Raw genomic sequence first — 288,358 nt, forward strand, 5'->3', positions numbered from 1 at the left:
CCCGTGCCACCATATCTGGGACCACATGGTCACTTGAAGCATCCAACATCCATTGGTATCAACCAAGGATGGGCTCCATGGGTTGCTGAGGGGCATGTGCAACAGTTGATGTGGACTCCTCCATCTTCAGAGCTAGTGCATCAATGCCCACTGGCACCCTTGACAATGCACCCAGCCGATCACTGTGCATCCGCAATGATTGTCTTGCGGCATCTTCTAATTCGGGCTGATCATCACTCAGGCACACACTCAACCTTCAGTTAGCTGGTCCCCTGCTTTCTCCTCCCTCGTGTCATTGCTGCAGGCCACTGGGTCCTGGAGCATCACCCACCTCCAGCTCCCCAACCATGCTTTCAGCCACAAAGCTGCAAAGCTGCTGGCTACACTCTCTGAGGCTGCTGGATCCTCCGTGACATCCAAAGAGGTGTCCTCTGCCCCCTCCTCCTCTGCACATCACCCGCAGTGGAAGGCTGATCTGCAGGGCCCTGGCCATCTGAGTTCATCATCTGAAAGCACAAAGCCAGAGAAGAGTGGAAAGGGCCAGGACTGGGAAAGGCATTCGCAAATGCCAATCTCATGGAAAGTGGTGAAGGATTGTGGTGTCAGGGCTAAGTGGCCTGCTAGAGGCTGCAAAGGAACTCAGCATACCATCATTTCTCCAAGGGGGCTCGGTCTGACCCACTGCCACTGCACCCACTTGTGCATCCATCAGAGCCAATATGCGTTCCTCAGCAGGAGTTAGGGGTTGCATCTCAGAGTCCCCTCCTCTGGTCTGTATCTGGTCTCGTCTCATCTGTGGGAGCTTGGACTGCAAGGCTAAAGAGAATGTCAGAGTTAGTGCCCTTCTATCCGTCTGTCTGAAGTACCTTATATAGTTCAGAACATGCTAGAGTACGAGAATCTTTAAAGGTCAATGTAACTTCCATTAGCTGTGAGTATGTGGCATTGCTTGAATAAGTGGTTGAGGATAGCGTCTTCCAGATGCATATGAAGACTGAGGAGATAACAAGATGTGGGATGGGTCTCCACAACGGAGTAGGAAGGTTAACAGTGCATGCAGGCCCTTGAATTGGGTGAGGTTGGAACTGCAAACCTTGTATCTGGCCTCACCCACGTAGAGCATGGGGTCAGACACATTCACATTGAGGAGAGACTGTACATTGAGCTCAGAGCATGGTGTGGTCAGGTTAATGTTAAAGATACTCACCCTCACCACCCGCGTCATGTCGTTTCACTTCTTGTGACATTGGGTCGCTGTCCTGGGCACCGTGTCACTCGCTGACACTATTTTAGCGAATTCCCACCACAGCCTGCAAAATGTTTGGGCCTGTGGCCTCCTGCCAGCCTCCGTCCTCAGTAATTCTCGACGCCTCTCTAGGGCATCAAGCAGTGCATCGACGGCGGCAACCAGAGAAGCGGTGAGCGTGCTGTCGAGCTGCTGCTGCATCTGCCATCGTCACCCCGTGAGTGAGGGCGTAGGGAGGGAATATACGCATGAGCCAGTGCCACGCCCAATCACTGCCTCAATTGAATCCAGATGGCGGCAGTATGTGGCGCAGTTACAAATAATGATTGCTGCCTGAATATTGCCGCCTCACTTGCTGCCCCACTTACCATCATTTACCGCCTCCAGAGTAGCGTGCGACGCCTGATTTAACGCTGTAATCCCCTCTTCAGGCGGCAAAACTGAATTTTGTGGTTGGTGGCAGCAACAGTCACCTGGCAGTAAAATCTCCATTCAGACGGTAACACGTCCTCAAAAACGGCGTCAGTGAATTTCAATCCCTATCGATCTCAGTTTTGAATATACTCAATATTGGGGCAGAAATTCGGTAACACCCAGTTTGGGGGCGATAACCGAGGCGAGGCGGGACTTCTTGTGCCCGGCGCGCAAGTCCCGCCCCAGCCACGAAATTGGGGTTACTACCCCCGTGAGGAAGTGGAGTGCAATATCGAGTGCTCCACTTCTCCCCGGGGGCAGGACCGGGACCACTAAGCGAGGGAATTTTCCAGCGCTATATGGAGTGCTGCGTAGCGCTGGCCAGAGAACAGGGCTCTCTCCTTCAGTGGCCACTACTTCTCCGTCAGGGAGTGGGGTGCCATGGCAGCAGCCCGGAGGAGAAGCAGAGTGCCGGGCGGCAACATGGCAACACGGACCCCGCAAAATCTTCAACGCAAGGCCTTTTCATTTCTGTCCCACAGCTCACGACCCGTGAGACTGGCACAGTGGCCTGGGGTGCTATCGGCGGGAGCAAGGTGCTGACGCTTGGCGCCTCTGCTAACTCCCGCGGAATATTGCAGGAAGCGGTAGCAGCCTTGTGCCCAAGGTGAAAAATCATTTGCACCCCATTAGTGGCCCTTGGGGCGCTAACAGGAGGCACAAACTATACAAATTTCTGCTCCAATGACTGAGTATCCACAGCCCTCTGGGCCAGAGAATTCCAAAGATTCACAACCCTCTGAATGAAGACATTTTTCCACATCTTGTCCTAAATGGCCGACTCCTTATCCTTATGCCCCCTAGTACTAGTCTCTCCAGCCAGGCGAAACAGACCATCTACGAAAACAACAACAGCAACTTGTATTTATATAGTGCCTTTAACATAGTGAAATGTCCCAAGGTGCTTCACAGGAGTATTATGAGATAAAACAACTTGGCACCGAGCCGCATAAGTAGAAATTAGCGCAAGTGACGCTTGATCAAAGAGGTAGGTTTTAAGGAGCATCTTGAAGGAGGAAAGAGAGGTAGAGAGGCAGAGAGGTTTAGGGAGGGAGTTCCAGAGCTTGGGGCCAAGGCAACAGAAGGCACAGCCACCAATGGTTGAGGGATTATAATCAGGGATGCTCAAAAGGGCAGAATTAGCAGAGCGCAGACATTTTGGAGGGTTGTGGGGTTGGAGGAGATTACAGAAATAGAGAGGGGCCATGGAGGGATTTGAAAATAAAGATGAGAATTTTGAAATTGAAGCGTTGCTCAACCGGAAACCAATGTAAGTCAGCGAACACAGGGGTGATGGGTGAGCGGGTCTTGGTGCGAGTCAGGACACAGGCAGCCGAGTTTTGGATCACCTCTAGTTTACGTCGGGTAGAATGTGGGAGGCCAGCAGGTTGCACTGGAATAGTCAAGTATAGAGGTAACAAATGCATGGATGAGGGTTTCAGCAGCGGATGAGCCGAGGCAAGGGCGGAGACGGGCAATGTTACGGAGATGGAAATAGGTGGTCTTGGTTATGCTGCGGATATGTAGTTGAAAGCTCATTTCAGGGTCAAGGTTGCGAACAGCCTGGTTCAGCCTCAGACAGAAGTTGGTAAGTGGAATGGAGTCGGTGGCTATTGAACGGAGTTTGTGGCGGGAACCGAAAACACTGGCTTCGGTCTTCCCAATATTCAACAGGAGAAATTTTTGGACAAGCAGTCTGACAATTTAGAGACCGTCGAGGGGTCAAGAGAAGTGGTATTGAGGTAGAGCTGGGTGTCATCAGTGTACATGTGGAAACTGATGCTATGTTTTCAGATGATATCGCCAAGGGGCAGCATGTAGATGAGAAAGAGGAGGGGACCAAGGAAAGATCCTTGGAGGCACCAGAGGTAACGATGCAGGGCGGCAAGAGAAGCCATTGTAGGTGATTCCCTGGTTATGATTAGATAGATAAAAATAGAACCTGGCAAATGCAGTCCCACCCACCTGGACAACAGTGGAGAGGCTTTGGAAAAGGATGGAGTGGTCAACCATATCAAAGGCTGCAGACAAGTCAAGAAGGATGAGGATGGAAATTTTGCCTTTGTCACAGTCACAAAGGATGTCATTTATGACTTTGATGAGAGCCGTTTTGGTACTGTAGCAAGAACGGAATCCAGATTGGAAGGATTCGAACATGGAATTGCGGGAAAGATGGGCACATATTTGGGAGGCGACAACACATTCAAGGACTTTGGAGAGGAAAGGGAGGTTGGAGATGGGGCGGTAGTTTGCAAGGACGGAGCGATCAAGAGTTGTTTTTTTGAGGAGAGGGGTGATGACGGCAGATTTAAGGGAGAGGGAGAACTGTTAACAACATCAGCTAACATGGGAGCCAGAAAAGGAAGTTGGGTGGTCAGCAGTTTAGTGGGAATAGGGTCAACGGAGCAGGAAGTGGGTCTCATAGGAACATAAAAACATAAGAAATAGGAGCAGGAGTAGACCATATGGCCTCTCGAGCCTGCTCCTCCATTTTATACGATCTTGGCTGATCCGATCATGGACTCAGGTCCACTTCCCTGCCCGCTCCCCATAACCCCTTATTCCCTTATCGGTTAAGAAACTGTCTATCTCTGTCTTAAATTTATTCAATGTCCAAGCTTCCACAGCAATCTGAGGCAATAAATTCCACAGATTTACAACCCTCTGTGAAGATAAATTTCTCTTCATCTCAGTTTTAAATGGGCGGCCCCTTATTCTAAGATTTTGCCCCCAAGTTCCAGTCTCCCCATCAGTTGAAACATTCTCTCTGCATCCACCTTGTCAAGACCCCTCATAATCTTATATGTTTCGATAAGATCACCTCTCAATCTTCTGAATTCCAATGCGTAGAAGACCAACCTGCTCAACCTTTCCTCATAGGTCAACCCCCTTATCTCCGGAATCGACCTAGTGAACCTTCTCTGAACTGCCTCCAAAGCAAGTATATTCTTTCTTAAATATGGAAACCAAAACTGCATGCAGTATTCCAGGTGTGGCCTCAGCAATACCCTGTATAACTGTAGCAAGACTTCCCTGCTTTTATACTCCATCCCCTTTGAAATAATGGCCAAGATTCCATTGGCCTTCCTGGTCACTTGCTGTACCTGCATACTAACTATAGTGTTCCTAACACAGATGAGGCTGCACACACGAAGGTTAAAGTAACAGTGACCTCAGTCTTTATTAAGACACTCCAGAGTGAGTAACAGGCCTTAGGGGCCGGCTTATATAAAGTGCTCCCAAGGGATGCTGGGATCTCTTGGGACTTCAGGGGATGAGCTCCCTGGTGGCGGAACATGGGAGTGCATGCTTTCCAGATACACAACATCACTCCCATGCAAAGTCAAAGTGTAAACTATTTACAAGGTAAGGCAGTCGGGAGCCTTTCTTTCCCTGGTGGACCGCCTCGGTACAAATGTCTGTTCTGGTGTGATGGCTGTGTCCTCACTGGGCTGGTGTGTTGTTGGCCCTGCAGGGCTGCGAGGTGAGCCTGGCCTTGCTGGGCTGTTGGGCGTGATGGGTTCGATTTCCTGGTCTGGCGTGGTGTCGTTGATCCTTTGGGTGTGTGTTGTGGGCTCGAAAAAGGTGGTGTCTGCTGTGGGTTGTTCAGGGCAGTCTGTGAACCGCAGCCTCGTTTGGTTCAGGTGCTTTCTGCAAATTTGTCCATTGTCTAGTTTGACTACAAACACTCTATTCCCTTCTTTAGCTATCACCGTGCCTACGATCCACTTGGGACCATGTCCATAGTTTAGCACATACACAGGGTCATTCAGATCAATTTCCCGTGACACAGTGGCGCGACCATCATTTACATTTTGTTGCTGTCGCCTGCTCTCTACTTGATCATGCAGGATGGGATGAACCAGCGAGAGTCTGGTTTTAGGTGTCCTTTTCATGAGTAGCTCAGCCGGGGGCATCCCTGTGAGCGAGTGGGGTCTCGTGCGGTAGCTGAGCAGTACTTGGGACAGGCGGGTTTGGAGTGATCCTTCTGTGACTCGTTTAAGGCTTTGTTTGATGGTTTGTACTGCCCGCTCTGTTTGCCCATTGGAGGCTGGTTTAAACGGGGCCGAAGTGACATGTTTGATCCCATTGCGGGTCATGAATTCTTTAAATTCGGCACTGGTGAAACATGGCCCGTTGTCACTGACCAGTATGTCAGGTAGGCCGTGGGTGGCAAACATGGCCCTCAGGCTTTCAATGGTGGCGGTGGCAGTGCTTCCCGACATTATTTCACATTCAATCCATTTTGAAAAAGCATCCACCACCACCAGGAACATTTTACCGAGAAATGGGCCCGCATAGTCGACATGGATCCTCGACGATGGTCTGGAGGGCCAGGACCACAAACTTAGTGGTGCCTCTCTGGGCGCGTTGCTCAACTGAGCACAGATGCTGCATTGCCATAACAGGACCACCACATGAGGGATCTGGCTATCACTTTCATCATTACTGTACCCGGGTGTGTGCTGTGGAGATACGAGATGAACGTCTCCGTGCTCTTTTTTGGTAGCACTATGCGGTTACCACACAACAAGCAGTCTGCCTAAATGGACAGCTCGTCCTTTCGCTGCTGCAATGGCTTGATTAGCTCTTGCATTTCAACAGGAATGCTGGCCCAGCTCCCGTGCAGTACACAGTTTTTTACTATGGACAGCAGAGGATCTTGGCTGGTCCAAGTCCTAATCTGGCGGGCCGTGACAGGTGATTTATCATTTTCAAACACTTCCATGACCATCAACAAGTCTGCGGGCAGCGCCACCATCAACAAGTTTGCCAGCTGTGCCATTTCCACCCCCGTGGTGGGCAATGGTAGCTGACAGATAGCATCTGCATAGTTCTCGGTGCCTGGCCTGTGGCGCATGGTATAGTTATACGCTGATAGCGCGAGTGCCCACTTTTGTATGCGGGCTGAGGCATTAGTATTTATCCCCTTGTTTTCAGCGAACAGGGAAGTGAGGGGCTTGTGATCAGTTTCCCGCTCAAATTTGAGGCCAAACAGGTACTGATGCATTTTCTTTACCCCGAACACACACGCTAATGCCTCTTTCTCAATCATGCTGTAGGCCCTCTCGGCCTTAGACAAGCTCCTGGAAGCATAGGCGACAGGTTGCAACTTCCCCGCAACGTTAGCTTGTTGTAATACACACCCGACTCCGTACGACGACATGGGTTATACAATACAAGCAGCTTGTTGGAGCATAAAATGTTTCTGGCTTTCTCAAAAGCAATGACTTGGTTTTTTCCCCATACCCTGTTCTCACCTTTGCGCAATAACACATGTAGGAGCTCCAAGAGGGTGCTTAACCCCAGTAGGAAGTTACCAAAATAGTTGAGGAGTCCCAGGAACGACCGCAGCTCCGTGACGTTCTGTGGTCTGGGCGTGTTCCTGATAGCCTCTGTCTTGGTGTCTGTGAGCTGAATGCCGTCCGTCGCGATCTTTCTCCTTGAAAACTCCACTTCTGTTGCCATGAAGACGCATTTTGACCTCTTCAGCTGCAGACCTACGCGATCCAGTCGCTGGAGGACCTCCTCCAGGTTTTGTAGGTGCTCGACGGTGTCCCGACCCGTGACCAATATGTCGTCCTGAAAGACACCGTGTGTGGTACCGACTTGAGTAGGCTCTCCATGTTTCTCTGGAAGATCGCTGCAGCCGACCGAATTCCAAATGGGCATCTGTTGTAGATGAACAGCCCCTTGTGCGTGTTGATGCATGTGAGGCCCTTCGAAGACTCCTCCAGCTCCTGTGTCATGTAGACCGAAGTCAGGTCGAGCTTGGTGAACATCTTGCCTCCTGCCAGCATCGCAAATAGGTTGTCTGCCTTAGGTAGCGGGTATTGGTCCTGTAGCGAGAAACGATTAATAGTTACTTTATAATCGCTGCAAATCCTGACCGTGCCATCACTTTTGAGTACTGGAACAATCAGACTGGCCCACTCGCTGAATTCCACTGGGGAGATGATGCCCTTGCCTTGCAGCCTGTCCAGCTCGATTTCCACTCTCTCCCTCATCATGTGAGGTACCGCTCGCGCCTTGTGGTGAATGGGTCGTGCCTCTGGGACCAAGTAGATCCGCACCGTCACCCTGGAAAAGTTTCCAATGCCTGGCTCAAAAAGGGAAGGAAATTTGTTAAGAACCTGGGTACATGAGGCCTCATCGACATGTGATAGCGCTCGGATGTCATCCCAGTTTCAGCGGATTTTGCCCAGCCAGCTCCTTCCAAACTGTGTGGGGCTATCGCCCGGGACAATCCAGACTGGCAGTTCGTACACCGTGCCCTCATAGGTGACCTTGATCATGGCGCTGCCCAGGACAGTGATAAGCTCTTTGGTGTACATTCTCAGTTTCGTGTAGATGGTGTTCAGGGCTGGTCTGAATGCCTTGTTGTGCCACAGTCTCTCAAACATCTTTTTACTCATGATGGATTGGCTAGCGCCAGTGTCCAGTTCCATGGCTATGGTAAGCCATTCAATTTTATGTTTAGCATTATAGGTGAACATTTCGTCGAAAATGTGTGCACCCCGTGTACTTCAGCATCTGCCTCCTTTCTCTGAGGCTCGAAATTGCTTTGATCCACCATGGACCAATCTTCCTCTGCCTGTGGTGGTTAGCAAGTTTTGCAGAGCTCGCAGCTCGTTTGCAAGCTCATTGGAGGTGCCCCATTGTTCCACAGCTCTTGCAAACATACCCTTTGAAGCGGCATGAATAGGCTGAATGGAAGCCTCCACAACGCCAACAAAGTGTGAATTGCCTTGCATTCATTCTTTGTTGCGGACTCTGAGTCATCTGGGTCACCTGAGGCCTGCTAGCAGTTGCAGACTCGTGGTTTCTGCCCTGTACATTTCTGCTCACAAACACAGTTCCAGTTAATTTATGAACATTGCGAGCACTTGTGTGCTGAGAGATTTGTTTGGTGTTATCACTGGTGGACATAAACACCTGTGCTATTGCAATGGCCTTACTGAGGGTCGGTGTCTCTACAGTCAACAGTTTTCGTAGGATGGCCTCGTGGCCAATGCTCAGTACAAAAAAGTCTCTGAGCATTTGCTCCAGGTAGCCATCAAACTCACATTGTCCTGCAAGTCGCCTTAGCTCGGCGACGTAGCTCACCACTTCCTGACCTTCAGATCGCTGGCACGTGTAGAACCGATACCTCGCCATCAGCACGCTCTCCCTCGGGTTAAGATGCTCCAGAACCTGTGTACACAGCTCCTCATACGATTTACCTGTGGGGTTCACCGGAGCCAGAAGATTCTTCATAGAAACATAGAAACATAGAAAATAGGTGCAGGAGTAGGCCATTCAGCCCTTCTAGCCTGCACCGCCATTCAATAAGTTCATGGCTGAACATGCAAATTCAGTACCCCATTCTTGCTTTCTCGCCATACCCCTTGATCCCCCGAGTAGTAAGGACTTCATCTAACTCCTTTTTGAATATATTTAGTGAATTGGCCTCAACAACTTTCTGTGGTAGAGAATTCCACAGGTTCACCACTCTCTGTGTGAAGAAGTTTCTCCTCATCTCGGTCCTAAATGGCTTACCCCTTATCCTTAGACTGTGACCCCTGGTTCTGGACTTCCCCAACATTGGGAACATTCTTCCTGCATCTAACCTGTCTAAACCCGTCAGAATTTTAAACGTTTCTATGAGGTCCCCTCTCATTCTTCTGAACTCCGTGTATACAAGCCCAGTCGATCCAGTCTTTCTTGATAGGTCAGTCCCACCATCCCGGGAATCAGTCTGGTGAATCTTCGCTGCACTCCCTCAATAGCAAGAATGTCCTTCCTCAAGTTAGGAGACCAAAACTGTACACAATACTCCAGGTGTGGCCTCACCAAGGCCCTGTACAACTGTAGCAACACCTCCCTGCCCCTGTACTCAAATCCCCTCGCTATGAAGGCCAACATGCCATTTGTTTTCTTAACCGCCTGCTGTACCTGCATGCCAACCTTCAATGACTGATGTACCATGACACCCAGGTCTCGTTGCACCTCCCCTTTTCCTAATCTGTCACCATTCAGATAATAGTCTGTCTCTCTGTTTTTACCACCAAAGTGGATAACCTCACATTTATCCACATTATACCTCATCGGCCATGCATTTGCCCACTCACCTAACCTATCCAAGTCACTCTGCAGCCTCATAGCATCCTCCTCGCAGCTCACACTGCCACCCAACTTAGTGTCATCCGCAAATTTGGAGATACTACATTTAATCCCCTCGCCTAAATCATTAATGTACAATGTAAACAGCTGGGGCCCCAGCACAGAACCTTGCGGTACCCCACTAGTCACTGCCTGCCATTCTGAAAAGTCCCCATTTACTCCTACTCTTTGCTTCCTGTCTGACAACCAGTTCTCAATCCACGTCAGCACATTACCCCCAATCCCATGTGCTTTAACTTTGCACATTAATCTCTTGTGTGGGACCTTGTCGAAAGCCTTCTGAAAGTCCAAATATATCACATCAACTGGTTCTCCCTTGTCCACTTTACTGGAAAAATCCTCAAAAAATTCCAGAAGGTTTGTCAAGCATGATTTCCCTTTCACAAATCCATGCTGACTTGGACCTATCATGTCACCATTTTCCAAATGCACTGCTATGACATCCTTAATAATTGATTCCATCATTTTACCCACCACTGAGGTCAGGCTGACCGGTCTATAATTCCCTGTTTTCTCTCTCCCTCCTTTTTTAAAAAGTGGGGTTACATTGGCTACCCTCCACTCGATAGGAACTGATCCAGAGTCAATGGAATGTTGGAAAATGACTGTCAATGCATCCACTATTTCCAAGGCCACCTCCTTAAGTACTCTGGGATGCAGTCCATCAGTTCATGAGGCTGTAGGTCGGTGTCCCGCAGACTGTGAGGAGGACCGCTCTCCTTTTTGCAGCGCCTCCTTCTCCGTCCAGCTCGTTGGCTACAAAGTACTGGTCTAGCCATTCGACATTGGTTTCCCAGTCCTCACCCTCCGAGAACTTCTCCAGGATGCCCACACTTTGCATTGGATCATTGCCAGTTATTGTGTTCCTAACACAGATGAGACTGCACACAGGGAGGTTAAAGTAACAGTGACCTCAGTCTTTAAGAAGACACGCCGAGTGAGGAACAGGCCTTTGGGGGCTGGCTTATATACAGTGCTCCCAAGGGATGCTGGGATCCCTTGGGACTTCAGGGGATGAGCTCCCTGGTGGTGGAACATGGGAGTGCATGCTTTACAGATACACAACACTAACCTTTTGTGTTTCATGCAAAAGTACCCCTAGGTCCCGCTGTACTACAGTGCTTTGCAATCTTTCACCATTTAAATAATAACTTGCTCTTTGATTTTTTTCTGCCAAAGTGCATGACCTCAAATTTTCCAACATTCTACTCAATCTGCCAAATTTTTGCATACTCACTTAGCCTGTCTATGTCCTTTTGCAAATCTTTTGTGTCCTCCTCACACATTGCTTTTCCTCCCATCTTTGTATCATCAGCAAACTTGGCTATGTTACACTCGGTCCCTTTTTCCAAGTCATTAATATATTGTAAATAGTTAAAGTCCCAGCACTGATCCCTGCAGCACCCCACTAGTTACTGATTGCCAACCCGAGAATAAACCATTTATCCTGACTCTCTGTTTTCTGTTCATTAGCCAATCCTCTATCCATGCTAATATATTACCCCCAACCCTGTGAACTTCATAGACTGGATGAGCTCGGATAGGTCATGAGGGGGGATCGGAGCGGAGCTGGAGAACGACGTGAGTTCAGGGCAAGGGCAGGAGGCATCTGAGGAAGTTTGACCTGGTGATCTAGGGGAAGGAAGGGAAGAGGCCGAGGCAGCCGAAAAGATGGTCTCAATCTTAGAGACAAAGAAGTCCATGAGCTCCTCACACTTATTTTCGGAGGTGAGGGTGGAGACTGGCAGAGGGGTTTAAAAAGGTGGTTTGCAGTGGAGAATTGAAGCCGGGGTTTACCTTTTCATTCCAGAATAATTCTGGAATAGTGAGCCATTTTGGCAGGGAGCAGGACCCAATAGTGCTTTATTTGGTCTAGCCAGATCTGGCAGTGAATGGCTGCACCAGATGGCCGCCATATCCGTTCAAATCTGCGTCCCTTGGACTTAAGGGAGCGAAGATCAGGGTTGTATCAGGGTGAGAGAGAGTAAATGTTTTAATAGGGGCTAGGGCATCAAAGGTGGTGGTGAGGGTGTGATTGAGCAGATCGGTAGCTGCTGAAATGTCATGGTGAATGGAGGGCCAAAGGCTGGACAGTTGGCAGTTAATAAGCGCAGTTGTCAGAGAGTCAAGAGAGAGTTTTTTCCAGGGGCGGACACAGAAGGACGCAGCGTTGGGAGGGGCGGGGGGGGGGGAACTGGTGGGTAGGGGGTGGAAGCAGAAATGAGTGAAGAGCAATACGAGGAAATGGTCAGAGATGGCCTTATCTGTGATTGACATGATGGGAGTAGCGAGGCCACAAGAGATGGCAAGATCAAGGGAATGGCCATGAATATGGGTTGGTGAGTTTACATGGAGGGAGAGATTAAGGGAACATAGGAGGCTAGTGAACTCAGCTGAGAGGGAGCATGATAAATATAGATGGATGTTGAAATCTCCAAGGATAAATAGTTCGGTGCAGAGGCAGAGGGAGGAAAGTTGTGAAGAAATATCTACCCTGTTAATCTCCCTCAGAATCTTATATCTTTCAATGAGATCATTTCTCATTCTTCTAAACTCCAGACAGTATAGGTTGATTCTATTCAATCTCTCTTTAAAGGACAACCCTCCCATCTCAGGGGTCAATCTAGTGAGCTTTCATTGCACCACCTCTAAGGCAAGTATATCCTTCCTTACATACAGAGCCCAAAACAATACACACATAGGGCTCAATTTTCCCCAAGCCCGTTTTCTGGTGCATTACCAGAGTGATGCCCGTTTTTCTAGGCCAGAAATGAACCGGAAATGATTTTCCAAAGTTTCCCCGATGTATAATTCGATTTTGGCGCTGTGTAGTGTGTCCAGTCACCTCGGGGGGTGGAGCCTGCTGTTTGCGCCGAAAAACGATACCACACCTTCTGCGCATGCGCGGAAAAAAAGTTATGTTTCTGACGTCGTTGCAATGGACGCGCATGTGCAGTACAGCTCACATTTGGCCATTGGCCATTTTTAAAGAGCCAGTTGTGTGTGAGAACGTTGAGTACTGTGTGAAAGCATTGGAAAAATCGCAGCTGCAGCAGTGCAAGATGCAATGCGGTGCAAGGACCAAGAATTTCTTACAGGAAGAAGTGGAGGCACTAGTTACTGTGATTGAGGCCAGATGGCAGGAGTTGGACACCAGCAGAGGTCACATAAAAGTTCCACCCAAAGAAATGAAGAAACACTGGATCCAAGTTACAGAAGATTACTATGCAATGATGACCACCACGAGATCTGGAGGCCAGTGTAAAAAGAAATTGCAGGACCTTGGTCAAGTAGTTAGTGTAAGTAATATTTTCATTTATTCAATGGAATTGCAATTGTAAATGTGACCATCTGTATGTCCCAGCCAACAGAAAGACACCCTCTTTAAAAAGTTAAGTTTTCATCTTTGCAGAGGAAGGTGGCACATAATAAAAGGGAAAGAACTTGAACAGGAGGAGGCCCGGCAAATCTGTGCCACTGACACACTTGGAAGAGAGGATCGCTGCTTTGATGGGTCCTGCCTGGAGAAAAGCAACCACCACGGCACAAGCTGGGCCCACACTCGAGGGAAAGGGTAAGTCCTGCACATTTATCGTGGTCCTTCAAATCAGCCTGCTGTCTGACCTGTGCTGTGTGAGCCTACTCATGCCACCCACCCTGCCCCCTCCTCTGCTGCTAACCATTTGTCTGTTCTGTTATATTTTGCAGCACTTGAGGCCAACCCTGACAATGCAGAAGAAGATTCAGACTTGGACGAACCTGAAGAGGAGAATATCTTCCAATCCAAACCTCCAGACCAAGAACATGGGAGGGAGGGGGAGGGGATGGAGCTGGATGAAGCTCCCACTGTTTTACTGACTTTGGAGGAGGTGCCGCTCATTGAGGTGACAGCCCCTTCCGTGACGAGTGGTTTGAATGTTGGTGGGACATTCCATGCCTTCACACTTTCCGAGTTTGCGGATCCCAGTGGTGTGGTGCAGCGAGGCACACCCAGGCTGCGGGTCCCAGTGCTGGGGTGCAGAGAAGCACATCCGTGGGGAGGAGGGAAAGGAGAGCTTGACCGCGTTTTCCTGAGGTGCAGGATCTAACAGATGTGGTTCAGATGATGTCATTGAGTGCGGAGAGCATTGACCTTACCCGATCACTTCTGGATGCCATCAGTGGGATGAGTGATTAGGTAACGGTAATGTCGGGAGAAGTAACAGCAATGACACAAGAAATAGGAGCGCTATCCAGGACTATCAATGAGGGAACAGTGGCCATGAGGGAGCGAATGTCAAAGGTAGTGCAAACCATGTCACTGACCATGAGAGAGGGAATGTTGCAGGTAGTTCAGACAGTTTTACTGTAAGAATCGTCATAAACATCAACAGCATCAGCATAAACATTTTGGACTTTAAGTTTTGGACATTGCTTTTTTATATTTCAAAAGAGCTGACAGCATGACTTGGGACAGATCCAGGCTTGTTCCACAGAAATACACACCAGGTGGTTGGGGTACCCAGGGTTCTGACGAGAAGAGAAGTGATGTGGGATTCTGGGGAACTTCCTCGTCTCAATTCCATTATAACACAGAGCCTGTGCCTACACCCAGTGGAGGCCCAATCATGCCATCTCGGAATTTCCAGGAATTCCTGAAGGAATGCAGTGAGGATGGAGACCTGACGTATCGGACATTCACCCTTCTTTCTTTTTCCTCTGGGAAGAGAACATTCCCAGGGGCTGCAATGAGTAAAATCTACTCTAATATGTTAATAATGAGGGTAGATTGATCAGGAGCTGCCGCTGAGGGTCAGCGCTCACATACAGTGCTAATCAGGCAATCATGGGCCCACAGACCTTGACTTTCAACTATGCTTTGTTGAAGAGTGCTTCCTGCTTGCTGCGCTACTTGCTGGGAGTGCCCATGGGGAATCAGCCTATATTTTTCTACAATTTTGAAATTTAAAGGGGCATGACTTTGTGGGGCATAAAGGTCCAGTAGGGTAGCACATTATGCATTTACCTCTGGGATCTGCAATTCAATCCAGTTCACACTGTTGCGATGAAAGTATCTGGTTCTTCTCTGGCTCCAAAAGTCCTCTGTGAACTGACTTTGGGACAGCTTGGTTTAGCAATTCAAGCGCTCCTAAAAATTGGGCCCTACTAATTTAACTTGGGACCAACACCAGCGCAGATCCGGCACAGGCCGTCCCACTACTAAATTTGTATGCTCTGTGCCTGTCTTACACCAGAAAAATAGGTGCAACACATATTAATTTCTATCCCACTGTATTTTCATACAAGTAACAATGGATGAAACTAATGAGAGGCAACATTATAGAAAGAACTTCTTTTCATATGGCACCTCAGAACATCCCAAAGTGCTTCATATCCAATGTAGCACTTTTGAAGTCTTGTAATGTAAGAAATGCTGCAGCCAATTTGTGTACACCAAGCTCCCACAAACAGCAATGTGAAAATGATTAGATAATCTGCTTTTTTTATAATGATGCTGATTGAAGGACAAACATTGGCTAGGACACCAGGGATAACTCACCTGCTCTTTGAAATAGTGCCATGGGATCTTTTACATACACTTGAGAGGGCAGGCGGGGACTCGGTTGAACGTCTCATCCAAAAGACAGCACCTCCAACAGTGTAGCACTCCCTCAGTACTGCACTGGAATATCAGCCGAGAATTTTGTATGCAAGTCCCTGTTGTGGGACTTGAACCCACAACCTTCTGATGCAGCGGCGAGGGTACTACCAACTGATCTATCCTTTTTAGGTTCAAAGCGGATGACCTCATACGAACATAAGAAATATGTTTGCACGGAAAGTTCCACCCATGTGCATTTTAAAATTCCAATCAGGGTCCGAACTGCATCATTAGAATCTGATTTGATTGAGAAAGAGACCAGCCACTTCTTTCAGGCAGGTGCTTCGGCTGCCCAGCTGTAGGCCTCTTTCAAAATGAGGTCGGCCTCCTTGTCGGTGTTTATGGGGCAGTCAGGCTGTCAACACCATTGAGGCCATAACCATCCCATTAATGCCAGGCAATGGAAGTAAACAAGGATGACCATTTTGGGTGAGATCTGCCAGGAGTGCTATTAGCCATGAAACTGTACCCTAGCATGGTGACCAACTTCAGGAGAAGAGTGGAACTTGAAGAATGGGGAAAAAAGCAGATTGATTATGAACCTTTTTATTATGGTTTTGGAGCATTTGCGCCTGCAGTTAGCCGGGGACGCTAATGGGGAGCAAATGACTTTTCACCCGCGCGCGGTGCTGCTACCGACTCTCGCGAAATTTTGTCGGAGTTTAGTGGCGGCGGTAACAGGTAGCGCCCCCTCTCCATTGCACCGGCGATGACAAAGTCATCACAGTGCACAGCAACACGTTTTCGCCCCGGAACAAAAATTCAGTAATGCCCAGTGAAGCCAAGGCGCACTTCATGGGATGCATACCAGGCTGAATGCCGCTTGCGAGGCGAAAATTAAAGGGGAGGTGCGGCCGAAAACAAAATGGTCTTGTTGGTAGATCGCGAGGTTCGTGCCGTGATCTTGCAACCCGGCACTCCGCTTTGTGCCGGGCTGCTACCATGGCATCCCAATCCCTGATGGCCCTGTTTCCCGCCCGCAGAGTCAGCAGCTTGGCTCTCTCCTTTAACAAAGGGGAGGACCCTGTTTACGCGCCAGCACTATACATTCCACTGCGTGTCGCCGCAAACTTCGTATGAATTTGCGTCCCGCACCCGCCCCTGAGAGGAAGTGCACCGTGATATTTTCACTGCACTTCCTCTTGGGGACGGTAACCTGAATATCGGTCGCGGGCGGGACTTCCACGCCTGGCGCAGGAACTCCCACCTCGCGGCTGTTACTGCTGCGTAGTGGGACGGTACCGAATTTCGCGGCCACTTTTTTTTTAACAGATGTACTCAGTGTGGTTGAGAAAAAGACTTGAGCCTAGAAAATACTGTTGAAAATATTAGTGGATGAACACAAGCTCATATGACAGTCCTCTGTTTGCTATTTAAGCAGAGGTGTTAACACCTACATTTAAAGGGCTAGATTTTCCCAAACAAGTTTTGTCGATGCACTGACCTCAAGCACGCCGACTTTATGTGATGGAATCGGCGCCGGCAAAAACCCGCCCCATCCTGGCTGCTGCATGCAGTCCCCGGAGTCCTGGTGTGGCGTTGATGTTGAAGTGGGGGGCGAAGTCAAACGCCCGTGCCGAAAACACTGCCGGCACCTTCGTGCATGCGCCGTGGTGTTGGCCCCGACATGAGCGCATGCGCAATAGACAGAGATAGAAAGAAAACTTGACTCCAGCTGCTGCAACTTCCCTCCCCTATCCGAGGCTGAATGGCCTCACACACAGGCCGGCCTGCTGCCTTTCCGGGGCACACCTTCTCAGGTGGCTCAGCAGGCTCTCTCTCTCCCCCCCCCACATTAAACGCAACTCCAGCAGCTTCTCGGGTGACTCGGCGGGCTCTCTCCTCTTCCCCTACCCGCCCCCACATTAAACCCAACTCTAGCAGCTTCTCAGGTGGCTCTCTTTCCCCCCCCCGCCCCCCGATTAACCGTGCTGCAGCTCCAGCAGCTGCAACTTCTCCAGCATCTTCCCTCCCCTATCCCAGGCTGAATGGCCTCACACACAGGTTGGCCGGCTGCCTTTCTTGGGCAGGCTTTAAAGATAAGGTAGGATTTGCTTCTTTTTTTATTGTATTTGGTTTGAGCTTTTCCTTTATGTTTGTTGCTTGTATGTTGAGTTCCTCTCCAGTTCCATTCCCTCCCCTATCCCTGTCCTAATATCTTTTGAATGTGCGCTGCTTTTTCTTAACTGCCTGCAAGGTTTTTCAGAGCTGACCACATACGCTGACATAAGTAGATCTGAAGTACGTTTTTGCTGCCCAAAGTGGCATAAATGGCCAAAACTGATGTAAATGTCTGGGAATGCCCCCTTTTGAAAAAAAAACTGACCTAAAAATAATCGTACCTAACTGACTTACTCTGGAGCAAATTTTTGGGGGAACATGGCATTTTCTAACTTACGGCAGAAAAAACAACTTATTCCAAAAAAATTGATGCAAGTCATGGCCAAAATTGGGTCCAAACAGTGGACAAAGAAATATCATCGGAAGGTGTGAAGCGTTCCTCTGCAAATATCATCAACAGCAATTTCTAGGCTATAGGCACAGGAAACTAGAAAGAGGTAGAGACTTAAAAGTTTACAGAGGGCTAGACAAAGTTGGAGTGTGAGTAAGTTTGTATAGCGATTATTGTACAGGACTAACATTCCAGAGATCATGGGCTGGATTTTGAGGAGGGTCAGTGGGCGTGATTGGTGGCGGGTCAGGTGGGAACTTGTTTTTGTCCCCAGTGTGTCGGGACCCTACTGTAAACCCGCCACCATGCGCATTTCCCCGATGTGGGTCTGTCAGTGCTGAGCAGACCCGACAAGCAGCGGCAGGTTCACAGTGGAGGACCCAATTCAGGTCATTGGTGGTTTGTTTAAGAGCCACTTAAGAATTAATTTCAGCTCACCTTCTACATTTGACAGCTCACCCATGGGGTCCACACTGATCATGGACTATATCTATCAAGCTGAGGTGGGAGTTCAATGGCCATTGAATCAGCTGTTGAGTTGATAGCTTCAAATGTTGAATTGTTGATCTGTTACAGTAAAACCTCCTACCTTACAGAGATATATTCCCTCAACCACAAACTCTTCCTCACTGTATTTCCACAACAGATTCACTATGCTGCAAGTCTTTACACAAGTCAATATCCAGTCTGACCTCATTACCTCTCTTCTGTCATCTCTACTTCACCTGCCATCTATTTCATCAGCATGGGTACCCTTTATACTCTCTCACCTTGGTCCTCAGAATCCCACCATGATCAGCCCCAACACAGGCACACCAGCAGCACCAACAACACCACCAACCTTCTCCGTAATCAACTGATGCTGCACAGGACAGAGAGCATTAGCAGCATTGGTGCCCTAAAGACCAGGGATGGCCTCACCATGGTCACATTTATTTCACTTGAAGCTGTGCACCCTGGCTGCCACATGATGAGCCAGGTTGGCATCACCCCACACCAGCTTCATAAAGCATTCCTCCAATTCCCAAGCCATTCCTTTCACACTCCTCAACATTGCAAGGATACCATTATGTCTCACCATTCACTGAAACTCTCTTAGCCACTTCCAAAGGTGCCCACAAATCCATCCAAGAACGCAAAGTGCTGAAAGTAAAGGTTTCAATGTTTGACACCACATTAACAGAAACTTCAGAACATTGCATAAAAGACTCTTGTGTATTATTAGTTGCTATACTTGCATTAGGATGAGGGTGAGTGTGAGGGGTAGCAAGTGAGATGGGGATGTGATAATGGAGATAGAGAGGGATGGGTGGAGGTGCAAGGTAAGTTGGTGTGAGTAAGGATGTGCAGGAGTAGGGTAGGGAAGGCAGAGTGATGGGGCTGTGATGAGAGGCACAGCAGGATGAAATTGAATGTGGCTTTGTACCAGCCTTTCGTGATCTACTGAGATCATTGAAACGTCTGTAGCACTGCACCCAGGTCCTCCCGACCGCATCCCTGCTTGTGCCCTTCTGTGCAATGTGCAACCAGATTGTGTAGATCTCCTGGGGAGGTCTCTGCTTTCCATGGTAAGGGAAGAGGACCTCCCTGCATGTTGTGACTCCCTCCATAGATATATTGAGGGAGTCATGAGAGAGCCTGGGAGAAGCCCTGCATCTCTTTGCAGTGCTTGTCAGTGTTTGCAACACCTCAATGCTGAAGAATACTGACAGCACAAACGTCAAAATAAAGTTGGCCATGGTCCCTTTAAGGAAACCTGCTGATGACGCATCATCAAATGATGTCACCAGACCCGCTTCCTCTAATTGGCCAGGAAATGTGCTGGGCGGGCTTAACTCTGCCTTACCTACCCCAATCCTGCACATCCTTACTCACACCAACTTGCCTCAAGTGAAGTAATTCTGGTCATGGTGAGGCCATCCCTGGTCGGGTGCTGATGCCCTGTGTCCTGTGCAGCATCAGTCAATTGTGGAGAAGGTTGGTGTTGTTGTGCAGTTGGTGTGCCTGGTGATGCTGGTGTTGGGGCTGATCGTGGTGGGATCCTGAGGACTAAGGTGGGAGAGTTTCAAGAGCACCCATGCTGATGCAATAGATGGCTGGTGTAGTAGAGATGACAGAAACAATCTGTCAATGCTGGGAGAGGTAATGAGGTCAGACTGGATGGAGATTTGTGTGAAGACTTGCAGCATCCTGAATCTGTTGCGGAAACGCAGTTTAGAGAAGCTAGTGGTGAAGAGAACACATCTCAATCAGCTGGGAGCTTTGACTTGACATTTGAAGCTGTCAACTCATCAGCTGATTGAATGGCCACGGACCTCCCTCCCCAGCTTTACAGACAAGATCTAGGCACAGCAGAAATCCGGTGGGCAAGCTGTCAAATCCAAAAAGCTGGGAAAAAACCATTGATAAGTGGCTGTAAACAAGCCACTAATGATTTTAATTGCCTCCCCGCCACTGCCTGTCAGGTCTGCTCAGTGCCGGCAGACCCGACATCGGGAAAGTCCACTGTGCACTGTCAACCCGCTGTCAATCATTTAAAATTTAACAGCTGACCCACTACCCATCCTGTCCGCTGAGCGCCGGCAAAATTCCGGCCTACATATTTGACTAATAATACCCCTCTCGAGTGGATTATCAATCTATCCAGTTTCAAGAAAATCACTATCAAGAAGAAGGCCCAACACACCACCTTTTCAGGACAATAATTACAGTCTTGTCAGTGTCACCTACATCCTGAGAACAAATGAAAGAAAAACAAAACAAGAGAAACAGAATATGTGAAAAGGAAATAATGATAGAGAGAGCAACAGGGATGTAAACTCAGAAAGCCGTGCTCCCAGCATGGAGCTGTATTTGTAGGGTATGCAGGTCAGAGATCAACTGTTTTTATGTCCCTTCTTTTGCAGCTCTCTTGCTGGGAGGGAATTTACCCTTTAGAGAGAAAGAAAAGAGAGAGAGAGAGAGAGAAAGAGACAAACATACAGACACACAGGCGCACAGGAAGAGACAAAGTTGTAGTGATGTAGAGAGATACAGAACAAGATAGAGCAAAATGCATAGAGAGAAGACTTGCCCAGGATGTTTGCAATGCTTCTGTGTGGACTGAAAGACTGATCTGTAGTGTTTGCATTGTACACTATGGGCTCCTCAGGCAAGAACCACAATGGCCACTTTCTGCCTGAAGGTCTATATTTTGAGCTGCACCAGATCGTGTTTTATTAAAATGATCCATTCTTTCTCATATCTCTAGATAAAAGCTCCTATCATTCCTACACAATGTAGCAAACTTGTTAAATCTTTCTGTAAAGCAGAAACTGTGATAAGAGAATGCCTTTTGCTGACAAGCAATATTCAAGATTTGATGCTGTAAGTTGATTTATATGACTGACCTATCTGCAAAAACAATTGTTGTTTTTTCACATATTTTGGGTATCACGGAAGATGCAGAGAAATATTTTTTAAAGGTGCAGCACCTTAACACGAAAAGCATTTGCTGAATCCTTTCTCGTTTGTTTACAAAAACACAAAACTGTGTTGTAAATGGTGAAAAATTCTACAATTGCACATGAGGTTGTTGTGGCATAAATAATCACCGTTGCTTCTCACTCATCTCTGTCCACAAACCAAACAAAATGTTTTGGCCTTAACTTTTCATAGAGCAGTCTTAATCTACCAAAATTCCCTGGATTCTGGAGAGGTCCCAGCGGATTGGAAAACCGCAAATATAGTGCCCCTAATTAAGAAAGGAGGGAGGCATAAAGCAGGAAACTATAGACCAGTTAACCTAATATCTGTCATTGGGAAAATATAATGATGACTGGAGTCCATTATTAAGGAAGAAATAGCAGGACATTTAGAAAATCATAACGCAGTCAGCATGGTTTTATGAAAGGGAAATCATGTTTGAGAAATTTGCTCGAGTTCTTTGAGGATGTAACAAGCAGGGTGGATAAAGGGGAACCAGTAGATGTAGTGTATTTGGTTTTCCAGAAGGCATTCGATAAGGTGCCACATAAAAGGTTACTGCACAAGATAAGAGCTCATGGGGCTAACTAGCAAAAAGCAGGGAGTCGGGATAAATGGGTCAGTTTCTGGTTGGCAACCTGTAACTAGTGGGGTGCCACAGGGATCAGTGCTGGAGCTTCAAATTTTTACAATCTATATTAATGACTTGGATGAAGGGTCCAAATGTAATGTAGCCAAATTTGCGGATGATAGAAAGATAGGTGGGAAAGTAATTTGTGAAGAGGACACAAGGAATCTGCAAAGGGATATAGATAGGCTAAATGAGTGGGCAAAAATTTGGCAGATGGAATATAATGTGGAAAATGTGAGGTTATCCACTTTGGTAGGAAAAATAAAAAATAAAAATATTATTTAAATGGAGAGAGGTTACAAAATGCTGCAGTACAGTGAAATCTTGTACATGAAACCCAAAAAGTTAGCATGCAGGTACAAAAAATAATTAGGAATGCAAATGGAATGTTGGCCTTTATTGCAAGGCAGATAGAGTATAAAAGTAGGGAAGTCTTGCTACAACTATACAGGACGTTGGTGAGACCACACCTAGAGTACTGCGTTGTGGGATATACTTGCATTGGAGGCAGTTCAGAGAAGGCTCACTAGGTTAATTCTTGAGATGAATGTGTTGAGCAGGTTGGGCCTATGTTCATTGTAGCTTAGAAGAATGAGAGGTGATCTTAATGAAACATATAAGATTGTGAGGGGGCTTGGCAGGTAGATGAGGACAGGATGTTTCCCCTCTTGGGGGAATCTAGAACTAGGGGGCATAGTTTAAGAATAAGGGGTCACCCATTTAAAATGAAGATGAGGAGGAATTTCTTCTCTCATAGGGTCGTGAATCCTTGGATTTCTTTACCCCAGAAAGCTGTGGAGGCTGGGTCATTGAATATATTTAAGGTGGAAATAGACAGATTTTTGAACGATAAGGGAGTCGAGGGTTATTGGGAGCGGGCAGGGAAGTGGAGTTGAGGACAGGATCAGATCAGCCATGATTTATTGAATGGCAGAGCAGGCTCGAGGGGCCAAAGGGCCTACTCCTGCTCCTATTTCTTATATTCTTATGTCCTTTTATAAGGTCCTTGGGAAAAATAACAACAATTTGCATTTATATAGTATCTCTAACATTGTAGAACATTCCAAGCACTTCACAGGAGCGTAATCAAACAAACTTTGACACCAAGCCACAAAAGGAGATATTAGGACAGGTGACCAAAAGCTTGTTCAAAGAGGTAGGTTTTATGGATGGCTTTAAAAGAGGCTGGTCAGGCTGAGAGGTTTAGGGAGGGAATTCCAGAACTTGGGTCCTAGAATACTGAAGGCACATCCACCAATGGAGAGGTCAGAATTGGAGCAATTCAGAAACCCCAACAAACTGGTTAAACAAAACCTTCAGCAAACATGGTGTTTTCTGAAAAAACATGGAAATACTATCATCAGCGAGAAAAAGATTACGTATTCCACCCGCTCTGTTATGTTTGTAATACACTTATGAATGACTCCACGAGGCAATGTGTTGTGCTCAAACTGTAGTGACCTTGGTCCTTTATTCGTAACTCCAGAGTGAGGCACAAGCATTTTATACTGGGCCCTGCACACCTGTGCAGGTGACCCTCAGGTCTCCCACCGCAGTGCTCTCTGGTGGACAGCCTCTGCCACAGGGGCAGGAAACCCTGGTCTCTACCAGTTGCACCCTCTAGTGGTGCCAGCATAGTATATACAAAGTGTAAAACTTATTGATAGTACATCAGGTAACATGTCTTCAGCTTATGCAACTATACAGTGACTATACAGAGTGTATATCTGCATATATAACATCACTCTCCCCCAAAGTCCTTTGTGCCGATTACCTTTGCACTATGTGATCTGGCTTAGCTCTCCCCAGACTTGTGCCAATAGCCCTTGCACCTTGGCTGTGCTTTGGCTTGGCTCTCTCCCTGTTAACCCCCAAGTCCTTTCGCCACAACGTTGGGTAGTGGTTACCAGATTGGATGGTTTGATGATGCAGTGGAGGTTCCAGTGGGTTCTGGGTGCGATCCATGTGTGTGCCCATGGCTACATCCATCCTTTTACCCCCGGCCCCACAGCGAGATCATGCAGCAGGCCCGTTACATTAACATACAGGATCAGACACAGTGCAAGTACAAAGAAAGAAAGTTACAGTTTGTATCGTGACATCTTTTGGTTCAGTGACTTACATTCGTTATGCTTAGTGGCCGTGCGCCAGGATTGGGTAGATTGCATTCATGGTTCAGTCATGGTAAGTACTGAAGTAGCAGTACAGGTATGCGAGGACGCAGGTTCCAGAGCAACCGGACGGGATCCTAGTCGTCTGATAGCGGCGCTGCCCCCCTGCAAGCGGGGTGTGCTTGGTTTGCTCACCTACCCAGGACTCAGGGCCTTTGCTGTTGCCTAGTGGTGGGCAGAGCCACACATGTGTGTGGCCTCCCTGTCCTCCTTTGAGGGCTTCAGAATCTTCTGCCTGCTCTCCAACGGTGCTGGGAACCTGTCTGTTCCAGGTCTCATTTGGGGAACCCGTTGGTTCTGACCTTTTGCTCCCGGACATGGCCGAGGTAACGACTGGGTCTGGGGGCTGCACCATCTCCATCCGGGTGGTGGGCAACGGCAGCCAACTGCGCGTATTGGCGCTGTTTTAGTTTCCAGGTAATTGGCGAATAGTGCCATCGGGTGCCTGCAGCGTGGGATAGACCTGGGGCAGGGCATCAGAATCAGTGCCTTCACCCTCCTGAGGTTGCTGGCCTATAACTTGTGGGGACACATGGGGCAGGGCATCAGGATCAGCGTCTTTACCCTCCCGAATTCACTTGCTTGCTACTTTTCGGGACACTGTATTCCCGACATCTCGCAGCAACATTTTGTTCTTTACATTAGGAATAGTACCGACATCTCGCAACAACATTTTGTTCACAATCTTAATCGGTTCGTTACATTGATTGCCATTAAGTTCAGTTGGTTGCAGGTCTCCTTTAAGAGAACCCTGCTGGCTTTACCCCAATCAAATTCTTTGTTAGACACCACGTGTTGGTCCCTCAGCATTGCACCTCGTGATATGGACGCGGTCATCTTTTTTTTTCAGCCACGTTGCACCTCACTGCAGCAGGGACGCCTCTATCCTCGAGGTCGACTGCCTTGATGCTTCTCTCAGAAGCTGGAAGAGTGCCTGTGAATTCGATCTTCCTCCCCAGGAGTCCTGCCACTGGAGCTGGGAAAGTACTTTTAGGTCGTTCTGGTCGGATCATTGCCACGCAGTCGTGATGGACAGTCTGTGCCTCAGGTGCTGCGCTGGTCTGTTCTCTGGTGCCTGGCCCAAGCGAAGGTGAGGTTTTGCTCTGCCTCTGAGCACAGGGGACATTGATTGCTGGAGTGAAAAGGTATTCCCATTTCCACTGGATCTTCCCTAAACACCTTCTATCAAGTAGCATTGGACCATCACCTGCAACAATCCACAGAGGTAACATGTGCACCACACCAGCATGGATTACACTTACATCCACACTACCAAGGACTGGGATCAGCTCCTTGGTGCAGGTGCGCAACTTTTCCTGTACTGGAACCAGCTCGGGTCGTTTTTCATTCCATAGCCTCTCAAAGGCATCCTGTCTCATCACTGACTGGCTTGCTCCCATGTCCACTTCCATGGTGATTGGAATGCCGTTTATCTCGACTTCCATCTTCACTGGAGGACGATCAGTGGTGCAGGTATACAGTCCATACACTTCTTCTTGGGGCTGAGCTACCTCTCTGGCCAAATCATCATCCTCCCTGCTGGATTCAAAGTCATCTACCGGCTCCTTTGCTAGGCAGTGAGTCGTATTTCTTTTACACATAAGCTGGAGGTGGCCCTTCATGTTACAGGTTTTGCATACGTACTCAGCAAACCGACACTGGTGAGCCCTATGGTTTCCTCCGCAATGCCAGAATGGTGCTACTCAATTAATACCCCTCAGCGGACTCTGAGTTCTGGAACACTGAGGTGTGTGCTCTCTGCCCTGCGCAGATCCACGTTCTACAGCCTTGCCGGTGAAAGGCACCATTCTGTGTATAGTACTTGCCGGGTTTGAGTTCACAGGATGAATAATTTGCTTGGTGCTGCAGGTCGAGGTCATGAACGCCGAACTGATGCTGATGGCTTTCTGCAAGTTGACTGTGGTGTTGGCAGATAATAGCTTGTGAAGGAGGCCCTCGTGGCCAATTCCCATAATGAAGATGTCTCGCAATGATTCGTTGAGGTGTGTGCCGAAATCACATGGTGCTGCAAGTCTCCTGAGGTCGGCAGCATATTTTGTAATCTCCTGGCCCTCAGGTTTGCGGTGAGTGTAGAATCTGTGCCTGGCTGTGAGGATGCTCTGTTTTGGGTTTAGTTCAACGCGAATTACTTCAGTCAGATCATCGTATGTCTATCCTTGGCCTTCGTGGGTGCCAGCAAATCCCTGATGAGACGATATACCTTGGGCCCACAACTGGTCAGCAGTATAGCCTTGCGCATCTCCGCCAAGGTGTCCGTCTCCCCTGCCAGGTCGTTTGACACAAAATATTGCTCGAGCCTTTCCGTGAAGGCATCCCAATCATAAAAACATAGAAACATAAAAAATAGGTGCAGGAGCCGGCCATTCGGCCCTTCGAGCCTGCACCACCATTCAATATGATCATGGCTGATCATTCAACCTCAGTACCCCACCCCAGCTTTCTCTCCATACCCCCTGATCCCTTTAGCCGTAAGGGCCACATCTAACTCCATTTTGAATATGTCCAACGAACTGGACTCAACAACTTTCTGTGGCAGAGGATTCCACAGGTTCACAACTCTCTGGGTGAAAAAGTTTCTCCTCATCTCGGTCCTATATGGCTTACCCCTTATCCTTAGACTGTGTTCCCTGGTTCTGGACTTCCCCAACATCAGGAACATTCTTCCTGCATCTAACCTGTCCAGTCCCGTCAGAATTTTATACATTTCTATAAGATCCCCTCTCATGCTTCTAAATTCCAGTGAGTATAAGCCTAGTCGATCCACTCTTTCCTCATCACTCTCTGCGAAGTGTTTTAGTGTGCCAAAGGTAGCCATAATCACGTGAAAGTCCGTATTCTCGTCGCCAGTTGTTATGTCTGTAATGCACTTATGAATGACTCCACGAGGCACTGTGTTGTACTCAAACCATAGTGACCTTGGTCCTTTATTTGTAACTCCAGAGTGAGGCACAACGCGGTGGGCAGCCTTTTATACTGGGCCCTGCACACCTGTGCAGGTGACCCTCAGGTCTCCCACCACATTGCTACCTGGTGGGCAGCCTCTGCCACAGGGGCAGGAAACCCCGGTCTCCACCAGTTGCACCCTCTAGTGGTGCTAGCATAGTATATACACAGTGTAAACCTTATAGATTTTACATCAGGTAACAAGTCTCCATCTTATGCAACTATACAGTGACTACACAGAGAGTATATCTATAGTTTGCATATATAACATGCTCAAAGCTGGATTTCAATCATTGTTGTGCAGTATTAAATTGTTCAAAATGATTGTAATGTGATTGTTAAATGAAATGTTTATCCACAACGAATATTGTGTTGTGTTTCATTCACAATGTGTGGTTTATATGATTTTTTTTTTATATTAACCTTAGAAGATTGTTTTGAGGCAGACTTGTAATTTATATTATGAGGAAATGCAAAATTTGCAGGGATAAGGAAAAATAGTAAAGAAGGTCATCTTCATTAGCATTATCACTGAGCACATTATCCAACAAGTGTTTCTAATCATGCATTGCTATGTTGTGCAGAAATCTATTTAGCAACACTTTCATCAACACTAAACCCAAAACATTTTACAAGACTTCTCCTTTTTGGATATCATCATCATCATAGGCAATCCCTCAAAATCGAGGAAGATTTTCTTCCACTCTAAAAGTGAGTTCTCAGGTGGCTGTACAGTCCAATGTGGGAATTACAGTCTCTAACAGGTGGAGCAGACAGTGGTTGAAGGAAAGGGTGGGTGGGGAGTCTGGTTTGCCGAACTCTCCTTCTGCTGTCTGCGCTTCATTTCTGCATGCTCTCGGCGATGGGACTCAAAGTGTTCAGCGCTCTTCCGGATGCTTAGGGCGGTCTTGGGCCAGGGATTCCCAGGTGCCGGTGGGGATGTTACACTTTATCAAGGAGGCTTTGAGGGTGTCCTTGAAACAATTCCTCTGCCCACCTGTGCTCGCTTGCCGTGTAGGAGTTCTGAGTAAAGCACTTACTTAGGGAGTCTCGTGTCGGGCATGCGGACAATGTGGCCCACCCAATGGAGCTGGTCGAGTGTGGTCAATGCTTCGATGCTGGAGATGTTGGCCTGGGCGAGGACACTGATGTTGGTGCGTCTATCCTCCCAGTGGATTTGCAGGATCTTGTGGAGACAGCGCTGGTGGTACTTCTCCAGCGCTTTGATGTGTCTGCTGTATATAATCCACGTCTCTGAGCCATATAGTAGGGCAGGTATCCCTACTGCTCTGTAGATCTTAAGCTTGGTGCCAGAATTGAAGTCCTGGTCTTCAAACACTCTCATCCTCAGGCAACCGAAGGCTACACTGGCACACTGGAGGCGGTGTTGGACCTCGTCATCGATGTCTGCCCTTGCTGATAGTCGGCTCCCGAGGTATGGAAAATGGTTCACGTTGTCCAAGGCTGAGACGTGGATTTTGATGACCAGGAGGCAGTGCTGTGAGGCGGGGTCAGGTTGTTGGAGGACCTTTGTCTTACGGATGTTTAGCATAAGGCCCATGCTTTCGTATGCCTCGGTGAAGGTGTTGACAATGGCTTGGAGTTCGGCCTCCACGTACTGTAGTTCGATGACAGCGGATAAGATGACCTTGGATCTCGCCTGGAGGTGACGTCGGTTGAACAGGTTCCCACTGTAGTTTAGTTCCACTCCAGCGGGGAGCTTGTTGATAGTGAGATGGAGCATTGCAGCAACGAAGGTCAAGAAGAACATTGGTGCGATGACGCAGCTCTCCTGGACCCTGGACCAGCCGTGGATATATTAGTGAAGTCTCAGCTTGGCTTAGTGGGTAGTATTCTCATCTCAAAGTCAGAAGGATTTCACTCCGGCACATTGAGTGCATAATCTAATCTGAGATTCCTGTGCAGTAGAAAGGGAGGTCTGAGTTATTGGAGGAGATGTCTTTTGCATAAGGCTCCAAACCAAGCCCTGTTTGTTGGCCCAGATGGATATTAGAGGTCCCATGGAACTATGGAGTTGTCTTGGCCAACATCATCAAAAAACAATGTTTCTTTTGCTGACTGTGGGACTTTGCTGTCCCCAAATTGACGGCAGTGTTTACCCACAGGGCAGTGACTGCCCTTCCAAGGTAATAGTTGTGAACCACTGGGAAGTCCTGAGGATGTGATAAGGTGCTATATAAGTACATCATCTATTTCTATCTAGTTTCAGATAACTTCCACTTTATTCTGGTTTGCTACTCTTATCAATTTTAATATGAACCTGATTTTGACAGGAGCTTACATCAAGCTTTCCTCTTCCCCTGGTGACTATGCCGCCCAGTGTTATATTGAGCAATACAGATCGGCGTCAATGTTTAATCCCTTGTTTATACGCAGTAAGCTGATCTCAAGTTAGGCTGTAGCACAGCCCATAAGATTGGCCATAGAAACTTTAAGGTTAAGAAGGGAGGAAAAAATTCAGCGGGTATTCACCTTTCTAGGCTGGTAGCTGTTCTGTGATCCCTGCTGGAAAGTACTTGTGTGTGGACATAGATTTTTCACCCAATGACTGGGAAGAACATTTAGCTGGTGAGGAGTATAAGAGCAGGCTCATCTATGATGCCCTCCATGATTGAATAGCCTGTTGATATACTCTGTCAAGGATGAAACATAAGGGCTGTGATTTCACCTACCAAAGCGAGGTAGGTGGTTGGTTGGTTCGGAACTTGCTCCCAGCTCCATCCTGCTCTGTGAAAAGAATTTTCCCTTGACGGGGCTTGACGCAGGGAGGTTCCCTTCTCTTCCAATGGGCAGAAGAGACCTCCCCAGGGAACCAACTCAGCCTGGTTGCACATTGCACAGGAGGGCACAAGCAGGGATGTTGTCAGGAGAACCTGGCTGCAGTGGTGCAAACCTTTCCATGATCTCAGTGGATCAGGAAACATTACTGCAATGCCACACTCATACATCCCCACTCATACATCCCCATCACTCTGCCTTCCCTACCTTACTCTTGCACATCCTTACACCAATTTACCTTGCACCTCCACCCATCCCACTCTGTCTATTTACCTTATCACATTCTCATCTCACTAGCCACTCCTCACACTCACACTCATCCTAGTCTAATCATACCAACTAACAACAAACAAGGGTAGGCACTTGAGTCTTTTATCCAATGTTCATGTAACGTTTCTGTTGATGAGTTGCCAAACATTGAAATCTTTATTTTCAACACTTTGCATTCTTGGACAGATTTGTGTGCACCTTTGGAAATGGCTTAATGAGTTGCAGTGAATGTTGAGATGTAACGGTATCCTATGCAATGGTGATGAGTGTGAAAGGAATGGCTTGAGCAGTGCACAAATGCTTTATGGTGCTGGTGTGGAGTGGTGCCAACTTGACACATCATGTGGCAGCCAGTGTGTACAGCATCAAATGAAGTAAATCTGGCCATGGTGAGGCTATCCCTGACAGCAATGTGGTTCTGATGCCTTGTGTCCTTTACAACATCAAGTTGGTTAAAGCTGGTGTTGATGTTGGTGCTGCCGGTGTTGGGGATGATCACGGTGGGATTCTGAGGACCAAGGTGAGATTTTTTCAAGGGCACCAATGCTGCTGTAATAGATGGCAGATGAAATTGAGATGACAGAAGCAATCTGTCAATGGTGAGAGAGCTTGCTCCAAGGAGGTGACAGTGGATAGTCATCATCATAGGCAGCCCCTCGGAATAGAAACATAGAAACATAGAAACATAGAAAATAGGTGCAGGAGCAGGCCATTCAGCCCTTCTAGCCTGCACCGCCATTCAATGAGTTCATGGCTGAACATGAAACTTCAGTACCCCCTTCCTGCTTTCTCGCCATAACCCTTGATCCCCCGAGTAGTAAGGACTTCATCTAACTCCCTTTTGAATATATTTAGTGAATTGGCCTCAACTACTTTCTGTGGTAGAGAATTCCACAGGTTCACCACTCTCTGGGTGAAGAAGTTTCTCCTCATCTCGGTCCTAAATGGCTTACCCCTTATCCTCAGACTGTGACCCCTGGTTCTGGACTTCCCCAACATTGGGAACATTCTTTCTGCATCTAACCTGTCTAAACCCGTCAGAATTTTAAACGTTTCTATGAGGTCCCCTCTCATTCTTCTGAACTCCAGTGAATACAAGCCCAATTGATCCAATCTTTCTTGATAGGTCAGTCCCGCCATCCCGGGAATCAGTCTGGTGAACCTTCGCTGCACTCCCTCAATAGCAAGAATGTCCTTCCTCAAGTTAGGAGACCAAAACTGTACACAATACTCCAGGTGTGGCCTCACCAAGGCCCTGTACAACTGTAGCAACACCTCCCTGCCCCTGTATTCAAATCCCCTCGCTATGAAGGCCAACATGCCATTTGCTTTCTTAACCGCCTGCTGTACCTGCATGCCAACCTTCAATGACTGATGTACCATGACACCCAGGTCTCGTTGCACCTTCCCTTTTCCTAATCTGTCACCATTCAGATAATAGTCTGTCTCTCTGTTTTTACCACCAAAGTGGATAACCTCACATTTATCCACATTATACTTCATCTGCCATGCATTTGCCCACTCACCTAACCTATCCAAGTCACTCTGCAGCCTAATAGCATCCTCCTCGCAGCTCACACTGCCACCCAACTTAGTATCATCCGCAAATTTGGAGATACTGCATTTAATCCCCTCGTCTAAATCATTAATGTACAATGTAAACAGCTGGGGCCCCAGCACAGAACCTTGCGGCACTCCACTAGTCACTGCCTGCCATTCTGAAAAGTACCCGTTTACTCCTACTCTTTGCTTCCTGTCTGACACCAGTTCTCAATCCACGTCAGCACACTACCCCCAATCCCATGTGCTTTAACTTTGCACATTAATCTCTTGTGTGGGACCTTGTCGAAAGCCTTCTGAAAGTCCAAATATACCACATCAACTGGTTCTCCTTTGTCCACTTTACTGGAAACATCCTCAAAAAATTCCAGAAGATTTGTCAAGCATGATTTCCCTTTCACAAATCCATGCTGACTTGGACCTATCATGTCACCATTTTCCAGATGCACTGCTATGACATCCTTAATAATTGATTCCATCATTTTACCCACTACTGAGGTCAGGCTGACCGGTCTATAATTCCCTGTTTTCTCTCTCCCTCCTTTTTTAAAAAGTGGGGTTACATTGGCTACCCTCCACTCCATAGGAACTGATCCAGAGTCAATGGAATGTTGGAAAATGACTGTCAATGCATCCGCTATTTCCAAGGCCACCTCCTTAAGTACTCTTGGATGCAGGCCATCAGGCCCTGGGGATTTATCTGCCTTCAATCCCATCAATTTCCCCAACACAATTTCCCGACTAATAAAGATTTCCCTCAGTTCCTCTTCCTTACTAGACCCTCTGACCCCTTTTATATCCGGAAGGTTGTTTGTATCCTCCTTAGTGAATACCGAACCAAAGTACTTGTTCAATTGATCCGCCATTTCTTTGTTCCCCGTTATGACTTCCCCTGATTCTGACTGCAGGGGACCTACGTTTGTCTTCACCAACCTTTTTCTCTTTACATACCTATAGAAACTTTTGCAATCCGCCTTAATGTTCCCTGCAAGCTTCTTCTCGTACTCCATTTTCCCTGTCCTAATCAAACCCTTTGTCCTCCTCTGCTGAGTTCTAAATTTCTCCCAGTCCCCAGGTTCGCTGCTATTTCTGGCCAATTTGTATGCCACTTCCTTGGCTTTAATACTATCCCTGATTTCCCTAGATAGCCACGGTTGAGCCACCTTCCCCTTTTTATTTTTACGCCAGACAGGAATGTACAATTGTTGTACTTCATCCATGCGGTCTCTAAATGTCTGCCATTGCCCATCCACAGTCAACCCCCTAAGTATCATTCGCCAATCTATCCTAGCCAATTCTCGCCTCATACCTTCAAAGTTACCCTTCTTTAAGTTCTGGACCATGGTCTCTGAATTTACTGTTTCATTCTCCATCCTAATGCAGAATTCCACCATATTATGGTCACTCTTCCCCAAGGGGCCTCGCACAATGAGATTGCTAATTAATCCTCTCTCATTACACAACACCCAGTCTAAGATGGCCTCCCCCCTAGTTGGTTCCTCAACATATTGGTCTAGAAAACCATCCCTTATGCACTCCAGGAAATCCTCCTCCACCGTATTGCTTCCAGTTTGGCTAGCCCAATCTATGTGCATATTAAAGTCACCCATTATAACTGCTACACCTTTATTGCATGCACCCCTAATTTCCTGTTTGATGCCCTCCCCAACATCCCTATTACTGTTTGGAGGTCTGTACACAACTCCTACTAACGTTTTTTGCCCTTTGGTGTTCTGCAGCTCTACCCATATAGATTCCACATCATCCAAGCTAATGTCTTTCCTAACTATTGCATTAATCTCCTCTTTAACCAGCAATGCTACCCCACCTCCTTTTCCTTTTATTCTATCCTTCCTGAATGTTGAATACCCCTGAATGTTGAGTTCCCAGCCCTGATCATCCTGGAGCCACGTCTCCGTAATCCCAATCACATCATATTTGTTAACATCTATTTGCACAATTAATTCATCCACCTTATTGCGGATACTCCTTGCATTAAGACACAAAGCCTTCAGGCTTGTTTTATTAACACCCTTTGTCCTTTTAGAATTTTGCTGTACAGTGGCCCTTTTTGTTCTTTGCCTTGGGTTTCTCTGCCCTACACTTTTCCTCATCTCCTTTCTGTCTTTTGCTTTTGGCTCCTTTTTGTTTCCCTCTGTCTCCCTGCATTGGTTCCCATCCCCCTGCCATATTAGTTTAAATCCTCCCCAACAGCACTAGCAAACACTCCCCCGAGGACATTGGTTCCAGTCCTGCCCAGGTGCAGACCGTCCGGTTTGTACTGGTCCCACCTCCCCCAGAACCGGTCCCAATGCCCCAGGAATTTGAATCCCTCCCTGCTGCACCACTGCTCAAGCCACGTATTCATCTGCGCTATCCTGCGATTCCTACTCTGACTATCACGTGGCACTGGTAGCAATCCCGAGATTACTACTTTTGAGGTCCTACTTTTTAATTTAGCTCCTAGCTCCTTAAATTCGTTTCGTAGGACCTCATCCCTTTTTTTGCCTATGTCGTTGGTACCAATGTGCACCACGACAACTGGCTGTTCTCCCTCCCATTTCAGAATGTCCTGCACCCGCTCCGAGACATCCTTGACCCTTGCACCAGGGAGGCAACATACCATCCTGGAGTCTCGGTTGCGGCCGCAGAAACGCCTATCTATTCCCCTCACAATTGAATCCCCTATCACTATCGCTCTCCCACTCTTTTTCTTGCCCTCCTGTGCAGCAGAGCCAGCCACGGTGCCATGAACTTGGCTGCTGCTGCCCTCCCCTGATGAGTCATTCCCCTCAACAGTACCCAAAGCGGTGTATCTGTTTTGCAGGGGGATGACCGCAGGGGACCCCTGCACTACCTTCCTTGCTCTACTCTTCCTGCTGGTCTTCCATTCCCTATCTGGCTGTGGACCCTTTCCCTGCGGTAAGACCAACTCACTACACGTGATACTCACGTCATTCTCAGCATCGTGGATGCTCCAGAGTGAATCCACCTTCAGCTCCAATTCCGTAACGCGGACCGTCAGGAGCTGGAGGCGGATACACTTCCCGCACACATAGTCGTCAGGGACACCGGAAGTGTCCCTGAGTTCCCACATGGTACAGGAGGAGCATAACACCCGACCGAGCTCTCCTGCCATGTCTTAACCCTTAGATACACTTAAACTGGTAATAACAATGTTAAAAGTTACTGACCAATATAAGAAGAAAAAGAAAAACTACTCACCAATCACCAGCCAATCACTTACCCCCTAGGCTGTGACGTCACCTTTGTTTTTTTGCCTTCTCCCTGTAGCTGCACCGGTACGCCTCTCGCCGACCCCGGACTCGCGCTGCTCCGAGCTCCCGCCTCCTCGACTGACTGCTCCGAGCTCCCGCTGGCCTTTATAGGCCTCTCGCCGACCCCGGACTCGCGCTGCTCCGAGCTCCCGCCTCCTCGACTGACTGCTCCGAGCTCCCGCTGGCCTTTATAGGCCTCTCGCCGACCCCGGACTCGCGCTGCTCCGAGCTCCCGCCTCCTCGACTGACTGCTCCGAGCTCCCGCTGGCCTTTATAGGCCTCTCGCCGACCCCGGACTCGCGCTGCTCCGAGCTCCCGCCTCCTCGACTGACTGCTCCGAGCTCCCGCTGGCCTTTATAGGCCTCTCGCCGACCCCGGACTCGCGCTGCTCCGAGCTCCCGCCTCCTCGACTGACTGCTCCGAGCTCCCGCTGGCCTTTATAGGCCTCTCGCCGACCCCGGACTCGCGCTGCTCCGAGCTCCCGCCTCCTCAAGGAAGACTTACCTCCACTCCTAAAGTGAGTCTTTTAGTGGTTGAACAGTCCAATACGAGAGCCACAGACCCTGTCACAGGTGGGAAGGGGTGGGTGGGACTGATTTGCCGCATGCTCCTTCCGCTGCCTGCGCCTGACCTCTTCATGCTCGCAGCGTTGAGATTCGAAGAGCTCAACGCCCCCCCCTGGATATACTTTCTCCTCCGAGGGCGGTCTACAGCCAGGGTCTCCCAGCTGTCAATGGTGATGTCGCACTTTACCAGGGAGGGTTTGAGGGTGTCCTTGTTACATTTCTGCTGCCCACCTTGGCTCGTTTGCTGTGAAGGAGCTCCACATAGAGCACTTGCTTTGGGAGTCTCGTGTCTGGCATGTGAACTATGTGGCCTGCCTAGCAAAGCTGATCGAGTGTGGTCAATGCTTCAATGCTGGGGATGTTAGCCCGGGTGAGCACACTGATGTTGGTGCGCCTGTCCTCCCAGGGGATTGGCAGGATCTTGCCGAGATATCGTTGGTGATATATCTCCAGCAACTTGAGGTGTCTTCTGTACATCGTCCATGCCTCTGATCCATACAGGAGGGCAGGTATTACTGCAGCCCTGTAGACCATGAGCTTGGTGGTAGATTTGAGGGCCTGGCCTTCGAACACTCTTTTCCTAAGGCGGCCAAAGGCTGCACTGGAACACTGGAGGTGATGTTGAATCTCCGCATCAATGTCTGCCTTTGTTGATAAGAGGCTCCCGAGGTATGGGAAGTGGTCCATGTTGTCGCGGGCCACGCTGTGAATCTTGATGACTGGGGGCAGTGCTGTGCGGCGAGGACAGGCTGGTGGAGGACTTTTGTCTTACAGATGTTAAGCGTAAGGCTCATGCTTTCATATGCCTCGGTAAATACATCGACTGTATCCTGGAGTTCAGCCTCAGAATGTGCGCAGATGCAGGCGGCGTCCGCTTACTGCAGCTCAACGACAGAGGTTGGGGTGATCTTGGACCTGGCCTGGAGACGGCGTAGGTCAAACAGCTTCCCACTGGTTCTATAGTTTAGTTCCACTCCAGCGGGGAGCTTGTTGACTGTGAGGTGGAGCATGGCAGCGAGGAAGATTGAGAAGAGAGTTGGAGTGATTGTTTGACCCTGGTCCGGACATGGATTGGGTCTGTAATGGATCCATTGGTAAGGATCACGGCCTGCATGTCATCGTGGAGCAGTCGAAGGATGTTGACAAACTTTTGGGGGCATTCAAAATGGAAGAGGACGCTCCATGAGCCCTCACAGTTGACAGTAAGATCGAAAAAGGCCATGTATTAGGGCTGGCGCTGCTCCCTGCATTTTTCCTGCAGCTGTCGCGCTGCAAAGATCATGTCCATTGTGCCCCGTAGGGAACGAAATCCGCACTGTGATTCCGGGAATAGCTCCTCGGCCACAGAGAGAAGACGGTTGAGGAGAACTCTAGTGACAACCTTCGCAGTAGCTGATAGCAGGGAGATTCCCCTGTAGTTGCTGCAGTCGGTCTTGTCCCCCTTTTTAAAGATGGTCGCGATCACTGCATCTCTGAGGTCTCCTGGCATGCTCTCCTCCCTCCAAATGAGAGAGATGAGGTCATGTATCCGTGCCAACAGCGCCTCTCCGCCATACTTTAGCGCCTCAGCAGTAATTCCATCCGCACCCGTAGCCTTGTTATTCTTGAGCTGTTTTATGGCTTTGCCTACCTCGTGCAGTGTTGGGGTATCACTGAGTTGGTGGTGGGTCGCATGCTGCGGGATGGAGTTGAGAACACTCTAGTCAAAGGCAGAGTCTCGATTGATGAGATCTTCAAAGTGCTCCTTTCAGCGGGCCCTGACAGCCTCGGTGTCTTTGATGAGTGTTTCCCCATTCTTGGGCAGCAGTGGGGTGGGGCCCTGAGAGTTTGGACCGTAGGTGGCCTTGACTGCGATGAAGAATCCTCGCATATTGTAGCTGTCGGCCAGTTGTTGTTTCTCCTGTGCTTTCTCCATCCACCATCTGTTCTTTAGGTCCCGGATTTTTTGTTGGACCTCATCCTTGAGCCATCTGTAATGTTGCTTTGCAGCTCCCGAGTTGGGTTGTTGCTTGTGGCTCAGAAATGCTCTGCACTTACGATCTATTAGTTCTTGAATCTCATGATCATTTTCATCAAAGCAGCCCTGATGTTTTCTGGTTGAGTAACCAAGTGTCTCTTCGCAGGCACTGGTTATGGAGACCTGGAGGGCAGACCAAGTGCTATCGGCATTCAGCAGTGGATAGAGAGTTTATTCCAAACACTTCCATCCTGCATAAAGCTGAAAAGTGTATTCCAAATCCTGAAGGCTCCAGCTTCTAAGATTGGAATGTGAACAGCTATGAAATGGTAAATTTTATACCATTTTTGCAGTTCTCTTTTATTCAGAGGAATGGAGTGTTATTGAAAACCCAACCTATTTACCTGGCGTGATCCCTGAGCGCCGTGAAAAAGCTGGTAAAATGGTAAGTATACGGTAAAATGTTGTTTAAGTACCTTTTAACAAGCTTTTAATGATTTTAATTTGCTCCCCTGCTGTTTGGTGTCGAGTTTGTAAAGCGCAGGCAGACCCGACATTTGGGAAACTGATATGGAGACGAGTTGACAGTGGGCTGTCGACTTACTGTCAATCTTCGATATTTTGACAGCGGACCCGCCTCTGAACCCGAGCTCTGAGCGCCGGCAAAATTCCGGCCAAAGAGTGTGTCCATGGTGGGGAAGTGCTGGCAGGCGATTGGTGTCGATAGAATTGTGCCCCAAGCTGAAGTAACCAATTTAGAAGAAGATGGGAGGAAAGAGGAGAAATGTGAAGAAAGAATTGTTGCTCTATTAAGTGGAAAACTCCCCACACATAAATTAGGTGTGGTCACTCCAAGACCATTTTAACTATACCAAACAGAGAGGTTCAGTGTGTCTGGAGCCTCTGCAACACTCTCACTGGTTGCAGAAAGTTTCTAATGAAACAGTGGGCACTGAACACTGGAGCTCCTGGTCACCATACATGATGTTTAATATTTCAGAAAAATTTACTTTTCCTTTGTTGTTGTAGTTGCACATTAATAAAATAATTTGAAGTCCAAACAGCAAATCAGACCTGTCCATCTGTCACCATAATATTTCTGACAGAGGCTCTTCTATAGAATTGGTGGGCCAGTAGATATTTCCAACATTTTATAGTTTTATTTCTGATTTCCAGTGTTCCCAGTTATGAGTTTTTTCTCCACTTGGAGATTGGCTGTCATACACTTCAATTTTCATAGAGCAATGGGGCAGAATTTTACTGCCGACCACATTGTCCAAATCTACTGGAATTAATTTAAAATTAGCATAAGTAATGTATCTGAGAAGTAATATTCCACATGTTATACAGCTATTGTCTATGTGGTGAAAACAGACATCTCCCAAATGATTTGGATACATTTTATTGCAGCAATAAGCATAACATTGAGCAATTTAGTGGTCTGAACATCCTTCGACAGATTCAAAAATTGATTCAGTGTTTTTTTTCTCCTCGGTTTGCTTTCCTTTCCTTTGCTCTTGTCTGAAGATGCCGATTCTCCTGAGGTACAGTCCCACTGCCATCCTTCCTGTACCTTGCCTGAGAGCTTTTTTCTTAAATGTGAGTTGAGACAATGGATGTTGGCAAGCTATTCAATTGTGGTGAGCATTGGGATCCTCTTCTGACCTGACATCCACACACACATATTCAATTTGCATTGAAAGAAAGAAACAAAGTAAGACTTGTGTATAAATATGTATATATGTGTATATATATATATATATATATATATATATAGCACCTTTCATGACCTTAGGACATCCCAAGCACTTTACAGCCAATGAAATGTAGTCACGGTTGTAATGTAGAAAATGGGGAAGCCAATCTATGCACATCAAACTCCCACAAACACCAATGTGATAATGACCAGATAACTTTTTTTTAAGTGATGTTGATTGAGGGATAAATAATGGCAAGGACACAAGGTATAACTCCCCTGCACTTCCTTGAAATAGTTGAGCAATGCCTCGATTTTAAAATTCTCATCCTTGTTTTCAAATCCTTCTATGGCCTCGCTCCTCCCTATCTCTGCAACTTCCTCCAGCCTTACAACCTCCAAGGTATCTGCGCTCCACCAATTCTAGCCTCTTGCGCAACCCCGATTTTAGTTGCTCCAACATTGGTGGCTGTGCCTTCTGCTGTTGAAGCCCTAAGCTTTGGAATTCCCTCCCTAACCCTCTCCGCCTCACTACCTCTCCTTCCTTCCCTTAGAACGCTCCTTAAAATCGACTTCTTTGAACCGTCTTTGGTCACCTGCCCTAATATCTCCTTATGCAGCCCGGTGTCAAATTTTGTTTGATAATGCAACTGTGAATTGCCTTGGGATGTTTTACTACATTAAAAGCGCTGTATAAATACAAGATGTTGTTGTAGTGCAATAGGATCTTTTACATTGACCTGAGAGAGCAGACAGAGTCTCAGGTTAACATCTCATCTGAAAGACAGCACCTCCGACTGTGCAACACTCCCTGAGTATTGCACTGGAGTGCCAGTCAAGATTTATGTACTTATGTCTCTGGAGCGAGACTGGAACCCATCACCTTCTGACTCAGAGGCGACAGCACTAGCAGCTGAGTCACAGCTGACCTTAATATTGGGACGGGGAGGCAGAGGGGGTTTTCACTGGATATAAGGCAGGCATGGGTGTTTTAGCTGCCTACTCCCCTAACCTAACCCAAGGCTGTGAACCCAATTGGGGCAACCCTACCGCTGATCCGTCCTGAAGTAGATTGGAGATTAAACCTGAGATCACCCCCACTCTGTTTGGTTCAGTATCACACCTTCCCACGAATATCTATTGAAAATAAAATGACAAGTCAGTGCATTGGGTTGGAGAAGAAACAATCCTTCTGAGGTGATTTTCCTCAGAACTGCTCGTACCCTGCCTCCATAACTTGGCCAGGAGTGCAGCAGTAACCGCACTGATACATGGAAACAGGGGGTTGCCACCTATTCCGCCTATTTCCACCTCCGTAACATTGCCCGTCTCCGTCCTTGCCTCAGCTTATCCGCTGCTGAAGCCCCCATCCATGCCTTTGTTACATCTAAACTTGACTATTGCAAAGCACTCCTGGTTGGCCTCCCAAATTCTACCTGACATAAACTAGAGGTGATCCAAAACTCGCACCAAGTCCTGCTCACCCATCACCCCTGTGCTTGTTGACGTACATTGGCTTCTGGTTAAGCAATGCCTCGATTTCAAAATTCTCATTCTTATTTTCAAATCTCTCCATTGCCTCAACCCTCCCTATCTCTGTAATCTCTGTAATCTCCTCCAGCCCCACAACCCCACAACCCCCCAAGATGTCTGCGCTCCTCTAATTCTGCCCTCTTGAGCATCCCTGATTATAATTGTTCAATCATTGTTGGCCATGCCTTCTGTTGCCTAGGCTGCAAGCTCTGGAACTCCCTGTCTAAACCGCTCTACCTCTCTTTCCTCCTTCAAGATGCTCCTTAAAACATACCTCTTTGACCAAGCTTTTGGTTACCTGCACTAATTTCTATTTATGCAGCTTTGTGTCAAAATTTTTTCTCTCATAATACACCTGTGAAGCGCCTTAGAAACATAGAAAATAGGTGCAGGAGTAGGCCATTTGGCCCTTCGAGCATGCACCATCATTCAATAAGATCATGGCTGATCATTCCCTCAGTACCCCTTTCCTGCTTTCTCTCCATACCCCTTGATCCCCTCAGCCGTAAGGGCCATATCTAACTCCCTCTTGAACTGGCATCAACAACTCTCTGCGGCAGGGAATTCCACAGGTTAACAACTCTCTGAGTGAAAAAGTTTCTTCTCATCTCAGCCCTAAATGGCCTATCCCTTATCCAAAAACTGTGTCCCTGGTTCTGGACTTCCCCAACATCGGGAACATTCTACCCGCATCTAACCTGTCCCGTCCCATCAGAATCTTATATGTTTCTATGAGATCCCCTCTCATCCTTCGAAATTCCAATTTATAAAGGCCCAGTTGATCCAGTCTCTCCTTTATATGTTGATCCAGCCATCCTGGGAATCAGTCTGGTGAATCTTTGCTGCACTCCTTCAATAGCAAGAACGTCCTTCCTCAGATTAGGAGACCAAAACTGAACACAATATTCCAGGTGAGGCCTCACCAAGGCCCTGTACAACTGCAGTAAGACCTCCCTGCTCCTATACTCAAATCCCCTAGCTATGAAGGCCAATATACCATTTGCCTTCTTCACCACCTGTTGTACCTGTATGTCAACTTTCAAAGACTGATGAACCATGACACCCAGGTCTCGTTGCACCTCCCCTTTTCCTAATCTGCCGCCATTCAGATAATATTCTGATTTCGCGTTTTTTCCCCTAAAGTGGATAACCTCACATTTATCCACATTATACTGCATCTGCCATGCATTTGCCCACTCACCTAACCTGTCCAAGTCACCATGCAGCCTCTTAGCGTCCCCCTCACAGCTCACACCGCCACCCAGTTTAGTGTCATCTGCGAACTTGGAGATATTACACTCAATTCCTTCATCTAAATCATTGATGTATATTGTAAAGAGCTGGGGTCCCAGCACTGAGCCCTGCGGCACTCCACTAGTCACTGCCTGCCATTCTGAAAATGACCCGTTTATCCCGACTCTCTGCTTCCAGTCTGCCAACCAGTTCTCTATCCATGTCAGTACATTACCCCCAATACCATGTGCTTTGATTTTGAACACCAATCTCTCGTGTGGGACCTTGTCAAAAGCCTTTTGAAAATCCAAATACACCACATCCACTGGTTCTCCCTTGTCCACTCTACTAGTTACATCCTCAAAAAATTCCAGAAGATTTGTCAAGCATGATTTCCCCTTCATAAAGCCATACTGACTTGGACCGATCCTGTCACTGCTTTCCAAATGTGCTGCTATTTCATCCTTAATAATTGATTTCAACATTTTCCCTACTACTGATGTCAGGCTAACTTCTTTAATTACCTGCTTTCTCTCTCCCTCCCTTTTTAAAAAGTGGTGTTACATTAGCTACCCTCCAGTCCATAGGAACAGATCCAGAGTCGATAGACTGTTGGAAAATGATCACCAATGCATCCACTATTTTTAGGGCCACTTCCTTAAGTACTCTGGGATGCAGACTATCCGGCCCCGGGGATTTATTGGCCTTCAATCCCATCAATTTCCATAACACAATTTCTCGCCTAATAAGGATATCATTCAGTTCCTCCTTCTCACTAGACCCTCGGTCCCTTCGTACTTCCGGAAGGTTATTTGTGTCTTCCTTCGTGAAGACAGAACCAAAGTATTTGTTCAATTGCCCTGCCATTTCTTTGTTCCCCATCATAAATTCACCTGAATCTGACTGCAAAGGACCTACATTTGTCTTCACTCATCTTTTTCTCTTCACACATCTATAGAAGCTTTTGCAATCAGTTTTTATGTTCCCGGCAAGCTTCTTCTCGTACTCTATTTTCCCCCTCTTAATTAAACCCTTTGTTCTCCTCTGCTGAATTCTAAATTTATCCCAGTCCTTACGCTTGCTGCTTTTTCTGGCCAATTTGTATGCCTCTTCCTTGGATTTAACATTATCCTTAATTTCCCTTGTTAGCCACGGTTGAGCCACCTTCCCCGTTTTATTTTTACTCCAGACAGGGATATACAATTGCTGAAGTTCATCCATGTGATCTTTAAATGTTTCCCATTGCCTATCCACCGTCAACCCTTTAAGTATCATTTACCAGTCTATTCTAGCCAATTCACGCCTCAAACCATCGAAGTTACCTTTCCTTAAGTTCAGGACCCTAGTTTCTGAATTAACTGTGTCACTCTCCAGCTTAATAAAGAATTTTACCATGTTATGGTCACTCTTCCCCAAGGGGCCTCGCACAACAAGATTGCTAATTAGTCCTTTCTCATTACACATCACCCAGTCTAGGATGGCCAGCTCCTTGACATATTGGTCTTGAAAACCATCCCTAATACACTCCAGGAAATCCTCCTCCACCGCATTGCTACCAGTTTGGTTAGCCCAATCAATATGTAGATTAAAGTCACCCATAATAACTGCTGTACCTTTATTGCATGCATCCCTAATTTCTTGTTTGATGCTGTCCCCAACCTCACTACTACTGTTTGGTGGTCTGTACACAACTCCCACTAGCGTTTTCTGCCCCTTGGTATTCCGTAGCTGCACCCATACCGATTCCACATCATCCAAGCTAATGTCCTTTCTTACTATTGCATTAATTTCCTCTTTAACCAGCAATGCCACCCCGCCTCCTTTTCCTTTCTGTCTATCATTCCTAAATGTTGAATACCCCTGGATGTTGAGTTCCAAGCCTTGGTCAGCCTGGAGCTATGTCTCCGTGATGCCAATTACATCATACCCGTTAACTGCTATCTGCGCAGTTAATTCATCCACCTTATTCCGAATGCTCCTCGCATTGAGGCACAGAACCTTCAGGGTTGTCTTTCTAATACACTTTGCCCTTTTAGAATTTTGGTGTAATGTGGCCCTTTTTGCTTTTTGCCTTGGGTTTCTCTGCCCTCCACTTTTACTCATCTCCTTTCTGTCTTTTGCTTATGTCTCCTTTTTGTTTCCCTCTGTCTCCCTGCATTGGTTCTCATCCCCCTGCCATATTAGTTTAACTCCTCCCCAACAGCACTAGCAAATACTCCCCCATGGTCATTGGTTTCGGTCCTGCCCAGGTTCAGACTGTCCAGTTTGTACTGGTCCCACCTCCCCCAGAACTGGTTCCAATGTCCCAGGAATTTGAATCCCTCCCTTCTGCACCACTCCTCAAGCCACGTATTCATCTGATCATCTGAGCTATCCTGCAATTCCTACTCTGATTAGCACGTGGCAGTGGTAGCAATCCTGAGATTACTACTTTTGAGGTCCTACTTTTTAATTTAGCTCCTACTCCCTAAATTCGTCTTGTAGGACCTCATCCCATTTTTTACCGATATTGTTGGCGCCTATATGCACCACGACAACTAGCTGTTCACGCTCCCTTTTCAGAATGCCCTGCACCTGCTCTGAGACATCCTTGACCCTTGCACCAGGGAGGCAACATACGATCCTGGAGTCTCGGTTGCGGCCGCAGAAAGGTCTATCTATTCCCCTTACAATTTAATCTCCTATCACTATAGCTCTCCCACTCTTTATCATGCCCTCCTGTGCAGCAGAGCCTCCCATAGTGCCATGAACTTGGCTGCTGCTGCCCTCCCCTGATGAGTCATCCCCCGCCCCCCCCCCCAACAGTACCCAAACCGGTGTATCTGTTTTGCAGGGGGATGACCACAGGGGACCCCTGCACTACCTTCCTTGCACTGTTATTCCTGTTGGTCACCCATTCCCTATCTGGCTGTGTACCCTTTTCCTGTGGTAAGACCAACTCACTAAACATGCTATTCACGTCATTCTCAGCATCGTGGATGCTCCAGAGTAAATCCACCTGTAGTTCCAGTGCTGCAATGCGGTCCGTCAGGAGCTGCAGGTGGATGCACTTCCCGCACACGTAGTCATCAGGGACACCGGGAGCATACCTGACTTCCCACATAGTACAGGAGGAGCATAACACGTGTCCGAGCTCTCCTGCCATGACTTAACCCTTAGATTAACTTAATTTGGCAACAACAATGCTAAAAGGTTACTTACTGATAAAGAAAAGAAAAAGAAAAACTACTTACCAATCACTTACCCCCTTGGCTGTGACGTCACCTTTTGATTTCTTTTTACTTTTTTGCCTTCTCACCCCACTGCAGCTGCACCAGCTGGTCTCCGACGACGAACTCCCGACTCTGCTCCCCGATGTCGGGCCTCTTGTAAGCCTCCTTGATCTCCCTGCTCCGCCTCCGACGACGAACGTTTCACTAAATTAAAAGCGCTATATAAATGCAAGTTGTTGTTGTTGTTTCATCCATACTTCTGGTGACATCACAGTGGTGGAACGAGAGCAGCTCAGAGAAAATTGCCGACATTGGCCTGCTGAAACAAGGAATCCAATTTGGACCACACTGGGAACCCATTACAATGTGGCTGCAGAGAGAGCTAGCAGAATGGTAGCTGCATACTACACAACATTACAACAGAAGGAGAGACTTGCCTACTTGTGAATGAAAAGCAGCAACAAGCCATGGCTGGATAAGGAGCACAATCGTGAAGAACTAGAAAAGCTGAGTATCCACTGAGTTTGCAAGATTATGTTTGACTAAATTTCATTTTCTTTTTGTTTCATGCCCCATTGCTTCTACTACTGCTTATCTGTAAAATATTCACTTTCAAGGAAAATAATATCTGCAAAGTTTCAGGAGATATGCAGTGTCTTTATTTAATAATAGGGACTGTATACTGAATGTTTAATGCAATGTGCTGTTGTGATTTCCATTTGTGTTACATGTAACAATGCACCATGCATCATCTGCTGTACTCTGATTTTAGAAAGGATAGGTGTGTTCTTACATAATTTATTCCTCCTATCAATAGGATTTGTTGACATTGAGGCCTCGATCTTTATGTAAAGGGGTGATGGGGGCAAGGGTGTGGAGAGCCCAGTAATAGGCGGTGCTGCACCCAGACAGATCTTACCGCCAGGGTCTTGTTTAAATAAAACTTCCCGGAGCCCGCCCGGCCAGATTCACTACCTGGTCGGTGGGCAGTAGTGGGAATTTGGCTGCAGCAAGCTGCAGATGTGGACCCGTGGGAATGATCCCCGGCAGTCAGTGGGAGGAGGGCAATCATGGTCAGTGATCAGGGGGGCTGGGGATTCACTTGCGTTAAGCAATCGCGGGGAGACCAGGGCTGGAGAAGCCCGAGGACTCCTTGTGGCCCTGGGGGAGCACGCCTGTTCCTCATGGCCCACAAGTGCAAAGAGAAGGACGTTTTTGAAACTTACCATGGCCTCTTCTGGCCAGTCATCTTATTCATCGAGGCTTGAATGTTAGATGTCACAGATTTATTAAATATGCAGTAATTAGACATACACTTAAAAAGCTGTACTTATGACAAAACCTTGTGGGTTACAGTTCTGAGCTCAGTATGAAGACCTGTAAGAAAAGCTTAATGAACATCTTTAAACATTTTTTTTCAGCGACTTACCTGGATGGGGTCCCCTGAAGGTGTTCCGGTGGGTTTTTTTTTGGTTACGTTTTTTACTTTTCAGAGTTCCCCCCTCCCTGGGCCCGACTCCATCCTCAGCGGCACTTGGGCGGCAAGCTCATTTGCCGCCGAGATTGAGAGCTCCCACCCGCTGCCACCCAGATTGACGGTGTAAGCCATTATTTTGCCGCCGGGCGGTACTGCCAGCTCTTTTAGAGGAATCTTTCAGGCAAAGTAACGCCTGGTCTCTCGGCAGCTTTCGATGGTCCTTTTGGGCTGTAAATGGGCGGGCCTTGCAGCTCATGATAACAGGGGCCTTAGGCTTTTATGAATCCTAAGTACCTGTTTCACTTTTTATACCTTTTTCTTACATCTCCTATGTGTCAATCTACATATTTCTGTATTACATAATACAACTGCATATAAGGTGAATTTTAATTAGCTTGTCCCTTATAAAATTACAAAGAGATATTGATGGATTAAGTGAGTGGGCAAAACTAAGGCAGATGGATTTCAAAGCAGGTAAGTGTGAGGTCATTTACTTTGGACCATAAAAAGATAGATTTGAATATTATTTAAATATTGAAAAGCTAAGGACAGTGGAGGTCTAAAGACATTTAGGGGTCCATGTACACTGATCACTAAAAAAATAACCAAAAAGGCTAATGGAATGTCTGCCTTTATAACTAGAGGGCTAGAATATAAAGAGGTGGAAGTCTTGCTACAGCTATACAAAGCCCTGGTTAGACCACATCTCAAGTACTGTGTACAGTTCTGGACACTGCATCTGAGAAAGGATATATTTTGCTTGGAAGGAGTGCAGCACAGACTCACCAGAATGTACCAGGACTCCAAGGGTTAGATTGTGAGAAGAGATTGCATAAACTAGGGTTGTATTCCCTGGAATATAGAAGGTTAAGGGGTGATTTGATTGAGGATTTAAAGATTTTGAAAGGAATTGATAGGGTAGATAAATAGAAAGTGAGTGAGTCTAGAACAAGGGGACATAATGTTAAAATCGGAGCCAGGCCATTCAGGAGAGCAGTTAGGAAACACTTCTTCATGCAAAGGGTGGTACAAGTGTAGAACTCTCGCACATAAAGCAGCAGATACTAGTTCAATTAATAACTTTAAATCTGAGATCAATAGATTTATGCTAGCCAGGGGTATAAAGGGATATGGAGCCAAGGTGTGTGGATGGAAATAGGATACAGATCAGCCATGATCTCATTGAATGGCAGAACAGATACGAGGTGTTGACTGGCCTACTCCTGTTCCTATGTTCCCTTACCAATAACTTTAGTTTTAACAAGTTATTTTTCTGTCGACCGGTACAACTCTCCAACGGTGTTATCTCATCGGTAGTTTCACTCTTGTTCGATTCTACTAACTGGAACTTTTAATTACAAATCTGTAAAATTCCATGCTAATCTCCTGCTTCTAAAAAGGATGATGTACTCGCAGATGTTTCCTTCTGCGAAACCTGTTAAGGTTGGTCTTAATTCAACAGTTCAGTGGTCACTGCATCTAAATTGACTTATACTTAACAGGCAAAAACTAAAAGTTACTATTACTACAATATAAAGAGAAATTAATAGCAGCATAACATTAGCGGACTTCAGGATAGTAAATTAAACCTTTCCTTACATCTTCTAAGTATAACGACTGAAAGAAGTAAGTGTAGGGGCTTCCTTATAGGTTTCTTGAGGTCCTCTTATGATTCCATTGATCATGATGGCTGCTGAGGTTACTAGACATAACAAATGTCAATGTGCTAAATGCTAAATAAAGGGGGGCGGATGTTATGTTCAGAATAAATCCACAGGACTATATTGCAAGCTCAAACTGTTGTGACCGTGGTCTCTTTATTCAGACTCTAGAGTGAGGAAGCAGCATGATGAATCACCTTTTATACCTGCGTGCCCCAGGGTGCACAGGTGACCCTTAGGTCTCCCACAGGTGTGCCCCTTAGTGGCAAGTCTGACATTTGGGTAAGGTCTACATACATACATAACAGGGGGGAGGACGGTCGCAGTAGAGACCAATCTAGAATGAAAGAGAAAAGAAAAGGAAGCATTGCAGGAAAGTGATTGTGGTCAGGATAACCAGATTATGTCAGGAAGGGACAGAGCATACAAACAAAAGAGTGCACTAACAAATAGGGTCTAGGTAAGAAAATATAGCATAAGACAAATAGGGCTATAGTACAAAATAATGTTAAGATGTCTAATAATGTTAAAAAGAAAAATTTAAAAGCATTGTATCTGAATGCACGAAGCATATGTAATAAGGTAGACGAATTAACAGCGCAAATAGATGTAAACGGATACGATATAGTTGCAATTACGGAGACATGGTTGCAGGGTGACCAGGGTTGGGAACTGAATATCCAAGGATATTCGATATTTAGGAAGGACAGGCAAAAAGGAAGCGGGGGCGGTGTGGCATTGTTAGTAAAGGATGAAATCAGAGCAGTAGTGAGAAAGGATATTGGCTCAGAAAATCAAGATGTAGAATCAGTCTGGGTGGAGCTAAGGAGCACCAAGGGGCAGAAAACATTGGTGGGAATTGTCTATAGGCCTCCAAACAGTAGTGGTAGTGTAGGGGACGGCATCAAACAGGAAATTAGAGATGCATGTAGCAAGGGTATTACAGTAATCGTAGGGTGACTTTAATCTACATATAGACTGGCCAAACCAAATTAGTTATCATCATACGCAATCCCTCGAAATGAGGATGACTTGCTTCCACGCCAAAAATAGGATGAGTTCACAGGTGTTTCAATGAATGACCCGAACTACATCCTGAAGGGTGGAAGATGCCTGTGCGTGATTTTATTTAACGTGGGGCAGCCGTTGCACACCAGCCACCACACGGGCTTGACAGAGCTAAGTCTTGGACCAGTGGCAAGGATTACCCAAGATGACTGGAGACCAGCTTTGCTGCATGGACCTAGTGTGTATCGCAGTGTGGGCTGGCCCGTGCTGCCCCTGGGCCCCTGGCCCCAAACTCATGCCTCCCCTGGGCCCCGATAATGTCCCTTTACAGTTTCTCACCGCTCCTTCACCCTGACCTCGGCGCTCCTTCGCCCCGCCCTCGCCGCTCCTGCTGCATCTGCCCACACTCCAATCACCGACTTGGATAATACTACTGTGGCAGATGAATTCCTGGAGTGTGTATGAGATGCAGTATGTTACCTACTAGGGAGCAGGCTATCCTAGATTGGATATTGTGTAATGCGAAGGGGTTAATTAACAGTCTTATTGTGTGCGAGTCCTTTAGGGCAGAGTGACCATAACATGATTGAATTTCTTATTAAGATGGAAAGTGAAGTAGTCCAATCCGAAACTAGGGTCCTAAATCTAAACAAAGGAAACTATGAAGGTATGAGGAATGAATTGGATATGATAGATTGGGAAGATTCATTAAAAGGCATGACAATGGATAGGCAATGGCTAATATTTAAGGATTGAATGCATGAATTGCAACAGTTATACATTCCTTCCTGGCGTAAAAACACAAAAGGCAAAGTGGCCCAACCATGGCTAACAAAAGAAATTAAGGATAATATTAGATCCAAAGAGGAGTTATACAAAGTTGCCAGAAAAAGTAGCAAGCCTGAGGATTGGGAGCAGTTTAGAATTCAGCAAAAATGGACCAAGAGATTGATTAAGAGGGGAAAAATAGAGTATGAGAGTAAACTTGCAAGGAACATAAAAAACGACTGCAAAAGTTTCTACAAGTATGTAAAAATGAAAAAGATTAGTGAAGACAAATGGAGGTCCTTTACAGACAGAAACAGGATAATTTGTAATGGGGAACAAGGAAATTGCAGAACAATCAAATAAATACTTCGGTTCTGTCTTCACGGAAGAGGACACAAATAACTTCCCAGAAATGCTAGGGAACCAAGGGTCTAGTGAGCAAGAGGAATTAAAGGAAATGATAATTAGTAAGAAAATAGTGCTGGAGAAACTAATGGGACTGAAGGCCAATAAATCCCCAGGGCCTGATGATCTGCATCCCAGAGTGCTAAAGAGGTAGCTATAGAAATAATAGATGCATTGGTTGCCATCTTCCAAAATTCTATAGATTATGGAATAGTTCCTGCAGATTGGAGGGTGGCAAATGTAACGCCACTATTTAAAAAAGGAGGGAGCGAGAAAATGGGGCACTACAAACCGGTTTGCCTGACATCAGTCGTAGGGAAAATGCTGGAGTCTATTATAAAGGATGTGATAATGACACACTTAGATAATATCAACTGGATTAAACAAAGTCAACATGGATTTATGAAGGAAAACCATGTTTGACAAACCTACTGGAATTTTTTGAGGATGTAACTGATAGAATTGATAAGGGAGAACCAGTGGATGCAGTGTATTTGGATTTTCAGAAGGCCTTTCATAAAATCCCACATAAGAGGTTAGTGTGCAACATTAAAGCACATAGGATTGGAGGTAATGTATTGGCATGGATTGAAAATTGGTTAACTGACAGGAAACAGAGTAGGAATAAACGGGTCTTTTTCGGGGTGGCGGGAAGTGACTAGTGGGGTACCACAGGGATCAGTGCTTGAGCCCCAGCTATTCACAATATATATAAATGATTTGGATGAGGGAACCAAATGTAATATTTCCAAGTTTGCTGATGACACAAAATTAGGTGGGATTGTGAGTTGTGAGGAGGAGGTAAAGACGCTGCAAGGCGACTTAGATAGGTTGAGTGAATGGGCAAAAACGTGGATAAATTTGAACTTAACCACTTTGGTAGGAAAAACCATAAGGACAAAGTATTATTTAAATGGTGATGGCTTGGGAAGTGTCGATGTACAGAGGGACCTGGGTGTCCATGTACATCAGTCATTGAAAGCAAACATGCAGGGGCAGCAAGCAGTTAGGAAGGCAAATGGTATGTTGGCCTTGATTGCAAGAGGATTTGAGTACAGGAGCAAGGATGTCTTACTACAGTTATACAGGGTCTTGGTGAGACCGCATTGAATTGCAGTTTTGGTCTCCTTACCTAAGAAAGGATATACTTGCCATAGAGAGTGCAGCGAAGGTTCACCAGACTGATTCCTGGGATGGCAGGAATGTCGTATGAGGAGAGATTGGGTCGACTAGGCCTGTATTCACTAGAGTTTAGAAGAATTAGAGGGGATCTCATTGAAACATATAAAATTCTCACTGGGTTGGATAGACTGGATGCGGGGAGGATGTTTCCCCTGGCTGGGAAGTCTAGAACAAGGGGTCACAGTCTCAGGATACGGGGTAGGAAATTTAGGACTAAGATGAGGAGAAATGTTTTCACTCAGAGGGTGGTGAACCTTTGGAATTCTCTACCGCAGAAGGCTGTGGAGGCCAAGTCATTGAATATATTTAAGAGGGAGATAGATAGATTTCTAGAAACAAAAGACATCAAGGAGTATGGGGAAAAAGCGGGAATATAGTGTTGAGATAGAGCCATGATCAAATTGAATGGCGGTGCAGACTCGAAGGGCCAAATGGCCTACTACTGCTCCTATTTTCTATGTTTCTATGTGCTGCGAAACAACAAAAGTCTTGTTCTGGCTGGCGAGGGGGTGACTGCAACCTTCAAAGTGCAATGTTGCGAGATCTCTAAATTTCTTCATGATGGTGCTAAGGTTACTAAACATACCAAAACCAACCTTTATCAAATGGACCTCAACTCTTCAACAATGTCAGTGTGAGCATTTACAAGAGACAATTCAACTGTGCTTGCAACGGCAGGTCCCCCTGCTGATGCTGCTCAATGACAGTCTGCAGAGTCGAGAATCCTTGCTACATACATCACTCAACTGGATAGGAACTGTAGCAAACCCAGTTTTCTACAAAGGGACAAAAAATTGTTGTCATCACTTATTGCATAGAATTTACAGCAGTGAAACAGGCCTTTCAGCCCAACTGGTCTATGCTGGTGTTTGTCCTTCTATTCTGTTCACCCTCACACAATTATCTAGATAACCCTTAGATGCATCTATGCTATTCGCATCTATACTATTCGCATTATTCATACAATATTACAGGTGTGTAGTAAGATTAGAAACATAGAAACATAGAAAATAGGTGCAGGAGTAGGCCATTCGGCCCTTCTAGCCTGCACCGCCATTCAATGAGTTCATGGCTGAACATGCAACTTCAGTACCCCATTCCTGCTTTCTCGCCATATCCCTTGATCCCCCTAGTAGTAAGGACTTCATCTAACTCCCTTTTGAATATATTTAGTGAATTGGCCTCAACAACTTCCTGTGGTAGAGAATTCCACAGGTTCACCACTCTCTGGGTGAAGAAGTTTCTCCTCATCTCGTTCCTAAATGGCTTACCCCTGATCCTTAGACTGTGTCCCCTGGTTCTGGACTTCCCCAACATTGGGAACATTCTTCCTGCATCTAACCTGTCTAACCCCATCAGAATTTTAAAGGTTTCTATGAGGTCCCCTCTCATTCTTCTGAACTCCAGTGAATACAAGCCCAGTTGTTCCAGCCTTTCTTGATAGGTCAGTCCCGCCATCCCGGGAATCAGTCTGGTGAACCTTCGCTGCACTCCCTCGATAGCAAGAATGTCCTTCCTCAGGTTAGGAGACCAAAACTGTACACAATACTCCAGGTGTGGCCTCACCAAGTCCCTGTACAACTGTAGCAACACCTCCCTGCCCCTGTACTCAAATCCCCTCGCTATGAAGGCCAACATGCCATTTGCTTTCTTAACTGCCTGCTGTACCTGCATGCCAACCTTCAATGACTGATGTACCATGACACCCAGGTCTCGTTGCACCTCCCCTTTTCCTAATCTGTCACCATTCAGATAATAGTCTGTCTCTCTGTTTTTACCACCAAAGTGGATAACCTCACATTTATCCACATTATACTTTATCTGCCATGCATTTGCCCACTCACCTCACCTATCAAAGTCGCTCTGCAGCCTCATAGCATCCTCCTCGCAACTCACACTGCCACCCAACTTAGTGTCATCTGCAAATTTGGAGATACTACATTTAATCCCCTCATCTAAATCATTAATATACAGTGTAAACAGCTGGGGCCCCAGCACAGAACCTTGCGGTACCCCACTAGTCACTGCCTGCCATTCTGAAAAGTCCCCATTTACTCCTACTCTTTGCTTCCTGTCTGACAACCAGTTCTCAATCCACGTCAGCACATTACCCCCAATCCCATGTGCTTTAACTTTGCACATTAATCTCTTGTGTGGGACCTTGTTGAAAGCCTTCTGAAAGTCCAAATATACCACATCAACTGGTTCTCCCTTGTCCACTCTACTGGAAACATCCTCAAAAAATTCCAGAAGATTTGTCAAGCATGATTTCCCTTTCACAAATCCATGCTGACTTGGACCTATCCTGTCACCTCTTTCCAAATGCACTGCTATGACATCCTTAATAATTGATTCCATCATTTTACCCACTACCGATGTCAGGCTGACTGGTCTATAATTCCCTGTTTTCTCTCTCCCTCCTTTTTTAAAAAGTGGGGTTACATTGTCTACCCTCCACTCCATAGGAACTGATCCCAAGTCAATGGAATGTTGGAAAATGACTGTCAATGCATCCGCTATTTCCAAGGCCACCTCCTTAAGTACTCTGGGATGCAGTCCATCAGGCCCTGGGGATTTAGCGGCCTTCAATCCCATCAATTTCCCCAACACAATTTCCCGACTAATAAGAATTTCCCTCAGTTCCTTCTCCTTACTAGACCCTCTGACCCCTTTTATATCCGAAAGGTTGTTTGTGTCCTCCTTACAATTCTTCACCTAACAAGCTGTGCCTGCAAACTGAATGGATTGATAGTTACCAAATCTGGCAGGCACCAGAAGATGTTCCATATTGACAGCTATCAGCTTTCTTTCCAGGAGGCACAGCCTCTCAACTAAGCTGCTGTCTCTCTATTTAAGGCCTGAAAATACAGCGTACATGAGTCTTGTTACATCTGCCAATCAGATCATTCAGCTGAAGGATACTTACAGAATTAAATCACTCATCCTCACAAAATATCACAGCTGGCTCTACGAGGGCAGAATCATAAAATGATACAGCACAGAAGGAGGCATTTCGGCCCATCATGCCTGTGCTAGCTTTTTGGTAGACTTATCCAATTAATCCCACTCCCCCGCTCTTTCCTCATAATTCTGTAAATTTTTTCCCTTCAAGTATTTATTCAATTCTCTTTTGAATGTTACTGTTGAATCTGCTTCCACCATCCTTTCAGGCAGTGCATTCTAGATCACAACAACTCGCTGTGTAAAAACATGTTTCCTTATGTCGCCTCTGGTTCATTTTCCAGTCTCCTTAAATCATTGTCCTCTGGTTACTGATCCTTCTGTCGCTGAAACAGTAACTCTCTATTTACTCGATCAAAAACCTACATGATTCTGAGCACCTCTATCAAATCTCCTTTTAACTTTATCTGCTCTAAAGAGAACAACCCCAGCTTCTCCAGTCTTTCCACATTACTGAAATTCCTGATCCCTGGTGCTGTTCCAGTAAATCTTTTCTGCACCCTCTCCATTTCCTTGACATCTATCCTAAAGTTTGCTGCCCAGAATTGAACACAATACTCCAGTGTTTTATAAAGGTTTAGCATAACTTCCTTGCTTTTGTACTCTATTCGTCTATTAATAAAAGCTCCACATGTTTTTTTAACAGCCTTCTCAACTTGTCCTGCAAGAATTTGTGTACATACAATCCCCTGTCCCACTGTTCCTGCACCCCCTTTAAAATTGTATTGTTGTCTCTCTTCATTCTTCCTACCAAAATGTATCACTTCACCCAACAGGGATCATGGTCTACACTCAGAAACAGTCAGCCATCACCATTTCTCTTCTCTCACCCGTGAAAAGAAACAATTCAACCAGTGCTTGCATTTCTAAATCATTGAATCAGTATTTGTGTCCGGCCTGCTTCAGGCTGCAATGGTGCTGAGTGTTATGGTGACTCCAGTTCCAGCAGGTTTCTGGATCAATTGGGTTAAGCATACTAAACTACTCAAGATGACACAAGAGATATCTGAAACTTGCTTTGATTGTCATAAATTATTTCCTTAATATATGGTAGCCTCCGTATATTTATGGTCATCCACATTGCTCACTGTGGCATTTTTCAGGAGGTCACATCTTTTTTTATAGGCCTCCAGCTTTTTCTAGGTACACGCACCCTCATTCAACAACGAAATGATGGCCTCCCATGTTTGTTTTACCCTCTAACAACTGGTGGGTTGCTCCATGTATCATAATGTATACTTCACTGTGCCCTTACACAATTTATAATGAGGTGTAGGTGACTATCGCTAAATCTGGGTTTATGCATTTAATGCTGTCTCTCCAGTTAGCTCAGAAATTGAGCATTCCACTGCATGGTAGACCCACATATGCTGGTTATGTGACTATTTAGCTGGTTGAAAAGCATTCTTGGAGGCACTTTCAGATTTGCTAGTCAGTTGCGTGGTAGTTTTAGCATACCTGAACTTCTAGTAAGTAATGAGAATAAAGTTGCCTGTTTCTGAAAGTGCACAAAAATATGGAAAATAATTTAACTTCCACATTGTGTTTATTAAGATAATTTTCATTGTTAAAATAAATATTCTAGAATTATTTTACTCAAACTTTGGGAAATAGGGAGAAAATTTGCAGAGTCTTTCCTTAAGAGATGTACTTGGTTGGGTAGAAACCATAATAGAATGATTGCATGTATTCTGTGGCAGGAATGGGCTTGAAACCTTGGTCCATGCTTCTTCTGTTATCAGGAACAAAGCTAAATAGAAATTATGCCTGATAATTGTATTGTATTCTGCTTAATATAATAGAGTTTACTTTATAAGTCAGATTTCTGTGGAAAGTAATTTTAGCTGAACATCATCATCATCAAAGGCAGTCCCTCGAAGCGAGGATGACTTGCTTCCATGCCAAAAAGGAATGAGATCACAGGTGTTTCAATGAAGGACCTAATATTCTAGATCCTGAACTACAGCTTGAAGGATGGAAGATGCCTGTGCTTGGAGTTTTTTAACGTGTGGTGGCCATTGCACACCAGCCACCACACGGGCTTGACAGAGCTCGGTCTTGGTCCTGTGGCAAGGATTAACCAAGACGACTGGAGACTAGCTCTGCTGCACAGACCGAGCGCGTACACATATAGCAGTGTGGGCTGGCCTGTGCTGCCCCTGGGCCCTCGCCTCGCCTGGGCCCCGGTCACTTCCTTCTACAAACTCTTGCCGCTCCTTCGCCCCACCTGCTGTGCCTGCCCGCACTGCAATCAGCGACCTGACTTCGCAGCCGTTGCCCTCCTGCAGTGGTATGCCCACTGCACGCTGCTCCCTCTGATGGCCCCGACCTGCTGATGGTCTAGCAGGCCTGGACCGCGCCGATTTCTGGGCCGGGCTGGGCCGCTGCACGCTGCTCCCTCTAACGCAGCCTTTCAATTACAGACCTCATGGTGTCACAGAATGAGCAGGTAAAATATCACCCACAATGCTTGGGATTAATGAGGAACAATGGCATCTCCCAGGTGCCGTGTTGCAAAGTGAATTACTCCACAACACAGCCGAACCATAGATAGATGTAATATCTGTGAGCTTGTAATGTTCTAGCACCACACTGTGGATGTGGACGTATTGTGTACTGCAACTACAGAATTAATAATTAAACAGAAACAGCAGGTTCCGGAGAGTTCCAAGAGCTGCCTGCCATGTTAGAATGCTCTGTGTGTGCTGTGCTCCTGTGAGTATATCACATTTGGTGCCGTGATGGAATTTTTCGGATGATTTAAAGCTGAAATTTTGTTGGTGAAGGATTCAGCCAGCCGACAGAGAGACTTTGGAAGCTTCTCTGTCTTTGGAAAAAGCTACAAAATCCGAGGTAAAAAACAAGCACACTAGTTTAAACTGCAGAGTTTAAAATGGCGGCACTCATAGCAGTAATTGGACAGTTAGGTGAATATAGACTTGACTAGGAAAGGTTTAAAGCCTTTGTGGACTGGTTAGAAATGTATTTCACTGCAAATAACATAATCGAAGTTCCAGAGACTGTAGTCCAGAATCAGGTGATATTGGAACATAAGAGAACGATCTTCTTATCTGCAGCTGGACGTGAATTGTATGAAACACTGGTAAATCTGCTTGTGCCTGATGAGCCAAAGGACACAACGCTTAAAGAGATTTTAACGAAGCTGGAGCAGCACTATAACCCTAAACTGTTGGAAATTGTTGAAAACTATCGTTTTGGGATACGGAATCAAAAGACTGATGACTGTATCAGTGATTATATCATGCATTAAAAAAGCTATTATTCACTGTAATTTCAGAAACTTTCAAAATTGAACATTGCGGGACCATTTTGTTTAGTGGGGTGAAAAATGATGCGATCACAAGTAAGTTATTGATGACGGATGACTTGCCGTACTACCCTGCTTCGAATGGTGTAACAGAGCGCACTGTACAAATTGTAAAACGTGTCCTCATAAAACAAATGTTAGATCCAAATCCAAAGAAATGACAGTGGTCATTTAATCACAAATTGGCTAATTTTTTGATTACGCATCATAATACTCCTCACACAACTACTGGTAGAACACCAGCAGAGTTGTTTCTCAAACGACAGCCACGAACCAGATTTTCGTTGTTAAAACCCAATTTGGCACAGTCCGTAGAAGAGACACAATTAAGACAGAAAGAGAATCATGATAGAGGTAGAGTAAAAGAAAGAAGTGTGAAATTAAAACAGAAGGTGAGAGTGAAGAACCATCACTATAAATGGTTAAAGTGGTTACCAGGAAGAGTGGTGAAGATATGTGGTCCTCACACATATTTGGTAAAGATGTTTGATAATGAACAGGTTAGGTTTGTTCACATTGATCATATTTTACCTACAGACATGGAAGGAGTTGAAGGTGGGAATGATTCAATTATTTCCATCTTATCAGATAGTTTTGATACACCGGTAGCAAATCGTACATCTACTGTACTGGAAACAAATCCAAGAGAAAATCAGAATGTAAGTCTGAGTCCGAGTCAGGAAAACAAAGATTCTGAAGTTAGAGTGAGTTTAATGAAAATCAAGGAACATCCTTGGAGGAAAACGTTCCTCAGGAGGAGCCTCGAAGGAGTTTAAATTCGACACCATGTTTGGAAGGTCCTGTTCAAGAGCGAAGGTATCCTCTTCGAAACAGAAAACAAGTGGTTAAGTTAAATTTGTAAATATGGAAAAAAATAAGTCTATATCCTTTCTTATGTATAAACATGCAAGTTATGTATGATGTTTGTTATAATAACTTCTTCATTAAGGAGGGAGAAGTGTAATGTCTGTGAGCTTGTAATGTTTGTAGCGCCACACTGTGGATTTGGACGTATTGTGTACTGCAACGACATTAAACAGAATTAAACAGAAGCAGCAGGTTCCGGAGACTTCCGAGACCTGCCTGCTATGTTAGAAAGCTGTGTGTGTGCTGTGCTCTGTGAGTATATCACAATAGACAATTAGATTTGTCAGGGAACTATTAAATAAATCATTTTTCAAATAAGATGGCTTTCCGTTTAAAGAGAATTGCAGCTTTGTTGCCACTGCATTTTTATCCAATGAACAGAATGTATAATGAAACTGAATTTTACTAAGAGAATACAGCAGACTATTTTTTATCACGGTAAATTGGCAATTTTTATCTGAACTACTGCATGAGACACATTCACATCCATAAATAGGCTGCAGTGAAGTACTTAATTGGATGAATTGCAGATCTCTTAATAATATGTGTAGCGTTGTTTAAAATTGGAATCATCTGTCTGTGTGTGATCAGTTGAGTTCTGCAAAAAACCGTATCAAGTACACTCGGCCACTTACCATTCCACTACCCCATTTCCTCTCCTCAGCTTCTAATAAATGGCTGTTTTTCTGAACACTACTTTTTTTACAGAGCAGCATTAGCCCTATGCTATAATGCTCTAATTTGAAATGCCACCCTATAATTCAGCTTTTACCTGTCTCTCATATTATTATGTAGTGGATACCCTTTGAACCCTTTTAATTGGTCAATACTTGTAAGATGAAAAGCTATTCGGAGGGGCGATGTGCAGTATATTCAAGTAGCAGGGTACCCATTTTAGAAAAATACCACATGTTTATACTTGGTATTTTAATAGCTGTTCCGAGAGAACAAGAAACTGTATCCTCTGTGCTGAGGCACAATGTCAACCATGTATGTGCTCTGAGGTAATGGAATCCATCATTAACAACACCATTAGTGTCCACTTTCAGACCAGTCCTCTCAATTTTGAATTTTCTATATGATTCTGTTTATAACAAGAATATGCCGTTAGCTCATTGTGCTCACATGTTCTGTGTAAACAGCAAACAAAAATAAATTGAGCTTTTTGTAATCATCATCTAAATATCTTTAAACAAATAGATATGGTATGATTTAATTAATAAATGTGTGGAAAAAATAAACTAGTCACTAATTACCCCATGATCAGTGGATTGTATATCTCCTATATCATTCACAATTATCATTGTGTTTTATCTTCACCAGATACCAAAGACAACATGATCACAAATGAGTTACCGAGGTTTTGCCAGGGATATTAAAGTCATATTACACTACCCAATCAAGTTGTATTCTCGTTATTTCATGTAAGAAATTGGAGATAAAGAACAAGAATGTTTTTGCAAGTTGCAAACTGGCCTCATCACTCCAGAGAAAACATGTTAATATTAAACTCGAGGAATGACACTAAGTCAGGATTCCAAGTAATTTACACACAGAATTTCTGATAAGAGAATACTGTTTGATTACAGAGAGCAACATCATTCAGTAATGTAGCATAAAATCATTTAATCTCAACATATTTGCACTATAACGCCATCGAGTTAAGAGGATACCAGACCAGCAATAGGGCTGAGCAATAGTGACATGATGGATAGGAAAAAAAACTCTCTAAACAGAAGTTTGAAAAATAGTAATTAGGGAGTATTAGAGCATAGGAATATAATTTAGATGCTTTGGGCAATTTTTTGTCTCAGTGCAGGTATTCAAACAGATTTTGTGCCAGCATTACTACATGTCCAGGCCTGGTATCAGAGTAAGCGATGGGTTTACTTCATTGTGCGGCAAGATTTTTTTTTCCCTTCCTGCTACTGGTAACATTATGAAGTGATTAGAAAATATTAGTGAGATGTGGCCCTATTTACAAAGTCCTTCTTTGTTTTCTCTTAATGTAAAGGACTACAAAGCCAGCTGCTGCAATGGAAATTCTTACCATGCTCCTTAGCACAGATGAAACCTATTATTGCAGTTTTAACTCACAAGGAAGGTGAGTAAGTCATTAGATATCTGTATGAAGTCTAAGCTCTCTCTGGGTTCCAGGTTTTTGTTTCCTTGGCAGTACTGCAGCCTTCAGGTTTAGAATATGGAGTGTGAGGACCACAATTTTGATCCTTCAAGGCTAAATCCAAACCTCAAATCTACTTTGCCCAAATTGATTAACTGGCCATTCATCTATTTGATGTACTGAGGTACTTGTCGTACACAAAATATTAGCTTACATTAAAATAGTAATTGCACTTCAAAGTAATTAATTTTATGTGTGATGCTTTGGGACAATTCTGAGAGATGTGATAAAGCACAGTACAAATATTAGGTCTCATTTTAACTTGGTCCAACCAGTGGGACTAAATTTCGGAGTGGTGCTCTTGCCGCCTCGTTCCCACTGCGATTCGCTGCCCCCACCTCCCCAGGGCAGGGTCCTCATTAAAGCATGCAAATCGGGATCTAATGACATACATAGGATTCTGATTGCAATTGTGAGGTACAAATGGTGGAGCATGTGCCATGCACGCTCTACTCATTTGTACCGAATGGACAGCGGCCTAAACAGTGGTCCTTAAAGGAAGGCTGCTCAGAAAATGGGACAAGGAAATGTCTAATTTTTTTTTGGTGGGGACAGGAAGAGTTTTTCCTGGGTCCACAAAAAATCTGGGCTGCTATTGATCAGTCCAAGGAACTAACCCTACCCACATAAACTCCCCCGGCCCAGATTACTTTCCCCCACAGGGTTCGACTGTCAGTCAGCTTAGCGTGGGAGCCCACAGCTCATCAATGGAATATAAATGAGGCCTGGGCATTTTAATGGCTCAAACCTCTGCTGGCATCCGATCGTTAGTTAAAATATGAATCTCATGAATCTGTAAATCCTAGTGGATAAATTGCACTTTGGGAGTTCTGGGCTCAATTACCATAAAATAGTAGAGTTGCCTCCTTATCCATATTTGTTTGAAGACTCTATTTAAACCTGGCCATAACTTCTGTTAATTATGTAAACCTGTAATTACCATGTCTAACCACCAGAGGGCTTATCCCCTGGAGTCCTAAGAGATCCCACAATCCCTTGGGAGCACCTGTATATAAAGAGGCCTCACAGGCTGGAGAGGCACTCTGAGATCTGTAATAAAGGACTACAGTCACCTTTACATTGAGCTTGCAGTATCTAGTCTGACTCTTTATTCAAGACATAACAACTGGCGACGAGATATAGATGACGAACCCCAACGCAACAATGCAGAGAACAGTGGGCATCCTGGAGAAATTTTCGGAGGAAGATGATTGGGAAACCTTCGTGGATCGACTTGACCAATACTTTATGGCCAACAAGCTGGAAGGGGAAGGGAATGCTGCTAAGCAAAGGGCGATTCTCTTCACTGTTTGAAGGGCACCAACGTATGGCCTCATGAAAAACCAGCTCGCTCCAGCAAAACCCACAGACAAGTCATATGATGAGTTGTGCACACTGGTGGGGAGCATCTAAACCCGAAGGAAAGCGTTCTGATGGCGAGGTATCAGTTCTACATGTACATGAGGTCTGAAGGCCAGGAAGTGGATTGCTACGTCACCGAGCTAAGACGCCTTGCAGGACATTGCGAATTTGAAGGGCACTTGGAGCATATGCTCAGGGACTTCTTTTTACTTGGCATTGGCCATGAAGTAATATTTCGCAAACATTTGTCTGTAGAGACCCCAACCTTGAGTAAGGCCATAGCGTTAGACCAGGCGTTTATCTTCACCAGTGACAATACCAAACAAATTTCCGAGCACATTAATGCTGCTGCGAATACTGTTAACAAAGAAACATTGTTTTCAAATGAAATGCAGATGGCAGGACGTACACACCTGTAGCTGCATGTCCGCAGATGACTCGGAGTCCGCCATCAAAGGTGGTGAATACGAGGCAATTAACACCATGTTGGCGCTGCGGGGGTGATCCTCGCTTCCATTCATGCCGCTTCAATGGATACGTTTGCAAGGGCTGTGGAACAATGGGACACGTCCAACATATGTGCAGGTGAGCTGCAAACCCTGCTAATCCTGCAAACCACCATGTTGCAGAGGAGGACAGATCCACAGTGGATCACGATGAACCAGAGCCTCAGACCGGGGAGGCAGAGGTATATGGGGTGCACACATTTACCACAAAGTGTCCCCTGATAATGCTGAAGGTTGAATTAAATGGACTCCCGGTGTCCATGGAGCTGGACACGGGCGCAAGCCAGTCCATAATGAGTAAAAAGACTTTCGATAAGTTGTGGTGCAACAAGGCTTCAAGGCTAGTCCTGACTCCCATTCGTACCAAACTTAGGACATACACAAAGGAACTGATTCCCGTAATTGGCAGTGCTACCGTAAAGGTCTCCTACGATGGAGCGATGCACGATTTACCACTCTGGGTGGTACCGGGCAATGGCTCCACACTGTTCAGCAGGAGCTGGCTGGGAAAGATACGCTGGAACTGGGACGACGTCTGAGCGCTTTCGTCCGTCGACGACACCTCATGTGCTCAGGTCCTAAGCAAGCTCCCCGCACTGATCAAACCAGGCATCGGGAAGTTCCAAGGAGCAAAAGTGCGGATCCATTTCATTCCGGGGGCGCGACCCATCCATCACAAGGCGAGAGCAGTACCTTACATGATGAGAGAGAGGGCGGAGATCGAACTGGACAGGCTGCAACAAGAGGGCATCATTTCGCCGATCGAATTCAACGAGTGGGCCAGTCCGATTGTTCCAGTCCTCAAGGGAGACGGCACCGTCAGAATCTGTGGTGATTACAAAGTAACTATCAATCGTTTCTCACTGCAGGATCAATACCTGCTACCAAAGGCAGACGACCTATTTGCGACGCTGGCGGGAGGGAAAACGTTCACGAAGCTGGACTTGACCTCGACCTACATGACGCAGGAGCTGGAGGAATCTTTAAAAGGCCTCACCTGCATCAACAAGCACAAATGTCTTTTTGTTTACAACAGATGCCCATTTGGGATTCGATTGGCCACGGCGATATTCCAGAGGAACATGGAAAACATGCTGAAGTCGGTCCTGCGCACCGTGGTCTTCCAGGACGACATCTTGTTTACAGGTCGGGACACCATCGAGCACCTACAGAAGCTGGAGAAGGTTCTTAGTCGGCTTAATCATGTGGGGCTCAGGCTAAAAGGCTTGAAGTGCATTTTCCTGGTGCCTGAAATGGAGTTCCTGGGGAGAAAAATCGTGGCTGTTGGCATGAGGCCCACCGATTCGAAGACAGAGGCAATCAAAAATGCACCAAGACCACAGAACGTGACAGAGCTGCGGTCGTTTCTCGGACTTCTGAACTACTTTGGTAACTTCTTACCCGGTCTTAACACATTCTTAGAACCCCTGCACTCTTTACTGCATAAAGGAGATGAATGGGTATGGTGTAAAAGCCAAGTAAAAGACTTTGAGAGAGCTAGGAAGCTGTTATGTTCAAACAAATTGCTTGTGTTGTACGATCCATGTAAACGTTTGGTACTAGCATGTGATGCATCGTCATATGGGGTCGGGTGCGTATTGCAACAAGCAAATGAATTTGGGAAATTGCAACCAGTTGCTTATGTATCCAGAAGTCTGTCTAAGGCTGAGAGGGCCTACAGTATGATCGAAAAAGAAGCGTTAGCGTGTGTTTATGGGGTAAAGAAAATACATCAATATCTGTTCGGGCTCAAATTTGAATTGGAAACCGACCATAAGCCGCTTATATCCCTATTTTCTGAAAATAAGAGGATAAATACGAATGCATCGTCCCGCATCCAGAGATGGGCGCTCACGTCTGCATACAACTATGCCATCCGCCACAGGCCAGGCACAGAAAACTGTGCTGATGCTCTCAGTAGGCTACCATTACCCACCACTGGGGTGGAGATGGCACAGCCTGCAGATCTAGTTATGGTAATGGAAGCATTCGAGAGTGAGCAATCACCTGTTACCGCCCGACAGATTAGAACCTGGATGAGCCAGGACCCCTTACTATCCTAATTAAAAAACTTTGTGCTCCACGGGAGTTGGTCTAGTGTCCTGTTAGAGATGCAGGAAGAAATATAGCTGTACCAGCGGCGCAAACATGAAATGTCTATACAGGCAGACTGCCTTCTATGGGGTAATCGGGTGGTTGTGCCAAAAAAGGGCAGGGACACTTTCATTTGTGATCTCCACAGTACCTACTCAGACACTGTAATGATGAAAGCGATTGCCAGATCCCATGTGTGGTGGCCCGGTATCAATGCAGACTTAGATTCCTGTGTGCACAAATGTAATACATGTTTCCAGTTAAGCAATGCACCCAGGGAGGCACCACTAAGTTTATGGTCTTGGCCCTCCAAACTGTGATCTAGGGTTCATGTCGACTATGCAGGCCCATTCTTGAGAAAAATATTTTTAGTGGTTGTAGATGCATACTCCAAGTGGATTGAATGTGTGATAATGTCGGCAAGCACGTTCGCTGCCACCATTGAAAGCCGACAGGCCATGTTTGCCACGCACGGCCTGCCTGATGTCCTTGTGAGTGACAATGGGCCGTGCTTTACCAGTGCCAAATTCAAGGAATTCATGACCCGCAATGGGGTCAAACATGTCACGTCTGCCCTGTTTATGCCAGCGTCCAATGGTCAGGCAGAATGAGCAGTTCAAATAATCAAGCAGAGCTTGAAAAGGGTAACTGAAGGCTCACTGCAGACTCGTTTATCCCGAGTCCTGCTTAGTTACCACACAGGACTCCACTTGCTCACCGGGGTCCCTCCCGTTGAACTGCTCATGAAAAGGGCACTTAAAACAAGGCTCTCGTTAATCCACCCTGATCTACACGAACAGGTAGAGAGCAGGCGGCTTCAACAGAATGCATATCATGATCGCGCAAATGTGTCACGAGAAATTGAAGTAAATGATCCTGTATTTATGTTAAACTATGGACAAGGTCCCAATTGGATTTCTGGCACTGCTTTGGCCAAAGAGGGGAGTAGGGTGTTTATGGTCAAACTCGCAAATGGACTCACCTGCAGAAAACACTTGTCCAAACCAAACTCAGATTTACAGACTATCCAGAACAATCCACAATAGATTCTACCTTTTTTGACCCTCCAACACACACACACAAGTGGCAACCGACCCAGTGGTTGACCACGAAGCAGAACCCATCACCCCCAGCAGTCCAGCAAGGCCAGCTGCGCAGCAGCCCAGCAAAGACCCAACGAATGACTCACCAACACCAGCATTTGCACCGGGGGGATCAACCACGGAAAGGAAGGCCCCAGATCGACTCACATTGTAAATAGTTACACTATTGACTTTGGTGGGGGAATGTTGTTATGTTTATAAACCTGTAATTACCATGTCTAACCACCAGAGGGCTTATCCCCTGGCATCCCAAGGGATCCCACAATCCGTTGGGAGCATGTGTATATAAGGAGGCCTCACAGGCTGGAGAGGCACTCTGAGATCTGTAATAAAGGACTATAGTCACACTTACTTTGAGCTTGCAGTACTAGTCTAACTCTTTATTCAAGACATAACAACGTCATCTTTAGGGCATTTTAAAATGCTTGTTGCTGCAGAGTGACTTGGATAGGTTAGGTGAGTGGGCAAATGCATGGCAGATGAAGTATAATGTGGATAAATGTGAGGTTATCCACTTTGGTGGTAAAAACAGAGAGACAGACTATTATCTGAATGGTGACAGATTAGGAAAAGGGAAGGTGCAACGAGACCTGGGTGTCATGGTACATCAGTCATTGAAGGTTAGCATGCAGGTACAGCAGGCGGTTAAGAAAGCAAATGACATGTTGGCCTTCATAGCGAGGGGATTTGAATACAGGGGCAGGGAGGTGTTGCTACATTTGTACAGGGCCTTGGTGAGGCCACACCTGGAGTATTGTGTACAGTTTTGGTCTCCTAACTTGAGGAAGGACATTCTTGCTATTGAGGGAGTGCAACGAAGATTCACCAGACTGATTCCCGGGATGGCGGGACTGACCTATCAAGAAAGACTGGATCAACTGGGCTTGTATTCACTGGAGTTCAGAAGAATGAGAGGGGACCTCATGGAAACGTTTAAAATTCTGACGGGTTTAGACAGGTTAGATGCAGGAAGAATGTTCCCAATGTTGGGGAAGTCCAGAACCAGGGGTCACAGTCTGAGGATAAGGGATAAGCCATTTAGGACTGAGATGAGGAGAAACTTCTTCACCCAGAGAGTGGTGAACCTGTGGAATTCTCTACCACAGAAAGTAGTTGAGGCCAATTCACTAAATATATTCAAAAGGGAGTTAGATGAAGTCCTTACTACTCTGGGGATCAAGGGTTATGGCGAGAAAGCAGGAAGGGGGTACTGAAGTTTCATGTTCAGCCATGAACTCATTGAACGGCAGTGCAGGCTAGAAGGGCTGAATGGCCTGCTCCTGCACCTATTTTCTATGTTTCTATGTTTCTATAAGGAACCGGAAGTTGTAGGTGTCCAAGGCAGGTTGTTTTACAAAGCCTTCTCACTTGCTGTGCTAGAAATATGCCCTGAACCATAGTACCATCCAACACTTGACAATTGGTCTGATTAAGTGTGGACAGGGCTTTTAAAGGCCGCATTATTCGAAGATAATGTCACCAGATTGGAAGTTGGAATGTCAATCACCTGTAATGTTATCAGCGAACAGAGATCAGTGCCCAGCACTAGATACACACTGTGACACATCTAAGAATCTGGTTCACTTGTTTCTAATGGGTATATTTACCTCTGTGTGTAAAGTTAAAGAATTATTTTATAAACTATTATAAATCAATGACAATTTAGTCAAATAATTATTTAACTTTTCAGACAGAGGAAAATATAGCTTTCAGTCTTTTATTGAAGAAGCCAACAAGCAGCTTTAGCTTTTCCAAAAATATAGATAGAACCCTCACATGAAAGCAATATAATTTTGGTATTGGCTTTAAAATGCTTTGTTGCACAGTTAGATTCAGTGACACTACAAGTAATTTTCACAAATACATGTTCATACATTACTTCTGAAATTGAATATCTAATCACTGCAGAATAATGGGTATGGTGTTTTGCTGACATATTTACAAATGTAGCCTTATCCTTGAATTTCTCTGCACTCTGAAGACATTGTTCAATTTTAATTCCTGCTTCATATTTTGAACTTTGCTGGTGTGTTAAGAGGCAGCAGGTTTCTGGATATAGATCTTTCCTAATGGCCAGCAGTAATATCGTAGCCATGCACTTTGTACAATGCTGAAACAAAGGCTCATTTACCTTGGTGAGCCAATCAAAGTTGGTTGTTCAATTGCTTTGAAATGATCTGTGTCTTTTTACTATCTGTAGAATTATTACTATGCCTTCCGTGGCCAGTACAAAAATGTTTCTACAAGGTACATTTGCAGATCTATCACAACAAAGGATACATCAATTTTACCATGACACACTGGAACCCTTTAAATCTTTTTTGTAAATCAGTTTTTTTTAATACAACAAAATCTGTTGTACTGAGACTCTCTCTGTATGTCTTTTCCTAGTTGGAGAGAGATTCATTAATTGTAGCCCAGATGTAACACTGTACATTTAAGGTTAATTTATTAATGAATGACAGTTAATTTGTTATTGATATTGCTTTAGGAAGGAATGATCACACAGGTCACACACTAGGACAAGTCCCTAAGATCTTTTAATAGTACCATAGGATCTTTAACATCCAGCTGAACCATTAGCAGATGGAGCCTCTATTAACGTCAGTTCTGAAAGATGGCACCTCCAACAATGTAGCACTCCCTCTGCACTGCACTGAAGGTCGATTCTGAAGACCCACAGTAAAAGTAGTGCATCTTCGACTTGTTCCATCAAAGTTAAAGGGGGTGACATTCGATTAAGCTCAAAAGCGGGCATGGGGAGCACAAAGCATGATCTGCCCGCACCTGAACTAAAATTCATGCTGCCTGCTCATTTGCATGATTGAAGCCCTGAGGTCAGGGACAAATGTACTGTTGGTTGACTTAGTGTTCAAGAGGGGGCAAAATATCGGGTGCAGTCTACTGGCCAATAAAATTTTGCCTAGGCTCTCTGCACTTCTTAAAGGGGAGATACCTTGTTGCAGAAGCACCTCATTGTCACTCTGAAGCCATGGCTCAACAGGGAAGAGAGAGGGCAAGGAGGTTCTCAGATGCAGCACTAGAGGCCTTGGTCCTGGGGGTAAACAGAAGATGGCAGATCCACTACCCACAAGAGGGGCAGGAGGTCTTTCAGGCAGCATGCCAGAAGGCAGTGGGAGGAGATAGTAGAAGGCATCAGTGTCACGTGTGTTGCTCCCAGGACCTGGACTCAGCGCCACAAGAAGTTTACTGGCCTCATACAAGTGGTCAAGGTGCATCTTCTTTTGGCCATATCTTCAAATGCCATATCCCACCAACTGCACCTCTAGCCTCACACACTGCTCAATGCACCACACTCCTAACATCTGTCTACCAACAATCTCTCACAATCATGACTCATACATCACAATCATAGCTTCACCTCACCCTCATACATTTACCACTGCTGCAAGACTCACACCCACATCTCACTCCTTACACACACTGCCAGCTATTCAACCATGACAGGCACATCACCCAAATATATTGCACTGGATTCACTGGCATACTTCTCTTTCCCTTGCAGGCAAAGACAACTCAAAACAGAGGTAAGCAGTAGCAGACAGGTGGAGGGCAAGCACATCTTTAGAATCTCACTAAGCTGGGGGAGACAATGCTTGAGATCATTGGAGGGCCGTCACTGAGGCCGTGGCGATCGGCAAGGCTGAAAGCATTGCTGATGATGGTATGCTCATACCTAATCCTCCTTCTCATCCCACTTCTCTCTCATCCCATAATCTCTTTTCACTTATAAGCTGCTGATTCATTTTGGCCTGTTTTAAAGCAGGAATTGCAGGCAGTGATCACTCCACATGCCCATCACGTGTGTGAAAGGCACAAACAATTTTCTTGCTCAGGCCTCATTTGGTTAAAGAAGATGAGCTGTCAGTGCTAATTAGAGGTTGGAAAATCAGGCCTCCTGTGCTCTTTGACTGAAGGTAATTGGAATTCTCTTTACAAGTCAAAATATTTCCCAGCCTTTATAGGAACTTTATTACAGTTGTCTGAGCAGGTGATGCCCTTTTACTGAATTAACATTCTGGCGTTCTTGCATTTGGTTGCCACTAAATCTCAACTACCTATGACTTAGCACATTATCTCCCTCTCTGATAATCATTCAACCTTGGAAGTCTGTCGATTCACAAGTTTATAGACCTCTTTAATATACCCAACTTCAGCACTTAACGAAGGGCATTTCTGCATTATCTTGCTTGTTCCCACAGATATCGCTCCCTTATCCATTTCCATTCAGCGGCATCTACCAACATTCCAGATATTATCAAAATATTGTGGCTTAAAACTACATTATCATATTTCTCAGGTGACAAGTTACAATATCATGCAGTTATGATATGCTCAGTAATCCTATTATATAAAAAAAGGTATAGCAATACCAAACTAGCAGATTCCTTCGGAGAATCAATCAGGCCAGCTGCTGCAACTCCGATTAACCCTCTCCATTCTGGATTATTACATTCACCCAAAATCATCATCCAACCAAGCATAATGGCAAGGCCAGGGTGATGGGATGGGCCTGGAAGAGGGAGAAATTACATGTTAGCCATGCTATGGAGGGCACAGATGTAGACTTCGAGGGCCCAGCCTACAGAAGAAGACTGATGACTATACACCAGAACCTTCTAAGTGCCTATCAGCGAGCCTGTGCACAATGCCAACTGCAACTTGTCTGGGGTCTTCCCACAGGACATTGAAATAATACATTGTAGCATGAAGTAAATGGTCAGCTCTATGAACTGCAAGGGCCCCACAATGATGGAGTCTCTGGTGGCAACTCTGACAACCTCGAGGGGAGCTTAGATACTGCCATCTTAGCTCTGAGTCCAAACATCTCCTCTCACTTTTATAACGAGATAATGTATAGCGCCCGCTAGCTAGGAGGTATCGATATACTGTATAGCGCCCTCTAGCTAGGAGATATAGAAACATAGAAACATAGAAACATAGAAACATAGAAAATAGGTGCAGGAGTAGGCCATTCGGCCCTTCTAGCCTGCACCGCCATTCAATGAGTTCATGGCTGAACATTCAACTTCAGTACCCCATTCCTGCTTTCTCGCCATACCCCTTGATCCCCCTAGTAGTAAGGACCTCATCTAACTCCTTTTTGAATATATTTAATGAATTGGCCTCAACAACTTTCTGTGGTAGAGAATTCCACAGGTTCACCACTCTCTGGGTGAAGAAGTTCCTCCGCATCTCGGTCCTAAATGGCTTACCCCTTATCCTTAGACTGTGACCTCTGGTTCTGGACTTCCCCAACATTGGGAACATTCTTCCTGCATCTAACCTGTCTAACCCCGTCAGAATTTTAAATGTTTCTATGAGGTCCCCTCTCATTCTTCTGAACTCCAGTGAATACAAGCCCAGTTGATCCAGTCTTTCTTGATAGGTCAGTCCCGCCATCCCGGGAATCAGTCTGGTGAACCTTCGCTGCACTCCCTCAATAGCAAGAATGTCCTTCCTCAGGTTAGGAGACCAAAACTGTACACAATACTCCAGGTGTGGCCTCACCAATGCCCTGTACAACTGTAGCAACACCTCCCTGCCCCTGTACTCAAATCCCCTTGCTATGAAGGCCAACATGCCATTTGCTTTCTTAACCGCCTGCTGCACCTGCATGCCAACCTTCAATGACTGATGTACCATGACACCCAGGTCTCTTTGCACCTCCCCTTTTCCTAATCTGTCACCATTCAGATAATAGTCTGTCTCTCTGTTTTTACCACCAAAGTGGATAACCTCACATTTATCCACATTATACTTCATCTGCCATGCATTTGCCCACTCACCTAACCTATCCAAGTCGCTCTGCAGCCTCACAGCATCCTCCTCGCAGCTCACACTGCCACCCAACTTAGTGTCATCCGCAAATTTGGAGATACTACATTTAATCCCCTCATCTAAATCATTAATGTACAGTGTAAACAGCTGGGGCCCCAGCACAGAACCTTGCGGTACCCCACTAGTCACTGCCTGCCATTCTGAAAAGTACCCATTTACTCCTACTCTTTGCTTCCTGTCTGACAACCAGTTCTCAATCCATGTCAGTACACTACCCCCAATCCCATGTGCTCTAACTTTGCACATCAATCTCTTGTGTGGGACCTTGTCGAACGCCTTCTGAAAGTCCAAATATACCACATCAACTGGTTCTCCCTTATCCATTCTACTGGAAACATCCTCAAAAAATTCCAGAAGATTTGTCAAGCATGATTTCCCTTTCACAAATCCATGCTGACTTGGACCTATCATGTCACCTCTTTCCAAATGCACTGCGATGACATCCTTAATAATTGATTCCATCATTTTACCCACTACCGATGTCAGGCTGACCGGTCTATAATTCCCTGTTTTCTCTCTCCCTCCTTTTTTAAAAAGTGGGGTTACATTGGCTACCCTCCACTCCATAGGAACTGATCCAGAGTCAATGGAATGTTGGAAAATGACTGTCAACGCATCCACTATTTCCAAGGCCACCTCCTTAAGTACTCTGGGATGCAGTCCATCAGGCCCTGGGGATTTATAGGGAGCTGTATTGGGAAAGAGGGTCTGCGAAGGAATGCCATCTTAAGCCTCACATGGCTGTCTGAGATCTCCCAAATAAATATAGTTAAGTTGAACTAAGAGTGTTCAAGAGACTATAAAATATAACTTTCAAACTCTGAAAGAGGTTAAAAGCGTCACACCACTCCTGCACTCCCTTCTTGCATGGAGCAGTGGGAGTGCTGATGCTCAGTCAAACGAGAGTGGCAGTGGTGCTATTGGAGAGGCAAATATGTTGTTGTCTCTCAGATGATCAGCATGCCAATTTCACAAAGTGTTCTAAAACAGTCGAAAGACTTTGGCCGGAATTTTGCCTACCTCGGCGGGTCCGGTGCGGGTGGTGTCTGTGGCGGGTCACAACCCCGTTGCTAACTCCATCCCACTGTTGAATATATGACCTTACCTTAATGGTGCCTATAAGCCCACCCAGCGACTTACCTGGCCCAATTAGATGGAGTGGGTCTGATGATGTCATACATGACGTGTCATCAGCCAGGAACTTTAAAGGCTCCATGGCCATATTCCATTTGAAGTTTAATCTAAGAATGCTGTCGGTGCACTGCAGCATTGGAATGCTGCAAATATTAACAATGACTGCACAGAGGCACAGGGTGCACTCAGACTCTCCCATGACTCCCTCAACACGCTTATGGAGGGTGTCACAGCATGCAGGGAGGTCCTCTTCCCTTCCGATGGGTAGTAGAAACCTCCCCACAAGACCAACACAGCCTGGTTGCAGATTGCAGAGGAGGTCACAAGCAGATAAGTGGTCAAGAAGACCTGGCTGCAGTGCCATATGCATTTCAATTATCTCATTAGATCAGGAAAGGTTAGTACAAAGCCACAGTCAACCTCATCCTGCTGTGCCTCTCATCACATACCCATCGCTCTTCCTTCCTTACCCTACTCCTGCACTTCCTTACTCACACCAACTTACCTTGCACCTCCACCCATCCCTCTCTAACTACATTATCAGTTCCCCATTTCACTAGCCACCCCTTATACATTTCTCATCCTAGTGCAATCATACCAACTGACAACACACAAGGGCAGGCACTTGTGTGTTTTAGCCAATGTTTATGTAAAGTTTCTGTAAATGTGATGTCAAACATAATTTTTTTTATTTTCAACACTTTGCATTCTTGGACAGATTTGTGCGCTCCTTTGGAAGTGGTTCAGTGAGTTGAAGTGAATGGTGAGACATAACAGTACCCCCTGCAATGGTGATCAGTGTTAAATGAATGGTTTGGGCATTGTAGGTATGCTTTAGGGTATTGGTGTGGGGTGTGTCAATCTGGTGCATCATGTGGCAGCCATTTGAATGTTCAGCATAAAATTAACTAAATCTGGCCATGATGAGGCCATCCCTGGCCTCCCAGTCAATAATGTACTCGCGTGCTGATGCCCTCTGTCCTGTGCAACATCAGGTGATTGCGGAAAAGGTTGGTGTTGTTCTTGGTGCTGCTGTTGTGCCTGGTGCTGCTGGTGTTGGGGTTTATCATAGTCCAATTCTGAGGATTAAAGCAAGACAGTATAAACAACAATAACAACAATAGCAACAACAAATTGTATCTATAAAGCGCCTTTATGATAGTAAAACATCCCAAGGCACTGCACAGACGTATTATGAGACAAAACAAAAATTGACACTGAGCCACATAAGGAGAAATTGGGGCAGGTGACCTAAAGCTCAAGAAGGTAGGTTTTAAGGAGAATCTTACAGCAGGAAAGAGAGGTCGTGAACTGGAGAGGTTTAGGTAGGGAATTCCAGAGCTTGGGGCCATGGCAACAGAAGGCACGGCCACCAATGGTTGAGCGATTTTAATCAGGGATGCTTGAGGGCAGAATTAGCGGAGTGCACATATCACGGGGAGAGTTGTAGAGTTGAAGGAGATAACAGAGATAGGGAGGGGCGAGGCCATGGAGGGATTTGAAAACAAGGATGATAATTTTGAAATCAAGGCGTTGCTTAACTGGAAGCCAATGTAGGTCAGCGAGCACAATGGTGATGGGTGAGCGATACTTGGTGCGAGTTAGGACACGGGCTGCCAAGTTTTGGATCACCTCTAGTTTAAATAGGGTAGAATGTGGGAGGCCAGCCAAGAGCGTGTTGGAATAGTTAAGTCGAGAGGTAACAAAGGCACGGATGACGGTTTCAGCAGCAGCTGGGATGAAGCAGAGGCGGAGACGGGCGATGTTACGGAGGTGGTAACAGGCAGTTATTCTGCAGATATGTGGTTGAAAGCTCATTTCAGGGTCAAATATGACATCAAGGTTGCGAACAGTTTGGTTCAGCCTCAGACAGAAGTTGGGGAGAGGGATTGAGTCAATAGTTAAGGAACAGAGTTTGTGGTGGGGACTGAAAACAACGGCTTTGGTCTTCCCAATATTTAATTGGAGAAAATTTCCACTCATCTAGAACTGGATGTCGGACAAGCAGTCTGACATTTTAGAGACTGTCGAGGGGTCAAGAGAAGTGGTAATGAGGCAGAGCTGGCTGTCATCAGTGTACATGTGGAAACTGATGCCATGTTTTCGGATGATGTCATCAAGGGGCAACATGTAGATGAGAAATAGCAGGGTTACCAAGGATAGATTCTTGGGGGACACCAGAGATAACGATGTGGGAGCAGGAAGAGATGCCGTTGCAGGAGATTCTCTGGCTACGGTTAGATAAATAAGAATGGAACTAGGCGAGTGCAGTCCCACCCAGCTGGACAACGGTGTAGGGGGTGATGGATCTGTCAGCTTCACCTTCTGACCTTGAGCGGTTCGAATCGCTTCCACTCCCTGGTTCCAGACCTTAGACTTATTAGTCAGGATGTAATAAAGAGCAGCAAATAATTGTTTTGGTGTAGAAAGATCCTTTTGTTTATTTTAGGATGACAACACGGCACTTCAAGATTATATAAAAACTTCAATACTTCGAATAGAAGGGGGAACATTAAGTTACAGGTGGAAAAACACACTCCCAGTCTTGCCTCCCACCTCCCATTTCTAACTATCTAAGCCAGAACTCTAGGATTACAGGGATTATGCTCACCAAACGATTCCTTGACAGTTGAGCTGGTTCGCGGTCTCGGTGTCCGTGGGATGTGGTGGTTGATGCCTGCTGTACCCAGGACACAGTAGAGGACTTTCAACTGCGCACCTGGTCAGTCTTCGCGAGTCCGCTGAGGCGGTTGGGCGCGTTTTGAAATGTACTTGGTGAGTACCCGATTTCCTTCCTCTAGCTGTAGTTTCGGGCCCATTTAGGTAAATTTTACCCCGTTGGTCGTTAAAGGAATCGGTTGTGGTGGTCGGACCACGGTTTTTCCTTCGGTCTTTTCCCTCCGGCGTCAATTTGTTGGTCGTGGTGTTCCTGTTGCCTCGTGGTTGCCAGGATGGAAGGTGATTCGCTTCTTCTCAAATTTCTTAGCTTCCTAGCTTCTCAGCTTCTGTTCTTTTTCTTCCTTTTCCTTTTCTTCCTTTTTTTTCGCTTTGTGAGGCCTCTAGTTATACTACTGAGGGGCCTGCTAATCTTGGCGCCAAATCTCAAGACTCCTTTGTACTGTCTTGGCTGGCCCATTGATTCTGATGTGTGTCCTTTGTTAAGTTTGGTGTGCACATTACCTTTTGATTCGAGTTAAATGGTTGGACTAGGTGTCGATGGGACCCGGTATTTCAGCGTTTATTTTAGATGGGCTGCTGAGCCCTTGCCTTTGTCATGTTTCTCTGTTGGTTCCAGGAGGTCTGGGTGAGGCCAGGGATTTCTATGGCTTGCCTCAGTATCTCTGTGGGGTGGGGGCACTCTGATATGGGCTGGTTGTTTAAGATGCTAATGTCCTTCAGGGAGCTGACTAGGTTAATAGTTTCCCAGACAGCCTTTGATCAATTCATTACCCAAAGTCCAAATTACAGAGGTAGATCCCACCACCCAGCTTGCAGCTTTTCCTTTCACAGGCCTAACATCTTCGAGAAACATTGGGATTTTGTGACCCTTACAGTCCTCCATTTGACACTCTTCTTAACAGAGTGTCATTTTGAAGAACAAAATTCCTGACACCCGAGAGCCAGCCTTCCCTGGATTTACCTAGCCAACACCCCGAATACACATTCCCCTTCCTCGAGAACAATACCATGTTATCACAGGCAAAATCCAGGCAGGACATTAAACTTACAATGTATATTACACACATAAAACTCTATTTACAAACCCGACCACTGCGTTTTTACAGCAGGGAGGGAATAGAAACTGAAACATACCTCTGCGATTTTACTGCGGCACAACCTTCATGTTCTGTGTTTCAAGATACATCCATCATTACATTAGGGCTCATCTAACACCCTGTGGTGTCGGAGTCGACGGCCTCTGTTTCGCATCCTACAGCTAGTACCGAGCAGATACAGAATAATCACAAGCTGACAAATGACCAACGCATGGGAGGCTATACGGATCCAGGGAGGGATTTCTACATTAAACCCCAGATCCCACCATGGTGGAGCTCTTATATTCGCAATGTCGTTCCCTACTTCAACAGTGTTCTGTTCTAATGTGTAAAAATGCTTTTGTGACACTTCTACTGCCTTTAGTCGGGAAGTGAGCTGCTCTGGCAGAGGGAGAATTGTGTATCAGAAATGTGCCACATAGTCTTGCAGGTTGGTGAGATTGTTGCTCACAGTGAGGTGAATAGTGGAGGGTTCAGGAATTGGAGTAATGCATTCCTGCGCCACTTGAACTTCAGCCTGGGGTTGAAAACAAAAACTGCTGTCACTCACCGGACATTGCATGTCCTACTTGTACCGGTAGTGAAACGCACTTGTGTTGACACAGTAGGTCCCACTCCCTATGTATGCTACCTGTGGAGGAACGTGGAGGAACGTGGTCTTGTGCCATCACCTCCATGGTGCAATTTATAGGTTCCACGTCAACAGCCTTAAACCCGCACTGTGGTCAAGAAAAGGCATTCAAGTGCTGGGGGCACAGTATTACGTGTGCACCCCAGCTCCGGCACCCGGAGAGGTCAGTACCTGTCATAGCGTGCTCCCACTTGATGACATAGGGTGGGACAACTTTGAAACGGACATGTATTCCTCCTCGAATGACTCCAATATTCTCCACCCTGTACACTGGTGCTGGTCGTGAGGACCGGCATCCTCACCACTATCCCCATGATAGTATGGTTAGACCACCCGCAATCTACTGCGACAGGGTAGGCTTCAGAGGCTAGACGGAGCTGACACGGCTTAACGAATTACTAAACGGGTGGAGTGCTGCGAGGTGTTTGTTGCTTATCCAGGAGGGGACTTGGCCTTGCTCTAAGTCCTCCAGGTTGCTACGGCCCTTGCCCAACAACCATGCCCTATACAACACACACACCTTGTATCTTGCAGCCTGCTCCGAGACATTCCTGTCCTCCCGAATTAGATCATTTACTGTTTTGGCATGTCTTTCCAGCTGTGCGATTATTTCCTTTAAGTGGACCTTCATGGCTTGGTCCTCGTGTAGCTCTGAGCCCAACACTGTATTTTCGTCCCCCAGAATCTTACGCAGCTGGTTCTTTAAACCGTTTATCTGCATGACAAGTTGCACATCATCCATGCTATTGATAACGGACGACCCTGTGTTGAAAGCTGTGGCTATGTCATTCCAGGTCCCCCTTCTCTGCCTCCCTGTACCCATTGTGTTCCCTGCATTTAAACTGTATAGGTCTGCCTTGTTTACATTCCAGAAATCTAGCTCATAGAGTCTCCTGAACATCTCTCAGAGTAAGGCTTGGTACAGCTGCTCTGTCTCTTTTGGGCACCATGAGGGTAAGTGAACTTCAGTCAGATTTAGTATTACGGAGGCCACGGCATAGTGAACCCCCTGGTATAGCAACTTCTCAGTCGGGACTAAAACCAACCCGTTCCCTGGTCCGTTGGTGGTGGTAGGACACCTATCTACATCCGTCTGTACCATCGGGGCTGTGGGCAGGGGCTTCCTGGTGTGTGCGATGAGCTCGGTGGCATTTATTGTGGTTGGGGGCTCTGAGATTACGCATGAGACCAAGCTCTGATCCCACCCATAAGAACATAAGAACATAATAATTAGGAACAGGAGTAGGCCATCTAGCCCTTCGAGCCTGCTCCGCCATTCAACAAGATCATGGCTGACCTGGCCGTGGACTCAGCTCCACTTACCCGCCCGCTCCCCATAACCCTTAATTCTCTTATTGGTTAAAAATCTATCTATCTGTGACTTGAATACATTCAATGAGCTAGCCTCAACTGCTTCCTTGGGCAGAGAATTCCACAGATTCACAACCCTCTGGGAGAAGAAATTCCTTCTCAACTCAGTTTTAAATTGGCTCCCCCGTATTTTGAGGCTGTGCCCCCTAGTTCTAGTCTCCCCGACCAGTGGAAACAACCTCTCTGCCTCTATCTTGTCTATCCCTTTCATTATTTTAAATGTTTCTATAACATCACCCCTCATCCTTCTGAACTCCAACGAGTAAAGACCCAGTCTACTCAATCTATCATCATTCATCTCTGGAATCAGCCTAGTGAATCGTCTCTGTACCCCCTCCAAAGCCAGTATATCCTTCCTTAAGTAAGGTGACCAAAACTGCACGCAGTACTCCAGGTGCGGCCTCACCAATACCCTATACAGTTGCAGCAGGACCTCCCTGCTTTTGTACTCCATCCCTCTCGCAATGAAGGCCAACATTCCATTCACCTCCTGATTACCTGCTGCACCTGCAAACTAACTTTTTGGGATTCATGCACAAGGACCCCCAGGTCCCTCTGCACCTCAGCATGTTGTAATTTCTCCCCATTCAAATAATATTCCCTTTTACTGTTTTTTTTCCCAAGGTGGATGACCCCACACTTTCCGACATTGTATTCCATCTGCCAAACCTTAGCCCATTCGCTTAACCTATCCAAATCTCTTTGCAGCCTCTCTGTGTCCTCTGCACAACCCGCTTTCCCACTAATCTTTGTGTCTTCTGCAAATGTTGTTACACTACACTCCGTCCCTTCTTCCAGGTCATCTATGTATATTGTAAACAGTTGTGGTCCCAGCACCGATCCCTGTGGCACATCACTAAGCACCAATTTCCAACCTGAAAAGGACCCATTTATCCTGACTCTCTGCTTTCTGTTCACCAGCCAATTCTCTATCCATGCTAATACATTTCTGCTGACTCCGCGTACCTTTATCTTCTGCAGTAACCTTTTGTGGGGCACCTTATCGAATGCCTTTTGGAAATCTAAATACACTACATCCATCGGTACACCTCTATCCACCATGCTCGTTATATCCTCTAAGAATTCCATTAAATTAGTTAAACATGATTTCCCCTTCATGAATCCATGCTGCGTCTGCTTGATTGCACTATTCCTATCTAGATGTCCCGCTATTTCTTTCTTAATGATAGTATCAAGCATTTTCCCCACCATAGATGTTAAACTAACCGGCCTATAGTTACCTGCCTTTTGTCTGCCCCCTTTTTTAAACAGAGGCGTTACATTAGCTGCTTTCCAATCCACTGGTACCTCACCAGAATCCAGAGAATTTTGGTAGACTATAACGAATGCATCTGCTATAACTTCCGCCATCTCTTTTAATACCCTGGGATGCATTTCATCAGGACCAGCCGATCCCATCCCCGGCATCCTGCCACTGCCTGTGGAATGCAATGGATATGACCGAGGGACAGACCCTCTCTGAACCCCACATACACACGTAAATTCCTTGTTCGGATCCCCACCACTTATCCCAGCACACACTCACTCCTCCCTGTGTACCCGTGACCGTCCAATAAGCATCGTTATCTAGTCTTTCCCAGTCAGCTATCTGGTCCTCTGTGTCCATGCTCAGCTTCCTGAGCCACCACCACCTACCCAGTGGAATGTGCCCCCTACAACTAAGGTACACCCGTTTACCCTCTGTTACCCTAACCCGGGAGGCGGTGATCTATATACTCGGGCATGGGATGGATGCCTCCTCGTATGTGAACCCGGCATGGCTGGAATACCGGGTAAAATTCGATCCCAGCCACCCTGGCCATCTTCCCTTGTGGAAGTACGTGATGGCCTCATCCACGTCCAGTGCACCACCTCTGGTTGTAACGGTGGGTGCTCTCCCTCTTGAGCTCCTCCGTGTTGCCCCTGCAACAGATACTTGTCCCCAGTAGAACAAACAGGAGCAAGACCCCTCTCATATTTTTTTTTTCCTGTAAAACACAGAGCAGATAGCCTTGCCCTTGATAATGGTTCTCAGGCTTAGCAGGCGTGACAAAAATTCAAAACTCTTAACTTGAAATCTAAACTTAAAACTACTGAAGGAAACTATGTACACTGCCACCTGTCTCCTGGTGGCCAGGCTAGGTGCTGACAACCCCCTGAGTTCTGCGGCCTCTGGGTAGGAGATGTATCGGTAACCACGGCACCCTCGGCCGTGGGGTTTGGAGAGTCCTCCTTGGGGTCCTGGCTCGGGTGACTGGGAGTTGTCCTGAATCCCAAACTATGGGTGGGATGGCACCCCTGTAGTGCAGTTCACTCCCCCTGACTTTATGGCCTGTGAAACTGCCGCTTCCACGAGGGGTTCCCCACAGTTGGAGACCCTCTTCTCTGGAGCGGTTCTCCGCTCCTGACTGTCCCTTTCGTTTGTTGGCTCTCCCGGGGTTGAACAGTTTGCATTGGTTAATGTGGAACCATTTCTACGGTCGGCCATCTTCACTGCATAGACCATGGAGCTTGCTTTATCTACGATACTGTACGGCCCCATGTACAGTGATTCAAAAGTCCCTACCTGAGCAAAATTCCTAACCATGACCTGATCTCCTATCTCTCATTCGTGGTGCTTGCGGGGTTTTAGCAGCAGTCGGTTGCTCCGATGCTGTTTTCCCATATTGCTAGCAGCCTGCCAGTGAACCTGTTTAAGGTGTTCAAACAGATTCCTGACAAATCTGTCCCGGTTCACCTCTCTGAGCTGACTTTCCGTGAGCACCGGGGTTAGCACATGGGTGGGGGTACGCATGATCCTACCAGTCATGAGCTCTTCTAGGGAAAACCCCATGCTCTTTGACTGGCTGGCTTGGACCCCCATTAGAACCAATGGCAAGACCTCCACCCAATTCTTGGGTGAGTCTCCCATCTCCTTCTGCAGCCTTTCCTTGATGGTATGGTTTAAATCCTCCACAGGACCCGATGACTGAGGGTTGTGGGCGATGTGCCATTTCCCTTCCATGCCGAGCACCTTAAGGGTTGCCTGCATTACCTGACCGGTGAAATGGCTCCCCTGATCAGACTCCACATACTGTGGTAGTCCCCACCGGGAGAATACCTCACTCACTCGGATCCTAGCAGTCCCCAATGCGGTGGTTGTTCGGAATGGGAAGTTTTCCACCCATTTCGAGAACACATCCACCAGGACTAGGCAGTACCTGTAGCCTCCCTGGGCATTGGGTAGGGGCTCGATGTAGTCGATTTGGATCGACTACCATGGCCCCACTACCCTCCTGATTTGTCCCATCAACACCTTCCTTTTCTGGGGGTCAGGATGGTTTGCAGTGCACACTAGGCCGTTCGCGCAGAACTCGCGGACGTCCTCCCTGAGTCCTGGCCACCAACCTGCTTGTTCCACCCGCTACCAGGTGGTCTCCGGCCCAGTGTGCTCCGCTCCTGGGCCCTCGTGGGCCAGCTGGAGGAATTCTCTCCGGTGCTGCTGCGGCACCACTCACTGTTCCCCTTTAAACGGCATGCCTTCTTTTACAGCGACATCTGCCGTGCCGTACGGACCCTCTACCCTCTCTCCCTTAGCCAGCGTGTTCAGGACAGTTTTCAGGACGGGGTCCTGTGCCTGAACTGTTTTCAGGTCCGGGGCCAAAGCTACCCCTGCACCCCCTGATGTCCCATTTCTGCTCCTGACCACTGCTATTGGGCCTGAGTCGTACAGATCCCAGAACTTGCCCGTGCGAGCACCCTCTTAGGCCAGTACGTCGGCCTGCTGGTTCCCCTCGCCACGGGGTTCAGTTTTCGAATGAGCCTTCACCTTGTGTGTGTACACCTCCCCTTCAGTCCCTAAGGCTGCCATGACCTTTTGCAACAAAGGTTTTGTTGCCGGGGGTTTACCGTCTGCAGAGGTGTATCCGCGACGGGGCCAGATGGCTAGATATTCCGTACACAAATTGCACGTTAACATACTGTCCGAGCAAATCGTGTAGGGGTAGGGAACTCTTTGGGGTGGATGACTACGTATACCACCGCTGACAGTTCAGCATGCTGGGAGCTCATGGTACTTGGGAGTTTAATCGTCAGGGCAATGCCTGCCCGTGAGTCGTAAATCCCGCATCCAGTGGATCCATCCACGTAGATCTTGCGGCCCGTGGGGTGTATCCCGGCCCGAAAACCTACGTCGATGTCCCATACCCTTTCCACGGAACACCTGTGGGCTGCCCCTGAATAGATTATATTGGTGGCGAGCTTGGGCTCACAAAGGCCTTTTACCCTCAGATTAATTTGTGAGAGCAATAAAGTCCAGCGAGCGATGCGTGCACTGCTCACTGTCCCATCCTTTATTCTCCTATCTTGAAGCATCTGGGTGGGCAGATGACGGGTGAGGAGAGTTATCGGGGACACCCCTGTGAAGATTTGTGACCTCTTCACGGCCCAATGAGTGGCAAGCAGATGCCTCTCACAGTTGGAGTACCCTGCAGTACCTCGTGAGTCCCAGGAAAGATCTTATCCCCGTTACCGTGCTAGGGGCAGGTAACTCCTGTACCGCCTTCCTCCTCGCCTCAATAATGGCCCTTTCACCAGCGCGCATGGTCAGCCCCAGGAATTTCACTTCCTGCTGGCCAATCTGCGCTTTCTTAGGGTTTATTTTAAACCCTTCCTCTCTCAGCAGCTTTAGCAGCTCAGCCAGCAGTGGGCCATGTTCCTCCCCCTCATCGGTGAACAGGAGCAGGTCATCCACATACTGCACTAGTATCTTTCACCCTTTTAAGCAATTTGCCATGCACTGGTGAAAGATACTAGGGCTGTTGTGAAAATTCTGAGGGAGACAATTCCACGTGTACTGTTGGCCCTTGAAGGTGAAGGCAAACTTGTATTGGTCCTCCCATTTTAAAGGGATGGACCAGAACCCATTCGAAATATCCAGCACCGTGAAGGTGGTCGCCGATGCTGGAATGCTCCCTATCACATCGGCTATGGCTGCGACCGTGGGTGCACAAGCTGGGATATTCTTATTGAGCACCCGATAGTCCACCGTGGCCCTCCATGAATTGTCCGGTTTTCTAACTGGCCAAAGTGGGTTGTTCACATGGGTGGCTATCGGTCTCAACACACCCTGCTTTACTAGTGAACCCATAGCCGTTTCCATGTCCACTTTAGCCTCCCTGGGGAAGTTATATTGTTTCTGTGGTCGGGCCATGGGATCCCCTCCTACTCTGACCTCAACCCCATTTACCCTTCCACAGTCGTGATTGTGGATGGCGAATGCTGCGAGATTGGCCCGGACGTACGCCTGGTACTCCGCCGGGATGTTACTGACCAGCAGTTCAAGGTCGTAACCCTCCTTCGGCTTCACCGTACACAAGGTTGCCTTACCTTGCTTCCCTGGTATGACTACCACTTCTCCTTCCTCTCCCGTACCCACAGCCCCCCAAAGACAGTGGTTCCTAAGATCCACTGGGATCTTGTGGGCTAGAATGAAGTCTGCCCCCAAGATCTCCCTTCCTTCCCGCTCCCACTTCATCAGGACACACATCCACTTGGTGTGGAGTGCTCCCAGGTGAATGCTCAGCGGGATGGAGAATGACCCAGCCTATTCATTCCCTGTGAAACCCATTAGACTGTATGGGACCCCACTAAATAGAGGTGAGGTGGTTGGGTTATCTCCGTATACAATGGTGCTTGAAGCTCCAGTATCTAGCAGATAGGTCCCTGTCACCTTCTCCACCTCCATCTTAACGCACGGTCTCTTGTGTGCATCGTAGTCTAGGGGACACAGGTACACAGGCGGCGCTGGTTCTAGTCATGGGTCGGGATTTGGCGGGGCGGATGGAATCTCCCTGCCGGCTGCAATGGCTACCTTCCCCGGCCCGTTTAAAACAGTTCGGAGCGCTGCCATGAACTCCTGAAAGCTGTTGGGGGAGCTCTCCGCTACGGGTTCGGGTTTTTGGACAGGTGCTGGGGGATCTCTTTTCCCACTGTCATTCTAGGGGTTTTGGCAATCTTTCCTCCAGTGCCCATTCTTCCCACACCCAAAGCAGCTGCGCCCTTTATCGGAGGGGCTGTCCCCTTCCTGGTGCCACTCTCTTTTGCTTTGGCTGGGTCTCAATTCGTGGACCTTGCCTTTTTCAGCCCTTTCTTCCTCTCCCCTGCCATTCCTAAAAGCTAGGTTGAGCTGTCTGACCACGGTCTCCTCGGTAGCCTGGGGGTCTCTGGAGTCAAACCAGAGCTCCGCTTTGGCCTTTATCCTTAGTAGGCTGTTTGCCACGAGGATCTGGAGCCAGCAAACCCTTTGGTCTCCGACGAGGTTATCCCGATTTAAGCCCCCACTACCGGCACTCTGGAAGATGGGCCACAGCCTGTCTACGAATGCCTGCAGGGTCTCTCCTGCAAGCTGCAGTATCCTCTCCACTCGGGAAAACAGGCTCCCATCGTTGAGGCCCATAGACTCCAGATTTCTTCCTGGATGGCAGCAAATGTACTTTGCCCCTCTTGGTGTGTGTGGAGAGAGACTGGTGCAATCTGCTATCGATGGAAAACAGAAGTATTTTGGCCATTTCGACATCATCGAAACCATTTATCCCCGCCCCGCCTGTTCCACCTCCATGAAGTGAACAGATGGGTCCCCCTTATTAGTGAGTTTATTCAAGTGAGCCACCATCGCCCTCAGCTGCTGAGTACTGTGTGGGAGCACGAAGTGACACTCTAGGTCCCCTTGCTCCTGACCTACATTGGACGCACCATACATACGCTGCCGGATCGGGCACATCGGCCCTGGTCCCGGCCCTTGTCATGTATGTAACCACAATGTAACACCACTGTATTACTGTATACACTCAACCTAGATGCACACCTCGACCACAAGGGGTGAACTTGTGGGAGACACACCTTACCTGATCACACAGGTATAAAAAGGGAGGTCCCACACAGGATCATCATCTTTGGAGTCCTGTGAATAAAGAGTTAAGGTCACAGAGTGACCTTGTCCCCAGAATGTGCCTCGTGTGGTTTCATGCTGTAGAGTAAGGACTTCACATTGGCGACGAGAAACGGGAATTCACGGCCCACGAGAATGGCCACCGAAAGCACAGAGGAATGGTACTGTGTTGGGGAAGACTGGGATGATTTTGTCGAGAGGCTTCAGCAAAGCTTCATTCCGAAAGAATGGCTGGGGGATGCAGCGGCCGACAAGCGAAGGGCGCATCCTTTGACCAGCTGCGGACCAAAGACTTACACACTCATGAACGACTTACTAGCACCCGAAAAGCCGACGGACAAAACCTTTGAAGAACTTAGCAAATGGATCGGGAAGCACCTCAAACCAGCGAGTAGCATACATATGGCCCGACACAGATTCTACACCCACCGACGTCGTGAAGGACAGAGCATACCGGACTTCGTAGCGGACCTCCAGCGTTTGGCCAGCCTCTGTAAGTTCACAGACGTCTGCAGGGGGGAGGTGCTAAGGGACTTCTTTATCGAGGGCATCGGTCATGCAGGAATTTTCTGCAAATTAATTGGGACCAAGGATTTGAACTTGGAAGCGGCGGCGTTGATGGGCTCAAACTTTTATGGCGGGGGAGGAAGAGACGAAAATAATATACACATGCAATTCTGCCTCTAACGCGGCGATGGATCAGGGAGTCAACATCATCAATGCGACTCAGAGCCCCGCAGGCAGGCAGGGGCAGTCGGACACTTCCCAGGCAGCAATAGACCCCAGAGTAGGACTTCAACAGAGACAATGGCAGACTGAACGGACATTCACGCCATCATAGTGGACAATGCGTCCTGGGATGGGCATTGACACCCACCAATAGGGTACTTAAGAGCAGTCAAAGGGACAGTCAGTGCGGAATGCCTAGCAATAGTCCCTTTGTTCCCATCAATGGAAACTTTAACTCATGCTGGAGGTGTGAGGGAAAACACTCAGCTAGATCTTGCAGATTTCAACAGTTTGTCTGCAGGAACTGCAATCTCAGTGGTCACTTAGCTTGAATGTGCAGGAAGTCTGCAACCAGACTAATATATGAGGCAGATGGACCAGAAGAGGGTTCTTTGAGGCAGGATAACTTTTGGGGCAAATCGATGGACGCCGAGGTTCAACGGATCCATGTGGCGAATATTCACAGTTCAAACAACAGAATGCCACCAATGATGATGAAGATTTTATTAAACGGTATCCCTGTACACATGGAGCTGGACACTGGGGCCAGCCAGTCACTCATGGGCGTTCAGCAATTTGAGAAGCTATGGCCACTGAAAGCTAGTAGACCCAAATTAGCATGTATTGAGACATAATTATGGACTTACACTAAAGAAATCATTCCAGTGCTAGGCAGTGCAATGTTGGCTGTCACACACAATGGGTTGGTGAATCGGCTGCTGCTCTGGATTGTCCCGGGCAATGGTCCCGCACTGTTGGGAAGAAGCTGGTTAGCCGAGATGAACTGGAAATGGGGGGATGTTCACGCAATGTCATCTGTGGAGCGAAGTTCGTGCTCACAAGTCCTACAACAATTCGATTCACTATTCCAACCGGGCATTGGGACTTTCAAAGGCACCAAAGTAGTGATACACATCACCCCGGACGCCAGGCCAGTGCATCACAAAGCCAGTGTGGACCTATGTGATGCGGGAAAAGATCGAGAGTGAATTGGACCGGCTGTTGAGAGAGGGCATCATCTCGCCTGTTGAATTCAGTGACTGGGCGAGTCCCATCGTTCCCGTCCTTAAAGCGGATGGCTCTGTTAGGATCTGTGACGACTACAAGGCCTCCATCAATCGGGTGTCTCGACAAGATCAATCCCGCTCCCGAGAGCGGAGGACCTCTTCGCCACGCTGGCAGGCGGCAAGCTGTTCTCCAAGTTGGACTTCACTTCAGCCTATATGACCCAGGAACTGGCCGATGAATCTATACTACTGACCACCATCACCACGCACAAGAGACTATTCATTAATAACAGGTGCCCACTTGGCATTCGATCAACGGCCTCGATTTTTCAACGAAACATGGAAAGCCCGCTTAAATCCATTCCTGGAACGATCGTATTCCAGGTCGACATCCTCATCACGGGTCAAGACACCGAGGAACACCTCCACAACCTGGAGGAGGTGCTACGCCGACTGGACCGGGTAGGCCTGCGACTCAAGAAGTCTAAATGTGTGTTCTTAGCTCCTGAGGTTGAGTTTCTGGGCAGGAGGTTTGCTGCAGATGGGATTCGGCCCACTGAATCCAACACAGAGGCGATTCGACGAGCACCCGGGCCTGCAACACATTGGAGTTGCGTTCATTCCTGGGACTGTTGAACTATTTCGGGAATTTTCTGCCGAACTTGAGCATGTTGTTGGAGCTGCTACACGTGCTCCTGCATAAGGGTTGCGATTGGTTTTGGGGGACGGTCAGGAATGGGCTTTTGATCGGGCGCGAAACCTACTTTGTTCAAACAAATTGTTGCCCCTGCATGACCCCTGTAAAAAATTGGTTCTGACATGTGATGCATCGTCCTATGGGGTTAGGTGCGTGTTGCAGCAGGGCAATGCTGAGGGTCAACTACAACCTGTGGCTTATGCCTCCAGGTCGCTCTCTCAAGCAGAACGGGGATATGGGATGGTCGAGAAGGAAGCGCTCGCATGTGTCTGTGGTATTAAAAAAATGCATCAGTACCTCTTTGGTAGGAAGTTTGAATTAGAGACGGACCACAAGCCATTAACATCCCTGTTGTCAGACAGCAAGGCTATCAATCCCAACGTATCAGCTCGCATACAGCGATGGGCTTTCACGCTGGCTGCTTATGACTACTCCATCTGGCACTGGCCCGGCACTGAAAATTGCGCTGACGTGCTCAGCAGGCTTCCACTGGCCTCACTGAGGGGACAGTAGAGCAAAGCGCCAAGATGGTCATGGCTGTCGATGCCTTTGACAGGGCAGGCTCCCTCATCACAGCCCGCCAGATCAAAATCTAGACCAACAGAGATCCCCTCCTATCCCTGATTAAGAAATGTGTCCTGACTGGGGATTGGGCACCCGCACACGGAGCATGCCCTGAGAAGGTCAGACCGTTCCACAGACGGATGGATGAGCTCTCCATCCAAGCTGACTGCCTACTATGGGGCAGCCGGGTAGTCATGCCCCAGAAGGGCAGGAAGGCATTCATCAGGGAACTCCACATTGTGCTGATGAAGGCCATTGCCCGGTCACACGTTTGGTGGCCTGGAAATGATTCAGACCTGGAACACTCTGGGTAATGCCCCCAGGGAGGCCCCGCTCAGCCCGTGGCCCTGGCCCACCAGGCCATGGTCACGCATTCATGTTGACGACACGGGCCTGTTCATGGGTAAGATGTTCCTTATTGTGGTAGATGTGTACTCAAAATGGATCGAGTGCATCATTCTGAATTCATGCACATCATCCACCACCGTGGAAAGCCTACGTGCGATCTTTGCAACCCATGGCTTGCTGGACATCCTGGTTAGTGATAATAGCCCATGTTTCACAAGCTACGAATTCCGAGTTCATGTCGGGCAATGGCATCAATCACATCAGGACTGCGCCGTTCAAGCCGGCCTCCAATGGCCAGGCGGAACGTGCGGTCCAAATCATTAAGTAAGGTATGCTCAGGATTCAAGGACTCTCCATACAATGCCGCTTATCGCGTCTCCTGCTGGCCTATAGATCCTGACCGCACTCGCTCATGGGGGTAGCCCGCAGAGCTACTAATGAAACGGACATTCAAAACTCAATTGTCCCTCGCTTGACCCAGTCCTGACCGACATAATTGAGGGCAACGCAAGTCACAAAACGAGTACCATGACCGTAATTCGAGGGGGAGATGTATTGAAATAAATTATCCTGTATTCGACCTCAATCACGGCATGGGGCCCAAATGGCTCGAGGGCACTGTAATTGACAAAAAGGGGAATAGGGTCATTGTGGTAAAACTCAACAATGGTTGATATGCCGTAAGCATCTGGACCAAGTAAAAAAATGGTTCAGCATTAACACGGAGGAACCTGAAGAAGACCATGAGATGGAGCTCATAACACCGCCAGTGAACGAGCAACAAGAGCAATCATAAGAATGCACAGTCCCTGCGGTCAGCCCGGACAGGCCGGAATCACCACAGGTGACAGACACTCACGTCAGTGTCCAACAACCAGAGCCCCAACTGCGGCGCTCCACGAGAGAGCGTAGACCACCTGAAAGACTAAACCTATGATCCCAATAAGACTTTGAGGGGGGAGGTGATGTCATGTATGTAACCACAATGTAACACCACTGTATTACTCAACCTAGATGCACACCTCGACCACAAGGGGTGAACTTGTGGGAGACACTCCTTACCTGACCACACAGGTATAAAAAGGGAGGTCCCACGCAGGGTCATCGTCTTTGGAGTCCTGTGAATAAAGAGTTAAGGTCACAGAGTGACCTTGTCCCCAGAATGTACCTCGTGTGGTTTCATGCTGAAGGGTAAGGACTTCACAGTGTCCCTATCCCCCTGCTGTCAACCTGGGTCTGATTCCGGCGCAACAGGTGGTGGTCGAGCGTCCCTACTACCCTGAAATCTGCCTCCTCATTTTCGCCTTGCTCTTCCCTGTCTACCTGGGCCACACCCGGGCTTATTAAGCAAACCATACCTTTGGCCTTAGACAGAGCAAGGTTCAGATTCTGGATTTGCTCCTGGCAGGGACCGTGGTCTCCCATCTCAAACCCCTGCTACTCGCAACTTGGTACGCCACTTGAATATCTCTGAACTTCTCCTCCTGCTCTTTAACTTGTCTGAAGAGCCGAGTGTTTTCCTCCTGCATCACCAGCTCACTACCCTTTGCTTCGGTAACCTGACACTGCAAGTAATCTTGGTAATTCCTGTAGTTTTCCTCCAATTGCCTTCTTTCCTGTTTCTCCCTACTTAGTTCCTCCCATAATCTATTTCCCGCTGTAGCCCTTAAGCATGATTATGCCTTGGCCTCCCCGAGTTCTGCCTCCAATTCTTCGACCCTTTCGTCCAACAGCTGGACCTGCTGCTGCAGGCAGATGAGCCATATCGCCTTTTCAACAGAACGCCTATGCTCTCTACTCTCAGTGCACTCTGCGGCCGCATCTCCCGGTCGCTCAGCGCGCAGTAGGCTACGCACCCATTTCTGGGTGATGTTCACCTTCTTAAACACATAGGAGGAGATTCTCTTCTCCATTTTGGACCTTTCCTCCAAAACATCGTCCACTATATTACATCTCTTTTGCCAAAGTCCTACCGCGGTCGTAATTCTTTAGGGGGTGGTGTATCTGTCAGCTTCACCTTCTGACCTTGAGCGGTTTATCTTTGCATTCCAGAATGATTCTGTAATAGTGAGAAATATTGGCAGATGAGAGCAAGACCTGATAATGCTTGAAGCATTCCAGCTAGAACTGACGGTGAATGGCTAAACCAGTTGTCTGCCATAAACGGCACCCATGTGGATGGAATAGATGGCCGGTGAAGTACAGATGACAGAAACATTCTGTCAATGCTGAGAGAATTCTTCCAATGAGGTGACACTGGATGGAGACTTTGCTGGAAATACTTACAGCTTGTTGAATCTGTGCTGGAGATGGGCTGTGCAACAGCTTCTAGCTGAGGAATGTGATCATCTGTCAGGTGGGAGCTTTTACTGTACACTTGATGCTCTCAAGTAATCAGCTGGAGCCATGGCCATTCTACTCCTGCCTCAGGTTGTCAGAAGTGGTTCTCAAGCTGCGTGAATCTCATGGCCATGAGAGAAATTTATAAAGTAAGTGGAAAAGGCTCTTAAGTACCTGTAAACTATTTGATAATAATTTCAATTGGGTCGCCTGCCGCTGCCGGTCGGGTTGGCTCCATGCTAACAGACACGCCTGGATGAATGGCGCGTTTGTCACTGACCTGCTGTCAAAAATAACAACTTTTCCACCCGACCCGCCACTGATTGTGCCCGCTACCACCCCGGAAAATTCCAACCTTTGATTTAAATATTTTAATTGGATGAACTCACTGTAAGCAAATGCCCAGGGCAACTAAGGGGCACCCGATTAAAAATGGCAGGCAATGCACTTTTGTTTTACACGGGCACGCCGATTGGCACCCAATATTGGTAAAATTGGCACCAATTTTGCACCTGAAAAACTAGCAAAACGAAATCAAATTTCGCCTCCAATGGCTCCAGGAGAGGATGAGAGAGGAGAAAACTGTGAAGGAAAATATAATTGAAATACTTAAGAGCAGATAGCCAAGATAATGGCTGAAAATATTAGCTGCAGTGTGGGAGTGTTATAGAATATACTTTATTCACTTATTGATTTGTATCAATGATAATGCCTAAAGACACTGGTCTGTAAGACAGAGGCCTCTACTGGGGCCAGTTAAACTAGCGGTAGCAGCTTTAGATTAGTACCTTTGTTGTGTAAATTAGAGCTAGAAGAGTTGAGTTTTAATGACAGCTCCTATATTGTTCAGAGGAACAGAGCAGCACGTGTACCTGCAGTTAAACAACTAGTTTTGTGCCAATAGGCATCAGAAACCACTTGAATTAATGTCAAAATAAGAATCGAACAGGCAAATTAAATACAAACTTTGCACTGAAGCACAAATTTAATGGTGCTATGCCAGTGCTGTCATGAATTATGATTAGGAATTGAGGTCAGCATAATAGTTAACAAGAATAGAATTTAAAATGACAAAAACACTTTAATGCTTTTTATTTCAAAAGTAGTTGTGAAAGATTAGGTAGAAGAAATTAAATGAATATGTGAACTTTTAAAGTAATACTCAACTTGATTTATGTACTCCCTGTGTAAAACTCATTGAGATTTGTTGCATACTGGACAGGTCCATACCAGGATAATGCTTTTTTTCCAGATTGATTCTATTTTGAGTTTTAGAATATGTTGCATCAAATGCTTTTGTCCTGCACAGCGTACACAGGGGAATAGTCTTTGTCAAAGTGATGCAGCTTAATTACCTGGAAAGAAAAACCTAATAAGATACTATCTGTGGCATTTACTAAACTTGACTACATTTATTTCACAGTATTGATTTCCTCCCTCTTATTTTGGCATTCATTTCACCAAATCCGTGGTGTCTTTGGCTGATGAATGGTCTGTTCTACGCAGGTGTTAAAACCTTCAAGAGGCACAGAAAAGTAAAATTAGCCAACCAAAGTGGAAGGGACATGTATGTGTTCTCACCTTGTTTGCTGTGCTGAGATCACAATCTTGTCAAGTTTCTGCCTGTGAGCATCTTAAGTGTTAAAGCAAAGCAAAAGATTGAAGCATTTTAACGGCAGCAGCAAAAATAGATTCTGATCAGGCGAAATAATACATGAAAAACAAGTAGTCTGTGCGGAGAATGTTCTCAGTGTAAATTAGAAAAGGACGAAGTGTAGGACAGAGGCTGAGTGACAGTTATTAGGTAACAGATGAAAAGAGAAGATGGGCTTATGGCCAGTGAAGTCTTGAGGGAGACATCTGGATGACAGGCAGGTCAGCGAGAGATGTAAGAACACACAAACTGGAAAATTAGAGAAGGAAAGGAGAAAAAGATGGTCACAAGCTGAAGGCTACATTCTGCTGTTTGTCTTGAACTCAACTGTAAATCAGTGTTACTGAAAGTTGCATATCCGATGACTGGAGGAAACAACAGCTGAGTTCTATAACAAGCTAAATATTGCTAGTAAGGAATTGCAATGAGAGAAATGAACCCTATCATTGAAAACAGAGAAAAGACATCAGGCTTCTGAAGGACATTACAATTGCAGCTGAAGAATTTATTTACACCTAGAAATATTCAATATTTTTATTATTTTCAACATGGATCGAGAGGCATGTTTGGCCATTTTGAATGACAAAGTTCCCAGCAGCAATATTGGGGAGGGGGGGGAATTGCGGCCGGAGGCTTCCTTTGTAAGAACGCCTCCGACCTGAAAAAAATCTACGAAAGTACCTGGTGGTCCTGGAGGAACGTAGGATCCCGATCGGAGGCCTAGATTTGCTGTGCAGTGCATGGGAAGATGTCTTTCAGGTACGTATTTTTTGGAATTTTTAAAAATGTGTTTTAATAGTGTTAAAAATAAACTTACCTTAATGGACAGGGATTTTAATATAAAAATGAATGTTTAAATTTAATTTTTATATGTTTTAAAACTCTCAAGCTGGTAAAAGTCTATGCGCCTGCGTAAAAGTTTGAAGGACATTCACTGGGCATGAGTTGGTCAAATAGCCCAATCTCTCCCGCGTGAATGTCCTTCTCCTGGGGATGAGGAGGATCTGTACAGAGAAATTTTGACAGATCGGGAAAGCCGGTTTTCGGCGCACACGCATTGCGCCCCGAAAACCGGATTTTGCGAGGCCTCGCCGGAATTTTCGGCCTATTAAGATCACCTTTCCCCAAGGGGGAAGTTCTGTGACGGTGTTTTGTCTTTGATTTCTGATTTCAGTTGACAAGAACTTTTATTGTACTGCTATTTTATTGTGGAAACGAATTTGTTATTTTTCTGTTGCTCCTATGGAAGTGTTTCTGGTGGGCTGATACCACACAATTAAAAATATCTAGTTTACCAAAAATGATCCAATCAGATGCTTCGTAGTTTGCCAGCTAAGTGTGAAAAAGCAATACCAGGTGCACTACAGAAAATGTTAACATGATGACTTCAAAGAAGCTTTGAAAACAATCTCGCAACATTCCTACACAAAGGGTGGAGATATTGTCTGTTTGGACTAAAAAGACAATACAAATGTCAAACCATTTGATTGATGCAAGCTATGAACAGGAACTGCTATTTTTTTTTTTAAAGCTGTTCAAAAACCATTGACAATTTAAAAAGTTGCACATTTAATTCTTACAAATAGAGTCCAAAGATTCCATTATAGCTCACTGAAGGGTCAAACTCACCATTGAAAATCAATAAAACTTTAACTTACTATTCACCAATTATTTGCTGTTAGATATACTAAAGAGATCCTGCAGAATGCTACAAGTGGCATTTTAATGTAGCCCAATGGTTTGAGTTTTCATCTTGCGCTTTCCGATTCAAAAGTGATTAGTATCCTACTCCCCCTGTGCAACAGACTTCAGCTATAGCCCATGTGCAAGGTGTTGTGTATGTATATACCCTGTACACTCAATGTACAGTTACATAAGACCATTGAATGTATCTTCACATTGTATACAATATGCCTGTACCACCAGAGGGTGCAACAGGTGGAGACCTAGAGGTTACCTGCACACCGCAGGTAACCAGGTATAAAAGGGAGCCCACTTTACTGTAACCTCATTCAGGAGCTGCAATAAATGGACTAAGGTCACAACAGTTCAAGTGCAATACCTTACCTCGTGGAGTCATTATTAGAGTGCCTGCAAATACCACAATTGGCGACGAGAATACAAATTCCATGTGAAAAATGGCTAACCTTGGTAACTTTCAACAATTCACTGATGGGGAAGATTGGGATGCCTTTGTGGAAAGGCTAGAACACTACTTCATCACGAACAACCTGGCTGGAAACACACCACCTCGCTGACTGATAAGCGCCGAGCCATCCTGCTCAGCAGCTGTGGCCTTGTCAGGGACTTGCTAGCCCCAGAGAAGACGACAACGAAAACATTCATGTAGCTCATAACCCTGATACAGGAACAGCTTAAGCCAAAAGAGAGCATCCTAACAGTCAGACACCGGTTCTACACACACCAGCAGCCCGAAGGCCAAGAAATCGCAAAATACGCTGCAGACCTGAGACGATTGGCTGCACTGTGTGATTTTGTGACCACCTCACCGACGCACTGAGGGACATCTTTGTTATCAGAATCGGCCACGAAGGCCTTCTCCACAGGTTGCTCGCTGCGAACACCACCATCACCCTGCAGAAAGCAATTAATGTGAGCCAAGCGTTCATGGCCTCGGCCTGCAATTCCAGAAGGATAATGACTCAACCCCAGGACTCCAACACGGCAAGTACAGTGAACTGAATGGTGCCTTTCAAAGGCAAGACTGTGATCCCGATCCCCGCAACCCTGAGTCCGCTGCAGGGGGCCAACCAGCCAGCCTCATGCTGGCGCTGTGGAGGAAATCACAGAGCCCACCAATGCAGATACAGAGACTATACTTGCAAGGGCTGTAACACTAAAGGCCATCTACAGCGAATGTGTAAAATAAATTTTACTCACCGAGTCGCTGAAGAGTTGGCCGATCACCCGGGCTCCAGCGCTGATGAAGACGAAGAGAGAATCCAGGAGGCAGCTCAGCCCCAGGAAGAGATGTACGGAGTGTTTACCTGCTCCACCGAGAGTTCCCTGTTGAAGATAGAAGTTGAAATCAACGGTGTTCCAGTCTCGATGGAAGTCGACACAGGGGCGAGCCAATCGCTGATGAGCCAGGCGGCCTTCGAGAAACTGTGGGACAACTCTATCGAACAACCTAAAATGCTACCAATCCAGGCGAAGCTGCTCACTTACACAAACGACACCATCCCAGTCGTTGGCAGCGTGGATGTCCAGGTGTCCTATGGCGGCGCAATGCACAAGCTACTGTTGTGGATTGTTGTTGGTGGTGGTCCAACACAGCGAGGAAGAAGTTGGATGAAGCAAATCCAAATCTGTTGGAGCTGGGAAAGTCTCCGGGCCGGGGCAATCGACGTCCTATGCGGCCACAAATTTGGATCCATCGCAGCACCTGAAGATCCTACCGTCCAGCTCCACTGCACGGCGACGACACAGACGCACTACCCAACCCGAACGGACAGAACACACTCTCCGGGCTGTGGCAGGACTCAGAAGGGAGAAGATCGATGCAGAAGGGATTTTCCCGCTTCAGTGGCAGAACCTGGGGAGAGAAGGATCACCGCAGCCTACCTCGAGGAGAGTGAAAAGATGGCGCCCGCACCACGAGGTGAAGTGCATGAAATCAAGATGGCCGCGACCAGACCACGAGGGGCAGCGTTGAGGGAGCAACACGTGATGCCAAGCAGCGAACCGGATTGGGGTAAAGATTGCAAGGCCCTCTTAAAGGAGACCTGCAACCCAGAACAATTAAAGGGACAGTTCCACTTTTTGTACAGTGATGCTGGTGATACTAATGTGAGACATGTAATTAACAAATGCAAGTATTTAACTGTAATTGAACAGCGATGCCGGTAGGATACGTGAAAAAGGTGTAATTGATGAACACATTGTAACATTGTAAAGTGATGCTGGTAATATGCAGGGAAAATATGTATTTGAGCGTAAAGATGTAATTGACAAATGTGAACTTGCACCGGAGAGCGATCGAAGCCAATGTATCATGAATGTAAATGGTGGAATAATGTGTGATGTCGGGTTCAATATGCACACTGACAAAACCAAGGGCAATCTCCCGTTTGAAGCACCCAGGTCCAGGGGGCTACCCAATCATGTAGCCTGCGCCTCCGGGACCACGGGACCCAGGGAGTGTGGCCACACACAGTGGGAGCTTACCCACTGCAGGGCCAGCAATCAGCGGATGGCACAGGCACCACTACTGGCACCCTGCCCCAGATCAGCCCTACCCCACTGACCACCAGGGCCAGCACCAGGAGCAAAAGGCCAACACCCTCCAGCCCTCCCGACGGGACCTGGGATGACCAGGCTCCCACCACTGTTGAAGGGTAGCAGGGAGACCCTGCACCTCTCAAAGGAGGACAGGGAGGCCACACATTCCAGTGGCTCTGCCCACCACTAGGCAACGGCAAAGACACTGAGACCCAGCCAAGGGAGTGATCCGAGCCCACCCAGCTGGCAGGGGGTGCAGCGCCGAGATCAGACAACCTGGACACAGTCCGGTCACTCTGGAACTAGTGTCCTCTCACCCACCTGCACCTGCACCCCAGGGGCAAGACTGTGATACCACGTATGTACCTTACCTGTAAAATGTACTTGTTCCACCACTGCTAAACTCAAACAGTCATGTAACCAATCCTATTTTTTGTGCATGCATGTTAATGCAACTGTCGAGCCACACACACGGTTTATGTATGGGGGGGGGGGGTGCGGGGGAAATGGGGGTATGTAGCCATGGACACATGGATCACAACCAGAACCCATACAAACCCCCACTTCGACCTCTAACCGTCTACTGCTGACCATTTCCCAATGTTGTGGCAATAAGGACTTGGGGGTCCACAGGGAGAGAGCCATTCCTAAGCACAGACATAGTGCAAGGGCTTCGGGCACTCAAGTCGAGGGCCAGAGCACCCAGTGCAAAGGCCAGTGGCACAAGATTTAGGGGGGAGTGATGTGTATGTATATACCCTGTACACTCAATGTACAGTTACATAAGACCAATGAATGTATCTCTACACTGTATACAATATTCCTGTACTACCAGAGGGTGCAACAGGTGGAGACCTAGAGATCACCTGTACACTGCAGGTAACCAAGTATAAAAGGGAGCTCATCTTACTGTAATCTCATTCAGGAGCTGCAATAAATGGACTAAGGTCACAACAATTCAAGTGCAATACCTTACCTCATGGAATCATTACTAGAGTGTCTGCAAACACCACACAAGGCGTTCGTCCAAAGCAGAAATCACAGCAGAGACCCTGGGCTAGTAATAAGCTACCCACTGTGGATTGCGGGCTTAACTTCCACTGTTTTAACTGTGGAGACAAATCACACTTAGCAAAGAGTCCTAACTGCCCCGTACGTGGAAAGAAATGCTCTGCATGTGGTAATCGCAGCATATTCGTCATGTGGACAACCCCGATAGTGATGAATCCAGTATGGTTTACATTAGTGACATTTCGCACATCGGTTCGGGCAAATTCAAGGATTGTGAGGTAAACATTGATGGCAAGCCCTGCGGTCTCCTCATTGATCTTGGAGACAAAGTCTCCATATTGAGCGAGCCTGTGTACAAAACCCACTTAACGCACTGTCCACTGCAGCCCGCAACTTCCATTCTACATGCGTACTCTGACTTCAAAATTGAGGTACTTGGGGTTATATCAGACCCGATATACTATAAGGACATAACATTGGAGAACTTTTCCTTTTATGTCACAAAGGGATGAAGCCTCATGGGTGTTGACCATTTTGACAAGCTTGGGTTCAAATTTTACGACCCAACTGGCACACCTGTGTACACAGAGGATTTTGACAAGCAATATCCCTCAATGTTCACAGGGTTTGGAGTGACAACAAAATTCTGCCATGGTCCCCACGTTGACCCTTCTGTCAAACCGGTTACGCAGCGACTTCGCCGTCTCCCATTCACGGTCCGCGACCAAGTATCCACAGAATTAATGCGACTCGAATCTCAGGGAATCATTGAGAGCATCGACTCCTCACCCTGGATCTCGAACTTAGTCATTGCTTGGCATTAAATGGGGAAATCCACCTATGCATTGACCTGAAAGAGGTTAACAAGGCCATCATCCCCAATAAGTACCCTCTTCCTACCATCAATGAACTGTCTTCAGAATTCCATGGCTCAATAGTCTTTACAAATCTCGTCATGCACCACAGTTAGCTGCAAATACCCCGAGTGGAGGACAGCAAACTGCTCACGGCATTCACAATGCATGTTGGAAAGTGTGAGGTCATGCACTTTGGCAGAAAAAAATCAAAGAGCAGGTTATTATTTAAATGGAGAAAGATTGCAAAATGCTGCAGCACAGCGGGACCTGGGGGTACTTGTGAATGAAACACAAAAGATTAGTATGCAGGTACAGCAAGTGATCAGGAAGGCCAATGGTATCTTGGCCTTTATTGCAAAGGGGATGGAGTATAAAAGCAGGGAAGTCTTGCTACATCTATACAGGATATTGGTGAGGCCACACCTAGAATACTGCGTGCAGTTTTGGTTTCCATATTTACGAAAGAATATACTTGGTTTGGAGGCAGTTCAGAGAAAGTTCACTAGGTTGATTCTGGAGACGGGGGGGTTGACTTATGAGGAAAGGTTGAGTAGGTTGGGCCGCTACTCATTGGAATTCAGAAGAATGAGAGATTATCTTATCGAAACGTATAAGATTATGAGGGAGCTTGACAAGGTGGATGCAGAGAGGATGTTTCCACTGATGGGGGATACGAGAGGGCATGATCTTAGAATAAGGGGCTGCCCATTTAAAACTGAGAAGAGGAGAAATTTCTTCTCTCAGAGGGTTGTAAATCTGTGGAATTTGCTGCCTCTGAGAACTGTGGAAGCTGGGACATTGAATTAAATTTAAGACAGAAATAGACAGTTTCTTAAATGATAAGGGGATAAGGGGTTATGGGGAGCGGGCAGGGAAGTGGAGCTGAGTCCATGATCGTATCAGCCATGATCTTATTGAATGGCGGAGCAGGCTCGAGGGGCCGCATGGCCTACTCCTGTTCCTATTTCTTATGTTCTTATGTTCTTTTGTTATGTTCTTAGTATCGATGCATACCCTACGGACTATCTTCTGCACCAAGTGCATTTCAGAAGATTGTTACTACTATGCTAGCAGGCATAGAGGGAGCCCTCAATCTGCTTAACGATATTGTCATCCATGGTTGGACAATGGAAGAGCATGACCAGCGATTTCACGCAGTTATGACTAGACTTGTTACACATAACATTACACTTAATGCTGATAAGTGTACATTCGCTGCTGGAGAAATAAACCTTCTGGGCTATAGAGTCACAGCACAAGGTTGACACAATGCAGCGAATGCAGGAGGCTACCAATGTCAAAGAACTTTCATCATTCCTCAGCACTTGTAACTTCTATCTGAAGTTCGTCCTGCACTATGCGTACATTGCCGAACCACTTCGCAAGTTGCTGCGCAAGGATATCCCTTGGGAATGGACAGATTCCCAGGCTCAGGCATTCACCATGCTTACGGAGAAAATCACACCCCCTCCTATCCTCGTGCACTTTGATCCAAATGCCACTATGTATGTCACCATGGATGTATCAGGCCTTGGGTGCTGTGCTCTCACAATAGATTGATGGCCTGGAATGCCCAGTCACCTTCGCCTCTCGCACACTCTCATCTGCAGAACGTAAATGCTCTACAGGGGAACGTGAAGTACTTGGTTGTATCTATGTATGTGAACGCTGGCACATCTACCTTTACGGCAGGAAATTTATCCTCCGTATGGATAAACAAGCGCTATCTACACTACAAGCTACAACTGGATCTGGGCACAGACCACTACGAATCAGCCGATGGTCAGATCGCCTTCATCAGTGTAACTTTGATGTACTTCAGTGCGCCAGTGCAGCCTTCGGCCGTCTGAGGAAGATAGTTTTTGAAGATCAGGCCCTTAAATCTGGCACCAAGCTCATGGTATGCAGGGCTGCAATGAAACCCGCCCTCCTGTATGGCTCAGGGACGTGGAACACATACAGTAGACACCTCAAATCGCTGGAGAAATACCACCAACGATGTCTCTGCAAGATCCTGCAAATCCCCTGGGAGGACAGACCCACCAACATCAGTGTCCGTGATCAGGCCAACATCCTCAGCATTGAAGCACTGACCACACTCGACCAGCTCTGTTGAGTGGGTTACATTGTTCACATGCCGAACACAAGACTCCCAAAACAAGCGCTCTACTCGAAACTCCTACACGCCAAGCGAGCCCCAGGTGGGCAGAGGAAATGTTTCAAGGACACCCTCAAAGCCTGTTTGATAAAATGCAACATCCCCACCGACACCTGCGAGTCCCTGGCCAAAGACTGCCCTAAGTGGAGGAAGAAAATCCGGGAGGGCGCTGAGCACCTCGAGTCTCGTCGCCGAGAGCATGCAGAAAGCAAGCGCAGGCAGCGGAAGGAGCGTGCGGCAAACCAGACTCCCCACCCATCCTTTCCTTCAACCACTGTCTGTCCCACCTGTGACAGAGACTGTAATTCCCGTATTGGACTGTTCAGTCACCTAAGAACTCACTTTAAGAGTGGAAGCAAGTCTTCCTCGATTTCAAGGGACTGCCTATGATATGATGATTTGATGTACAGTACATCGCTGGCAATCGCAACCACGTAGCTGACATGCTCAGCTGTTCGACACCTGCTTCGGACTCTGGTGCTGACGTTCACAGATGATGACACATATGTCACGTTGATCATCACTCAGTCCATCAGAAACCGTGTTTCCGGCGACTAACTCAAAACCGAATCACAGCATGATACTACGCTGCAACACGTGTGCTACGTTCTCCAGACTGAGTGGCCTAAGCAAATTCCGGAAGAACTGAAAACCTTCCACAGACTTCGCAATGAATTTTCCGTTTGGAACGATGGCTGCCTAGCTCGTGGTGATAGAGCAGTTATTCCTATGTCACTTCAACAGCTCGTTCTCTCATTGGCACACAATGGACACCCTGGCATTGTCAACATGAATCAGAGATATTGCAATTCAGTATGGTGGCCTGGAATTGACAGTCATATCGAAGAGTTTGTCTCGCACTGCGAAGCATGCAGTCTGAGCGAAAATGCAACAAACCATGGCAACAACTTCAGTTGGATATCTTCGGGCCAGTTGAAGCAGCTCCACAGCACCAGCGTTTGCTTGTTGTAGTATATGACCTGCATTCCAAATGGACAAAATCGCTACAACAAGTTCAGTGACCTCATCAACGATCGTCACTGTTCTGCAGCGTATATTCACAAAGTGGGGCCTCCCAGAGATCATAATCACTGACAATGGACCACAGTTTGTGTCCGAACGTTCGCAGGTTTCCTCACTCATCGTACTATCAAGCATTGCCTTACTGCTTGGTACAATCCTCAAAGCAATGGAGGTGTTGAACGTTTTAACTGCATCATCAAAGAGGGTTGGAAAGCCAACCTCACAGCAGGCCAAACATTCGACGAAGCGGTTCAGACTATTCTCTGCACATACCATTCGACAAAGCACTCGCTAACGGGGAAGACATCTGCTGAGCTCATGATTGGGCGGAATCTTCGCTGGCTACTGGACATTCTCAAACCCCCAGCCAAATCTAGTGCAAAGAGACCAGCGGGATGGAACAGAGGCACCATTCTGTTTCCCAACCAAAACCTAGAGCAAACACCGCAAGCTCCATGTTGGTCTCAGCGTATCAGAACACGACCTGACTATCTCAAAGACTTTATCTGTACAATAACTGTGGTTTTAAAAAGGGGGGAAATATGTTGTGTTCACACTCTATTTATTTGTTACAGCTCACTGGACGGGCATTAGGACCCTACGGAAGCTATTCACAGTTGCTGTACTCATGCTAGTTCATGCCGGTTTGGAACTCCATTTTGGGTTGTTGTATAAAGCACATGGTTTAAGTTACTTTAGTCCTGGCTCAGTTTGTCAATTATTTACACGTACACAACAATACAGTCAACCAAAGAGATAGCGGTAGCCATTTTGCTCTTCTTGATTCCATGCAGTAAGAGCCAACAGTCACTCACTGTGACATCTAATTGTTTTTTAAATAATTCCAGGGTTTCCCCGACCTAAAAGTCCATTCCATGTCTTGATCACTCTTTGCACAAAAAATAACTTGATGAAATTAGTTCTAAATGACTTTGAACCTGTGTCCCATTGTCCGACACTTGCAATTTAATTTGAAGTAATTTTTCAGATTTACCTTTACCATGGTATTTACTACTTTACTGTACAACAGATGTCCTTTCGGAATTCACTCGGCTGCAGCCATATTTCAGAGAAACATGGAGAGTTTACTGAAGTCAGTCCCTAGAACCGTGGTGTTCCAAGACAACATTCTGGTCACAGGTCATGACACTGCCGAACACCTGCACAACCTGGAAGAGGTTCTACATTGTCTGGACAAAGTGGGGCTCAGGCTGAAACATTCAAAGTGCATCTTTATGGCACTGGAAGTCGAATTCCTGGGAAGGAAGATTGCTGCAGACGGCATCAGGCCTACAGACTCGAAAACAGAGGACATCAAAAATGCACCCAGACCCCAGAATGTGACGGAGCTGCGTTCGTTCCTTGGTCTTCTCAACTACTTCGGTAATTTCTGACCTAAATTGAGCACATTATTAGAGCCATTGCACCTGCTGCTCATAAAAGGCGACAACTGGGTTTGGGGTGTATCTCAAGACAGGGCCTTCGAGAAGGCTAGAAATCTGCTTTGTTCCAACAAATTGCTGGTACATTATGACCTGTGCAAGCATTTAGAATTGGCATGTGAGGCTTCATCACATGGTGTTGGTTGCGTGCTCCAACAATCCAATGAGTCGGGCAAACTACAACCTGTTGCGTACGCGTCGAGAAGTATGTCTAAAGCAGAAAGAGCCTACGGCATGGTCGAGAAAGAAGCTTTAGCCTGCTTATATGGGGTTAAAAAGATGCACCAGTATCTGTTTGGGCTTCGTTTTGAGCTTGAAACCGATCACAAGCTGCTCATATCTTTGTTTTCAGAGCATAGAGGTATCAATACCAAAGCCCATCCTGCATCCAGAGATTGGCACTGACATTATCTGCCTATGAATATGTAATTCGCCATAGACCTGGCACCAAGAATTGTGCCGATGCATTTAGCCATTTACCGTTGCCCACGCCGGAGGTGGAAACGCCACAGCCCGCAGACCTACTGTTGGTCATGGATGCCTTTGAGAGTGAAGGGTCGCCTGTCACTGCTCAACAAGTTAGGACCTGGACCAGCCAGGATACGATCTTATCGGTTGTAAAACATTGTGTCCTTAGTGGTGATTGGTCGGCCATTCCCAGGGAAGTGCATATAAGTGATATAGACCACATACTACCCCTATGTATAATCACCATTAATAGAATTACCCCATTCTCATTACATATACTATGCTTAATACTCATTAACCTATATTCCCCTATAGATGAGACCAAACCTTACAACCGTCGCAAAGGTGAACTATCCATTCAATCTGATTGTTTGCTATGGGGTAATCGTGTTGTTATGCCCAAGAAAGGCAGGGAGAGATTTATACGTGATTTACACAGTACCCTTCCCAGTATTGTGATGATGAAGACCATTGCCAGGTCTCACGTTCAGTGGCCTGGCATTGACTCTGATTTGGAGTTATTTGTGCATCAGTGCAACACTTGCATGCCGTTAAGCAATGCACCAGTGGAATCTCCGCTAAGTCTGTGGTCGTGGCCATCCAAACCATGGTCGAGGATTCACATCGACTATGCGGGTCCTTTCCTGGGCAAAATGTTTTTGGTGGTGGTAGATGCATATACCAAATGGATAGAATGTGTAATCATGTCATCCAGCACATCCACAGCCACCATTGAGAGCCTTTGTGCCATGTTTGCCACTCATGGTCTGCCCGACATCATTGTGAGCGACAACGAATCGTGCTTCACAAGTTTGGAGTTTCAAGAGTTTATGAGACTCAGAGATATCAAACACGTAAGGTCAGCACCATTCAAACCTGCGTCCAATGGTCAAGCGGAGCGGGCCGTCCAAACCATCAAGCAGAGCCTGAAATGCATAACTCATGGGTTCTTTACAGACTCGCTTGTCGCACATACTGCTTAGTTACAGGACGAGGCGCCACACACTTACCGGGGTTCCCCCTGCTGAACTGTTGATGAAGAGAGGTCTCAAGACCAGGCTCTCACTTGTCCACCCTGATCTTAATGATCACATCGAAAACAGATGACAACATCAGCAGTGGTATCATGATCGCACTGCCATGTGACACGACACCTCTATTAATGATCCTGTATATGTGCTAAATTATGGTCAAGGCCCCAAGTGGGTCACTGGCACTGTTACGACCAAGGAGGGTACAGGGTGCTTATTGTCAGGCTCACTAATGGGCAAACAGGCAGGAGGCACATTAATCAGATGAAATTGCGGCACACAGACGAATTGGAACAGTTTGAAGAAGACACCATCAATGACCAACCGATTCATATTCAACCATCAGAAGTCCCTGCTGTTGTCAATGAATCTGGACCTTCAATCCCCAACATGGACACTGCCACTCCCAATAGATCGGCTACCCAGCCTCAAGTCATGAATGACTCAGAGAGCTCACCCAGTTCTGGAATTGAACTAGGGATCAACTAGGGAAAGCCCCAGACCATCTCAATTTGTAAAAAGGACTGATACCAAGATCTTGGGGGGGAATGATATAATGTATGTATGCCTGGGTTTACCTGCTACCAGGGGGAGCGACCGTCAGAGGTCATTGGGCCACAGACACACACGTGCAGCCCTTGTATATAAAGAAAGCCTCCATGTTTAATCCTCACTTTGAGAGCTAATAAAGTAGAGTCAGGTCGCACCTGATTGAGTTCACGGTACTAAGCCTATTGATTTATTGCTTATGCAACACTTACTAATCACTCTTCCATAGAATTGCACATGGGGAGATAAGAACATAGACTCCCACCTGGCAGAAATGGGACAGTAGCACTCCGACATGGTGGGGTGAGGCCTACCAACCCATTGCTGCCGATAATGTGGATGACGCAATATTCCCAAGGGCCGACCACTGGGCGGCTGAAGCACCTGCCTGAATCAGGCAGTTGTCCATTTTAATATGCAAATTGGTGTCCTATGACGTACATAAGACCTCAATTGCCATATAGAGTTCCAACTGGGCAGAACGTGCATGCTGTCGAAGAGGAATCCAGAAGGTGAATTTTTATCAATTTCTGTGGCGTCAGGAGAAGCAGGAGTGTTCCTCTAGGCTCCACAGAAACATCTTTAACTGCTGCTGCTGCCACATTCGGTCCCTGAGCTCCTGAGAATGGATGTCCTCCAACAGACCTACTTCTTGCCGGGCCCTGAGATCGGCCAGGTCACTCAATATTGTGATGGCCCGGAGACGGCAGGCTGACCGAAATATTTGTTTACCACTCACAGCCCACCGGTCATATGTTAACCAGGCCCAGTCCTCCAAAGTGGAGCAGCCCTCCTGCCAGCACTGCTGTATAAATTGTGTCCTTATTTTCACATAATACTTTGATTTGATATTATTCTTTATAATTAAGTAGCTCAACATATGGTAATTGTGAAGCAGAAAAGTAAACTTGCTTGGAGCACAGGGGCTTCTTTGCAATACAGGCTCAGGAGCTGGGAGATACAAATCTGAGGTGCTACAGCACTATCACTGGCAGGAGGGCATAATTGCAGTGTGACACGTTACATTTATATAGCGTCTTTCACGACCACCAGACATCTCAAAGCACTTTACAGCCAATGAAGTACTTTTGGAGTGTAGTCACTGTTGGAATGTGGGAAACAAGGCAGCCAATTTGCACACAGTAAGCTTCCACAAACAGCAATGTGATAATGACCAGATAATCTGCTTTTGTTATGTTGACTGAGGGATAAACAGTGGCTAGGACATTGGGGATAACTCTCTTGTTGTTCTCAAAATAGTACCATGGGATCTTTTACATCCACCTGAAGGGGCTACAGGGCTTCGGTTTAACATCTCATCTGAAAGACAGTGCAGCATTCCCACAGTACTGCACCAAAGTGTCAGCCTACATTTTATGTGCTCAAGTCCCTGGAGTGGGATTTGAACCCACAACCTTCCTACTCAGAGGCAAGAGTGTTACGCACCAAGCCACAGCTGACACTGTTTACAGAGAGAGTTTCTATTATAAATGTGGACATAGAAAGTTTTATTGTGGAAATATTTGAGGCAGGAAATGAGTAATGTTGTAAGATTTTTTTATATATTATGGATATTCCCCAATAAAATCACTTCCCAGTTGCCTCATTTCAAGGCTGAAAAGCCCAAATTTCGCCAATCTTTCATTATAACTTGAATCTTCAACATTCGGGATCAATCTTTTGCCTCTTCTCTGAACTGCCCCAGCACTTATGTATCTCCCTCTGACTCAGTGACCAGTACTCAAGCTGTAGTCTGACCAAAGCACTATATAGTTTGAGTATGATTTCCTCTGACTGGAATTGGATTATTTTGGTTATACAGTTCAGCAATCTAGTTGCTTTGTTAAATTGGTGCTCTGCAGAGCATTGAGTCTACTAAGACTCTTCAACTTCGCTTAACATCCATAAGACAAAGGTCTTCCACCAGCCTGTCCTCGCCGCACAGCACTGTCCCCCAATCATCAAGATTCACGGCGCAGCCCTCGACAACATGGACCATGTCCCATACCTCGAGAGCCTCTTATCAACAAGAGTAGACATTGATGCGGGGATTCGACACCACCTCCAATGTGCCAGTGCAGTCTTCGGCTGCCTGAGGAAAAGAGTGTTCGAAGACCAGGCCCTCAAATCTACCACCAAGCTCATGGTCTACAGGGCTATAGTAATACCTGCCCTCCTGTATGGCTCAGAGGCATAGACGATATACCGAAAACACCTCAAGTTGCTGGAGATATATCACCAATGATGTCTCCACAAGATGTGCAAATCCTCCGGGAGTACAGACGCACTAACATCAGTGTCCTCGTCCAGGCTAACATCCCCAGCATTGAGGCACTGACCATACTTGATCAGCTTCGCTGGGCAGGCCACATAGTTCGCATGCCAAACACGAGACTCCCTAAGCAAATGCTCTATGCGGAGCTCATTCACAGCAAACGAGCCAAAGGTGGGCAGCGGAAACATTACAAGGACACCCTCAAAGCCTCCTTGATAAAGTGCGTCATCACCACTGACACCTGGGAGTCCTTGGCCGAAGACTGCCCTAGGAGGAGAAAGTGCATCCGGGAGGGTGTTGAGCTCTTCGAATCTCAACGCCGAGAGCGTGAAGAGGTCAGGCGCAGGCAGCGGAAGGAGCATGTGGCAAATCAGTCCCACCCACCCCTTCCCTCGGCGAATGTCTGTCCCACCTGTGATAGGGTCTGTGGCTCTCGTATTAGACTGTTCAGCTACCAGAGAACTCACTTCAGGAGTGGAAGCAAATCTTCCTCGATTCCGAGGGATTGCCTATGATGATGAGAACTACTTCCTAGATCCATCTCTTTCGAGTCTAACAGTTTTTAATAAAATTCCAGAGATGGTAGGATATTTTTTAAAGTCTGTTTTACTTAGGTGGAATTCCTGAACGAACGATCAAATGACGGATGGTAAGAACATTTCCAACTGGACACTATTTTTCTCTGCAGTTTAAAGAAATTCTACTCCAACTGTAACATTGCTTTTAAAAGTAGTTGCGCTTTTATCAGGATTTATCTAAACGGCATAACCTTTCTTCAGTTCACGCTGAGACAGTAGCTCTGCTCCTCTCTGAGTATGCCACTGACTGGCATTTGCAGACAGAATCTTTTCAATTTGACTTGTAAAACTTGTTATCTCTGAGATTTCCTACATAAATACATAGTAATGAGGCAATGATCTTATGACTATGAAGCAGAGCAGACTGCTCCCTCTATTTAGATCAGAAGGGCTCCCTTGCTCACATCCTGTTCAGAGTGGTGCTCTCCCCACCTCATTGACCCACTGGTAATAAAACTGACATGCCAGCAACCATAATTGTCATGTTTATAACTTCTATGTAACACCACTGTAATACTGTATATACTTAAGCAATGCACACCTTGACCACAGGGGGTGAACTTGTGGGAGACACTCCTTACGTGGTCATCCAGGTATATAAAGGGAGGTCCCACGCAGGGTCATCACTTCTTGGTCCTGTGAATAAAGGTTCAGGCCATAGAGTGACCTTGTCGATAGAATGTGCCTCGTGTGGGTTTTGTGCCATTGAGTAAGGACTTTACATTGGCGACGAGAAATGGGAATCAACGACCCACGAGAATGGCCACCGGTAGCACAGAGGAATGGTACTGTGTTGGTGAGGACTGGGACAATTTCATTGAGAGGCTCCAGCAGAGCTTTGTCACGAAAGAATGGCTGGGAGATGCAGCGGCCGACAAGCGAAGGGCACATCTGCTGACCAGCTGCGGACCGAAGACTTACACGCTCATGAAGGGCCTACTAGCACCCGAAAAGCCGACGGACAAAATCTTTGAAGAGCTCAGCAAACTAATCGGTGAGCACCTCAAACCAGTGAGCAGCATACACATGGCCCGACACAGATTCTATACCCATCGACGACGTGAAGGACGGAGCATACCGGACTTCGTTGCAGACCTCCGGCATTTGGCCAGCCTCCAAGTTCACAGATGCCTGCAGGGGGGAGGTGTTAAGGGATTTCTTTATTCAGGGCATCGGTCATGCGGGCATTTTCCGAAAGTTAATTGAGACAAAGGACTTGACTTTGGAAGCGGCGGCGTTGATGGCTCAGACTTTCATGGTGGGGGAGGAAGAAACCAAAATAATATACGCACGCAATTCTGCCTCCAATGTGGCGGGGGATCAGCGAGTCAATATCATAAACACGACTCAGAGCCCCGGAGGCAGGCAAGGGCAGTTCGACGCACCCCAGGCAGCAATAGACCCCAGAGCAGGTTTTCAACAGAGACAATGGCAGGCTGAATGGACATTTATGCCATCACAGTGGACAGTGCGGTCTGGGATGGGGCCATCGACACCCACTAACAGGGTACTCAAGGGCAGTCAAAGGGACAATCATCGAGGAATGCCGGGTCGTAGCTCCTTTGTTCACAACAATGGGAATCTCATCTCATGCTGGAGGTGTGGGGGCAAACACTCTGCCAGGGTTTGCAGGTTTCAACAATTCATCTGCAGAAAAGTGACCATTTAGCTCGAATGTGCAGGAAGCCTGTAACTAGGCTAATTTACAAGGCAGATGGACCATAAGAGGGGTCTGTGATACAGGATGACTCGTGGGGCAAATCAATGGATGCTGAAGTTCAGCGGGTTCATGTGGCAAACATTCACAGCTCATACACCAAAACGCCACCAATGATGATGAAGGTTTTATTAAATGGCATCCCTGTACACATGGAGCTGGACACGGGGGCCAGCCAGTCACTCATGAGCGTTCAACAATTCGAAAAACTATGGCACACAAAGCCAGTAGACCCAAACTAGAACGCATTGAGACACAACTACGGATGTATACCAAAGAAATCATTCCAGTACTAGGCAGTGCAGTGGCAGTCACACACAATGGATCAATGAACCGGCTGCCACTCTGCATTGTCCCGGGCAATGGTCCCGCACTGTTGGGAAGGAGCTGGTTAGCTGAGATGAACTGGAAATGGGGGGATGTGCACGCAATGTCATCTGTGGAGCGAAGTTCGTGCTCAGAAGTCCTACAACAATTTGAGTCACTATTCCAACCTGGCGTCGGGACGTTCAAAGGTAGCAAAGTAGTGATATGCATCACCCCGGACGCCAGACCAGTGCACCACAAAGCCAGAGCGGTGCCGTATGTGATGTGGGAGAAAATTGAGAGCGAATTGGACCATTTGCTGAGAGAGGGCATCATCTCACCCGTTGAATTCAGCGACTGGGCGAGCCCCATCGTTCCCGTCCTAAAAGCGGATGGTCTGTCAGGATCTGTGGCGACTACAAGGCCACCATCAATCGGGTGTCCCTACAAAACCAATACCTGCTCCCGAGAGTGGAGGATCTTTTCGCCACGCTGGCAGGCGGCAAGCTGTTTGCCAAGTTGGATCTCACTTCAGCCTACATGACCCAAGAACTGGCCGATGAATCTAAACTACTGACCACCATCACCACGCACAAGGGACTGTTCATTTACAACAGGTGCCCGTTTGGCATTCGATCAATGGCCGCGATTTTTTAAAGAAACATGGAAAACCTGCTTAAATCCATTCCTGGAACAATCGTATTTCAGGACGACATCCTCATCACGGGTCGTGACACTGAGGGACATCTACACAATCTGGAGGAGGTGCTACGCCGACTGGACCGGGTAGGCCTGCGACTCAAGAAGTTTAAATGTGTGTTTTTGGCTCCTGAAGTTGAGTTCCTGGGCAGGAGGGTTGCTGTAGATGGGATTCGGCCCACCGAATCCAAAACAGAGGTGATTCGACGAGCACCCAGGCCCGGCAACACATCGGAGTTGCGTTCATTTCTGGGACTCTTGAACTATTTCAGGAACTTTCTGCCGAACTTAAGCACATTGTTGGAGCCGCTTCACGTGCTCCTGCATAAGGGTTGTGATTGGTTTTGGGGGGACTGTCAAGAACGGGCTTTCAATCGGGCACGGAACCTACTTTGTTCAAATAAGTTATTGACCCTGTACGACCCCTGTAAGAAATTGGTTCTGACATGTGATGCATCGTCCTATGGGGTCGGGTGCGTGTTGCAGCACAGTAATGCTGAGGGCCAACTACAACTTGTGGCTTATGCTTTCAGGTCGCTCTCTCAAGCAGAACGGGGATATGGGATGGTTGAGAAGGATGCACTCGTGTGTGTCTATGGTGTAAAAAAAATGCATCAGTACCTTTTTGGCAGGAGGTTTGAATTAGAAATGGACCACAAGCCGTTAACATCCCAGCAAGGCTGTCAATGCCAATGCGTCAGCCCGCAGACAGCGATGGGCTCTCATGCTGGCTGCGTATGACTACTCCATCAGGCATCGGCCGGACACCGAAAATTGTGCTGACGCGCTCAGCAGGCTTCCACTGGCCAGCACCGAGGGGGCAGCGGAACAACAAAGCACTGAGATGGTCATGGCCATTGATGCCTTTGACAGTGCAGGCTCCCCCATCACAGCCCGCCAGATCAAAATCTGGACAAACAGAGATCCCCTCCTAGCTCTGATTAAGAAATGTGTCCTGACTGGGAATTGGGTACCCGCACATGGAGCATGCCCTGAGGAGGTCAGACCGTTTCACAGGCGGATGGATGAGCTCTCCATCCAAGCTGACTGCCTACTATGGGGCAGCCGGATAGTCATGCCCCAGAGGGGCAGGAAGGTATTCATCAGGGAACTTCACAGTGAGCATCCTGGCATCGTTCTGATGAAGGCCATTGCCCGGTCACCTGTTTGGTGGCCGGGAATTGATTCAGACCTGGCACGCTGTGTTCGCAGGTGCACGACGTGTGCCCAGCTGGGTCATGCCCCAGGGAGGCCCCGCTCAGCCCGTGGCCCTGGCCCACCAGGCCATGGTCATGTATTTATATAGACTACGCGGGCCCGTTCATGGAAAAATGTTTCTCATTGTGGTAGATGCGTACTTGAAATGGATCGAGTACATCATTTTGAATTCGTGCACAACATCCACCACTGTGGGGAGTCTACGTGCGGTCTTTGCTACCCATGGCTTGCCGGACATCCTTGTTAGTGATAATGGCCCATGTTTCACGAGCTACGAATTCCGGCAGGTCATGTCGGGCAAAGGCATCAACCATGTCAGGGCAGCACCATTCAAGCCGGCCTCCAATGGCCAGGCGGAACGTGCTGTCCAAATCATTAAACAAGGCATGCTCAGGATGGGTGTTGTGTAATGAGAGAGGATTAATTAGCAATCTCGTTGTGCGAGGCCCCTTGGGGAAGAGTGACCATAATATGGTGGAATTCTGCATTAGGATGGAGAATGAAACAGTTAATTCAGAGACCATGGTGCAGAACTTAAAGAAGGGTAACTTTGAAGGTATGAGGCGTGAATTGGCTAGGATAGATTGGCGAATGATACTGAAGGGGTTGACTGTGGATGGGCAATGGCAGACATTTAGAGACCGCATGGATGAACTACAACAATTGTACATTCCTGTCTGGCGTAAAAATAAAAAAGGGAAGGTGGCTCAACCGTGGCTATCAAGGGAAATCAGGGATAGCATTAAAGCCAAGGAAGTGGCATACAAATTGACCAGAAATAGCAGCGAACCCGGGGACTGGGAGAAATTTAGAACTCAGCAGAGGAGGACAAAGGGTTTGATTAGGGCAGGGAAAATGGAGTACGAGAAGAAGCTTGCAGGGAACATTAAGACGGATTGCAAAAGTTTCGATAGATATGTAAAGAGAAAAAGGTTAGTAAAGACAAACGTAGGTCCCCTGCAGTCAGAATCAGGGGAAGTCATAACGGGGAACAAAGAAATGGCGGACCAATTGAACAAGTACTTTGGTTCGGTATTCACTGAGGAGGACACAAACAACCTTCCGGATATAAAAGGGGTCGGAGGGTCTAGCAAGGAGGAGGAACTGAGGGAAATCCTTATTAGTCGGGAAATTGTGTTGGGGAAATTGATGGGATTGAAGGCCGATAAATCCCCAGGGCCTGATGGACTGCATCCCAGAGTGCTTAAGGAAGTGGCCTTGGAAATAGTGGATGCATTGACAGTCATTTTCCAACATTCCATTGACTCTGGATCAGTTCCTATGGAGTGGAGGGTAGCCAATGTAACCCCACTTTTTAAAAAAGGAGGGAGAGAGAAAACAGGGAATTATAGACCGGTCAGCCTGACATCGGTAGTGGGTAAAATGATGGAATCAATTATTAAGGATGTCATAGCAGTGCATTTGGAAAGAGGTAATATGATAGGTCCAAGTCAGCATGGATTTGTGAAAGGGAAATCATGCTTGACAAATCTTCTGGAATTTTTTGAGGATGTTTCCAGTAGAGTGGACAAGGGAGAACCAGTTGATGTGGTATATTTGGACTTTCAGAAGGCTTTCGACAAGGTCCCACACAAGAGATTAATGTGCAAAGTTAAAGCACATGGGATTGGGGGTAGTGTGCTGACATGGATTGAGAACTGGTTGTCAGACAAGAAGCAAAGAGTAGGAGTAAATGGGTACTTTTCAGAATGGCAGGCAGTGACTAGTGGGGTACCGCAAGGTTCTGTGCTGGGGCCCCAGCTGTTTACACTGTACATTAATGATTTAGACGAGGGGATTAAATGTAGTATCTCCAAATTTGCGGATGACACTAAGTTGGGTGGCAGTGTGAGCTGCGAGGAGGATGCTATGAGGCTGCAGAGCGACTTGGATAGGTTAGGTGAGTGGGCAAATGCATGGCAGGTGAAGTATAATGTGGATAAATGTGAGGTTATCCACTTTGGTGGTAAGAACAGAGAGACAGATTATTATCTGAATGGTGACAGATTAGGAAAAGGGGAGGTACAAAGAGACCTGGGTGTCATGGTACATCAGTCATTGAAGGTTGGCATGCAGGTACAGCAGGCGGTTAAGAAAGCAAATGGCATGTTGGCCTTCATAGCGAGGGGATTTGAGTACAGGGGCAGGGAGGTGTTGCTACAATTGTACAGGGCCTTGGTGAGGCCACGCCTGGAGTATTGTGTACAGTTTTGGTCTCCTAACCTGAGGAAGGACATTCTTGCCATTGAGGGAGTGCAGCGAAGGTTCACCAGACTGATTCCCGGGATGGCGGGACTGACCTATCAAGAAAGACTGGATCAACTGGGCTTGTATTCACTGGAGTTCAGAAGAATGAGAGGGGACCTCATAGAAACGTTTAAAATTCTGACGGGGTTAGACAGGTTAGATGCAGGAAGAATGTTCCCAATGTTGGGGAAGTCCAGAACCAGGGGACACAGTCTAAGGATAAGGGGGAAGCCATTTAGGACCGAGATGAGGAGGAATTTCTTCACCCAGAGAGTGGTGAACCTGTGGAATTCTCTACCACAGAAAGTTGTTGAGGCCAATTCACTAAATATATTCAAAAAGGAGTTAGATGAAGTCCTTACTACTAGGGGAATCAAGGGGTATGGTGAGAAAGCAGGAATGGGGTACTGAAGTTGCATGTTCAGCCATGAACTCATTGAATGGCGGTGCAGGCTAGAAGGGCCGAATGGCCTACTCCTGCACCTATTTTCTATGTTTCTATGTTTCTATGACCCTCCCTTCAATGCCGCCTATCGCGCCTCCTGCTGGCCTATAGGTCCCGACCGCACTCGCTCACGGGGTTCCCGCCCGCTGAGCTACTTATGAAATGAACACTTAAAACTCGGTTGTCCCTCATTCACCCAGTCCTGACCGACATAGTTGAGGGCAAGCGCCAGTCCCAAAATGAGTACCATGACTGAAACTCAAGGGGGAGATGTATAGAAATAAATGACCCCGTACTTGTCCTCAATCATGCCGTGGGGCCCAAATGGCTTGAGGGTACTGTAATAGACAAAGAGGGGAACAGGGTCATCGTGGTTAAACTTAACAATGGGCAGGTATGCCGTAAGCTTTGGGACCAAGTAAAAAAAAGTTTAGCATAGACGCTGAGGAACCCGAGGAAGATCATGAGATGTTGCTCACACCACCGCCAGTGAACGAGCAACAAGAACATTCAGCAGCATGCACAGTCCCGGCGGTCAGCCCGGACAGGCCGGAATCACCACACGTGACAGACACTCACACCAAGGCTCGACAACCAGAGCCCCAACTGCGGCGCTCCACGAGGGAGCGTAGACCACCTGAGAGACTTAACCTATGATCCCAATAAGACTTTGCGGGGGAGGTGATGTCATGTATGTAACCTCTACGTAACACCACTGCAATACTGTATATACTTAAGCAATGCACACCTTGCCCACAGGGGGTGAACTTGTGGGAGACACGCCTTAATTGGTCATCCAGCTATATAAAGGGAGGTCCCATGCAGGGTCATCACTTCTTGGTCCTTTGAATAAAGGTTCAGGTCATAGAGTGACCTTGTCCATAGAATGCGCCTCATGTGGGTTTTGTGCCATTGAGTAAGGACTTTACAATAATGGCAACAGGCCTTGTTCTGTTACCACCCTAATTACTGTACTGGTAAATAAATCAGTTACAACAATAGAGATAAATGCATCAAGGTGATAGCATAGACACTGAACGGTAGAATATAGAACAGTGAAAGAACTGATTTGGATGAATAACAGCGAAAGAGGATTGATCAAGCCTTTTTATTTTAGTTTTCTAATTGTAACGAAGCGAACATTGAGGGATCATTATAAAAATTTGGAGGAAAATACTTTTTAGCTACAGGATTTGGTTCTATGTAATGTGGTTTAGAGAAATGTGAGAACTGTTTCACAAAGGATACTAGATATTAAAAGATCTAAATAATAGGGAAAAACATATACAGTCATGAAGGATACAAAATCCTTGTGTGAATTCAGAAATAGACCAAATACACTATGATTGAGGATAATATACTAGCACGGATTGAGCATTGGTTAATAGACAGATAACAGAGAATTGGAATAAACAGGGCATTTTTGGGTTGGCAGACTAATTAGTGGGATCCCGCAAGAATCAGTACTTGAGCCCCAGCTATTCACAATCTATAATCACTGATTTGGATAGGGGAACCAAATGTGTAATCTATCCAAGTTTGCTGATGCTACAAAACTATGTGGGAATGTAAGTTATGAGGATGCAAAGAGAATTCAAGAGGATTTAGACAGACTAGGTGAGTGGGCAAGAACATGGCAAATGGAATATAATGTGGAGAAATGTGAAGTTATCCATTTTGGTAGGTGTAATGTATTCGCTTCATGGGTTCTTTGTTTAAGAATTCATAGCAACACATTGCTATTAAGAACAAATTGATTTATTAGCAAAGGTTTAACAATCACACTACACATTATAGTTCATCCACCAGGTTCACAACCACCGTGAATCCCCTGAACCCAACTGGCAGTACGGCAAGCAATTCAGAAAGCAAATGATATGTTGTCCTTTATTACAAGAGGATTTGAGTACAAGAGTGAAGATGTCTTACTGAAATTATATAGGGCCCTGGTGAGACCACACCTGGAGTATTGTGTACAGTTTTGGTCTCCTTACCTATGGAAGGATGTACTTGCAACAAAGGTTCACCAGGCTGATTCCTGGGATGGGGGGATTGTGCCATGAGGAGAGATTGAGCAGACTTGGCCTATATTCTCTAGAGTTTAGAAGAATGAGATGTGATTGAAACATACACAATTCATAAAGAGCTTGACAGGGTAGATGCAGGGAGAATATTTCCCCTGATTGGGGAGTCTAGAACCAGGGGTCACAGTCTCAGAATAAGGGGTTGGCCATTTAGGACTGAGATGAGGAGAAATTTCTTCACTCAGAGGGTGGTGAATCTTTGGAATTCTCTACCCTGGAGATTGATAGATTTTTGAATATTTAGTGAATCAAGGGATATGAGGACAGTGCAGGAAAGTGGAGTTGAGATAGAAGATCAGCCATGATCTTATTGAATGGCAGAGCAGGCTCACGGGGCCGAATGGCCGACTCCTGCTCCTAATTCTTATATTCTTGTACCAGTATAATCTGCAGTAATGAGAGAATCTGAGCTATGCACCAAGAGGGCAAGGATTAGAAGTTTGTTGTTAGCACATGCTGTTGAAAAGTAATTGTCACATTTATGTTGTGCCCAGTCATAAATTACAGTTGCAACAGAGTACTGCTTGTTCTGTTTAGAATCTGATATGTTTAAATTGCAGAACCATTTCCAGTGAGCAGAATTCCAAATGCTGGTGACAGCACACAAATAACTACGCATGGGCAAGATTGTACACGCACTGTAAGTTAGAAGTCGCAACTGGGGTGGTTTCTGGCTGTAAACCTTCCCTGCTGCACAAACCATGTTGCTGAATGGTGCAAGCAATGCTGAAGAACAAAATAGCAGCTTGTCATGTTTGCCACTGCTGATACTTTGCCATCAGCGATTTGGAGGACACCCTATCACTTCAGGTGATAGTCAGGCAGAATACAATAGCACCAGAGCTTGTATTACATGAGCTAGCCTGAGATCTGGCTTAGTTCAGTGACAGTACTGTAGTACAAGCACTGAATAGTTGTATACATAGACACTTTATAGGATAGATTTTACACATTCATACTGGACAGAAAATCCTGTGGGACCTGCTAACCAAATTCCTGATATGTGCTCTTATTCTGCACAAGGAGTGCAAATTCATAAAATTGACATTATTATGGATTTAGCCATTTATATGTGTTGACGTTTTCACAGGTCCAAATAGTTTTGTTTCCTTAAAGTCCTAAAAGCCTGCTTGGGAACAATGGACTGAAATATATGACCTTATATCAATAATGCTTTCTAGTTTCCAATTATGTCACTCTTGGATACTTCTCCCAGTGTCTTTTCATACACGTTGGATAGTTTCAAGAACTGTGGTGACTTTTTCCGCTGGTGTAAGTGCTAGATAAAAGCAACAGCTAAATGGAAATGCATGGACTTGATGTAGGAGTCATAAATAAATTATTATATTCTATCAAAACTGGTACCATTGATAAAATTACCGTAACTAGTTTTGTTTACTTTATGCATTTCTCTGTCACATTTTCTGCCATGTTGTCTGTGTCACCACTTGTCCCAGTTAATTGTTCCAGGCACCATTAAATGTAACCTTTGATACTTTTTTAGGTTTTTACGAGATATTTTCCATGGTCTCAGCACCTCAGATCTTGCAAGTGAACCCTATTATCCATATGAACTGGAGTGTGCCTCTAACAATTCAATATCTATATTTTTTGTAGTGAGCCCAGGGGTTGAACAGGGGTTGTCAATGTATTTTGGCTACAAGGAAGTTATGATGAACCTTTACAAAACACTGGTTTGGTCTCAACTGGGGTTTAGGAAAGATGTGGAGGCCTTAGAGAGGGTGCAGAAAAGATTTACAAAAATGGTTCCAGGGATAAGGGACCTCAGTTACGTGAATTGACTGAAGAAGTTGGGGATGTTCTCCTTAGAACAGAGAAGGTTGAGAGGAGGTTTGATAGAGGTGTTCAAAATCGTGAGGGGTCTAGACAGAGTAGATAGAGAGAAACTGTTCCCATTGGCAGAAGGGTCGAGATCCAGAGGACATAGATTTAAGGAGATTGGCAGAAGAATTAAAGGTGAGTGAATGTGACCTGGAATGCACTGCCTGAAAGGGTGATGGAGGCTGACTCAATCGTGGCTTTCAAAGGGGAATTGGATAATTATCTGAAGAAAAAGAAATGTGTAGGACTAAGAGAAAAGGGCAGGGCAGTGGGACTAGTTGAAGTGCTCTTGCAGAAAGCCGGCACGGCTCGATGGGCCAAATGGCCTTCTTCTGGATTGTAACCATTCTATGGGCTCAAGTTTCGGCCTGAGTTGCTCCTATTTTTTTTGAGCAACTAGTTTAGAATGGAGCATCTTAGAAATGTCAATTCTCGGCATTTAGTTTGCTCCAGTTCCAGTCAGTTAGAATAGTTTCATTTTAGAACAGATTTTTTTTTCAAAAGTGGGCGTGTCCAGCCACTTACGCCTGTTTTACAAGTTTAGGCAGCGAAAACTTACTCCAAACTAACTTAGAATGGAGTAAGTGTAGATTTTTATACGCGCAGAAAAACCTTACCTACACTTTATAAATCAGGCATAGAGAACGAGAGATGGGGGGGTGGGATGGGGGAAGGGGGGTTTACAAACATTAAACACTTCACTTTTACAAATAAAGAGTCATCATCAATAATAAATGATAAATAAATCAATAAATCAACCAATAAATCAATCAAAAAAAAAAAATTAATAAAAAATAAAAAACAATCAATAAATAAAACATTAAGTTTCTACTCATCTACTGCAGCACCGGGAGCCCTCCAACAGCATGCTGGGATGGGGCCCCCCAGTGTCTCTCTCTCTGTCTCTGTCAGTGTCTCTCTCTCTATCTCTGTCAGTGTCTCTCTGTCTCTGTCAGTGTCTCTGTGTCTCTGACAACGAGGGGTGGGGGGAGAGAGGGGAGAGGGGGGTGAGGGGGAGAGGAGGGGGGAGGAGGGGAGAAGAGGAGGGAGGGAGAGGGAGGGAGGGGAAGGGAGGAGAGGAGGGCGAGGAGGGGAGAGGAGGGAGGAGGAGGGGGGAGGAGAGGGAGGGAGGGGGATGGTGGAGAGAAGGGGGAGGGGAGAGGCGGAGAGGAGGGGGGAGAGGAGAGGGGGAGAAGAGGGGGAGGAGAGAAGGGGAGGAGAGGAAGGGGAGGGAGGCGAGAAGGGGCAAGGAGGGGGAGGAGAGGAGGGAAGGGAGGGGGCGAGGAGAGGGGGAGGGGAGGGGAGGGGGAGGGAGGGGAGGGAGGGGAGGAGGGGGAGGGATGGAGGGAGAGGAGGGGGAGGGAGGGAGAGGAGGGGGAGGAGGGAGAGGAGGGAGGGAGGGAAGGGGACGGGGGAGAGGGGGAGAGAGGAGGGAGGAGAGGCTGAACGGGCCGGGTCGGTCTGCCGAGGCTGAACGGGTCGGGTCGGTCTGCCGAGGCTGAATGGGCCGGGTCGGTCCGCTGAGGCTGAACGGGCCGGGTCGGGTCGCTGAGGCTGAATGGGCCGGGTCGGGTCGCTGAGGCTGAACGGGCCGGGTCGGGTCGCCGAGGCTGAACGGGCCGGGTCGGGTCACCGAGGCTGAACACTAAAGGGCAAAAATCGTTAGTGGGAGTTGTGTACAGACCTCCAAACAGTAGTAGTGATGTTGGGGAGGGCATCAAACAGGAAATTAGGAGTGCATGCAATAAAGGTGCAGCAGTTATAATGGGTGACTTTAATATGCACATAGATTGGGCTAGCCAAACTGGAAGCAATACGGTGGAGGAGGATTTCCTGGAATGCATAAGGGATGGTTTTCTAGACCAATATGTCGAGGAACCAACTAGGGGGGAGGCCATCTTAGACTGGGTGTTGTGTAATGAGAGAGGATTAATTAGCAATCTCATTGTGCGAGGCCCCTTGGGAAAGAGTGACCATAATATGGTGGAATTCTGCATTAGGATGGAGAATGAAACAGTTAATTCAGAGACCATGGTCCAGAACTTAAAGAAGGGTAACTTTGAAGGTATGAGGCATGAATTGGCTAAGATAGATTGGCTAATGATACTTAAGGGGTTGACTGTGGATGGGCAATGGCAGACATTTAGAGAACGCATGGATGAATTACAACAATTGTACATTCCTGTCTGGCGTAAAAATAAAAAAGGGAAGGTGGCTCAACCGTGGCTATCTAGGGAAATCAGGGATAGTATTAAAGCCAAGGAAGTGGCATACAAATTGGCCAGAAATAGCAGCGAACCTGGGGACTGGGAGAAATTTAGAACTCAGCAGAGGAGGACAAAGGGTTTGATTAGGGTAGGGAAAATGGAGTACGAGAAGAAGCTTGCAGGGAACATTAAGGCGGATTGCAAAAGTTTCTATAGGTATGTAAAGAGAAAGAGGTTAGTAAAGACAAACGTAGGTCCCCTGCAGTCAGAATCAGGGGAAGTCATAACCGGGAACAAAGAAACGGCAGACCAATTGAACAAGTACTTTGGTTCAGTATTCACTAAGGAGGACACAAACAACCTTCCGGATATAAAAGTGGTCAGAGGGTCTATTAAGGAGGAGGAACTGAGGGAAATCTTTATTAGTCGGGAAATTGTGTTGGGGAAATTGATGGGATTGAAGGCCGATAAATCCCCAGGGCCTGATGGACTGCATCCCAGAGTACTTAAGGAGGTGGCCTTGGAAATAGCGGATGCATTGACAGTCATTTTCCAACATTCCATTGACTCTGGATCAGTTCCTATCGAGTGGAGGGTAGCCAATGTAACCCCACTTTTTAAAAAAGGAGGGAGAGAGAAAGCAGGGAATTATAGACCGGTCAGCCTGACCTCAGTAGTGGGTAAAATGATGGAATCAATTATTAAGGATGTCATAGCAGCGCATTTGGAAAATGGTGACATGATAGGTCCAAGTCAGCATGGATTTGTAAAAGGGAGATCATGCTTGACAAATCTTCTGGAATTTTTTGAGGATGTTTCCAATAAAGTGGACAAAGGAGTACCAGTTGATGTGGTATATTTGGACTTTCAGAAGGCTTTCGACAAGGTCCCACACAGGAGATTAATGTGCAAAGTTAAAGCACATGGGATTGGGGGTAGTGTGCTGACGTGGATTGAGAACTGGTTGTCAGACAGGAAGCAAAGAGTAGGAGTAAATGGGTACTTTTCGGAATGGCAGGCAGTGACTAGTGGGGTACCGCAGGGTTCTGTGCTGGGGCCCCAGCTGTTTACATTATACATTAATGATTTAGACGAAGGGATTAAATGTAGTATCTCCAAATTTGCGGATGACACTAAGTTGGGTGGCAGTGTGAGCTGCGAGGAGGATGCTATGAGGCTACAGAGTGACTTGGATAGGTTAGGTGAGTGGGCAAATGCGTGGCAGATGAAGTATAATGTGGATAAATGTGAGGTTATCCACTTTGGTGGTAAAAACAGAGAGACAGACTATTATCTGAATGGTGACAGATTAGGAAAAGGGGAGGTGCAACGAGACCTGGGTGTCATGGTACATCAGTCATTGAAGGTTGGCATGCAGGTACAGCAGGCGGTTAAGAAAGCAAATGGCATGTTGGCCTTCTTAGCGAGGGGATTTGAGTACAGGGGCAGGGAGGTGTTGCTACAGTTGTACAGGGCCTTGGTGAGGCCACACCTGGAGTATTGTGTACAGTTTTGGTCTCCTAACTTGAGGAAGGACATACTTGCTGTTGAGGGAGTGCAGCGAAGATTCACCAGACTGATTCCCGGGATGGTGGGACTGACCTATCAAGAAAGACTGAATCAACTGGGCTTGTATTCACTGGAGTTCAGAAGAGTGAGAGGGGACCTCATAGAAACGTTTAAAATTTTGGACAGGTTGGATGCAGGAAGAATGTTCCCAATGTTGGGGAAGTCCAGAACCAGGGGTCACAGTCTAAGGATAAGGGGGAAGCCATTTAGGACCGAGATAAGGAGAAACTTCTTCACCCAGAGAGTGGTGAACCTGTGGAATTCTCTACCACGGGAAGTAGTTGAGGCCAATTCACTAAATATATTCAAAAGGGAGTTAGATGAAGTGCTTACTACTCGGGGGATCAAGGGGTATGGCGTGAAAGCAGGAAGTGGGTACTGAAGTTTCATGTTCAGCCATGAACTCGTTGAATGGCGGTGCAGGCTAGAAGGGCTGAATGGCCTGCTCCTGCACCTATTTTCTATGTTTCTATGTTTCTATGAACGGGCCGGGTCGGGTCGCCGAGGCTGAATGGGCCGGGTCGGTCTGCCGAGGCTGAACGGGCCGGGTCGGGTCACCGAGGCTGAATGGGCCGGGTCGGTCTGCCGAGGCTGAATGGGCCGATTCGGGTCGCCGAGGCTGAATGGGCCGGGTCGGTCCGCTGAGGCTGAACGGGCCGGGTCGGGTCGCCGAGGCTGAATGGGCCGGGTCGGGTCACCGAGGCTGAATGGGCCGGGTCGGGTCGCCGAGGCTGAATGGGCTGGGTCGGTCTGCCGAGGCTGAATGGGCCGGGTCGGGTCACCGAGGCTGAACGGGTCGGGTCGGTCTGCCGAGGCTGAATGGGCCGGGTCGGGTCGCCGAGGCTGAACGGGCCGGGTCGGGTCGCCGAGGCTGAATGGGCCAGGTCGGGTCGCCGAGGCTGAATGGGCCGGGTCGGTTTGCCGAGGCTGAATGGGCCGGGTCGGTTTGCTGAGGCTGAATGGGCCGGGTCGGTTTGCCGAGGCTGAACGGGCCGGGTCGGTTTGCCGAGGCTGAACGGGCCGGGTTGGCCTGCCGAGGCTGAATGGGCCGGGCCGCCGAGGCTGAACGGGTCGGGTCGGGTCGCCGACGATGATGGCACATTGGGCGGGGCACGCCCCCAGCGAGATGCCGGGCGGACAGGCCCCGCCAACGACGGAGACGGAGGGGAGAAGGGAGGGAGAGAAAGGGGAGGGAGAGAAGGGGGTTGGTGAGAAGGGGGAGAGAGAGGGGGGAGAAGGGCGGTGGAGAAGGCTGAATGGGAGGGAGGAGGGGAGAGACTGAACGGGAGGGAGGGAGGGCGAGGGAGCTGAACGGGAGGGAGGTCCGAGTCCCGGGGAGTGCATTCGGTCAGGGCTAGGGTCGGGCCCCTCCCACGCAGCCTCGGGGGCAAGGAGCTACTGCACATGCGCGCACACTCTACTGGCATGTACAGAGGTCCCGGCACTGTTTTCAGCGCCGGGACCTGGCTCCGCCCCCAACCCCTTGTGCTGCGCCACATCGAGCACGAAGATGTCCTGAGGAGATCGAAGAATCACAAGGTAAGTTTTAGCGCCCTTTTTATTGCAAAAAGTCGGCGCACCTTATGGAGATGCGCCGTTTTTCCAGAGGGCGGAAACTTGGGCCGATTCTACTGGTTATATAACAGGCTCTCACATAATCTTTCTTGACTTTGGAAGGGAGCAGAATTAACTAATTTAATAAACAGTGAACAGTAGCACTGAAAACCTGTATTTTCCAGTGTTTACAGGCTTAATTATCTCACATTGGATGATAGAGAATAATGCATAGCCATGTTTTCTGGATTAAACTGTAATGTGAACTGAACCTGGCACAAAGTCCCTGAATAGTATGTGGCAGTCTACTGCTGACCTTTCATGGACTCTCTGGCTACTTATATTACTCTGATGGTTTCAGATGGATTAATCAATTGGATCAAAACTGACTGAGATATACTTCAGAAAATTTGACCGGCACAAAGGAAATTTAAACATGTACCACATCAGTTCAAATAGAGCTGTCAATTAAACATATAATCCAGCAAAACCTACAACATGCTTGTACTTGAATTGATTGGCTTCAGTAATCCGCTGCAGATGTAACAGGGCTTACTTTCCTCCATCCTTGCCCCAGTTTAAGTTGAGCAGTATACTGCTGTACTGCACCTGACTGAAGTGCAAATATACCTGGAAACATTTCTGGGTTCAGTTCATGTGCATGCTGGGCACAAAATTGCATTAAATGCTCAAGGGACAAAGACAAATTTCCTCCCCCTAATGATCCAGAACCAGTTATTATGGGACATTAAGCAAAGGCAAATTTGCACCAACATCCGTTTGAACTATTGGGGGTAATTTCCACTTTCAGCAATGGTGTTTTTTATTGCCATTCTATGGTCTCTGAGGGGCTCTCGAGGTCAAAGATCAGCTATTGAGTGGCGGAGCAGGCTCGAGGGACTGTGTGGCCTACTTCTGCTCTTAATACTTTTGTTCTTATGTTCTTATGTCCGGGATGTAGACTGCCACATAATATTCAGGGACTTTGTGCCAGGTTCAGTTCATATTACAGTTTAGTCCAGAAAACATGGCTATGCATTATTCTCTATCATCCAATGTGGGATAATTCAGTTATTGCCCATCCCTAGTTTGCACTTGAGAAGGTGATAGTGGCCTTCTTCTTGAATCGCTGCAGTTCATGTGGTGAAGTTACTCCCACAATGTTGCTAGTTCGGGAGTTCCAGGATTTTGTCCCAGCGACAACGATGTATGCCCATCAGAATGGTATGTGACCTGGAGGGGAACGTGGAGACCATGCTGTTCTAGGTGCTGGAGATTGCAGGTTGAGGGTACAGGTTTTGGAGCTGCTGTCAAATAAGCCCTGGTATGTTACTGCAGTGCATCCTGTAGATGGTAAACACCCCAGCCACGATACGCCAATGATGGAGGGAGTGAATGTTTAAGCTATTGGAAGGTGCACCACTCAAGTGGGCTGCTTTGTCCTGGACGGTGTTGAGCTTCTTGAATGTTGTTGCAGCTGCACTCATCCATGCACATGGAGAGTATTCCATCAAACTCCTGACTTGTTCCTTGTAGGTGGTGAAAGGCTTTGGGGAGTCAGGAGGTGAACCACTCACTGCAGAATACCCAGCCTCTGACCTGCTCCAGTAGCCATGGCCCCAGGAAGTTGATGGTGGAGAATTTGGCACTGGTAATTCCATTGAATGTCATTGGGAGGTACTTAGATCCTTTTGTTGGAGATAGTAATTGCCTGGTACTTGTATTGTGAGAATGCTACTTTCCACTTGTCAGCCCAAGCTTGGATGTTGTCCAGATCTTGAACTGCTTCATTATCTGAAACATTTTCAATGGAACTGAACATTGTGCAATCATCAGCACTTCTGACCTGATGGTGGTGGGAAGGTCATTGATGGAAAGGAAAATTGGGCGAGTTTATAATGGATCTCCAATCTGATACCACCTGTTTTATGCCATTGCTGAAAGATAAAATGACCCCTATTGTGCCAAAACAAGATGGCCTGTTGTTTTATGAGAAAAACTGTTTTTAACGCTATGTGTACCATGACAGAAAGAAATACGTCAATTTCCACTTTTTACAATATATTTTAAAATCTTTTACTTACATTCTTTTTCTGCCTCCCTCTCTCAGTGCTCATTTTGAAGTTGAAAAAGAGTTTTTATTGGCTGAAACTAAGCTTTAAAGACCAAAACATTCCATGCATTGCCGTATGTGATGTGGGCATCCAGGGTCAACAATTACAGCACTAAAACTAGGTGGGTTTTTAAACAGAATAAAAGGCATTCAGAATTTGAACCTTGAATAAAAACAGTTATTTCAAACATGAAGCAGTGACTAAAATTGGCTTTCCCTGTGATTGCTGAGGAGAGGCTAATGTCCCTTCCTAGGGAATTGTAAGGTTCCACTTTGTAGCATTCAAAGTAAATTCACATGTAAAATGTTGCAAATGGATGTAACAGAGAGATAAAAAGAGGAAGTACGAACACTGGAATCTGAAATTAAAGCTGGAAATGCTGGAAGTGCACAATGGGTCAGTTAGCATCTGAAAGAGAAAACAAATGAATAGTTTGCGTGATATCCTACATCAGAACTGAACCGGTACCAAAAAGCCCCTTTATAGGGTTGACCAAAGCACAGAGGAAGGTGAGAATAGGTAAGGGAGAAATTGTGCCAGTTGTTAGGGAGAACCAAAATGTTAACCTATTCTTTGTCTTCAGATGATAACTCTCTGGCTTTGTATTTCTTCTATTTTCTGTTTACTGAATAATAACAGTTTCTGTTCTAGGAAACACTATAAATACCTAATAAGGTATTTGCAAGATGAAGCAAAATCATCATATTGTACCTTAGAACAGATCATAATGTAAGAATAAAAATGAAGCGGATTCACCTTGAATTAGGTATATCTGGCATATTGTGATTGACGGGCGTAAGGTCGACTAGAATTCAGTATGGGAAGATCAGCTGCTTGACCTTTAATATGCTGACCCTACTTGTAATTTTGGGTCAGTCTTGTTAATATAATGCAGGCAGAATGCGATACCAAGTGCTGAGGCAGGACTTGAAAGGCTGCATGAGGTTAAAGGAACAGTCCTCATAGTTTGTGGCCTTTCAAGTCACCAAATTTATTGGTGGTTCACAATATTTGAAAGGATGCCAGCAGCACAGAGATGAAACTGAATAGATTCTGCTGCAGGAAGTGAAGTGCAGGTCAAGATCTTTCATCAGAACTGGAAAAAGTTAGAGACATAACAGGTTTTAAGCAATACAGAGGCAGAGAAAGGGGGGATGGAAGGAAAGAACAAAAGGGAAGGTCTGTGATAGGGTGGAAGGCAGGAGAGATTAAATGACAAAGAATGATGTTGCAAGGCAAAAGGGGTTAGTAATGGGATAAGTAACAAAATAAAAGATGGATCTAGAGGAGGTCAAAATGGCAACAGCAGAATCATTACCAACAGCTGGTGTTCAAAAAAATGGGAGCAGTGGTTATGATCTGAAATTGTTGAACTCAACATTGAGTCTGGAAGGCTGTAAAGTGCCTAATCAATAGGTAAAGTGCTGTTCCTCCAGCTTCTGTTGAGTTCACTGGAACAGTTTAGGAGGCCGAGGACAGAGTGGGAGTGGGGCAGAGAATTAAAGTGACAGGTGACTGGAAGCTCAGAGTCACGCTTGCGGACTGAACAGAGGTGTTCCGCAAAGTGACCACACAATCTATTAGTTTATACGTGTTACTTCTGCATTTACCTCCACCTCACAGGGGAGGATTTTGAGGCCTCCCACCCAGCGAAATGGGGCAGTGGGGGTCCGGAAATGGTGGGGTGTGACTTACCACTGACTGTGTGGCATACACTGTATTCTCAAGGGCCAACTGATGGGTGGCTAGAGCGCCTGCCTGAATCAGGTAATTGGCTCTTTTATTATGTAAATCGGGATCCTATGGCACACATAGGACCCCAAATGGCATTTTAAGGTTTGACTGGGCAGAGTATGCGCCATGCAGATTGCATTACAGATTGATTAATATAGCTAGTGTTACCAGTAGCATCTTGAAATGATGCCGAGGGGGAGAAGACCCTCACAGCCACTAGCAATGCTGCATGGATACATTTGGCTGCAGTTCACTTTGCAACATGCAACACAACTCAGTCAGAGTCTATCATGTGAGTTGTAGCCTGAGCAAACACTGCTCCTCTGAAATATTAAGCTATTAGTGTGAGGGCACTGGCAAGTGAGTGCCAAGCACCTATTGTACAGCCCAAACTGCCTGTATATCTTCATTGCTACTCCTGCTCTTCTTCCAAAATGCACAAGGACAGAGATCCCCATAGAGAAACCCATTGTGAACATAATAAAGGTTGGGATAAAAATGAAAGTGGCCTAACAGTTGCAACAAAGACACACAGCAGTACTGTGAAAAGAAGGCAAAACACTAAAGTACAAGGAGTGTGCAAATTCTCCTTGCAGTATTCATGCAGGGCTCTTTAAACACACGTTTTCCAACAGCTCAGTCTGTCAAAACCCAGGACAACTATTTTATGCGGGTGAGTGAATGCATCAGTGATAACCCAGCTAGAATGCCAGGAATTTGCTGAAGAACATTAATATGTCATTCAGTTCTCATTTACAGATGAAAACTGTCAAACTAGTGTGTGTCAGAAAGAAATACTGACAGAAAATTGCTTGGGGCATCAAAAGGGTGGAGAACTGGTATGATGGTTCTCTACCCCAATTTCCCAGTTGGTTTTGCCCAGTTTAAGCTAATATTTACTAGCAAACCCAAATGGAAAATTGAGGCTTTGACATCTTGTCAAAGCAACAACAGAAATAATTGGCACTGTTGTTGTTGAGATGGATGTAACTGCAGGAATAACTTTCATTGGTTAAAGTCTCCTGGTTATTGGTGGTGATGTAACTGCTAAAGATGCACTTTCTTTTGCAACTAAAAATGCATTGTGATTGGTAAGTAAATATCCTTCCCTTGTTGTTGGCATACTTACTACATCAATTTGTATCTGGCTGCTGAGAAAAAAAAAATCACAGTTTTAGTTATTGTACACTACAGAAGACAGACTCTCTTATAGCATGTCAAAAAGCATAATCAGATCAGCATATCTAATCAGTGATAAGTAGAGCCATTGGGCCCAAGTTTCCACAAGAAAAAAAACGGGCGTCCCTCCGAGCTGGGCGCCCGTTTGTCGCGCCTAAAACGGTGCCTAAAAAAATCCTCGGTATTCTCCACCTACTTACAGGTCCTCTGGTCCTTGGTGCAGCCAGCACGAGCTGTGGGGGGGCGGAGCCAGGTCCCGGCGCTGAAAACAGTGCCGGGACCTCTGCACATGCGCGCTACAGTCGGCACGCAAGTGCAGTAGCTCCAGGCGCCGAACTGTGTGGGAGGGACCCGAAGCACGCAGCCCCTAGCCCTGGCTGAATGGCTTCACTGGGGCTGCGTGAATGAGGCTCCTCCCACGGCCAGATCCTGCTCCCCTGATGAACAAAGGGACCGTGGAGTGCTTATCCACAGATCCCTGAAAGTAGCAGGCCAGGTGGATAAGGTGGTTAAGAAGGCATACGGAATGTTTGCCTTTATTGGCCGAGGCATAGAAGATGAGCCGGGAGGTTATGCTTAAATTGTATAATACTTTGGTTAGGCCACAGCTGGAGTACCACGTGCAGTTCTGGTCGCCGTATTATAGGAAGGACGTGATTGCACTAGAAAGGGTGCAGAGAAGATTTACTCAGATGCTGCCTGGAATGGAGAATCTTAGTTATGAGGACAGATTGGATAGGCTGCTTTTGTTCTCATTGGAACAGAGGAGATTGAGAGGAGATCTCATTGAGGCGTACAAAATATTGAGGGGCCTGGTCATAGTCGATAGTAAGGGCCTATTTCCATTGGTGGAGGAGTCTATTATGAGGGGGCATAGTTTTAAGGTGGGTGGTGGAACGTTTAGAGGGGATTTGAGGGGGGGCTTTTTGTGGTCATCTGGAACTTGCTGCCTGGAAGAGTGGTGGCTGCAGAAACCTTCACCACTTTTAAGAGATGGTTGGATGGGCACTTAAAGTGCTGCAACCTGCAGGGTTATGGTCCTAGAGCTGGTAATTGGGATTAGACTGGATGACCTTATGTTGGCCGATGCAGTATTAATGGTAAGTACTGCAGGGAATTGAATATGTCCAGGCTGATCTCCTGGACTAGTTTCGATCATCTGGATGGGTCGGAGAGGAATTTTCCCTGATTTTTTTTCCCCTAAATTCTGTTTTTTGCCTCTCCCTGGAGATCACATGGTTGGGGTGGAGTGTAGAATGTTTCAGTATAAGGGGTGTCGCAGTTGTGTGAGGCGGACTGGATGGGCTGGGTGCTCTTTGCCTTTCCATCATTGTTCATAGGTTTATATGTAACACCACGCATGAGAACACCAGCGGCAGGTCGGGTCCATAAAAGGAGTGGCTAGCAGCGATCCGGGAGCAGTGTGGAGGCGTACCACTTCAGGGAGCAGCGCGACGGCAGCGAAGAGTGATGTCATTAAGGTCCAGGTCAGTGATTGGAGCGTGGGCAGATACAGCAGGAGTGGTGCGGTCGGAGCGAAGGAGCAACGAGAGACTGTGGAGGGATGTGATCGGGGCCCAGGGGAGGTGTGAGTTTGGGGCCAGGGGCCCAGGGGCAGCATGGCTAGCCCACACTGCGATATGTGTGCGCACCAGGTCTGTGTAGCAGAGCAGGTCTCCAGTCATCTTGGGTAATCCTTGCTACTGGACCAAGACCTAACTCTGTCAAGCCCATGTGGTGGCTGGTGTGCAACGGCCACCACACATTAAAAACATCTACACACAGGCATCTTCCAACCTTCAGGATGTAGTTCTGAACCTGGAATTTTAGATCCTTCATTGGAACACCTGTGAAGTTATTCTTTTTTGGCGTGGAAGCAAGTCATCCTCGTTTCGAGGGACTGTCTATGATGCTGACATGTAAGCTTCAGCCTTCTGACCAAGGGCCGTGTGGCTCTTTGTCGGCCGGCGTGGATACGATGGGCTGAAATGGCCACCTTCTGCGCTGTAATTTCTATGTTTCTATAACACTCCTGTGAAGTACCTTGGGACGCTTTTACTACATTAAAGGTGTTATATAAACGCAAGTTGTTGTTGCTGTGTTCTTTCAGTGATCACGGTGACAGCTAGTGGGTGGTGACAGATTGTGACAGGTTGTAGCTTCACTTCAGTTGACAGTGGCTGATGATTGATACCGGGTGTGTAACAAAGTTGACAGAGAAATTATGTTACTAATCTAAGGACATGGTTTTGTCATCCATTAAATAAAACATTTATTACAGATTCTTTTAGTTTGAGTAAATAAAAAAATCATGTCATTATTAATTGATTTTTGTAATGTTGGTTTTAAATCATAAAACATCCTTAATATATATATCAAATGGCTCACTAATGGACAACCAAAGTCAACTTTTGCATCTGGCAGGATTTGAAGCTGTTTATTCGACATTGTGAATGATCCACTAACACAGCACTTGTATTCTACTATTTTACAACTGTTATTCAGTGATTACAGAATGACAAGTATTCTACAATGGGTTTTTAAAACAATGTAAGGTAGAATTCCTGATTTTCTAATAAGAATACAATGAAGATACAGACCTCTCAAAAGTGTAAAGCGCTGATTCTCCTAGTCATACACCTATTGGTCAAGGTTCTTCACTGGGAGTACAGGAGAGCGCAGTTTTCTCTGTGGATCATTACTCTTTATAATCAGCTATATTCTATCTCCATTACAATATGTGGATTGTAGTCACATGTAGATTCACATAGAGAGCAGCAAATACCAAATACAGCCAAGATTGACCGAGACTTTCCACTATTTTTGCATCGATACCACCCAGGTAATGTCCATTTTAACACTGGGATGCGGTATAACGCCCAGATAACGCCTATTTAGCAACAAAATGGAAACTAACGCCCATGCATCGCTCACTTATCGCCCAGCGTTACTTTCGGCAGGTACTTAATGCCAAGAATTAATAATACCGCTCTCCTACTTTATTTTGCTGTAAAGATCAGAATGGGCAAAACTAACGCCCATAATATCAGCGAGCATTACTTTCGGCACCTCGCCCACATAGCGTCGAAAATATTGCTCACCGAAAAACCTGCTGAGAAAAATTTGCTCTCACCTGAACTAAACCCAGCGTTATGGACGCCATGTTGTAAATCAGAGGTCGGTTCATATAAAAGGCTGCTTCAAGTTCTGGGGAATTTTGATGTACTGTGCAGTTCTTTTTAAGGTGATTTGAACATCTGAACAAACATCATACTGTGGATGATTTGAATTAAGTTTACGTGGTTTAGTAGGTAAATTTATTGTTTGTGAACAATAGGTATAATACTGATTGTTATTGTAATGGGGCCTGTAATTTCTCAGCCTGTATTGATGACTACACACATGCTGCAGACTAGAGATGGCAGAAGTTATATTCAAGAGCATTATGTGGCACACTGAGGAAGAGGACGAGAACTTACACGACACGCACTTACAGGGAGAAGCGGTCTTATCTGAGATAATGCGCAACAAGGTTATGTGAAATAAAAAACATTTAATGAGAACTTTGTATGAAATCATAATTATAACGGTAAAAACACCCCACCACACCCCCACCTCACCCCACAACAAATTGATGACATTTATATCATTCATAAAAGTGTTCACATTTCAAACAAAACTTCATAATCAAAGAACACCAATGCAAAAAAACAAGGTACCCCCCTCCTCCCTTCCCCCCAACCTCCCAACAAAATAGCAACCACAACATAAAAATACTGTGACCAATACAACTCCTGCGGCCATGCACCTCACTTTCCTTTGTTCCCCGCACAGCTTCTCCGCCCCGCCTCTAACCCTTCCCCTACCCCTCCTGTCTCCAAGCCGCCTTGCCGAGGAGCTCCTCAGGCGCTGCTTCATTGGGGGGGATGACGGCAGAACCACTGGTTGGCCGGATACGGGAGAGGATGGTCCTGAGGTGGGAACGTCCTCTAAGCCAGAAGCAGGATTTTCCTCCTGGCTCTCATGTGTTGTTGGCAATGGGGGTGCAACACCTTGGGGCGCAGTGCCGCGCTCTGGTGGAGGAGGGCATGGCCGCAGGAGCACTAAGTGTAATCGGTGTCGAATGCATTATGGAGCTTGGCGATGCACCCTCCTCGAAGTCCGCACTGTCATCCATGGAGAAGGCAGCCTGCAGCTCCACGGGTGATAATCGGGGGTCCTCAGCACCAGATGGACCCGGACCCCCAGCTCCTGGGCTCGGTGGTCTTGCATGGGGCCGTGCTGCTGGCTGAGCTACAAAACATAAATGAGGTTATTAGAGGAGAACGGGGTGCTCGGGTCACAAGGTGATTCCAACGCTACACACAGCATATGCACGACAAAAGCACCACCGCTATCAAAATCGTCACAGACATCACATTTCATGACCATCACCAAATTCTGCATTGCAATGATTCTCATGAGGCCATCATTATATGTATGACACTTTTATTAATCATTTATCATATATTATTGGTCGGATATGAGTGGGTGTGGCATCTATTGACTTTGCATCACGCAATAGTGTATACTTTACTCACGTGGCATCACATCAGGTTCTGCTGCTGCATGTGAGGCCGAGCGGGGATGATTCCCCATTAGTGCCAGCACCCACTCCTCGATGTTGGTGAGCTCGATGATGACTGGTGGCCCGTCAACTCTGCTCGGCCTTATTCTTCGAAAGCTTCTTCTGTAAAAGGTAACACCAGCACGACATAGCATGAGATCATTGTGTGAGATCATTGCTAGTTACTGTCACAGAGACTGAAAAAACACATAACCGACAGATTTAATCATGATTATTATGAAAATTATTATTTACCTAAAGACGTACACCATCAATGCAGGCTTTGAGTAAAACATTCCCGGTATAAGTGCAAGACGTCACATCTGAATTTAATCACTCATTACACTTACAATTCAAATTATATAGATATATAAGTAAATGTAAATTAATGTAATATTTACTCTGGTGGATCTGACAAGGTCGGTCCAGCGCTTGCGGCACTGGTTGTCCTCACACACCTTGTTCATCGCCGACGAGACCACCTCAGCTATGTCAGCCCATATCTTCTGTTAGACCTTTGGGTTGGGCTTCCCACGCACACCCTGGGTTAATTGACCCCAGCGTGACTCTACTTCCTGCAGGAGGGAAGCATTTGCCTTGTCGGAGAATCTCCGAGCTCGTTTTCATCCTCCCAATAATTCCTCTCCCACCTTATTGCTTTCGCCAGCATCCTCAGTCTCCACAGCGTGCTGTATCGCCTCCTCCAGCTCTTCCATTTTAACTGTATTTTTTTCCTCAAAAACTCTGTGGGAACAATGTTATTTATGCTCACAAGTCTTTTTGCTGCTGGTAAATCTCCTTCCTACCTCCCACAACAGCCAAACAACCACACAACACACCCACACATGCTTTCAGTTTCGCTCTGCTCCCTCTCTCTCTCTCTCTCTCTCCTCTTCTGCGCATGTATTGATATCCTAAACGCGGGAAACGACCATTGCCATGGCGTTGCTATGAACGGCAACAGTTTACGGCAGACGGTCAAAAAATTTAACGCTAACGCCCATTTCAGATCACTCGCGGTAACGCACATTTTATAAAATGGAAAGTTGGGGTTTTGAAAATGGCCGATATTCCGGTGATCTCAAAACCCATATTTCCCGCCAACGCTGGAAACAACGATCATTTTTGGAAGATCTGCCCAAAAGTCTAGCTCATTGACTTTCACATGCAGGAAATATCGAGTGTTAGTGAAATACAGCACCAGCCCTTATACATGGCCTTCGTCGACCTTAAAAAGGCTCGTGACACTGTCAACCCCGAGGGTCTATGGAACGTTCTCCTCCTTTTCTGATGCCCCCAAAAGTTCGTCACCATCTGCCGCCTGCTCCACGAAGACATGCAGGCCATGATCCTTACCAACGGATCCATTACAGACCCAATCCACGTCAGGACCGGGATCAAACAGGGCAGTGTCATTGCCCCAACCTTCTTCTCAATCTTGCTCGCTGTCATGCTTCACCTCAGAGTCAACAAGCTCCCCGCTGGAGTGGAACTAAACTACAGAACCAGTGTGAACCTGTTTAACCTTCGTCATCTCCAGGCCAGGTCCAAGACCAACCCAACCTCTATCGTCGAACTACAGTACGCGGTTGACGCCTGCGTCTTTGCACACAGAGGCTGAACTCCAAGTCATAGTCAACGTATTTACTGAGGCATACGAAAGCATGGGCCTGATGCTAAACATCCGTAAGACAAAAGTCCTCCACGAGCCTGTCCTCGCCGCAAAGTACTCCCCCACCCACCCCAGTCATCAAGATCCACGGCGTGGCTCTGGACAATGTGGACCATTTCCCATACCTCAGGAGCCTCTTATCAACAAGAGCAGACATTGACACCGAGATTCAACACCGCCTCCAGTGCACCAAAGCAGCCTTCGGCTGCCTGAGGAAAAGTGTTTGAAGACCAGGCCCTCAAATCCATTACCAAGCTCATGGTCTGCAGGGCTGTAGTAATACCAGCCCTCCTATATGGCTCAGAGACATGGACCATGTACAGTAGACACTTTAAATCACTGGCGAAATACCACCAACGATGTCTCCGCAAGATCCTACAAATCCCCTGGGAGGGCAGATTCACCAATGTTAGCGTCCTCGACCAGGCCAACATTCTCAGCATTGGAGCATTGACCACACTTAATCAGCTCCGCTGGGCAGGCCACAACGTTCGTGTGCCAGATACGAGGCTCCCAAAGCAAGCGCTTTACTCGGAACTCCTTCTTGGCAAGTGAGCCAAAGGTAGGCAGGGGAAACGTTACAAGGACACCCTCAAAGCCTCCCTGATAAAGTGCAACATCCCCACCGACACCTGGAAATCCCTGGCCAAAGACCATCCTAATTGGAGGAAGTGCATCCGGGAGAGCGCTGAGCACCTCGAGTCTCATCGCTGAGAGCATGCAGAAATCAAGCGCAGGCAGCGGAAAGAGCATGCAGCAAACCAGTCCCACCCACCCTTTCCCTCATTGACTATCTGTCCCACCTGTGACAGGGTCTGTGGTTCTCGTATTAGACTATTTAGTCACCTAAGGACTCATTTTTATATTGAAAGCAAGTCTTCCTCGATCCCGAGGGACTGCCTATGATGATGATGACAGGGAATATCGAGTGTTAGTGACATACAGGGAATATCGAGTGTGAGTGACATACTTGGAACATCGACTGTTAGAGACATCCAGGGAATATTGAATGTCACATATAGGGAATATCAGGCTAGACTTTCCACTTCACATCGCTGGGCTAGTGCCCATGTATCACCCAAAATGGCCTGCTATCACCCATTTTGACTGAAAAGTGGAAAGTGAGGCTGAAACATCGCTGGAAAATTCCCCCAACTTTTGACTCACATCGCCGAGATGATCGCTGAGGTGATCGCTCGCACATCGCCCAGCGCAACATTCAGCACATCGCCGGCACATCGCTTGCCGTGAACATCACTGGAAAATAGTTGTTTTTCTCGGGCCTTCCTCACAGAGCTCGGCACTACGGATGCCATTTTGTACGCCGGACGAAGGGAGGAGGCTGCTAAAACAATAGGGCTTATAAAATTTGTGAGTTATTTAAGGGTCTTTTACACATAGATCCACTCACATTTCAACTTATATTTATAATTATAATTATATTTTCATTTATTTTATTGGAAAGGACAGTTTATAGTAGAAAGGGCATTTAAATCAACAGTGAAAGTAATAGTAATAGTGATTATAGTGGTGGGGACTGCAGCTTCTCTACCATTACTTGTAAGTGCACAACTGCTGGAGTCCGAACTTGAGTTAAGTGAAGATTTTAGTGAAGGGGTCAATCGAAGAGGTCGCAGACTAACGTGTGGACTTAGGAGGAGACCTTACATCCAAAGAACTTACAGGGAAAAGCAATCTTACCTCAACTTGTCTGATAACGTGTGCCTTCAGAGGCTGCGCTTCCGGAAGGAGGTCATCAATGAGATTTGCCAGCTCATCAAGGGGGATCTGCAGCCTACCAGCACCATCAGGACCGCATTACCTGTTGAGGTCAAGGTTACTGCGGCACTAGCCTTCTACACATTGGGCTCCTTTCAAGCTTCAGCTGGCGACATCTGTGGTATCTCTCGCCACACACTCTCCATTTGACAGGTGACTCAAGCCCTTTACGTTCGCCGGATGGACTTTATAAGCTTTCCTATGACCAGAGAGGCACAGACTGGCACGGCTTTGGGTTTCTCAAGAATAACAAACTTCCCCAAGGTGCAGGGAGCAATAGACTACATGCACATCACCCTGAAAGCACCGCTACAGAACCTGGAGGAGTTTTGTAACTGAAAGGGATTCGACTCCCTGAATGTGCAGCTCGTTGTCGACCACAACCAAATTATCATGGCAGTTAATGCTAATTTTCCAGCCAGCATCCATGATGCACACATCCTGTATGAGAGCGCTGTCTCTGACCTGTTTGATGCTGGGGGATAAAGGATATGGCCTTGCCAGCTGGCTTATGACCCCCCCTGCGTAATCCCCTTACTGAAGCCGAGAAGCATTACAACGAAAGCCACATAGCTACACGCAACATCATCGAAAAGCCAATTGCAGTCCTCAAGCAGTGCTTCAGATGCCTGGACCACTCTAGAGGAAGTCTACTGTACCATCCTGACCAGGTCGCTGAGTTTATTGTGGTGAGGACAACAATTGCCAGTAGGGGCTGCCGGTCCACCTCAAGGAGGATCAGGAGGAAGAGGGGAGAGGGGAGAGGGGAGAGGAGGATCAAGAGGGAAGATGGGAGGGGGGGTGGAGAGGGGCGGTGGAGAGAGGAGGAGGGAGGAGGGACGAGGACGAGGAGGACGACAATCAGCCTGGCGATGAACCCATGCCTCCACTCCCCCCCCACCCCCAGCAAGACTGGAAAAACCCCATGGGAGTTAGGCGGCTGCAAAACTGTTGCGTTAGCAACTCATAAATGAACGCTTTGCATGAACTTACATTGTGGACAGTCACAGTTACAGTTTTGGTTAATGCAAAACAATGGTTGCATTTGCGTTGAGTTATGTTTCATCCTTGCCTGGTCTGGCCTGGCTATTGTTTTACAACAGTTGTTCTGTAACTTCTGTTATTAGAAGAAAATGCACAACCATTGTAAATTGTAATAATTTTTTTTTATTAAACTAACAAAATGTATTTATTTTAATAACAATCCACCCAATGCCCCCAAACCACACCCTAACAGTAAAACAATAACAATCAATAACATTAACAATAATATATCAGCACCAGCAGCCATGTTTCCCTCCAGATCCTCTCCCACCCCATATTTTAGCCCCACCTGCCCAATTTGGTCCCCAGTTGGCACCGAGATGTCGTGGGCGTGTAGCTGGCAACGGCAAGACTTCCTGCTGTGGTGGGGGAGATGGTGGAGCGATCACCTGTTGGGGGGCTGTAGGAGGGGAAGGTGAAGCAGGGGGATCGCCTTCCGAGTCAGAAGGAAGTGCTTCCTCCTGACCCGCTTGCGTGCTGGTGTTTGCGGTCTGCGGCATCATGGCACGTTTAGGTGCAGCGCCGTGTCCCGCCAACAATGCATGCCACAAGGCATTGATGGCAGCGGTCTGCTCACTCATCTCCATGAGCGTCTGCTATGACACTTGGGAGAAGGCCTCCGTGAAGGTCACAAACGCCTGGAGATGGTCGCAACTTGTTGCGACGGTCTCCTCGCACAGTTGAGTCAAGCCCTCCATGCGATCAGCTAGGGTAGGCGTGTGCTCTACTCGCTGACTCGACCTCCATGGCATCTGCGAGGGTACTAATGTGTGCCTTGGTGTCGCCAGCTGCACGCCGCTTGGTTCCGCTGCATCTTCAGTCGAAGATGACAACGTTATGGCCACAGGTCCAAAAGGTGACATACTAGGGGCATCCTTCTCCTCCGTATCAGCTTCTAGCTCTGGTGTGGATCTGTACTGGGCCTTGTCATCTTCTTCCTCCTCCTCCCCTCTATCCGTGAGGACCACCTGCATCCGTGAGGGTGCAGGTGCAGCACTTGCCTCTATGCACATTAGTGTTGTAGGACCTGCAAAACACAATTGAGCTTATTGAGCTTATTAGAACGGAAGGATACACATTTTCGCGCTGCACTGGCATACGAAGCAGGAGCATCACTACTACAATAAATGAGACCTAGAGACACTATGTAATAATGCATCATATGTTAATACATATGGTCATACATCTATGTGGAATTGAGTGACACAGAGAGCTGTGGAGGCAGGATCAGTTGGTGATAGACAGAATGATAATGGGGAGCGTACATTCGTATATTGTAATGAAATGACGTTACATTACTTTAACACTACTCATGTGACACATCCGAGGGCTCTGCGACAAGAGCCACCGCACGCTCCTCAAGGTCGGTAAGTGGCTGATAAGAACAGGGCCCCCTCCGGTGCACCTCTGCTGTGCCCTGTTGTTCGATATCGTCCTCTGCAAATGTGCAAAGAGCATGGCATAAGCTATAGCTACTATCATGGAATGACAACAGTTTCCAACTTTATATGCTAATAGGTTTTTTATCCATAATTTATGCACGGTTATAACAAAGATCAGGTTTAGGAGCTAATGATTGACACAAACATCTTTCTTGACTACAATTTCCATTGGCAATGACAGGAGCTAATGTCCAAAAGTATCCCACTGTGTAAGTGACAGCAGCCACAGAGACTGAAAAAGGGCAAGGGTTCATAGCCCTGTCCAGATCTTAGCAGGGAACATATATAATATATGTATTAATAACAAACTTACATTCAATCCAGGAGATTTATAATTATATTTAGCATGCACATATATATACATATATATATATGTATCTATATGTGGATGTATGAAAGCATTTACAAAATTTAATTCAATCCAGGAGGTTTACTATTATAATTATAATTACAATGTTTATCAATACAATATAAAATCTGTACTTACTCTTGCTGACGCCACAAGGCTGTTCCAACGCTTGCGGCACTGGTCGGGCCCCTCGCCTCATGGGACGCCGAGGAAACGACGTTCGCGACCTCGCACCAAATTTTTCGGTTTCCCATTGCCGCCCCAGGTTAATTCGGCCCACCTGGAGTGCACCTCCTGGACGAGGGCCTGGTTGGCTTCGTCGCACAAAGGCTTTGCACTCTTCAGAGCTCCCTCCACACTATCTGATGAGGACATGATCTCTTCTCTTTTTATCTCTTTTATTTATCTCTTTTTACTCTTTTAAACCTCTAATCTTATTTTATCTCTTTTGTTTATCTATTTTTTCTCTTTTAAATCTCTAATCTCTTTTATTATCTCTTTTTATTTCTTCTCTCTCACTCTATCTCTTCTCTCTAACTCTGCTTTCCTCCTCTCCTTTCTCTCTCTCCTCTCTCTCTTCACGCCCCCTCCGCAACGGCCTTCTGTGCATGTGTGGATGACCCCTGACCTCCCAAAATGCGCGAAAAGCTGTCCACCAAAAAAAAAAGTTTTTTAAAATCGCATGTGCAGAAGGCCGTTGCTAGGAAAGCTTTTACCTTCCACATTGCTGACCTATCGCTGGGCCCACGTCACATCAATGCGCTATCGCCGAGGCAAAAATCGCGATTAAAAAAAATGGGCGATGTTCCAGCGATCAGTAAGGCTGACACATCGCCAAGGCTGGAACATCGCCCATTTTTTGGGTGATAGCCAGCAAAGTGGAAAGTTTAGCCCATCGACTGTTAGTGAAATACAGGCATCATTGACTGTTAGTGTCATACAGGGAACATCGAGTGTCACATACAGGGAGCATCGAGTGTTAGTGAAATACAGGGAACATCGAGTGTTAGTGACATACAGGGAATGTCGAGTGTTAGTGACATACAGGGAAACATAGAAACATAGAAAATAGGTGCAGGAGTAGGCCATTCGGCCCTTCGAGCCTGCACCACCATTCAATAAGATCATGGCTAATCACTCCCTCAGTACCCCTTTCCTGCTTTCTCTCCATACCCCTTGATCCCCTTAGCCGTAAGGGCCATATCTAACGCCCTCTTGAATATATCCAATGAACTGGCATCAATAACTCTCTGCGGCAGGGAATTCCACAGGTTAACAACTCTCTGAGCGAAGAAGTTTCTCCTCATCTCAGTCCTAAATGCCCTACCCCTTATCCTAAGTCTATGTTCCCTGGTTCTGGACTTCCCCAACATCGGGAACATTCTTCCTGCATCTAACCTGTCCAGTCCCGTCAGAATCTTATATGTTTCTATGAGATCCCCTCTCATCCTTTTAAACTCCAGTGAATAAAGGCCCAGTTGATCCAGTCTCTCCTCATATGTCAGTCCAGCCATCCCTGGAATCAGTCTGGTGAACCTTCGCTGCACTCCCTCAATAGCGAGAACATCCTTCCTCAGATTAGGAGACCAAAACTGAACACAATATTCTAGGTGAGGCCTCACTAAGGCCCTGTACAACTGCAGTAAGACCTCCCTGCTCCAATACTCAAATCCCCTAGCTATGAAGGCCAACATATCATTTGTCTTCTTCACTGCCTGCTGTACCTGCATGCCAAATGTCGAGTGTTAGTGACATACAGGGAACATCGAGTGTCACATACAGGGAACGTCGAGTGTTAGTGAGATACAGGGAATGTCAACTGTTAGTTAGAATAAACATGTCGTGTTGGAGGTGAGGGTGGGGGGTGGTGTTGGGGACATCGGAGGCCGGTGTCGGGAGCTTGGGGAAGATAGGAAGAGTCGGGGGGGCAGTGATGATCGGAGGCTGTAGCCGAGTAGTGGATGGTGTTGCGGGTAGATCACGAAAACTGGGTCGGTGGGACAACGTGCCTCGGGCTGGGGGTGGGGGGTTTTCAGATTGCGGGCAGAGGGTCTAATCACTGGGGCGAGTGGTTTGATTGCGGTTGTGGGAAGCAGGTGAGTTGGGGGAGGGGGAAGCATTCCTGCTTCTCCTGGCCCACAAGCATACTGGAAAGGTACTTACCTCTGATATGCAGCAGTCCTCGCCTCCCTTTCACTGCTGGGTTAAATCTACAATACAGAAACAAATCTGAGGCACGCAGCCTCGTTAAAATATTTAAATGAGAGACCCGCCTCTGCGAGCAGATTGATAATTGCCTCACCCCACCAACCTGCCTCCGCTAAAATTGGAACTGATCAGCTTCAAGAGATTTTTAACATCTTAACATCCCACCGGACCCAGAAACTGAATGCAAATTTGTTACATTTTCAGATGACACCAAACTCTAAAAGACTGGAATCAGAAGACATAGCAGAAAAATAGCAAAAGCAAAATATTGTGGATGCTAAAAATCTGATATAAAAATAGAAAATATGTAGATTGTTAATTACATGGAATACTGACTGTTAAATTCAGGGAATATTGACTGTTAAATTCAGGGATAGAAGGCTGGAAATTCCATTTTGGATCATAGCGGCTTTTTGCCACCAAAAATACCTCTATGAGTCCGCTATGATTTTGAAACAGAAGTTTTGGGAAAAATGTAGAAAAATCCACCCGACGGGAAAAATGGGCTTTGCACCAAGAGTTGCGGCAGAAATGGTGAATTTTCTGCAACTTTTCTCCAAGGCTGATACCGCTGCGAGTTGGGCCTAGGGAGGGGGAAAAATACAAAATATATTTTTCCAAAGAATTACAAAACTTTCACAAGACCGTTTTCTAGCGAATTGCTGCAAAAAAATTTAAAAATAAACTTTAACTTACCTTTTTGCAGTTTTTCATAGCTACCGCCGTTCCAAGGGCTGCACCGACAGGTTTTTCCTCTGCATTCTTTTTTGACCCTATCTACGGGCCACCACTGTGACCAAACTCGGACGGAAGCGCTTTCTCCAGTCTTGCACGCCGGCAGTCCGCTCCCCAGTAGTATTTCAAAACCGCCGGAGCAAAACTTCAGGTAATTTCCTGCCGCAATGTTTTCCGCCCAAAACGGCAAAATATCGCCGAAGAACCCGACGGAAGGTTGTGGAATTTCCAGTCCACTGTCTGTTAAATAAAGGGAATATTGACGGTTAAATACAGGGGATATTGATTAAATACAGAGAATACTGACGGTTAAATACATGGAGCTAGACTTTCCACTTTTATGCAGATCGCCGAAAAATGGGCGTTATTTCCAGCATTGGTGGTAAATATGGGTTTTGAGAGCACCGGATTATTGCCCATTTTCAAAACCCCAACTTTCCATTTTATAAAATGGGCATTACTACGAACGATCTGAAATGGCCGTTAGCATTAAACTTTTTGACCTTCTGCCGTAAATTGTCGGTGTCCATAGCAATGCCATGGCAACGGTCGTTTCCTGCGTTTCAGGAGGTCAGTGGTCATCAATATGTGTGCAGAAGAGGAGAGAGAAAGAGAGAGGGAGCAGAGAGGAACTGAAAGCGTGTGTGGGTGTGTTGTGTGGTTGTTTTGCTGTTGTGGGAGGTAGGAGGGAGATTTACCAGCAGTAAAAAGACTTGTGAGCACAAATAACGTTGTTCCCACGGAATTTTTTGGGAAAAAACTATAGTTAAAAGGGAAGGGATGGAGAAGGTGACACAGCACGCTGTGGAGACTGAGGAAGCTAGCGAAAGCAGTGAGGTAGGAGAAGAGCTACTGGGAGGATGAAAACGAGCTCAGAGATTCTCCGACGAGGCAAATGCCTCCCCCCTGCAGGAGGTGGAGTCACGCTGGGGTCAATTTACCAGGGGTTTGCGTGGGAAGCCCACCCCAAAGGTCTAACAGAAGATATGGGCCGACATAGCTGAGGTGGTCTCATCGGTGACGAACAAGGTGCGTGAGGGCAATCAATGCTGCAAGCGCTGGAACGACCTTGTCAGATCCACCAGAGTAAGTATTACATTTATTTACATTTACTTATATATTTATATAACTTGAATTGTAAGTTTAATGAGTGATTAAAATCAGATGTGATGTCTTGCACTTATATTGGGAATGTTTTACTCAAAGCCTGTGTTGTGGGTGTATGTCTTTTGATAAATAACGATAATTCTCGTAATAATCATGATTAAATCTATCGGTTATGTGTTGTATCAGTCTCTGTGACAGTACCTAGCAAAGATCTCACGCAATGATCTCATGCCATGTCGTGCTGGTGTTACCCTTTACAGAAGAATCTGTCGAAGAATAGGTCAGAGCAGAGGCGAGCAGGTGGCGGGCCACTAGTCATCAGCGAGCTCACCGACATCGAGGAGCGGGTGCTGGCACTAGTGGGGAGCCACCCCCGGTTGGCCATGCATGCAACAGAACCTGGAATGATGCCACGTGAGTAAAGTATACACCATTGCGTGATGTAAATTCAATAGATGCCACACCCACTCATATCCGACCATTATTATATGATAGATGTTTGATAAAAGTGTTATATAAATAATGATGGCCTCATAAGAATCATTGCAATGCAAAATTTGGTGATGGTCATGAAATGTGATGTCAGTGATGATTTTGATAGCGGTGGTGCTTTTGTCATGCATATGCTGTGTGTAGCGTTGAAATCACCTTGTGACCCTAGCACCCCCTTCTCCTCTAATAATCTTGTAAAGTTATTACTCTACAGCATGAAACCACACAAGGCACATTCTGGGGACAAGGTCCTTCTGTGGCCTTAACTCTTTATTGCAGCACTTCACAAGTGATGACCCTGTATGGGACCTCCCTTTATATAGCTGAGTCATCAGGTAAGGAGTGTCTCCCACAAGTTCACCCCTTGTGGTCAAGGCGTGCATCTAGGTTGAGTGTATACAGTAATACAGTGGTGTTACATTGTGGTTCCAAACATGACAAACCTCATTTATGTTTGTAGCTCAGCCAGCAGCACGGCCCCATGCAACACCACCGACCCAAGAAGGTGAGGGTATGGGGCCGGACTTGCCGGACGATTGTCCATCTGCTGCTGAGGAGCCCCGATTATCGCCCTAAGAGCTGCAGGATGCCTTCTCCATGGATGACAGTGCCGACTTTGTGGAGCGTGCATCACCAAACTCCATTATGCATTCGACACCAATTACATCTAATACTCCTGCGGCCATGCCTTCCTCGACCGTGGAGGGAGTGGGCCCAAGCACCTTGCCGCAGGGCACCTGAGGTGTCTCCATGACGGAGCCGACCACGCGGAGGTTGGTTTGACGCAGCAGGTCTGCTCCACGAGCAGTTGATCTGAGTGGGGACATGGTACACTTGTCCAGGAGGAGTTTTGAGATAGGTCAGCAGATCCTACAGACAACGGGGGGGCATATCCCATCAGCTGGTCAGCATGTCCATCACCATGACCGAGTACATGCCGAGGATGGCGATGGCCCTGGAGGTGATAGGCAGCAACAGTGGTGGCAGAGGGCTCCCAGTGGTCCCGGAGCGCGGCACTGCACCCCAAGGTGCCACACCCGCATTGCCAACGACACATGAGAGCCAGAAGGAAGATCTTGCTTCTGGCTCAGAGGATATTCCCACCTCGGGACTGTCCTCATCTGTAATTGGCCAATCAGCGGTTCTACCATCATCCCCCCCCAATGAAGCAGCGCCTGAGGAGCTCCTCGGCAAGGCGGCTTGGAGTAAGGAGGGGAAGAGGAAGGGTTAGAGGTGGGGAGGAGAAGCCGGGAAGGGGAAAGGAAAGTGAGGTGCATGGCCGCAGGATTTGTATTGGTCACAAGTATTTTTATGTTGTGGTTGCTATTTTGTTGGGAGGTTTGGGGGAAGGGGGAGGGGAGTACCTTGTTTTGATTATGAAGTTTTGATTGAAATGTGAACACTTTTAAGAATTATATAAATGTCATCAATTTATTGTGGGATGGGGTGTTTTTTACAGTTATTATTATGATTTTATACAAAGTTCTCATTAAATGTTTTTTATTTCACATAACCTTGTTGCACATTGTCTCAGATGAGACCGCTTCTCCCTGTAAGTGCGTGGGGTGTAAGTTCTCGTCCTCCTCCTCAGTGTGCCACATAATACTCTTGAATATACCTTCTGCCATCTCTAGTCTGCAGCATGTGTGTCGTCATCAATACAGGCTGAGAAATTACAGGCCCCATTACAATCACAATCAGTATTATACCTATTGTTTACAAACAATAAATTTACTTTCTGAAGCACATAAAATAAATTCAAATCGTCCACAGTATGATAAGATGTTTGTTCAGATGTTCAAATCACCTTAAAAGAACTGCACAGTACATCAAAACTCCCCAGAAGTTGAAGCAGCCTTTTATATGAGCCAACCTCCGATTTACAACATGGCCTCTATACCGCTGGGTTTAGTTCAGGTGAGAGCAACCTTTTCACCGGTATTTTCGGTGAGCGCTATTTTCGGCGAAATGTGGGCGAGGTGCCAAAAGTAACGCTCGCCGATATTATGGGTGTTAGTTGTGCCCATTCTGATCTTTATGGCAAAAAAAGTGGGCGGGTGGTATTATTAATTCTCGGCATTAACTACATGCTGAAAATAATGCTGGCCGATAAGTGAGCGATACATGGGTGTTAATTTCTATTTTGTTGCTAAATGGGCGATATCTGGGCGTTATACCTCATCTCAGCGTTAAAATGGACGTTAAGTGAGCGGTATCGATGCAAAAAATGTGGAAAGTCTAGGCCATGGAGTCAGCTACAAAGAACATCAATTGCTAAGTATAGGGAGCACTGATTGCCCAATACAATGATCATAGACTACCAACAGGGAGCATGGACTGTCAAATGCATGGCCATTTACCGCTGATTGGGGTGACTATATAATTAAGCAATAAACAGTCTACATATTATAAAATGCTTGAATTCTGTGCTAAAGTTTTAACTTAGGGGGTGAAATTGTCCCTTTTATAGCCCCATTAGCACCTCTGGGGGCGCTAACTGAACGGAGGAGACTTTTGTCCGGTAGAGGAGGCGCTCCCGCCTCTTGGGTAAAATGCCAGGGAGTTTGCAGATGCGCTGTCATGGTTAGCACCTCGGGCCACTGCACAACTAGAGATGGCACCATCGCCGTGTGCGACGACCCCTCACCCTTCCTTCGCTGCCCCCTTTAACGCCCCGTGGGGAAATTGCTAGGCTGGTGCGAGCGGATGTCAATGCCAGCTTCATAGTTGTGAAGCTGGCCGACATCCTCTCTCGGGGCGGTGCTGAAAGGGGAGGAGCCAGTGCTCTGAGCCGCCATCTTTTTTTGCCTGCCGACTCTCGGGTTGCTTCTACCCTAGCATGGTCCGGGACGCCATCATGCAGCCCGGCACTCCGATTTGGGTGCCGGGCTGCAGGCCCAGTCCCATGCTGCCCTGGTGTCCTAGTTCAGGCCATCAGAGGCCTTGCAGAGTGCTTAGCGGCCCTCCCCTTTCAGTGAAGGGGAGGGGTTTTGAAGCGCATCAGCGCTACGGGAGTATCCGCGCAGCGCTTCCCTCAGCACCCCAGTAGCGCCCTGGTACCCGCCCCCAAAGGAAGTGGAGACCACGAGATTGCGCTCCGCTTCCTTTGAGTGGCGGTAAGGGCAAGTCTGGGGGAGAAGCGAGACTTCTGCACCGGCACTGAAAGTCCCAGCCCCAGAAAGTTACCGCCCCCCCATTGGGGCGCAGGGCAATTTCTCCCCCAAGGTGTGATAACAACAGTCCTTATGGGTAGGAGAGGTTGTGAGTGAAACTGTAATTCGTGGCTAGATTTGCATCTTTTGGAGACATGTTCTATGGGAAAAAGCTGCTACAACTGACAGGAATGTCATGGAAAAAAGAACGTTACAAATTGTACCAAGCAATCCCCCATCATACTGCAGCTGGATCTTTACTTGTCTTTTTTTTGTTCGAAAACTCTGAGTTTAGCTTCCTATATTCTCTCATTGTTGAAAAGGCCCAGACTGCAGGGGTCGTTTTAATTGGTTAGTTTGAATCTCCAGCTTGTCGGTGGCAGTGTGGCAGCTGAAAAAACATCAGTGGTTGGGCATGGATTTTTCTGCAGTGAATAGATGAAAGGGAAACAGCTGATGAAGTTTAAACATTGAGCACATTGTTAAGCCTATATAGGTCATGGAAATTATTCTGTAAAATAGTTTTTCATGGGTGAATTCAGCAACACAGCCGATGATACAAAGATGACTTTCTCTAAAAGCAAACCAGTGTAGATACATCGCCAACCTGGGCAAATAATGAACGTTATTCACCAAGGCTTCATAATAAGCTCCTCTTCATCTCGTAACAGGGAAATTGAAAGTATTTTGCTGAGCGAAATAAAAAACATTAACATATGGCAAGAACTCACAAAAGCTGAAAGATCTGTTACAGCATATTTCAATCTGGGGTCAAAGAGCAAACCGAAGATTTAACTCAATTTGCTATTATTGGATAAAAGGGAATCCTGGAGGCAGGCTGTTATGTCTTGAATAAAGAATCGGACCAGATATTGTAAGCTCAAAGTAATGTGTGACCGTAGTCCTTTATTGCAGGTTTCCAGAATGCCTTTCCAGCCTGTGGGGCCTCCTTATGTACAGGTGCTCCCAAGGGATTGTGGGATCTCTTGGGACTCCAGGGGATGAGCCCTCTGGTGGTTAAACAAGGTATTTACAGGTTTACATATATAACAACGTTCACCCCCCCACCGTCCCCCCCCGCAAAGTCAATAGTGTAACTATTTAAATTGTGAGTCAATCTGTGGCCTTCCTTTCCCTGGTTGATCGTCTCAGTGCAAATGTTCGTTTTGGTGAGTCATTTTTTGGGCCCTCACTGGGCTGCTACGCAGCTGGCCTTGCCGGGCTGCTGGGTGTGGTAAGTCCTGCTGGGCTGTTGCAGGTGATGGGTTCTGCTTCGTGGTCAACCGCTGGGTGGGCTGCCACTTATATGTGTGTTGGAGGGTCGCAAAAAGGTAGAGTATTGTGGGTTGTTCTGGATAGTCCGTGAATCTGAGTTTAGTTTGGTGCAAATGTTTCCTGCAGGTGAGTCCATTTGAAAGTTTGACCTGAAACACCCTACTCCCCTCTTTGGCCACGACAGTGCCGGGAAGCCACTTGAGACCTTGTCCATAGTTTAACACAAATACAGACTCATTAATCTCGATTTTGCGTGACACATTTGCGCGATCATGATATGTATTCTGTTGAAGCCACCTGCTCTCTACCTATTTGTGTAGATCAGGGTGGACTAACGAGAGCTTTGTCTTAAGTGCTCTTTTCATGAGCAGTTCAGCGGGGGGGGACCCCAGTGAGCAAGTGGGGTCTTGTGTGGTAACTAAGCAGGACTCGGAATAGGTGTGTCTGTAGTGAGTCTTCAGTTACCCTCTTCAAGTTCTGCTTGATTGTTTGCATTGCTCGCTCTGCCTGACCGTTGGACGCTGGTTTAAACGGGGCAGATGTGACATGTTTGATCCCATTGCAGGTCATGAACTCTTTGAACTTGGCACTGGTGAAGCATGGCCCATTGTCACTCACAAAGACATCATACAGGCCGTGCGTGGCAAACATAGCCCCCAGGCTTTCAATGGTGGCAGCGGACGTGCTTGCTGACATTATCTCACATTCAATCCATTTGGAGTACACATCTACAACCACAAGGAACATTTTTCCCAAGAATGGGCCTGCATAGTCGACATGGACCCTGGACCACAGTTTGGAGGGCCAGGACCATAACCTTAGTGGCACCTCCCTGGGTGCATTGCTTAACTGTGAACATGTATTACATTTTTGCACACAGGACTCTAAGTCTGCATCGATGCCGGGCCACTGTAGGATCTGGCTATCGCTTTCATCATTACAATGCCTGGGTGGGTACTGTGGAGGTCACTAATGAACGTGTTCCTGCCCTTTTTTGGCACCACTACCCGATTAACCCATAGGAGGTAGTCTGCCTGGATGGACATTTCATCACTGCACCACTGGTACGGCTTTATTTCTTCCTGCATCTAACGGGACACTAGACCAACGCCCGTGGAGCACACAGTTTTTTACTAAGGACAGCAAGGGGTCCTAGCTCATCCAGGTTCTAATCTGTCGGGGGTAACAGGCAATTGATCACTCTCGAATGCTTCCATTACCATAACTAAATCTGCAGGCTGTGTCATCTCCACCCCTGTGGTGGGCAATGGCAGCCTACTGAGAGTTTTCTGTGCCTGGCCGTGGCGGATGGCGTAGTTTTATGTGGACAACGCGAGCGCCCATCTCTGGATGCGGGCCGATGCATTCGTATTTATCCTCTTACTTTTAGAAAAGAGGGATATAAGTGGCTTATGGTCGGTTTCCAAATTCAAATTTGAGCCCAAATTGATATTGATGCATTTTCTTTATCCCATAAACACATGCTAATGCTCCTTTTTTGATCATGTTGTAGGCCCTCTCAGCCTTAGACAGACTTCTGGATGCATAAGCAACTGGTTCCAATTTCCCAGATTCATTAGCTTGTTGCAATACACACCCGACACCATACGCGCATCACATGCTAGTACCAAACACTTACATGGATCAGACAACACAAGCAATTTGTTTGAGCCTAACAGTTTCCTAGCTTTCTCAAAAGCATTTTCTTGGCTTTTACCCCATATCCATTCATCTCCTTTACGCAGTAAGACATGCAGTGGTTTTAACAGTGTGCTAAGACCCGTAAGAAGTTACCAAAGTAGTTCAGGAGTCCTCGGAATGACCGCAGTTCCGTCACGTTCTGTGGTCTCGGTGCATTCTTCATTGCCTCTGTCTTCAAATCGGTGGGCCTGATGCCATCTGCCGAGATTCTTCTCTCCAGGAATTCCACATCAGACGCTAGGAAAATGCACTTCGAGCATTTTAACCTGAGCCCCACACAAATAAGCCGACTAAGTATCTCCTCCAGGTTCTGCAGGTGCTCGATGGTGTCCCAACCTGTCACCTGGAAGACCATGGTGCGCGGGACCGACTTCAGCAAGCTTTCCATGTTCCTCTGGAATATCGCCGCGGCTGATCGAATCCCAAATGGACATTGTTATACATGAAGAGACCTTTGTGCGTGTTGATGCAGGTGAGGCCCTTCGATGATTCCTCCAGCTCCTGCGTCACGTAGGCTGAGGTCAAGTCCAGCTTCATGAACGCTTTTCCTTCCGCCAGCGTCGCAAATAGGTCATCTGCCTTTGGTAGTGGGTATTGATCCTGCAGGGAGAAATTATTGATATTTACTTTGTAATTACCACAGATTCTGACGGTGCTGTCTTCCTTGAGGACTGGAACAATTGGCCTGGTCCACTCGTTTAATTCGATCGGCGAAATGATGCTTTCTCGTTGCAGCCAGTTCAGCTAGATCTCCACCCTCTCTCTCATCATGTACGGTACCGCTCTCACCTTGTGATGGATGGGTCGTGCCCCGGAATCAAGTGGATCTGCACTTCCCGATGCTCGGTTCGAACAGCGAGGGGAACTTGTTTAGGACCTAGGCACATGAAGTGTCGTCAACTGATGACAGCACTCGAAGGTCGTCCCAGTTCCAGCGTATCTTTCCCAGCCAGCTCCTGCCGAACAGCGTGGGGCCATCACCCGGTACCGCACAGAGTGATAAATTGTGTACCGCTCCATCGTAGGAGACCTTTTTGGTAGCACTGCCGATTACGGGAATCAGTTCCTTTGTGTGCGTTCTCAGTTTAGTACGAATGAGAATCAGGACTGGCCTTGAGGCCTTGCTGCACCACAATTTATCGAAAGTCTTTTTGCTCATTATGGACTGGCTCACACCCGTGTCCAGCTCCATGGACACCGGAAGTCCATTTAATTCAACCTTCAGCATTATCGGGGGACACTTTGTGGTAAATGTGTGTACCCGATATACCTCTGCCTCCTCAGTCTGAGGCTCTGGTTTGTCATGATCCACCGTGGATCTGTTCTCCTCTGCAACATGGTAGTTTGCAGGATTAGCAGGATTTGCAGCTCGCCTGCACATACGTTGGAGGTGTCCCATTGTTGCACAGCCCTTGCAAACGTATCCTTTGAAGCAGCGATGACCACTTCCACAGCACCAACAAGGTGTTAATGGCCTTGCATTCACCACCCTTGATGGTGGACTCTGAGACATTTGTGGACATGCAGCTGCAGGCATGTGAGTTCTGCCCTGTACGTTATGATTCGAAAACAACATTACTTTGTTCACAGTCCTTGCAGCAGCACTCGTGTCCTGAGAGATTTGTTTGGTATTGTCACTGGTGGCGATGAACGCCTGGGCTATCGCTATGACTTTACTCCAGGTTGGGGTCTCTACAGTCAAAAGTTTGCGAAGTATTCCTTCATGGCCAATGCCAAGTAAAAGAAGTCCCTGAGCATGTGCTCCAAGTGTCCTTCAAAGTCGCAATGTCCTGCAAGGCGCCTTAGCTCGGCGACATAGTTCACACTTCCTGGCCTTCTTGTGAGTGTAGAACCGGTACTTCGCCATCAGAACGCTTTCCTTCGGGTTTAGATGCTCCCGGACCAGTGTGCACAAATCATCGTACGACTTCTCTGTGGATTTCACTGGAGTGAGCAGATTTTTCATGAAGCCCTACGTTGGTGCCCCGCACACGGTGAGGAGGATTGCCCTTCATTTGGCAATGTTCGCTTCTCCTTCCAGCTCGTTGGCCACGAAGTATTGGTCGAGTCGCTCCACGAAGGTTTCCCAATCATCTCCCTCCGAAAATTTCTTCAGGATGCCCACAGTTCTCTGCATTGTTGCGGTGGAGTTCATCATCTCTATCTCGATTGTGGGATTACTTGGGACTCCAGAGGATGAGCCCTCTGGTAGTTAAATAAGGTATTTACAGGTTTACATATATAACACAGACTATGTTATGAGAATGGAAACAAGGCAGAAATTATAGAAACATAAAAACATAGAAAATAGGTGCAGGAGCAGGCCATTCGGCCCTTTGAGCCTACACCACCATTCAATATGATCATGGCTGATCATGAAACTTCAGTACCCCACTGCTGCCTTCTCTCCATACCGGCTGATCCCTTTAGCCGTAAGGGCCACATCTAACTCCCTTTTGAATATATCCAACGAGCTGGACTCAACAACTTTCTGTGGTGGAGAATTCCACAGGTTCACAATTCTTTGGGTGAAAAATCTTCTCCTCATCTCGGTCATATATGGTTTACCCATTATCCTTAGACTGTGACCCCTGGTTCTGGACTTCCCCAACATCGGGAACATTCTTAGAAACATAGAAAATAGGTGCAGGAGTAGGCCATTCAGCTCTTCAAGCCTGAACCACCATTCAATAAGATCATGGCTGATCATTCCCTCAGTACCCCTTTCCTGCTTTCTCTCCATACCCCTTGATCCCTTTAGCCATAAGGACCATATATAACTCCCTCTTGAATATATCCAATGAACTGGCATCAACAACTCTCTGCGATAGGGAATTCCACAGGCTAACAACTCTCTGAGTGAAGAAGTTTCTCCTCATCTCAGTCTTAAATGGCCTACCCCTTATCCTTAGACTATGTTCCCTGGTTCTGGACTTCCCCAACATCGGGAACATTCTTCCTGCATCTAACCTGTTCAATTCCATCAGAATTTTATGTGCTTCCATGAGATTTCCTCTCATTCTTCTAAATTCCAGTGAATATAAGCCTAGTTGATCCTGTCTTTCTTCATATGTCAATCCTGCCATCCCGGGAATCAGTCTGGTGAACCTTTGCTGCACCCACTCAATAGCAAGAATGTCCTTCCTCAGATTAGGAGACCAAACCTGCACACAATACTCAAGGTGTTGGCTCACCAAGACCCTGTACAACTGCAGCAAGACCTCCCTGCTCCTATACACAAACCCTCTCATTATGAAGGCCAACATGCCATTTGATTTCTTTACTGCCTGCTGTACCTGCATGCCTACTTTCAATGACTGATGTACCATGGCACCCAGGTCTCATTGCACCTCCCCTTTTACTAATCTGTCACCATTCACATAATAATCTGCCTTCCTGTTTTTGCAACCAAAGTGGATAACCTCACATTTAGTCACATTATACTGCATTTGCCCACTCGTCTAACCTGTCCAAGTCACCCTGCAGCCTCTTAGCATCCTCCTCACAGCTCACACTGCCACCCAGCATAGTGTCATCTGCAAACGTGGAGATATTACATTCAATTCCTTTGTCTAAATCATTAATATATGTTGTAAAGAGCTGGGGTCCCAGCACTGAACCTTGCAGTACCGCACTGGTCACTGTCTGCCATTCAGAAAAGGACCCGTTTATTCCCACTCTTTGCTTCCTGTCTGCCAACCACTTCTCTATCCACGTCAATACATTACCCCCAATACAATGTGCTTTAATTTTGCACACTAATCTCTTGTGTGGGACCTTGTCAAAAGCCTTTTGAAAGCCCAAATAAACCACATCCACTGGTTCTCCCTTATCCACTCTACTAGTTACATCCTCAAAAAATTCTGGAAGATTTGTCAAGCATGATTTCCCTTTCATAAATCCATGCTGACTTGGACCGATCCTGTCACTGCTTTCCAAATGCGCTGCTATTACATCTTTAATAATTAATTCCAGCATTTTCCCCACTTCCTTAAGTACTCTGGGATGCAGACTATCAGGCTCTGGGGATTTATCAGCCTTCAATCCCATCAATTTCCCTCACACCATTTCCTGACTAATAAGGATTTCTCTCAATTCTCCCTTCTCGCTTGACCTCCGGCCCCCTAGTATTTTCGGGAGGTTATTCATGTCTTCCTTGGTGAAGAGAGAACCAAACTATTTGTTCAATTGGTCTGACATTTCCTTGTTCCCCAATTATTGTGGGCAATCAGCTGGGAAAGATAGAAGCAACAGATAGTATCCCAGACACAAAAGACCGATGGATTTCTTTTGCTAAACTAAATATAATTATTTTATGAAACACTATTAAGAAAAAAAAAGAAAGACTTGCATTTATATAGTGCCTTTCTCTACCACCAGTCATCCCAAATGCTTTACAACCAATTAAATATTTTTTGAAGTTGTAATATAGGAAATGCATCAGCCAATTTCCGCATAGCAAGCTTTCACAAACAACAAAGTGATAATGATCAGATAATGTTTTTTATTCATGCTGATTGAGGGATAAAATTGGCCAAGATACCGCAGATAACTCCTCTGCTCTTCTTCAAAATAGTGCCATGGGATCCTTTACATCCATCCGAGAGGGCAGACAGGGCCTTGGTTTAACATCTTATCTAAAAGACAGCACCTCTGACAGTGCAGGACTTCAGCACTTCACTGGAGTGTCAACCTCGAATTTTGTGCTCAAGTCCTTGGAGTGGGATTTAAACCCAAACCTTCTGATTCAGAGACTTCCAACTGAGCCGCAGCTGACACTTAAGATCTAACTGCTCACCAATTCATGCTGATTGGACTCTTTAAAAGATTGCTCAGTCTCTCCTTGCTCTCTAAAGCACTGAAGGATTTAATTGAGATGTAATATACCCTGTAAAAGTATTATAACATGACTGGGCATTCACCACAGGAAGTCTCAAAGCCATTTTGACTTCAAAACCGATTTCTCCTCAACAATGGGTGGAAGCTCTCCACGTTTCCCCTCTATCAAGATGCATTGCTGAATCTCTTCTGCCAGTGCGATACTGGCCCAGGAAGTTCAACTCCTGTGCTGTGCTGTTTTGTGATCTCAGCAAGGGAGGTGGGAATGACATTACAACTGGCCCCAATGTCCCTTGGCTAGTATCATCATCATCATAGGCAGTCCCTCGGAATTGAGGAAGACTAGCTTCCACTCTAAAAATGAGTCCTCAGGTGACTGAACAGTCCAATACGAGAATCACAGTCCCTGACACAGGTGGGACAGACAGTTGTTGAGGGAAGGGGTAGGTGGCACTGGTTTGCCGCTAACTCTTTCCGCTGCCTGCGCTTGATTTCTGCATGCTCTCGGTAATGAGGCTCGAGGTGCTCAGCACCCTCCCGGATGCAGTTCCTTCACTTAGGGCGGTCTTTGGCCAGGGACTCCCAGGTATCAGTGGGGATGTTGCACTTTATCAGAGAGGCTTTGACGGTCTCCTTGTAACATTTCCTCTGCCCACCTTTGGCTCACTTGCCGTGAAGGAGTTCCGAGTACAGCGCTTGCTTTGGGAGTCTTGTGTCTGGCATGCGAACAATATGGCCTGCCCAGCGGAGCTGATCAAGTGTGGTCAGTGCTTCAATGTTGGGGATGTTGGCCTGGACGAAAATGCTAATGTTGGTGCGTCTGTCATCCCAAGGGATTTACTGGATTTTACGGAGACATCGTTGGTAGTATTTCTCCAGCGACTTGAGATGTCTACTATACATGGTCCATGTCTCTGAGCCATACAGGAGGGCGGGTATTACTACAATCCTGTAGACCATGAGCTTGGTGGCAGATTTTGGTTAATAAAGGGGATAGAATCACACAGATGTCCCCTCCTGATCACAATCCAGTGACTGCTGGAAGTACTTGTGTGCATCTGAATATTAGGTCAGGACAGGAACAGGATCAGTTATGATGTTTCTTGGGTGGGTAGGATTAAAATTGTCCCCCTATATTTATGAGGCGAGATTTGAGATACTGGGACTATTTCAACACAGCAGAGAACGCTAAGGTGAGATTTAATAAATTTTTTTTTAAATTATGATGCATTTTAATAGAGTAAAAAATGAAATAATTTCCTCTGATTCTCGAGTGACAGCGATTTAAAATTGTCCATAAGAATGTGCAGAGAGTGGTTAAATGAGTTGTTAGAGCACACTGCCACGATTTTAAAGAGACATAAACAGATGCAATCAATGTGTCAGAATATCAGTACCGGCAATTTTAGGAAAAGGCAAGAATCGCTCATTATGTATGTGACCCGTGCTTGGCCATTTAATCTCTAGAAAAATTCATGCTAAGTACCAAATATTTTAGGCAAATGCTGTGATTCAAGCTATGGATGAAAAATTGTTGTGCTAGAAATAAGTATACTCCCAGAAATGTTCCCCGTTGCTTACCTCCCTAACTGTTCAAGTTGCATTTAGTACACTTTCAATTCTAGAATTTCTATTACTTCTTTCTTTTCCTTTTGCATTTCATTTTTACAATGCGCCCTCCAGGGAGGTCATAAATGTCTCCACTGGAGCAGGTTTGAAAAGGCACAGGTCCACGTAAAGGACTAGATACAAGTCAAATTGAACTGGAATATTGATTTGAAGTGTGGACACGAACTGGTCACTCAATTAGTGTATTTTGACCAGCTAAAAATATAAACAATTTGCATTGATCAAATCACCTGTTCTTCTGATGTCCTGGCCATAAGTATACCACAAGCCACATCAGGAAGAGCAGATTATCTGGTCATTATCACATTGCCGTTTGTGGGAGTTTGCTGTGGACAAGTTGGCTGCTGCATTTCCCTACTTTGCAATAGTACCTACACTTCAAAAGTTCTTCGTTGGCTGTAAATCGCTTTGGGACATACTGAGGTCGTGAAAGGCGCTATATAACTCCAAGTTCCTTTTTTTGTTCTCTACTGTGACAGCTTCCTTTTACAATTGAGCTTGGATTTCTACATAATAAATATTTGCAGTGTAAATAGTGACTATGAGTGTAAGCGCAAATGTTTTCTGGAAGAATCACTCATCAGTCTGGGTCGGTTCCAACATCAAAACGGTTTATTACGCCGGCGGGGAGCTGAAGCCATTGGTTCATCCAGGTAATTCTCTCCACCGAACAAAGAAATTCATCGATATTTATATGTTTTACAACAGTTCATTACAATTACTCAGCCCATGTCAGCTGGACACAATCCAATCATAACGACTATAAATTACAAATCGATTCCATTGGGCCAATGGAATTGGCCCCCAGGCACCAGGGGACTGCGTGATCATCTCATGTTTAGCTGGGGCTTACTCATGGCCTCGTGATATTCTCCAGACCCCCTTATTTCTACTGTCCTTGGATTCTGCTTGTGCCTAACCTCCTTATCCTTACACAGTCACAGGAATTTCTTTGTTCAGTATTCTGCTAGGACATCTTGTCTGGGGTTTGTTGATTAAGGACATTCTCCTGAGCTCGCCCTTTCCACTGTTCCTGTACACGGAACTGCAGTGTCATCAGCTACCCAAAAATGTAGTCAAGCTAACTGTTAGCTGAATTCCCCTAGTGCTTTGTGGAATCCCTGGCAGCCATTTTAAATCTGGCTACCATTTTACACATACATACATGCATACATATATTCAGCAGGTGCCTTTGCCTTTGAAAGCACCCTACAATAGTTACCCCTTTCGGCAAGGGACTAATCCTAGTCCCCTTTAACTGACAAAATAATTTATATTTTTATGTACCACCCAGTACTCCCTGCCTCAACATGCTGGCCAGTCACGTGGTTTCAGGCGTCCCGGTTGCTTAGATCAAATTGATATAGTTCAGATTCCCCTGTCCCTCTGCTGGACAAGTCTCTTTATTTACTTGAGCCCTTGCTCTGATACTCCTTTGTCACGCATAATGCCTGTAGGATCGACATGCCATGACACCCCATGTTAGTGCTAAGACCAGCTGTATCCCTACCAGTATGTGTGATATTATTCGAATCCAGGGGTGGATGTTTACGTTCATCCCCCAGTCCCAGATCCTCCTCCACCAACTCTGGTTTTGTAACTCTTGGTCAGTATCCTTCTCCAGTATTTCAATCTTTGTCTGTAGTTGCTGGTAGAGTCTGACAGACTGGCCTACTCTGAGTCTTAGTTCCCTTAATACTTGAACTAAATGTGGGATAGGGCCCTGCTCTGGCTCGTCATAATCCTGCAGGTGATCGTGGAGCTGATCGGTGGCGTTAATGATTTTGGTGCCTCAGCGTCTAACCTGGATCATGCGGGCTTGTCCTATTGTGACGGGTCGTAGGGGTGTGAAGCAAAAGTTTGGTTGTGAGATCTGGCATTGTAAGCCATTGTACTGATATGAACGTGCCGTGGTAGAGACACAGTATTTCCCTTTGCCCCCGTAACCTGCTCTGGCAAAATGTGTGGGGGCAGTTACTATTTCTAATATGCATCCATTGGTTTGGTTAAATCTACACTCGTCTAGTTCTCCTTGTCCCACTGGGTGAGGGCAAACCGTAATGTCACCCGTCTGCTTGCATCCCGTCAGGGAGATCCCATAGAGTGTGTTGTCTCTGCGGATAGCAGAGGCTGCGGTCAGATAGTAATGGTGGGAGGTGTTTTCCCGCATGATCCCGATATTCTCCAGTTGATAAAGGGGAAATGGTCCTGAGTCTTGTGTGACTATAGGTATCATCAGGGATATTCCCACTCCAGCAGCTTTGCCCATTAGGCAGTTTGAGATCACTGGGTATACTCTGGTTAGTCCCTTCAGAGTGCAATTATCCAGTGTCCCCTTCAGTTTGGCCAACTGAGCCAGATGTGGGCTGTCTATCCAGTCTGGCAACTCCCCCCTTTGGATCTGTTCAAGGTTGTGTCGTATCTGTTAGCTTGATCTTCCTGATTTTGCTCTGCCTGTTCTAATAGTCCTTTCATCACCCCTTTAAGTTGTTCTACCTTTTCGTTTAGCCCTTGTACATCCAGTGAGCTTACTATGGAGGTTCCGGTGTTAAAACCGGTTGCAGCATCATTAACTATTCCCCTCTTGGTCCTATGAACTTGCTCCTGTCCTCGGAATCTACTGGCGCCCATGGCTCGGCAGCCTGCTGCATTATAACCTTACTTAATTACACTATACATATTTCTTGTTTGTTCCGTACAATATTCCGGCATTCGTATGCCTGAAATATTGATCAGAACAGGCACAATTTCATGCTTAACATTATCATATAATAGTTCACCTTCATTGAACAGTACGATCCTGTTTTCCGGTCCCTTAGTAGTTGTGGGACATGGCAATTTCTCAGGCTGTGTGGAGGTTATTATGGGGCGCGGCGTCGGGGCAGGCGAAAAGCATACATACAAAGATACGGCGGCTGCTTCTATCTCCTCATAATACCCGCACACCCCCACCCCCTTTCGATGGGTAACCATTGGTTGGGGTTTGGCAGGGGGCGCACATATTATTCCAAAAGTACATTTATCGGGCCCTCTGGCTTCCCTTCTCCCGATGCAGCTAACCCTGGTACCCGTGGAGCATTGCACGCATACTTTGTCCTTGTTTGAGTGTACTTGTAGCCATGCATTAAAATAAGTTCTGTCCTTGCTCCAGTTCTTGGCTGCTGGAATGCAAATTCCGTCAGTCAAAGTAAACAAAACCCCATAGTTCATGTAGTTGTGTCTTTCCTGCGTGTGCTGTATCTCTCGTAGTCCATCTGTATTATCCAGTGCTTGTGTGGGCCTTAAGGTTCCCAGTATCATGAGTCCCCAGAGTCGAAGTAGCCGCTGCGGTCCCAACTTGGTGAGTGTTTTATCTGCAAATTTTAAACAGATAGCCTGGTTGTCACCAGGTGTTAGGTTCTGGTCTACTTGTGTTGCGGTCACTCTGTGGAATCGGAGGCAAGGGTTAGGTTATCCATATTATTTATAGTCGTACCATCTCGATCACTTCATGTCCCTGTCTGGGCTGCCATCGATTTTGCATTTGAGCCGGCTGTGCTCGAGCCTGCACGATGACCCATCTAAATATTATCCAAACTCCAATCAACATCAATGCCACCACTCTTCCTCCAAACATCGCAGTCTGGTTTACTGTTAGGTTGGATTTGTGGACTACACGTACCCACCGTGGGATACATTGGCTCTATTGCCATAGGTGATGGTGCTATGACTGTGCACTGCACTATCCATCTGGTCCTGTTTTTTAAAATCTCTTCCAGCCTATTTATCTTAGCTTTTAACTCTTGACCAGCTAGTTTGTTTTATTTTTATTCTGACTATCCCACCATTTCCTCTGTTTGTCAGGTGAGTCTTCTTTATTTTATTAAGAAATTCAAATTAGTAAGGTCCAGTGTAAAACAGCTGTCAATGGAAAGGGTTAACTTCTTTACAGGTTTGTAAGAAGGCCTGGCGTCATTACGTGACTTTGCATAATCATCCAAGTCTTTGTGCCTTCAAAACTTGCTTAGAAATTAGGAATCTGTTAAAACAGCAGAAATCATTAGTAAAGCGGTCATAATAAAAGTCTTCTCATCGGGAAAGACAGCATTTTAGATTAAACTCCAAATTTTCTAAACTTCTACTTCAAGTACTTGCCAAAGATTTGTTTTTTGATTTAAAATGAGACCACACATTTTTAATAGCTATTTTGTTTACTGAAATCCAATTTTCACACAAGCTGTATACATGCCAACATTTCGGGGGTTTTTTTACAGTCCTGTTCACTGGCAAATCTTGTGTTTTATTTCTCTCTCGGTACAAAATCTAAACTTCCGTGCCAGTTCCATTTTTGATAAGAATTTTAAAATTCAGTAAGATTTTCTAATTCCCAGTTTTTTCTTTCTGTGCTGAGTTCGCATAGCTTAGATCTTTCCTCCTCGTTATTTTCAAAACGCTTCTGCTTGTTTAGACTGTTCGGGACTTTTCTTGATAAACAACGTCCATTTTGGAAATCTTTTCAAACTATAGTGAAACTTTCTCGTAATTTAAAATCATTATCAATGTAGAGTGTCTTTTATCTCTTCCAATTTTTTTCTTCCTTTTCCCAATGAAACCAATATCTTTTTCACAGCCAAAATCAACAAGTATTTAGTAAGTTATGTCTTTTTCCATCGCAAACACCTTTTTTTCAAGCATTTATTTAGTATGTTATGTCTTTTTTTCCAAACCTTTTTGTTTTATTTCTTTTTTTTTAAAAGAGATCAGATTTAACTTTTTGTTTTAAATGTATCACATTTTGTTGTGCCTTTTCTTAACCAGTGGTACTTGAATCCTTCACAACAAAATTAACTCTTTACTGTTCCCATCCTAATTTCTGCTCCCCTTTTGTAGAATTTGTATTTATTGTTGAATTACAAAATGTCAAATATGGTAATACTGTTTTTTTTGGCCTAACTTCTGTTTTAGAAGCTGATCAAAAACTTTAATCTTGTGCTCTGTAACTTCAATTTTGTGATACAGTATCTCATAAATTACATCTTTTTTAAGCTTTAGCTTCTGACGCAGTCTGTGTACTTTTAATAAAAGGCTTCCAAACCCAAGATTTTCCAATACAACCGAAATGTTTATCAATGAGAATCACCTGAAATATCTCAAAATCCCAATTCAAATATTGTACTGCCAATCTTTTATTTAAAAATCTCTTTACTGAGCTAGAAGTTTTCACGTCAAGGTTTTACACAAAGGAAAATGGGAGCGTACTTCCCCATCCTGCAGCTTCGAGAGACCCAAACAGGCTTTTTTTTTTTTAAAAGGCATTACAGCTTCCCTTCTCCATTCTTTATCTCATTCCTAGACTAAATTGATTGTCTTTCAACCCAATGTAATCAATGATTGCGTGTTTTCTTTTGACAAGAAAGTGAGCGTGTCAAATTTTTTTTAAAGAAAATCCAATGGGACCACGCATTTTTTATCTTTTGCTCAACAAACCTATCCTTTGTGCATTTCCTAGTTCCGTAACTTATCATCCGAATAAATCCACACCTGCATTTCTAACTTAAAATGTAATTCAATTGTAGGTTCACACTTTCTTAAAACTTCTCTGTCTGAAAAAGTGGGTGGAGCCAAAGCAAACAGACAGCTCCACCACTTTACCAAACCGGCTTTCAGACACATGAAAAATTCATTAATTCCCATCTCAAATATTCCACAGTCAAAAATCACACAAGCATTCTTCATTCAAAGACAGACATTCACAAAAGGCTATTTTCATTCAACAAAGTTTATTGTTTGGCCGGCTCTATTTTTGGAGCCATACTTCACTTAAGATAGTCACTTTTAGTTTTTTAAAAAAATTTCTTACATATTGATTTACTTCCTTTGTTAATTTTACGTGGGCTCGAAGAATCAGAACCCAGGCTTTTTCTATTACTTTCTTTTGTTTCTCCGCCATATGGCGGGTAAGGGACCCTTCGGGCCCCCACTCGAGTTTTGTTGTTACATTAACCATATTGGGTATGATTAGCTCGTTAAGAATCTTACTCTCAGAGGTCTGCTTTTGCCCAGCGCAACTTGTAGTAGACCGTCTCTAGCTACTGTCAGGTCACAAGTCTGTTATTACACAAACTTATACAATTCTTAAAGCACCTTTAAGCAATTCCCGCAGTGCCCTATGCCTCCTTAACAACTACCTACCACTGTCTTGCCTGTTGATCCAACCCTTCTCGCAGGTTGGATATTGCGTCGGCCTCCGGACACCACCTGGTCCCTTCCCCCCGGGATCGACTGCCAATTCCCTTACTGGGTCCAGGAGGTGTCGCTCGGTCTCAGGGGGTTCTCCACGCCTACTTAATCCTGGCCGTCATGTGGGACTAAGTCCTCTTAATTCAGGCTCAAGCTAGGTATGTGAGATACTGGACCATCCATCCATGTCGATCAACCTGTGTGTTCACCTCCAGCACTCCGCTATTTTACTCAGACTTATACTCACCTAGACTCTCCAGGGGTGTCCCCAACGGCATCTGCAATATCCTGTTCATGACGCCACTGTAAACGCGAATGTTTTCTGGAAAAATCACTCGTCACTCTGGGTCGGTTCCAACATCAAAACGGTTTATTACGCCGGCGGAGAGATGAAACCATTGGTTCATCCAGGTACTTCTCTCCGCCGAACAAAGAAATTAATCGATATTTATATGTTTTACAACAGTTCATTACAATTACTCAGCCCATGTCGGCTGGACACAATCCAATCATAACGACTATAAATTACAAATTGATTCCACTGGGCCCACCAGGCACCAGGGGACTGCGTGATCATCTCATGTTTAGCTGGGGCTTACTCATGGCCTCGTGATATTCTCCAGACCCCCTTATCTCTACTGTCCTTGGGTTCTGCTTGCGCCTAACCTCCTTATCCTGACACAGTGTAGAATTTACCAATATTTCGCAAAGATTCCTTGTACCTTTCCCCTGCAGAGGAGAAGAATCCCTTTCTGGACTTTTAAAATGGAAGGAAAAACTTTGGGACACAAATGAGTTTAAAGGGGCAGACGAGGCCTGCAGGGGATAAAAGGGGATGCATTCATGGAGACCACCCCTCCAGTGTTTGGACTCATAGGAAAGGGAATTTAATTTGGAACTTGATGAACATTTTAGTATCCTAGGAAAAACTCTGAGGAAGATACCTAAGAACTTTACAAGTTTAAGATCTCTAAAAGGATATTTTTGGATCAGACTGCCAGAACAGAGGGTGGGACTTCACTCAGGAATTGGGTATTGGAACTAATTTAATTTGTGTGGAAGAATGAGTCGATCGATAACTAACAAGAACTGTGAGACATAAAAATTCACTCCCTAAATACATCAAGAGCTATCAGGCTAATCACCGGAGACCATTATTGGCATGCATGTGCAAATAGACCTATAGAAATCACGGGCCCAGCCCAACGGCCCAAGAGTTTAAACACTGCTTCAACAATGCCAACTGGTGATCTTCCACATTACCACATCATAATCAAATTACTGCTGAACGAGCCTGACAAATTCTGACAAAGAGAGCTCAAAACTAATGAGCAGCTCCCTTGAATCAAAGAGCTGGGCCAGATTTGGTGGGAGATAAGGAAGCCTTTTTGGGATATATCTATTCCCAGCTTTACAAGGAAGAACACACAAGCAGCCGGAGGTGGGGAGTGAAGAAATGGAGTAGAGAAGGAAACTACAAGAAATCATCAAGGACCGACCGAGCACGAGGCCCATGAAATGGAAGGTTGTCAGCAACCAAATTGACAACCCAGGCCACCACAACCAGCGAAATGACCAACGGAAACCAACTCAGCAAAAACCGAAGAATCGCCATTTATTTCCACTCTACAATTTACTTCTGAATGACCAATGGGTGAGAAATTACCTAAAAGGACTAACAAAAACTATTCCTAACCAAAGAAAGTGGGTACTTACCCCATACATCCAAAACGCAACTTACTGCATCAACGGACTCACCCCAACTAAATACTACACAGTCCGAAGTCCTCTCCTCCATCCGGGGTACGGCTCGCTTAGAAGGCCAAGTGCAGCGAACCCCGAAACCATGATTCACCGGCAACTGTCAAAAGAAATAGGTGAGCATAGCCCCTGAACCCCCAGAGCTATAACTTAGTTAGTTAGGGGAATTGAGAGGGGGAGGCTGGGATAACTTGTGTAAATGTATCTGCATTCTCCTCTTTACCCCATTTAGCTGTACTCTTTTCCCCACAGGCTGTATGTTGACAATTTATTCAGTTTACCCCTCAGTGTGTATTGGTATCACTATTCTGTGTGTGCTATTAAAGGTATGCCTTTTTCTTCCTTTAAAACACAATAAAGCCATACTTGCTTCCTACCTTGAAACTGATTGTCTGTCCAAGTCTGTCACAGTCCCTTCATAATTTCAGAGTCTAGAACAAAGGGTGTGGGAGCGATTTGAAACCACTCATATAAGGTCAGAAGGGAAAGCTGACCCCCCCCCCCCCCCCACCCCCTGAAACCCTTACAACAGTCACAGGAATTTCTTTGTTCAGTATTCTGTTAGGACATCTTGTCTGGGGTCTGTTGATTAAGGACATTCTGCTGAGCTCGCCCTTTCCAGTGTTCCTGTACATGGAACTGCAGTGTCATCAGCTACCCAAAAATGTAGTCAAGCTAACTGTTAGCTGAATTCCCCTAGTGCTTTGCGGAATCCCTGGCAGCCATTTTATATCTGGCTACCATTTTACACATACATACATGCATACATATATTCAGCAGGTGCCTTTGCCTTTGAAAGAGCCCTACAACAATGACAATTTGTTCTTCATTGTAGATCTTAAATATCTTACATAAAATTAGACATTTCTCAGAGAAAGCTTGCAAATTTCCTAGCCTCATATATAAACAGAAAATAAAGATTTGTTTCATCAGAAACCTGGCCACATATATCAACACAAAGTAAAGATTTATTTCATTATAAAAAACGGTGCCAAAAAGCAACAACATATTATTTCTCACCCTTGTGCAGCTCCTTATAACCCCTCTTACGCGTGCCTATCCTACTACTACGCCGAAGTGTCTCCCTTGTGGCTACCTCATGTGTCTGGGAAGGCTGCTGTGTCTCCTGTGTGGAATCTACAGATGTCCTTCTAGGATGCCCTTGGCCAGCTTTGGCCCTGGAAGGGCCGGCTGGAGACTGGTCAGCACTCTTCTGGGGGGATTCAGTTAGCCTTGGCTCGGGCGGCTCCATGCTTGGAGTGACAGTTCTGGAGTTAGAAATGGTGTAATCCTGAGAGAGCACATCATCAGGATCCTGGTCTGAGGAGCCTGTGTCACACCTCGGGGCGGCACATTACCACCAGCACCAATCTGAGGGAGGTCAGGTCAGTTCTGTGGCGCCACACCAGAAGGTCCCCCGTGGCACATGGTGGACCCAGATGCGAAGGCAACAGTGAGGTGTCGGGTGGCATCGACCTGAGATGAAAGCAGCCAGAGTGTCAAAGCCACCAGATATGACAGCACTTAGATGCTCCGTCGATTCTTTAGGAGCCGCGGCCATCCTCTCCAAAGCAGCACCAATGCGCTCGTTCCCTTGCGCCTGTGCTGCAAAGGCAACTGCCACATCACCTACCAGTTGTGGCATCACAGCTGGATCCGCACAGTCAATCTGGGAGTCTACCATCGCCTGCACACTGGCAATGATGGGCTCCATGTTGTGCACAGAGCTGTCGACAATGCGGGAGGCGGACTCCTCCACGCTCCATCACTTCCAACAGCATGTCCAGCACCCTTGCCACTACCCAAAACATCTGGGAATGCATGACCTCCACCCTTTGTTCGTAAGCCCCAACATCGATGGGCTCATCTGAGTTCTCCTCGGCAAAACTCTGGTGCAGACTCGCCCCCTGGAGAGATGGTACCTGAGATTCCCTATGCCTGCACCATGCTGCTGCCCTCTAGGCCATGGTACAACACCCAGTGCAGACCCCTGTACTATCTGAACTAGATCGAACCACGCACTCCCAGTATCTGTGCTGGCACGTGTGAGTGGAAGCAGAGACTCGGTGTTGCCAGCAATGTCCTCATTGGAGCCAGAAGTGTCCCCCTCACCCTCTGCTTCATGGGAGTTGCCGCCAAGGGGTGGCGGGGGCTTAAACGTGTCATCTTGGCTGGAGTCCACAATCTTCTCCGGGGTGTCAGGATGTCATTGCTTTCTCGCCCAAGGCTGTACTCCAGGCCTTGCCTCTCCATCTCACCTCCCACGCTGTCGTCCATCACTTCCCTCTCATGCGCACCAGCGCTAGGATCTGCTCCCTCACTGTCAATGGACTTCTCATCTGCAATCATAAATGGCACAAGGGATGCTGTGAGTGGGAGGTAGGGGAATGCTGCATTGAGCCTGCAATCAGCATACTTTCAGAAAGACAGGCACATTAGGCACTTTCAGGGAAAAATAGCATTAATGGAGGGCCTTACTTACCCATGCTGCCTGCAGGGAGTTGGCATTATCAGTACCGATGGCCACAGGGAAGGCAGCATGTCTGCCCACTGACACCTCTACCCGCTCCTCGGAAGGGGTCAGTATTTGAATGTCAGCCTCAACACCACCAGTTCACCTTTCCTCCATCCTTTGCCTGCAAAACATAGAATGGTTGCTGAGTAGCAGTGTCATCAGAAATGAGTGCATGAGTGCGTGTCCCTGACATGCAAATATAACTGTGAGGTGAAAAGGAGCCTCCATTGCGAGAACACACACATATTTATGCATGCCTCAACAGTGAAATGCTGCTCGAGTGACAATATAGTGAAGGTGGGAAATAAGAGAAGGATGAAGGAGAGGCTCATAGATGGAAGGTCGGATATGTGTCATGCTCGTCCTGTGCTATGTGGGAAATCAGGGACGCTTCCAGTGTCCCTGACGATTACAGGTGCGAGAAATGTATCCTGCTGCAGCTCCTGACAGACCGCATTGCGGCACTGGAGCTGTGAGTGAATTCACTCTGGAGCATCCGTGATGCTGAGGACGTCGTGAATAGCACATTTAGTGAGCTGGTCACACCATCGGTAAAGGATACACAGGCAGATAGGAAATGGGTGACCAACAGGAAGAGCAGTGGAAGGAAGGTAGTGCAGGGGTCACCTGCGGCCATCCCCCTCCAAAACAAATACACTGTTTTGGGTACTGTTGGGGGGGATGATTCATCAGGGGAGGGCAGCAGCAGCCAAGTTCATGGCACCATGGGTGCCTCTGCTGCACAGGAGGGCAGGAAAAAGAGTGGGAGAGCTATAGTGGTAGGGGATTCCATTGTAAAGGGAATAGATAGACGTTTCTCCGGCCGCAATCGAGACTCCAGGATGGTATGTTGCTTCCCGGGTGCAAGGGTCAAGGATGTCTCAGAGCGGCTGCAGGACATTTTGGAGGGGGAAGGTGAACAGCCAGTTGTCGTGGTGCATATAGGTACCAACGATATAGGTAAAAATCGAGATGAGGTCAGACAAACTGAATTTAGGGAGCTAGGAGTTAAATTAAAAAGTAGGAACTCAAAAGTAGTAATCTCAGGATTGCTACCAGTGCCACGTGCTAGTCAGAGTAGGTATGGCAGGATAGCTAAGAAGAATACGTGGCTTGAGGAGTGGTGCAGAAGGAAAGGATTCAAATTCCTGGGATGGTGGAATCAGTTCTGGGGGAGGTGGGACCAGAACAAACCGGATGGTCTGCACCTGGGCAGGACCGGAATCAATGTGATAGGGGGAGTGTTTGCTCGTGCTGTTGAGGAGGGGTTAAACTAATATGACAGGGGGATGGGAACCTATGCAGGGAGACAGAGGGAAGTAGAATGGGGGCAGAAGCAAAAGATAAAAAAAAGAAAAGTAAAAGTGGAGGGCAGGGAAACCCAAGGCAAAAATCAAAAATTGCCACACTACAGCAAAATTCTAAAGGGGCAATGTGTGTTTCAAAGACAAGCCTGAAGGCTCTGGGTCTCAATGCGAGGAGTATTCATAATAAGATAAACAAATTAACTGCGCAGGCAGCAATTAACGAATATGATATAATTGGCATCACGGAGACATGGCTCCAGGGTGACCAAGGCTGGGAACTCAACATCTAGGGCTATTCAACATTCAGGAAGGATAGACAGAAAGGAAAAGGAGGTGGGATAGTGTTGCTGGTTAAAGAGGAAATTAACACAATAGAAAGGAAAGACATTAGCTTGGATGATGTGGAAACTGTATGCGTGGAGCTGCGGAATACCAAAGGGCAGAAAACGCTGGTGGGAGTTGTGTACAGACGATCAAAAAGTAGTAGCGAGGTTGGGGACAGCATCAAACAAGAAATTAGGGATGCTTGCAATAAAGGTACAGCAGTTATCATGGGTGACTTTAATCTACATATAGATTGGGCTAACCAAACTTTAGCAATTCGGTGGAGAAGGATTTCCGAGAGTGTATTAGGGATGGTTTTCCAGACCAACATGTCGAGGAACCAACTAGAGGGCTGGCCATCCTAGACTAGTTGATGTGTACTGAGAAAGGACTAATTAGCAATCTTGTGCGAGGACCCTTGGGGAAGAGCGACCATAATATGGTAGATGTTAGATCTCTTAATTCCCAATGAAATACGAACTCCGGTTGTAGTTTTAATGTAACTTTATTCTGGCAGCAACAACAAGCTTCTGGCTTTGAGCCAGGCCTTTGTCCTTCTGAGACCACATGGCCAAAATGGCTGTACTTATACCTGGTTCAATTTACAGAAAAGAACTCGCCTTCTTTGACCTTATTGGCTCAATTAATAGTCTGTTAACCTTTAATTGGCTCGCTACCCAAGGTCCTAAAATGTCAAGTTGATTGATGACTTAATGAAATGTGGTCTGTGTTTTCTCAAAACTGCAGCCAGGCTGCAGAGCTAGAATTCTCTATCAATCCCCCCTTTGATTCTTTCACAAACTGAATCATAAAACATCAGCTATCACTGGTTAAACATTCTACAAAATAATTTCATACATGTTAATAGAGTTTCCTTCTAAAATTTGTTGAGGTGTTTCGCCACATATCCAGACTAGTAACTTCCACACAAATTTACACCAACCCGAATTCCATCGTGGCCACAATGGAAGTCTGGTTTTAGTAGGTTAATTAACCTTATTCCAATTTAATCCAAATAAATATCTTAATTCAACCAGTAAACAACCTTCCCTTAAGCATAACATACCCCTGTGCCATGTACAGATGGTCTGCTAGGACCTGCAAAGTGTCTCACCTGTGGGACAGCAGCTACAGCTGCCTGGTTGCAACAACATTCAATCAACATAAACAAACAATATAAAAGTAAAACAGTTACAAAAAATAGAATTAAACCTTCCACCAATGAAGTTCCTATTGAACCTAGCCATTCAGTGGCTCCGCTCCACAAAGTGAATGATGGGGGTTGCTTAAGTTTTTCTACCTCCTTTTGGATATGCTCCGCTAAGTGGGTAATTTCTTCGGAGCTATCTGGGATATATGTGCAACACTCAGTTCCGAGTAGGGTGCAAGTACCACCCTTTTCAGCCACAATGTAATCAAGGGCCAGTCTATTCTGTCGGGCTACTGTGCGGATTGCTACCATTTCTGCATTGATTTTAACTAGGGCCTCTGAGGTATCATTGGCTACCCATTCCACAACGGATGCCATGTTAATGGATTCCCTTGCCAGTCTGGCGGTCCCATACCTGGGGATCAGAATGGCAAAGAACCTCTCTGTTTCTGTGATAGCTCTCTTAGGACGGTGTAAATGTTCTGACAGTGACTTTATATGATACATATAAGGCACAATGTAGGCTAAATAGCAGGATCCCATCCAATTCTGGGGCAGCCAAGGGTAGGCCTTGTGGCCACACACCCAATAGGTGCCATTATAGGCAATGAAGGCTAGCTGTTTCTTTGTCAGCAACACTCCGGGGCCTGTCCAGGCTTTTCCATCTGTTTTATTCAGAATCCCCATTACGTTAAAAATTCCCACATCGGCCCAGTTTGGACAGTTCCGTGGCTTGATTATATTATAATTCCAGGAGCAGTTACTATACCCCATATTTTGGCCTCCTTTGATGTTTCTAATCAGACAGACCGATTCAGCCGGTCTTCATATTCCCGTTGTATTCGTGATAGCAAGAAATGGGGGCCGTTTGAAATTATTGTAGCATGGTTGGTATCCCCCTTCAAAGGTAGTCAGATTGTAACCTGCTGACTTCCATTTACGTGCCCAGTTTTCCGTATCCTGAAACGCATTGCCTGTTTTGTTTTGATTAATTATCCACTCAGCCATTTCCGAGATATTCAAGGGAACTGGCCTCAAGGGAATCCCTCCCTTTGAGTGAATAGGAATATGCGCACACACACAACAACTAGAAATGTTACCTTGTTTGGCATAAATGTATGATATATATAAAAAGGTATTTACATGTAATTCCCTTGCTACCCTACTATTTCCCTTTGGTGCAGAGGGTCGGCTAGTAAGAAGTAGGCAAATGCCTAGAATACCTAGTCAGTAGTACAGTAAATTTATACATTTTGGCAAAAAGTAATTGTCCTTATTAGATTTCAGCTTCAGCTATGGGTGTTCATTTAACGTGTGAAGCGTGGATCCAGGCTTTCTTTCCTTGGACTTTAACAGCTGCCGGGGTGGTCAATAACACTTGATAAGGTCCCTCCCACTTGGCACCCAAAGGTTCTTTATGCAACTTTTTCACATAAACCCAGACTCCCGGGATGATGTCGTGTCCTCCTTCGGGTGGATTACCCCAAGCTGCCGATACCTGTCGGGAAACAGAACTAATAGCATTGGTTAGGTTCTGACAGTATGATAACAAAGTGTCACTCATTAAGTGAACATGAGCTTTCCTTAAATCGATAGTTCCTGGCAGCGACATGGGTCTTTCTGTTATAATTTCAAATGGGCTTAGACCTGTAGTTCTGTTTGGGGTTGCCCTAATGCTACATAGCACTATTGGTAGTGCCTGGGGCCATGGTGTTCCTTCTTGGTGATACTTGGCAAGCTGTTGTTTCAGAGTTCGATTCATTCGCTCTACTTGTCCTGATGATTGTGGATAATAAGGACAGTGTAAATCCCACGTAATGTTCAGTAACCTACAGACTTCTTGGCAGATAGCACCTGTGAAGTGTGTTCCCTGATCTGAGTCAATGCTACTCGGGACTCCCCATCGGGGAATGTAATCCTTACACAAGACCTTTGCAGTGTGATTGGCTGTGGCTCTTTCAGTTGGGACAGCTTCTACCCATCTAGAGAATCTGTCGACCATGACAAGAATGTTAGTTTATCCTTGGCATGAAGGAAGAGATATATAATCAACCTGCAGATGCTGGAATGGTCTGACAGGGGCAGGGGGCCTCAGTTGGGGCATTACCGTGATGGGTCCAGAATTATTTTTCTGGTAGACCACACAGCGGTCTGCTACCAGCTGGGCAAGTTTTTTAAATCCTCGACCCCACCAGCTTTTCTGGAACCGTGTCGTCATCTGTTGTGAGGCCAAGTGTACCCACGAGTGGATCTGTTGGGCTAAAAAAGGCATAAGCGCTTGTGGGGCGATTGGCTTGTCGGTAACTCTTTGTCTCCAGACACCATCTTCACATAGCTTATGATCTCAATCCATGTTCATTTTTCCTCTCGGGAGCACTCGCCTTTCATTGTTTGAAGGTCTCGTGTTAGAGTCCTGAGTGCTTTCAATCTGCACATCTGTGTTGGTTCTTCTGGGGGAACGCCCTGTGAGGCGGCATCTTTAGCTGCCTGGTCGGCTAGGGCATTTCCCTGTGCTTCTGTGGTATTTTCCTTGGTATGGGCCTTACACTTCAGGATGGACACTTCCTGAGGTAATTGTATGGCCTCTAGTAAGTCTCGGACTTCTTTTCCATTTCGGATAGGTGTACCAGCAGCAGTGAGGAATCCCCTTTTCCGCCATAACAGACCAAAGTCGTGAGCGATTCCAAAAGCATAACGCGAATCTGTGTAGACATTAGCTGTCTGTCCTTCTGCTATTCGACATGCTTCTGACAGGGCCCGTAACTCGGCCTGTTGTGCTGACGTTCCTGAGGGTAAACATCCTTTTGCCACTACCTCATATAAGGTTGTAACTGCCCATCCTGCTATTCTGGTACCATTGTCAACAAAGGAGGAACCATCTGTAAACAGGATGAGGTCTGGGTTGTGCAGAGGCTCCTCTGCTGCTAAGGCTGCTTCTTCTGTTTCTTTTAAAATCTCCATGCAGTCATGCTCTTTACATTCTCCCCGCTCTTGCTCCCTCGATTCTGACATCGGGAGCATAGTTGCAGGATTAACCGGGCTGGCCCGGACGATATGGAGATTAGGAGCTTCCAAAACTGCTGTCCAGTGGGTCCATCTAGCTGCCGTCACCTGAGACATTCTATTCATAGACAGCAAAGAATGTACGGTGTGGGGACACTTGACAATCAGCTTTTGGTCGAGGACTAGACCCGCAGTGATCATTACCGCTCGACATGTAGCTTCCATGGCCCTTAGGCAACTTCCCCATCCGAGGGCTACTGCATCCAGTTTTGCCGAATAATAATCAATAGGTCTTTGCCGATCCCCATGTTCTTGTGTCAGTATAGCTGTCATATATCCTCTTTCTCATGGACAAACAGGGTAAATGGCTTCCCACTGTTGGGGATTCCCAGAGCCGGTGCCGAACACAAAGCCTTTTTCAAACTCAGGAAGGCCTCTTGCTGTTCCTTATTGAGGGTGATGGCTTCTTTATGGGCACGTTTCCCCTTTAAGATATCATTCAATGGCTGAGCAAGCTTTGTGAAGGAGGCAATCCAATTTCTGTTAAAGTTACACAATCCCAAAAAAGACCTTAGTTCCTGAATATTGGTGGGTTTTTTAGCAGTCCGAATGGCTGCAGTTCGAACCTGGGTAAGTTCTCTCTTTCCTTGTGAAATCTTTTGTCCTAGGTATGCAACCTCTTCTTGGGATATTTGTGCTTTGTCGATGCTGGCTTTATGTCCTTTCAGCCAAAGGTGGTCCAGCAAAGCTCGTAAATCTTGTTCATGCTGTTCTTCCGTGTTTGAAGCTAGCAGGATATCGTCTACATATTGGATGACTGTGGATGACAGGGGAGGTAATTCTCGCAAATGGCTTTGTAAAGCCACGTGGAATACCGTAGGGCTGTTGTGGAAACCCTGCGGTAACCGGGTCCAAGTATAATGATGTCCTTGGACAGTGAACGCAAACCACTGTCGAACCTCCGGTGCCAGAGGCACCGACCAAAATCCGTTAGCCATATCTATAACCGAGAAATATTTATAGAAACATAGAACCATAGAAAATAGGTGCAGGAGTAGGCCATTCGGCCCTTCTAGCTTGCACCGCCATTCAATGAGTTCATGGCTGAACATGCAACTTCAGTACCCCATTCCTGCTTTCTTGCCATACCCCTTGATCCCCTTAGTAGTAAGGACTACATCTAATTCCTTTTTGAATATATTTAGTGAATTGGCCTCAACAACTTTCTGTGGTAGAGAATTCCACAGGTTCACCACTCTCTGGGTGAAGAAGTTTCTCCTCATCTCGTTCCTAAATGGCTTACCCCTTATCCTTAGACTGTGTCCCCTGGTTCTGGACTTCCCCAACATTGGGAACATTCTTCCTGCATCTAACCTGTCTAAACCCATCAGACTTTTAAACGTTTCTATGAGGTCCCCTCTCATTCTTCTGAACTCCAGTGAATACAAGCCCAGTTGATCCAGTCTTTCTTGATAGGTCAGCCCCGCCATCCCAGGAATGAGTCTGGTGAACCTTCGCTGCACTCCCTCAATAGGAAGAATGTCCTTCCTCAGGTTCGAAGATCAAAACTGTACACAATACTCCAGGTGTGGCCTCACCAAGGCCCTGTACAACTGTAGCAACACCTCCCTGCCCCTGTACTCAAATCCCCTCGCTATGAAGGCCAACATGCCATTTGCTTTCTTAACCGCCTGCTGTACCTGCATGCCAACCTTCAATGACTGATGTACCATGACACCCAGGTCTCGTTGCACCTCCCCTCTTATCCTTCTAAACTCCAGTGACTACAGGCCCAGTCGATCCAGCCTCTCCTCATATGTCAGTCCTGCCATCCCGGGAATCAGTCTGATGAACCTTCGCTGTACTCCCTCAATAGCAAGAATGTCCTTCCTCAGACTAGGAGATCAAAACTGAACACAATATTCAAGGTGAGGCCTCACCAAGGTCCTGTACAACTGCAGTAAGACTTCCCTGCACCTATACTCAAATCCCCTAGCTATAAAGGTCAACATACCATTTGCCTTCTTCACCGCCTGCTGTACCGGCATGCCAACTTTCAATGACTGATGTACCATGACACCCAGGTCTCATTGCACCTCCCATTTCCTAATCTGCCACCATTCAGATAATATTCTGCCTTCGTGTTTTTGCCACCAAAGTGGATAACCTTACATTTATCCACATTATACTGCATCTGCCATGCATTTGCCCACTCACCAAACCTGTCCAAGTCACCCTGCAGCCTCTTAGCATCCTCCTCACAGCTCACACCTCCACCCAGCTTGGTGTCATCTGCAAACTTGTAGATATTACACTCAATTCCTTCATCTAAATCATTGATGTATATTGTAAAGAGCTGGGGTACTGAAATTGCATGTTCAGCCATGAACTCATTGAATGGCGGTGCAGGCTAGAAGGGCCGAATGGCATACTCCTGCACCTATTTTCTATGTTTCTATGTTTCTATCCTTTTTCTGCACTGGGTGACAGTCCTATCATTAATGGAGGTCCTTGAGAACTTCACAGCTGTCTCCCTCCAAGCATTGCTGAAAACCTGCTGAGTGGGTCTTCCTGCATCTGGGTAGAGCACTAGCCTCTTCCCTCCACAGCCTGCAGCATTGGAGAACCGGGTTGCCCTCCTCACAGCAGCTCCAGCTGCTCCAGTAGCCTTTATGGGATTGTTGAGGGATCATCAAGATCAAGCTGAATTTCGCAGGGAAAATGCGCTGCAATCAAGTCAGCAACACAGTTGCAAAGCTCCGGTTTCCGCCATCCAATACCACCGGCCGCCAGTTTAAAAAAAAATCCGGTGAATTTCGAGCACATTCCTGACTCCAATGTTGCAGCGGTAATCACAGGAAAAAAGTGGTAGGGGGTGCCAGGTTCCCGGCGGCTCTGAATTTCGTTCCCATAAAATCAAAGGGCAAATTTTTGGAAACAAGGTGATCATGGCAAATGGAAGGCAAGAATAATTATTTTGGAGAAAAGTTATTTTGGTGAGGCTCCCTGGGGCTTGCCTGATTGCCTGTGAAGGGTCAGACAGCTATTTGTCACTGTGGACTCCTGAATTGGCTCCAGGTGTCTATGTTTTGCCTCTTTCAGTGGGTAGGGGCAGAGGGAGGGCTGGTACATGAGGATGAGATCAGACAAAAAATGGGGCGAGCGTATATGGGCTTGATGGCTATTTCTCATCCTGCATACATAACATAACTTAACATGACATGACATTCGAATAATGGGGATGCCGAACGTTTATGTCCTGTCTTCTCTCTTAAGAGGCTGGTGAAGGAAATATATAGTAGGGCCATTGTTGCTGCACAAACATTTGTATTTATTCTTGTCAACACAACAGGAACAACATTCTTAACTTGCTTGCAGTCATCATAAATTAACTTAAAGTATGGTTGTAAACATGGTTTTATATGTCCCAGTGCAGCTTCAAGCAGTGCCTGTGTCTCACTGAGCAACTAGCACATTCCCCGACAAAAAAGAACTGCTGCAGGTGTCTTTCATCATTCAGGATTACTGATTTCAACCCTCTCCTATTATTTGGTTAAAACTGGTAATCCAGAAGAGCAAATAGCACCTGCAGCAATCCCTGCGTGGAGGGAAAGCAATTGTACAGGTCTTGGGTATAGCAGAAAAATTGACTCATTCCACATGGTGGAAATACCTGAAACTGGACATGTTGTGAGGTTAAGGGCCTGGGTGCACTGGGATTTAAATCTGCTAACTGGTGATGTGACAGCCAAGGTTACCAATCACAACTCTTGTCTTTTCATTCACTGGGGTCCAATCACAGGGATTCTACTGATTTTCTTATTAGCCAATTTCATGACAGTGATTCAATTGGATGGCCAGTTTGGCATAATCAGCATTTGGTTACACTAAAGACTTAAGATAGCATGAAAGGGAAATCATGTTTGACAAATTTGCTGGAGTACTTTGAGGATGTAACGAGCAGGGTGGATAAGGGGGAATCAGTTGATGTGGTGTGTTTGGATTTCCAGAAGGCATTCGATAAGGTGCCACATAAAAGATTACTACTCAAGATAAGAGCTCATGGGGTTGGGGGTAATATATTAGCATGGATAGAAGATTGGCTAACTAACAGAAAACAGAGAGTCGGGATAAATGGGACATTTTCAGGTTGGCAAACTGTAACTAGTGGGGTGTCACAGGCATCAGTGCTGGGGCCTCAACTATTTACAATCTATATAAATGACTTGAATGAAGGGACCGTGTGTACTGTAGCCAAGTTTGCTGATGATACAAAGATGGGTGGGAAAGCAAGTTGTGAGGAGGACACAAAGAATCTGCAAAAGGATATAGACAAGGCTAAGTGAGTGGGCAAACATTTGGCAGATGGAGTATAATGTGGGAAAGTGTGAGTTATCCACTTTGGCAGGAAAAATAAAAAAGCAAATTATTATTTAAATGGAGAGAGATTACAAAATGCTGCAGTATAGAGGGACCTGTGGGTCCTTGTGCTTGAAACACATTAAGTTAGTATGCAGGTACAGCAAGTAATCAGGAAGGTAAATGGAATGTTGGCCTTATTGCAAGGGGGATAGAGTATAAAAGCAGAGAAGTCCTGCTACAATTGTACAGGGTATTTGTGATATGCATACAGTTTTGGTCTCCTTATTTAAGGAGGAATATACTTGCATTGAAGGCAGTTCAGAGAAGGTTCAATTGGTTGATTCCTAAGATGAAGGCATTGACAGATGAAGAAAGGTTGACTAGGTTGGGCCTATACTCATTGGACTTTAGAAGAATGAGAGGTGATCTTATTGAAACGTATAAGATACTGAGGGGGCTTGACAGGGTAGATGCGGAGAGGATGCTTCCACCCATGGGGGAATCTAGAACTATGCGGCATAGTTTAAGAATAATGGGACACCCATTTATAACAGAAATGAGGTGGAATTTTTTCTCTCAGAGGATCATAAATCTGTGGAATTATTTGCCCCAGAGAGCTGTGGAGGCTGGGTCATTGAATATATTTAAGGTGGAGATAGACAGATTTTTGAGAGATAAGGGTGTCAAGAGTTATGGGGAGCGGGTATGGGAAGTGGACTTGAGCCCATGATCAGATCAGCCATGATCTTATTAAATGGCGGAGCAGGCTCTAGGGGCCAAATGGCCGACTCCTGCTCCTAGTTCTACGATAAGCTTTTCCAGAGCAAAGCCAAGTTTAGCGTGTTGCAATTGATAGGGATATAGCATTGATATCACTAATAGAATTACAGATGAAAGTTAATTTTTAAAAATAGTAAAAACAATTGCATGGGGTAATACCTATAACTTGGTATTCAAAAGAAAACTTTCAGTTCAGATAACCAGAAAACAAAAGTATTACTGCAGATATGAATTTCAAAATCCCATCTCCTTTCTTGTTGCCATTAATGCTTATGAAACCCTGAAGCATTGTCCAATCACAAATGGGCCAAAGATAGAGCATAATGGTACCAATTGTAAAAGACAGGAAGATTGGATAACAAACTGAAGGGAAAAAGGATGTGGTGACTCTCATGGGGCCAGCACTGGATAAAAGGAATAGGTTATGATCTATAAAATAGAACTTGTCACTGGACTTTCCATTAGCAAGATAGACTAAACTTCTCTACAAAAATATAAAAATGGACTAGTACTCTCAGTATCAATATTGTTGTTATAGCTATTGAATATGGTCTTGCTTCTTGCATTAACAGAAAATAGGAGAAACAGATCAATTCCAAGGGAGGGTCTAATCCTCCCTACCAGTTTGTGTTTAGAGGTTGTAAGAAGACATAGAGGTAATCCCTTATTATTGATCTAAGTGCAGAACATCTCAGTTTCTAAATGTTAATGCTAACCTCACGCATTTCTACCTGTTACCTATTTTACTTATATTTGAATTAGCATTCAGAAATTAAATTGTGCATGCAATTTTTGGCACACAGCTATATGAGCACAGGTTGTTTATTTATCTTCCCGATTCTAATTATAACATCCCTGGGGAATCATGAGCACCTGTAATTATACCTAAAATGGAAATCAATACCGTTGCATTAAGTAGAGGGTATCAGCTCGGAAAAGCATTTAAGATTTGGGTTAAGGCCAGAGCAAATTTGCAGTTTGTCTCTTGGATCTGATTGGTCCAAATTTAGAATATTAGAACCAAATAAGGGAAAAACGAGTCAGGGTCAAAACCCATGATATATTTAATACAGATCATATAAAATATAAGAAAATAATATTGCAAATAACATTTGTTCTTAATTCCCAGCTGCAATTTTTTTTAAAAGGCAAAGTAATATTCTAAATTTATCTTTATATATTTAATTCTGTCATCTTTCAAGAACTCTGGACACCTGTGGTTATACTTAGAATGGAAATCAATGCTCTTCCATTCATTAGAATGTATTGCGTATGAATAGCATTTAAAATGTAAAGTAACAGCACAAGGAAAATCAAAGTTGACAGATTCCAGCTAAGAGGCCTTGATATGTCACCAATACCTTTATATGAAAGTTATGACAATAAAACACAATGACTAGCATAACCGCCTGAGAGCCAAAAGGAAAATGAAAGAAAACAAGAGTCATTTCATATTTATAACTTACAATTGACAAGGTTATTTCAAGCTATGCTGCATAACTTCTGAGGGAAAATAACACAATTTCTCCTCCATATTCTAAGATGACTTCTGTGCAAAGTGGTCAAACAGGACACAAGACACCTTACGTCAGGGAGAGGAGGGTGCTACCTCCTCCCAGGAAATTACCCGGGAGTTTGCGGAAGCACTGCCATGGCAGCAGCGCGCCCCATGGTTAGCACCCCAGACTGCCGCTCAACCAGTAATGATGTCATCGCCGTGTGCACCGACCCCTCACTGCCCCGCGCCGACCCCTTAATACTCTGCCGGGGAAATAGCCCCGCGGGCTGCCAGGCTAGCATGAGCAGATGTCAACGTCAGCTTCGCGTGTCGCGAAGCAGGCTGGCATCCACTCTCGGGGCGCCCCTTAAAGATGAGGGCACCAGCAGCCCAGTCCGCCATCTTTTTTTGTCGGCCGACTCCCGGGTCGACCCAACGATGGTGGCTCTAGTGTGGTGCGAGCCGTCATCGTGCAGCAGGGCACTCCGTCTTGGGTTCCGGGCGGCTGCTGGCCCGGTCGCATGTTGCCCTGGTTTCCTAGTGGAGGCCATCAGAGGCCTTGCAGAGTGCATAGCAGTCCTCCCCTTTAATCAAAGGGGAGGAGCATTGAACCACATCAACGCTAAATGGAGCATCCACGTAGCGCTTCCTTCAGCGCCCCAGTTATCGCCACCAACGGCAGTAAGGGCAATTTTGCGGCGGGGGCGGGACTTCTGCACCGGGCATTAAACTTTCCGGCCCCAGAAAGTTACTGTCCACAATCGTGGCACAGGGCAATTTCATCCCCAATATCTTGTTGGAGAACATCGGGCACCCCATTAATTCCAGGACGTATCTTAACAAATACTAGATTAAAAGCGCAACAAACCATTTGAAATATACTTAGTTACCTACAAGGTGACTGCTCCTGTTCACGCTCCCATTCCAAAACAACTGACAGTTCTTGCACTTAGCACTCAGGGATCTAAGGCACAATACTTTTAACAAGCAGGACAATCTTGTCCCTTCATCATGCCTAGAGAACAAGGAAAGCACCACTTTACTCTGTTCTAGCCTGAAATGTAATGGTAAAAACAATCTACAGAACAAGTGCACATTTGTCAGTGCCTGGTTTCTGCATCAGAAACAGTGACAATACAATAACAAACAATAGCTCCAGAAAAGCAAACCTCAGCTGGATACAGTCAAATTTCTAATTTAAAATTTGCCAAGACATCACATGCTTGTTTTTTGCAATTGGTTGTTGATACTGAAATGTTACACAGTGGTGAAGTGTTTTCAAACAGTAATCATGGTCACTTCTAATGCTTACTGATTAATCTGATACAGGTCATTTTTACCAGTGACTGTAGCCATGGTATTCAAGGAAGTTTACCTGTTTCACCAGTGCAAACTGACTGTGAAATGTACTATATGTTGCATCTACATCCTTCATTTTATGTTCCCTAAATATATACAAGGTTTTACCAGATCTGTATACAATATATATTTTACCATATTTAGAGGGGACAAAATTGGGCTCGATAGCGGCCATTTTGTGGGCGCTATAAAGCCTCTTAAGGTTCCAAAATGGGGTCTGTGCCACTCACACACTTCCAATGTGAAGTGCGCCAGATGCCATATTGATAAAAGGATTGCCCGCGCTTACCTAACGTCCACCGGACGTATTCACAGTAGGCAGATCATGACGTCCATCAGCATGCAATGCTGATTTGACGGCAGCAGTGCAATTTTGGAGCTCCATGCTCCAGCCTACCTGTGTCCTTATGTTTTTAAGATAAGCTTTTAACCTCCCATAGCTGAACATGCGTTCAACCAGTGCTATTTAAAGGGATCATAAACTATTTAGTTGCGGGACTATTTCTTCTGGCTGTTGCTACAATTCTAAGCATTTTTTGTGTTTTTTCTATACTTGTTTCAATAGTCTACAAGGAGTGGTCAGGTTGGTGCTGAAATACTTTTTTGGTAACTTAAAAGCTTGTGCAGAAACCAGGTGCTCCCAGACATGGCATTGAGCATGACTGGGAGAATGAGCAGAAGCCACGCAGAGAAGGTCAAGCTGCTAGAAGATGGACTGGCGGAAGGGGTGAAGGGCTTTCAGCAGGAGGCCATATCTGCCTCGGGTGTTTTGGGTGCAATTCTCCTACCTATCTGAGCAATGACCAATGTCTGAGACATCTGCGCTTCACTGAGGAGGCTATCACTGAAATCTGCCAAATGCTGCAGCCACAACTTCAAACTGAGAGCAGGGCAAGGATTGCATTGCCAGTGGCTGTCAGGATAACTGTGTCTCTGAACAAGCTGCTGCCGGAGATATAAGCAACATCTTGCAAGTTGCAGTACACTGCTGCATAAAGCAGGTCATTGAGGCTCTCTATGTAAAGAGAGATAACTTCATTGCATTCCCTCCTGTCAGAGGAAACAAATGGAGCGAGCACAAGGATTTGTAAGGATTGCAGACTTCCCCATGCCATTGACTGCACGCACATCGCTTTGAACATAAGAACATAAGAAATAGGAACAGGAGTAGGCCATACGGCCCCTCGAGCCTACTCCGCCATTCAATACTATCATGGCTGATCTGATCATGGACTCAGCTCCACTTCTCCGCCTGCTCCCCATAACCCCTTATTCCCTTATCATTTAGGAAACTGTCTATTTCTGTCTTAAATTTATTCAATGTCCCAGCTTCCACAGCTCTCTGAGGCAGCGAATTCCACAGATATAGAATCCTCAGAGAAGAAATTCCTCCTCATCTCTGTTTTAAATGAGCGAACCCTTATTCTAAGATCATGCCCTCTAGTTCTAGTCTCCCCCATCAGTTGAAACATCCTCTCTGTATCCACCTTGTCAAGCCCCCTCATAATCTTATACATTTCGATAAGATCACCTTTCATACTTCTGAATTCCAATGAGTAGAGACCCAACCTACTCAACCTTTCTCTGTCTTGTACCTGAAGCAAAAGTAATTCTACTCCCTCAACATAAGAAATAGGAGCAGGAGTAGGCCATTTGGCCCCTCGAGCCTGCTCCGCTATTCAATAAGATCAATAAGTCCTTCACCAACCTGTCCCCGCCACACAGCACTGCCTTGGATAGACTTCTAGACACATGCAACCAGTTGCAGTTTGCTTGAAACATTGGTTTGCTGTAACACTCACCCGACTCCGTACGAAGATGCATCACAAGCTAGCACTAAACGTTTACACGGGTCATACAATACAAGTAACTTATTAGAACATAACAGGTTTCTGGCCTTCTCAAAGACTGTCACTTGAGATTTATCCCAAACCCAGTCGTCACCCTTACGTAGCAACATGTGCAATGGTTCCAGCAAAGTGCTCAACACAGGTAGAAAGTTGCCAAAATAATTGAGGAGTCCCAGGAACGAATGCAGCTCCATCACATTCTGTGGTCTGGGTGCGTTCTTGATGGCCTCCGTCTTTGAGTCCGTGGGTCTGATGCCGTCTGCCGCAATCTTTCTCCCCCAAAATTCGACCTCTGGTGCCAGGAAAACACTTGGAGCATTTCAACCTGAGTCCCACTCTGTCTAGTCGACTTAGAACCTCTTCTAGATTGTGCAGGTGTTCAGTGGTGTCACGACCGGTGATCAGGATGTCGTCTTGAAACACAACGGTGCGCGGAACCGATTTCAACAGACTCTCCATGTTCCTCTGGAAAATGGCAGCAGCCAAGCGAATCTCAAAAAGGCATCTGTGGTATATAAGCAGTCCTTTGTGCATGTTGATGCACGTCAATCTTTTCGAAGATTTAGTCAGCTCCTTTTGTCATGTAAGCGGAGGTTAAATCCAATTTGGTGAACGACTTCCCTCCTGCTAATGTTGCGAACAGCTCATCCATCTTGGGTAGTGGATACAAGTCTTGTAACGAGACTCAGTTGATCGTTACCTTGTAGTCTCCACAGATTCTGACCATGCCATCGCTTTTCAACACCGGAACAATTGGGCTGGCCCACTCATTGAACTCAACTGGTGATATGATTCCCGCTTGTTGAAGTCTGTCCAATTCGATCTCAACTTTCTCCCTCATCATATATGGAACCGCTCAAGCCTTGTGATGAACAGGCCGTGCATCACGGACTAGATGGATCTGTACCTTGGCTACTGTGAAGTTGCCGATGCCTGGTTTAAATAGCGACGGACATTTGCTCAGCACGTGAGCGCACAAGGCGTCATCCACCGAAGATAGTGCTTTGATGTCATCCCAGTTCCATCAAATCTTTCCTAGCCAGCTTCTACCGAACAGTGTTGGGTGCTCGCCTGGTACAATCCACAGTGATAAGTCATGCACAGCTCCATCGTATGAAACCTTCACTGCCACACTGCCAATGAGTGGTATGAGCTCTTTGGTGTAAGTGTGCAGCTTTGAATAAATCGAGCTCAGTTTGGGCCTTTGTGCCTTGTTACCTCACAGTTTCTCAAAAGCCCTCTGGCAAAAATTGACTGACTCGCCCCCGTGTCCAACTCCATGGAAACTGGAATGCCGTTTAATTTGATTTTCAGCATTATGGTGAAGGTGTGTACCCCATAAACTTCTTCCTTGGCCTAGGATTGAGTTGCCTCTCTTACTCGTTATATTATTTTCTTATATTTTATATGATCTATATTAAATATATCATGGGTTTTGACCCTGACTCATTTTTCCCTTATTTGGTTAAAATGACTAACATTCCAAATATTCTAAATTTGGACCAATCAGATCCAAGAGACAAACTGCAAATTTGCTCTGGCCTTAACTCAAATCTTAAATGCTTTTCCGAGCTGATCCACTTCGGATCGACCATCTTCTGCCGACTCTGCCACGTGATAAGTCGCAGCATGTTTGCACATTCATTGGTGGTGCCCCGTTATTTCGCAGCATTTGCACACGTAGTGCTTGAATCGACATTGATGGGCTCTATGATTACCCCCGCAGCGCCAACATGGTGTTAATGAATTTGCATTCATGCCCCACGGCGGACTCTGAGTATCCTAAGTCTTGCAGCTGCAGACGTGTAGGCTCTGCCATGTACAGTTCTGCCTGCTAACGGTGTTATTTTAGGCACAGTACTTGTCGGTGAGCTTCAATGCTGAGAAGATACCCCTTTAGTATTATCGTTCGTGGACATGAAAGTCTGGGCTACCGTGATGGCCTTGGTCAGGTCTGGGGATTCAGCAGACAGCAGCTTGCGAAGAATGACTTCGTGGCCGATTCCAAGCACGAAAAAGTCCCGCAGCATTTCCCCAAATATCCAGCAAAATCGCAAGGTCCCGCAAGGCGTCTTAGGTCGGCGACATAGCTCGCCACGTCCTGGCCCTCGGAGCTATGGTGCGTATAGAAGCGATACCTGCCATTAAGATTCTCTCCTTCAGCTTGAGGTGTTCCTGAAACAGCATACAAAATTCTGCATATGCCTTTTCCATTGGTTTCATCGGTGCTAGCAGATGCTTGATGAGGCCATAAGTTGTAGACCAACAACCAGTGAGGAGAATCGCCCTCTGCTTGATCGCTTTATCGTCCGCATCCAGCTCGTTGGCCACGAAGTACTGGTCGAGATGCTCAACAAAGGCTTCCCAATCATCACCCTCTAGAAATCACTCAATACCAACAGCAGCCATAACTGCATGAAAGTTTGTGATCTGTTACTCGTCGCCAATTGATATGTTTAGAATAACTCCACAAGACTGAGTATTGTAAGCTTAAACTGATGTGACCTTAGTCTCTTTCACATAGAAAGATAGAAAATAGGTGCAGGAGCAGGCCATTCTGCTCTTCGAGCTTGCACCATCATTCAATATGATCATGGCTGATCATGCAACTTCAGTACGCGACTCTTGCCTGCTCTCAATACCTCCTGATCCCTTTAGCCGTAAGGGCCACATCTAACTCCCTTTTGAATATATCCAACGAACTGGACTGAACAACATTCTGTGGTAGAGAATTCCATTGGTTCACAATTCTCTGGGTGAAAAGGTTTCTCCTAATCTCGGTCTTATATAGCTTACCCCTTATCCTTAGACTGTGACCCCTGGTTCTGGACTTCCCCAACATCGGGAACATTCCTCCTGCATCTAACCTGCCTAATCCCGTTAGAATTTTATATGTTCTATGAGATCCTCTCTCATTCTTCTAAATTCCAATGACTATAAGCCTAGTCGCTGCACTCCCTTAATAGCAAGAATGTCCTTCCTCAGATTAGGAGATCAAAACTGCACACAATACTCAAGGTTTGGTCTCACCAAGGTCCTGTTCAACTGCAGTAAGACTTTCCTGCTCCTATACTCAAATCCTTTCTTAACTGCCTGCTGTACCTGCATGCCAACTTTCAATGACTGATGTACCATGACACCCAGGTCTCGTTGCATCTCCCTTTTTACTAATCTGTCACCATTCAGATAATAATCTGCCTTCCTGTTTTTGCCATCAAAGTGGATAACTTCATACTTATCCACATTATGCTACATCTGCCACGTATTTGCCCACTCACCTAATCTGTCCAAGTCACCCTGCAGCCTCTTAGCATCCTCGTCATAGCTCATGCTGCCACCCAGCTTAGTGCCATCTGCAAACTTGGAGATATTACCTTCAATTCCTTCATCTAAATCATTAATGTATGTTGTAGGAGGTAGGCACCTTTAGAATATACCAGAATACTAGGCATTAGGCACCTGCTTGATATATCTAACCGCATATAAGTTTAAAGTGGCCACACATAAAATGGCTGCCCAGGCATGATGGGAAATCAGGTAGTTAAGTTGTGAACTGTTGAATGTTCAATGACCGAGCAATAACCCTGTGAGGCCCACTATAGGAATGCCTTGGATGCAGGATAAGAATAATGAGGAGAGAACCCATCTCCCGTATTCAAGGCCATAAACCAATTAATTCCCCAGGGAAGAAAGAGATAAGAGAACCCATCTCCTGTAAACAAGGTTATAAACCAATTATTTCTCCAAGAAGAAAGAACTAGTGAGAGAACCACTAATCTCCTGTAGTAAAGTTATCAATCAGCCCAAGCTGACAAGAGACGAACACATGGTTCCTGAGACATAAGGGGAATTCTATTGGGTTAAAAGAACCTATTTGTAATCTATAATCATTGTGATTGGCTTGTGTCCAGCCGTGATGGGCTGTGTAACTGTAGTAAACTGTTTGTAACTGTTGTGAAACATATAAAAGTGAATGTAACCCTTTGTTCTGTGGAGAGAAGCCTGGACTCAGTCTTGTGATTTCCTCCCCGCTAAGCATAATAAAGGCCGCATCAGCATTGGAACCGACTCTGAGTGTTGAGTGATTCTTCTGAGAAAACACTAACGCTAACAGTGGCGTAGTCGACGGGATTTCCCGGAGTCGCTGGACGCCCTTGGAAAAACCCGGGTGAGTATAAAAAAAAAACGATTTTTAAGTATAAAGGGTGCGGAAGGTGGAAGCTGGTTGATCGACACGAGGAGATGGTCTAATATCTCAAACGCCTAGCCTGAGCCTGAATTAAGAGGACTTTTGTCCCACGTGACGGCCAGGAACCAAGTCGGCGTAGGGAACACACTTAGACCGTGGGATCGTGATACCGAGAGACATCTTCCGGACCCAGTAGTGTAATTTGAAATACCCCGGGGTAGAACCAAGCGGTGTACAGCGGCTAACAGAATCCAAACCTGTGAACAGGGTCGGACCAACGGGCCGAGCGGTGGTAGGTAGTCGTTAAGGATACGTAGAGCACTGCGGGAATTGCTTAAACGCGTTTTTAAGAATTGTATAAGTTTGTGTAACAGCAGAACTTGTGACCTGACAGTAGCCAAGAGACAGTTTACTACAAGTCGCGCTAGAAAGAAAGCGGACCTCTGAGAGTAGATTCCTAACGGTACTAGTCCTACCCAGGAATGGCCATGAAAACAAGTAAACTCGAGTGGGGACCAGAAGGGTCGCTTACCCGCCACCTGGCGGAAAAACAAAAGAAGCTAATCGAAAAAATGATTAAAGCAGGGTGGAATCCTCAGGAACTAGTTATGTGAGGAATTATTAAGATAAAACTACGAATTCCGTGAAAGGTCATGGATCCAAAAATAGAGCCGGCCAAAACAAGAAGAGAGACTGTTGTAAAAATGTCTGATCGTTGAGTGAGAAGTGTCTGTGTGATTTTTGACTGCAGAATGAATTTTTTTATGTTTTCATGTTCCGAAAGCCTGGTTGGAAGAGGAATGCAAGTGTCTGTTTATTTTAGAAACAGAGTGAAAGTCTTTTTTTAACCCTTTGTAATGTTGTCCTGTATGTGGGAAGTTTTAAGACATTTAAGTTAGAAACGCAGGTGTGGATTTATTCGGATGATAAGTTACGGAGCTAGGAAAATAAACAAATAAAGGATAGGTTTGTTGAGCAAAAGATTTATTTGACACGCTCACTTACTTGCCGAAAGAAAACATGCAATGATTGATTGGGTTGAAAGACATAAATTTAGTCTCGGAATGAGATAAAGAATGCTTTAAAAAAAAAAGAGCTTCTAGCAAAAAAAAAAAGTTTTAAATAAAGATTGAAATTACAAAGTTTGAATTGGGATTTTGAGATATTCAGAGAAGGCACAGAAAATACTGAGGTGGATTCAAAAAAAAAAAATTATTAAATTAAATCTGATCAGGTCAAATTCTGGGCGAGTGGCGAGCAATCTGCGAAGGTGTAAAAGGGACTTTTAGAAAATGTTAAAAACAGCAAGCTTTAGTAACGACTTTGAAACTAGAGCATTTTGAGATAACGAAAGGCAGCACTCAAACTCTCAAAGCTGGACTCCATTCCAGTTATGGAGAAAAAGAAAAAGATAAAGATGCCACTTTGAAAGTAAACAAATGATTTTAAATTAACAACTTTATGGAGTTACGAACCCTCCATGTAAAATACAAAACCTAATTTGAAGAAAGAAAAAAAAGATGTAACAGACTAAATGGAAAAAGACATAACTTACTAAATACTAGTTGATGTTTGCTGTGAAAAAGATATTGGTTTAATTAGAAGGAAAAAAAATTGGAATAAGTAAAAAACACTCTACATGGATTCGAATTTTAAATTATGAAAAAGTTTCAATGCAGTTTGAAAAGATTTCCAAAATGGACAGTGTTTATCAAAAAAAGTCCCGAACAGTCTAAACAAGCAGGAGGGTTTTGAAGATAACGAGGAGAAAGAGAGAAATAAAAAAAAAACAGAATTGAATTTCAGTAAACAAAATTGCTATTGTATGTGTGGTCTTGTTTTAAAACAATTTAAAAAAAAATTCTTTGGCAAGTACTTGAATTAGAAGTTAAGAAAACATTGGAGTTTACTCTAATGATTTATGCTGTTTTTAACGGATTCCTAATTTCGAAGCCAGTTTTGAAGTTACAAAGACTTTTTTTCAGATGATTACGTGAAGTCACGTAATGACATCAGGTCTTCTTACAAACCTAGAAAGGAGTTAACCCTTTCCATTGACAGCCGTTTTATACTGAACATTATTAATTTGAATTTCTTAATAGGAAAAAAAAGACTCACCTAACAGAGGAAACAAAAATAAAAACAGAACTAGCTTATGTAATAATACTTGCCTGATACAATAAAGAAATAGATACTCAATAAAACAAATTGAAGAGTTAAAAGCTAAGGTAAACAGGCTGGAAGAGATAACGGGACTTGACGGATAGTGCAGTGCGCAGCCATAGCACCATCACCTCTGGCAATAGAGCCAATGTACCCCACGGTGGGTAGGTGTAGTCCACAAACCCAACCTAACGGTAAAGCAGACAGCAATGTTTGGAGGAATAGCTTTGGCCTTGGTCATAATAGGAGTTTGGGTAATATTTAAGTGGGTAAAGACACGGGCGCACGCCCTACAGATTCAGCTCGAAATGGTTCGATTATAACCTTGTGCTTCTGATTTTGCAGGGTGACAGGGACACTCGTAGAGCAAAAAACTTAACCCCTGGTGACGACCAGGCCGTCTGTTTAAAATTACAGATAATACTTACCGGAATGGGAATACGAAAGGCGCTACTCGTAATATGGATAGCCCTGCGACATGCACGTACCCTGGGCAACACCGACGGACAGCAGAGCATGCTGGAAATAAACAACTATATGAACTATGGAGTCTTGTTTAATTTAACGGATGGAATGTGCATCCCAGCAGCCAAGGATTGGAGCAAGGACAGGACTTATTTTAATGCATGGTTACAAGTGAATCCTAATAAGAATCCTAATAAGAATAAGAGTATGTGTACAGTGCTCCACGGGTATAAGGAGCAGATGCATTAAACGGAGGGATGAATGTACTTTCGGCATAATTTGCGCGCCTCCGGGACAATCCCAGCAATCAGTCATCCGCAAGAAGGGAATGGGACTGTGTGGGTATTACGAGGAGGCGGGGGCGGCTGCAATATCATTGTATGTATGTTTCTCACCCCCTTCGACACCGCGCCCCATAAAAATCACTACATTGCCCGAGGAACTGCCTTGTCCCATAACTACGAAGGGACCAGAGAATGGGATTGTAATGTACAACGAGGGGGAACTGTTGTATGATAATGTTAAACATGAAATTGTGCCTGTTCTGATCAATATTTCAGGCATCCAGATGCCGGAATACTGTACAGAACAGTCAAGGAAGATGTACAATGTATTAAGTAAAGTTGTAATGCAGCAGGCTGCCGATGCAATGGGTGCCAGTAGGGGACAGGGGTTAGCCCCCAGGATGAAGAGGGAAATAGTTAATGATGTTGCTACCGTTTTCAATACAGGGACCTCCGTAGTGAACTCGATAGACATACAAGGATTAAATGAGAGGGTGGAACAGCTTAGAGGGGTGATGAAGGGGTTATTGGAGAGGGTGGAGCAAAACCAGGAAGACCAAGCCAACCTAGGAAAGGAGGGTGCCAAAATCCAGCTGGATGGCATCTCAGTCCTGGAAGCTCACGCCAGAACCATCAATCACCTCATTGATAGAGAACAGGAAGATACAGGGAAAGCAAAGACAGGGGCAACTCTGTCATGCTTATGGTCTGTGGATGGTGGGACAGATCCGCCACAATCTCGACCAGATCCAACGCGGGGAAGTACCCGATTGGATAGACAGTTCACATTTAGCTCAGTTGGCTAACCAAAGGGGGACACTGGATAACTGTACTCTGAAGGGACTGACCAGAGTATACCCAGCAATTCCAGATTGCCAGATGGGTAGGACTACCGGGATAGGGACAGTCCTGATGATCCCTATAGCCACGCCGGACTCAGGGCCGTTCCCCCTATACCAACGAGAGAATATCGGAATAATACGGGAAAATGTCTCCATACGCTACTACCTGACCACCACCTCTGCCGTTCGTCGAAACAACATACTTACCGGGATTTCCCTAGCAGATTGCAAGCAAAAGGGGGAAATCACAGTATGCCCTCACCTGGTGGGCCGAGGGGAGCTAGACGAGTGCAGGTTTAACCGAACCGACGGGTGTGTACTAGAAATAGTGCCCGCACACATGCACTTTGTGAGGGCAGGCTACGGAGGGAAGGGAAGATACTGCATCTCTACTACTGAGCGTTCATTCCAGTATAATGACCTGCAGTGCCCTATACCACAGCCAAACTTTTGCTTTACGTCACTACGACCTGTCGCGATCGAGCAAGCACATATCACCCAGGTTAGGCGCCGGAAGTCCGAAGTTATTGAGGTAACCGATCAGCTCCATGATCATTTGCAGGATTATGACGAGCCAGAGCAGGTCCTTATCCCACATCTAACCGAAGTATTACGAGAGTTGAGGCTCAGAGTGGGTCAATCCGTAAAGCTGTACCACCAACTACAAACTAAAATCAAAGTACTGGAAGAAGATACCGAGGTAGACTTACAAAGTCAGAGTTGGTGGAGAAAGGTCTGGGACTGGGGAATAAATGTGAACATCCACCCATGGATTCGAATAATTTCACATATACTGGTCGGGATACAATTGATCTTAGCAATAACATGGGGCGTAATGGCCTGCCAGGCATGCAGACACCACGCACAACGAAGACGGACAAATCACCGTTCCCCGGATACTAAACAAGCCTGTTTTATAAGGGGGCAGGAGGATTTGGCCTTTGTCAATTCGATTTAAGCAACCGGGACTCCTGAAACCGCGTGACTGGCCAGCACGTTGAGGCAGGGAGTACCGGGCCGTGCACAAAATCTAACAAAGGTCGAATGGTCAGTTAAAAGGGGACTAGGACTAGTCCCTTTACCGAAAGGGGGAGTTGTTGTAGGAGGTAGGCACCTTTAGAATATACCAGAATACTAGGCATTAGGCACCTGCTAGATATATCTAAACGCATATAAGTTTAAAGTGGCTACACATAAAATGGCTGCCCAGGCATGATGGGAAATCAGGTAGTCAAGCTGTGAACTGTTGAATGTTCAATGACCGAGCAATAACCCTGTGAGGCCCACTATAGGAATGCCTTGGATGCAGGATAAGAATAATGAGGAGAGAACCCATCTCCCGTATTCAAGGCCATAAACCAATTAATTCCCCAGGAAGAAAGAGATAAGAGACCCCATCTCCTGTAAACAAGGTTATAAATCAATTATTTCTCCAAGAAGAAAGAACTAGTGAGAGAACCACTAATCTCCTGTAGTAAAGTTATCAATCAGCCCAAGCTGACAAGAGATGAACACATGGTTCCTGAGACATAAGGGGAATTCTATTGGGTTAAAAGAACCTATTTGTAATCTATAATCGTTGTGATTGGCTTGTGTCCAGCCGTGATGGTCTGTGTAACTGTAGTAAACTGTTTGTAACTGTTGTGAAACATATAAAAGTGAATGTAACCCTTTGTTCTGTGGAGAGAAGCCTGGACTCAGTCTTGTGATTTCCTCCCCGCTAAGCATAATAAAGGCCGCATCAGCATTGGAACCGACTCTGAGTGTTGAGTGATTCTTCTGAGAAAACACTAACGCTAACAATGTATATTGTAAATAGCTGGGGTCCCAGTACTGAACCTTGCGGTACCCCACTAGTCACTGCCTGCCATTCTGAAAAGGACCCCTTTATTCCCACTCTTTGCTTCCTGTCTGCCAACCAGTTCTCTATCCACGTCAATACATTACCCCGAATCCCATGTGCCTTAATTTTTCACACTAATCTCTTGTGTGGGACGTTGTCAAAAGCCTTTTGATAGTCCAAATACCCCACATCTACTGGTTCTCCCTTGTCCACTCTACTAGTTAATTCTAGAAGATTTGTCAAGCATGATTTCCCTTTCATAAATCCATGCTGACTTGGACTAATCCTGTCACTGCTTTCCACATATGCTGCTATTACATCTTTAATAACTGATTCCAGCATTTTCCCCACTACCGATGTCAGGCTAACCAGTCTATGATTCCCTATTTTCTCTCTCCCTCCTTTTTTAAAAAGTGGGGGTACATTAGCTACCCTCCAATCCATAGGAACTGATCCAGAGTCCATGGAATGTTGGAAAATGACTACCAATGCATCCACTATTTCTAGGGCCACTTCCTTAATTACTCTGGGATCTAGACTATCAGGCCTTGGTGATTTATCGGACTTCAATCCAATTAATTTCCCTAACACCATTTCCTGACTAATAAGGATTTCCCTCAGTTCCCTCAGTTCCTCCTTCTCGCTAGACCCTTGGTCCCCTAGTATTTTCGGGAGGTTATTCGTGTCTTCCTTAGTGAAGACAGAACCAAAGTATTTGTTCAATTGGTCTTCCATTTCCTTGTTCCCTATTGTGAATTCATCTGATTCTGACTGCAAGGGACCTACATTAGCCTTCACTAATCTTTTTCTCTTCACATATCTTTAGAAGCTTTTGCAGTAAGTTTTTATTTTCCCTGCAAGCTTACTCTCATACTCTATTTCCCCCCTTCTAATTAAACCCTTAATCCTCCTCTATGAATTCTAAATTTGTCCCATTTTAATAAAACTGCAGGGTGCCAAAGCAGCATGGCAGACAAACTTTTATACTCGCTTGCATGAGGTGTCCTGGTGACCCTTGCGCTCTCTAGTAGCAAGTCTTACACAGTTATAATGTTTACATACATAACAAAGCTCATGGTCTACAGGGCTGTAGTAATACCCACCTCCTGTATGGCTCAAAGATATGGACCATGTACAGTAGACACCTCAAGTCGCTGGAAAAATACCACCAACGATGCTTTCACAAGATCTTACAAATCCTCTGGGAGGACAGATGCACCAACATTAGCGTCCTCAACCAGGCCAACATCACCAACATTGAAACACTGACCACACGTGATCAGCTCCACTGGACAGGCCACATTGTTCGCATGCCAGACACGAGGGTCCCAAAGCAAGTGCTCTACTCGGGACTCCTTCATAGTAAAGGAGCCAAAGGTGGGCAGATGAAACCTTACAAGGACATTGTCAAAGCCTCCCTGATAAAGTGCAACACCCCCACTGACACCTTGGAGTGTCTGACCAAAGACCGCCCTAAGTGGAGGAAGTGCATCCGGGAGGGCGTTGAGCACCTCGAGTCTCATCGCCGAGAGCATGCAGAAATCAAGCACAGGCAGCGGAAAGAGCGTGCGGCAAACTAGTCGCACCCACCCATTCCCTCGGCGACTATCTGTCCCACCTGTGACAGGGACTGTAGTTCTCGTATTGGACTGTTCAGTCACCTTAGGACTCATTTTTGGAGTTGAAGCAAGTCTTCCTCGCTTGTGAGGGACTTCCTATAATGCTGGTTGATCTGATCTTGGCCTCAACTCCACTTCCCTGCCCACTCCCCATAAACCTTGACTCCCTTATCATTCAAAAATCTGTCTATCTCCACCTTGAATATATTCAATGACCCAGCCTCCACAGCTCTCTGGTTTAGAGACTACCAAAGATTCACGACCCTCAGAGAGAAGAAATTCCTCCTCATTTCTGTTTTAAATGGGCGAATCCTTATTCTGAAACTATGCCCCTCGTTCTAGATTCCCCAACGAGGGGAAACATCCTCTCCGCAACTACCCTATCAAGCCCCCTCACAATCTTATACATTTAGTGTGTAAAATTAAGGCACATGGTATTAGGGATAATGTATTGACGTGGATAGAGAACTGGTTGGCAGACAGGGATCAGAGAGTCGGGATAAACGGGTCCTTTTCAGAATGGCAGGCAGTGACTAGTGGGGTACCGCAAGTTTCAGTGCTTGAGCCCAGCTATTTACAATATATGTTAATGATTTAGATGAAGGAATTGAATGTAACATCTCCAAGATTGCAGATGACACTAAGCTGGATGGCAGTGTGAGCTGAGGAGGATGCTAAGAGGCTACAGGGTGACTTGGACAGGTTAGGTGAGTGGGCAAATGCATGGCAAATGCAGTATAATGTGGATAAGTATGACGTTATCCACTTTGGTTGCAAAAACAGGAAGGCAGATCATTATCTGAATGGTGACAGATTAGTAAAAGGGGAGGTGCAACGAGACCTGGGTGTCATGGTACATCAGTCATTGAGAGTAGGCATACAGGTACAGCAGGCGGTGAAGGAAGCAAATGGCACGTTGGCCTTCATAGCGAGAGGATTTGAGTATAGGAGCAGGGAGGTCTTACTGCAGTTGTACAGGGCCTTGGTGAGACCACACCTTGAGTATTGTGTGCAGTTTTGGTCTCCTAATCTGAGGAACGACATTCTTGCTGTTGAGGGAGTGCAGCGAAGGTTCACCAGACTGATTCTGGTAATAGTAGGACTGACATATGAAGATAAACTGGATCGACTAGTTTTATATTCATTGGAATTTAGAAGACTGAGAGGGGATCTCATAGAAGCATATAAAATTCTGACGGGATTGGACACGTCATTTGCAGGAAGAATGTTCACGATGTTGGGGAAGTCCAGAACCAGGGGTCACAGTCTAAGGATAAGAGGTAAGCCAAGTTGGACCAAGATGAGGAGAAACTTTTTCACCCAGAGAGTTGTGAACCTGTGAAATTCTCTACCACAGAAAGTTGTTGACTCCAATTTGTTGGATAAATTCAAAAGCGAGCTAGATGTGGCCCTTACAGCTAAAGGGATCAGGGGATATGGAGAGCAGACAGGAGTGGGGTACTGAAGTTGCATGATTAGCCATGATCATATTGAATTCTCTATCACAGCAAGTCGTTGACCCCAATTTGTTGGATATATTCAAAAGGGAGTGAGATGTGGCCCTTACGGCTGAAGGGATCAGGGGGTATGGAGAGCAGGCAGGAGTGGGGTACTGAAGTTGCATGATCAGCCATGATCATATTGAATGGCGGTTCAGGCTCGAAGGGCCGAATGGCCTGCTCCTGCACCTATTTTCTATGTTTCTATGTTTCAATAAGATCTCCTCTCATTATTCTAAACTTCTGTGTGTACAGGCTCAACTTACTCAACTTTTCTTCATATGACAATCCCTTCATCTCAGGAATCAACCTCGTAAACCTTCTCTGAACTACCTCGTATGCAAGTAACATAGAAACATAGAAACATAGAAAATAGGTGCAGGAGTAGGCCATTCAAGAACTTAAAGAAGGCTAACTTTGAAGGTATGAGGCGTGAATTGGCTGGGATGGATTGGCGAATGATACTTAAGGGGTTGACTGTGGATGGGCAATGGCAGACATTTAGAGACCGCATGGATGAACTACAACAATTGTACATTCCTGTCTGGCATAGAAATAAAAAAGGGAAGGTGGCTCAACCGTGGCTATCAAGGGAAATCAGGGATAGTATTAAAGCCAAGGAAGTGGCATACAAATTGGCCAGAAATAGCAGCGAACCTGGGGACTGGGAGAAATTTAGAACTCAGCAGAGGAGGACAAAGGGTTTGATTAGGGCAGGGAAAATGGAGTATGAGAAGAAGCTTGCAGGGAACATTAAGACGGATTGCAAAAGTTTCTATAGATATGTAAAGAGAAAAAGGTTAGTAAAGACAAACGTAGGTCCCCTGCAGTCAGAATCAGGGGAAGTCATAACGGGGAACAAAGAAATGGCGGACCAATTGAACAAGTACTTTGGTTCGGTATTCACGAAGGAGGACACGAACAACCTTCCAGTTATAAAAGGGGTCGGAGGGTCTAGTAAGGAGGAGGAACTGAGGGAAATCCTTATTAGCCGGGAAATTGTGTTGGGGAAATTGATGGGATTGAAGGCCGATAAATCCCCAGGGCCTGATGGACTGCATCCCAGAGTACTTAAGGAGGTGGCCTTGGAAATAGTGGATGCGTTGACAGTCATTTTCCAACATTCCATTGACTCTGGATCAGTTCCTATGGAGTGGAGGGTAGCCAATGTAACCCCACTTTTTAAAAAAGGAGGGAGAGAGAAAACAGGGAATTATAGACCGGTCAGCCTGACATCGGTAGTGGGTAAAATGATGGAATCAATTATTAAGGATGTCATAGCAGTGCATTTGGAAAGAGGTGACATGATAGGTCCAAGTCAGCATGGATTTGTGAAAGGGAAATCATGCTTGACAAATCTTCTGGAATTTTTTGAGGATGTTTCCAGTAGAGTGGATAAGGGAGAACCAGTTGATGTGGTATATTTGGACTTTCAGAAGGCGTTCGACAAGGTCCCACACAAGAGATTGATGTGCAAAGTTAGAGCACATGGGATTGGGGGTAGTGTACTGACATGGATTGAGAACTGGTTGTCAGACAGGAAGCAAAGAGTAGGAGTAAATGGGTACTTTTCAGAATGGCAGGCAGTGACTAGTGGGGTACCGCAAGGTTCTGTGCTGGGGCCCCAGCTGTTTACACTGTACATTAATGATTTAGATGAGGGGATTAAATGTAGTATCTCCAAATTTGTGGATGACACTAAGTTGGGTGGCAGTGTGAGCTGCGAGGAGGATGCTGTGAGGCTGCAGAGCGACTTGGATAGGTTAGGTGAGTGGGCAAATGCATGGCAGATGAAGTATAATGTGGATAAATGTGAGGTTATCCACTTTGGTGGTAAAAACAGAGAGACAGACTATTATCTGAATGGTGACAGATTAGGAAAAGGGGAGGTGCAAAGAGACCTGGGTGTCATGGTACATCAGTCATTGAAGGTTGGCATGCAGGTGCAGCAGGCGGTTAAGAAAGCAAATGGCATGTTGGCCTTCATAGCAAGGGGATTTGAGTACAGGGGCAGGGAGGTGTTGCTACAGTTGTACAGGGCATTGGTGAGGCCACACCTGGAGTATTGTGTACAGTTTTGGTCTCCTAACCTGAGGAAGGACATTCTTGCTATTGAGGGAGTGCAGCGAAGGTTCACCAGACTGATTCCTGGGATGGCGGGACTGACCTATCAAGAAAGACTGGATCAACTGGGCTTGTATTCACTGGAGTTCAGAAGAATGAGAGGGGACCTCATAGAAACATTTAAAATTCTGACGGGGTTAGACAGGTTAGATGCAGGATGAATGTTCCCAATGTTGGGGAAGTCCAGAACCAGAGGTCACAGTCTAAGGATAAGGGGTAAGCCATTTAGGACCGAGATGCGGAGGAACTTCTTCACCCAGAGTGGTGAACCTGTGGAATTCTCTACCACAGAAAGTTGTTGAGGCCAATTCACTAAATATATTCAAAAAGAAGTTAGATGAGGTCCTTACTACTAGGGGGATCAAGGGGTATGGCGAGAAAGCAGGAATGGGGTACTGAAGTTGAATGTTCAGCCATGAACTCATTGAATGGCGGTGCAGGCTAGAAGGGCCGAATGGCCTACTCCTGCACCTATTTTCTATGTTTCTATGTTTCTATGTAAGCCTGCACCACCATTCAATATGATCATGGCTGATCATGCACTTCAGTACCCCATTCCTGCTTTCTCTCCATACTCCTTGATCCCTTTAGCCATAAGGGCCACATCTAACTCCCTTTTGAATATATCCCTCCTTAAATATCATGAGCTGGTGTGCGACCAAGGCAGCACATCTTGCAGGTCAATGTCTGGTATCCCGGCAGCAGTCACAATGTATTCATTCTGCGATAGTCCTCGGTGCCTGATGTATTTCAACCACCACAGCAAACCAAAGGATGGCTACTGGGTGACAAGGGCTATCTGCTGACAACATGGCTCACGACTCCAGTTTGCGACCCATGCACATGTGCGTAGCATGCAGATAATGAGAGCCATGCTGCCACAAGAGATGTGATAGAGCAGACCATTGGCATCCTGAAGCAACAATTCTGCTGCTTGGATAGCGCTGGAGGAGCCCTGCAGTAATCGGCTGAGTGGGTCTCGAGATTTGTTTTGTTATGCTACATGCTGCACAACCTTGCCATTGCCACCACCTATCTGGAGAGAAGCAGAAGAGCAGGAGCACGAGGAGGAAGCAGAGGTGGCAGAAGAGGAAGAGGTGGAAGAGGAGGATGAGTAAGGGAAGCTGCAACCTAGACTACCCCTTTCTGCTCGGGCTGTAGGTGAAGAAATAATTCAACAATGATATCAGTAATTTCAACCCCAATTCCCCATTCGCCAACAGTCACATACTCCTTACCTTCCCTCTATTATTGACCATCACATCGTCCTCTTGGGCACAATGCAAAAATAAAAGTCAACACAAAACCCACATTCCAATGCAAATTCTTAAATTAAATCATGCCATGTTGCACACAAAATGAAACTAATCACCCTTGTGTTTTCCCTTTGCCTGTCTTCCATGTGCCTTTGCCCTTTGCCTATCCTAGTGTTCCTACAAGGTGTTACCCCAGTGGCTGCAGCGGGCCTGCTGGAAGGCTGCTGACTTTCAGTTGAGAAGACTGAGAATTGCCCTGGAGGTCAACTTCGAGCAACTCTGGGCCTAGAAGGCCAGTCTTCAGTCTACACCATATCAGCATGGGTGCCAGCAGTCTGGGCTGGCTGGCTGACAGGCAACAGAAAGAATACTGGTGGAGTGGCAGGGGTACGAGCACAAATACTGTCATCCTGAGAGGACAGCAGGTTCGTACTCCAGGGAGCCACTGCCACACTCCCAGATGTCACCTCAGCAATGCTAGTAATCTGTTGAGCTATGGAATCCAGAGCAAAGATTGGGTGAGCATCCACTGCAGCACTCAGACGTTCAGTAGCTGCTGCTTGTACTGCAATGGAAGCTGAGACATCGGCTATCATCATGCTAAGGTCCACAAGTGTGCAAATGGATTTGGTCATCACTTCCATGTTGGATAGGATGGCCTCCAAGCTCAGCACAAAGCCCTGTGACAAGTTGGAGCTGGATTCCTCCATGCGCCTTGACATCCGTGTCCATCTTTCCCGGAACTCCATGTTTGAATCCCTCCAATCCGGTTTCCAAGCCTGCCACAGTACTGAAATGGCTCTCATCAAAGTCACCTTAGCATGATGCAGCATCTGATAGCCGATGTCTCAGCTTCCATTGCAGTACAAGCAGCAGCTACTGAACGTCTGAGTGCTGCAGTGGATGCTCACCCAATCTTTGCTCTGGATTCCATAGCTCAAATGACATCCTTTGTGACTCTGACAAAGTCAAACTATCCCACCTTGTCCTTCTTGACCAGCCCGCAGCCATTGATATCATTAACCACTCCATCCTCCTCAAACACCTCTCCACTGTCGTCCAGCTGGGTGGGACCGCACTCGCCTGGTTCCATTCTTATCTATCTAACTGTAACCAGAGAATCACCTGAAAAGGCTTTTCTTCCCATTCCCACATCATTACCTCTGGTGACCCCAAGGATCTATCCTTGTCCCCCTCCTATTTCTCATCTACACGCTACACCTTGGCGACATCATCCAAAAACACGGAGTCAGTTTCCACATGCAAGCTGATGATGCCCAGCTCTGCCTCACTACCACTACTCTCGATCCCTCCACGGTCTCTAAATTGTCAGACTGCTTGTACGACATCCAGTAATAGATGAGCAGAAATTGTCTCCAATTAAATATTGGGAAGACTGAAACCATTGTCTTCGGTCCCCACCACAAGCTCCATTCCCTAGTCGCCAACTACATCGTTCATCTGTCTGAGGCTGAACCAGACCGTTTGCAACCTTGGTGTCATATTTGACCCTGAAATGAGCTTCTGATCACATATACGCACCATAATTAAGACCACCTATTTCCGCCTCCATAACATCACCCGTCTTCACCATGCCTCAGCTCATCTGCTGCTGAAACCCTCATCCATGACTTTGTTACCTCTAGACTGGACTATTCCAATTCAATAAACTTGAGGTCATCCAAAACTCGACTGCCTGTGTCCTAACTCACACCAAGTTCCGTTCACCCATCATCCCTGTGCTCGCTGACCTATATTGGCTCTCATTTAAGCAACACATAAGAACTAGGAACAGGAGTAGGCCATACGGCCTCATGAGTCTGGTCCACCATTCAATAAGATCATGGCTAATCTGATCATGGACTCAGCTCCACTACCCTGCCCGCTCAAGTAACTGTCTATTTCTGTCTTAAATTTATTCAATGTCCCAGCTTCCACAGCTCTCCAAGGCAGAAAATTCCACAGATTTACAACTCTCTGCGAGAAGAAATTATTCCTCATCTCTGTCTTAAATGGGCGGCCCCTTATTCTAAGATCATGCCCTCTAGTTCTAGTCTCCCTCATCAGTGGAAACATCCTCTCTGCATCCACCTTGTCAAGACCTCTCATAATCTTATACGTTTGTATAAGATCACCTCTCATTCTTCTGACCGCCAATGAGTAAAGGCCCAACCTACTCAACCTTTCCTCTTAAGTCAATCCCCACATCTTCGGAATCAACCTAGTGAACCTTCTCTGAACTGCCTCCAAAGCAAGTTTATCCTTTCATAAATATGGAAACCAAAACTGCGCGCAGTATTCCAGGTGTGGCCTCACCAATACCTTGTATAGCTGTAGCAAGACTTCCCTGCTTTTATACTCCATCCCCTTTGCAATAAAGGCCAAGATACCATTGGCCTTCCTGATCACTTGCTGTACCTGCATACTATCCTTGTGTTTTTCATGCACAAGTACCCCCAGGTCCCGCTGTACTGCGGCACTTTGCAATCTTTCTCCATTTAAATAATAACTTGCTCTTTGATTTTTTTCTGCCAAAGTGCATGACCTCACACTTTCCAACATTATACTCCATCTACCAAATTTTTGCCCACTCACTTAGCCTGTCTATGTCCTTTTGCAGAGTATTTTTGTCCTCCTCACACGTTGCTTTTCCTCCCATCTTTGTATCATCAGCAAACTTGGCTACATTACACTCAGTCCCTTCTTCCAAGTTGTTAATATAGATTGTAAATAGTTGGGGTCCCAGCACTGATCCCTGCAGCACCCCACTAGTTAATGATTGCGAACCAGAGAATGAACCATTTATCCTGACTCTCTGTTTTCTCTTTGTTAGCCAATCCTCTATCCATGCTAATATATTACCTCCAACCCCGTGAACTTTTATTTTGTGCAGTAACCTTTTATGTGGCACCTTGTCAAATGCTTTCTGGAAGTCCAAATACACCACATCCACTGGTTCCCCTTTATCCACCCTGTTCGTTACATCCTCAAAGAACTCCAGCAAATTTGTCAAACATGACTTCCCTTTCATAAATTCATGCTGACTCTGCCTGACCGAATTTTGCTTCTCCAAATGTCCTGCTACTGTTTTTTTAATAATGGGCTCCAACATTTTCCCAACCACAGATGTTAGGCTAACTGGTCTATAGTTTCCTGCTTTTTGTCTGCCTCCTTTTTTAAATAGGGGCATTACATTTGCAGTTTTCCAAGCTGCTGAGACCTCCCCAGAGTCCAGGGAATTTTGGTAAATTACAACCAAGGCATCCACAATCCCTGCCGCTACTTCTCTTCAGACCCTCCGATGCAAGCCATCAGGTCCAGGGGATTTATCTACCTTTAGTCTCCTTATCTGACTGAGTAGCACCTCCTTAGTGATTGTGATTGTATTAAATTCCTCCCTCCCTATAGCCCCTTGACTATCCACTGTTGGAATATTGTTAGTATCCTCTACTGTAAAGACTGATACAAAATATTTGTTCAGAGTTTCTGCCATCTCCATGTTCCCCATTACTAATTCCCCGGTCTCGTCCTCTAAGGGACAAACATTTACTTTAGCCACTCTTTTCCTTTTTATAATACTTATAGAAACTCTTATTATCTGTTTTTATATTTTGTGCAAGTTTACTTTCTTAGTCTATCTTATCTTTCTTAATCATTTTTTTAGTTGTTCTTTGCTGGTTTTTAAAAGCTTCCCAGTCTTCTGTCCTCCCACTAGTTTTGGCCACTTTGTATGCCCTTGTTTTTAATTGGATACTATCCTTTATTTCTTTAATTAGCCACGGATGGCTATCTTTTTTCTTACACCCTTTCCTCCTCACTGGAATATATTTTTCTTGAGAGTTGTGAAATATCTCCTTAAATGTACACCACTGTTCATCAACCATCCTACACTTTAATCTATTTTCCCAGTCAACTTTACCCAACTCTGCTCTCATACCTTCATAGTCTCCTTTATTTAAGCTTAGTACGCTGGTTGGAGATCCAACTTTCTCACTCTCCATCTGAATTTGAAATTCAATCATGCTATGCTCACTCATTCTAAGGGGATCCTTTACTAGGAGATTGTTCATTAATCCTGTCTCATTACACAGGAGCAACACCTTGATATTAAAATTCTCATCCTTGTTTTCAAATCCCTCCATGGCCTCACCCCTCCCTACTTCTGTAATTTCCTCCAGCCCCACAACCTTCCGAGATATCTGCACTCTTCTAATTCTGGCCTCTTCAGCATCCCTGATTATAATTCCTCAACCATTGGTGGCCGTGCGTTCAGCTGCCTAGACCCGAAGCTCTGGACTTCCCTCTCTAAACCTCTCCGCCTCTCTACCTCTCTTTCCTCTTTTAAGATGCTCCTCAAAACTTACCTTTTTGACCAAGCTTTTGGTCATCTGGCCTAATTTCTCCTTATGCGGCTCGGCATCAAATTTTGCTTTATAACACTCCTGTGAAGTGCCTTGGGACATCTTTCTACGTTAAAGGCGATATATAAATACGTTGTTGTTATTGTTGTTGACATTGCATGCCGGCTTTCTGGCAGGCTTCCCAATGCACCAAGCATTTTGGTATATATGCCCAGCAGCGTTTTTCTGTAGCTTGGCCCATCGAAGTCCTCATCTGAATTCCCTGCAGCTGAATTAGAGTGTGACTTTACTCTCCATCGAGCTGGCACCTGTGCTATCCTTTCCCCCCCACCTCCCCCCCCCCCCGCTCTGGCTACAGCACACTTGTACCCGGTGTCTCACCACATGCCGATCCTGCCTCGATGCTATCCTCTAACTTATGTGCAGTGTCAGTATCTGAACTAGTGGCTGCATGTGTGAAATCAAGTGATGATGTCCCTTCATCTTCACTAGAGTTTGCTGCTCTTCCACCACTCCCTGGGCTGATTGCGGTTCTTGGGTATCTGAAATGAAAAAGGGACAAGTGTTGAGTTCTGGTGAGGGGAGAGGGGAAAGTAAGAAGTATGTGCTTACATCATCTCCAGCTTGTAAGTCGGAAGAGAGTTAAGGATGAGAGAGAAGTGGGATGTGAGAAGAAGGATACCATCATCTTCAATGGCTTCAGCCCCGCCAGTGGCTACAGTCTCAGCAGTGGCACTTCCCACAATGGCAAAGACCATCTCCTCCATACGGGGTAGAACATGCAGACATGTCTCACCCCCCACCCGTTAGTTCCTGCTGTCTCTGGTTGTGCACTGCCTTCTCTTGTAAGAGAAAGGGAAGTGTTCCAATGAGTGTTGTGCAATCTGTTTGGGTGATATGGCTGTCATGGTTGAATAGCTGGTAGTGTATGCAAGTTGTGATATGTGGGTGTGTGGCTTGCAGCAGTGCTAAGTGTGTGAGGGTGAGGTGAAGCAATGAATGTTAGGTATGAGTCCTGATTGATAGTGATTATTGATAGATGAGTGATGAGGGTGTGGTGAATTAAGCAGTGGCTGCGGCTAGTGGATCAGTTCCTATGGACTGGAGGGTAGCTAATACAACACCATTTTTTAAAAAAAGGAGGGAGAGCGAAAACAGAGAATTATGGACTGGTTAGCCTGACATCAGTAGTGGGGAAAATGTTGGAATCAATTATTAAAGATGAAATAGCAGCGCATATGGAAAGCAGTGACAGGATTGGTCCAAGTCAGCATGGATTTATGAAAGGGAAATCATGCTTGACAAATCTTCGAGAATTTTTTGAGGATGTAACTAGTAGATTGGACAAGGGAGAACCAGTGGATGTGGTGTATTTGAACTTTCAAAAGGCTTTTGACAAGGTCCCACACAAGAGATTAGTGTGCAAATTTAAAGCACATGATATTGGGGGTAATGTATTGACATGGATAAAAAACTGGTTGGCAGACAGGAAGCAGAGAGTGGGAATTAAAGGGTTCTTTTCAGAATGGCAGGCAGTGACCAGTGGGGTGCCGCAGGTTTCAGTGCTGGGACCCCAGCTATTTACAATATACATCAATGATTTAGATGAAGGAATTGAATGTAATATCTCCAAGTTTGCAGATGACACTAAACTGGATGGCGGTGTGAGCTGTGAGGAGGATGCTAAGAGGCTGCAGGGTGACTTGGACAGGTTAGGTGAGTGGGCAAATGCATGGCAGATGCAGTATAATGTGGATAAATGTGAGGTTATCCACTTTGGGGACAAAAACAGGAAGATAGAATATTATCTGAATGGTGACAGATTAGGAAAAGGGGAGGTGCAACGAGACCTGGGTGTCATGGTACATCAGTCATTGAAGGTTGGCTTGCTTGTACGGCAAGCGGTGAAGAAGGCAAATAGCATGTTGGCCTTCATAGCTAGGGGATTTGAGTATAGGAGCAGGGAGGTCTTACTGCAGTTGTACAGAGCCTTGGTGAGGTCACACCTAGAATATTGTGTTCAGTTTTGGTCTTCTAATCTGAGGAAGGACGTTCTTGCTATTGAGGGAGTACAGCGAAGGTTCACCAGATTGATTCCCAGGATGGCAGGACTGACATATGAGGAGAGATTGGATCAACTGGGCTTGTATCCACTGGAGTTTCGAAGAATGAGAGGGGATCTCATAGAAACATATAAAATTCTGACAGAATTGGACAGGTTAAATGCAGGAAGAATGTTCCCGTTGCTGGGGAGTTCCAGAACCAGGGGTCACAGTCTAAAAATAAGGGGTAAGCCATTTAAGACTGAGATGAGGAGAAACTTCTTCACTCAGAGAATAGTTAACCTGTGGCATTCTCTACTGCGGAAAGTTGCTGAAGTCAGTTTGTTAGATATATTCAAAAGGGAGTTACATATGGCCCTTACGGCCAAAGGGATCAAGGGGTATGGAGAGAAAGCAGGAAAGGGGTATTGAGGTTGAATGATCAGCCATGATCTTATTAAATGACGGTGCAGCCTCGAAGGGCTGAATGGCCTACTCCTGCACCTAATTTCTATGTTTCTATGATTCACTGACCACGCATATGAGGTAATTAAGCTTCTTCTGGCACTTTCTCCAGGTCCTTGGGGCTAAAATCCTGACATTAACCTTCATGGCTATCTGCACCCAATGCTTTCTCATTGTGTGTCTATAGGGCCTGCTGCCCTCCTGAGGGTACAGGACACATCTCCTCCTCTCCACCTCTTCCATCAATAACTGCAGTGCAGCTGAAAACTTGGGTGCCCACTGTCTTTCCTTGATTCTTATCTCTTTCCCAGGCCAGATTCAGTTGCAGAATGATTCCCAGTATCTGCTGCAGCCTTAATGCAGTTCCCCTTTAAGATGTGCAGGCTTGCTTTTAGTAGTGCAGACCGACTTTAAGCGTGCAAGTTAATAATGATATTGGACTCCCTGATGAAGTGTGCAGCCAATAAACAGAGTGGGTAGCACACAGAAATCATTATCATTAGCAGGTAGCCCAAAGTTAGTGCCTGCATTCCACTCAACGGGCACAGGTTAATCACGCACGATCCCCACGCCTGTTTTTGGGAGCTAACCAATTTATAGCCCCAGACAGCCTTAACTTGCATATAAGTTTCAACACTATTTCTGGAACATATTATCACAATATACTGTTAAAATGGGTTGCACCAGCTGCAGGTTTTATTGACACTATTCAGTATTAAAAGATCTCTTCAGCTTTTAAAATTGATACAGTCCCGCTGATAAGTGAAACCTGACAATTTGTTATTTTGTTTAATTTCTAATACTGAAAGTCATGTACTAAAGTTATAGAAAAGCTACAGAAATCTCTCTATTCACCAGGGGTGATATTGGTCTTTGATGGTACCATAAAACAGGCGATGGTGAATTGGCAATTCTGGATACATGCCGCCAAATTTCTTTTTTTCTTGAATTCAATAGATTTGCGGGAGGAGCGGGAAACAGGGTGCGGAACAGCCTGCTGATTTGCCATTGTCTTTTTTGTGCTACTGCCCTACACCAATGTAATCCCATAGTGCTTTGGGAATCGGGTAAACTTGGAATCCAAATCATATTAAATTCTTTTTTGGGGACACCAATTGTAGGTTAAGGCTATGTGTATTGTAAAGTATATACTATATAGAGATACAGTAAACTCTGTTATATGAGACCTCCCTGCTATATTTAGACATAAAACCATGCTGCCCTGAAAGAGTGAGACAGCTGAGAAATCGGTTTGTTTTGACAGATATTGGCGACATAATCCAGATAACTAGAAGAACAGGTATCCCTGGTGTGTCATGACAGTCAGACGGAGGGAAAGTATCATGCAGCAATAGAAAATCCAGTTATGGTGGTTCTGAATTCAGCATTCCCAAAAGAACTATGTGAACAGTAACCAAATTCTTTGAGATGTCAACAGAATATAAAAATATGAAAGTATTTAGTGAGCTGCATGAAAATAATGAGAAACAAGGGAGTGGTCACAGGAAACAAGGGAGTGGTCACAGGAATACATATGGCTTTGAATATGGAGATAATGCAGAGTTCTACTATTATGTACCTGAAAATATTAAAGAAAGTAAAGGAAGGGATGGGAGGAGACGTGACATAAAAGCCTTTATTTTCCAATCCGATGTGAGCCTGACGTGGAAGTGGGGTGGAGTGTAACTTGCACCATCCTGATGTGGTGAGTACTGGACCCATTGTGATTTCTGGGTGGACCCCAGGTATCACAACTGCCTCTAATTGGGAGTTGCCTGTTGGGAGGCAGGAATTAGCATGCTGCAGGAATTAAAGGCCTGTAGCAGTTTAAAGGGGAATGCATCACCATTACTGCTTGTGCTCTGGAAAAGATGACCTGAGATCACAGCACAGCTTTTTTCTGGAGGAAAGACAGTCTTCAAGTTTTCTGGAGCAGTGGAAATACTGCTGCTGGAAGGAGAGCAAAGGAGTGTGAGGTTCTTTGGCACCGAGAACTGCAGAGCTACTTCGGGACAATATAAGGAGATTGCTGGGGAAGTAAGTGGCAATTGTTCCTACCTTTCTCCCAAACTTGGCCAGGCAGTGGCTTAAGTTTAATCACCTTACCAGGCCAGACATTATAAGAGAAGCAATCACTATCTTCCAAGGATGCACTGTACTAATCATGTTTGCCATTTATAATAACCTCCCCATTACGTTCTGTTAAAGTGCTTTAAGAGCTTACCACCAAAGCCCATGAGGCTGCACTTAACTCTTCACACCCCCACCCTTCACCTGAAAGTGTTCCTTTACTTATGCTCTTATAAGCCTTCACTCTGCTAAAGCCTCCAATGAATAATCACTGCATGCACTGAAACAGCTGTGTGTTTTCCAGCAGTGTTACAGTTGCAAGCGGGAAGTGAATGTGAAAAGCAGAATCTCTGAAAGTCTTCCTGCTCTTTGGAAGTATCGATGTTGGCTGTGGCTGACTGGTCCTGCAAGGATAGAATCTCACCAAGGGCCAGGGGAGAGAAATACCACATTTTGATGAGGAGACTCAATGTTCTGTTAGAAGAGGCAAGGCAAAAGAAGAGAATTACATTTGGACCAAAGGGAACTTCAAACTGGATGTTGTGTTGTCATCCAAAGTGGAATATAGGCTACACACTGGGTTGCTACTTTTGTTCGATCCAAATTTTGTTTGGTCTGTTTTAACAAAGGCTGCTCACAACCATAGAGAAGAAACTCCATATGTGCCAACCCTGTAGTCCTGCACTGTATGACCTGCCACGAGAGGGCAGCTTTGGAATTTACAGGGCTGGATGCCATGAAAGGTGTGGGCCAGGAAGGCATTGGTGTCTTTCGCCCAAGCCAACAAGGCTCCAGGGGGTAGCCTTGGTCCCACAGCAACCAGCCTGCTTCACTTTCAAATAGTAGTGCTACAATAGATTGCCACAAAATCTTGGCGTCATGGCTGCAATTGGGTTATTGTGCATTGACTTGCATTATTCTAGTCCTGTGGTCCAACACCACCTGCACATCGATAGAGAATTAAAGCCTTTCCTTTTCATATTGTATGGGGCTCTGATGACTACAAGTGTGAGCATCGATGACTACCTGCGCTTTTGGAAAGCTTGCCAACATGTCAAAAATGCTGAGCTCTTTTGTGCTGTTGCTTTCATTCTATGGAGAAAGTGGCAGAACTGTTTCCCCTTACAAACAAGACTTTAGTAACCTATTTGACACACTGGTAGACCATAGACTGACTAATGCGGAAAATGCCAATAGTGGTAGCTTGGAAGGATTCAATCATATAAAAATGCAAAACCGAGTCAACCTTCACGACAATACGCAGGGTCACCCAATGGTATATCTTGTCATGAGGTCAGCCTTGAGTAGATGGTTCGCTCATAGCTTCCCTCATGAAGCATAAATGGAAAGCAAGTCTCTTCAGACATCTCCACGTAGGTTTGATAGATCTGAGTACTTGGAGAAGTAGGAGGGTATGTGACAGCTATAGGTTTAATATGAACATGATGCTTGTCTTCAACATGCCAGTGGTGTGTTCAGTAATTAATCTCGTGTCTGAATGGATTTCAAGATACTGGTGCTCAGCTCATGTTTTGGGATACCGATCATGTGTCATGAAGCACGAACGGAGTATATAGCCTTGTTATCCGAATATTTACTTTTCTGGCTGCGAGTGGCCTACAGCCCAGTATACACCCCATGAAGCTGTTGTGGGCATTGCCTGCAGCAGCTTTACAGGGAGCTACTGAATCTTCACTCTGGGTGAAAACAGGTCGCTGCACACAGTGATGACGTCGTCATCACCAGCGGAGTGCTGTCGCTACACTCCCACAGAATTTTGCACGTGGACTGCCTTAAAATGAAGGTTCCATGGAAGCTCTGAGGGTTTTGACAGTCACTTGCACGGTACTGCTGGTAGCGAATGAGCTGCAGAGGATTGGATCCTTTCCTGTTGATGTTGCTAATGGCATTGAGCAGGCGAGCATGTAGACCCACCCGGCTGCAATCTATGAATTCAAGGCTGTGAAATTCGGGGCAGTAACAGCCGCGAGGCGGAAGTTCTTGTGCCAGGCGAGGAAGTCCTGTCCCACGATCTATATTTGGGTTACTGCCCCCGAGAGGAAATGCAGTGAAAATATCGCACTGCACTTCCTCTCAGGGACGAGAGCAAGGCGCAAAGCCTCCGCGATGTTCGCAGCGCTATGTGGTGGGACGTGTGGGGCTGGCGCGTAGACAGGGCCCTCCCCTTCATTAATGGGGAGAGCCATGCTTGCGACTCTGTGGGTGGGAAACGGGGCCATCCCTGGATCACCAGGGAGCGGGATGCCATGGCAGCAGTCCAGCACATAAGATGAATGCCATGCTGCAAAAACGTGGCACGGACCCCGCGATCGACCAACAAAAAGGCCGCGACTGGTAAGTCAGCTATTTTTTTTTCTTTCATACCGCCCCTTCAATTATCACCCCGCAAGTGTCCTACAGCCCAGTATACGCCCCATGAAGCTGTTGCGGGCATTGCCTGCGGTAGCTTTACGGGGAGCTACTCTGGGTGAAAACAGGTTGCTGCACACAGTGATGATGTCGTCATCACCAGCGGAGTGGGGCGCTACCGGTTACTGCTGTCGCTACACTCCCACGGAATTTTTACTGGAGTCGGTAGTGGCGCCATGCCCGGGCGATACGTCGTTTGCACCCGTTAGCTAACAGGAGGTGCAAATGCCCCAAATTTCTCCCCCCAAAGATCCTTCAGAGATCATGCTGCTGGTTAAAATTGCAGTGCCCTGTCAAGCTGCCCTGATTGTCCATTGGAATAGAGCTGAGATTGGTTGCTGTAACAAACAATGCAACTGTGACTTGTACACTGGACATATGCACAGCGTTTTGGAAAATGTTAATCATCTCCAGTGGCAATCTGGAATGACCCAGTACTATAAATGTTAAGTGCAGTTGTGACCTTACAGCCACAGATAAAGTGATGCTTGTGGGCTGTGGGTCTGCTGGCAGCATTTGGAATTATTCATTGATAGTTCCCTGGAAATGTGAGGCTTCCATTGGCACTGCTCCTCTGACAAAAATCAGGTATGTCTAATGGTGATCTAATTTAAGGTGCTTAAGATGATTGAAGGAATTGATAGGGTAGATAGAGAGAAACTATTTCCTCAGGTGGGAGAATCTAGAACAAGGGGGGCATAATGTTAATATTAAAGCTAGGCTGTTCTGGGGTGATGTCAGGAAGCACTTCTTCACAAAAAGGGTAGTGGAAATCTGTAACATTGACCCCACAAAGCTAAAGATGCTGAGTGAATTGAAAATTTCAAAACTGAAATGCATATATTTTTTTGACAAGAGTATTGTGATATATTATTTACAACATCACAAACACACAGACGACAAGATGACTCCAATACATCATGTGACTTTTATTGTATTTACATCAGCGGTTGCAATACCACAGTAGTCCACTCGGTGGAGCCAGTAGTTCACTAGGTGGAGCTATAGTGCAGGTATTATGGATTATGGAACCAAAGCTGGTAGATGGAGTTAAGATACAGGTCAGCCATGATCTAATTGAATAGTGGAAAAGGCTCGAGGGGTCAAATGGCCTACTACTGTTCCGATGTTCCATTGTGTCCAATCTGAAATGGTGGAGGAGGCAGGAAATTTTAGCCCCACTGCAAATGGAACAAAGGCAGATATCAAAGCAATTGATAGCAGCAGAAAAAAGATTTAAATGAACGCTATCAATGTAGATGCTAGTCTATTTAAATTCTCTTCCATTTTTCCCAGTGCTCAAAAAAACCTGGATGCCAATATGTATTCAAAATACAGATCAAGTCGAAAGGAATGACCTGCTAACACAGTCATGAGAGCACACGGTTTTAGACTTATGATTCCTAAGATTGTGAGGATTTCATTATCAGTACCAGCCGATCACAAAGCACCCATGACAACGATCCTCTAATGTTTCTCCAGCAGTTAGTCCCCAGCCACTTAGCCAGTAAAGCTATTGGAAATGTTATGAATCCAGCTCTGAAGTGTGCAATTGTAGTAGAAACTGGCTCAATGTTAGCAGAGGAAAATACATTTTCTCAACCAGTCTGTGCTGGTCCTGGTGAATTCTGCTATGACACATGCCAAAGATACTTTTGGGTGGGGAATACGGTGCCCAAACAAGCAAAATAAAAGGCAAATGTGAGAGCATGTGACAGAGGCTCTATGCTAACTATTAAGGTGGCCTAGAAAGAAGTGAGGAAGAAATTGTGCATCTTGAAGAAGGGTACAATATTAACATAAAGTAACTGTACGGGACATAGCAGCAATTGTAAAAATATATTTATGCAAAAATGCTGCTATTGTTAATAAATAATGAAATGATAATAAGAATGCAGATTGAAAATAGCTGGATTATACAAATTGTTTTAAAAACGTCATGACAGGACAGAGAACATAAGTTCCATACAGGTCTGAAATTCCTAAGGTTTTCCATTGGTCTCCCATATAACTCCAGCAGAAGACCAAAAAACCCTCAGCAAAATGGTAGAGACTGGGTTACGCCATTTCTCTTGCATTCCCGGGAGTTCTCTGATTGCCTTCCAACAGGCAGAACTTCTGAGCTAGGGTGGGGGATTCCCTAAGCCAGGATTTCCTATGCCTCAGGCTGGATGGTGACCTAGTGTATCAGTGGAGACTAACAGGACCATATGGAAGAATCACTTGTTTTTGGACAGCAGTCAAAAGGCTTAAAAGCAGGTGGTAAACTGGCATCACAACCCTTATTCTTTTTGGAGCAAGGCCCTGCCAAGGGAGATTCTTATATGGGGAGAACAAAAGTGTTCGCCACCCATGCCCCCCCCCCCCCCCCATTTAAGGGGCAATTGCTTGTTTTAGGTGGCCACCAGGGATACCTGAAAAGTGGTCCCACCCCATTTTGGGTCAGATCTTTTTCAGGCATCCTTGGGTGCAGAATGTTGGTTCCCAAAATTGAGCCTGATTGTATCCATTTTACAAGCACAGCAAGGTCCAATTCAACCCAATTATCTATTTGGTTACACCTAGGGCAGATGTAAACATGCAAAACATATTAAAAATGTACATTACTACCACTGCACGATTGAATTAAATTAATTTCCTTTTATAGTTCCTGTGATCCTTGTTATAATGATTCTGTAGTTTCAAAAAGCAACTCTGCAAATAGAAATTCTTAGCTCGTATGCCCAATGGCACTAGGTGCGCTTCTATTCTGCATCCATATTTCCAAGTATTTTCTTTTATTTCACCAACACTGGTTATATTGGGATTCCTGACCAGGTGTTTTCACAGTGTGCTTTCTTCGATCATTGGTACCAGTTGCCAAATTTTTAAAATGGACAGGAGATGGGAATCTGAGCTTGTGTTCAGAGAGTTGTATCATTAATTTAAAAAACAAAAAAATTATAAACATTATCTATGTTTTTCCATATGGTGTAAAAAATAATTTGTTAGTTGTGGTTGACTTTTGAGATTTCCTCTATGGTGCCTGGAAAGGCTCGGTGACATTAATGTTGAGGGTATTGCAGATGGTGACTGTTCCTACATGTCTTCTACAAGACCAGCTAGTATAGTTCAATCACAACCTTCTTTGTGAGTCTATGCCTCCTCATGAACTGTTTCTCTACCATGCCCAGTAGTTGGCTGTGTGGCAGTAGACCGGTTACCTGGGATAGTAACTGTGCACCTCTTATGCACTCCTTGCTCCCAGGCAATTCCTCTCCCCCCCACCCCTCCCCCACACACCTCCTCATGTTGCATTGTGATATACCAATTAATTGTTGCTGCACCACACCCATGCTCGCTAACAAAAAAAACACCCTGTTGGTTATTCACTGCAGCTACTGTTGTGATAATACTTCCAAATTTTCCATTTACCCTCAAAATGTGTTTGCCATGATCCCGGCAGTGAGGCCGGAGTTTGCGAGGTCAGTGGGAGAGCCTGTCATTTGTAAGGGGCTGGCAAGTGCCCTTGCCACCACAGGTGCATCTCAAGTACCTACCTGCTCCATGCGGCAGATTGCCTCTTGGCTCGCTCCCCCGCACCCCCAGACCCCATGAAGTTTCTCCCATCAGTCCCCATATAATGACGTCTGTCCTGAAAGTGTTGGAGAGGCTACTACTCCATAGACTAGCCCCCATCATCGAGCCAATCATTCATAAGGAGCAACTGGACTTCTGGAGCAGCAGTGCCAGCTGTGACCAAATGGTAGCTTTAACAACACACATTGAAGCAGGCTTCCAGTGCCAGCTCCAGACTGCCGTAGCACTCATGGGCCGATCAGCAGCGTATGACACCATATGGAAGCATGGACTGCTTTTCAAGGTCTCCACCATTTTCCCCTGCAGAACAATCCTCCATCTTCTCAACTCCATGCTTAGCAAGCGACACTTCCGTATGTACTCTGGCACCCAGAAGAGCAGATATAGGACATCGAACAATGGAATCCCACAGGGTTCTGTCCTGGCGCCCATGTTATTCAACATTTACACCTGTGACCAGCCCAAAACAGAGTCCCGCAAGTTCATATACGCTGATGACATTGCCTTGGCCATGCAAAACATGAATCTGTCCATCACTGAAGGGACCCTGACCAGTGACTTAGAGGATGGAAGCCTACATCCGCCAATGGCGACTTTGGCCAAACTCGCAAAAGACCATAACCTCCACATTCCACCTCAACACCCATCAAGCAAACCAAGCTTTGAAAGTCTCCTTTTGCGGCGCAGGTGTAAACCATGTCCAAAAACCCTCCTATTTAGGAGCCACGCTTGATCGGAACCTATCATTTCCTACACCCTCTTCTACATTACAATAGTGACTACACTCTGAAAAGTACTTCATTGGCTGTAAAGTGCTTTGAGACTTCCGGGGGTTATAAAAGGCATTATATAGATCCAAGTCTTTTTCTTTTGTCAGAGATAACATCGCCAGAACTTTGGGAAGAAACTAAAGAGTTGAGTCAACTTGATCCAGAAACTCATCGGATCCACATGGAGAGTATGTAATATAAAGCTCCCCCTAGTGGACTACTGCTCCACCTAGTGGACTACTGTGGTAATGCAACCAATGTTATAATAAAGGGGTCATGACTCCCATAGGAGCCATCTTGTGTAGTATGTGTTTGTAATGTCGAAAAGAAGATATCACATTTGGCCACGAGCATAGAATAATCGGATTCTCTAGCTGACATTTTTGTTGGTGGATATTCCTGCCTACCTACAGAGAGACTTTGAGAGGTTGTTTGTTTTGAAGAACAGCTAAAAAAAATCCAAGGTAAATTACAAGCACACTTGGTTGGACTGTCAGAGTTCACATGGCCATATCTATGGGAATAATAAGGTGCTTGGGTGAGTTCCATTGTGACTGATAGACTTTCATAGTGTATATGGAGTGGCTAGAAATGTTTATCACTGCAAATATTATCATTCATGTCTCCGAAGATGAAAACCATAAACGGGTGGTTTTAAAAAGAAAACAGGCTATTTTCTTGACTGACACAGACCTTGAAGTGTATGAAACCCTGAAAAATGTGCTTGTTCCCGTCAAGCCCAATGACACGCAACTGACAGAGACAGCACTATAGTCCTGAGCCCCTGGAAATTGCTGAAAGTTATCGTTTTGGAATAGGAAATCAATTAACTGATGAGAGTATCAGTGAGTACTTGTAGCTTTAAAAAATCTATCCATTTACTGTCATTTCGGAAACTTTCAGGACCGAGCATTGCATGACCACTTTGTTTGTGGAATGAAAAATAAAGCAATCAGAAGGAAGTTGTTGACAACCCCTAACTTGACTTTTGATTTAGCTTGTCAGACAGCTATGTTGATGGATATGGCCGACCAACATTCCACTCCCGAGAATTTCCCACCATTTCCAGTCGTCAGACATCCGAGGTAAATCGTCTGCAGGTTAAGAGTAAAAGGTAGTTGGGCTGTAAGGTCTCAGCAACTGGCCAATATAATAGCGCATTGAAGTCATGGTATCGGTCCCTGGGACAACACTTCACTCAAAGTTGTCCATATGTGAAGGCAGAGTATTTCTTCTGCAAGAAAACAGGGCATTTTGTGAAAACGTACAAACTGAAAAATAAACCAATGTTCAATGCTAGAAGTAGAAATCGCCAGAGAGTGCATAGCATTGAAGAGAAGCAATAGGACGAGGAGGTTCTGGAGATACACGTCATCAGGAGCACAATGGAACCGAACAACGTTTTGCGATTTATCGTCATCCAAATAGACGTTGCAGGAATCAGGATACCCATGGAAATCAATACTGGTTCATCTGCAACCGTAGTACTGGAATTGCTATAGAAACATAGAAAATAGATGCAGGAGTATGCCATTCGGCCCTTGGAGCCTGCACCAACATTCAATATGATCATGGCTGATCATGCATTTCAGTACCCCATTCCTGCTTTCTCTCCATACCCCTTGATCCCTTTAGCCGTGAGGGCCACATCTAACTCCTTTTTGAATATATCTAATGAACTGGCATCAACAACTTTCTGTGGTAGAGAATTCCACATGCCCACAACTCTCTAAGTGAAGATGTTTCTCCTCATCTCAGTCCTAAATGGCATACCCCTTATCCTTAGACTGACCACTGGTTCTGGTCTTCCCCAACATCGGGAACATTCTTCCTGCATCTAACCTGTCCAATTCTGTCAGAATTGTATATGTTTCCATGAGATCCCCTCTCATTCTTCTAAATTCCATTGATACAAGCCTAGTCGATCCAGTCTTTCTTCAAATGTCAGTCCTGTCATCCCGGGAATCAGTCTGGTGAACCTTCGCTGCACTCCCTCAATAGCAAGAATGTCCTTCCTTAGATTAGGAGACCAAAACTGTACACAATATTCAAGGTGTGGCCTTACCAAGACCCTGTACAGCTGTAATAAGACCTCCCTGCTCCTATACTCAAATCTTCTCGCAATGAAGGCCAACATGCCATTTGTCTTCTTCACCGTCTGCTGCACCTGTATGCCAACCTTCAATGACTGATGTGCCATGACATCCAGGTCTCGTTGCACCTCCCCCTTTATCAATCTGTCACCATTCAGATATTAATCAGCCCTCCTGTTTTCACCACCAAAGTGGATAACCTCACATTTATCCACATTATACTGTATCTGCCATGCATTTGCCCACTCACCTAACCTGTCCAAGTCACCCTGCAGCCTCTTAGCATCCTCCTCACAGCTCACACTGCCATCCAGCTTAGTGTCATCTGCAAACTTGGAGATATTACATTCAATTCCTTTGTCTAAATCATTAATGTATATTGTAAATAGCGGGGATCCCAGTACTGAACCTTGTGGTACCCCACTAGTCACTGCCTGCCATTCTGAAAAGGACCTGTTTATTTCTACTCTCTGCTTCCTGTCTGCCAACCATTCTCTATCCACATCAGTACATTACCCCCAATACCATGTGCTTTAATTTTACACGCTAATCTCTTATGTGGGACCTTGTTAAAAGCCTTTTGAAAGTCCAAATACACCACATCCACTGTCTCTCCCTTGTCCACTCAATGGGCCCAAGTTTCCACATGATTTGCGTCTGATTTTTAGGAGCAACTGGTGGAGAACGGACTATCTTAGAAATCGCAATTCTCCACATTGTTTTTTCTGCAGTTCTAGTCAGGTAGAACAGTTCTACTTTGGAACAGAATTTTTTCTTCAAAAGGGGGCGTGTCCGGCCACTGACGCCTGATTTCAAAGTTTCCACAGTGAAAACGTACTCCAAACTAACTTAGAATGGAGCAAGTGAAGATTTTTGTAGAACTGAAAAAACCTGTCCTACACATTAAAAAATCAGGCGCAGGTTACAAATTAGGCGTAGGGAACGAGGAGGGGAGGGGGGGTGGGAAGGGAAGTCATTAAATTCGACAATAAATCCTTAGTTATACTTATACAAGTATTATACAAATAAATCCAACCTGAATAAACATTTATAAGCAAAGAAAAGATTAAATAAACCATCTTCCTACCTGTGTGAAAGTTCTTCAGGCAGGCCTTTAGGAAGCGGTTTGCCATCGGGACCGAAGGCTGAACGGGCCGGGCCCGAGATTTCGGGCAGGGCCCGTCCCCAGCACCAGAGGTAGGTGGCATTGGGTCGGGTCGGGTCGGGGAGAGAGGTTCGGTTCAGGTCGGCGGGGGAGGGAGGGAGAGGGGGGGGAGGGAGGGAGAGAGGGAGGGGGAGGGAGGGAGAGAGGGAGGGAGGGAGAGAGGGAGGGGGAGGGAGGGAGAGAGGGAGAGAGGGAGAGAGGGAGGGGGAGGGAGGGAGAGAGGGAGGGGGAGGGAGGGAGAGAGGGAGGGAGAGAGGGAGGGGGACGGAGGGAGAGAGGGAGGGGGAGGGAGGGAGAGAGGGAGGGAGGGAGAGAGGGAGGGAGGGAGGTCAGGTCGGGGAGGGAGGTCAGGTCGGGGAGAGGGAGGTCAGGTCGGGGAGAGGGAGGTCAGGTCGGGGAGGGGGAGGTCAGGTCGGATCCAGTCCGGGGGCGAGAGTAGAGTCGGGTCGAGTCGGGTGGGAGCGGGAGCGGCAGCGGCAGACTGGTCGAGTCGGGTCCGGTCTGGTCCGGTCGGGGGGGGATGGGGCGGAAGCAGGAGTGGCGGGGAAGCAGGAGCAGCAGCAACAGGCGGGTCGAGTCGGGTCCGGTCCGGTCGGTGGTGGGGGGGGGCTGGGTGGGGGCGGAAGCAGGAGCGGCGGGGAAGCAGGAGCGGCAGCGACAGGCGGGTTGAGTCGGGTCTGGTCCGGTCGGGAGTGGGGGGGGGGGGCGGAAGCAGGAGCGGCGGGGAAGCAGGAGCGGCAGCGACAGGCGGGTTGAGTCGGGTCTGGTCCGGTCGGTGGTGGGGGGGGGCTGGGTGGGGGCGGAAGCAGGAGCGGCAGCGACAGGCGGGTCGAGTCGGGTCTGGTCCGGTCGGGAGTGGGGGGGGGGGGCGGAAGCAGGAGCGGCGGGGAAGCAGGAGCGGCAGCGACAGGCGGGTCGAGTCGAGTCGGCTCCGGTCCAGTCGGGGGATGGCGGGGGGGCGGAAGCAGGAGCGGGAGTCGGCAGGAAGCAGGAGCTGTCCTTGGGAGGAGCCTTATGCACGCAGCCCCAGTGAGGCCATTCGGCCAGGGCTAGGGGCTGCGTGCTTCGGGTCCCTGCCACACAGTTTCGGGCGCCTGGAGCTACTGCACTTGCAGCGCGCATGTGCAGAGCTCCCGGCACTGTTTTCGGCGCAGGGTCCTAGCTCCGCCCCCTACAGCTCCTACTGTGCCGCGCCGAGGGCCAGAGGACCTGCAGGGAGGTGGAGAATACGGAGGGTTTTTTTAGGCGCACTTTGTGGCGTGAAAAACGGGCGCCCAGCTCGGAGGGGCGCCCGTTTTTTATCGTGTGGAAACTTGGGCCCTATGAGTTACATCCTCAAAAAATTCTCGAAGATTTGTCAAGCATGATTTCCCTTTCATAAATCCATGCTGACTTGGACCGATCCTGTCATTGCTTTCCAAATGCGCTGCTATTACGTCTTGAATAATTGATCCTAATATTTTCCCCACCACCGATGTCAGGCTGACCAGTCTATAATTCCCTGTTTTCTCTCTCCCTCCTTTTTTAAAAAAGTGGGGTTACATTAGTTACCCTCCAATCCATAGGAACTGATCCAGAATCTATAGAATGTTGAAAAATGACCACCAATATATCCACTATTTCTAGGGCCATTTCCTTAAGTACTCTGGGATGCAGACTATCAGGCCCTGGGGATTTATTGGCCTTCAATCCCATCAATTTCCCGAACACAATTTGCTGACTAATAAGGAGTTCTTTTAGTTCCTCCTTCTCGTTAGACCATCGGTCCCCTAGTATTTACGGAAGGTTATTTGTGTCTTCCTTAGTGAAGACAGAACTAAAGTATTTGTTCAATTGGTCTGCCATTTCTTTGTTCCCCATTATGACGTCACCTGATTCAGACTGTAGGGGACCTACATTTGTCTTCACTAATCTTTTTCTCTTCACGTATTTGTAGAAGCTTTTGCAGTCAGTTTTCATGTTCCCTGCAAACTTACTCTCATATTCTACTTTCCCCTTCCTAATAACACCCTTTGTCCTCCTCTGCTGAATTCTATATTTCTCCCAGTCCTCATATTTGCTGTTTTTTTTGGCCAATTTATATGCCTCTTCCTTGGAATTAATACTATCCCTAATTTCCCTTGTAAGCCACAGTTGAGCCACCCTCCCCGTTTTATTTTTACGCCAGACAGGGATATACAATTGTTGAAGTTCATCCATGTGTTCTTTAAATGTCTGCCATTGCCTATCCACCGTCAACCCTTTAAGTATCATTCGCCAGTCTATCCTAGCCAATTCACGTCTCATACCATCGAAGTTACCTTTCTTTAAGTTCAGGACTTGAGTCTCTATTAACTGTGTCACTCTCCATCTTAATAAAGAATTCTACCATATTATGGTCACTCTTCCCCAAGGGGCCTCACACAACAAGTTTGCTAATTAATCCTCTCTCATTACACAACACCCAGTCTAGGATGGCCTGCTCTCTAGTTCGTTCCTCGACATATTGGTCTAGAAAACCATTCCTTATACACTCCAGGAAATCCTCCTCCACCGTATTACTACCAGTTTGGTTAGCCCAATCAATATGTAGTTTAAAGTCACCCATGATAACTGCTGTACCTTTATTGCACGCATCCCTAATTTTCTGTTTGATGCCATCCACAACCTCACTATAACTGTTTGGTGGTCTGTACACGACTCCCACTAGCGTTTTCTGCCCATTGCTGTTCCACAGCTCTACCCATACAGATTCCACCTCATCCATGCTAATGTCCTTCCTTAATATTGTGTTAATCTCCTCTTTAACCAGCAACGCTACCCCACCTCCTTTTACTTTCTGTCTATCTTTCCTGAATATTGAATACCCTTGGATGTTGAGTTCCCAGCCTTCGTCACCCTGGAGCCATGTCTCCGTAATCCCAATTACATCATATCCGTTTACCGCTATCTGCGCAGTTAATTCATCCACCTCATTACAAATGCTCCTCGCATTGAGACACAGCGCCTTCAGGCTTGTTTTTTTAACGCTCTTATCTCAACAAGTTGAGTGATTTTCCAATGGAGAAATCAAAGATAGAGCTGCGAGGCTAAACAGGAGTGCAAATTTCTGTTGTAGGAAGTATCACTGTACCGGTGAAATACAAAGAGCAGCTTACCTCTCTTAGTAATGTCAGGAGTCAAGCCTGCCTTAATAGGTAAAAATTGGTTGGGCTCACTGAAGTTGGATTAGAATGAGATTTTTCATGTAGAAACAAAATTTGCATGGAAAGAGGATGTCATCAAGCAGTATCCGAAGGAGTTGCATGAAACAGGCAGTCCGATTCAAGACTTCAAGGTGAGTGTCAAAGTACAGAAGGATGCAAGATCAGTTTACTGCAAGCCATGTCCCATACCAAATGCACTCAAGGAGAAAGTTGAGCAAGAATCAAAAGACTAGAAACTGAGAGTATTATCTCTAAGGTAGATCTCTGTAATTGGGCTACACCCATTGTTGTTGTACCCAAGTCAGATGATAAACGAAGGTTGTATAGAGATTACAAAGGACTTAATTTTGCCCAAGCCCGTTTTCTGACGTATTGCCAGAGTTACGCCCGTTTTTCTAGATCAGAAATGTGGCAGAAATATTTTGCCGAAGTTTCCCCGATGTATAATTCAAATTTGGTGCTGTGCAGTGTGTCCAGTTGCCTTGGGGTCAGGGTGGAGGTGAGGGGAGGTGGTGGGGGTAAGTGGAGCTGACTGTCTGCACCAAAAAACAAGACTTCAAGGTGAGTGTCAAAGTACAGAAGGATGCAAGATCAGTTTACTGCAAGCCATGTCCCATACCAAATGCACTCAAGGAGAAAGTTGCACCTTCTGCGCATGCACGAGAAAAATGGGACATTTTTGACGTTATTTCAATGGACGTGTATGCACAATACAGCTCTGGGTTGGCAATCGGCCATTTTTAAAGAGCCAGGTGTGAGAACAAGTGCTGTATGAGAGCATTGGAAAAATCGGATCTGCAGCAATACAAGATGCAATTTAGTGCAAGGACCAAGAATTCCTTACAGGATAAAGTGGAGGCACTAGTTGCTGTGATTGAGAACAGATGGTAGGATCTGGACACCAGTAGTGGTCACATAAACTAAAGAAATGCTGGAATCAAGATGCAGAAGATTACTGTGCAATGGTGACCACTCCAAGGTCTGGAGGCCAGTGTAAAAAGAAGTGACAGCACCTTGGTCAAGCAGTTAGTCTAAGTAATATTTTCATTTATTCAATGGAATTGCAATTGTAAATGTGACCAGCTGTATATGTCCTACCCAGCAGAAAGGCACCCTCTCTAAAACATTGCATTTTTATCTTTACAGTGGAAAGGTGACACATAATAAAAAGGGAAAGAACTCGAACAGGAGGAGGCCTGGCAAATCTGCAGCCACTCACTGACACCCTTGGAAGAGAGGGTCGCTGCTTTGATGGGTCCTGCCTGGAGAAAAGCAATCACCACTGCACAAGCTGGGCCCACAGTCAAGGGAGAGGGGAAGTCCTGCAAATTGCACAGTCTGGCTTTGCTAAATGTTAAGTACTGCGCGGGCTAGTCATGCTTCGGTTACTGGGGATGTCTCCCTCAGCTACGCTTTGGTTGATGCAATGTGTTATCTTTCAGCATGGTCCTTCAAATCAGCTTGCTGCCTGCGCTGTGTGAGCCTATTCATTCCACCCACCCTGAACCCTCCTCTGCTGCTAACCATTTGTCTGTGTTCTGTTGTATTTTGCAGAATTTGAGGCCGACTCTGCAGAAAAAGATTCAGACAGGGGTGAGCCCGAAGAGGAGAATATCTTCCAATCCCACCCGCCAGACCAAGAGCATGGGGATGAAGAGCAGTGGGCACGGGAGGAGATGGGAGATGGATGAAGCCCCATCTGTTTTACTGACATTGGTGGAGGTGTAGGTGCCGCCCATTGAGATGCCAGCCCCTTCTGTGACTAGTGGTTTGAGTGTTGATGGGACATCCCATAGTTTCCTAACATCCGAGGCTGTGGGTCCCAATGGTGGGGTGCAGCGAGGCACAGCCAGGGCCCCACCTTCCGAGGCTGCAGGTTCCAGTGGTGTGGTGCAGTGAGGCACATCTAGGGCCCCACCTTCCAAGGCTGCGGGACATAGTGGTGGGGTGCGAGCCACATCCATGGGGAGGAGAGGAAGGAAAACTCGACCGCACTCTCCTGAGGAGTAGGATCTAACAGATGTGGTTCAGATGATGGCAATGAATGGGGTGAGCATTGACTGACATGATGCGATGCATCTCGTCACACACGAGCTGTACATTAATGGAGTGGTAACCTTTTCTGTTCCTATACATCTTGGAATCCTCCAAAGGTGCTCGCAAAGGTGGGTACAATCAATGCAGCCCTGTACCTTTGGGAAGCCAGCAATCTTGGAGAAGCCCATAAAGCTGTCACGCATTGCTTGCGTGGTCATGGCGAACTTTATGTAGTCATTCCTCTGTGCATATACTACAGCTGTTACCTGGCGAATGCAGACATGTGTTGCATGTTGAGAGATGGTGCACACATCTCCACTTATAGCTTGAAACGATCCGGAGGCAAAGAATGAAAGTGCAGCTGTAACCTTCACTTCAACTGACAAAGTAGTCTTACTGAAGCTTCTAGGTTACAGGTCTGCTTTCACCAACTCACAGATCTCAGTTACAACTTCTTTGCGGAAACACATCCTTCTGACACAGTCTGCATCACTCAGGTACAGGTACAAATGCCTGTCTCAATATACCCGAAGTGGGTAAGGCCTCCTGCGCAGCACACTATGGGCTCTGATGATAGAGGTGTACCGATGGATGTGGTGTAGTTAGATTTCCAAAAGGCATTCGATAAGGTGCCACACAAAAGGTTACTGCAGAAGATAGAGGTACGCGGAGTCAGAGGAAATGTATTAGCATGGATAGAGAATTGGCTGGCGAACAGAAAGCAGAGAGTCGGGATAAATGGCTCCTTTTCGGGTTGAAAATCGGTGGTTAGTGGAGTGCCACAGGGATCGGTGCTGGGACCACAACTGTTTACAATATACATAGATGACCTGGAAGAGGGGACAGAGTGCAGTGTAACAAAATTTGCAGATGACACAAAGATTAGTGAGAAAGCGGGTTGTGTCGAGGACACAGAGAAGCTGCAAAGAGATTTGGATAGGTTAAGCGAATGGGCTAAGGTTTGGCAGATGGAATACAATGTCGGAAAGTGTGAGGTCATCCACCTTGGGAAAAAAAACAGTAAAAGGGAATATTATTTGAATGGGGAGAAATTACAACATGCTGAGGTGCAGAGGGACCTGGGGGTCCTTGTACATGAAACTCTTAATCCCAAAAAGTTAGTTTGCAGGTGCAGCAGGTAATCAGGAAGGTGAATGGAATGTTGGCCTTCATTGCGAGAGGGAATGGAGTACAAAAGCAGGGAGGTCCTGCTGCAACTGTATAGGGTATTGGTGAGGCTGCACCTGGAGTACTGCATGCAGTTTTGGTCACCTTACTTAAGGAAGGATATACTGGCTTTGGAGGGGGTACAGAGACGATTCACTAGGCTGATTCCGGAGATGAGGGGGTTACCTTATGATGATAGATTAAGTAGACTGGGTCTTTACTCGTTGGAGTTCAGAAGGATGAGGGGTGATCTTATAGAAACATTTAAAATAATGAAAGGGATAGACAAGATAGAGGCAGAGAGGTTGTTTCCACTGGTAGGGGAGACTAGAACTAGGGGGCACAGCCTCAAAATACGGGGGAGCCAATTTAAAACTGAGTTGAGAAGGAATTTCTTCTCCCAGGGGGTTGTGAATCTGTGGAATTCTCTGCCCAAGGAAGCAGTTGAGGCTAGCTCATTGAATGTATTCAAGTCACAGATAGATAGATTTTTAACCAATAAGGGAATTAAGGGTTACGGGGAGCGGGCGGGTAAGTGCAATGATCTTGTTGAATGGCGGAGCAGGCTCAAGGGGCTAGATGGCCTACTCCTGTTCCTAATTATTATGTTCTTATGTTCTTATGTTCCTCATGCGATGACGTTGAATCAATTGTCTCCTACGTAGCACCATCATGTAGAAGGCTCACACATTCTCATTCTTGCCATCATTGTCAATATTGTCCCCATAGTTAAATGTTACCTTTGCAAGAAGCTCAAAATGGCAGGAAGGCAGGCAGGACAGGTTCTTTATTTTCTCTCCCCAAGATCTGTATGGATTGATCACAACCAGGTCTTGTGACTTCTCCCCTTCTCCCCTGCCCCCTCCCCCCCAACCCCAACCGAATTGCAGTCTTGTGCCTCGTGCAGCAGCCTTCCAATTGGCATCTCCCTCCCCCGGCTTAGCGCAGCAGCCTTCCGAATGGCACCTCCCTCCCTGGGCTCAGTGCAGAACCCTTCCGATCGCCCCCGACCCCAGGCTTGTTTTCCAGCCGAGCCCTGAGCCCCTGTGTCCGGGTGCAGGGCCGATTCTGATGGCCGACTCTACGACCCTCCAGTCCTGATTGGAGATGTCCGGTGGTGGTGTGTGAGTAAAAAAAAAATGAAAACTTCAGAAATCAAAGAAAGTTCCATGTACTCCTTTGAAAGATTAAAAAAAGTTAAACTTTATTATGATATTTCAAGTGTTAGAGACTCCCTCCAAAAACTTCGATGAAAAACAATGGTGTCTTTCAGCGCCGATTTCTCAATGAGCGCTGCTTTCTGTTAACTCACCAGAAGGTTTTTCGGGAATGGCCAGATAAGCCGATCCAAGATAAAAACATTTTGGGCAAACTGCGAAAAATGCTAAAACTGGCACAGACATGAGGGAATACCGCCCCCACACCGCCCCCCCGCCACCCCAAGACATCAAAAAAATCTAACATAGAAAAGTCGTAACTAAAGCAGTTACGCTGTTGCAGATTCCGGGGGAAACTTTGAATTAAATAATTCAGCCAGAAAAAACAGCGCACGCGGCAAAAAAACGACACAAATGACATGGGAAAATTGAGCCCTATGTAACCTTAAACCAAGTTCTATCGACTCTGGATCAGTTCCTATGGACTGGAGGGTAGCTAATGTAACACCACTTTTTAAAAAGGGAGGGAGAGAGAAAGCGAGTAATTATAGATCGGTTAGCCTGACATCAATAGTGGGGAAAATGTTGGAATCATTTATTAAGGATGAAATAGCAGCGCATTTGGAAAGCAGTGACAGGATCGGTCCAAGTTAGCATGGATTTATGAAAGGGAAATCATGCTTGACAAATCTTCTGGAATTTTTTGAGGAAGTAACTAGTAGAATGGATAAGGGAGAACCAGTGGATGTGATGTATTTGGACTTTCAAAAGGCTTTTGACAAGGTCCCACACAAGAGATTGGTGTGCAAAATCAAAGTACATGGTATTGGGGGTAATATACTGACGTGGATAGAGAACTGATTGCCAGACAGGAAGCAGAGAGTCGGGATAAACGGGTCCTTTTCAGAATGGCAGGCAGTGACTAGTGGAGTGTCGCAGGACTCAGTGCTGGGACGTCAGCTATTTACAATATACATCAATGATTTAGATGAAGAAATTGAGTGTAATATCTCCAAGTTTGCAGATGACATTAAACTGGGTGGTGGTGCGAGCTGTGAAGGGGACGCTAGGTGGCTGCAGGGTGACTTGGACAGGTTAGGTGAGTGGGCAAATGCATGGCAGATGCAGTATAATGTGGATAAATATGAGGTTATCCACTTTAGGGGAAAAAACGCGAAGAGAGAATGTTATCTGAATGGCGGCAGATTAGGAAAAGGGGAGGTGCAATGAGACCTGGGTGTCATGGTTCATCAGTCATTGAAAGTTGGCATGCAGGTACAGCAGGCGGTGAAGAAGGCAAGTGGTATGTTGGCCTTCATAGCTAGGGGATTTGAGTATAGGAGCAGGGAGATCTTACTGCAGTTGTACAGGGCCTTGGTGAGGCCTCACCTGGAATATTGTGTTCAGTTTTGGTCTCCTAATCTGAGGAAGGATATTCTTGTTATTGAGGGAGTGCAGCGAAGGTTCAGCAGACTGATTCCCGGGATGGCAGGACTGACATATGAGGAGAGACTGGATCAACTGGGCCTTTATACATTGGAGTTTAGAAGGATGAGAGGGGATCTCATAGAAACATATAAAATTCTGACGGGACTTTACAGGTTAGATACAGGAAGAATGTTCCCGATGTTGGGGAAGTCCAGAACCAGGGGACACAGACTTAGGATAAGGAGTAGGCCATTTAGGACTGAGATGAGGAGAAACTTCTTCACTCAGAGAGTTGTTAACCTGTGGAATTTCCTGCTGCAGAGAGTTGTTGATGCCAGTTCATTAGATATATTCAAGAGGGAGTTAGATATGGCCTTTACAGCTTAGGGTATCAAGGGGTATGGAGAGAAAGTAAGAAAGGTGTACTGAGGGAATGATCAGCCATGATCTTATTGAATGGTAGTGCAGGCTCGAAGGGCCAAATGGCCCACTCCTGCACCTATTTTCTATGTTTCTATGTAATTTACCCAATACATTGCCAAATGATTTGAAGATTTGTTCACAACGCTGACAGGTGGCCTGATCTTCTCAAAGTTAGATCTTACAAATGCCGACTTACAACTTGAGCTGGATGAGGTGTCCAAGTCATGCTCTACTATAAATACTCATCTAGGCCTATTTTAATTTAATAGCCTACCATTTGGAGTGTCTTCCACCCCCGCCATATGCCAAGGGGTGATGAACCAGATTTTATAAGGCATTGAAGGCGTAGTAGGTTATTTAGATGAAATCATTTCATTTGGAGGGCCCTTGGTAGTAGGAAGGTTGACCTGGAAGGTAAGTTGAGATTGGAGGATCGGGATGGGCAGTGGGCCCTAGCAGCATGGGTTTTACGGGTAGAAAAGATACTTTGGGGGTTGAATTTATAGTCGGCGGGGCGGGGGCTTAGAGAGTGGGAGGGGAAGGTTGAGGGAGGGAGAGTTGAAGGATGGCAGCAGATGGCCAGAGGAGGTTTGTTCAGGGAGAGCTCCCTAGGGAGCTCTATCCCATCTGCCATCTTGTGTATGCAAGAGTGATCCTGACCAACGGATCCACTACAGACCCAATCAATGTCCGAACCGGGGTCAAGCAGGGCTGCATCATCGCGCCAACCCTTTTCTCTATCTTCCTCGCTGCCATGCTCCACCTATCACTCAAAAAGCTCCCCGCTGGAGTGGAACTAAACTGTAGAACCAGTGGGAACATGTTCAACCTTTGTAGTCTCCAGGCCAGATCCAAGATCATCCCATCCTGTGTCATCGAACTACAGTATGCGTCTGCGCACATTCAGAGGCTGAACTCCAAGTCATCGTCAACACCTTCACCGAGTCATATGACAGCATGGGCCTTACACTAAACATCCGTAAGACAAAGATCCTCCACCAACCTGACCCCACCACACAATACTGCCCCCAGTCATCAAGATCCACAGTGCGGCCCTGGACAACGTGGACCACTTTCCATACCTCAAGAGCCTATTATCAGCAAGGGCAGACATAGACGATGAGGTTCAACACTGCCTCCAGTGCACCAGCACAGCCTTCGGCCGCCTGAGGAAGAGAGTGTTCGAAGATCATGCCCTCAAATCTGGCACCAAGCTTACAGTCGACCGGCCTGTATGGATACCCGCCCTCCTGTATGGCTCAAAGACGTGGACCATATACAATAGACATCTCAAATCGCTAGGGAAATACCATCAGTGATGCCTCCACAAGATCCTGCAAATCCCTTGCGAGGACAGATGCACCAACGTCAATGTTCTCGATCAGGCCAACATCCGCTGCATCGAAGCACTGACCACACTCGACCAGCTCTGTTGGGCGGGCCACATTGTCTGCATGCCCGACACAAGACTCCCAAAGCAAGCGCTCTACTCGGAACTCCTACATGGCAAGCGAGCCCCAGATGGGTAGATTAAACATTTCAAGGACACCCTCAAAGCCTCCTTGATAATGTGCAGCATCCCCACCGACACATGGGAGTCCCTGGCCAAAGACCGCCCTAATTGGAGGAAGAGAATCTGGGAGGGCGCTGAGCACCTTGAGTCTCATCACCAGAGCATGCAGAAATCAAGCGGAGGTAGCGGAAGGAGCGTGCGGAAAACCAAACTCCCCATCCATTCTTTCCTCCAACGACTGTCTATCCCACCTGCGAGAGAGACTGTAATTCCCAGATTGGACTGTTCAATTTGAACTCATTTTTGGAGTGAAAGCATGTCTTCCTCGATTTCGAGGGACTGCCAATGATGACACTCATTTCAGCAGCAAACAGACAAATCCATAATAATGTATTGAATGAAGTGCTCAAACAGGTAGAGAAGCACGGAGTACAAGTGACCCCTCACAAGTGTGAGTTATTTCAAAACTCAGTGGAGTACTTAGGGCACAGAGTAGACAAAGATGGTTTACATCCAACCAAGGGAAAGATGGATGCAATCAGAAATGCACCCACTCCCAAGAATGTCACTGAACTTCGATTATTTTGGGGCTTTTGAACTATTATGGGAAGTTGCTAGCAAATTTGGCTATAGTGTTACAGCCACTGAATGAACTGTTTGAAAAACAGGTCCATTGAAAGAGGTCATAAGAATGCAATGCAGCATTCAAGGAGTGTAAAGGTCAGTTGGTAGAAATCACCATGTTAGTTCACTATGATGTATCCAAGGAGATCAAGCTAGCATGTGATGCCTCTCTGTATGGAGTTGGGGCAGTGATCTCACATGTACGAGTTAGTGGAGAGGAGAGACCAATTGCTTTTGCTTCACGCACTCTCAGTGCCAGTGAGTATAATTATGCAGAGATCGAAAGGGAAGTTTTGGCATTGATTTTTGGGGTCAAGAAATTCCACAAATACTTGTATGATTGTAAGTTTACTATTGTTACTGACCATAAGCCCCTGACAACAATCCTCCATCCAAAGTCCGCAGTACCAACCTTAGCTATAGTCTGAATGCAGAGATGGGCTTTGATTTTGTCAGCATATACATCTGATATTAAGTACAGACAATCAGCTGATCACGGTGATGCTGATGCTATATCCAGGTTGTTATCCCCATCACAAGTCATACCTAATCGGGAAGTGTTCTATTTTTCATACATTGATGAGCTGCCAGTCACAGCTGAAGAGATTGGTAGAGCAACCAAACGTGACCCAGTTATGTCAAAGGTATAAGATTACAGAGCAAACGGCTGGCCAAACCAGGTATCAGAGGAAGCTATTCATTCATACTTCGTTCGTAGTAATGAATTGTCCATGGATAAAGATTGTATCATGTGGGGTGCAAGAGTGCTTATTCCAAATAAGTTCAGGTCCAAATTGTTAGGAGATATTCATGACCAGTACCTGGGAATGTGATTGACCAACAGTTTTGCACAGAATTACATATGGTGGCCAGGCCTAGATAAAGATATAAAGTACATCATTAATCAGTGTACAACATGTCAATCGGTAAGCAAGAAACCACCATCAGTGGCATTACAGCCATGGAAATGGCCTCCCATGGCAAAGGTTATATATATAGATTTTGCTGAGTAGAATGCCAACAATTTTTCATTGTGATTGATAGCCATTCGAAGTGGGCAGAGGTGTTTCCGATGCAGAAAATAACAAGTAAAACACTAGACAATTTGCGAAGATTGTTTTCTTCATATGGCCTTCCAGAAGAAATTGTGTCTGATAATGGGCCACAATTTTGTTCAGAAGAATTTACACAGCTCATGAGCAGAAATGGTGTGAAACCTACCAAAGTTCCACCATACCACCCGGCTTCAAATGGTGCAGCAAAGCGCACAGTACAAATTGTAAAACGTGCCCTCATTAAGCAAATGTTGGATCCAAATCCAAGGAAATGGCAGTTGTTGTTGGAGCACAAATTAGCAAATTTTCTGATTACTTATCTTAATACTCCTCATACAACTACTGGTAGAACACCAGCAGAGTTGTTTCTCAAACGACAGCCTCAAACCAGGTTCCCATTGTTAAAGCTGAACTTGGCACAGTCAGTAGAAGAGGAATAATTAAGACCGAAAGAGAATCATGATAGAGGTAGATTAAGAGAGAGAAGGGTGAAATTGAATCAGAAGGTTAGAGTGAAGAACCATCAACATAAATGGTTAAAGTGGTTACCAGGAAGAATAATGGATATATGTGGCCCTTGTACATATTTGGTCAAGATGTTTGATCATGGAAAGTTTAGGTTTGTTCACATTGATCATATTTTACCTACAGATGTGGAAGGAGTTGAATATTGGAATGATTCTGATGAGTCAGATAGTCTTGTTAGAAGTAGAGTACCAGTAGCAAATCCTACATCAGATGTACTAGAAACAAATCCATGAGAAAATCAGAATTTAAGTCTGAGTCCGAGTCAGGCAGACAAACAGTCTGAAGTTGTAGAGAGTTCAAATGTAAATCAAGGGTTGCCCTTGGAGAAAAACTCTCCTCAGGATCAGCCCAAAATGAGTCTAATTTCGACACCAAGTTTGGAAAGTTCTATTCAAGAGTGAAGTTATCCTCTTCCAATCTGAAAACCAGTGGTTAAGTTGGATTTGTAAATATGATAAAATAAGTCATCATATCTTTTGTTGTGAGTAACCATGCAAGTTATGTACCATGATTATTTTGTTATGATTACTTCTTCATTAAATGAGAGAGAAGTGTAATATAGAGCTTCTGCTAGTGGACTACTGCTCCCTTAGGGAATGCCATTTGTGGCGGGGACCAAAGACAATGGCTTCGGACTTAATATTTAATTGGAGAAAGTTTCTGCTCAGCCAGCACTGGATGTCAGATAAGCAGTCTGACAATTTAGAGACCATGGAGGGGTTGAGAGAAGTGGTGGAGAGGTAGAGCTGGGTGTCGTCAGCCTTTCCACCATCATTCAGCTGAGTGGGACGGCACTTGCCTGGTTCCATTCTTATCTCTCTAATCGTAGCCAGAAAATCTCCAGCAGTGATTTCTCTTCCCACTCCCGCATCGTTACTTCAGGTGTCTCCCAAGGATCTATCCTTGGCCCCCTCCTATTTCTCATCTATATGCTTCCCCTTGGCAATATCATCCGAAAACACGGAGTCAGTTTCCACATGTACGCTGATGACACCCAGCTCTACCTTTCCACAATTCTCTCGAGCCTTCAATGGTCTTTAAATTGTCAGACTGCTTGTCCAACATCCAGTGCTGGCTGAGCAGATACTTTCTCCAATGAAATATTAAGTCCAAAGCCATTGTCTTTGGTCCCCGCCACAAACTGCGTTACCTAACCACTGACTCCATCCCTCTCCCTAGCATCTGTCTGAGGCTAAACCAGACTGTTCGCAACCTGGGCGTCATATTTGACCCTGAAATGAGTTTCTGGCCACATATCCGCAGCATAACTAAAACCGCTTTTTTCCACCTCTATAACCTTGCCCGCCTCCGTTCCTGCTTCAGCTCTTATGCTGCTGAAACCCTCATCCATGCCTTTGTTACCTCTAGACTTGACTACTCCAACTCACAGCTGGCTGGCCTCCCACATTCTACACTATGTAAACTTGAGGTCATCCAAAACTCTGCAGCCTGTGTCCCAAATCGCACCAATTCACGATTACCCCTCACCTCTGTGCTTGCTGACCTACATTGGCTCCCGGTTAAACAATACCTCGATTTCAAAATTCACATCCTTATTTACAAATCCATCCATGGCCTTGCCCCTCCCTATCTCTGTAATCTATTTCAACCTCACAACCCCACGAGATGTCTGCGCTCCTCAAATTCTGCCCTCTTGAGCATCCCTGATTATAACTGCTCAACCATCAGTGGCCGTGCCTTCAGCTGCTTGGGCCCGAAGCTCTGAAATTCTCTCACTAAACCTCTCCGCCTCTCTACCTGTCTTTCCTCCTTTAAGATGCTCCATAAAACCTACATCTTTAACCAAGCCTTTGGACATCTGCCGTAATTTCTTTTTATGTGGCTCGGTGTCAAATTTATATGTTTTGTCTTACAGCACTGCTGTGCAGCGCCTTGAGATGTTTTACTATGTTAAAGATGCTATACAAATAAAAGATGTTGTTGTTGTTGTTGTTGTACGGCAGCACTCACCCTGGTGTATGCTACAGCGGTGTTCTGCTCCCAGGCAGGGCTATCAAGACCTCATGTCAAATCCGTTGATGTCCCGCTAATGTCTACTTTGAGAATCATCACTGGTATGCTTTTATCAACACCAACACTATGGCTGCCCGTGCTTGTAAACATCGCACCACCACATCTATGCTGTGAATATGCAGTCTCCTGAGAATACAACTGCTACACCAGCAAGGACATGCCAATCCAGTCTGACTTGAACACCTATCACCAACCCTTCACAAATCTAGAAGGCCATTTTGGACCTTCACCGATCTCCCCTCAGCCTTGGTGACCGATGGAGAAATGCTTGGAAGAACTGCGACATGTGGAATGGATTCATTATAGAAGACCCTACAATACAACCTGAAGGATCAAACCTTCCTCGTAAACAGTGGCCAACCATCAACCGCCTAAGAACTGGTCATGGTAGATGCTGCCATCTTCTCCATAGATAGATGATCAAAGCATCCCCATCATATGACTGTGGAGCTCCTAATCAGACCCTGGAGCACATCATTGAGCACTGCCCTCAGAGGAAATTTGCAGGCAGCCTACAAGATATCCACACTGTTACACCAGAAGCTTTAGCCTGGATATCCAACTTAGATATTGACATTTGATTTGCTACTAGCACATGAAAGAAGAGTCCATAAATTTTTTATTTAAAATATAAAATCCAGCTCATTGATCCATGCTGCTTCATTAGCCTGGGCTCCCCTGATGTGACCCACTTCCAACTGTCTGGAGACCGGCATCCCTCATCTCCCTTCATTTACTGGCCTCACAGCCTTATCCCAGAGCATTGATGAGCTGGGGAAGCAGGAAGTCTACAGTATTTGCTCTTTGCTCCTGACCTGGTCTCCTCCCTATCACTGGAGCAGATAAAGGCTCCACCCCTTACAGGGTCAAGCCGGAAACCAATTTCAGATTGGGTACCCGATGGAGTTAGGGTGAGAGTCCAGGAGAATGTTTGAGGGGATTCAGCCCCTTTAACACCAGGCCTGTCCTGGAGTAAAGTATTCATTTTGCGGTTGGATTGTGAGTTCTGGGAAGCGGAAGGAGGTGCTCAATAATGACCTTTAACTTGTCTTTATTAAGTCAGAATTCTTCTCCACTCTTTGGTAAATTGATTAATCCTTTTTTGGAGGGTTGTTATTTTTCAAACATGAACAAATAGTCTTAGGGGCCGAGCTTGGTGAACATACCACCCGCTGCCGCCGAGTTTTCTGGGCGGTCTCCCCTCCAAGCGAGTTTGATGGAGGCCTCCTGCCGGCGGGGTTGGAAGACTCTGGGGACTGTCTGCTGACGTCCGCTGGCGTGCAATATACACAAGTGTTCACCTGCCTGCCGAGCTGCCAGTTTGGTCCAGGCAGGAGTCCACTGCAGCAGGGGAAGGACCGCCGTGTGGAGGCAAGTCTAACCTCACCGGTAAGTATGAAGACCTGCAAAAAAAGGTTAGTAAACTTCTTTTCTTTATTTTTTCCCCCAGCGATTCAGGTGGATGGGGTCCCCTGAAGGTTTTCCAGTGTTTTGGAACTTTTTATTTTTATCTGTTCCCCCTCCTAATATGTCCTTACTATACAGTACAAATGCACACGAGGCCCATACTAGATAGAAGGTCACTCTGTGATCAACAACCTTTATTTCCAGCACTGAAGTGGAGAAGATGGGTAGAGCTTCCCCTTTTATACCTGAAAGCTCTTTTAGGAGTGTCTCCCACAAGTTCATCACCTAGTGGTCAGTGTTCTCACGGTGTACAACTTAGGTCAGTTTATAAATGGATTACAATGACAGTTGAATACATGACGCCCCCCCTCTTTGCCGAGGATTGCATTTGCCGCCGAGATTGGGAGCTCCCGCCCGCTGACACCCACATTCAGGGCGTAAGTTGCTTTTTGCCACCGGGCGGTCTTTCCAGGACTTTTTAATCAAACTTCTGCCCAAAGTACCATCAGGATCTCAGCGGTCCTTTGGGCGGAACTTAGCTTCCAGCAAGTTCAGGGCCTCAGTCTTTGCTTCAACATGAAACTGACTTTACTCATGTCTACATTTTTGCTAAAATAAGGGGACAAGGAACTAGTACTGGCTAATCAGCTGTAGAAACCATTACATGAATAATTACATGAACGTATGTTTTAAATGGCATAAGATTAAAACTAAAATAGCTCAGGTAAAAGACAAAAGGGAAGAAATCCATGTTCACCAGCAAAGTTGCCGGTGTTACTGGCAACTGCAGTTAACGACCACTGGAAATGGCTACAACAATGCTAAGTGAGCAAAATTGGTCTGGGGGCGTGGAGATAGGTGGCGCAGTGCTCACCTAGTGTGCAATGCCTTCTTGGTGGCATTGCTGGATGGATTCAGGATGAAGTTCCTGTCCAGGTCCGGCATTGCAACTTCTCACAGCCTCTGTGAGCGAAGCTGTGGAGCTCACAAGGAATTATGGGCAATGAAGAGGTCTGAGAATTAAAGGGGCCATACACACTGAAGCAATACAAAATAAAATGCAATTAAACAATATATTTTTCAGCCCTTTCTGCCTTAAAAAAAATTCAACATTTAAAAGAAGTTCCAAAAGTGAATATTCAGCTGTTAAAGCTGAATTACTTTCCTAGGCTCAACAAATGCGAAAACTGCCGCAGCACTAACACAAATGGCTCAGCAAGCTTGGGAAGGGGAACCCAGGGTCCAGCATGCAGCACTCAAGCCACAGGGGCCCTCTACCCATAGGGGCCAGGAGGCCCTCTAGAAAGAACGACGTGGGAGTGCATCACTAAGGCCATCACTGCCAGCAATGTCGCTTTCACCACCTGGCTCCAGTGACCATAGAAGCTTCATGACCTCAGACCAGTGGTCAAGGTCAGTGAATGTATCTTCAAAAGCTGTCTCCTACCAACTGCATCACTAGCCTCACACACGGCTCAATGAATGGCACCCAATCATTCACCAACCAACAATCTGCACCATTGTCGTGGCACATCTCCCATTGCTAGCCTCACCTCACTCCCTTGAAGGAGACGGTGCAGGCCATTCTTGGCAGGGGCATGGTTGAGCCTTTGGCCAGTGGTGGGGCTGAAAATATACAAGATGCGGTATTCACCTTCTGGCATACACCTCCTGCTTTCCCACCCTCCAGTCAGCAAAACTCCACCCTTGTGCCTTTCTCATTTCACAGACCCAAGGAATGCAGCCTGCCCATCCAGTTGGTCAACAAGAAGAGGCAACCTGCCAAGCCAATGGGACTGCAGGCGGAGGATTCCGTCCCGGATATCCCGGCCACAAAGGGGCTGCCTGGGATGCATCGTTCCATTTAATTCTTCCTCTTCAGCTTCCTCCTCCTCTGCTTCTTCCTGTTCCCTCTGCAAGCAAATGCTATAAATGTGAAATTTCAAAATAAAGTGCTGGAAATACTCACTTAGTCAGTGAGCATCTCAACCAGTGATATAAACTCTCTTTTTCTCTCCACGGATGTTGCCTGACCTGCTGAGTATTTGCAGCATGTTCTGTTTTCTTAAAGGCCTTCATTTACTATCAGAGCCCTTGCAAGCAGCTAGCAGCACTCCCTACACACTTAAAAATACTTCTTCCATTTAATGCAGCAAGCCACTACTTTAATAAAATAATAAAAACACAGTCCAAACCCTTAAATTCAAGCTTACCTGAATTATATGTGTGTCTTTTAAGAGCTGCTGACATCACCACTGTCAGTCTGCTTACGTGCCAGGTTAACCTGGCGTGCTTAGGACCCAGCGCTGAATTCAGCACTAAGGTCAAAGTTCTCGTTGGTGATGTTAAGTTGGTATTGCACACCGATTGATATCCTCACGCCACCATTTTTTTCCATGATGCTGACAGCTACTGGCAGCACAAAGGGAGAGAGCAATATGGCGGCCGTCAAGGGACCCGCCACCAGCTGCTGAAAGAGCAGCAGCCGCCAGTAAATCACCATTTCATGTGTCAGTAAGGAGATGGATTTCTAACCCCTTATGACTAAAAATTCGATTGCCCCCGAAAACCTGTGTAAAGATTGCGATGCGTGATTAACCCATGCCCGTTTAAAGTGAAGCAGGCAGCATGCAAACTTCATGTAGCCTGTGAATTATAATGATAGTGGCATGCAGCCTAGCGCTAAATGCACTGCTGAGTGACTGCATGCTCAGCATGGGGCCCCAAGTTCGTCTGAGGCTTGCACCAATTAAAGTTAGCCAGCAGTTCTTAAAGGGGGGGCGCGGGCGGAAAGTGTGCATTCTGGCTGCAGCAGGTACCGGAAGTCATTGTAGAGAAGTGTGTGACCTAAGGAACTGTGAAGATGGCACAACATGGCAGAGAGAAGGCTCCAATATTTTCTGATGCAGTACTCGAGGCCCTGGTGCAGAAGGTGGAAAGAAGAGATATCATGTATCCACAGGAGGTCAGGTGGCCCTCCAAACAGATGCTGAGAAGGAAATGGGAGCAGATAGTCGTCACTGTCAATGCAAGCAGTGTAGACCCAAGGACCTGGATGCAGTGCAGGAAGAAGTTTAATGACTTCACACGAGTCGTCAAGGTCAGTGGAATCATCTTCAAATACCATATTCCACAAACTTCACCACCAGCCTCATTCACTGCTCAATTCACCATACTGCCATTACTCACCTACCAACAATCTCGATCATACCTCACATTCATATGCTCCATCTCAGTCTTTCACATTTACCACTGCTGCAAGTCTCACACCCACATCTCACAACTTGCACACACTGCCAGTTATTCACCCAGCCTGGGAGGAGCCCAATGCGAAGAGGTTCAAGGCCATGTTCACCTTTGCAGCCACTGGCAATGCCGGCCTCGCCCTGGACTGCAGCTACAGGTCTGCCTGCAGCAGGTGGCAGATTTCAGTGAGCACCGCCTTAATAAAATGGAAACATCACATGCACTGTTCCTTACTGAAATTGAGGTTGGAGAATTGCTCCCTGAAGACTCTGGCTGGATATGGCCTCCTGCTGAGAGCACTTCTCCCCCTCCACCTGCAACTTCTAGCACCTTGTCCTGCTCTGTGTTGCCTCTGTTCATTCTCCTTGTCATGCTGTAGGCCAAGGGAAATACAAACTACTGTGCCCATTTCTGGGAGTAACTGGTCTGAGCAGACCCCTTGCAAGTCAGTACCAAGTCCTTGAGCACAAGTCACACCACTCCTTGCAGACTTTAGGCAACTTTAAAGAAGTCTAGAAAGCATCAAACACTTGTACAAACTCAGCAACAGCTAGTAGGAATCAATCAGCAACTAACCTGTAAGTGGGTGATGCTCCCTTTTAATAGCGCTGATATAAGGCCTTCCTGCTGCTGATCCCATGAAATGGCGTTAGCTCTAGCGTTGAGGTTGAAAATGGCAGCGCTGGCTTCAAATTGACGTCACGATGTGCCTACTCTGCATACTTCTGATGTATGCTCCCAGCGCCGACGCTAACACCCTCACCAAAGTGGCGTCCGTGCCGCCCGCACCAGAAGCGAGTGCGCGTTGCTTGGATATCATTTTCGACCCAAACCCCATTTGTAGTGCCCAAACAATGGTTTTAGCCCTATGCGTAGTAACATTTAAATGCTGTCAAAAAGAATGTGTTCACTATGTTGCTACACATATCAATCCAAATAATTCTTCTTCCAACATGTAATTTCTGTTTCAAGACCTCTCTACTACGCAATGTTACAGAATTGATTAGTGTCAGATTTTTAGGTCATTTCTGTGATGTGCATTTTAGCCCCATTAAGGATTGGGTTCACCAGGAGTGTGTGCGCGCTGGTCAGACACCATTTTTGAGTTGGCGCCCAAACAATGGGTGTTATGCAATCACACTTTTAGCCCAATTATATGTTGCAAGTTCACTGGACTACTTGTGAGGGTATTGCAGATAAGATCAATGATACTAGAATTTTTAAAAATCATTTGATAAGAATCCACTCAAGCAACTTAAAGTAAATGACTGTGGCTTCTGGAATTCAAGGGGAAAATCACAAATTGGATATAAATGAGTTAACTGAAGCATGGGATGGGTATAAATGGAAAATTTCTCAGGCTGGAAAGCAAAGGCTGGTAGAATTCATCAGGGACTTGTTCCAGTCATGCAACTTTTCACAATTGTCATCAAAACCCAGATTAAAGTGATTATGAGCAGGTTTCTACATTCACGGATGGCACACATTTGAGGGAGACAAGGGTTACCCAAAAGGATGAGAGGCTTAACAGTTGGGCAGTGATTGGAAAATGGCATTTAATGTACATAAATGTAAGTTAATGCATATTGATCTGAAAATCATTCGATGGTGGGTGTTACTTTGATGGAGTTAAAACAGAGAAAGTATTAACTCTTCAATAAGGTAATGGCTCAATCACATGTAGATTACTGAATTCAGTTTTAGAAAAAATGTAGAAAGGAAATCAGAGGTAATTCCTGAGCTGAAGTCACTATCGAGCCAGTAATGTGGTCCCAGTGCAGTGGTCCCAAGATGTCTGCTCTTATATACTGCACACACTTGTAGAGCAATGAGATGGTCTTCTACTACAATGGGAGCCAGTCATTTGCTTGGATGCATAGCTCATAATGTGCTGAAAATACCTAGGATCAAGGGATGGGTTATTCACCTCCAACAGCTCTTAAAGAGCTGATGCTGGCCTGCATTACATAGGATATGTAGCATGGAAACAGGCCATTTGGCCCAACCAGTCCATGCTGGAGTTTCTGCTCCACTCGTGCCTCCTCCCTTCTTTACTCATCTAACTCTATTTGCATAACCCTAGATTCCCTTCTGCCTCATATGCTTGTCTAGCCTCTCCTTAAATGTATCTATACTATTCATAGAAACATAGAAAATAGGTGCAGGAGTAGGCCATTCGGCCCTTCTAGCCTGCACCGCCATTCAATGAGTTCATGGCTGAGTTCATGTGGTAGCGAGTTTCATATTCTCACCACTCTGGGTGTAAAAGTTTCTTCTGAATTCTCTTTTGGATTTCTTGGTGACTATCTTATATTGATGGCCTTAGTTTTGCTCTTCCCTACAAGTGGAAACACTCTCTGTGTCTACTCTATCAAAACTTTTAATTATTTAAAAAACCTCTATTAGGTCACCCCTCAGCCTTCTCTTTTCAAGGAAAAGGGACTCAGCCTGTTCATTCTTTCCTGATAAGTATGTCCTCACATTTCTGGTATCATCCTTATAAATCTTTTTTGCACCCTCTCCAGTGCCTCTATATCCTTTTTATAATATGGTGACCAGAATAGAACACAGTACTCCATGTGGTCTAACCAAGGTTCTATATAGGATTAGCATAACTTCTCAACTTTTCAATTCTATCCCTCTAGAAATAAGCCCTCGTGCTTGGTTTGCCTTTTTCATGGCCTTCTTAACCTGCGTCGCTACTATTAGTGATTTATGTAATTGTACTTCAAGATTCTTTTGCTCTTCTATCCCATTTAGATTCTTATTTCCCTAGTAATATGTGACCTCCTTATTTTGCTTATGTAAAATGTAATACCTCACAGTTATTGATGTTGAAATTCATTTGCCAATTATCTGCCCATTCTGCAAGTTTATTAATGTCTTCTTGTACTTTGTTGCGGTCCTCCTCGGTGTTGACCATCAATTTGGTGTCATCAGCAAATTTAGAAATTGTATTTTTGATTCCAAAGTCTAAATTATTAATATAAATTGTAAGCAACATTTGTCCCAACACTGATCCTTGTGGGACCTGTAAGATTTTTGCTTTCCTTGTCCTTACTACAGTTCTTTGACTCTGGGATTTACCTGAACAAAATATACATGACACAAAGCTTTAGGCTCAACCCAAAACTATTAATTTATTAAAACCAACAACACGGACAAAACCCCAAGAGATTTGGTTGAAACATAACAATCACCAATCCGGCTGGTTGTCACCAATGTCGATTGTCGGCCCTGGAGCTGGGAATGACCGGTCCCCGTCCGTCTTCACCTGACTGCCGCAGTCCTCGAGAGCGAGAGAGTGTCTTCCTGTGTGATTCTCTGTCCATGTCCTTCCGTCTTAAAGTCTTTTCTGGTCACAAAGCCCTCCCCCAACCGTAGTTTCAGTTGCTGGGCTTCTGAATGGCCGACATTCACACATCATCAACCAGTAATTCAACCACTGGAGATATGCAGAGTCTGCGAGATTGAAGATGACTCCTTATCTTTGTTTCCTGCTCTCTGAAATACACATTTAATGTGGTTTCCTCTTACTGTTGAAGGATGTGTCTGGTCGTCATCTCGCAGATAAACGTTTTTCTGATTCAGACCATGAAGTTAATCTGACCCCATTGTTTGAGTGAAACCTAGAGCTAATTTCTCCCATCGAAATCAATCGAGGCGTGCTCAAGATTCCAGGCCACATATTTCCATGGATGCTCCTTTTCATAGTCAATCAGAAAAGCTTTAAAACATTCCAATGTCCAGTATCAATGTCCTTCATCGATTCAAAACTGTAGTTGGCTGTCGCCTTTTCCTATGCTTCAAGTTTTAGTCTCCAGACCCTGACATCTTCCTGTGCCCTGAGCCAAATATCTTTGTGAACCTTACATTCCCCCCTTTAATGTCTCTTCTTAAAACTAGAGACAATACTCCGGACGACTTCTCCTTCTTCTTTGCCTTTGGTGCATTGCCGATCTCAACCAAATCTTTACATTACACAAATCTGACATCAGTTCATACATTCTCACCCTCCTGCTTCAATAATCCTTTAAGGTTCTCCCTTTTTAATTTACATGATAAGATTAACAGATACAGCACAATAATCAACTGTACAATCACGAACATATGTGATGCGATTCGAATACAAGGAAGGATCTCAATGTTGAGTCAAACATCCCACATGCAGGGGTAATCATTTCTTCGATTTCCTCCCTTGCTTTCTCATTTCTCTGGTGTAGCATGTAATAATGTTTGTGGAACAGCACTATGTCCTTTAATAGTTTACTCAAATGTTTGGGTAACGGCGGGATATCGTATCCAAAACATGATATGCATTCCTGGAAGTTCGGTAAAGTACCGTTAACCTGAGATAGGAATTATCCTTTCTTGTGCTACTTGTGTCTCTACTGGGACAAAAGGTGGGATCTTTAACTGGGCACCAGGTGTCATTGTGCACTCTATACCGACTTTCGCCGGTGGTGACACAATAGATTCCGTTACCGTTGTACGTAACCTGGTGCGGGACATGGTTGTGAACCGTCACTTCCATGATACAGCTTATAGACTGCCCGTCTCCATACTCAAACCCACATACCGTTCGGTCGAAAGGATTTAAATGATAGGCGAACAATACCATATGTGTACCCCCTCTCTGACATCCCTCCAGATTACTACCGGTTATCGAGTCTCCCAACTTCACCATATACTGAGAGGTTTTATGATGTTTCACATGTACCCCATTCCGAATTACCCCAATGTTTTCCACCCAGTATACCAGTACGGGTCATTGTGACTGATCCATCACCACCATCCTAAGAACTATCCCCATTGTAGATTGTTTGCTCTGACCACAGTTGACCAGGACTGGGTATGCTTCGGAGGCTGACCGCAGCTGACACGGATTCAGGAGGTTGTCATAAACATTTAAAACCTTCAGGTACTTGTTAATGATACACGACGGTACGTGGCCTTGTTTTAAATCTTCCAAATTACTGCACCCCTCATTTAACAACCAGGCTCCATACATGACACACACATCATTTTGGGTATCCTGATTCGACACATTCTGACCCTCCTTTATTAATACATTGATGGTCTGAGCGTGGGTCTCCACGTCAGCCTGCATCTCCTTTAGATGAATTGTCATCACCTGGTCTTCCTGTAATTCGTGACTCTCAATGTCACTACCTTCCCCCAGTATTTTCTTTAACTGGTCCCTTAGAGTATTTACTTGCAATTGCAACTGCGCTCTGTCCATGCTATTGACCAGTGACGTCCCGGTATTAAACGCTGCAGCCACATCATTTATCAGTCCCCTTTTTCATCTCCCCCAGCCCGTATAGCTGTTGCTTACTGGTTTGTGCGCTTCCCCCCAACTTTCGTCCCCGTAATTCTTCTGGTAGAATTGTTTGAACATTTCTCTTAACAACCCATCGTATAGCTTTTCCGTCTCTGGCGGGCACCACCGGGGCAATTGTAACTCCGTTACATTAAGAATAACCGACACTACTTCATAATACATGGTATGATACAGCATTTTCCCTGTTGGGATTAACACCAGCCCATTTTTAGGTCTGGGTGTCGTCATGGGACATTTAACTTCTTTACCCTGAGTCTCCGAGATTTTTAGTAGAGGCTTTAACTGCTCATGATTAGTTCGGTAGCATTAATTGCTTTTGGAGGATCTAAGGTCACGCAAGATTCAAAACCCTGTGCCCAATTCATACTCAACCCGAAATCCTGCCACTGCCGTTTTAAAACAATAGCCACACCCCCCCTTGCAGTTGTGGCCCGACCCGACCACACACACATAAATCCCTTGCTCCGTCATCCACCATTTCTCCCAACACAACTTCACCCCTTCCTTAGTTCTCATGGTCCGCCTGTTTGAGTTATTACCCAACTTCTCCCATTCCGTAGATGCGTTAACTTTACTCCTGTCTGTTTTCTGTAACCATCACAACCATCCCATGGAGGTGTTCCCTTTACATTCCAGACAAACCCGCCTACCCTCTTTCACCTGTACCTTCTTGGTCGTGATGTTCACCTTTGGGCAGGACACGGATACCTCCCCAAGTTTGTTTCCGGTTCGCCTTGAGTAGTTGGTCGAATTTAACCCTAGCCGCCCTGGTTAACTTCCAGTGTGAGCGTAGGCACTTGTACCCTTATTACTCCGTATTGCACTCCCCCCCACCCCCCCAAGTTACGGTGGGGCCGGTTCCTCCCATACACCCATATGTAAGGAATGTTTTGGTACCGGTCTCCCAGATCTCCCCACCCTGCTTTAATCAGGATCATCCACACTTTCCACCTCATCTCGTGTCCTCGACTCGATTCGCTTCTATAACAACAAAATAAAAGAATAGCCCTGCTCTGTGAGGGGTCTCCCCTTCACAGGTCCCACTTAAATTACACACATATTTACACTTCACGTTTTGATTCGCTTCATGTCTGATTACCGCTTCCTTTGTCCCAATGCTTGGGCTTCTTGAGGCTCGGGGGTGGAGTAGGAGGAGGCGTCCAAAGCACCCTGGGTCTCTGCACCCGACCACTCCATTTCACCGCTCCGTCCCCTGAGTTTTCCTCATCCTCATCATCCCACAGGATGGGCGGAAGGCTTACATTGATCAAACTCATTACAGTTCCTTGGGCCTTGGCCTGTTTTTTACTTCTCTCTCCGGGGTTATACAGCTTGCATTGGTCCATTTTACTCACTTCGGCAGCTGGATCGCATAGACCAAAGGACTCGCCTTATCTATGATGTTATATGGTCCTTTATATAATGGCTCAAATGCTCCTACTCTGGCATAATTCCTGACCATTACCTGATCGCCTACCTTACATTCCTGTGTCACCCATGGTTCCAACAACATTTTATTCTGTTGGTGCTGCCTTCTCATATTGTTAGCTGCCTCCCAATGCAGCCCCCTCAGAGTATTGTACAGGTCTCTGACAAACTTGTCCCGTGTGACCTCTTTAATCTATGTTTCGGTCAGGTCTGGTGCCAACACAAGTCGGGGTCCTCATCGACCTCCCTGTCATCAGCTCATGCAGGGAGTGTCCTGTACTTTTAGAGAGACTGGCTCTGATCTTCATCAGTACTAAGATTAGGACCTCATCCCATTTCTTCGAGATCTCACCTATCTCTTTCCTAAGCCTCTCTTTTAAGGTCCGGTTCGTCCTCTCTACTGGACCCGATGATTGGGGGTTACATGCCACATGCCACGTTCCCTGTATTCCTAGCAGTTTCAGGGTGGCTTGCATTACTAGTCCGGTGAAATAAGTTTCCTGATCTGACTCTACTATCAGGGCAGTCCCCACCGAGAAAACACTTCCCTCACCAGAATCTTTGCCGTGTTTAATGCTATTGCCACCCTACAAGGAAAAGCTTCTACCCATTTCGAAAAGAGATCCACTAATACCAGACAATATGTCTTGTGGTGGGCAGTGGCCCAATGAAATGTATCTGTATAGGCAGCCAATGCTCCCTCTACCCTCCTCGTGTGCCCTAACGGAGCCTTCCTCTGTTGGGGGTCTAGATTATTGGCTGCACACACTAAACAGTTCTCGCAATAATCCCTTACATCTTCCCTGAGCTGGGGCCACCATCCCACGACCTCCACTTTATTCCAAGTCGTTTCTAGTCCTGGGTGTCTGCCCCCGGACCCTCACGAGCTAGCTGCAAAAATTCTTCCCTGCACTGCACAGGCACAACCCATCTATTCCCCTTGAATAACATTCTCTGTTTCACTGCTACGTCTGCAGTTCCGGAATGTCCCTCGACAGGCTTCCCTCCTACCTTATCCCTAATCACCATTTTAAGATCTGCATCTTGCAGCTGAATCTGTTTTAAATCGGGCGGCAATTGTACCTCCTTGGGTCCCTCTTTTTCCTTTACAGCCTAGATCTGTCCAGATCGGTACAAGTCCCAAGGTATCCCTTCCCCTGCCCTGCTTTGGCCAGTACATCAGTCTTCTGATTCCCTTCCCACTTAGGCTCTGTCTTAGAATGCGCTTTAACCTTTTGGTTGGAGTAATCCTGCTGGTTACTACCGTGTTGTCTAGAATGACTTTTAACAAAAGAGCCGTCACCAACGGCTGTCCATCTGATGACTTGAACCCTTGCCTAGCCCCTATCGCTAAATACTCCGTGCAGGAGTTGCAAGTGAACATAGAGTTCGAACATATCGTATAGGGGATTGGGAATTCACTAAGGTGTGTGACTACACCAGTTCGGTCTGCTTGCACTCAAAGTGTTGGGGAGTTTTATGGCCTTCTCTATCCCTGCCTCTGGATTATAAATCCCTCAACCTGTCTTTCTTTCTCCGTTCGTCACTGAACTAGACCCATCCACGTAAATACCTCTACCTGTTGGGTATTCCCCGGCCCAGAATCCCACATCTACATCCCACAGTCCTTCTACTGAACACACGTGAGCTGTCCCCAGATAAACCAGATTCGGGGTTAGCTTGGGTTCCTCTAGCCTCTCCACCTTTCGGTCTAGCTGAGAAAGCAACAACATCTAATGAGCAATCCTGTTACTGCTCACTGTCCCATCCTGCATTCTACCATCCAGTAACATTTGTGTCGAGGTGTGGCAGGTCACTGAAGCTAACCCTGTGAATGATCAAAAATGTTTGCCTGCCCAAAAGATGCCGCTCACAATTACAAAAGCTCTTTTCTACCTCTGAGAACTCAGGAGGCGTAGGCCACCGGTCTCAACCTGCCGTGTTGCTCCTGAAGTAACACTGCACTCAAACTGCCCCCAGTAGCCGCGACCCCCAGGAAAAAGTCCTGGTCCCCATTTATTGCTTCCAACGCTGGTGCATCTGTAAGTCCTCTTTTATCATAGTATAGAAACATATAGCACAGAAGGAAGCTATTCAGTCCATCGTGCCTGTGCCGGTTCTTTGAAAGAGCTATCCAATTAGTTCCACTCCCCTGCTCTTTCTCCATAGCTCTACAAATCCTCACTGCAATTTGCTCCCCATGTTACTTGAAGTTAGCAGCTCAAGGGGCCATTCTTCATCCGTGAGCCAAGACAGTGAGTACTGGCTGGTTATTCATCCGTGGGCCATCACAGCTCAGCCTGGTCCCGATCTCCTCAAACATAGGCTGATATTTCAGCACTGCACTACCTTTTTAGCGACCTTTTGGGCAGGCAAAAATTTTAATGGAATGAAACTTTTCTGACAACTCTCATTCCATTCCATTCCCTTCCTAAGAAGCCTCAGCAAAAGAGCTGCCGTGACTGCATATCCTTCGATAAACTCCCTGCAATAACCTGTTATTCCCAGGAAAGACCTTACCCCAGACACGTCCTTTGGAACGAGTAGTTCCTAGATTGCCTTTCTTTGAGCTCCATCTATGGCTCTCTCTCCTGTTCTAATAGTCAATCCTAGAAACTGCACCTTCCCTTTGTTACGTCTTGAATAAAGAGTCAGACTAGATACTGCAAGCTCAAAGTAAGGTGTGACCGTAGTCCTTTATTATAGATCTCAGAGTGCCTCTCCAGCCTGTGAGGCCTCCTTATATACAGGTGCTCCCAAGGGATTGTGGGATCCCTTGGGACTCCAGGGGATAAGCCCCCTTGGTGGTTAGACATGGTATTTACAGGTTTACATACATAACACCCTTGTCCAACTGGAGCTTTCTTCGGATTTACTTTGAAACTTGCTTCTTTTAACAAACCGAATAGTTCACTCATTAATGGCCTATGATCCTTCGCACTTTCGGAGAATAATAACAGGTCATCCACATATTGGTTCAACCGGTCAGGCTGACTAAAACCTTTTAGTGCCTCGGCCATGCTTTGGTGGAAAATTGAGGGACTGTTGTGAAATCCTTGTGGAAGATACGTCCACGTGTACTGCTGTCCTTTAAAGGTAAAGGCGAATTAATACTGGTCCTCCTGTCTCAGGGGAATGGACCAAAACCTGTTTGAAATATCCAGCATGGTAAAGGTTGTTGCGGCTGTGGGGATACTCCCTATCAGATTTGCCATTGCTGCTACTGTGGGTGCACAGGCTGGAATATTTTTATTCAGGACTTGGTAATCTACCGTGGCCCTCCATGATTTATCAGGCATCACGAAGACATGAATAACCTTCCGGAAATACGAGGGGACAGAGGATCTAGCAAGAAGGAAGAATGAAGGAAATCCTTATTAGTCAGAAAATTGTGTTACGGAAATTGATGGGATTGAAGGCCGATAAATCCTCAGGGCCTGATAGTCTGCATCCCAGAGTACTTAAGAAAGTGACCCTAGAAATAGTGGATGCATTAGTAGTCATTTTCCAACAGTCTATCGACTCTGGATCAGTTCCTATGGACTGGAGGGTAGCTAATGTAACACCACTTTTTAAAAAAGGAGGGAGAGAGAAAACAGGGAATTATAGACCGGTTAGCCTGACATCAGTAGTGGGGAAAATGCTGGAATCAATTATTAAAGATGAAATGGCAGTGACAGGATCAGTCCAAGTCAGCATGGATTTATGAAAGGGAAATCATGCGTGACAAATCTTCTAGAATTTTTTTGAGGATGTAACTAGTCGAGTGAATAAGGGAGAACCAGTGGATGTGGTGTATTTGAACTTTCAAAAGGCTTTTGACAAGGTCCCACACAAGAGATTGTTGTGCAAAATTAAAGCACATGGTATTGGGGGTAATGTATTGACGTGGATAGAGAACTGGTTGGCAGACAGGAAGCAGAGAGTCGGGATAAACGGGTCCTTTGCAGAATGGCAGGCAGTGACTAGTGGGGTGCTGCAGGGCTCAGTGCTGGGACCCCAGCTATTTACAATATACATTAATGATTTGGATGAAGGAATTGAGTGTAATATCTCCAAGTTTGCAGATGACACTATGCTGGGTGGCAGTGTGAGCTGTAAGGAGGATGCTAAGAGGCTGCAGGGTGACTTGAACAGATTAGGTGAATGGGCAAATACATGGCAGATGCAGTATAATGTGGATAAATGTGAGGTTATCCACTTTGGTGGCAAAAACTCGAAGGTAGAATATTATCTGAATGGCGGCAGACTAGGAAAAGGGGAGGTGCAATGAGACCTGGCTGTCATGGTACATCAGTCATTGAAAGTTGGCATACAGGTACAGCAGGCTGTTAAGAAGGCAAATGGTATGTTGGCCTTCATAGCTAGAGGATTTTAGTATAGGAGCAGGGATGTCTTACTGCCATTGTACAGGGCCTTGGTGAGGCCTCACCTGGAATATTGTTTTCAGTTTTGGTCTCCTAATCTGAGGAAGGATGTTCTTGCTATTGAGGGAGTGCATCGAAGGTTCACCAGACTGATTCCTGGGACGGCAGGGCTGACATATGAGGAGAGATTGGATCGGCTGGGTCTGTATTCACTGGAGTTTAGAAGGATGAGAGGGGATCTCATAGAAATATATAAAATTCTGACAGGACTGGACAGGTTAGATGCAGGAAGAATGTTCCCGATGTTGGGGAAGTCCAGAGCCAGGGGTCACAGTCTAAGGATAAGGGGTAAGCCATTTAGGACCGAGATGAGTAGGTACTTCTTCACTCAGAGGACTGTGAACCTGTGGAATTCTCTACCGTAGAGAGTTGTTGATGCCAGTTCGTTAGATATATTCAAAAGGGAGATAGATGTGGCCCTTACGGTTAAAGGGATCAAGGGATATGGAGAGAAAGCAGGAAAGGGTTACTGAGGTGAATAATCAGCCATGATATTGAATAGCGGTGCAGGCTCGAAGGGCCGAATGGCCTACTCCTGCACCTAGTTTCTATGTTTCTATGTTTCTATGACAAGCCACAGGGGTGAATTCACATGGGTAGCTATCGTTCTTAATACACCTTGTTCCACCAGGGAATTTATAGCAGTTTCCATATCCTTTTCAGCTTCCTGGAGAAAATTATACTGTTCCTGTGGCCGTGTCGTTGGGTCCCCATCTACCTTCACCTCTACCCCCCCGTCACCATCCTGTAATCAATTTTGTGCATGGCAAACGCGTCTATATTCTCCCGTACATGCCTTTGATACCTGGCCGGGACGCTATCGACTAATCGTTCCAGGTCATAGCTCCCTTTCAGCTTCATCGTGCAGGTGCTGCCTTTATCTTTACTTTCCCTGGGAATCACTATAATCTCACCTGTCTTATCTGCACCTGCCCCCATAGACAGTTGTTTTTCATATCCACTATGGCATGGTGTGCCAACATGCAGTCGGCCCCAAGAACTCCCGAACCGGGTTGTTCCCACTTCATCAAAATGCATTCTCACTTAGTTACGGTGGGTCCTAATTCTATCGTTAAGGGTTCCAACACTGCCCCAGCCTGCTCATTATCCGTAAAACCCACCAGTGTAAATGGGACCCCGCTCGGGGAAGTGGTCGGATTCGGTGAGTGGACCACTGTACTACAGGCTCCTGTATCTACCAAATACCTTCCCCTAACGGTCTCCATTTTCACATCTACACATGGTCTGCCCCACTCATAGATCAGCAGACACAGGTGCTCTGGCTTGGCCCAGTGCACAGTGGGGGTGCAGACACACTGGGTCCTCTGTCACCCACAGCAGCACCCAGTTTCCCTTCATCCTTGCCCATAACCTGCTATAATGCGGCCACTAGGATTTTTACTGGGTCGTCTGATACCTTCCCTTGGTTCGTCTCTACCTTGGAACCCTTGTACCCTGATTTCCCTCCTTTCAGGAGCGTACACTCCCTACTCCAGTGTCCCAATTTCCCACAGTTAAAACATGCCTGGGATCTACCTGCATTACTTCCCTCCTGTCTCCATTCCCTTTTACTCCTCACATTCCTTTTCACTTTGTGCACCTTCCCCCTGTGTTTCTCCTCTTCGCCTTGTCCTGACTTGAAAACTACAGTCAGCTTTCTCAACACACCAGCTCCGTATTGCGAAGGTCCTCTGGGTGAAACCATAACTCGGTCCTTGCCCTGATTCGCAGAAAACTGTTGGACACTATGGGCTCAAGTTTCAATCTGAGTTGCTCCTATTTTTATGGAGCAACTAATTTAGAATGAAACATCTTAGAAATTGAAATTCTCGGCATTTAGTTTGCTCCAGTTCTCGTGAGTTTCATTTTAGAACAGATTTTTTTTTCAAAAGCGAGCTTGTCTAGCCACTTATGCCTGTTTTGCAAGTTTAGGCAGTGAAAACTTAGTCCAAACTAACTTAGATTGGAGTAAGTGTAGATTTTTGTATGCTCAGAAAAACTTTGCCTACACTTTTTAATCAGACGTAGGGAACGAGAGATGGGCGGGAAGTTTACAAACATTAAACACTTCACTTTTACAAATAAAGAGCCATCATCAATAATAAATAATAAATAAATCAATAAATCAATCAAAAAAATTACAAAATAATTTAAAAATTTTTTTAAAATCAATAAATAAAAAATTAAGTTTCTACTCACCTACTGCAGCACTGGGAGCCGTCCAACAGTGTGCTAGGATGGGGCCCCCCCAGTGTCTCTCTCTCTGTCTCTGTCAGTGTCTCTCTGTGTTGCTGACAGCGAGGGGAGGGGGAGAGAGGGAGAGGAGGAGAGAGCGAGAGGAGGAGAGAGGGAGGAGGAAAGGGGGTGAGGGAGGAAGGAGGGGGAGGAGGGGATGGAGGGGGGAAGGCTGAACGGGAGTGAGGGGCAGGCGGGGGAGGGGGGGAGAGAGGCTGAACAGGCCAGGCCGCTGCCGCCGACACTTCGGGCGGGGCCCGCCCCCAGCGAGATGCTGGGCGGGCGGGCGGGCCCCACCGCTGACGTGTGCGGGGTGGGGGGAGAGGAGGAGTGGAGGGAGAGGGGGAAAGGAGGAGGGAGAGGAGGAGGGGAGGGAGAGGGGGAAGGGAGCGAGGGTGTGAGGCTGAACGGGAGGGGCGTGAGCTGAACGGGAGGGAGGGAGGCCCGTGTCGCGATCTTCGCCTGGGGAGCCCATTCGGTTAAAGCTGGCATGCTTCGGGCCCCTCCCACGCAGCCTCGGGGGCGAGGAGCTACTGCACATGCGGGCACACTCTAGCACGCATGTGCAGAGGTCCCGGCACTGTTTTCAGTGCCGGGACCTGGCTCCGCCCCCGACCCCTTGTGCTGCGCCACTACGAGCACGAAGATGTCCTGAGGAGACCAGAGAATCACAAGATAAGTTTTCGGTGCCCTTTTTATTCCAGAAAGTTAGCGCACCTAATGGAGGTGCGCCGTTTTTACAAAGGGCGGAAACTTCCCTATGGTTCTCAGCCAATGATTTCTGGAAGCCCCCATTAAGTCTGCATGTATTAGATTCCCTCCAATGTCCTGCAAGTAAATCGGCCATTGCCTATCTGCAAACATATCTGGTGACTCGCCTACTTGCTGTTTAGTCCGCTCTACCTGCCAGAACAGACTCACCTTGGCTGTGCCCTAAAGCTACCAAAATTTCCACTTTTAAGCCATGCATGGTTCCTCCACTTAACTTAGTGGCTGCCGACAAACTCTGATATAGCTTTCCATCCAGGGAGAGCAGTATCAACTTCCTCATCTCCTCCTCGTTGCAGTTATTAATGCCCCTATCTGCTCCAGGTTGGCAAAATGAACGGAGGCATCCCCTCCCTGTTTCGGTTTAACCCCACCCGTCAGCATTTCCTGCAGCTGAAGCGTCATAAATGGGAACACACCATCACTCTGCAATGGCACCGGACCACCGCCTAGTGGGGGCGGACCGAAATTCTTTCCATCCCTTTGGCCCCGTTTAGCTCTAAGGTTAACTGACGGATCCTTTTTTAGACCAATATGTCGAGGAACCAACTAGGGGGGAGGCCATCTTAGACTGGGTGTTGTGTAATGAGAGAGGATTAATTAGCAATCTCATTGTGTGAGGCCCCTTGGGGAAGAGTGACCATAATATGGTGGAATTCTGCATTAGGATGGAGAATGAAACAGTTAATTCAGAGACCATGGTCCAGAACTTAAAGAAGGGTAACTTTGAAGGTATGAGGCGTGAATTGGCTAGGATAGATTGGCGAATGATACTGAAGGGGTTGACTGTGGATGGGCAATGGCAGACATTTAGAGACCGCATGGATGAACTACAACAATTGTACATTCCTGTCTGGCGTAAAAATAAAAAAGGGAAGGTGGCTCAACCGTGGCTATCAAGGGAAATCAGGGATAGCATTAAAGCCAAGGAAGTGGCATACAAATTGGCCAGAAATAGCAGCGAACCCGGGGACTGGGAGAAATTTAGAACTCAGCAGAGGAGGACAAAGGGTTTGATTAGGGCAGGGAAAATGGAGTACGAGAAGAAGCTTGCAGGGAACATTAAGACGGATTGCAAAAGTTTCTATAGATATGTAAAGAGAAAAAGATTAGTAAAGACAAACGTAGGTCCCCTGCAGTCAGAATCAGGGGAAGTCATAACGGGGAACAAAGAAATGGCGGACCAATTGAACAAGTACTTTGGTTCGGTATTCACTGAGGAGGACACAAACAACCTTCCGGATATAAAAGGGGTCGGAGGGTCTAGTAAGGAGGAGGAACTGAGGGAAATCCTTATTAGCGGGAAATTGTGTTGGGGAAATTGATGGGATTGAAGGCCGATAAATCCCCAGGGCCTGATGGACTGCATCCCAGAGTACTTAAGGAGGTGGCCTTGGAAATAGTGGATGCATTGACAGTCATTTTCCAACATTCCATTGCCTCTGGATCAGTTCCTATGGAGTGGAGGGTAGCCAATGTAACCCCACTTTTTAAAAAAGGAGGGAGAGAGAAAACAGGGAATTATAGACCGGTCAGCCTGACATCGGTAATGGGTAAAATGATGGAATCAATTATTAAGGATGTCATAGCAGTGCATTTGGAAAGAGGTAATATGATAGGTCCAAGTCAGCATGGATTTGTGAAAGGGAAATCATGCTTGACAAATCTTCTGGAATTTTTTGAGTATGTTTCCAGTAGAGTGGACAAGGGAGAACCAGTTGATGTGGTATATTTGGACTTTCAGAAGGCTTTCGACAAGGTCCCACACAAGAGATTAATGTGCAAAGTTAAAGCACATGGGATTGGGGGTAGTGTGCTGACATGGATTGAGAACTGGTTGTCAGACAGGAAGCAAAGAGTAGGAGTAAATGGGGACTTTTCAGAATGGCAGGCAGTGACTAGTGGGGTACCGTAAGGTTCTGTGCTGGGGCCCCAGCTGTTTACACTGTACATTAATGATTTAGACGAGGGGATTAAATGTAGTATCTCCAAATTTGCGGATGACACTAAGTTGGGTGGCAGTGTGAGCTGCGAGGAGGATGCTATGAGGCTGCAGAGCGACTTGGATAGGTTAGGTGAGTGGGCAAATGCATGGCAGATGAAGTATAATGTGGATAAATGTGAGGTTATCCACTTTGGTGGTAAAAACAGAGAGACAGACTATTATCTGAATGGTGACAGATTAGGAAAAGGGGAGGTGCAAAGAGACCTGGGTGTCATGGTACATCAGTCATTGAAGGTTGGCATGCAGGTACAGCAGGCGGTTAAGAAAGCAAATGGCATGTTGGCCTTCATAGCGAGGTGATTTGAGTACAGGGGCAGGGAGGTGTTGCTACAATTGTACAGGGCCTTGATGAGGCCACACCTCGAGTATTGTGTACAGTTTTGGTCTCCGAACCTGAGGAAGGACATTCTTGCTATTGAGGGAGTGCAGCGAAGGTTCACCAGACTGATTCCCGGGATGGCGGGACTGACCTATCAAGAAAGACTGGATCAACTGGGCTTGTATTCACTGGAGTTCAGAAGAATGAGAGGGGACCTCATAGAAACGTTTAAAATTCTGACGGGGTTAGACAGGTTAGATGCAGGAAGAATGTTCCCAATGTTGGGGAAGTCCAGAACAAGGGGACACAGTCTAAGGATAAGGGGTAAGCCATTTAGGACCGAGATGAGGAGGAATTTCTTCACCCAGAGAGTGGTGAACCTGTGGAATTCTCTACCACAGAAAGTTGTTGAGGCCAATTCACTAAATATATTCAAAAAGGAGTTAGATGAAGTCCTTACTACTAGGGGAATCAAGGGGTATGGTGAGAAAGCAGGAATGGGGTACTGAAGTTGCATGTTCAGCCATGAACTCATTGAATGGCGGTGCAGGCTAGAAGGGCTGAATGGCCTACTCCTGCACCTATTTTCTATGTTTCTATGTTTCTATGTTTCTTTCCTTACAAGGCCCATGATCTTCCCCCTGATGACCCTGATTCTGAGCTACTTTTATATTCCTTAATCCTTCCTCTGCTTCTTTGGCTCTTTCTAGATTTCTTTCACTTTGTTTGCAGCAAGTCTGCTGCTGGCTCTTGCACTCAGTCACCTGACACTGCAAGTATTCTAGATTGTTCCGCGCCATTTCCTCCTTCACTTTTTGCTCCTGCCTTTCCTCACTTAAATCTTTCGTCAGTCGCTCTACTACGGCATCCTTATCACTTATTTTTCTTTCCAGTTCCCCTTTCCCATCCTCCAGCTGCCTCACCTTTTCCCTCATAAGCTGTGTAGGCACACTAGCAAAAAATTGGGAAAACTGCTAACACAAATGGCTCAGCGAGCCAGGGTTGGGGCACCCATGATCTCGGACGCAGCACTCCAGCTCTGTGCAGGGGGTCAACACTGCACAAGCAGTCCTCTACACGTAGGGGCCAGGAGACCCTCCAGAAATAAGGATGTGGGACTATATCACCGAGGCTGTCACGGTGAGCAGTGTCGCCTCCACCACCTGGCTCCAGTGCCCAAAGAATTTTCATGATCTCAGACCACTAGTCAAGGTCTATGAATGCATTTTCAAAAGCCATCTCCTACCAACTGCACCACTAGCCTCACACACTGATCAATGCACAACCCCTTGCTTTCGCCTCTTCTGTTTCTTCCTCTTCCCTCTGCGAGCTGATGCTGTAAATCTGAAATGACAGCATAAAATGCTGGAAATACTCAGCTGGTCAGACAGCATCTCAACCAGAGACATGAACTCTGTTTTTCTCTCCACGGAAGTTACCTGACCTGCTGAGTATTTGCAGCATGTTCTGTCTTCTGAGAGGCCTTCCTTTACCATATGCAAGCATCCAGCAGTGCTCCCTACACATTAAACTTTTAACATCTATTGCAGCAAGCCACTACTTCAATAAATTTTTTAAAAAACAGTCCAAACCCTTAAATCCAAAATTACCTGGAAGACATGTGTCCCTTTTTAAGTGGTGCTGACATTGCCACTGTCAGCCTGCTTGCATACCAGGTTCACCTGGCATGTTTCGGACCCGGCGCTGAATTCAGCACAAAGGTCTAAGTTCTCGTTGGTAAAGTTAAGTCAGCGTTGCATGCCGATTGTCATCACAACACCCCCATTTTTTTCAGCATAGCACTAACAGTTATTGGCAGCACAAAGGTAAGCACGGAAACGGTGGCCACTGCGGGACTCGCCACCAGCTGGTAAAAGAGCGGCAGCTGGTATTTTAGTGGCATTTAATGGCACTACGGATTTCTAGCCCAGAGTTTTGCTTTTATCAAGGATATTTTTATATTTCATGTAATTTCAGAATTTAAAGCTTAATCTTACTTCTAGCTTTTAGGATTTTTCCTAAAGTGGAAGAACAGGGTCCATCCACAGCAGGCACGGGTGTGAATCACCCACAGCTGGACCGAAACTTTGGTAATGCTCCGAGGATGGGATCAGAGGCAGGTCAGCTGTTAAATATAAAATGATTTGACAGTGAGTCAGGACTCTGCTGTCAACCTGCCACCATGCTACTTTCCCAGATGTTGGGTCTGAAAAAGCTGAAAAGATCCGAAACGCAGCAGAAGGGGTGGCAATTTAGATGACCTAGTTAAGAGGCTATTAAGACAATTTTGAGTTGAATTTATCATTTTTCCAGGTTTTAAATGAGGTTCCTGCTGCTTGGGGATCACGTCAGATAAGTACGTCGGAAGTTATGTGACCATGAATTCATTTCTTTACCTGACAGCTGTAAATGTGCTATAAAAGCTCCCATCTCTCAGCTGTTCACTTTCTAAGATCAGAAGCTGTTGCTTACTACATTTGGAAGACAGATTGAGCTTTATGCAGGTTGCAAGTGTTTGAAACAATCTCTCCATCCAGTATCACCTCATTGGAACAACCTTGCTCACCAATGACAGATTGCTTCTGTCATCTCACGTTCACCTGCCATCTATTACATTATCATCGGTGCCCTTGAAACTATCTCATTTTGGTCCTCAGAATCCCACGAAGATCAGTCACAAGACCAGCAGCACCGAGCACACCTGCTGCACCAACAACACCAGCAATCAAGCCACATTGTTGCCAGGGATGGCCTCATCATGGCCAGATTTACTTCTCTTGATGCTGCACACACTAGCTACCACATGATGCACCAGGTTGGCATCACCCCCCACCATCACTATAAAGCACCCCTACAATGTCCAAGCCATTCCTTTCACACTCATCAACATTGGGCCGGGGTGGTACCCTTTTGTCTCATCATTCACTGCAACTCACTAAGCAACTTTGAAAGGTGCACACAAATCTGTCCAAGAAGTCAAAGTGTTGAAAATAAAGATTTCAATATTTGACAACATATTAACAGAAACATTACGTGAACATTGGAGAAAACACCCAAGTACCTACCCTTGTGTGTTGTTAATTGGTATGATTGCATTATGATGAGGGCAAGTGTGAGGTGTGGTTGTGAGATGGGGAAGTGATAATGTAAAGAAAGAAAGTCTTGCATTTATATAGTGCCTTTCATGACCACTGGATGTCTCAAAGCACTTTACAGCCAATGAAGTACTTTTGGAGTGCAGTCACTGTTGTAATGTGGGAAACGCGGCAGGCAACCTGCGCACAGCAGATATAGAGAGAGGGATGGGTGGAGGTGCAAGGCAAGTTGGTGTGAAAGGATGTGCAGGAGTAGGGTAGGGAAGGCAGAATGATGGGGATGTGATGAGTGGCACAGCAGGATGAGGTGGAGTGTGGATTTGCAGTAATGTTTCGTGAACGACTGAGATCATTGAAAGGTTTGTGCCACTGCAGCCAGGTCCTCCTGACGACATCCCTGCTTATGCCCTCCTGTACAATGCACAACCAGGCTGCATGGATCTCCTGGGGAGGTCTCTTCCATCCAAGGGAAGGGAAGAGGATCTCACTGCGTGCTGTGACTCCCTCCAAAAGCCTGCGTGCAGCCATGCACCTCTTTGCAGTGCTTGTCAGTGTTTGCAGCAGCTCAATGCCATAGAACACTGACAGCACAACTATCAAAATAAATTTGCACATGGTCCCTTTAAGGAAACCAACTGATGATCCGCTTCCTTTTAATTGGCCGGGAACTGCACTGGGCAGGCTTAACAAGCCCAATCAGGGGAAAGTCGTGTGGGAGGCCGGGATGTAAACAGGAGCGGAGTTGGACCCTGCCACCAACATCTCCCGCCTTTCTCCTGCCTCGGTAGGCAAAATCACGGCCCTGTTGTGGGGAGTGGATCACTCACAGTGGATGTGGGCAGTACTGTTGGGCCATCGAGCATGACTCCAGTAGCTAATAATTATTCTGTTATTAATAAGTAACTGTGAGACTCTGACTGTCACTTAATTAATGACAGCGACCTGCCTGTCAAATAATACACATGTACAGGGCTCTACTTTACTTGCTTATACACAATACAGGTACAGGACATGTTACAGCAGCAAGTAATCCAATATGTGAAAGTCTTGCAGTTAACTCTTAAGATTATTACATCATATATTTTGTTTTATATTGTAATGTGACAAGGAATACATACAGAATTTAATGAATCGTTTGCCGATGACAATCTTTGATTCAACTCCCCATTGTATTGTACCTCTAAAACTAATCATCAAACATCATCAACAAAAGGGTGTATTGCAAAATGAGAGTCCCGATCTTGACTGGGGCAGGTTTACCGAGCGGGGGCGGGGTTGGGGAGGTCGGAGTTGTGGTTGGGACACCCAGAAATCTGGGTTTCCCTGCAAGCTGTATGTGCGTCTTTTTTTACAGTAGGTTCCCCGGCCGGAAGCCAGACTGATGGACAAGTTTGGCTCCCTGTCAGGCGGGGAACGCTCCAGAGGAGGCCGCAACCCCGGAGCAGACAGGGTTCTGGATCTTGGGGAGAGGGCTCTGATCTTGGCGATGGTCCATTCTTGAAGCAGGGTCCAATCCTGGAGTGGGGGGTTGGGCGGTGGTGGGAAGCAGATAAGTTTGGTGGTTTGGGAAGAAGCACTCTAGTTTCTACTGGCTCACAAGCAGTTTCCCGATGCCCAGGAAACCAGAGTTATAGTTCAAAGACAGAGATAATGTGAGGAATGCAGCCTCATTATAATATTTAAATGACCAACCTGCCTCCTAGAAGCCAGTTAGTGGCCTGCTCACCCGTTCCGCCTCCGTTAAAACCAGAAGTGGTGGGTTTGAGGCGGATTGGGTTCGGGTTTGAGATTTTAACATTTTCACAGCCTACCTGACCCAAACCCATCCTTTTTTGGGGGTTAAAATGCCCCTTGAAATATGCATTGAATAACATATTTAGATAATGGGGTATCACAAGTAGGTAGAAAAAAGGGTTAACTGGGCAAATAAGAGATGGGATTATCGATCTTTCAGTGGAGGATGTTACATGCGGCCTATATGTAGCTGGCTCCATTATTTGTAAAAGGTGCAATGTGGCATTGTTCCCATAGTAATGCCAATCTCCAGAAAAAAAGGACACCAGATAGCATCATTATTATTGCTGTGCAAAACAGATATGGACTGCAGTGAGGTTGCAGTGGTAGTGTGTGGTGAAGGAATTGTTTAGGCATTCATTATCTGGGAGATGTCACATGGACTACACTGTGGACTTCCAACTGAAATCAGTAAAATACAACAAGGAAAGATAACTCGGATATTGTGGAGAAAACTGAAATCATGCTGAAAAGCAAGCTGTTGTTTCCTCCAATGCTATAAACTGTAGTTTGCTTTGCTGAATCTAGTAAAAAGAAGAAAAATCCAGCCCACTATAATCCTCTATAATAAAGAGAACAAAAATGGTATGACTTGTTAATGATGGGATATGTTTCTGTAAAGTTTCTAAAAACAGGATATTTAATCTTCATATCTACAATATTAAGAACTGACATTCCATCAGTGTTTAATGGATTCAAAGCAGGAAAGTCATGTTCAACACTGTTGATATAAAGTTATTAATTTCTCTATGAATTCATTTTAATGTCAAATGCTGGAACTGATATCATTGGATTTAAGATAGTTTCTGTGTGTATTTATGCAGCAAGATTATCTTCTAGTCATTAATGGACATGCTTTCATTAATTTTCACACGACAGTAGAGTTTTCTTAATTTACACTTGTAGCACCAGTATAGATATTTGTAAATATTGTTTATCTAATATGAAAACCTTAATTGCTATTCTATCTACCAAATTATCCAAACATCTCACATGCCTCTTGTTCCTCCTTAGCTCTGAAAATGCCAGTCAACATACTTTTCCTCTTCCTCACTGTGATAAATAAAGATCTGAGCTCAGATTTATGTAACCATGGCACCGTGGCTTTATTTCCTCGATAGTTTAGTGGTGTCCTGCGCCATGGGCTTTCAGACAAGTTTCTTCAAAAAAATGTGAAGAGACAGAAGGTGGTTCAGTAATTCCACCCCTCCCCCACACCTCACCCCCATCCCTCTTGAGATGGAATATCCCACCATATGACAACACTTTATCTAGACATCATAGGCAGTCCCTCGGAATCGAAGAAGACTTGCTTCCACTCTTAGCATGAGTTCTTAGGTGGCTGTACAGTCCAATATGAGAACCACAGTCTCTGTCACAGGTGGGACAGACAATGGTTGAGGGGAAGGGTGAGAAGGGAGCCTGGTTTTCCGCACGTTCCTTCTGCTGCCTACGCTTGATTTCTGCATGCTCTCGGTGACGATACTCGAGGAGCTCAGCACCCTCTCGGATGTACTTCCTCCATTTAGGGCAGTCTTTGGCCAGGGATTCCCAGGTGTCAGTGGGGATGTCGCACTTTATCAGGGAGGCTTTGAGGGTGTCCTTGTAACGTTTCCTCTGCCCGCCTTTGGCTCGTTTGCTGTGGACGAGTTCCGAGTAGAGCGCTTGCTTTGGGAGGCTCGTGTCTGGCATGCAAACTATGTGGCCTGCCCAGCAGAGATGATCAAGTGTGATCAGTGCTTTAGTGCTGGGGATGTTGGTCTGGACGAGGACGCTAATGTTTGTGCATCTGTCCTCCCAGGGGATTTGTAGGATCTTGCAGAGACATTGCTGGTGGTATTTCTCCGGTGACTTGAGGTGTCTACTGTACATGGTCCATGTCTCTGAGCCATACAGGAGGGCGGGTATTACTACGACGCTGTCGACCATGAGCTTGGTGACAGTTTTGAGGGCTTGGTCTTCAAACACTCTTTTCCTCAGGCAGCCGAAGGCTGCACTGGCGCACTGGAGGCCGTGCTGGATCTCATCGTCAATGCCTGCTCTTGATGAAAGGAGGCTCCCGACATAAGGAAAGTGGTCCACATTGTCCAGGGCCATGCCATGGATCTTGATGTCTTTGGGGCAGTGCTGTGCGGCGAAGACAGGCTGGTGGAGGACCTTTGTCTTACTGATGTTTAGCTTCAGGCCCATGCTTTCATATGCCTTGGTAAATACGTCGACTATGTCCTGGAGTTCAGCCTCTGTGTGTGCACAGACACAGGCATTGTCATAGAAACATAGAAAATAGGTGCAGGAGTAGGTCATTCAGCCCTTCGAGAATGCACCGCCATTCAATGAGCTCATGGCTGAACAGTCCGCGTACTGTAGCTCGACAACGAGGTTGGGATAGTCTTGGACCTAGCCTGGAGACGGTGAAGGTTGAACAGCTTCCCACTGGGGAATTTTAATCTACATATCGATTGGTCAAATCAAATCGCACGGGGTAGCCTTGAGGAGGAATTCATAGAATGCGTATGGGATTGTTTCTTAGAACAGTATGTTACAGAATCTACAAGGGAGAAAGATATCTTAGATCTGGTCACTCTCTTCCGTTTTATATATCGGTAAAAGCTTTTACTATCTGTTTTTATGTTTTGCGCAAGTTTACTTTCGTAATCTATCTTTCCTTTCTTTATTGCTTTCTTAGTCATTCTTTGCTGTCGTTTAAAATTTTCCCAATCTTCTAGTTTCCCACTAACCTTGGCCACCTTATACGCATTGGTTTTTAATTTGATACTCTGCTTTATTTCCTTGGTTATCCACGGCTGGTTATCCCTTCTCTTACCGCCCTTCTTTTTCACTGGAATATATTTTTGTTGAGCATTATGAAAGAGCTCCTTAAAAGTCCTCCACTGTTCCTCAATTGTGCCACCGTTTAGTTTGTGTTCCCAGTCTACTTTAGCCAACTCTGCCCTCATCCCACTGTAGTCCCCTTTGTTTAAGCATAGTACGCTTGTTTGAGACACTACTTCCTCACCCTCAATCTGTATTACAAATTCAACCATACTGTGATCACTCATTCCGAGAGGATCTTTTACTAGGAGATCATTTACTATTCCTTCTCATTAGATGTTGGTCCCTTAGAAGATGAGAAGTGGGATTTAATAATGGGAAATGTGGAAATGGCTGAGACCTTAAACAATTATTTTGCTTCGGTCTTCACAGTGGAAGACACAAAAACCATGCCAAAAATTGCTGGTCACAGGTATGTGGGAAGGGAGGACCTTGAGACAATCACTATCACTAGGGAGGTAGTGCTGGACAGGCTAATGGATCACAAGGTAGACAAGTCCCCTGGTCCTGATGAAATGCATCCCAGGGTATTAAAAGAGATGGCGGAAGTTATAGCAGATGCATTCGTTATAATCTACCAAAATTCTCTGGACTCTGGGGAGGTACCATCGGATTGGAAAGCAGCTATTGTAACGCCTCTGTTTAAAAAAGGGGGCAGACAAAAGGCAGGTAACTATAGGCCGGTTAGTTTAACATCTGTAGTGGGGAAAATGCTTGAAGCTATCATTAAGGAAGAAATAACGGGACATCTAGATAGGAATAGTGCAATCAAGCAGACGCAACATGGATTCATGAAGGGGAAATCATGTTTAACTAATTTACTGGAATTCTTTGAGGATATAATGAGCATGGTGGATAGAGGTGTATCGATGGATGTGGTGTATTTAGATTTCCAAAAGGCATTCGATAAGGCGCCACAGAAAAGGTTACTGCAGAAGATAAAGATATGCAGAGTCAGAGGAAATGTATTAGCATGGATAGAGAATTGGCTGGCTAACAGAAAGCAGAGAGTCGGGATAAATGGGTCCTTTTCGGGTTGGAAATCGGTGGTTAGTGGTGTGCCACAGGGATTGGTGCTGGGACCACAACTGTTTACAATATACATAGATGACCTGGAAGAGGAGACAGAGTGTAATGCAACAAAATTTGCAGATTACACAAAGATTAGTGGGAAAGCGGGTTGTGTAGAGGACACAGAGAGGCTGCAAAGAGATTTAGATAGGTTAAGCGAATGGGCTAAGGTTTGGCAGATGGAATACAATGTCGGAAAATGTGAGGTCATCCACCTTGGAAAAAAAAACAGTAAAAGGGAATATTATTTGAATGGGGAGAAATTACAACATGCTGCGGTGCAGAGGGACCTGGGGTCCTTATGCATGAATCCCAAAAAATTAGTTTGCAGGTGCAGCAGGTAATCAGGAAGGCGAATGGAATGTTGGCCTTCATTGCAAGAGGGATGGAGTACAAAAGCAGGGAGGTCCTGCTGCAACTGTACAGGGTATTGGTGAGGCCACACCTGGAGTACTGCGTGCAGTTTTAGTCACCTTACTGAAGGAAGGATATACTAGCCTTGGAGGGGGTACAGAGATGATTCACTAGGCTGATTCCGGAGATGACGGGGTTACCTTATGATGATAGATTGAGTAGACTGGGTCTTTACTCGTTGGAGTTCAGAAGGATGAGGGCTGATCTTATGGAAACATTTAAAATAATGAAAGGGATAGACAAGATAGAGGCAGAGAGGTTGTTTCCACTGGTCGGGGAGACTAGAACTAGGGGGCACAGCCTCAAAATACGGTGGAATTCTCTGCCCAGTGAAGCAGTTGAGGCTAGCTCATTGAATGTATTCAAATCACAGATAGATAGATTTTTAACCAATAAGGGAATTAAGGGTTACAGGGAGCGGGAGGGTAAGTGGAGCTGAGTCCACGGCCAGATCAGCCATGATCTTGTTGAATGGCGGAGCAGGCTCGAAGGGCTAGATGGCCTACTCCTGCTCCTAATTCTTATGTTCTTATATTATGTTCACTGGTTCTGTAGTTTAGTTCCACTCCAGCGGGAAGCTTGTCAACTATGAGGTGGAGGATGGCAGTGAGGAAGATTGAAAAGAAGGTTGGGCAAATGACGCAGCCCTGCTTGACCCCGGTCCGGATGTGAAATGGATCTGTGATGGATCCGTTGGTAAGGAACACGCCATGCATGTCGTCGTGGAGCAGGCGTACTTTTGGGGGCATCCGAAACGGAGGAGAACATTCCATAGACCCTCGCAATTGACAGTGTCAAAGGCCTTTGTAAGGTCGAAGAAGGCCATGTATAAGGGCTGGCGCTGTTCCCTGCATTTTTCCTGCAGCTGTCGTGCTGCAAACATCATGTCCGTCGTGCCCCGGAGGGGACGAAATCCACACTGTGACTCTGGGAGGAGCTCCTCGGCCACAGACCGGAGAAAATGGTTGAGGAGGACTCTAGTGACGACTTTGCCAGTGGTTGATAGCAGGGAGATTCCTCTGTAGTTGCCACAGTCGGACTTTTCCCCTTTTTTAAATATGGTCATGATCACTGCATCTCTAAGATCTCCCGGCATGCTCTCCTCCCTCCAGATGAGAGAGATGAGGTTGTGTATTCGTGCCAGTAGTGCCTCTCCGCCATACTTCAGTGCCTCAGCAAAGATTCCATCCGCTCCCATAGACTTGTTGTTTTTTAGCTGTCTTATGTCTTTTTATACCTCGTGCAGTGTTGGGGTCTCACTGAGGTGGTGGCGGGTAGCATGCTGCGGAATGGAGTCGAGAACACTCAAGTCAAAGGCAGAGTCTCAATTGAGGAGATCTTCGAAGTGCTCCTTCTAGCGGGCCCTGACTGCCTCGGTGTCCTTGATGAGTGTTTCCCCGTTCTTGACCAGAGTGGGATGGAGCCTTGGGAGTTTGGTCTGTATGTGGCCTTGACTGCGGTGAAGAATCCTCGCACATCATGGCTATCGGACAGCTGCTGTATCTCCTGTGCTTTCTCCATCCACCCGGGTTTTTTGTTGGACCTTAGCCTTTAGCCGTCTGTAATGCTGCTTTGCTGCTCCCGAGTTGGATTGCTGTTTAAGGCTCAGAAATGCTCTGCACTTGCAATCTATTAGTTCTTGAATCTCCTGATCATTCTTATCAAACCTGTCCTGGTGTTTCCTGGTCGAGTGACCGAGCGTCTCTTTGCAGGCACTCGTTATGGAGGCCTGGAGGGCAGACCAAGCGCTGTGGATATTCTGCATCTCGGGGTCACCAAGGCACGCAAGGTTAGCTGTGAGGCGCTGGGTCCTTAGGTGCCCCGGCATTGACTTTTTTACGACACTACTTCTGCTGCCCCCTTCGCTTTAGGGCTATGTTGATGTCAATGATGGATCTGATTAGACGGTGGTCCCTCCAGCAGTCGTCAGCTCCTGTCATGGCGTGGGTGATGCGCACATCCTTGCGATCCCTGGCTCGGACGATGACATAGTCGAGCAGGTGCCAGTGTTTAGAGCGAGGGTGTTGCCACGATGCCTTGTATTTGTCCCTCTGTTGGAATAAGGTGTTGGTGATGACAACTTCATGCTCTAGACATTTTGTCAGGAGGAGGGTACCGCTGGAGTTGGCTTTCCTTACCCCCTCTCTGCCAATCACGCCTCCCCAGAGGTCTATGTCCCTGCCGACCCTGGCTTTGAAGTCGCCGAGGAGGATCAGTTTGTCGCTCGCGGGGAGGCAGGTTAGGGATTTTTTGAGGTTGGAGTAAAATCCCTCTTTGGCCTCATCTGTTGCATCGAGTGTTGGGGTGTCAGCACTGATGACTGTGGTGCACTGATTCCGGGATAGGGTGAGTCAAAGCATCATGAGGCGTTCGTTAGCCCCGCAGGGGGAGTCTTTGAGGCAGTCGACCAGCTCGTTTTTGATGGCGAAGCCGACTCCGTGGAGGCGGCGTTCTGCCTCTGTTTTCTCTTTCCAGAAGGTAGTGTAACCTCCACCTTGTTCCTTGAGCTGGCCTTCACCTGCCCGCCGGGTCTCGCTTAGGGCGGCGATGTCGCTATCAAAGCGTCTAAGTTCCTGGACAACAAGGCGGTATGGTGTTCTGGTTTGTCGCTGTTGGCGACATCTTAACAGGGATTGATATAATTTGCTTCCAGCCACAGAGCTCAGCTGAAAGCTAGCTCTGGGACTTAGAAACATCGAAACATAGAAATTTACAGCACAGAAGAAGGCCATTCCGGCCCATCGTGTCCACGCCGGTCGACAAAGAGCCACACGGCCTTTGGTCAGCAGCCCAAAAGGTTACATATAAACCTATGAACAATAACGGAAAGGCAAAGTGCATCCAGCCCAACCAATCCGCCTCACCACAACTGCAACACCGCTTATACTAAAACATTCTACACTCCAACTCAACCGGAGCCATGTGATCTCTTGGGAGAGGCAAAAACCACAAAAAAACCCAGGCCAATTTAGGGAGAAAAAATCTTGGAAAATTCCTCTCCAACCCATCCAGGCAATCGAAACTAGTCCAGGGATCACCTTGGTCGTATTCTATTCCCTGCAGTACTTACGATTATATCTGCTCCGTCCAACAAAACGTCATCCAGTCTAATCCCAATTACCAGCTCTAGGTCCGTAACCCTGCAGGTTACTGCGCTTTAAGTGCCCATCCAACCATCTCTTAAGAGTGGTGAGGACTTGAATACATAACTAGCTAGTTAGGAGATTGACATTCTGACACTAGTAGAACGACTCATCAATAGTCGTAGCTTATTGTTACATTTTCGAATATAATCAGGGGTAAGCACCAAAATGTTTCTTTATTCATTCTTGGAATGTAGGCGTCACTGACAAGGCCAGCTTTTATTGCCCATCCCTAATTGCCATTGAGGTGTCCATTTTGAAATGATGCTTCTCCAATAATGTCACATCCAAGAAAACGAACACAGGGGTGTTGTGCATATGGGACACACCTACATCTCAAGAACCTAACCATTATTTTTTTCTCCAACACAGCAGCCATAAGAATCAACCAAAGACTGAAAGCAAATATTAAATGTATCATGGGATTTATTTACAAATAGATCCTTTAAAACAAGTCAGCTCAGGAATGGCATCCAGTAAAATTATTTTTAATTAAAGATTTCCTGTTAAAAATTCTATATCTGTCAGAGAAATTGGGTTAATTTATGTTTGTCCCTATTCAGCTCATCAAAAGTTCTAACATATCTGCAAATCAGCTGCAAATGTGCTGTGCCCTTAATTAATTGCAATGTATATTTTTCCCAACAGGAAAGTTTGAGGATTATTTTGGACAAAGGGTGAAAACAGGCACTAAATGGGTGCAGCATTAATAAGAAACACTGTTTGAAAGGGTAGATATAGCATGTAATTTTCAGGCTAATTGATGAAGATCATGGTTTAAATGCGCTTGCAGCTACTGAACTCAACCACGATGGGTTTAGCACTCAAGCACTGAATAGACTCAATTTTTCTGGAGCTGTATATGTAGTCTACACTCACCTACTTCCACTAAAGATGTGGAATGTGCTGGCTGACACACCACAGCAGATCCAGAGGAGGAGGATTAAGTCCACCTTACCCTCCTGTCTCTCTCTCCTACAGCAGCTGATGCTGCTCTGCCTGGCCTCATGTCCTCCTCTTATTCCTCCTGCAGGCCAAGGAGTTCCCTAGCAAGATGCCGTTGACCAAGCACTCACTTTCTCCTGGTGAATCCTATATGGTCTCACATGGTATGACAAAGTCCCACACAAGAGATTAGTATGCAAAATTAAAGCACGTGGTATTGGGGGTAATGCATTGACGTGGATAGAGAACTGGTTGGCAGACAGGAAGCAAAGAGTAGGAATAAACAGGTCCTTTTCAGAATGGCAGGCAGTGAATAGTGGGGTACCGCAAGGTTCAGTGCTGGGACCCCAGCTATTTACAATATACATTAATGATTTAGATGAAGGAATTGAATGTAATATCTCCAAGTTTGCAGATAACACTAAGCTGGGTGGCAGTGTGAGCTGTGAGGAGGATGCTAAGAGGCTGCAGGGTGACTTGGGCAGGTTAGGTGTGTGGGCAAATACATGGCAGATGCGGTATAATATAGATAAATGTGAGGTTATCCACTTTGGTGGTAAAAACAGGAAGGCAGATTATTATCTGAATGGTGACAGATTAGTAAAAGGGGAGGTGCAACGAGACCTAGGTGTCATGGTACATCAGTCATTGAAAGTTGGCATACAGGTACAGCAGGTGGTGAAGAAGGCAAATGGCATGTTGGCCTTCATAGCGAGAGGATTTGAGTATAGAAGCAGGGAGGTCTTACTACAGTTGTACAAGGCCTTGTTGAGGCCACACCTTGAATATTGTGTACAGTTTTAGTCTCCTAATCTGAGGAAGGACATTCTTGCTTGAGGGAGTGCAGCGAAGGTTCACCAGACTGATGCCCAGGATGACAGGACTGACATATGAAGAAAGACAGGATTGACTAGGCTTATAATCACTGGAATTTAGTAGAATGAGAGGAGATCTCATAGAAACATATACAATTCTGTCGGGACTGGACAGGTTTGATGCAGGAAGAATGTTCCTGATGTTGGGGGAGTCCAGAACCAGGGAACACAGTCTAAGGATAAGGGGTAAGCCATTTAGGACCGAGATGAGGAGAAACTTCTTCACTCAGAGAGTTGTGAGCATATGGAATTCTCTACCACAGAAAGTTGTTGAGGCCAGTTCGTTAGATATATTCAAAAGGGAGTTAGATGTGGCCCTTGCGGCTAAAGGGATCAAGGGGTATGGAGAGAAAGCAGGAATGGGGTACTGAAGTGCATGTTCAGCCATGATCATATTGAATGGTGGTGCAGGCTCAAAGGGCTGAATGGCCTACTCTTACACCTATTTTCTATGCTTCTATGTTTCTATATCTCCAATAAGGTAAAGTAGCACAGCACTCACTCACTTTAGGTGAAGTCCTCAGAGAATTTCCAGGCTAAACGTTGATAGAGTGTTGGTGAAGTCTTGACAAAGTGTCCCAGAAAGTCTTCTGATACTCTTCAAGAGAACAGTAAAAGGGAAGTATGCCATTACGTAGCACTCAAAATCCTCTGCAATGATTAGTTTACTCCCAGTCAGCTGGTCACTGTTAGGAGGGGGTATTTGGTCAAGCTCTCACCACCAAAATGCCATGCAGCCACCTTAATGAGTGTTAGCAGGCAATTTAAGTGGCAATCGACTGCTTAACGATCCTCTGAATGGTCTGATTTTTTAATTCTTGCTGCTGTATTGTTTTTACTATATTTACTGATAGATATGCAGGAAATAATTCATTCATTTCAATGACTAAAAAAAGGTAAAACTAGCTTTGTATATATATTTTAATATTACTATGGCATGATATGTGTTCTATATGCCTTGATATTGGAAGGCCATTAATATTCCAATAGTCTTTAATTTAATTAAATTGGACTACCTTCCAGCTTAAACACATTAAAGTTTCATGGTAATACGAAATAGATGGTATAAGAACATTAGTGTAGATATTAATCTTATAGCTAGGTAATCTGATAGTGAGGATGGCAACGGTGCAAATGTTATAGCAGTACCCAACTGAAAAGCCGGCAAAGAAAGCAGCGTTGGATGCCTTTCCAGGAAATAGATGGAGGGAAATCCATTAGTATGAACCTGAGAAACAAGACTTTTATGAAAGAAGGTTATCCATTTAATGAAATTTTTGTTTCAAACCTGTACTTTGCAGCGTATCAAATAGATACTTCCTCTCGGTTCTGGTAAAGATTTTTCACTGTGCCTAGGGAGACAGGCTAAGTGCTATATTGAATAATTTGCTGGCTTTTAAGTGTAGAAGGCAACGTTGTCATTAATGAAATTATCAAGATGGTCAGAATTTTGATTAATCAAGTCAAAAAATTATATTTGCGCTATTTCAATAATACTGACAACATAATAATTGCATCGCTTTGTATCTTTCCATTTGAAAACAAGTACAATGAGCAGAAAGATGAAAGAGTACTAAACTACTTCTGTAGTGAGCTTGTGAGAGATTCAAGCAATTTAGCTAATTTATTCCAGAATCTTAAAAGGACTATTCTGAGCCTCTTCCTTGGGGATATATAGTAAGGTATGATAAAATTCTAAGATGGATATTTAGAATTCAATACCATCAAGAAAATCTTCTTTTATATAAGCAGATACAGAGTGTAAATTAATATAAACATTGTAACAAAAAGAAAATAAGTTTAATTTTAATGCTACTACAAGATGACTGTTTCATAATAAAATCTGCTTTCATGCTAGCAATGTTTCTGCAAATATATTTTGAATGTTAGCTTACTGCAGCTACTGTTTTCTGTACCTATTTGATACACGTCAGAGTAACACAATGCAGCACATAGTGAAGTTGATAGAATCCTCACTTTTAAAGCACATGACATAGGTTTTGAACACCATAGTTTTTGATTCTTGGAGTTCTGAGGCCAACATTTGTCAGTTGTGCTACTAGAAGGAGTACCATGCTGTGGGTCACCTTTGGAGAGGAGAATGAGCGTATTGTAGTTCACTGCAAATTCACTTCCTTTCAGATCAACTGAAGTCAGCAATAGCTCAGTGGGTAGAGCTCTCGCTTCGGAGTCTGAAGGTTGTGGGCTTGAATCCCACTCCAGACACATGAGCACAACATCTAGGCTGGTGCTCCAGTGCAGTACTGAAGAATAGCTGCAATTGTTGGAGGTGCCAGTTTTCAGATGTGATGTTAAGCTGAAGCCCAATCTTAGGTGGATGTAAAAGATCCCATGGTAATATTTCAAAGATGAGTAGGGAAGTTTTCCCTGGTGTCCTAGCCAACATCATTAAAACAGAGTATCTGGTCATTATCACATTGGTGTTTGTGGGACCTGTGCAAATTGGCTGCTGCATGACCACATCATCATCATAGGCAGTCCCTCGAAATTGAAGAAGACTTGCTTACACTCTAAAATTGAGTTTTTAGGTGACTGAACAGTCCAATATAGGAATTACAGTCTCTGTCACAGGTGGGACAGACAGTCATTGAAGGAAAAGGTGGGTGGGAAGTCTGGTTTGATGCACGTTCCTTCTGTTGCCTGCGCTTACTTTCTGCATACTCTCGGGGCTCCCTGTTACGCAATGTATCGATTTTCAAATTCCTCCTTGGCCTTGCCCCTCCCTATCTCTGTAACCTCCTCCAGGCCCGCAACCCTCCAAGATAGCTGCGCTCCTCCAATTCTGCCCTCGAGCATCCCTGATTATAATCTCTCAACCATTGGTGGCCGTGCCTTCTGTTGCCTAGGCCCTAAGCTCTGGAATTCCCTCCCTAAACCTCTCTGCCTCGCTACTTCTCTTTCTTCCTTCAAAACGCTCCTTAAAACTCTTTGACCAATCCTTTGGTCTTCTGCCCTAATTTCTCCTTATGTGACTCGGTGTCAACATTTTTCTCTTATAATACTCCTGTAATGTGCCTTGGGATGTTTTCTTATGTTAAAGTCGCTATATAAATACAAGTTGTAAAATAGTACATACACATTAATTACTTTTGACAACAAACTTCAGAAATTGAGCATCTGAGAAGCAATGTATGATCAAGTTAGCATCCCATTGACAAGGATTGCCATGTGCCAACCCTGCTTACTGAATAACCATTATGTTTTGTTCAATTATAGATTTAGTCAAAAAAATGATAATTAGAGCAGGTACAACAGCTGAGTAGTTGATGGTAAGGAGTCATTTGCAGTATATTTATTTTGGAATGGCAGTTTCTTGGGTGTTAGTTTTAATTGTGAATCTAGGGTATTGCTTCGATCATCCAAACAAGGGCAATGATGGAGAGTTGTTTGGAATTAACAAAAGAACACTTTGATCACTTTAAAGTAATTCAGAAAGCTATGTGGTCTACATATTGTAATCAAGATTGGTCTCTGTCACCTCCATAAATAACTTGGATTAAGATATTGACAAGCAATAATTTCCTCACAAACTGAAACACTCTATTCGCAACCATTTCTTATTTAGGTTCACAACAAAGACCACCCTGCACATACACAAGTGAACAAGGTTAATTCGTAGAAGAGAGAAGTTAATAGAACCCAATAATTAGAAGTACCTTCTATGAAAACATAAATTTACACTGCTCTCTGCCCATGAACATTTCCCTTTATGAATATCTATCCTATAGATTGGGATTTGTTTGGCCTCGGGAGCTATCTTCCACTGATTGTCAGAGTTCATAAAAACATAAGAACATAACAAATAGAAGCAGGAGTAGGCCATACGGCCCCGCAAGCCTGCTCCGCCATTTAATACGATCATGGTTGATCCAATCATGGACACAGGTCCTCTTCCCTGCTCACTCTCCATAACTCCTTAGTCCCTTATCGTTTAAGAAACTGTCTACTTCTTAAATGTATTCAATGTCCCAGCTTCCACAGCTCTCTGAGGCAGTGAATTCCACAGATCCACAACCCTCTGAGAAGAAATTTCTCCTCATCTCTGTTTTAAATGGGCGACACCTTATTCTAAGATTATGCCCCCTAGTTCTCGTCTCCCCTATCAGTGGAACTATCCTCTCTGCATGCACCCTGTCAAGCCCCCTCATAATCTTATACGTTTCAATAAGATCACCTTTCATTCTTCTGAATTCCATTGAGTAGAGGCCCAACCTACCCAAACTTTCCTCATAAGTCAACCTCCTCATCTCTGGAATCAACCAAGTGAACCTTCTCTGAACTGCCTCCAAAGCAAGTATATCCTTTTGTAAGTATGGAAACCAAAATTGCATGCAGTATTCCAGGTGTGGCTTCACCAATACCCTGTACAACTGTAGCAAGACTTCCCTGCTTTTATACTCCATCCCCTTTGCAATAAAGGCCAAGATTCCATTGGCCTTCCTGATCACTTGCTGTACCTGCATGCTAACCTTTTGTGTTTCATGCACAAGTACCCCCAGGTCCCGCTGTACTGCAGCACTTTGCAATCTTTCTCCATTTAAATAATAACTTGCGCTTTGACTTTTTTCTGCCAAAGTGCATGACCTCACACTTTCCAACATTATACTCCATCTGCCAAATGTTTGCCCACTCACTTAGCCTGTCTATGTCCTTTTACAGATTTTTTGTGCCCTCCTCCCATATTGCTTTTCCTCCCACTTTTTATCGTCAGCAAACTTGGCTACGTTACACGCGGTCCCTTCCTCCAAGTCGTTAATATAGACTGTAATTAGTTGGGGTCCCAGCACTGATCCCTGCGGCACCTCACTGGTTACTGATTGCCAACCAGAGAATGAACCATTTATCCTGACTCTCTGTTTTCTGTTAGTTAGCCAATCCTCTATCCATGCTAATATATTACCCCCAACCCCGTGAACTTTTATCTTGTGCAGTAACCTTTTATGTGGCACCTTGTCAAATGCCTTCTGGAAGACCAAATACACCACATCCACTGGTTCCCCTTTATCCACCCTGTTCGTTACATCCTCAAAGAATTCCAGCAAATTTGTCAAACATGACTTCCCCTTCATAAATCCATGCTGACTCTGCCTGACTGAATTATGTTTTTCCAAATGTCCTGCTACTGCTTCTTTAATAATGGACTCCAACATTTTCCCAACCACAGATGTTAGGCTAACTGATCTATAGTTTCCTGCTTTTTTCCTGTTCTATAACATTTTAAATGTGGCAGGATGATTTGAGGATGTGAAATGTTGCGTGTTCATGTTTCTGACTTTATTGTCAACCCTGGTGCTGAAATGTTTTATTTCAACAATATTTGTGTTATCCTTCAGTGATTAGTCCAATTACACTTCCCATGATATGAAAAATGTATTATTTATATAGGAGTGAAAATGCTGGAAATACACAAAAAAAAGTTGTTTGCTATCGCGACCCTTTGTCAGAACTGGAAAAGGAGGGCAACGGAGTCCCTTTATAGACTGCCCAAAACAAAATGGGTGGAGGGGAGAATAACAGATGAGTGACACGTATACATGAATGCTAACTGCTCTTACACAGAGGCAGCTTCTGGATGTAATAGACAATCTTAGAAGGAGGTAATAGCCGCTGGATGATATACAGAGGTCTTCTTAGTGAGGCTCTGAAAAGACATTTGAAAGACAAAAGGTAAGTAAAACAGTTCCAGAATGGAAAAATAACAAAATAAAATGTGAATGAGAAAAACTGGTCGAAAAAAATATGGAGCATTTTTAGTTTTTCTTAAATTTGCAGCTTCTGTACTGACTCTGAATGCAATGGATGTTCTGTCTTGCTCTAACCTCCTTTGTTGATGTGACAATATGCAACATGTTGGGGCCGAAATTGTCCCTTTCTGTAAGAGCCATGACCGTCTCAAAGAGGCGACCATGGGTCGGTAAGGACTCACCGCTCGGTCGGGTCAGTAAGGACTCACCGCTCGGTCGGGTCAGTAAGGACTCACCGCTCGATCGGGTCAGTAAGGACTCACCGCTCGGTCGGGTCAGTAAGGACTCACTGCTCGGTCGGGTCAGTAAGGACTCACTGCTCGGTCGGGTGAGTAAGGACTCACTGCTCGGTCGGGTCAGTAAGGACTCACCGCTCGGTTGGGTGAGTAAGGACTCACCGCTCGGTCGGGTCAGTAAGGACTCACTGCTCGGTTGGGTGAGTAAGGACTCACCGCTCGGTCGGGTCAGTAAGGACTCACTGCTCGGTCGGGTCAGTAAGGACTCACCGCTCGGTCAGGTCAGTAAGGACTCACCGCTCGATCAGGTCAGTAAGGACTCACCGCTTGGTCGGTTCAGTAAGGACTCACTGCTCGGTCGGGTGAGTAAGGACTCACCGCTCGGTCGGGTCAGTAAGGATTCACCGCTCGGTTGGGTGAGTAAGGACTCACCGCTCGGTTGGGTGAGTAAGGACTCACCGCTCGGTCGGGTCAGTAAGGACTCACTGCTCGGTCGGGTCAGTAAGGACTCACTGCTCGGTTGGGTGAGTAAGGACTCACCGCTCGGTCGGGTCAGTAAGGACTCACTGATCGGTCGGGTCAGTAAGGACTCACTGCTCAGTTGGGTCAGTAAGGACTCACCGCTCGGTTGGGTGAGTAAGGACTCACCGCTCGGTCGGGTCAGTAAGGACTCACTGCTCGGTCGGGTCACTAAGGACTCACCGTTCGGTCGGGTGAGTAAGGACTCACTGCTCGGTTGGGTCAGTAAGGATTCACTGCTCGGTCGGGTCAGTAAGGACTCACTAGTCGGTTGGGTGAGTAAGGACTCACTGCTCGGTCGGGTCAGTAAGGACTCACCGTTCGGTTGGGTGAGTAAGGACTCACCGCTCGGTTGGGTGAGTAAGGACTCACTGCTCGGTCGGGTCAGTAAGGACTCACTGCTCGGTCGGGTCAGTAAGGACTCACTGCTCGGTCGGGTCAGTAAGGACTCACCGCTCGGTCGGGTCAGTAAGGACTCACTGCTCGGTCGGGTCAGTAAGGACTCACTGCTCGGTCGGGTCAGTAAGGACTCACTGCTCGGTCGGGTCAGTAAGGACTCACCGCTCGGTCGGGTCAGTAAGGACTCACTGCTCGGTCGGGTCAGTAAGGACTCACCGTTCGGTCGGGTCAGTAAGGACTCACTGCTCGGTCGGGTCAGTAAGGACTCACCGCTCGGTCGGGTCAGTAAGGACTCACCGCTCGGTCGGGTCAGTAAGGACTCACCGTTCGGTCGGGTGAGTAAGGACTCACTGCTCGGTTGGGTCAGTAAGGATTCACTGCTCGGTCGGGTCAGTAAGGACTCACTAGTCGGTTGGGTGAGTAAGGACTCACTGCTCGGTCGGGTCAGTAAGGACTCACCGTTCGGTTGGGTGAGTAAGGACTCACCGCTCGGTTGGGTGAGTAAGGACTCACTGCTCGGTCGGGTCAGTAAGGACTCACTGCTCGGTCGGGTCAGTAAGGACTCACTGCTCGGTCGGGTCAGTAAGGACTCACCGCTCGGTCGGGTCAGTAAGGACTCACTGCTCGGTCGGGTCAGTAAGGACTCACTGCTCGGTCGGGTCAGTAAGGACTCACTGCTCGGTCGGGTCAGTAAGGACTCACCGCTCGGTCGGGTCAGTAAGGACTCACTGCTCGGTCGGGTCAGTAAGGACTCACCGTTCGGTCGGGTCAGTAAGGACTCACTGCTCGGTCGGGTCAGTAAGGACTCACCGCTCGGTCGGGTCAGTAAGGACTCACTGCTCGGTCGGGTCAGTAAGGACTCACTGCTCGGTCGGGTCAGTAAGGACTCACTGCTCGGTCGGGTCAGTAAGGACTCACTGCTCGGTCGGGTCAGTAAGGACTCACTGGTCGGTCGGGTCAGTAAGGACTCACTGCTCGGTCGGGTCAGTAAGGACTCACCGCTCGGTCGGGTCAGTAAGGACTCACCGCTCGGTCGGGTCAGTAAGGACTCACTGGTCGGTCGGGTCAGTAAGGACTCACTGCTCGGTCGGGTCAGTAAGGACTCACCGCTCGGTCGGGTCAGTAAGGACTCACTGGTCGGTCGGCGTGGACGGGCGAACATTTTGAAAATTGCTCTCCATTATATTTGGTTTGGTGTACGGGACCACTCTGGCTGTCTTCCTGCCCCGTTAGGTATGCGCCGACCCCTTACCGACCGGCGTAGACCCGCTTTCCAACCTGCGTGGGCAATTGCTCCGCGGGAGCGGATTGGCCACCGCTCGGTGTCCGTGACAGCTTTCCCCAGTGGAAAGCTTCTTGTGGCTGGGTGGCGCGTCCACCCTTAAAGGGGAGGGAGCACTGCCGCCGCCACCAATCGTGGTCACGGGTTTGGCCGGGCCACCAACAGGCAGCCCAGCACCCCCTCTTGGTACCGGGCCACTGGCCCGGCTGAAACCCTCCCTAGTGGCCCAGTGTTTGCCATTAAAGTGGCTGCAGAGTTCACAGCGGCCCTTCTCTTTAACTGAAGTGGAGGGACAATGTGACGCATCAGTGCGACGTAGCACATCCGCGTCACGTTGACGCCTTCAGAAAGGCACGTAATGGCGACCACGAAGGGACTCTGGGGCAAGGAGAAAAGAAGCAAAATGGAAGAGGGGATTTCCTCGTATGTGTTTAAGAGGGTACATGTGGCTAAGGAGTGGGTACTCGATCTATTGTATGCTGAGCATCCAGAAGATGCTGCAGCTCAATGGACCGAGAGCAAGGACCATAAAAGGTTGATAGAGAAGGCCATTTGACTAGTTTGCCTTCAGCGACAGATCCGGCTTCTAGATAAGGAGAATGAGAAATTAAAGGGAGTATTGAGGCAGGCAGAAGAGAGGTCCAATGCAAGGGCCATAGTCGGGGAAAGGCTGTGGACAGAGGTGGGACAGTTAAAGGAAAGTAGAGAGCTCACTAAAGAAAGGCACAAAACCCAACTGGACCTTTTACAGTGTCAGATTATTGAAGCCAAGAATAGCAAACTGGCGTTGCGGGAAGAGAATTCCTGCCTCGCCAAGCAAGTTAAAGAGTACGGAGAGAAGGTGAGAGACATTCAGGTAGCCTATAAGGTAGCCAGTACCAGGGTATTTGAGGCAGGAGACCACAGCCCCTGCCAGCAGCAGATCCAAAGCTTGAACCTTGCTCTATCCCGGGCTAAAGGCATGGTGTGCCTGGAAAACCCAGGTTTAACCCAGGAACACCTGGTAGAGCAAGGAGAAACCCCTCAGTCACCGCCTGCAACTCCCGGGAATGACCTGGAGCAGCAGGGGTGTCAGCTACAGTGCGGGGCAGGCAAGGATTGCGAACTACCAACACCGGCAGCCCCGAGTTTTACCTCTGCTTGGTAGCAGGGGGAAGCGGGCGAGCCAATACAAGAAGGGCCGGAACCAGGGCCAATGCACCCAGTCCGGCAGCAGAAGTTTGGATCGCCTGGCGCTGATGAGGCAGCAGGACCCCGAGAAAGCAACTTCATAGTCCCCCACGACACCCAAAAACTGAGGGCTATGATAGGCCACCTAAGTAAGCTCACCCAACAGGGGGATCCCTCGGTACACTTCCTGGAAGTGGAACACACAGAGGATATTAACGGGTGCGATGATTCAGAGCAGGCTAAGCTGTTGCTCTTCTCGCTAGACACCAAGCTGTGCCATTCCCTCTCTGCAGACAGCAGAAAGGGGCGAAACACGTACGCTACGGTTAAGGAGGAGGTTCTAGAGGCCATGGGTATGAACGACGGGAGTCCTTTCTTCCGAGTGGAGAAAACAGTGCAGCTCTATGGGGAGACTCCACAGGCTTTCGCCGACAGGTTGTGGCCAGTCTACGAAAGGGCCTGTATTGGGGTTCTTGACCGGGCCCACCTGGCCCCTAACGAGCTGGCTCACTGTTCCGCAGCCTGGTGGCAAACAGCTTACCTGGACTAAAGGCAAAAGCCGAGGTCGGGTTCCGATCTAAGAGATCCCAGAACCACCGAGGAGACAGTGGTCAGACAGTTGACCCTGGCCTACCAGAACGGTGGAGGGACAGATGAGCCCTCCTCTAAAGGGAAGGTCCATGAAATTAAACCCAGCCAAGGCAAGAGAGAGTGGCATCAGGAAGGTGGGAATCCTCCCCACAAAGGGGGCGAGTGTATTGGGTGTGGGAAAAGTGGGCACTGGAGGAAGGACTGTAGGAACCCCTGGAAAGAGACTAAGCGAAAGGCCCCTGCAGCCCCAGTCCGTAAGGCTGGGGCAGGAACACCCGACTCATATGAGACACTCGTAGCCACCCTACAGACACTTATAAACGGACATGGAGCAGTAGCTACAGCAACCGGTACAGTAGCCAGTACAGTACAACCCTCTGTTCCAATCCACCCGGATGCATGACTAAAGCTAGCGCAGGCTGTGTACCTGTGTTCACTAGAGTACGATGCCTGGAAGAGGCCGTGCGTTACGATGGAGATGGAGAAAGTGAAAGGGACCTACCTGCTAGATACTGGTGCTTCCAGCAGCCTTGTATATGCAGATAACTCAGCTACCTCACCTCACCGTACAGTCTAGTGGGGTTCACAGGCAATGAGCAAACTGGTTCGTTTTCCATCCCGCTCACCATTCAGTTAGGGACACTCAAAACCAAATGGAAGTGTGTCCTGATGAAATAGGAGCAGAAGGGAAAAGGGATCCTGGGGGCTGATTTTATCATTAGACACCAGATCCTTGTGGATCTCAGGAACTACTGTCTATGGGGAGCCATAGGGACAGCCATAGGAAAGTGAGGTGGCGGTGATCCCAGAAAAAGGGGCCAAGGGAACATTGTGTACCGTGAAGCCAAAGGAGGGTTACGACTTGGAATTACTGGTCAGTAACACCCCAGTGGAGTACCAGGCATATGTACGGGCACACCTTGCAGCATTCACCACCCACAAACATGACTGTGGTAGGGAAACGGGGGTGGAAATTAATATCGAAGGGGACCCCATGACCCGACCACAAAAGCAAAATAACTTCCCCAGGGAGGCAGAGGCAGACCTGACAACAGTGCTGGGATCACTGGTAGAGCAAGAGGCGTTAAGACCGATAGCTACCCATGTGAACTCTCCACTGTGGCCGGTTAAGAAACCGGACAAATCATGGAGGGCCACCGTGGACTATCGAGTACTAAATAAGAAGATCCCTGCCTGTGCACCCACTGTAGCATCCGTAACGGACCTCATAGGGAGTATTCCAGCATCCGCGACCACTTTCACAGTGCTGGACATTTCAAATGGGTTCTGGTCCATTCCTTTAAAACGGGAGGACCAGTACAAGTTCGCCTTTACCTTTAAGGGCCAACAATACACGTGGAACTGTCTTCCCCAAGGCTTGCATAACAGTCCCAGCATTTTTCACCAATGCATGGCGAACTGTTTAAAGGGCTTTAGAAGACCCCAGCAGTTGGTGCAGTATGTGGATGATCTGCTCCTGTTTACCGATCAGGGAGAGGAGCATGGCCCACTGCTGGCTGAGCTGCTGGAGCTGCTAAAAGAAGAAGGGTTTAAAGTAAACCACAAGAAGGCACAGATCAGCCAGAAGGAAGTCAAATTCCTGGTGCTGACTGTGTGCGCTGGGGAAAGAGCCATAGACAAGGCTAGAACGGAGGCAGTACAGGAGTTACCGGCCCCCAACACAGTGACAGGGGTAAGATCCTTTCTTGGGCTCACTGGGTACTGCAGAGATTTTATTAAGAATTATGCAGCCACCGCAGCCCCTCTGCTCAGGCTCCTACACAAAGGTGTAGAATGGGACTGGGATGATGGTTGCGAGGCAGCATTTAATCAGCTCAAGAAGGACTTGCAGACCGCGCCAGCCTTAGGAGCGATAGATGTGGGAAATCAGTTTTTCCTGGAGGTGGTAGTCAGCGGGGACAGCCTGAGCTCAGTGCTGCTTCAAGAGCGGCATTGCCGGCTGAGACCGGTGGTTTACTCCTCCAGGAACCTCACAGATGTGGAGAAGGGGTACTCCAACTGTGAGAGACACCTCCTAGCCACACATTGGGCAGTGAAAAGATCCTTGATCTTCATGGTAGGGTCTCTTCTAACACTCCTAACCCACCACACACCTACTCAGATGCTCCGAGATGGGAGGATTAAGGACAGGACGGTGAGAAGTGCCCGCATTGGTCGATGGACCCTGCTCTTCTCCCAGATTGACCTCAGAGTAGAAGGCCCCCTCGAGCCAAGGCTCGCAACCAACCTAATCTACCCAGGGAAAGCCCACAGGTGCTCCATAGAAGGGGTATGGGAGGTGAACGTTGGCCTTCGGGCTGGGTTACACCCTACAGGCCGGGACATCTAAGTGGACGGGTCCAGCATGGTAGCTGCTGGCGAGCGACTCACTGGGTGCGGAGTCTATGACCCAAGGGAAGGTATTGCCCTGGCAATCAAGCTCCCCAGGGCCATGAGCGCCCAGCATGCAGAACTCTCCTCTGTAATGTATGTGGTGACCCACCCCGAGGAAAACCGTGTACACGATTTGCTCGGACAGTATGCTCACCTGCAATTCGTGTACGGAGCACCTGGCTATCTGGTCCCGTCGTGGATACACGTCCGCTGACAGGAGACCCCTGGCAATCAAGCCCCTGCTGCAGAAAATCATGACAGTGGTGGGGGAAGAGGGAAAGGTCGACATACACAAGGTGAAGGCCCATTCAAAAACCGAACCCCGTGCAGAGGGAAACCAACAGGCTGACAAACTGGCCAAAGAAGGTGCCCGCACGGGAAAGTTCTGGGACCCCCTAGGACACCGGCCTCATAGCAGCGGTCAAGAATAAGAACAGGACAGCAGAGAGTACTAGGATAGCTTTGGCCTCGGACTTAAAAACAGTTCAGGCACAGGACCCGGTCCTGAAAGCTGTCCTGAACATGCTAACTAGAGGAGAGAGAGTAGAAGGTCCGTACGGCACAGCAGCCATTACCGTTAAGGAAGGCATGCTGTTTAAAGAGGGACAATGGGTCGTGCCACAGCAGCACCAGAGGGAATTCCTAAAACTGGCCCATGAGGGTCCAGGAGCGGGACACCCCGGGCCTAAGACCACCTGGCAACGGGTGGAACAGGCAGGTTGGTGGCCGGGACTCAGGGAGGATGTCCGCGAGTTCTGTGCGAACTGCCTGGTGTGTGCTGTAAACAACCCTGACCCCAGAAAAGGAAGGTGTCCCTAGGACATGTCAGGAGGGTAAAGGGACCATGGCAGTCAATCCAAATTGACTACATCGGGCCCCTACCCATCACCCAGGGAGGCTACAAATACTGCCTCGTCCTGGTGGACGTGTTCTCAAAATGGGTTGAAGCTTTCCCCTGCCACCGCACTAGGGACAGCTAAGATTCTTGTGAGGGAAGTGTTCTTCCGGTGGGGACTCCCACAGTATGTGAAGTCGGACCAGGGGAGCCATTTCACCGGGCAGGTAATGCAGGCAACCCTTAAGGTGCTCGGCATTGAGGGGAAATGGCACGTTGCCCACAACCCACAGTCATCGGGTATTGTGGAGCGTTTAAACCGCACCATTAAAGAAAGGCTGCGGAAGGAGATGGGAGACTCGCCCCAAAAGTGGATGGAGGTCTTACCGTTGGTCCTAATGGGGATCCGAGCCAGCCAGTCAAAGAACATGGGGTATTCCCCATACGAGCTCATGACTGGTCGGATCATGTGGACCCCCACCCATGTCCTAGCCCTGGTGCTCACAGAGGGTCAGCTCAGAGAGGTGAACCGGGACCGGTTTGTCAGGAACCTGTTTGAACACCTCAAACAGATTCACTGGCAGGCTGCTAGTAACATGGGCAGACAGCATCGGAGTAACTGATTGCTGCTAGAACCCAGCAAACACCACGAATGGGAGATAGGGGACCAGGTCATGGTGAAGAACTATGCTCGGGTAGGGGTTTTTGAAGCCATATATGGGGCCATACAGCATTGTCAATAAGGCAAACCCGATGGTCTATGCCATAAAGCTGCCCCGCCGTACTAAGTGGTTCCACATCAACCAGTGCAAGCTGTACAACCCAGAATCAGCCAACTACAGAGGGCAGCCGGGAGGGGTGAACCGTCCTCAGGACGGGGATCCTCCGTTGGCCGCCCCTGACGGTGGAGGGCCCACAGGGAATGTGGCTGGCTCAGAAACCGTGCCCATAGGGGCGGTGAATTGCAGTACTGGGGGAGCTGTCCCATCCATCGTTTGGGATTCGGACGCACCCCCAGTAACCCAAGCCCTGAGAAGGACCCTCCGTACACCACGGCCAAAGATACCGTCGTCACCGGCATCTGAGCCTCAGCGATTCTACTCTAGGAGAAGGGCAGCCTGACAGGGAAGGCCAAAGGTCAGAAGTACAGAGGCCGCTCAGAGTAGGGACCCCCAGCAGCTGCCTCCAGCGTTGAGGGACTCGCAGGAGCAGTTGCAACGAGTGGTCCAGGGACAAGGGTCTCCAGCTCACCGGCTGCGGGGAAACCCTAGCATCCAGGCGGCTATCAGGCCGCACAAGGCATGGGACCGACAGGGATTAACCAGGCCACCTGGCGGTTGTACATAGCTCTAATTTTTAGTTTAAGGCAGCTGACTGCACCGTTTTACATTTTAAATTTAGTTTAGAATTAAGGTTAATGTTGCAGTAATGTTCAGGTGATTGTTTTGAGTTTGTCTTGTGTGTCAGCCAGCCTGACAGTAGTTCTCAAGGGCAGAATCCAGACATTACCGGGTGATGGACAAACCTCAGGAGACCAATTGATGTTGTTTAATTTTAATCTTTGTTCTTCCTTCTGTAATGTGGTTGTACATTGCCTACATGCTGGTGAATATAATGTAATTGAAATGAAATGTAACTGTGCTGAAATGCAATTGTAGTGATGGAACTCCCTCCAAGCTGGGAGGGTGTAAATGTAAAAAGTTTGTACCTGTAAAGGGAAAAGTGTGTATCTATGGTGATGTTGCATAAGTGTAATGCATATTTTGGGTACTAGTTTAGTTAATTTACGGGGAAGGTTATCTCTTGAGAGTCAGGAACTTTGCTCATCTGGAAGATGATACCATAAGTGGTATGGTATCACAGGGGGGGGGGTTTAGAATTTCCAATATTTTGCAAAGATTCCTTGTACCTTTCCCCTGCAGTGGAGAAGAATCCCTTTCTGGACTTTTAAAATGGAAATAAAAACTTTGGGACACAAATGAGCTTAAAGGGCAGATGAGGCCTGCAGGGGATAAAAGGGGATGCATTCATGGAGACCCCCCCTCCCACCCCCAATGTTTGGACTCATAGGAAAAGGAATTTAATTTGGAACTCGATGAACATTTTGGTATCCTAGGAAAAACTCTGAGGAAGATACCTAAGAGCTTTACAAGTTTAAGATCTCTAAAGGAGCATGTTCGAAGAGACTGCCAGAACAGAGGGTGGGACTTCACTCAGGAATTGGGTTTTGGAGCTAATTCAATTTGTCTGGGAGGATGAATCAATCGAAAAATAACAAGAACTGTGAGGCATAAAAATTTGCTCCCTAGGACATAAACGCATCAAGAGCTATCAGGCTAATCACCGGAGACCATTATTGACATGCATGTGCAAATAGACCTATAGAAATCACAGGCCCAGCCAAACGGCCCAAGAGTTTAAACACTGCTTCAACAATACCAACCGATGATTTTCCACATTACCACATCATAATCAAATTACTGCTGAACGAGCCCGCCAAATTCTGACAAAGAAGAAAGCTCAAAACTAATGAGCAGCTCCCTTGAAACAAAGAGCTGGGCCAGATTTGGTGGGAGATAAGGAAGCCTTTTTGGGGTATATTTATTCCCAGTTTTACAAGGGAAAATGCACAAGCAGCCGGAGGTGGGGAATGAAGAAATGGAGTAGTGGAGAAAACTACAAGAAATCATCAAGGACCGACCGAGCACGCCGACAGCAAGAGGCCCACGAAACGGAAGGTTGTCAGCAACCAAATTGACAACCCGGGCCACCACAACCAGGGAAACGACCAACGGAAACCAACTCAGCAAAAACCGAAGAATCGACATTTATTTCCACTCGACAATCTACTTCTGAATGACCAACGGGTGAGAAATTACCTAAAAGGACTAACTAAAACTATTCATAACCAAAGAAAGTGGGTACTTACCCCATACATCCAAAGCGCGACTTAATGCATCAGCGGACTCACCCCAACTGAAGACTACGCAGTCCGAAGTCCTCTCCTCCATCCGGGGTACAGCTCGCCTAGAAGGCAAAGTGCAGCAAACCCTGAAACCGTGATTCACCGGCAACTATCAAAAGGGATAGGTGAGCATAACCCCCGGAACTCCCAGAGCTATAACTTAGTTAGTTCGGGGAATTGGGAGGGGGAGGCTGGGATAACTTGTGTAAATGTATCGCATTCTCCTCTTTACCCCATTTAGAGTTTAAGCTGTATTCTTTTCCCCACAGGCTGTATTTTGACATTTTATTCAATGTGTTGTACCCCTCAGTGTGTATTGGTATCACTATTCTGTGTGTGTTATTAAAGGTGTGCCTTTTACTTCTTTTTAAACACAATAAAGCCATACCTGCTTCCTACCTTGAAACTGATTGTCTGTCCAAGTCTGTCACAGTCCTTTCATAATTCCAGAGTCTAGAACCAAGGGTGTGGGAGTGATTCGGAACCGCTCATATAAGGTCAGAAGGGAAAGCTGACCCCCGGAAAACCACCCCTTACAGTATGCGCCGACCCCTTACTGACCGGTGCAGACCCACTTTCCGACCTGCGTGGGAAATTGCTCCGCGGGAGCTGATCGCCCACCGCTCGGTGCCCGTGACAGCTTTCCCCGGTAGAAAGCTTCTTGTGGCTGGGTGACGCGTCCACCCTTAAAGGGGAGGGAGCACTGCCGCGTCACCAATCGTGGTCATGGGTTCGGCCGGGTCACCAACAGGCAGCCTGGCACCCCCTCTTGTGTACCGGGCCACTGGCACGGCCGAAACCCTCCCTAGTGGCCCAGTGTTTGCCATTAAAGTGGCTACAGAGTTCACAGCGGCCTCCCCTTTAACAGAAGGGGAGGGACATTTGTGACGCATCAGTGCGACGTGGCACATCCGCGTCACGTTAACGCCTTCAGTGTGCCGCTGATGACTCAGAGCGATGGCCGTTCTGACCCGCCCGCACTTCCGCCCCACTGTCAACAGCAACACCGTTCCGACCGGATAAAATCGACAAAGACCTGAACATTGCTGGATTGTAGGGCGGAGAAAAATCTTAAATAACAGTAGGTGCGCCCCGCTTGGGCGGAGAGCAGTTTCGGCATTGTAATGTGGTAAACTGCCTCATCATGTTGTGAGTTGGAGTTTCACACCTTCTATGGCCATGACAGTTAGTAATAACATATTGTAATCTGTTTCCATTTGTTCTTTCCTTTGTCCTCTTCGATTCTGCCTTTTATATCACTTCCAGACAAGGTTTTTTTTTACATTGGCATTTCATAGAATGTTATTGTACAACAACTTGAACATTGTCAACAGAAGCAATGTTTTAAAATTTTCATTTTCAATTAATGTTTGCAAGGAATGGAATTATTATTCCATTACAGCCAGATATGAAAACATGGTTAAAAGTATTGATTGATTGATTGTTATATATGATCTCTATATGATTAATAGTTTAAGATCCTATTGGTCATTTGTATCTGTGCTTTTCAATCCTTGATCAATGCTTCGATGAGAAACAAAGATTGAACTGCTGTATGAAGTACTCATTACTTAAGTGTTATTGGGTTTTACGTTAAATTAAATGATGCACTTTAAGTATTGGTGATAACTTTACTGACCATTTCTATTCAGTTTGGAAGTGTGACGCTGAGTTTCCAGTCGCTTGCTATTTTAATTCTCGCCCCACTCCCCCTCTGAACTCTCTGTCCTCAGCCTCCTGCATTGTTCTAATGAAGCTCAATGGATGCTTGAGGATCAGCACCTCATCTTTTGATAAGGCACTTTACAGCCTTCCAGACTCAATATCGTGTTCAATAATTTCAGATCATAACTGTTATGTATGTTAACTGGGTTATCCATGGAATTGGACATGAGTGCGAGTCAGTCAATAATGAGCTAGAGGGCTTTCGAAAAGCTGTGGGACACTAAGACAAAAAGACCCAAACTAAGCCTAATAAATGCGAAGCTGCATACCTACACCAAAGAGCTCATACCAGTCATTGGCAGTGTGGCAGTAAAGATATCGTACGATGGAGCTGTGCATGATTCATCGTTGTGGATCGTTTCAGACAATGGCCCAACGCTGTTCGGCAGGAGTTGGCTTAAGAAAATTAAATGGAACTGGAACAATATTAATGCTTTATCATCAGTGGATGACGCTTCATGTGCTCAAGTGCTGAGCAAGTTCCCTCGTTGTTCGGACCAGGCATCGGCAACTTCACGGGAACCAAGGTGCAGATCCACCTAGGCCCTGATGCAAGACCCGTCCATCACAAGGCTCGGGCGGTTCCGTACATGATGAGGGAGAAGGTCGAGATCGAACTGGACAGACTACAATGGGAAGAAATCATATCACCAGTCGAGTTCAGTGAATGGGCCAGTCCAATTGTCCCGGTGTTGAAAAGTAATGGCATGGTCAGGATCTGCGATGACTACAAGGTAACGATCAACCGAGTCTCAA

This window comes from Pristiophorus japonicus, chromosome 3, assembly GCF_044704955.1.
Source record: "Pristiophorus japonicus isolate sPriJap1 chromosome 3, sPriJap1.hap1, whole genome shotgun sequence".
NCBI classification, from domain to species: domain Eukaryota; kingdom Metazoa; phylum Chordata; class Chondrichthyes; family Pristiophoridae; genus Pristiophorus; species Pristiophorus japonicus.